We start from the raw sequence: 271,053 nt of genomic DNA, 5'->3' as shown, positions 1-271,053 counted from the left end.
GGAGGGACAGCGCAGGAGGGGAAGGCCCTCTATGAGGTAGATTGATTCAGTGACTGGGGTAATCTGGATGAAAGTGTCAGAGACAGTGCGATTGGCACAAGACAGAGCTGAGTTTAGGGCTGTTGTACATAGGTTCGCTATGAGTCACAAGTGACTCGACGGCACATAACAACAACCACCACCTATGGAATGGGTCTCAGGAATCGATGCGATATCAAATGACTTGTTTCAATTAACAGATGTAGCATTGGATGCACTCACCAGTCTGTGCCAGATAGTTTGGAAGACAAATGTCTGGTGAATAAATTAGAAGAGATCTTTATTCCAATTTCCGAGAAAAGTTACCCAATCAAATGTGGAAACTATGGAAAAATATCATGAATTTCACATGTAAGCAAAATACTGCTGAAGATCATTCAAAAGTGACTAGAACAGAACAAAGATAGGGAATTGCCAGACATTCTAGCAGAATTTAGAAGTGGCTGTAGCACCAGGGATATGACTGATGATGTTAGATGGATCCAGTTTGAAAGTAAAGAATACCAGAAGAATGTCTATTTCTGTTTTATTAACTATGCAAAGGCATTTGACTGTGCGAATCATAACAAGTTATAGCTAACATTGAGAAAACTGGGAATCTCAAAAGCACTTAATTGTGTTTATGAGAAACCTCTCCCTAAACCAGGAGGCTGGCTCTGTGAACAGAACAAGCGAACACTATATGGTTTAAAACTAAGAAGTGAAAGTGACATGGTTGTATTCTCTCTCCATACTTAATCTGTATGCTAAGCAAATTATTTGAGAAGCTGAACCCTATCAGGAGGAATATTGCATCAGGGATATGGTATGAGGGAGACTCATTAGTAACCTGCATTATGCAGATGACACAACAGTTTGCTGAAAGTGAGGAGGACATAGAGCACTTGTTGCAGAAAATCTAGGAACGCAGCCTTCAATATGGACTGCATCCTTCAACAAATGGTGTTGGCAGAACTGTACTGCTATCTGCAGAAAGCTGAAACAGAATCCAAATTTCACACTATACACAAAAATCAATTCAAGATGGATCAGAGAGACCTGGGAGTAAAGCCCAAAACCCTAAAGTTCATAAGAGACAAAATGGGATCAAGCTTAGAAATCCTAGTCTATGGTACAAAGAGATGGCCAAATACTGCCAGTAATGTACACTCTGAAGAGGATAACACTGATGAATGGGACCTTCTTAAGACTAAGAAGATTTTGTGTTCATCAAAAACTTTTTTTCAACAGGGTGAAAAGAAAACCTACTGACTGGGAACAAATATTTGGCAATATTATCTCAGATAAGAGTCTTATTATGAAAGTTTATAGAATACTCCTGGGCCTCCACAAGAAAAAAAACTGACAACCCAATTACAAAACAGGCAAAAGACATGGGAAAAATTTTCACAGAGGAAGATATTCAAATGGCCATCAGACATGCGAAGAAATGCTCCAAGTAACTGGCAATAAGAAAGATGCAAATCAAAACCACAATGAGATACCATCTCATCCAGTAGCAGTGGCAGTGTTTAATGGGACAGCAAGTAATAAATGTTGGAGAGGATGTGGTGAGATAGGAACTCTGTTACATTGTTGGTGGGATTGTACAATGGTACAACCACTCTGGAAGGCAGTGTGCCAGTTCCCCAAAAGCTGCACACAGAAACTCCATATGATCCAGCTATTCCATTGCTTGGAATGTACACCAAGAAAATGAGAACTGGGGTTCAAATGGAAACTTGTACACTAATGTTCATAGCAGCATTATTTACCATTATATAAGAACACGAAAACAGGCCAGATGCTGAACCACAAACGAATGGACTGAGAAGTTGTGGTACATTCATACAGTGGAATACCAGAGTATTGAATGTTCCATGGACTGACAAGAAAACAAACAGATTCATCTTGGAGAGGATTAAACCAAGCTACTCCTTGGAGGCAAGGATTCTGGGGCTTCGTCTGACACACTTTGGACATGTTGTAAGGAGGGACATGTCCTTGGAGAGGGATATCATGCTTGGTAGGGTGGAGGGACAGCGCAGGAGGGGAAGACCCTCTATGAGGTGAATTGATTCAGTGAGTGGGGTAATCAGGATGGGTGTGTCAGAGGCAATGCAATTGGTATAGGATAGAGCAGGGTTTAGGGCTGTTGTACATAGGGTCGCTATGAGTCGCAAACGACTCGACGACACATAACAACAACAACATGTATGTAGGAGCAATGATTTTGTAAATTACTAAACTGGTAGGGACTGGAGAACATTATGCTGAGTGAACTAACCCAGTCCCACAATGACAAATACTATATAAAACCATTATTGTATAATGAGTATGAAGATCCAAGGTGGGGAGGGGGGTAGAAATAAGGGGGTGAGAATAGGTGGGGGATAGGGTGATAATCATGGGGTTGCACAATTTGATGAGTAGGTGGGGTGAAGGAAATGAGAAGGATCTTTTGTGAAAAACAATGTACTCTAAATTTGTAAATAAAACAGAATAAGATGTTAAAAATATACGGACTGCATCTCAATGTCAAGAAAACAAAGATTCTTACCTCTGGACTGATAGGAAACAGCATGATTGGAGAAAAGATTGAAAATGTCAACAACTTCATCTTACTTGGATTCACAATTAACACCCTTGGTACCAGGACTCAGGAAATAAGGAGACATATTTTACTGGGAAAATCTGCAATTAGGGACCTCTCCAAATTATTGAGGAGTAACGGTGTCATTTTGAGGAGTAAAGTGCATCTGACTCAGGTCATGATCTTTCCAATCACTTGATATGCATCTGAGAGCTGGATAATGAATAAGGACAACAGAAGAAGAACTGACACCTTTCGTCTGTGGTGTTGGAGAAGAATGCTAAACATCCCATGAACGGCCAAAAGAACAAACAAGTATGTCTTGGACAGGGTGCAGCCAGAGAGAGTTCTCTTTGGAGGTAAGGATGATGAGGCTTTGAATGCTGCTAGTAAGAGCTATTCCTTGGGAAAAGACATGATGCTCAGAAAAGTAGAGTGTCACCGAAGAAGAGGAAGACACTTCACCAGGTGGATTCACACAGTGATTGCCGGAATAGATTCTAATCTGTCAGGAAGTATGAGGATGGCACAGGATAGGAAAAGGTTCAGATCTGTTTTGGGTAGGGTCACTATGCGTTGTACTCGGCTCAATGGCACCTAACAACAACAAACTATGGACTAGGTCAGGTGCTGATTGTGGACCACACTATCAATTACATGTTCAAACTAAAGCTAAAGAAGGTTAAATCAAATAAAAAGGAACCAAAATTTGACCTTGGGTCTATGCCCCCTGAATTTCAAAACCATCTTACGAACAGGTTTAAAGTTTTGAACATTAATGAACAAAGACCAGATGAGCTGTGAAAGGATATCATAAAGGATGGAAAAGGTCACTAAAGAGACTATTGTATACTCAATGAATACCCCAGAATCAAGTAGGCAGATGATATATGTATGTTGATATGGAGACATTTCAACAGCTATGAAAGAAAGTACAAATGATGGGGTGGGGGAATGTAAGCCACAAATAAAGAGAATAACCTATGGGTAGAGAACCAGAAGAAATATACTGATAAGGAGTTATTTGGACACCTACATAAAAAGGTACAGAAGATGACATAAACAATGGAAACCAGTAAAAAAGCAAATACTCCAGACACATGGAGCCAGAAGAAATATATTGATGAGGAGGAACTTGCACAACTATGAAACAAAATGCAAAAGATGGAAGAAAGAATTGAAACTACAGATAAAGAGGTACAAGAATGTGAAAAATCATCAAGAGAGAGAGAGTACAGCCAACAAACAGTACTGGAAATAACAGAAATATATGAAAATGCAATCCAGAATATTAAGACTGAAATGGCAAAAGTGTCAAACATGCTGAGGGGACAAAAAAAGTAGAACAGAAGATGGAACAGAGTCAGTGAGGTGGGAGACAAGAATCTCAAGGGGAAAATGCTAGAATAAAAATAAGAGACATAATAAAATGAAGAAAAATTTAAATCATGGGGGATGATATCAAAAGGAACAAAATACATAAGGATGGAATTTCAGAATACGAAAGAGACAGGGAAATTGCTGAGAAAATTTTGGAAGAGGCATTAAAAGAAAAATTCCCAGGGGTTATGAAGAATGAGGAAATGCACATTCAAGAAGCTCAGTGGATGCCAGACTAGAGCCAAAAAGAAAAGCTTCAAGATATATCATTGTCAAATTCTTCAAAATAAAAGATAAAGGTATAATACTAAAAGCAGCACAAGAAAAACAAAGTTATCTACAAAGGAAAAGCAATAAGATTCTCATTTTTCAGCAGAATCCATGGGAGCTAGAAGACAATGGGATGGCATATACAGAAAGTTGAAAGTTAACATTTACAACCAAAGATTCTATACCCAGCAAAGCCCTCCACCATATTCTTCTTCATATTTATGAAAGAAAAATCACATCCTTTGCAGAAAATAAAAAAGAAATTACGGAATTTGTGAAAACAAGACCAAATCTACAAGAATTTTAAGGGAAGTCATTCACACAGAGACACCAAAGTAAAGTGAATGGACCATAGTAACAAGAAAAAACAACCAAAAACCTCACAGCAAAATGGCAATGATAAAACCTGGCCTGTCAATAATCACACTTAATGTGAATGGACTAAAATAAATGAACCAATCAAGGGAAGGAGTGGCATCTACTTCCTAAATAATGTGCCTCCAGAAACTCTACAGGCCTTGATAAATGTTGATAGCTGTAGAGGGACTTCAGGCCTTTGGTTCATAGGGATGCTACGAGTTGTGCTCGACCCAAAGGTGATCAACAACAATGTGAATGGACCAAATGCACAAATCAAGAAAAAAAAAATAGCAGAATGGAATAAACAAACAAAGCCCGTCAATATGTTGTCTACAAGAGACACATTTAAGAAATGAAGAGAAAGATAGATTCAAAATTAAAGGCTGGAAAGAATATACCAAACAGATGGCATCCACAAAGAAGAAAGAATGAATACTAATCTCTGATAGACTTCAGAATGAAAACCACCATACAAGATAAGGGAAGACACTATGTAATGATTAAAGGCACAGGATATCAAGAAGATATAACATTGGTCAAAATCTCCACATCAAATTATTGTTGTTTGTTGTTACAAATTATTGTTGTTTGTTGTTATGTGCCATCGAATCTCCTGCACCCCATAGCGACCCTATGTGCAGTAGTTCTGAATCCTGCCCTGTCCTGAACCAGTCTCATTGATCCCAACACACCAATCCACATTGTTCCAGTTATTGTATCAATCCATCTCATCCAGGGTCTTCCACCATTCCAAGCATGATGTCCGTCTCCAAGGACTGGTCTCTCCTGGCCACATGCCCAAAGTATGTCAGACAGAGCTTCAACGTCCTAACCTCCAAGGTGGAACTTGGTTTCACTCTCTCCAAGACAGACCTAATTACTTTCTTGGTGGTTCATGGTATGTTCATGACTCTTCTCCAGAACCACAACTCAAAAGCATCGATTCTTTTTCTGTCATCCTTAGTCATAGTCCAGCTCTTTGATACATAGCAAGTAATTGCAAAGACCATGGCCTGGATTGGGCATAACTTAGTCTCTGGACTGATATTGTTCCTTTTCAGTACTTGGGAGAGGTACGTGACAAAAGATTTTTCCACTTTAATTCATCTTTTGATTACCTGACTGCTGGAGCCAAGATTGGTGATTGTGGAGCCAAGCAAGCTGGATTGTGAACAACCTCAATCTCTTCTCAATTAATCATGGTTATGCCAATTGGCCAAGTAGTGAGAATCTTTGTCTTTTTTATTTTGCGCTTCAATCAACACCAAATTATAAACATGCTAAATGAATAAAACAACTATTAACAGGATTGAAGAAAGAAATAGAACCACAATAGTGGTAGGAGACTTTAACACACCACTCACCCAAGGGAGGGTCAACTCAAAAGAAATTTAACAAAGATGCGGAAGATCTAAACTACATCTACAGCGAACTCAATTTTGTGGATGTATTTTGAGTACTGCACCCAGCTAAAACTCAATTCCCTTTATTTCAAATGCACATATTAGGGCGCAAAGCAAGCCTCAACAAATTCTAAAATGTTGGATGGTGAAAAGATTGAGATTGTACACAGCTTTAGTTTGCTTGGCTCCACAGTCAACAGTCTTGGTACCAGCAGCCAGGAAATTAAAAGGCACATTGCCATGGGAAAGTCTGCTGTTAGGGACCTCTCCAAAGTACTGAAGAGCAATGGTGTCTCTCTGGAGACTAAGGTGTGTTTGATACAGGCTATGGTCTTCGCAGTCACTTGTTATGCATCAGAGAGTTGGACAGTGACCAAGGAGGATAGAAGGAGAATTTATGCCTTTGAGCTGTGGTGCTGGAGAAGAGTATTGAGAATACCATGGACTGCTAGCAAAACAAACAGATTTGTCCTGGAAAGGGTTAAACCGGGTGGCTCCTGGGAGGCAAGAATTCTGAGGCTCCGTCTAACATACTCTGAACATGTTGTGAGGCGAGGCCGGTCCTTGGAGAAGGACATCATGCTGGGGAGGGTGGAGGGACAGCGCAGGAGGGCAAGGCTCTCTATGAGGTGGATTGATTCAGTGACTGGGATAATTGGGATGTGAGTGTCACAGACAGTGCGACTGGCACAGGACAGAGCAGAGTTTAGGACTGTTGTACACAGGGTCGCTATGAGTCACAAGCGACTCGACGGCACATAACAACAACATCTTTTCAAACCACATAAAACAAGAAACTAACAACAAGAGAATAAAGTTTATAAAACCACCAACATGAAAGCTAAATAACACCCTGGTAGGACATGATTGGGTTATAGAAGAAATAGATAATGAAATTAAAAAGTTCCTCAGAAAAATCAAAGTACAACATACCAAAACCTCTGGTATCTAAGGCAGTCCTCACATGTCAGTTCATACCAATAGGCAAACACATAAAACTTAAAGAAAGAAACAAAACTAATGATCTAATTCAACACCTTCATCAAATAGAAAAGCAATCTAACCAATAGCCTTTAGTTGTTATTGTTGATTGTCATTGAGTCGAGCATGACTCATAGCAACCCTATGACAAAAGGCCCAAAGACTTTCCACAACCATCGCCAAGAAAATTATAAAAACAAGAGCAGAAAAACAACTGAAACCATAAACAAAACCAGGAGATGGAAAAAAAGACACAAACAACTCGATTAAGGAATGACAGAGGTGACATCACAATTGAACCAAAGGAAATTAAATCTACAATACTGTAATATTATGAAAAGCTATGTTGTTTTTGTTATTGTTTGTTGTTGTTGTTGTTAAGTAACATTGAGTCGAGTACTACTCATAGCGACCCTATGAACAAAATACCTGAACACTGTTCTATCCTGCGCCATTCTCACATTTGCTGACACACAGAGAACACTGTAGCAGTCACCATGTCAGTCCAACTGGTTGAAGGTTTGCTCTCATTCACCGATTCTTCACCCTTTCCAGCATTGTGTCCTTCTCCAAGGAAGAGTTCCTCCTAGCAACAGGTCCAAAATATGTGAGGTGAAGCCTCATCATTCTTGCCTCTAAAGTACACTCCAGCTGCACCCTTTCCAAGAAATATGTTTGTTCTTTTTGCTATTTATGGGATGTTTAATGCTCTTACCCAACACCACAACTCAAAGGCACCAACTCTTCTGTCATCCTTATTTATTGTTCAGTTCTCAGATGCTTAGCAAGTAATCATATGCACCTTACTCCTCAAACTGACATCTTTACTCCTCAATAATTTGGAAAGGTCCCTAACTGTAGATTTTTCCAGTGCAATGTGTGTCCTTATTTCCTGACTGCTGGTACCAAGGGCATTAATTGTGGATTCAAGCAAGATGAAGCTGTTGACAGTTTCAATCTCCTTTCCATCCATGATGATATTGTCTATTGATCCAGTAGTAAGAATGTTTTCTTGACATTTAGATGCAATTCATACTGAAGGCTACATTCCTTGATCTTCAGCAACAAGTGCTTGAACTCCTCCTGACTTTTCATAAGCAAAGTTGTGTCATCTGCACAGTACAGGTTCTTGATGAGTCTCCCTCCAATCCTGATGCCACCTTCCTCTTCAGAGTCAGTAAGTACCATATGAACAGGAACCAATGGTAATTAAAGAGGAAGCAGAAGCTACATTGAAGCTATTGGCAAAACAATAAGTCCCAAGGAATAGATGGGATACCAGTTGACTTGTTTCAATTAACAGATGCAGCCTTGGATGTGGTCACCAACATATGCAAGTAAATTTGGAGGACAACTGTGTGGCCAACAGATTGGAAGAGATCCATATTTGTTCCCATTCCCAAGAAAGGTGAGCCAACTGAATGTGGAAACTAATAATATCATTAATATCACAATATCATGAAAAGGTGTATGTTGTTGTTGTTATGTGCCATCGAGTCACTTGCGACTCATAGCAACCCTATGCACAAGAGCCTTAAATGAAGTTCTATCCTGTGCCAACCTTGCTGTCTAGTTGTAATAATTTTAGTTTGTTTAGCTCAACAAGCAACACATTTGGCACCAGCAGTCAGGAAATCAAAAGATTATTTGCATTTGGGAGGTCTGCCATCAGGGAACTCTCCAAAGTCCTAAAGAGAAAAGATGTTAGTCTAGGGACTAAGATGTGCCTGATCCAGGTAAGAGTTTTCACAATTACTTGCCATGCATCAGAGAGCTGGACAAGCACTAAGAATGACAGACAAAGAATTGACGCCTTTGAGCTGTGGTGCTGGAGAAAAGTGTTGAATTTATGGGTCCACCAAGAGACTAAACCCTCTTGGAGAAGGTGAAATGAAGCTTGTCCTTGGAAGCAAGGATTTTGAAGCTCTGTCTCACATACTCTGGGCATGTGACCCAGAGGGACCAATTCTTGGAGAAAGCACATCATGCTTGGAAGGGTAGAGGGACAGTGCAGGAGAAGACGACTCTGGATGAGAAGAAGTGATGCGGTAACTGGGAGTAGGTGTGTTAGAGTCAATGAGACTGGCTCAGGATAGGGTAGGGTTCAGAGCTATTATACATAGGTTTGTTATTAGTTGCAGGTGACTTGATGGCACATAACAACAACAATAACCTATGGACTGCTGATCTTTAACAATGAAATGAAATCCATTAAGTGGTGAAATTATTTTTAACAAATTATATTAACAAATGATCTTTAACAGACTATACTGGCAATCTTGGATATATATACTTACTGAAATGTGAAACAAGAGCCACAACTCATAACAAATACAAAAAGTAACTTCAGATGGATCAAGAACTTGGGTATGAAGAGAGCTCTGGTGGCCTATTGGCAAGAAGCTGCACTGCAATCCCAGAGGCAAGCAGTTCAAATCCACCAAATGCTCTGCTGGAGAAGGAGGGACAATCTCCTCCTGTAGCAATCAGATCTGATTTGACGGTACCCACACAAAATATAATAAAATAAAGTGTAAAAAAATTAAAAGAGCTTGGGTGTAAACCCTAAAACTACAAAATACCAAAGCAAAAGTAAGAACAAATTTAGGAACCCTAATGTTTACCATAAATAAGGCATAAATTATAACTGAAAATATACAATCTCATTTAAGAGGCTAATTTAAATGACTGAGATGGTCTAAAAATTAGATTATTGACTCTTCCAAAATAATAAGAAGAGACCTTACAGATCTGAAAAAAATTTCAGCAATGACATGTCTAACATGGAACTAATTTCTAAAATTGATAGAAAACCCCAACAGCTCAACAAGAAAAACACAAGCAACCCAATTACAAAATTGAATGAGGACATGAAATGACAGTTTACCAAAGGGGATATTCAAAACACATGAAGAAATACTCAAGATCATTAGTTATTCTCTCTCCTTCCCTTCTTTCACCCTTCTCCACTCCCCCCCTTCCTTCTCCCCTCTTTCTTCTCTCTCCTGCTCTTTCTCTTTCATTACTCTAACACCAGAATTAGCATATGTAACTCTTAAGTAATCCTCCATTGGGTTTCCAAGGCTGTAAACTGCATGGCAAGAGACTGCCTTTCCTTCTACCTCAGAGCCACTGATTATTTGAACCACCAGAAATTTGCTGCTTTTGGGTTAGCCATATAATGCCCTATGGACTACAGCCCTAGAGCTACCTTCTTGTTATGTGCCTTTGAGTCATAATCGACCCATAGCTGACCCTCCAGAGAGTTGTCAGAGGCAGGAAATTGCATTAGATTTGTTTGCCTATCTTTCTTCCACAGAGCAGATGGTGGATTCAAACTGCATACCTTTGTGCTGGCAGTGTAATTTCTTACCACTAAGCCATCAGAGCTCCCTAACTACTAAGAAAAACCCCACCAAAACAAAAACCAAATAAATAACCTAAAACTGAGAAACTCAAGCTCACTACCATGGTTTCAGTACCAACTCATGGCAGACCTCCCAGCAGATTTTCAGAAGCTGTGTGGGAGATTACCCACCTTTCTCCTGAAGAGCCATTGGCAAATCAGTAGTACAACTCATTACAAACTACACCACTATCATCTTGCCCTGACAATAACAAAAATATTCGAGAAGACAGTCAACAACAAATGCTGCTACAGGGTGGAAATATTGAAACTCTTATACACTGCTGGTAGGGATATAAAATGGTGCAACCACTATGAAAAACAGTTTGGCACTTTCTTGGAAAGTTAGGAATAGAAATACAATTTGTTTCAGAAATCCCATTGTTAGGTATGCATCCCAAAGAAATAAGAACTGCAACACAAACAGATAACATCCTCGCTCATGTATCACTGGTTTACTTCCTAGGATGTTGTTATTGTTATGTGCCTTTGAGTCACTTGAGACTTATAGTGACCCTATGTACAACAGCTCTGAACCCTGCTCTATCCTGTGTTAGCCTTATTGTCTCTGACACAACTACTCCCATTACCCCAGTGACAGAAGCAACTCATCTAATCCAAGGCTTCCTTTCTTGCAGTGTCCCTCCACCTCCCAAGCATGCTGTCCCTCTCCAAGGACTAGACCCTCCTTGCAACATGCCCAAAAGATGTCACATAAAGCTTCAGAATCCTTCCCTCCAAGGAGCAGCCTGATTTCACCCTCTGTAGGAGAAACCTGTTTGTTCTCCTAGCCGTCCATGGTATAATTTACTTCCAAGGATAAGTCTCTGTAAAAAAGAGATCTGAGAATTTCCAAAATTATGACTTCCTAGTGGAAGACACCAAATGACAGAACTCAACTCATTCTCATTACCCTCAAGTAAATCCCTACTCATAACTACCCTGCACTGGTTTCCAGTTCTGTAAATCATAATGGAAGGAGACTGTCTATTTTCCCCTGAGTAGCTGCTCAGAGAGTCAAATTATAAGAGATGAAGCTTTTTGGTTAGCAATACAATATACCCTCACGACTATATAGCCAGAGCTCCCTAAATGGCATAAGTGTCACTGTTAGTTCACCAGAAACTTAACAGCAACACCCTGGTGGGGATAAGCGCGACAGAGATACACCACTGCAGGAGCGGATCAGAGAGTCAATCCAGTTCAATTTTATTGGGACTGTAGGGCACTTATATACGAATATGTAAACAGGAAGACCAGATAGGGTGGGGATGCAGACATAGGACATGCTGATTGGTTAGGAGAACCTCAGCCTCATTCAGACCACTCCCAGCTCAACAGATGCAACAGCTGTCTTCCCAGGTGGTGAGCTTTCTCAAGCCAGTACGGCCAAACACAGGGGAGCTTTCTCTACCCCATATTAAAGGCCTTCGGGAGGCTTGCAGTTATCTGGAGCATAGGCAATCTGTCCTGGCCAGAGGCCTTCTCTTCTTCCCCATCATTCTGCAACACATAAGAAGACACCAAAATACTGTGTCTATCAATGTTTATTTGTGTCTATTTTTAGAATGAACATTAAGGCCAAATCTATGAAAATTCTAATAATAGAGCATCTAACTTCTATCCTTCAAACAGCATCCTTGAAAATAGAACCCGTACAACTCCATTTTTCCATCTCCATTTTTTTCCTGTTGTTAGAATTCCTGCCTTCATGACAGAAATTCTGATTCAGTTCTTGACCAGTGCACCTTATTATCTACCACCTGTCAGTGGAGGTTTATTAAGCCCAGATTACAGCAGAGTTTCAGATAACAAGGACTGGTATACAAGGTGAGGACATGTACATCAGAAACTTAGCCAATGAAAAGTCTATGGATCACAACAATCCAATTAGCAATCAGTCTTGCAGACAATGTAGGAGTGGTGGTGTTTAGTTCTGTTGTGCATGGGATCCCTACGATTCTGGAAGCAACTTTGTAACAGCTACAACAATATTGCTATTAACTCCAATTTTAATTCACATGTTTTAAATTTTTTGCTTTTGAAGTGAGGCAGAAAGATTTTTCAAAAGTCTAAAAAATGTTTTACAATTGTAATAATTAATGTAAAATAACCATATTGTACTAAATATCTATAGTAATTTTACAGCAAGAGAATACTTTCAGTAACTTGTCCAACATTATGTCAAAAGTTGTTGTTGTTGTTGTTAAGTGCCGTTGAGTAGCAGGCGACTCATAGCGACCCTATGAAAGAGAGTCCTCGACGCTTGGGTGTCTTTCATGCTCTCTCCAGGGTTCATAGGGTTTCCGGAGGCAAACTATTATGGAAGTGGATGCCGCTCCTCCTTCCACGCTTGTTTAATCGGGGAGCTCCACCCCACTCTCAGTCTGCATTGGGTAGCCAACCATTAACGCATTTGACACATCTGTGTCACAGTGTCCAGCCTCACAGCAACCACAAGTGACCGCGGGACGGCAACTTGTACACCAGGGCTATACGACCTAGAGGAAAGTCAAAAGTTGTCTCTTTTTAAATTAGAATTCAACTATTCAAAAAGGATAGCTCCATATCTAACAAATTCGGGAATTACTGGAAGGATAAATGCTATGGTTCCATTTTCTTTCAAGAGCAGCGTTCAAGAAATCAGTTATTTAATTAATTTTTAAATCAATGTCGATTATAAATTTGCATGTAACTTGGAAGGTAATTTGGTCCATAATATTGCCATAGCTGATCCTGCCCAGAGTATCACTATGCACTAGCAATCTTATAAAAACGTTGTCATACATCCTAAGGTTTATTTTCATCATGTGTCTGAAAAGGTCATGTGAGCTGGCTTAAAATCTGATATGGGGTTTGGGAACAAAATTAGTCATGAGGAAACAAGGCTTGTGCACATTTTTGTAAACTGGTTGTATTTTTGGATTATTTGCAAGAATGTATGACAGAAGTTGTGACTTAACTTTTTGAGATATTTGTCACCATAGTTAGAACTTTCATTAGAGTATTCTTCTCTGATGCAGTCTTGTTTATAATGGTCATTTAAAAAGTTGCTACCCAAGGCTTATAAAGCAATGTTACAGCATAATGGCTTCCCATCAATGATATTAAAAACATTCATCTCCAGGAAAAAGTGATAAAATTCTACTGCAATGATAATCCAAATATTAAATAAAGATAACATTGTATGAGAGAATATCAAAGGATCAGAAATTCTTTACACTGGCATATTTTTATTTCTGATGAGAGCAAAATACTAATGTGAAATTTAGCCTATTAGAAAATAACATTTCTTTAAATTATGCTACATATGTGTTATAGCCTATTTCTTCTTTGTTGTTCTTGTTCGTAGGTGCCATTAGGTTAATCACAACTTAGAGCAACCCTATTAACAACAGATTTAAACCTTGCCCTATCCCCCACCATCATCACCATCTCTTCCATAGTCAAGTTCATTGTTGCAGTCACTCTGCCAATCCATCTCACTGAGGGTTTTTCTTTCCTTCACTTATCATATATTTTCCCGAGCATGGTGCCTTTTTCCAAGGACTTGTATCTCCTGACAACATGCCCCAGTGTTTCACCGACCTTGACTCAAAGGAGCACTCTAGTTACACTTCCTCCAGAACAGGTCTATTTGATCTTTTGGTAGTCCATGTGCATTCAATAGTTTTCACTAACTCCACAATTGGAAGAAGCTTTATTGGCACAGTGTATATATTTTATGTTGGGCTGTAAACTAAAAAGTGGGAATTTCAAATCTAACCAGCTACATTCCCCATTAAGATCTGCAGCCTCAGAAACCAGCTATAGGTCATTATGCATTGCAATTGATTCAACAGCAATAACTTTAGGGATTTATTTTTCCTTCTTTGGAAATTATTCATTTTTGTTTCAGACAGTAGAAACTGATAATCATAGAAGATATAACTGATAAGAAATAATATCTATTTTTCTTTTAATCTCTCTAGATTTAGATTAAGACAGACTATTGAGCAGAATTGGCCATCAATGCCTGAAATAGCAGGCCTCTGAAAATCTTGTGCACAATAGAGGAACACAGGTATTGGAGGTAAACCTCAAAATGGATGTCAATGAAAATGCGACAAAACAGCTGCAAACATCCTTTAATAACAGGACCATAGAATGTACACAGTATGAATGTAGAAAAACTCAAAGTTGTCAAAAGTTAAATAGGACAAATGAACTTTCTAGGCATTAGTAAAATGAGATAGACTGGCACTGGCCATTTTGAATCAGACAAATGTATGATACACTATGCCATGAATGAAAAACAGAGGAAGAATAATGTTACATTCATTGTTAAAAAGATAATGTCAAGTTCTATCCTAAAGTTCACTGTTCTAATAGGATACTATCCATACGTATACAAGGACTAACCATAAATATGGCTACTATTCAAATATATGTACCAACAGCTAACACCAAAGAAGAAGAAACTGAAAATTTGTAACAAATTTTGCAGTCTAAAATTGACCAAACATGCAATCAGGATTCATTGACGATCACTGGTGACTGAATCTCTAGAGAATGAAAATGTTGGAAACGATGAAGAAGGAATAGTAGTTGAAGAGTGACCAAAAGGAGGCCAGAAGTTGAATATGATTGAATTTTGTATGGTCAAGGATGTATTCATCACAAATACCTTTTAAAAAATACAAATGTTTACTTTACACATGGACTTCACCTAACAGATGGCACAGGAATCAGATTGACTACATCTGTGAAAAGAATCATTGGAGAAGCTCAAAATCAGCAATTAAAAACTATGGAATTATAACAATTCTGACTATGGAACAGATCATTGATTACTCATGTGCAAGTTCCAACTGAAATTGAAGAAAATGAGAACAAGACCACAAGATCCAAAATATGACTTAGAGCCTACCCCACTTGAGTTTAAAAATCATCTTCAGAAAGGTTTGAGACATTGCAAAACAATAATCAATGACCAGATGAGCTGTGGGATGACCATCAAGGATATCATCCATGAACAGAGCAAAAGGACCTTGCAAAGACAGAGGACAAAGAAAAAATCCAAAATGGATGTCAGAAGAGACTGAAAAAAGCACTTGAGCATCAAGAAGCCAAAAGGAAAGGAAAAGAGCTGAACAGAAGGTTACAAAGGGCAGCTTGAGAAGACAAAGTATTATAAGAGATTGTACAGAGAGCTGGAACTAGAGAATAAAAAGGAAAGAACTCGCCCGGCATATTTAAACGAGACAGATCGACACAGTGTCTGCAGCAATGGGAGTAAGTGCATCGTAGGTGATGAGGATGCCACCAGATAAAACAAGATTCAGATCTGTTGTTCATAGGGTTGCTAGGAGACATACTCAATGGCACCTAACAGCAACAATAGGCCATTAATCATAGCTCTCTTCCATTAAATTGGAGGGCTGAATTAAATCTACCAAATTTAGGTGACTTTTGAGGAAAATCTTTATCCTAGTTTAATGTGAAAAATCTCCTACAAACACGGTAATGTAGAGTTTCTTCTTTCTTTTAGCTAAAAGCAGAATGAATTTTAAAAGCTGTCTCCATTTCCTCACGATAATGCATTATAAATCAGCCATGTCTTTTCCTTCAGTTTATGTTTTCTTTCTTTGTAAAGATCTATTCCAGTCCTCTCTGTGTCCAAATTTATCCAGTAATAACCCAACCTTTGTTTTGTGGCAAGAAACTCCTATTATAGAAAACAGCAATTTACGCCTCAAACCCCAAACTTCTGAAGTGTGCAACTAGTAAAACAAAAACAAACAAGAGAAGGAAATAATAACTTCCTAGCTAGGTCTATCTATTTGGTTCCAACAGTTCAATTTTTGATCCAATACAATGTCTTGTCTCTCAATTCAGAAAGAAGCATTTTGTAACACATAAAATGACAGAATTATGAAACTACCTAAGTAAATGCAATGGGGCAGATTGTGTGATAAAGGGAACTGTCCTTCAGTTAGTGACAATGAACAGAGTGAATCTATCTAACTCCACAGAGACACTGTGAGTGATATCGTCTATACTTGCCATTTGCACTTACTGAGCAAGGATACAAGCTGTGGAGGAATGGCGGAAAAACAAGAGTAATAAAAGGAAACAAACACACTATGAAAACCTCCCAAACTTATAGGCTAAGCACATTGCATGAAAATACGCAGTGCCAAAAACTTTGGTGAAAAGTAGTATGTCTGCAGTTAAAAAACTAGCTAAAGGATTTGACTGAGCCTGATCGAGAATTAAGCCAATACAGAGATCTTTAAGAATTTTCATTGCAAAAACATGCAGATATAAAGAAAATTACGGCTAATCACTTCATCATCATTTGAATAACCACTTTGTATGTAAACTAATGTCACTTAAAAGTAGATAATATAGATATGGAAAACATTAAATTCAGAAAAGGAAATAATATACTTCGGATATTTTATAAATAGATCTTTTTCCAAAAGATTATATTGTTTAGAAATGATTTGCCGAGTATTTCATGATTATATGTAGTCAATTTGAATAGTGAAATTAGCTACAGAGTGCATAGTATTTATGGAAAGAAAGAGGAATGAAGGAAATAAAGAAGGGAAGAAATAGTGTGTCAACTTTCTAGCTCTTTCCCCAATAGCATTTTGCATCTTAGTACCCACACTGTGAAAGAGGCAACCTAGTCTCCCTGTTTACTTGACCTCTCCTAAAGTAAATTTGAGGGCAAATAAATAATTACAAATGTCCACTAATTAAAAAACTCTTTTCCAGGATAATTTTTTTAAATATTTAAATTTTACAAAATTTTACTACAGTTAGGAAACTACTCCTGGCACAAGGCCTCTGAAATATTGTTTGCCAGACACTAATGGGTCTTGGAAAAGTTTAGAATTCTCAATTCATTAGGTCTTTGAGTAGTTGTTTTGTGCCTAAGAATGAGAATTGATGGAGAGGTTGGGACTAAACACATAATTTTATAAAATATGATGAAAACATATAGGTTTTTGTTATGACGCACATAACAATCAAGAACCTATTTCTTTTTAGCAAGCTCCTAAAAAGTACTCCCGTATAATTATTAAATAAAAACACTCACTTATTCAGTACTCAGCTAGCTTTTAAACTCTGAATAAGAGAAGTACACAGTGAGAGTGGCACTTACATGGTTTCCTTGGATACTGGATGATGCCATTCAGGTCTACGTTTTTATCTGAAAGTGGTGCCCTGCCGAGAAATGAGGCTTAGTGAGTGGCTGTTTATACATAGTAAGTAAATAGGAACTTTGTTTATTTTACAAAGTGTTTTTTATTTTGACCCAGATTTCTTTTTCATCCCACCCAACCCTTGTAAACCACAATAATATGATAAAACAGATACTTTGCACAACTTTTTAAACATCACTTAAGAAATCACAGTTAATAAAAGCAGAAACCGCTCAGGATTCTTTGGCAAAGCACGTTACTTGTTGAGTTGCTTTTATGTCTTTTAACTGCTATATTTGTGTCAGATATATCAATGCCTCTCTACTTTCCTCTAAAAGGAATTTTTCTTAAATCACCGTTAAAAAGTAATTTTTGTTAATATTCACAGAAATGGTAAGTGTCCATACCATAACCAACCAATAAGAGAACTCTAGCTATTAATATGACTTGCATCTCAACATCAAGAAAGTAAAGATGCTCACCACTGGGCCAAATGGTGGCATCATGATAGAGAAGAGATTGAGATTGTTAACAATTTCATCTTGCTCAGATCCACAATCAACAGTCTTGGCACCAGCAGTCAAGAAATCAAAAGACCAATTGCTTTCAGAAAGTCTGCTGTCAGGAAGCTCTCCAGAGTGCTCTGGAGCAATGATGTCAGTCTATAGACTAAGGTGCACCTGATCCAAGCCATGGTCTTTTCAATTACATACTATGCATTTGAAAGCTGGACAAATACTAAGGTTGACAGAAAAAGAACAGATGTCTTAGAGTTGTAGTGCTAAAGAAAAGTATTGAACATATCATGAGCTGCAAAGAGAACAAACAGGTCTGTCCTGGAAAGGGTGAAAACAGGTTGCTTCTTTGATGCAAGGATTGAGAAGCTCCAATCTCATATCTTAGAGTATGTTGCCAGGAGGGACCACTTCTTGGGCAAGGACATCATTCATGGGAGAATGAAGAGTTAGTACAGGACAGGAAAACTCTGGATGAGATGGATTGTTCCAGTGACTGTGACAGTAGGGGCAAGTGGGTTAGAGACAGTGAGATTGCCTCAGGATAGGTCAGAGTTCAGAGCTGTTGTTCATAGGTTCACTATGAATTGATATCTACCTGGCAGGACTTAACAACAACAACAGATATTTTCTAACAATCAGGAGTGCTCACATATATTGTTGGTAGGTGGCCACTAAGTCATTTGCGATTCATCACAGCTTTATGGACAACAGGAAGAAACACTGCCTAGTCTTGCACCATCCAGACGTGTGTTGCTATGTTTTGAGTCCATGTGGTCACTGTTGTCAGTCCATCTGCAGAGAGCTGTGCATGTTAGAGGATTGTAGATTCCCGGTAGTTCAAGTGCTATGAGCATACAATACTGACATTCAATCTCCCTCATTCTGGTGCATTGTTAATCCCACCTATGTGATGAATTTTAACCTTCTAATAATTCTTCAGGTCGAAAAGCATAAATGAGCTGCGGCAAACACTGGCAATTGACTTGAGGGCCTAACCCAATTTCATAACTTGAAACGAAGCGCTTGCTGTTTCCACTGTAAAGTTTCCAGCCACAATTAATTGAACAAAAACTCGACCTGTCCCGAAATTATACCAGCAAATGTAATTTCAAAGTCTGTGTGAAAGGGAGAAACTTATTTTTTACCATATGAAATCAATTTCCCTTTTTTAGGGGTGATTTTTTGGATAGACGACCGATTTGATATTTTCCATTTGAAGTAGCCGTGGAGAGGCTTTGCGGGAGAGGAGGGGGAGGGAATAAGTTCTGTGTTCTTTTGCCAGCACTGACAAAGGTCTGGTTGTCAGTGATACCTTTACAGCTAAATTTACTCCAGAGTGACAGGAACAGGTGCACCTCGGCCTGCCAGACACTTGTGCACAGGGATCACGCATCTTACGGCCTGACGATCAAGGGGGGAAAGCCTCGGTCTTCATAGAAAAGGAGAGGAGGCAAACGCAGCCCAAACTGGGGGGTTTCTCTTCAAAGCCAGCTGGTCTGGCTTTATTCTACAGGAATTTTTTTACCTGTCAGAGTTTGAACAACAAAGCCCTCAGCAGGTGCTGACGGGTACAACTTCCTGGAGAAGCAGAAAGGCACTGGTGAGTTTCAATTGCCAAAATATATATATGTATATATTTTTTAATCTCTAAAACTTGATTTTGTTATCTTGGAAGAGATACTGCTGAGGTTCCTCCGTTCACAGAGCTGATGAGACCATGGGAATCAGAGCCAGCTAACTCAACAGTGAGTTCTGCCTGGTGTGCAAAGTTGTCACTGACAATTTTTTAGATTACAAAAGTCCATTTTTAAAGTAAATAATTTATACTTTAACATTGGCCTTTTTCATTTCTATTTCCAATGGCTGAGGGATGAAGAATTAATTACATAGCCACATCTTCAACTAATTAAGTAATTATGTAAATAGCATTTTGGTCTTTTTCTACCTAATCTATCATAATCCATTCTGGATAAAATGTTATATTTTTAATAAATCTTCAAATGAAATTGACATTATGGTCTTTTCAAACATTCCATGTGCTGGTATTTTTTGCCTGTGCATGTTGCAGGAATATGATTAAACAGAATATGGAACTAACTTTATTTTTAATACATTCTAAAACATGTATTGCACAAGAATGTCAAATAATTAAAAGTGACAACATTTTCTCATTAGTTTACAGAGAGTTTCTTTCAAGAAATAGCTTCAGAATAAACAACCAAGAAGACAGTACTAAAGCATGTTTTTACGTCATTGATTGCCAAAATTAGTACATTTATATATTTGGTATTTTTATTCTGTGAACTCAAAAGTTTTAGCAAAAAAATTTTTTTTCAGAAGAATAGGACTTTAATTAATACAAAACATTTGAAAATAAGACCACATGTTAGGATATATTTTTAAAAAGTGATTCTATTTCAAGGACTCATTCTTTTAACTATGCTTCACAGCATTTCTCTACAAATTGTTGTATTGTAGAAAATTGAAAACATTTATTTAACCAAGTAAGAAGCTCAAAGCTAGTGACTATACATAGTAAACATATGAAACCATTTTTATAACCAAATTCCATATTCACAAGCAACATGGGCTAATGAATGTAAAAGGCGCAACAGCATACATTGATCAAGAATGCTATAAATTATTATGCATAAAATCAATTTTCTGGGCTGTGGGGGGTAGAGTCGGTACTTAAGAAGAGAAAGACTCATAGCAATACAGATTGCTATTACTACTGAGGCAATCATTTTAATCTGATGATCCCATAAATAATTTTCAATCTACTTGCTTAATATGTTACAGTATAGTGGGGGGAAATAATATGTGACTTTTAAATGATTACCTTATCTAAAACAACTTTCAAGAAAATGATGATGCGCATTTACAACAAAATTTTTAAGTATCATCGACTTTTTCACTGCCTTGATTCCTGTTTAAAAGTAAGCAAATATTGTGGTTTGAAAATGATCAGCAATCATCCACTAAATTGAAGAATCTGATATTTTAAAAACAGTCTTTTCTACATTTTCACAAATTTATATTCTAAAAAACTAAAACTTAATTTTCTTCCAAGTATAAATTAATATAGAATATGTTTCAGATTATTAATGAATATTTTGTCTGAAAAAATTATATTGTGCTTTCAAATTAGAACTTTCACATGATAACATGCTTCCTTGCATTGATTCTGGTAACTAGGCATTGTGAATCTTTAGATAATATATTATTCTCTTAAAGAATAAATATGTATTCCATGCACTTGACTTGTTATTAATCTATTCTAGCAAATACTATACTACTGAAGAATCAAAACCCTTTTTAGAAGATAACGAATAACCACTGCAGTCCTTAATATTATTTGCTTAAATCAACTTCAGAATTATATTTAAGTTTTATGTACATCACTATTGCCTTTCATTGCTGTTTTTCATTAGTACTAAGTTTGTACTATAGTATTGCTATAGTAAAATTTCTCTAAGTAATTGCTTTTATACTCTACATTGCTGTCATTTAACTACAACTGAACCTATTTTAATATGCCCAACTATTGTAAAATAACTAAAATCTGTATTCATTTTAATTGTGAGCCTATCTAAAATTTTCTTAATTTTTCTCTTAATTATGAAAAGAAGTCTCACTTGCTAAACATAAAGCCTGACATACTTTATGCCGTCCTTTGTAATAAGCCTTCAACTTTTGTGTAACAAAAATACTTACGCTCATTCCTTCAGTATGTAAATGGTTTCTTTTAATGATCCTTTACTGGAAATCATAGCTTAGAGTTGCAATGTCTTATCCTTGTCCTGAAATTTTATCTTTAAAATGTGTATGTCTGAAGCATTATTTGCAATATAACATTATCTCTTAGGAAAAACTTATTTGTCTCCTCTATTTACCTTAAATATTAATAAAGTGTAGGGTTTTGCCAGTAGACCAGGTCAATGAATTGTATTGTGAATATCAATCTGTTTAAGTTTGGGACAACATAAGTTTCCAGCTAAATGGGTGTACTTGTAAGTATTTAAAGAAATGAAAATATTTTGGCAGCTTCGTGTGTATCTCCTCATTGACCAGCCACCTGACTGACAGCTGTCAACTGTCAGTAGGCCAAATGTAACCCAGTAAAGATAAAAATTACACATTACTCATCCTGTTGATAATACCTGGTGCCAGTAGGCTTTCAAAAAGGAATAGCTAGACTGTACATATAAAGAAGTAAAAGGGGAATCATTTTGACTGCCTACTAGTCCTCATTTCCCCTTTCCTTCTCTCATTTACTCCTCTTCTCTTGATTTCCATACTACAGTCAATTTCCTTAAAGTAACATCCAGAGGTGTGTAGCAGTGTGTATGTCTAGGAAAACTCGGCAACCAAGAAATAGTGTTCCATACATTTCTTTCCATCACATTGCTTTGAGTTTATTAACTGTTTCAAATTTTAAGTAATGTTTATTTATCAGAGTTTATGAAATTTTAAAAGGAAATGTTGACATTTTAAACCTCCCATTAAAAAAACCCAAACCAAAAGAAAGCACCAAGAAAGAAATTGAAGCATAACCACGACATTCACTGAGGGTCCCTGAAGGAGGTAGGTAGATGTAGAACTTCTATCTCCCAACTTCATAACCAGTGATTTTTCTACTAGACTTTGAACATGTGGAATATAAAAACTCTAAAGTAAAGAAATATAATGTGGGAAATTAATGTGAGTTACATTTCCTTGGAGAACTCATTTTCAATCACCCAACTGAGTACTTTATCAGTGAAATTCATTTCTCTCAGTGCATATAACGTATATAGTTTATAAAAATGAAAGACACAATCACTTTTAAAACACTCTAGTGCAAACTTTTCAAAAATATATCTCTAAAGAGCAAACTCTTTTCTTCTAAAGTTACTCTAAAGATTTAAGCTTACTAACTGAAAATATTTATGAACTTACCCAACGTATGAGCTTATATCAAGTAACAGAATTTTTTAAAAAATCAATAACTATGTGTATGTGTGTAAAGAGAGAGAAAGAAAGGGAATGAATGTGGAAAAGGTTGGAATTTGCTTTTAATAGCAAGATGATAAAAAAATGACCAATATACCAAAGTCTATGCATTTGTATATATTTACCTGCAAAAGATACTAAATAGTGTATATAACTGACTCAGCAACTAAGTAGCTCATTCGGGGGGTGTTTTGTGGTGTGGTGTATGTGTGTATGAATAACCAAACTTCTTTTGATTGGATGTCTCATAGCAACTGTCTCCAAACTGCTATAAATGTGAAAGAGTCAATAAGCTTGTATTATTTTGTCATTAAATAATTATCAAGTAAATTAATAACCACTTTTTATATATAAAATGATTTCTTGATAATGTGCCATAATATATTGATTTAATCAAGGTTATGAAAATGTCACTCATTAATTCTTCCAGAAAAGAAAATGCTTAGATGAAATCTTCCATATTTGAATTTTAAAGAATCTTCTAGAACCCTGGATTTTGGAGTAGGACTTGCCTATGAGAAACAAAATGCAGGCATGCAAATACATATGAATAAGGAGGTCCTGGCAAATCTTTCCCATTTCCTTTACCCCATCCCTTCACCCACCAAATTGAGCGACCCCATTATATCCCCCTACTCACCCTCACCCCTCTGCTTCCACCCCTTCCTCTCTTGAACCCTCATTCATGATTTAGTAGTTACCCTTTTATTTTTACAATAATGGTCTTATGCAATATTTGTCCTTATGAGATTGAGTTAGTTCACTCAACATAATGTTCTCCAGTCTCTCCCAAAAAGCATTGCTCCTTAGTGACAGGGTAATGGTGGGCATAGTTCAACGGGGATTAATTTTATAAAACACAAAGTGTGGGAATGATTGTGTGAAGCACAATCTGAATGAAGAAAAGTGTGAAACACAATGTATACAAATTTTGTACATAAAAAAATGAAAATAAGAAGGAATGAAACATTCTTAAAAACATTGGTACAGCGTAAGCAAGGAAATTGTAGTTTAGGATTTCTTTGTCTGAAAAGACGTGAACTAAAATGCTCTGCAAAAATGTTATGACTAATATCACTTAATAACTAAATTGAAACTTACAAGTGTATTTTCTTATTCCTTTGCAGTTAGTATAAATCAACATTAGTCCCTAATCGCCAAATCATTTAACAATATAACAGGAGGAAAATCAACTGCAAACAAAATAATCAGTAAATTATATTCACTTCAACAATTGTGAGACAGAGATGTCAAAGAAAAATATTCAACATCTCCAGACCTTCAACTAAGTTCAAACATTTCTCTGAATCATCAAAGTAGTCCCATTAAAAAGGGAGCTGCTTGTTCTTTGTTTGCTTTTGAAAGAGCAGAGAAAAGTGTTGTTCTCTTTAGAGTTGTCCGATGAAAACCAGAGAAACAGCAAACACTGAACTCTAGTCTCTGTTCCATTGCTAAATAATATTATGATAAAAACAAGCCACCTAACTCCTGTGAGGCAATTTCACAGCCAATATTTTCTGCTTGTTAATGTAGCAATCTTAAGAAGAAAAGTTTTTAGTCACCCTATGGAATGTCTTTCTTCTACTTCATGTGTACAACACCCAAAAGGTTCCTAGGTCATACATAGTGGTGGGTTCTGCCATGCAGTGTCCTGCCTCCCCCCTATTGCTATCGGTAGCCCACTCTATAATCTGACTTCTAAAATAATTAAAACTTACACTAAATAGATAAAAACAATAGAGATTATATAGCTATAAATGGAGATACAAAGATAGGAACTCTGGTGGCCTAGTGGGTAAGAAATTATAATGCCAGTACAAAGGGCTTTATTTAGCTGGAATCCACCAAAACTTCTCTGAGGGAGAAAAATGGGCAAAACTCTTCTGTGTGACTTGCAGCTCTTTAAAACTCACTGGACGGTAAGCTATGAGTTGGTTCCGACTTAATAGCACATAATAATAACAACATGCAGACTATTGTAGCTAGCAAGAAACAGGTACATAATTTTGTAAAATTATAACAATTTTTTATTAATATTTTAATGAAAGTTTACAGAAAACTTGTATTTCCATTAATTGATTTCCTCCCTACCCCACCCTCATAATGATTCTTAAGGAGGGAGAGACAGGGAGATGTCTATTACTCTCAGGGAATCAGCTCATACACTTGCAGAGGCTGGCAAGCCCCAGTTCTATAGTTTAGACCTCAGGCGCTCATGTAGCTGCAGAGGTGAGAAATTCATGGTTGGTAGGTAAGGCAGGCCGCCTTAAATCCACAGAACAGGAAGTCATCAACTAGCTGCAGGATCTTGATCTGGCAGAAAATAAGCCAGCTTTGCCAAATGTACAAATATTCTTTATCTGGCCACACCCGCAATTAAATGTTTCCAATTGGCCCTTCATAGCATATCTCATTAAAGGAAAAATTACATTACATCAAGTTTCATCAAGGGAATAACAACCTCACACGGCCAAACCAGGGAACCATAGGCAGCCAAATTGCCAGAGAGCCTTAACCATCACAAACATCAAACCCTTTGCCATCAAGGTTATTCTGACTCACAGAGACTCTAAAGAGTGGAGCTGCCTCGTGGAGTTTCCAAGTCTGTAACCTGGGCAGAAGCAGACTGCCACAGCTTAACCCCAACCACAGCAGGGCTTCTTTGAATTAAGGCAGAGATGTAAAAGCACTAAAACCAAAAAACCAAATCCTTGCAGATGACTTGATTCTGACTCATAGTGACCCCATACTAAAGCTGAGTAGAACTGCTCCAGAGAATTTGCAAAACTTTAATGTTTACCAGAGCAGACTACCGTAAATGTGTACCAGATTCCCAAAACATGACTCAGGGGCCTGAGGGGGGTCCACGGATCTGCCTTTGGATAGATCCTGAGAATCTCTGCAAAACTGCCCTCTTCTCCAATTATGTGCATGCTCTCAAGGGTCTTCTTTTCTTTAAGAAGGTTCCTTCTACAGGAATCATCCCAGCACATGATCCCAGGTTCTAAGAGATTGAAAGAAGCATATGGATAGCATTACAGACTGATAGTTATTCTTTTTTTTCTTTCCTAGCATTACAGACTGATAGTTATTCTTTTTTTTCTTTCCTAGCATTACAGACTGATAGTTATTCTTTTTGTTCTTTCCTATGAGAACATTTATTATAAATTTTATTTTCTAATGTAATTGTCCTTAAATGCAAAGATGATTTGCTCTTAACAAATAAGCTCTACCTGTTGTCTATGTAGTGTTTATGAATTATTTCTGTTGCTACATCCTCACATTTTTACCTCATCCTTACTAGCTGTGAGGTTGTAATCTGAACCGTATGGCCCACTTATTAATCATTTCTACATAGATTGGAAAATGATAAGGATGACTCAACACAAGCGAAAAGTCAAAATGGGACTCAAGGTCTATATGCTTCTAAGGAACTAAGTAGTACATTTTGAAACATGAAAAACTAGTATTCAGTGGCTCTCACAGAAAGTTATTTAAAAAAAATCACAAGCAGTACCTATTGCATTGTTATTAGCTGCCATCAGGGCAGATAGGACTTTATAGCCACCATCTTAACAACAGAGTGAAACCTTGCCCTACCCTGTGCTACTGTCACAATCTCCACCAAGTTCAAGCCCACTGTTGTAGTTACTGAGTCATCTAACTTGTTGAAAGTCTTTCTGTCTTTCACTAACCCTCCTCCTTTCTCAGCATGGTATCTTTTTCCAAGGGCTGTCCCCTCCTGACAACATGACCAACGTATGTGAGATGAAATGTCAACATTTCTGCTGTAGGGAGCACCCTAGCTGCACTTCTTCCAAGAAAGACTTGTTTGGTGGTTCATGGCTTATTCACTAATCTTTATCAACATCACAGTTCAATGTTGTCAATTCTTCTTTGGTCTTCCTTATTCATTGTTCAACGCTGAGATGCATATGAAGTATTTTAAAACACCAAGGCTCAAAGTATGTACTCATACACATTCATGACGTATAATGAATTCTCATCACTGACCTAGAGAAGGTAAGAGGTTCTACCACAGTTTACCAACCATGGAAATTGCAAGTGTTATTCTCCTGTATGTGGCCATAGGGTTCAGATTAAAACCTCACAGCTAATAAGAGTGAGGTGAAAATATGAGGATGTAGCAACAGAAATAATTCATAAATGCTACATAGACAACACAAAGGTAAAGCTTATTTGTTAAGAGCAAATCATCTTTGTAACCAGAGTAATTGTAGATCTTGAACAATAAAAATGTCATAGAAATTCTTTTAAGACTATATTGTCTACATTATATAAGATCAATTGTTTAGAAATGCATTTTGATGTTTGTTGTTGTTGTTATTGATTTTCGTCGAGTCATAGCGACTGTAAGAACAAAAGACCTGATGATAGCCTTTCTAGATCTATCATTATTTTTTCAAGGTCATAGAGTTTCCAGAGGCATGTGATTTAGGAAGTCAATGTCACTCCTGCTTCCAAGCTCGTCTTAAACTGGGAGTTCCACCAAACACTGTCCACCATGGACAGCCGTCATGCATTTGACAACCCAATGGCACAAGGTTCAGCAACAAAGCAAACCCAGATTACCTCAGTACAGCAAATTGACAGAAGAGTTCTGTACAACTTAGAAGAATGTTCCTCCAAAATATAATAACATGTTACTGATATTATATTTTCAAGTGGTTCTGATAAACAGAAAAAAATATTTTTCATATCCTATGTTTCTTAAACAAAATGTGCAATTTTCTAAAGTAGTAGCAAAAATTTAGCTTAGCTCTAGTTGCCTAATGGTAAGAGGCTGCACTGCAATCTCACCAGCTGCTCTGAAGGAGAAAGGTGGACAAACTCCTCCTGTGCAAATTACTGGCTCTGAAAACTCACTGGAGGGTCAGCTATGGGTCAAGTGCAACTCGACACTACAGAGCAACAACACAGATGTTTGCATAGTGAGTGTGTGTGTGTGCGTGTGTGTGTGTGTACATGTGCAGTCATTCAGGAAAAGAAAGAAAACTCTATAGTACACAATTCTACTTTGACTCAAGTTATTATTGTGAGTCAAAATCAACTAGCCTTAATTAAGTAATTGATAAAAGAGTCAAAAGGAACAAAACTGAGGTAGAATGCTAGCAACTGGTGGGACCGCAGGCTCGTGATAACTCCGTGCATAACAATGTGGAGTGTTACCCAGTCCTGCCCCATCCCCTGAGCAGTTGAGTATAATAAGGCTGTAATGATGCATAGAGGGTCTAATGACTGATTTCAGAAGCTGATCACCCGGCTTTGCTTCGATTAATCATTCAGCATTCTTCCTATATCTTCCTTTTTGAATCTCTTCAAAGTGGTGATTTTTAATGTAAAACATATTCCATTTGATATGGCTGCTCCATATTTACAGACTCACAATTATGCAAAGCTAAGAAGTACCAATTTGTTTAGATGAACCATCTTTGCACATAGGCAGGTGCTTTCCAAGTCCTCAGCCGTTCCAAATTTCCCCCTTCCTCCATGAAGCATCACATCGTCTCTTCACAAGATATTTGTACTTCTTTTAAAGTATTTCTGGAGAAATAATCACTAATTACAACTCTGCTGGGAGTTCTGACAGTGTAGTTAATAGGCAACTACGCTGTTAACCCAAACGTGGTGCTTCTCTGCTGGTTCAAATCTACCAATGGCTCTGCAGGAGAAAGATGGGCAAAAAAGATTGTCAACCTTCTCCTAGAAGGCCAGTGGAGATTTAGCTATGAGCCACTGACTTGATGGTGATAAGCTGCTAACTTTCTGGTCAGAATCAAAAGGAAGTGCACACAGTGTGAGTCTAGACGACAACATAGTACCTATGGTGGAAATGTTAAACACCTGTGCTCCCCAGATGCAAAGAAGGAATAGAGAACAAAACCAGAGCAGCAAGAATTAAAATGAAAAAAACCTCAGAGTATCATTATATTTTGTTGATATTTCATATTCCAAATCCTTTCTCAAAACAAGGATTCTTCCAATGAGAGCCAAGCTTCCCATTTATTTGCACCAAAGGCTTTTGTTGCTATTGTTGTTATGTGCCATCTAGGTGACTACAACTCATAATGACCCAATGAACAATAGCTCTGACCCTTGCCTTACCCTGAGCCAAAGTCATCATCTTTGACACATCTTCCTCCACTGTCATGGTCACTGTGTCAATCCATCTCACCCAAGATTTTCTTCTTCTATACTAACCCACTACCCTTCCAAGCATGGTGTATTTCTCCAATATCTGGTCCCTCTTGGAAACAAGCACAAAGTATGTGAGGCAAAGTTACAAAATCCTTGCCTCCAAAGAACCAAAGGCTTACTTATCGTTATTCCCTTAAGAGTCAGTTCTAACTTATGAAGTCTTCGTGTGTTCAGTGGAGAACTGTTACATAATGTTTTCGAGGCTGACTTTTCAAAAGTATATTGCTACACCTGTTTTCTGAGGTGCCCCTGAGTGGTTATGAACCATCAATTTATTTACTAGTAGTTTTCTTTATTATTTGTGCCAACCAGAAAATAAAGCGGCTGCCAATAACTGTGATTTGAGACAAGTTTCCTCCCTAAAATGCCTCCTAAGCAACACAGCAGAGCCTGGAATGTATGTGGTCTTGGATGCTCCTTTGTATTATGAGTTCTTTCTACATAATAATAATTTAAAAGGATCAACACTCTTATACTGTGTCATATATTAGGTTGTTTTGAGTGGGTGACTTCTCATAACATAAAAAGTCAAAGTCATTTCGACTGAGTTTGAACCAATTCACAGCCGGTCCTCTAGCAGGTTTTTGGAGGCTCTAACTTGCAAAGGAAGAAACAGCTCATCATTCTTCCACAAAGCCACTGGTGGGCCTAAACTGCCAGAAAGGCATCACCTGTGGGGTAGCAGTGCAACTCCCTCCCAACTCTGCCACTATGGCTCCCTCTCTCAGAATACAGTCAAGAGAATCCTGGGCTGTAAAACACCTGCCAAGGAATGAAAGGACCATGTGGACGGCATCATTGAAAGGCCCAGCGAACATAGAGGCACCCAATAAAGAGCTGGAATTGATTTTTTAAATTGCTGCTAGGCTAGTGGAGTATGCCAGAGAGGAGGAAAGTTATTATGTTCAAGGTGAGTATAGGGGAGGAGGTGGTGGGAAAAGTAATCTTCAACTTTACAATTTTGCCTGTCCTTACAGTGATAATATCTTTGACTAAAACTTGAATTAAAAACTCAAACTTAATAGGAAACCACTAATTCTATATATTTATGTTAAAGTTCCCTAAAAGTAAGTGTAATGATATATAATCAATAAGCAATTTAAAGATAACAGGAATGACTAAAAAATAAAATCATGGAACTTTATGCTGAGCAATGAGGATACCTTCTTAAAATTTGGTCAAATCCAATTTAAGCACAGAAGGCATCTCTGAAAACAGTGTTATGTGGAACACTGATTAAATAATGCAAAGTATCAACAAAAAATGGTACACTTCTTAGAATAACATAAATTGGTTTAATCATCATACTATCATAACTGTTTAATACTTATTTTGAATATCAAATGTTTCATCATCAGAAAAACTGCTTTGAAGTATGAAACCTGATAGAAAAGACAACACCTTCTTAAGATTTTCTTTTTTTATTTTTTTTAGGAATATGGGATCTCTTTGAAAGTAAAATAATATACTGATAGCTGACATTAATTAAGAGTTTTCTAAATGAAAGGCAGGATATGGCTACAGAAATACAATTTAGTGCCCTCTTCTTAGCAACATTATCCTTATGGCTAAATTCTACATTCCTCCCTATTTTAGGAATAAATGTGAAGTCATTTGAGGGAATAAAGGTCACCTAATTATTAAGTATCTGAACCTGAATTCAAATCCAAGCCTTCTCATTTATCCAAACCTATGTGTTGTAAACTCTCTGTAAAGAATACTTCTCATATTACTCAAATGTGCCGTGTGGTTATTAATGAATGGTGGCCTAGCGGCAAGAAGCTGTGTTGCAATCACAAAGGCATGCAGTTCAAAACCACTAGCTTCTCTGTGGGAGAAGGATGGGCAAACTCCTCCTGTGACGTCAACTGCCTCAGCAAACCCAGAGGAGGGTCAGCTATGAGTCAGTTCTGACTCTATGGTACATAACAACAACAAACTATTAAAAACAGGGAGCTTTACTGTCATGGTTCGTAGGGACTTGCTACTAATCCAAAGGTGGCATCTCTCTGTATGTTTGAATCCATCAGTGACTCCTCTGAAGAAAGATGGGTAATCCTGCCTATGCTATTTATCGCCTCTGGAAATCCACTGGAAAGTCAGACAGGATTGGTTCTAACGCAATGTGAACCAGTTTGAGTTTTTGAACTGACTCTCAAGAAAATTACCCCTGTTTTGTGTCACATGTTAATGGCCTAAAATATGCATTCATATCAGATTCCATGGCTCTTTTGTATCTGTTATTATACAAATTTATGAACCAGTAATCAAATACTGTTTATAACATGCCTTAGTTTTCATCAAACAACTAGTTTTACTACATTTTATTTGTATGTACTTACAGCAAGAAGTTAACCTATAATGATATTTTATCAATACTGCAACTGCGTATTCCTAAGTAAATTTCTACATAAATAGGCAGGGATGACATAACTGAAATAAAGGATTGTTGTTGTTGTTGTTGATTGCCTTCGAGTCAAGCACGACTCATTGTGACCCTATGAACAAAAGGCCTGAAGCTCCTATACAAGAGTCAACATATATCAAAATTCATAGAGTTTCCGGAGGCATGTTATTTAGAAAGTGGATGCCACTTCTGCTTCCAAACCTGTCATAGTATGTTATTGTTTTTATATGCCATTGAGTCACTTGCGATGTATAGTGACCCTAGGTACAGCAGCTCTGAACCCTTCCCTGTCCTGAGACAGTCACACTAACTCTGCTACACCAACCCCCATCCCTCCAGTTACTGTATCAATCCATCTCATCTGGGGTCTCCCTACCCTGTGCTGTCCATCCACCCTTCTGAGCATGATTTCCTTCTCCAAGGACTGATCTCTCCTGGCCACATGCCCAAAGTCAGTGAGGCGGAGCTTCAAAATCCTAGCCTCCAAGGAAAGACTTGTTTTCACCCTCTCCAAGACAGATCTATTTGTTTTCTTGGTCCATGGTATGTCAAGACTCCTCTCCAGCACCACAACTTGAAGACATATATTCTTCTGCCATCCTTAGTCATTACCCAACTCTCAGAAGCATAACAAGTAATTGAGAAGACCAGGGCCTGAGTTAGGTGCACCTTTGTATCTAGACTGACATAGTTGCTCTTCATCACTCTGGAGAGGTCCATGACAGCAGATTTTTGCAATGCAATTTGTCTTTTCATTTCCTGACTGCTGGTGTGTAGAGTGTTGATTGTGGAGTTGAGCAAACTGTAATTGTTAACAACCTCAATCTCTTCTCCGTCTATTATGGTGCTGCCAATTGGCCCAGTGGTGGGAATCTTTGTCTTGATGTTAAGCTTCAGTCTATATCAAAGACTAAAATCCTTGACCTTTTGCACCAAGTGCTTCAGGTCCTCTTCAGTGTAAGCAAACAATGTTGTGTCATCAGGATAACACAGGTTGTGGATGAGTCTTCCTCCAATCCTGATGCCACACTCCTCCTCAAAAAAACCTGCTTCCAGAATGATCAGTTCTGCATTCAAATTGAAAAGGTACGACGACAGGATGCATCCCTGCTGCACTCCTTTCCTGATTTTGAACCATGCAGTGTTTCCTTGCTCTGTTCTGGGGACTGCTTCTTGGTCCAGGTATAGGTTTCTTATAAGTACAATCAAGTGATTGAATCTGAGATTCCCATTTTCCTCAAGGTTAGCCACAACTGACTGTGATCCACACAGTATGCCTTTGCATAGTCAATGAAACACAGGTGGACATTCTTCTGGTTCTCTCTGTTTTCTGCCAAGATCCATCTGACATTGGCAATAATGTCCCTATTGCCACAACTGCTTCTAAAACCAGCCTATATTTCTGGTAGTTCTCTCAATATACCGTTCAAGTCTTTTCGGGATAATCTTCATCAGGATTTTGCTAGAGTGTGATATTAGTGATATTGTTAGATAATTTACACACTCTGGCCAGTCGCTTTTTTTCAATTGAAATAAATACGGATTTAGACTTCTAAATTGTCTACACTGAAGAAGACAGCATACATATAACTACATATTTCTGAACTATTTTATGGTAGGAGAAGTGTATTGATGATACCATTTCATGTTCTCAAAATCCCTTGAAGAGAGTAAAGGTTATGAGAATAAGGAAACAAACAGGACAGTGTCTTGACTAAGGTCAGGGGATATTGGAAACAAACAATCTTGGCTTCATGTCCTGAGGAGCACTTTTAAGATTTAGTGACCCTAGGCAGAAAATGGCACTTGACTAAGTTTCGTTTTCAAAATCTGTAAATGAAGATAAGAATGATAGTTGGCTTGAAGGTGGTGGTTGTGTGGATAGAACAAAATGAAGCACACAAAGTAGTTAATATAGATTATGATCAACAGTAAGTTGCTATTATATATTAGGCACTTAGAACATTTATTTAGATCCACTCACATTCAGGTATCACTTTTGCACATATACTAGAATATAATGAATAATAAGGATATTCTTGATATAAAAATATTTATACTATATTTTTTTTAAAAAAACTTAGCAGAATGTCCTCCAAGCAGATCTACATTGTGTAATGTTTTACAAGTTCATTTTTTTCAGGGCTACATAATATTCCATTTTGCTACGTACCACAGTTTTTCTATCCATTCGTTTGTTGATGGGCATGTGGAATGCTTCCATCTCTGTGCTATTGTGAATAAAGCAGTAATAAACCTGAGTGCACACATCTGTTTGGGTGGAAGCTCTTGTTTCTTTAGGGTGTATTTCCAGTAGTGGAATTGCTGGGTCAAATGGCATTTCTATTAATTTTTTTGAGAATGTGCCATACAGACTGCTTCCATAGTGGTTGCACCATTTTACATTCTCAACAGCAGTGTATAAGATTTCCAGTCTCTCCATAACCTTGACAACATTTGTTGTTTGCTTCCCTGTTGAACTTTGCTATTAACCACTCACTCATTCATTTCTGTCAAGTTAGAACCAATTCATAGCTGACCCTCCACTTTGTTTCCAAGAATAAATATAAATCACACGGAAGGAGATGGCCCATCTTTCTTGATCAAAGTAGCTAGTGGATTTAAACTCTAGAGAAACATTGCCTTGATGAGCAGTGCGATTTCCAATGCATTATGCCACAGAGTTCCTGCCTTAATATACTAGTATAGTGGGGTAAAACAAACTGGTTTTGATCAATTACTTAACTTTAAAAGTTTCATTGTAGTTTACTTGTCATTTTCAATACACTCAAAAATAATTTTTAGACTTCATTTCAGACAAGGAAAATCAGTTCTCTACTAAATTGGAATTTGGGTATTAATACAATCATGTGTTAAAAGCATGTGAATTTATATACGACATTTCTTTCAAAAAACAATAAAATTGTTAATTAATTTGCAAGCTCTCAGTTAAATAAAATTATATCATTTGGAAAATTACCTACAAAGTTAGATTTAACAAGGGGCATTGTGCAATGGGGTAGAATCACATCATTTCCAGGTCTCTTAGCTAGGGAGCTCTGAGCACATAGTGCGTAGAGTTGCCCTGTTAATGCAAAAGTAGGCCTCTCTTGTAGTTCAAATCCACTAGAAATTCTCCAGGAGAAAGACAGGCAATCACCTCTTATGGAATTTCAAACCTCTGAAACTTGCTGGAGTGTGAGTCCATTCCAACTCAACAATAGTGAGATGAATATGTCTTAACTTACCTCGATAGTACAGTTTCTATTCAGTTACTAGGCAAAGATTTGCAGTTTAAACCCATCCATCAATGACATAAGAGAGTCTGGAAATCTGTCTTTGTAAAGGTTATTGTTGTTATGAACCAATTTACAGTTCCACTCTGCAACACTTGGTGACCCCCTACCCCGGGTCAGAACCAACTTAAGGACAATGACTTTGGTTGGTTTTAGACTCCGTGCTCTTAATAAGGAGCATGGATACTAAACACAAATTTGCTTTCTTTGAGTTTCTTTTTCTTGTCACTTACTTATTGCCATTAAGTCTACACCAACTCATAGCTGACCCTCAACTGCATTTCCAGGGCTATGAATCACATGGGAGGAGATACCCATATATCTACCCTGGAGTAACTGGAGGATTTGAATCACCAGCAAGGCCTGGTCTTTGACACAGCAATGTGATTACTTGCAGACCAACTAATACATCAAATGGAACTTTCTTCTAATCACAAAAGTAAAATATCCATGGATTCTGTTTTTCAAGAAGTGGTACACAGGGAATGTGTTGCCTTCTAAATTTTTTTTTCATCAGTGCTTTGCTTATTTGGGGTCTCTTTCCATTCTAGACAAAATTGGAAATTGCCTTTTCTATCTCATTGAATAATGGAATTGGTATCTATATTAGGATATATTAAGTTTAGCATTGAGCTTATAGATAGCTCTTGAGAGAGAATTGTCATTTTCAAGATAACAGCCTTCCTATCCATGAACATGGCATATTCTTCCACTTATCTAGGTCTTTTTTTTTTTACTTGCAGTAATGTTTTGTAGTTTTCTTTGTATAAGTCCATTATGTCTCTATTTAGATTTTATCCCCTAAATATTACATCTTGTGTTTGTTGTTGTTGTTGTTGTTATGTGCTGTCGACTCATAGCGACCCTATGTACAACAGCCCTAAACCCTGTTCTGTCCTGTGCCAATCACACTGTCTCTGACCCACCTATCCCCATTAATCCAGTCACTGAATCAATCCATCTCACAGAGGGTCTTCCTCTCCTGCACTGTCTGTCGACCCTCCCAAGCATGATGTCCCTCTCGTTGCAACATGTACAAAATACGTCAGATGAAGCTTCAGAATCCTCATCTCCAAGGAGGAGCCTGGTTTAAGTCTCTTCAGAAGGAATCTGTTGGTTTTCTTAACAGTCCATGGTACATTCAATACTCTTCTCCAGCATCACAGTTCAAAGGCATCAATTGTTCTTCTATCCTCCCTAGTGATTGTCCAGCTCTCTGATGCATAGCAAGTGTTTTCAAAGACCATAGTCTGTATCAGACGTACCTTAGTCCCCAGAGTGACACCATTGCTTTTCAGTACTTTGGAGAGGTCCCAAACAACAGACATTCCCATTGCAATATGTCTTTTAATTTCCTGGATGCTGGTACCAAGAGTGTTGACTGTGGAGCCAAGCAAACTAAAGCTGTTAACAATCTCAATCACTTCACCATCCATCCTGATGCTGCCAATTGGTCCAGTGGCAAGAATCTTTGTCTTCTTGATATTGCGCTTTAATTCATATTGCAGGCTACAATCCTTGACCCTCTGTAGCAAGTGCATCAGGTTCTCCTCAGTTTCAGCAAGCAGGGTTGTGTCATCTGCACAATGCAAATTGTTGATGAATCTTCCACCAATCCTGATGCAACACTTCTCCTCACAGAGCCCAGTCTCCCAGATAATCTGTTCTCATACAGGTTTAGAAGATATTGGAGATAGGTCACATCCCTGTTGTACATCCTTTCCAATTTTTAACCATGCACTGTTTCCTTGCACTGTTCTGATGACGGCCCCCTGGTCCAAGTATAAGTTTCACATTAGCATGATCAAGTGTTCTGGGATTCCCATTCTTCTCAGAGTCAGCCACAGTTTGTTATGATCCACACAGTTAAATGCCTTTGCATAATCAATGAAACACAGATAGACATTCTTCTGGTACTCCTTACTTTCAGCTAAGATCCATCTAACATTAGCTACAATATCCCTAGTACCACAACCCCTTCAAAACCCAGCCTGGACTTCTGGCAATTCTCTGTTGATACACTGTTCCAGTCAGTTTAGTTTTTTTAAAAAAACCATCTGAGGTCTTCAACAGAATCTTGCTTGCATGTAAAATTTATACTATTTTTCTTATTTCCTTTTCTACGTTGTCTTTGTTATTAAAGAGAAATCCAACTGATTTTTGTATGTTGATTTTGTATGCTGCTACTTTGCTGAACTGGTGAACTATGTTTAATAGTTTTCTTGCTGAATTTTATAATTTTTGAAGTATACTATCATAGCATCTGTATTTACAGATAGTTTTTACCTCCAGTTTGACAATTTGGATTCTTTTCATTTCCTACTTTTGCCTTGTTGCTCTCATTAAGACTTCTAACAAAATACTGAATGGAAATGATGAGAATGGATATCCTTGCCTGGTTCCTTTTCTCAAGTAGAATGCCTTTAATCTCATTCCCTTGAGAATGATGTTGGCTCTTAGTTTTGTATACATGATGTTATTATTTTGTGCCATCAAGTCGCTTGCAACTCATAGTGACCCTATGTACAAAAGCTCTGAACTCTGCCTTATCCTTACTCCATTTATTGTATCAATTCATCTCATCTGAGGTCTTCCTCTTCTGTGATGTCCTTCAACCGTTCAAATAAGGATATCCCTCTCCAAAGACAGGCCTCTCCTGGTTGCATGCCCAAAGTATGTAAGACAGAGTCTCAAAATTCTTATCTCTAAGGAGCAGTTCAATTTCACCCTATCCAGGATAAACCTGTCAATCCTCTTGGTAGTCCATAGTATGTTCAAAACCCTTCTCCAGCAACATAACGCAAAGGCTTCAATTCCTTTTTCTGTCATCCTTGGTTATTGTCCAGCTCTCTGATGCAGAGCAAGTAACTGCAAATATAGTTTTTATAAAAAGAAAAATAAGATAGGAGGCATCACACTCCCTGATTTCATATCTTACTACACAACCATAATAATCAAGACAGCTTGTACTGGTGCAGCAACAGACACATAGATCAATGGAATAGAATCAAGAGCCCAGAAATCAACTCATATATCTATATGATTTAGCTCATATATCAACTGATCTTTAAAAGGAGATAAAGCCAGATAAATGGAAAAACAACAGTCTCTAACAAATGGTGCTGGCAAAACTGGAATACCATTGGCAAAATACTGAAGCAAGAACCACCTCTCACATCATGCACAAAAACCAACTCAAGGTAGATCAGGAGCATACAAGTAAAACCAGAAAAACTAGAACATTTAAGAAGCCCTAGTCTACAGCATAACTAGCTTTCAAAGGATAATGAAAAACCTATAACAAGGACAGAATAAAATAAATGCATGAGTCCTTCAAAAAATGAAATCCCAATGCACACCAGAAAACTTCTCAAAAGAGTAATAAGGAAGACCACAGACTGGGAGAAATTAGTTGGCAATGACACATCTGAAAAGGGATTTCTATCTAAAACTTATAGACTATGCAAGTACCTCAACAAATAAAGGCAAACAACCCAATTACAAAATGTAACAAGTTAGGAATAGATACTTCGCCAAAGAAGAAATTCAGATGGCCAACAAACACATGAAAAATATTCAAAATCCCTAGCTACCAGAGAGTGGCAAATCAAAACAATTGTGATATATCATCTCACCCAAGCAACAACAGTAAAGTTCAAATGGCTGAAAACAACAAATGCTGGTGAGGACGTGGAGAGATTGGCACTCTCACTCACTGCTGGTGGCAATATAAAATGGTCCAATCACTATGGAAGGCAATCTCTTTCTTAAAAAGTTGGAAATAGAAATAGCATTTGACATACCCTAAACAAAAACAAAACAAAAAAACCCAGAGCTTTAACACCAACAGATGTTTGCATACCCAAGTTTATTTCCATATTATTCATAATAGCAAAGAGAGAGAAGCAATCCAAGTGCCCATCAACAAATGAATTAATTGAAAAACTGTAAAACACATAATGGAATATTACACAGCACTGAAAACAATGAACTGGTTAAGTACTACAGAACATAGTTGAATCTGGATTATGGAGGAGTGAAATATCTCAGTCACAAAAGGACAAATATGCATAAACCCACTGTTACAAAAATAGGATGGACACAGGGGAAGAGTGCGCAGTTAGAACTCTGGAAAAGGGAGCTTTGATGACCTAGGGGTAAGAAACTGTGCTGCAATCTTAAACACTAGTGGTCTGAATCCACCAGGTGCTTCCTGGGAAAAGGATAGGCAATTTCTTCCCATATGATTGACTATCTCTGAAAATCCACAAGAGCATCAATGATGGTTCTACTAGAGGGTCAGCTATAAGTTGATCCCAACTTAATGGCACAAACAGCACTGGATTAGAGAAGGGAAGGATTATCTAAAAAGAATGAATAATTAGACATTATATGCATGACAGTTAACAAACTGGAACAAGACAAATACTCCAAAGTTAATTATGGGCAGAGAATGGAGAAAAATGCTTATCAATGAATGAATGAAACCGTCTTTTCTATAAACTTTCACAAAAAAAGACACCAAAAATATTAAATGAACAAATGTATGACTCTACAGCCCACTGTTTTCTTAGCTATATAACACACCCAGAAATGGGAAAGTAAAATAAACACAAAACAAAGAAAAATAATGAAAAATGGTACATTGTAAATGGCCACAAAAATATGTAAAATAAATTTATTATTCTATGTCCTATGATTTCCTTAATGATATAACCCATACAAAGTTTTAAAACAAAATAAAAAACAAAACAGAAAAAGAACGAAATAAAAACTATAAATTGCCAGAAAAGTAAAAATAAATAAATAATGGCAGCCATACGAGAAAGCATTGCAGTAGACCATTTCCAGATCCATTTTGAAATACCATGTTGTGAGCAACAGGATACTATCCATACACATACATACAAGAAACATCTGTTAATACCGTTACCATTCAAATATATGCATCAACAATCAAAGCCAAAGATGAGGAAAGAGATTACTTCTACCAATTTTTGCAGTCAGAAATCAATCAAAGATGCAATCAGGATGCCGTATTAATAACGGTTCACTGGAATGCAAATGCTGGGGACAGAGAAGAAGGATCAGTAGTTGGAAACCATGGGCTTGGTGACAGAAATGAGGCTGAAGACAAAATGATAGAATTTTCTATACTCAATGATTTATTCATTGCATTGTATAAAAATATAAAAGGCAACTATATACATGGACCAGATAGACTACATCTGTTGAAAGAATCACTGAAGAAGCTCAATATCAGCTGTGAAAATTAGGCCAGGTGCTGATGGTGAAACAGACCATCAATTACTCAAAAATAGCATGGTTATAAGTACTACATCATACATATAGAAAAATGGAATAGAATTCAGAACTTCATAAATCAATCCATCTACCTGTAGTCAGTTGATATCTTATTAGGAAACAAAACCTATTAAATGGGTAAATGACATCCTCTTCAATAAATAGTGCTGGCAAAACTGGACATCTACCTACAGAAAAATGAGCAGGATTCACGTCTCATCAGCCACAAAAGCCAGCTCAAGATATATCAGAGACCTAGGGGTAAAACCCAAACCCATAAGCTCATAAAATGGGAACAAACTTAGAAGCCCTAGCCTACAATAGAACCAGACTTTCAAATATAATAAAACCAGTAGAATGGGAAGAAGATAAAATCAATGAATGAGGCATTCTAAAAATCAAATTGCTGTATGCATCAAAAACTTTTCCCAACAGTATCAAAGGGTGCATCAAAAACTCTAATAGAGTGAAAAGAAAACTTCAAGGAAAATCTTTATCAATGATATTTCAGATAAGGTTCTCTCATAACTAAACACAGTGTACTACAGGTTCTCCTCAAGAAAAAACCCTGATAATCCAATCACAAAATGGGAAAAAGACATGAAAAGATTTTTCACAAAAGAGGACATTCAGATGGTCAGCAAACACATGAAGAAATGTTAAAATCCACTGGCAATCAGAGAGATGCAAAACAAAACAACAATGATATACCATCTTACCCAGCAGTAGTAGCAAAGTTTAACTGGATAGCAAACAATAAATGTTGGAGTAGATGTGGAGAGATTGAAATTTCACGCCCTGCTGGTGAGATTGTAAAAATGATACAATCATTTTAGAAGCCAGCTTGGCATTTCCTCAAAAAGTTGTACATAGAAATCTCCTGTGACCCAACCATTCTACTGCCCAGAATATATCCCAAGAAAATCAGAGCTGAGCCACAAACAGGGATATGTACACTTATGTTGATAGCAGTATTATTCACAATAGCAATAAAATGGAAACAATCCAAATACTTATGAACAAATGAAAGAATAGGAAAACTGTAGAATATTCACAAAATGGAATATTATGCAGTACGAAAGAACAGTGAAGTATTCATAAAATACAACACAATATGGAAGAGACTAGAGAGTATTATGGTGAGTGAAATAACTCAGTCACAAAAAAGATAAATATTGAATAAAACCAGTACTGGGGAAATAAGAGAGTAACTGAGAGGGACCAGGTCAAGGGAGGATCAACCTGGGAAGAAGTGAGATAAAAACAATAAGGCTATTGCAATGAACAAATAGGAGTGTGTGTGTGTGTGTGTGTGTGTGTGTGTGTGTGTTGTTGTTGTTGTTGTTATTGATTGTCTTTGAGTTGAGCATGACTCATAGCGACCGCGACCCTATGAACAAAAGGTCTGAAGTCCCTCTACAACTAACATTTATCAACGTTCATAGAGTTTCCAGAGGCATGTTGTTGAGAAAGTAGATGCCACTCCTGCTGACCCATTTAAAAGGGACAGAGGAGAAAAGATGTGGAAGAAGTAGGAGGAAATCATTAAGACAGAAGAGATTAACAGGGGAATGTGGGGTGAAGGATAGGTTAGGTGTAATGGGAACTTGAGACAGAGTGATAGAAGTACTAGGTCAATTGTAATTAATTCTATAAAATGCAATGTAAAAAATGTTTAAAACACATGTATATGAACAAAACAACATATATGAGTGATTGTATAAAAGTGAATGATGCTATAAATAAATCATAAATTTTTAAAAAGGAGACTAGAAGAAGTGATACCCAATACCCTAGACATAATTATAATGTTGCTCATGAGTCCATCACAGAACTACTTCTGGACCTTTCTTAAACAGAATGCTCCTTTAAGCTTTCTCTGCAAGCCTCTGCCTGGCTAGCGGCCAGAGATGACCACCAGACATTTTGGAATGACATCAGGAGATAATCTGAGCAGGCTCTGCCCTAAAGAATTCAGGCTAGCAGGAGACTGAAGATATCAATGTCTTCTTGGCTGACAACAGCATTTTAAAGGTCAACCAGGGTGAAAATAGGATGGATGGTCTTGGGAGTTTCCAGCGCCTTTTCAACAACCAAATAGATAACAAGCACGAGTAAAACCAAAAATAAAAAGCAAAAGCAGTCCGAGTATCATAGAGTAATACTGCCTGTCAAGGGCAAATAAAGCAATCGAATCTAGACTAAAGAGCTCTGGTGGCACATTCTCTTGGGAGCCACACTACTAGTCCAAAGGTAAACTTCTCTGCTGATTCAAATCCATTAGGGAGAAAGATGGCCTGTCTCTTCCCTTGCAATTTAAAGCCTCAAAGACCCAACAGAGGATCTGCTTTGAGTTAGTTCCAACTCAGTGGAAATGAGTTGAGTAATCTTTACCTAGAAAAAGGAGCCCTAGTGGCTTAGTGCATAATGTGCCAGGCTAATCACTAAAAGGTCAACAGTTCAAATCCACCAGTTTCTCCATGTGAGGAGTATAAGCAGTCTCCTCCTTGAAATATTTATAGCCTTGGAGCCTCAATCCAGAGTCATTTGAGGCTTATGTGTTAAAATAATGCCAAAAAAAATTTCAACTGGGAGTCCAAATTGAGAAGAGTCATAAAAAAGGCTTGGTGCTCTACTTGTTAAAATCAGTTATGAAACCATAAATCACAACAGTCCAATCCCATAGTACATCCATGAGTTGACAGCAATTCACAATATACTTTTATAGTCATGGAGCTTCAGGGCTGAGGAACTCTTTACTTTTTTCAGTTTTCCAAACACCGTTCTCATTCTGAACCAATATGCACCTGAGGACCTACTTCTTTCTGCAGCCCCATTTTGAGGGGTAATGAAACTTAATGGTATAAAAGTGGAGGTCCTTTGCATATGAATAAGAAAAGCTAACATTTACTATAAGACAGTGTTGGTTCCATGGTTTAATTCTTGCCCTCCATGTGGCAGACCAAGATCCCATTCTGGCCGTCATATATCCATTATGTACCTGTTCAGGAAATACCATATGATCAAGAACAAGTGATAAGTAAGAAAGGAGTTCAAATTGTTATGAAGGCATTAGCAAAAAATAAGGCCTCAGAAATCTATGAGACACTAATGGACATGTTTCAAATGGCAGATGCAGCCCTAGCTGTGCTCCCCAGACTATGCCAGGAAAATTGAGGGGCAGCTGCCTGGTTGACTGACTGGAAGAGATCTACTTTTGTTCCCATTCCCAAGAAAAGTGATCCAACAGAATGTGGAAATTGCAAGACAATAATATCACATGCAAGGAAAATACTGCTGAGAAAAGTAAAAAACAGACCCATATGTAGAAAACTGCCAGAAGTTCAAGCAGGATTTAGAAAAGGCCATGGCACCAGGAATATATCCTTGCTGAAAGCAACGAACAGCAGAAGAATGCCTATTTGTGCATTATTAACTATACAAAGACATTTGACTGTGCATCATAATAAATTATGGTTAGCATTGAGAAGAATGGAAATCCCAGGACACTTAATTGTGCTGATATGATACCCAGACCTAGACCAAAAAGCTGGTGTGTGAACATAGCAAGGGAAAACTACCTGGCTTAAAATTGAGAATGGTATGATTCATGGTTTTATCCTCATTTTATCCACATTGGTATTCAATCTGTATGCTAAGCAAATTATTCAAGAAGCTGGTGGTTCTAAGGAGAAGAAAGTGGAATTAGCATTGGAGGAAGATTCATCAATAACCTTTGGCACATAGAGGACACAACTTTGCTTGCTGAAGGTGAGGGAGGACTCGAAACATTGGCTGCAGATGATCAAACACTGCAGCTTTCAATATGAATTGTATCTCAACATCAACAAAACAGATATTCTTACCACTGGACCATAGGTGACATCTTAATATATGGGAAAAAGATTGAAATTGTCAACAACTTCATCTTACTTGGATTCACCATCAATATACTTGATACAAGGAGTCAGGAGATCATGAGACATATTGCACTGAGAAAGTCTGCTGTCAGAGACCTCTCTAAAATGCTGAGGGATAAGGATGTTAATTTGAGGACTAAGATGCTCTTGATTCAGACCATGATGTTTTCAATCACTTGCTATGCATCTGAAAGCTGGACAATGAACAAAGATGACAAAAGAGACATTGATCCCTTTTGAACTGTGATTTTGGAGAAGAGTATTGAATATTCTACCGACTTCCAAAAGAACAAACAGATATGACTTGGAGAAGGTGGAGCCAGAGTGTTCCTCGGAAGCAAGAATGAAGCTTCACAATATTGACACAATAGCCACAGCAATGAGCTTGAGTGTCTCAAGGAGTGTGAGAATGGCACAGGATAGGACAAACTTCAGAGCTGTTATTCACAAAGTCACAATGAGTTGTACTCAACAGCACTTAACAACAACTTGCCTGTCAGTGGGGGCTGGCAAACTGCTGTGATGTTTCCAAGGTTTCGCAGAGCTTTCGACTAAGACAGAGTGGAAGGTCTAGACAGTGACTTACAAAAACCAGCTGATGAAAACCTATGGAGTACAAGGCTCCAATCGGCAACTCATCATGCATGACACAAAACTGGCCACAGTATTTTGTTCTAGTATGCATGAGATTAAAATGAATCAGGGGACCACTTAAGGCAGTTACAGTAAACCTGCTATCAAGACCCTTTTCAAAGTGTTAAAGAGCAAGGTTGTTAGTTTAAACACTAATGTGTACCTGGTCCAAGCAATAGTATTTTCAATTGCTTACTATGCGTCTGAAAATTGATCAAAGAAAAAGAGAGACCAAAGAAGAATGGATGCCTTTGTATTGATTGTGCTGTTGTTGAAGAGTATTTTATACCATAAACTTGCAAAGAACAAACAAACCTGTCTTGGAAGAAATACAAACTGAGTGTTCCACAGAGACAAGGATGGGGAAAATTCAAAGATCCCTCAACAACACAGATTGTCATCATGACTGCAACAATGACTGAGCATTGCTAAGACCACGTTGATGGCCACAGCTGTTTATAAGGTCTCCCTATAAACAACATGCTTCCGGAAACTGGGGCTTCAGGCCTTTTGTTCATAGGGTTGCTATGAGTTGTGTTCGACTCGAAGGCAATCAACAACCACAACCACTTTGTACTTTGTATTCAATTAGCTTAATTTCATGTCATTTCATTTTCATAACAAAGCTTGGGGGTTAGTGTTTTATGGATCTATAACTTACAGATGAGGAAATGGGAACAAAGAGAAGTCCAGTAACTGGTACGTAACCACGCAGTTTCCAAGCAATAGAGCCGACGAGTTGCTGATCACACACTGCCTCCTTCACATCACCAGCCTTTGCTTTTCAGTAACCAGCTGTGGAAAGGTCGAGACCTTCAAGCTTGTCTGCAAGCATTTGAAAAATAGGGGAAAAAAATTATTTTAGATTTCTGGATCTTAGGGAGAATGAGAAGTATTTCTACCATAAACTACATTGTACATCAACGTTCATAGGAGCGTTATTCACGATCACTAGAACATGGAAACAGCCTAGATGTCCAGCCACAATTGTATGGATTAAGAAATTATGTACAGTCACACAATGGAATACTGCGCAGCACGCAGGAGCAACGATTTTGTAAATTACTGCCTAACTTGGGAAGGACTGGAAAGCATTATGCTGAGATAATTAAATCCTACAAGGACAAATACTGTATAAAACCATTATTCTAAAATGAGCATGAGGATCCAAGAGAGGGGAGAGTGGAAGCAGAGGGGTGAATATGGGGTGGGTAATCATAAGGTCATACAATCTGATGTGAAGGAAATGGGAAAGATGCAGTGAGAAAAACAACGTATTCTAACTTTGTAAATAAACCAATATTAAATAAAAGTTTTAAAAAAGATAAGGGAAATAAAGACAATACTCAAATACAGAACAGCTCAGGAGTAGTCTAAGCTCTAAAAACACTTCATTGTTACTATTGTTTTAAAATTATTTATCATTCATGAGTATTCTTATCCTCATACTCAAGGAGTCTCTCACTAATGATTAAGTTAAAAACTAATTACCACAAATGGGTAGAATTAATAAACATTCCACCTGCAATTAAGAGCAAGAAAAACAGGAGATAACTCCTTCCATGGCAAAAACAAATACTGAACTAGAAAGCTTATTTCTTTTCTAAGATTTTATGATGTATTATTGCTCCTTATATTTGTCTCATACACTATAACTAAATTTTATTTTCACATTATTAGCACATCTAGTCAAATTTCACCCTAACAATATTAATCAAAGGGAGATCTGGTCGTCTAGTAGGTAAGGATTTGCGCTGCCAACTCAAAGACAGGTGGTTTGAATCCACCAGCTATTGAGCAAGAAAAAGATAGGCAACCTCTTTCTATGTGATTTGTTGTTGTAATATACTGTCGAGTAAGAATTGACACATAGCTGACCCTCCAGTCGTTTTTCAGAGGCAGGAAGACAGAAAAAAATAGACACCTTTGAACTGTGGTGGTGTAGAAGAGCACTGACCACCCCATGGAAGGCCAGAAGAACAAACAGATAAGACTTGAAGAGCGTGCAGCCGGTGTGCTCTTTGGAGGCAAGAATGAGGCTTCGCATCATACACTTTGGGCATGTTACCAGGAGGAGCTATTCCTTGGAGAGGGACATGATGCTAGGAAAGGTGGAGGGACAGTGAAGGAGAGGAAGACCCTCAATAGGTGGACTGACACAGTGACTGTCACAATGGGCTCTTGTGTGTCAGGAAGTGTGAGGATGGCGCAGGATAGAAAAGGGTTCAGATCTTTTATTCACAAGGTCGCACTTTACTTGACGGCCCCTAACATCAAGTAAACTGCACAGGAAAAGCTTTCCCTTCCTTCTTCTCTGGAGTAGCTGGTAGATTCAAACTGTGCAATTTTGGGTTGGCAAAGCAATTTCTTACTGCTAAACCACCAGGGCTCCCTCAGTTTACAGCCTTTGAAAACCAATTGGTGGTCAATTATAAGTCAATTCTGACTCCATGGCATGGGAGTTGAGAATACCAATCAAATACATAATATATATCCAACATCATTCTCAAATGTGAGGAAAATCATGTTTTCTTCAGCTTACGTAGTACCTTAACTGTCAGTGCCTAGAAGTGTTAATTTACTTTAAAATCCAATCTCTCAGGTGTAAGGGTGAGGGAAATTAGAAAAATCTGTTCTGGAAAACAACATATTTGAATTTTGTAAATAAACTAGTATAATAAGAATAATAATAATTAAAAAATCTAGTCTTTGTAGCATTTTTTTAGTAGTAAGCACAATAGTATCTGAATTAGTCTCAGAGAAGACCTCATATGAACCTATTGCTGTTGTTTTTGCTATGTGCCATCAAGATGACTACTATTCAAAGGGACCCTATATACAATAGCTCTGAATCATGCTCTATCCTGAGCCAAACTCACTGCCTCTGATAAACCTACCCTCATTACCCCACTTATCGTGGTGTTAATACGTCTCATCCAGAGTGTTCCTCTCCTGTGCTGTCTCTCAACCTTTTCAAGCATGGTATCCTTCTCCAGAAACTGGTCCCTCCTGACAACATGGTCAAAGTAGGTGAGATGGAACCTCAAAAGTCCTTGCTTCCTTGGAACAGCTTGGTTTCACCTTCTCTATGACAGACCTGTTAGCTCTCTTTGTAGTCCAGGGAATGTTCAGTGCTCTTCTCCAGTACCCCAAATCAAAGGCATCAATTCTTCTATCATGCTAATTCATTGTCCAGCTCTCTGACACATAGCAAGTCATTGTGAAGATCATGGTCTGAATCAGGCATACTTTAGTGTTTAGATTGATATCACTGCTCCTTAGCACTCTGGAGAGGTCCATGACAGCAGATTTTCCTAACACAATTTGCCTTTTGATTTCCTGGCTGCAAGTGCCAAGTGTTGATTGTAGAACAAAGCAAGCTGATGTTGTCAATAGTCTCCATTTCTTCTCCATCTATCATGATGTTGGCAAATGGCATAGTGGTGAGAATCTTCGTTTTCTTGACGTTGAGCTTCAATCCATAATGCAGACTACAGTCCTTAACCCTCTGCCACAAATGCTTCAGGTCTTCCTCAGTTTCAGCAAGTAAGGTTGTGTCATCTGCATGTTGCAGCTTGTTGATGAGTCTTCCTCCAATCCTGTTGTCACATTCCTCCTCATAAATTACAGCCTCTCAAATTATCTGTTTTGCATACACATTGAAAAGCTATGGAGACAACATGCATCTCTGATGCCCAACCATGCAGTATTTCCTTGCTCCGTTCTGATGACTGCTTCCTGGTTCAAGTATAGGTTTCACATAAGCACAATCAGGTTTCCTGGGATTCCCATTCTTCTCAAGGTTAGCCACAATTCGTTGTGATCCACACAGTCAAATGCCTTTGCATAGTCAATGAAACACAGGTATACATTCCTCTGGTACTCTCTGCTTTTGGCCAAGGTCCATCTGACATTGGCAATGATGTCTCTACTGCCACGGCCTCTTCTAAACCCAGTTTGTACTTCTAGCAGTTATCTGTCAACACACCGTTCCCATAGATTTTGGATAATCCTCAGAAGGATTTTTGCTTGTATGTGATAGTAGTGATATCATTTGATAATTTCCCCACTCTATTGGATTATCTTTTTTTAATCTATTACACTTTAAAAAATATAATTTCATTTTGGAGACAGTATTATTCCACATACACCTTACTCTTCTGTAAAAGGAATTTTTACCTGAAGGAATACTTAGAAATGTTTTCTCTCATTAAAGAGTATTTCTTTCTGCCTAACATCTTCTGTCCCGTCACCTCTGTGTAAAATTAATCTGCCTAGTCTACTCTGGGTGCCCAGGTCTAGCATAAAGTACCCCAACTTTATACAGTGACCTTACTGTTTTCCCAAATTCATACCATGACTTGGAGATGCATCACTTAAGTTGTCTGGATCTGACTCACATCCTTTCCCTTAAAAAAAACCAGGTGTTTACCTTAAGTGCTCTATAAAACATCCGTTAGCATGAAGATGCTGTGATCTTGGATTTAAACGGCTTATTCCAAGTATCTAAAATGGTAAGAAGTTTAGAAGGTTCTACAGCTTGGCTGGGTTGTCAGTATCAATCTTAAGGCAGTTTACTCTTTCGCTTTATTAAGTCAGCATTTCTTTTTACATTCTATAGCTATATTCTCCTATGCAGCTTTCTGGAAATAATGGAACATACTATATCCAATAAAGTAGTGACTACTCACACGCAGCTGCTACTGATGGCTAATGTGATGGAGGTACTGATTTTTTTTTTCACTTAAAAAAAAAATAGCCACATATAGGTAAGGGAGCCCTGGTGGCCTAGTGGTAAGAATCTGCACTGCAATCCAAAAGGCACCGGTTACTCCATGGGAGAATGATGGGCGATCTCCTCCCTTGGGATCTACTGCTTCTGTTTGCTGGAGGATCGGTAGAGGTCAGTTCCGACTTGACAGTACTTAAAAACAACAGGTAGTTAATGTTAGTAGCTACCATCCTGGTAGCAGTTTATAGCTTCAAACACAAAACATAAAGCCTATTATTACAACTTCAGTATTTTTCTTACAAGACATATATGCCTTTGCAAAGTTAATCTTTCCCATCAGGCTGGGAACATTAGCGATGCCATTTCAGCTCATGATCACAGCCCTATTCCTGCTCTAACAAATAGAAGCGTAGAGGAAGAAAAGAAGTTTTTGTTTCTTTGGTGTATGTTTTCTCCTTAGTACCCACTTCTAACTCCAGAGTGTAGCTTTTTTTCCTCTCCAAGGTTTGCACATACCCACCATCTCAGCTCTCCTGGGAGTCTCAGCTGCTGGTTATTTTGTTTCTGAAAATGCTGGGAGCTCTCAAAGTTTGAGCTCTAAAACCCAATTCTGAGGCCCCGTCCGTTCTCCTACTGGTCTATTATGACAAAGCAAGGCCAGACAGCTTGGAACGGGCGGAGGCTAGAGCCATTCTGGAGCTCCCAGGTTTAGGAAATGAACCGAGCACTTCGCATATCCCACTGCGCAGAAGCTGAGTGCGCGCTGGCGCTTTGTGTTCTGGGGGTGCTTTTCTGGTGCTTTTCTCCGCCTGTCCACATGGAACGCGGGGAGCTTACTCCCAGATCTTTGGGGTCATCATTTTCTCGCTAAGCTAGGAGAAACAGTCCCAGGATACCAAAACTAGGCAATCAAGGCAACTCTCCCAGCACCGCCAATGCCCGTTCCCAAAGCTTACCCACCACCGCTGCACCCTCCTCCCTTCCCAGATCCCACCACGCGGCCTCTTTTCAAATCAGCCACGAGCAGCTTTCCGCAGGCCGTGACATTCCCCAGTAGACAACACTCGGAACACCTCCTCCAACCCCACTCCGAGACTGCTCGACCGCCCCCTCCAAGCACCCAGGCCCAGCGGGCCCCCAGGAGCGTCCGAGCCCGCCTCCTCCTGGCCCGTGGCGCACGCACGTGGCGCACTCACCCCCTAGGAGATGCCACAAAGCTCTAGAAAAAAGCTCCCTGGAGGGATCCCCCGCCCCTTGGCTGGTCGGCTGGGTGAAAAAGGAGCAGGGGGAGGTGGCGGTAGAGGAGACAACACAGAGAGGACTACCTAGTGAGTGAGAACAGCGGTACAAGGGAGGTCCTGGCAATAATTGGATGGCTGGCATGCGGCTGTTGCGCCTCTGCAAACGCCCAGCCAGCGAAGATTCACTTTCCACAAAAATCATATGGAGGGATTCTTGCTGTTTGAAATCATTACATTGGTGGACTGAACTGCTGGACCCAGAGGCATTCCTGGTCCTGACTTTTTAAGGGGTCTTCCATGCCTAAGCCCAATCCTCTGCTTCCCAGACAAAGAAATTGGCACCAGAAGGCAGGAGGGGCTTTGTAACCTCCACCTTCATGCCTATCCAAGGTAAAGACCTTAAAAAATATAAGGACACACTCATAGTGAGGTATTTAGAAGAAGCTATTAAAAGGGGAAATGTGAAAATCCTTTCTTTGAACTTTCTTTGAAGATTTCATTCGTATTTCTAGAAATGGGATAGAAGCCATGTGCCGATGAACATTTGATAGTTTTATAAGTAATTAAGGTAGAATCACATTAAATTTGGCCATGTATACGGATGCTTTAATAATCAGCCACTTGCTCCCAAGGAAATTACTCATCAACCCTTACATGGACATACTGATGATACAGGACAAAGAATAGATGGATGACAATTTGTAGTGGCATTTTTAAAAGCCTTAACATCTTCCAGGCATGTTTCATGAAGATTGCACTTTTTTAAGATGAAAAGGCCTTAGTTGGGAGATAATGTATTGGGATGTCCACTTAATAGACTGGAAAACCAAGCAGGGTAGGGAGAAAGAAAACCTGCCGGGTCACACAGCAGTTACTACTGGTCACCAAGTTTAGACTTAGTTACCACAGACCTGAGGCCAGATAGCATCCCTAGAATGAAACTGGCCACAATTCTTCCCTTCTTGACTCTGAAACGTGAAAATAAATCATGAGGATGTTAACCAAAATACATTATTGTTATGTGCCATTGAGTTACCTGCGACTCATAGTGACTTTATGAGTCAATCCATCTCAATCATGGTCTTCCTCTCCTGTGCTGTCCCTCCACCCTTCCAAGCTTGATGTCTTTTTCCAAAGACTGGACCCCCCCTGGTCACATGCCCAAAGTATGTGAGAGAGAGAGCTTCAAAATCCTTGTCTCCACGGAGTAGTTTGGTTTTACCCTTTTTAGGACAGACCTATTTCTTCTTTTGGCAGTCCATGGTATGTTCAACACTCTTCTCCAGTACTGCAACTCAAAGGCATTTATGATTTTTAAAAATTTTTTTTTCATTCTTAATCATTGTCCAGTTCTCTGACGCATGGCAAATAATTGTGAAGGCCATGGCCTGGGTCATGCACACCTTAGTCTCCAGGACTGACATTGTTGCTCTGGAGAGGTTCCTAAAAGCAGATTTCCTCAAAGCAAGTAATCTTTTCATTTTCTGACTGCTGGTGATCAAAACAAGCTATAATTATTAACAATCTCAATTTCTTCTCCATCTGTCATGACGCTGCCATCTAGTCCAGTGATTAGAATCTTCATTTTCTTGATGTTGAGATTCAATCCATAATGCCGACTACGGCCCTTGACTCTGCTTCAAATGTTTCAGGTATTCCTCAATTTCAGCAAGCAAGGTTGTTTCATCAAGGGTGTTCATGAGTCTTCCTCCAATCGTGATGCCACATACCTCCTCATAAAGTCCAGCCTCCCATATGATCTGTTTTGCATATAGATTGAAAAGGTATGGTGTCGGGATGTATCCCTGACACAATCTTCTTCTGATTTTGAACCATGCAGTGTTTCCTTACTCTGTTCTGAGTACTGCTTCCTGGTCCAAGTGTATGTTTCACATAAGCACATTCAAGTGTTCTGGGATTCCCATTCTTCTGAAGGTTAACCATGATTTGTTTTGATCTACACAGTCAAATGCCTATACATAGTCAATGAAACACAGATAGACATAGAGAGTCTTCCAAAAAATGTAAGTACTCCCTTCTGCAAGTCCTCTTCATAATACCAATGGGGAAATGGTATTTGCCTTCATGGTCTGAAATACCTCAAGGTTGGTCCCCTTTCTGAGAGTAGATGTTGGCCAAAGTCAAGGAAAGATTCAATCGTGGGCTCAAAGTCATAAGAAACAAGTCTCAAGCCCTGGGATTGGAAGACAGAAGGATTTGTGCACAGTTCATATAAACACTCCTTGGAAGGAAACAGCAATTATTTATTGATAATAGAATACAAAAACACATCAATTAAAGCACCAATCCCAAAGTGTTCAGCAATGACCTTTAGGTAACAAACAAAATAAATCCTTTCAACAACAGAAATTGTCTGCAAGAATTCTCCAATTTGACAAATTTTGTTAGTTTGAGATATAAAACATTCTACTTTCCTCAGAATTCCTCATTGCATGTAAAATTAAAGGTCCAGAACAAAGAGAAATAGATAACCTTTATATATGACAAAACCTTTTCTTGAAATGGCAAAAATCTTTTGTGTATTTATTTCAGAGTTCTCAGTCCCAAGACAATCCATATGGTATACAATCTCCATGGCATAAAAGACAACCTTGAGCATTTTTTAAATTTAGATATTTGACATTATACTAAAGGTTAGAAATTATGAGATTAATGGTCTTTTTAAACCTTTTTTTTATTCAAGTGTTACTTTTGTTTAAATTCAAAAGAATTATTAATACTCATGGGGGTTTATGTGCACATACACGTGTATGTGTCTGTGTGTGTGTACACACACACCCATGTTTGGATGTGTAAACCATCTAGTGGAAACAGAAGCATAGTGATTCTAGAACGAGTTTTCTGAGGCTTTAAACTGCACATGTGTAGAATGTATATCCTTCTCGCACACAGCAGGATTTGAACCGCCTTTGCGTTGGCAGTGAAACTCCTAGGCCACCAGAGCTCTTTTCATTCAGTTGAAATGTTTTAAAAAGAAAGTACTTTGTACTTTAATAACAGCGTTCTTTTAAAATATATGTATTTTTATGCTTACACATTTTAAGGTGCCAAAGAAGAGTTGCAAACTGTGAAGTAACTTTTAAGAAGAGATGAAGCAAAGAATGGAAGGCAAATGACAGTGGCAGTAAAGAACCGTATGTGGTAAGATCCTAACATGTGTTATTTCATCTACCACAAAGTTAGTTCATAAAAGTAAAACTGCCAAACTTGTTGTCATTAGATATTTTATACCAAAGACATGTTTAACCGTGATAACGAGTTTGTAACTATGCCATGCCTTGTCTTAGGGAATTTTAGCAATGCCATATCATTTTGTTTGAAGCTTCCAAGTCACCTTTCGAGATCTACCTTTATAAGGACCTTTTACAATTAATCCATTTTACAAGTAATGTCATCTATACTGTAACTACAAAAAGACATAAAATGTTTAATACCATTGGAATTTATATCTTACTACTTTTGAATTTTTTCTGAACTTCTATGTTCAATTATCATATATGTGTTGAAAGTATTCTGGCTGAAGAGCAAATACTATACAGTTGAATAATCTCAAGGGGCAGATTAATCTATAGTCTTTCTTTATCTCAGGGTGGGTTGCTGTGGCAACCGCCCCAGCTCACTTTAAAATAATTTTTTAAAGCTCACTTCAAGAGCTACACCCAGCGTGGGCCAGGCTTAAAAGCAGGCAGACCAAGTGCACAGGGCTTTAGTAGACTGCTGCTTTAATGTAGGGAGGTGATGGTAGAGAGAGAGGAGGGTGGCAGAAGATGATTTGCTGAACAGAAATTGGAAATGTAGCTTTCCTATAAGTTAAAATCCTGAGGATCACACTCTCTGCAACTTCTGTGGCACTTTAATAAAACAAGTTGCTGAATAAAATCCTCCTGAAAGCAAAGCAAACTCATATATATGTACAAGTATAATAAAAGCATTGATGATAATAAAATATTTGGTCATTTTGTTAAAGTCTTTATAGTGAAGCAATAGTAGGCATACTTCTTTTTTCCTTAAAGAACCTTTCATTATACTGGAAAGACCACAAGCTTTCAATTGTTTTAAAGACTGTAAGAATTTGTTGTTTTCCAGTCTCTAAGATTTGAGTTGTTGGACAATTCATTTTACACATACGCAAACTGAAAGACAGAAAGGAAAAAAAAATACTGTTGTTTGGTACCACTGAGTCAGTTCTGACATTAAGTATAACAGAATGAAACACCACTGCCCACTTGTGCACCGTACAATTACTGCTTATGTTTGAGCTTATTGTAGCCACGGGGTCAATCCATCCTGGTGAGGGGCTTTCTCTTTTTTGGTGACCCTCTTACTTTACAAAGTGTGACACCCTTCCTCAGGAGCTGGTTCCTCCTGATGGCATACCCAAGGTGTGTATGAGACCTCCTTCCTCCAAGGGTGCCCTCTGGCCATACTTCTTCCAATACAGATTTGTTCCTGTCAGTCCACAGTATAGTCAATATCCCTTGTTAACACTGTGATTCAAATACATCAATTACCCTTTGATTTCCCTTCTTCATTATCTTCACATGCATATGAGATGACTGACAACATCACAACTTAGGCCACCTTAGTCTGGAAAGTAACACTTTTACTTTTTATTAGAAGTCTTTTGCAGCAGATTTGCTTAATGCAATGCATCTGCTTTTTGACTACTGCTTCAATAAGAAGCACACACATTCCTTACTTAGGTTCAAATCTCGAACTAGACAGCCCCATGTCTCCTAATGCTTAGCCCAAGCTTCTCCTATAAGAGGAGATGCTCTCATGCTAGTCCAGTACCATTAGGTGGCAAGGATAAGGATGGTTTTGATTTTAAAAATATCCAAAAGTATTTAGAGAATAAAATCACACTCTGGATTAACTATTGCAGATTATTCATGAAAAATTTGAAATCTCAGATGACTTGGTATTGTATATTTCTGTGCAACCTCTTCTTCAACTATAAAGGCTCTTGGGAAGGGAGCTAATGTTTATATTAACATAGGTCACACATAATTAAGATGCTAAATCAGCTTAGTGGAAAAAAAATCTTAAATATCTTAAACAATGTATAGCCAGATCTAAATTCTATTTGCCTTATCTAAAGATTGAGGTTATACACACTTCTGAATGCTTGCATTATCTAGTAATTATGGGTTTGTTATACTGCTTATTATTTAAAAACCATGCAAATATGTTAAGGTAAAAGAAAAAAGTTTTCTGCAAAAAAAACAAATTTGAAACAGAAATGCACTGTGATACACAGAAATATCTGTTGTTCCTCGGGTTGCTCTGAGTCGTACTTGACTTGATGGCACCTCACAACAGAACAATGCATAAAAAGTAGCACAGTTTAAGTTATGTATTTGTTATGATTATTGGATCATGCAAACTAGAGAGTTACCATTTATTATATCCCTGTAAGGCATTCAAACAATAAACTCAGATGGCCCGGCATTTAGTTTTATTTGTCAGCACCTTTGTGAACCCTGAAAATGGAATTATCTCCATTTCTACATTACATAGAGATGGTGTTTTAGACTTAAAATGGTTTTGTGCCTTTACATTTAGCGATTGGGTTTGTTTTTGTTTTTTCCTACAAGTTGTACCTTGAATAATATAGGTTATCTCTGCCATGTTAAAATGAGTTAATTGTAGGAGTAAACTCACCAGATGAAAAATAGACAAAAATATAAGGAAGAGATAATACTAACCCAGATGGGCTTCACCATGCTTTCTTACAATAAAACCAAAGGGAGTCAGCTGTGTTGATGGTCGGCATGGTGATGAGCCATAAGCCTGAAGAGTGTTCATATCTAGTTATATGTGTCTGTATAATCTACTTTGCCCTCCTATTGAAACCTCAGATAATGCTTAAGCATTGGCCCCTTTCCTCTGAGAAAGATTGTTGTGTGCTCCATGAAGTCAGAACCCACCACAGCTGACCATCCAGCGGTTTTCAGAAGCAGTAAATCGCACTGGAGGAGATGGCCCATTCTGCTCCTGCACTCACACCAAAACAATTCCAACAATGGAGCAGAAGGTATTTTAAGCCACACTGGGCCCTTGTATTAAAATAGTAGTCTGGAGACACACTGCAGAATTTAACAGGAAATGCAACCAGTCATTGGGTTAAATACATAGTGCCGAAAGGATTTTTTTTTTTAAATGGAGACTTAGCTAGGTATTTCAGTTTACTTCTATTGTCTCCTGTTTACGTTTTGAATTTTCTCGTCTTCTACAGTATTTTAAAAACAAAAATTTGAGCTAAACATGTTATATAATCCCCAGTTCTACTGCCATATAGCCTTACCTTTTTATGATTTATATTCTAGTTGATATATTTTTCTCTTTGGCTTTATTGGTCGTGGTGAAATTAGCTAGGGAGAGGAGATGCCCAATCGCGGTTGCTAAAGATTGAGCATTATGTTTTGTAAGGAAAAGTGTTCGCTAGGCTTAAACCTTAATATAAGTATTCCTCCTTATCAGTCTTCATTTCTGCTTCCTGTGCAAGCTGAAACTCATCAGGATAAGTGAAGTCATCAGCTATCAGACAAGAAAGCCTAATACATTTGGGAAGTTGGTTTGATTTACATGTTAATGAGCTGGATGAAGTCCAGTAAGGTGTGGAGGAGATAAGAGTTGGGGAGGGGGGACAATCTTTGAGGAAGTTACTTCCTCGGTACGTTTTCCCAACTAATGAGAAAGTTCATGGCCCAGACATGAATTCTAGTTCCTTTCTTATATTAATCTGTTGTACACCACTAACGCTCGAGAGCATTTCGGGTGGCATTTCTAGTCCTCCAAACTCTGCCGGCCGAAAACTGCGGATTCTGGGCGGGAAGGAACAGCGCGCTGGAATCGAGTGCAGCAGACATCCTGCACCGGGGTTTTTACGCCTGAGTAACAAGAGGAGCGCACAGCCCGCTGGAGTAACGAAGTGGTTAACACGTCTCTAAAGGGGGGGAAGTCACTAAGAGTAACTATTAGGGTCGCGTTCCTATTGGTCAAAGAAAGATCCCGACTTTGGAAGGACTTTCCGGCTGGCGGGCTGGCGGCGTCCCCTGGGAGCGAGCGCGTTGCAGCAGCCAACTCGGTTCTCTCCGCGCGTCCTCGGAGGCGGCGGCGGCGCTGGGGGAGAAGCGGGGAGCCGCTGCTAGCGGTGTTGTCTTCATTTCGTGCAATAAAGAATTGTCATTAGGTTTGCGTATGGCATGTGCCATTACCCCACCGTAAAACTAAAATTAGCAAAATGTCAGGAATGGAAAGATTGATTCACCAAGATGCAATTATCATTTAAAAGTGCTTGATTGAGGTACTGATGTTCAGTGATTTATTCTGCATACCATATACATAATTAAAGTAGTGTAGTGGAGTAATTTATCAATCTAGTTGAGACTGGAGGGGTGAGGAGGGAGCTGCTGTATGTTTGTTTTATTAAAATGCTCCGAGATCTAGTCCCGCCCCCCTTTTGCAAGAGTGAAACTGATGTTTTCTCCAGCTCGCGATGAGAGAGTTAACGGTTCGGGATTTTGGGAAAGAGGGAGACACGGGGAAAAAGGCAGCACGACGGAAGGGGAAAATAAAATAAACAGGGAGAAGCGGGAGGAGGGAAAGATATAAAAAGGCACTTCATTGGACCTGGTCTGTAGAACCCCAACCCTGTAGAACCCCAACCTTGCAGAGGCCCTGCCTTCTCGGTGTCCTTCCACCACTCCCTCTCACTCCTAACACCTCCGCCTTTTTTTTTTTTTTAAGCGATGTTTCAAAGGCTATGCGCTGCTCTCCTTTTCTCATTCGTCTTCTGTCACTTCCTTCCTGGACGCAGTTTTCAGGACGAGTCTGGTTACTTTTAATCCAGCCGGCCGCTGAGAGCCACTTTCTCCTCCTCCTTCTCATCCTAGACCTCCTCCCGCTCTTCCTCCTCCTCCGAGCGGTCTGCGCGCGCGCGAGCGCGCGGCCCCGCGCGCGCCCCCTCCCCTCCTCCGGCGCGCGCACACGCACACATCATCTCCAGCTCTCGGCTCGCTCTGCTCGCAGTCACAGACACTTGAGCACACGCGTACACCCAGACATCTTCGGGCTGCTATTGGATTGACTTTGAAGGTTCTGTGTGGGTCGCCGTGCCGCATGTTTGAATCAGGTGGAGAAGCGCTTCAAGTCTGGACGAAGTAAAGACTGTTATTATTTTTTGTTTTTTTCTTTCTCTTTCTTAAGAAAGGAAAATATCCCAAGGACTAATCTGATCGGGTCTTCCTTCATGTAAGTACCTCTGACATTTCTCGAGGAAATAGAAATAGCCTAGGTATTGTCTCTGAAATCTGCATTCTAATGTTCTACAGCATTGGGTTTTTCCCTGTGCCTTTTCTGAAGACTGAAGTTGAAGCATGTTGTGCATTCTTTTCATTAGATTCCATAATTTTCTTGTCTGTTGCTAAAAGTAACTTTTTAGACAGTCGTATCCGTTTGCCATCAGCTATTGAAATCTCTCCTGACTCGATCCTGTCACACCAGTGTGTTTAAAGTTTCATGAAGTTAGTCCACGTCATTAGCATGTTTGATATGGTGGAGACGGGTGGATTTTGATATTTCACGGAATGTTCTGTGACCTTGAAGTGCATGCCACGAGATTAAGCATTTAGTTCACTGTGGAAGGATGCTACCATGAGTCCCCTCAAAGACTGATTTGCCCTGAATTATGCTCCTGAGCCACTAATACTTGGGATTAGTTTGAGATAAAGCATGGCTGGCTGTCAGAGCATACCTTTGTGCATCGCCTTCTCTCACGAGGGTGCTGCCTTGATAGAGGGTTTCTTAATTGATGTGGACAAAAAGTAGTACCCTAGCGACTGTAATCTATACATTTAACAATTGCTGTTGGAATTTCTGCATTTGCATCGTCATGTAGGTCAGGTCAAATGGAGAGCTGTTTCAAAATAAACTTAAATCACTTAAATTGCCTTCTGCTTGGACTTTGGATCAAAGTTACCAAACTCAGTGATAAAGTTTGGCACAAAAGAAGTATATATGAGTTTACACTGGCAAGCTGTGTATTTCATTATTAAATAATTTGCAAGTATTTCAGTTTAACGCCAGTCTTACCTTCTTTATAGAATATGTCCAGTGATTCTTTTAAGGAAATCTTGTAGCTGAACTATTTCTAATTATTCTAGGTTTAGTAATTATCATTCTTGAGGGGAAAACCTTCCCCCCCCTTTTCACATTTTAGGAATGTGTATCTTTTGTATAAAATACCTTCAAATGTAAAAGGTGACAGTATAATAAGTAGTATCAGGCTCTCTGCCAGTTCTTCACTGGGTCTTGGTCCTCAGTGGAGAAGCACTGTGACACAAAGTGCATCTTACTATTGTGAATCTGATACGAGCTGCAATAGTAACTGTCTTATGAAATGCTTAGTGACTGCATATATTCTTTTAAGTGCTGTAAAGGAAACTCCAGCCACTTTATTACACTAGTCAAAGGGGGGCTGGGTGGTGGGGGGAAGTGGCCAGCCTCCTTTTCCCTGGCACCTTGCAATGGAATTGTGGTCACAGAGTAAAGATGTTTGTGTGGAGCATAATAACTCCAGCCCCTAGAGACTTGGTAGGACATGGAAATATGACCACCTGTGAACCCCCTGTAACCTCTATGCTACATACTCATTTTAGCTTTAAATAGATCATCAATCAACAATTTGAAATTAAAACATTTTCTTTAGCTTTGAAAATAACGTTAAACCTCAATAGTCTTTTGCAAATACTCGGTATGTAAGCAATATTTTGTTTCTCCATTAGTCTCTTGCAGATAAGCAGTTAATACATCTTTATTATTGTCTTCCAGTATATGCACAAATTATTTATTAAATGAAAAGAAGTAGTTCTTAAAGAAGTGAATTCAGAATTCGGCAGATAAAAATGAGCTATCACTGTGTAGCACTCTGTTTCCAGTTGAGTGGAGAAAATTTTTTAAATCAAACATCTTATTCTATTTGTAAAAAAACATGTAGCCAATTTATTCCAGAAGTAGCTTGATGCTAAATTTTTCATCAAGGCACATTTTAATGTAGCAATTTAGAAAAATTATGATAACGGATCAAATAAAAGAAATTATGGTCCTCAGGTTTACTTCAAGTGTTACCAAACTATGAAAATTCAGCATTTTTACCAAATTCATTTGTTCTGTAGTATTTATTATTAATGGTGTATCTTAAAGACAATATTTTTACTTAATTCATTTGTTAAACAATTTATATCCTTGACTGCTGTACATGTAGAAGAATTAAAAAGATAAAATTATTAAAGAAGATCTTTTACTAAATATTGTTCCTTTTGGTTTAAATAGCAATCGAGTAAAATTAAGGAAAGGTCAACTTTTATAAGCTGTCCATCTTTTGAAAGTATGTAATCATAGATGTAAACTTTGTAGAACAGATACATACACATTATTGTATAGCTACTTGAAACTTGTTAAGGACTTACTGCACTTTGCCTCATCTTTTAAACATACTCATTTTGCAATATTTGAGGAGAAATGCTCATTATAATAGGTAGAAAGAGCTGAAATGATTCACAGGTGAATTCTGGAAAAGTGTCATGTTTTATATTTTTAAGACTTATTTGTGTTTCTTTCCTGGTCTTCACCTTATCAAGTTAGTAAAATGCATTCGTGTATTTAAATTCCTTTATAAAGAACTTGATTAAATAACGTCTTGACATGTGTTAGCATTATCTTTCAAAACTTTTGTCTGTTTATTGTAGTATATTCTTGTGGTTTTATTTCCCAACTCACTGTGTGGTGTATTTTGAGTCTGTGAAATCACAGAAAGTGACAAAAAAATGGGGAAATATCTGTGCAGCAAAATAACAAAGAATTAGTTATTAAATAGAGAACGCTATCTTTTGGAACATGATTCAGAGCAACATGGAAGAATTTGATATGCAATTGAAGGCTCAAAGACTGGACTTTATGGCGTTATTACGAAAGTTCTACTGTTTTTCCCCCCCAAAAGCACATCTACTTTTGAAAATATACCATACATATTACTATCTAAAACTTACAAGAATGAATATATTAATTTTACAAAGATAGTGATTGCCTGGACACAGGGAAGGGATTTAATTGCTGATATCAGTCAGTAGACTGCAAGAGGGAAGAATAGGTGATTAAGGTCTTTGCCCTGAGCCCTGCACCTTAATCTTGCAGACATGGACTACCCTGCTCTCAGTAAATCTTGACTGTTTGCTGAGGTCTGCCATCATTAAGAAATCAAACCAGATTACAGAGGTGATTCACAAAACCAGGAGTGACAACAGAGTCCATGCACTTTACAAAAGGCAGATTAGGCAGTTCATGTTATTTTGATAAGCCAGAGATAAAAGCTTCTTGCTGGGGAATGGCCAGACACTGAGTTTGAAATGCTTGCTAGGTAAAATGTACCATGACCCTGTTGCTTCATCATTGCGAAGAGTCATTGAAACAGTGGAAAACTCAGTTTTCAAATGGCAGGCTTTCTGTAACGAAGTGACAGAAAACATGTCCTTTTTATATATGTCTTTGTTGCCTAAATTTTAAGTTCCATCACTTTCTTTGTGAACAGACATTAAGGACTGGCAACGGCTCACGTGAAGGAGTCCTTGTAAGACTTAAATACCATAAACATTTTCTGAAACATTGTAGAGAACACTAAGAACAGAATTTGCTAGTGAAAGGAAATCTACACCCATGCTATTTATTAATTGAGCAGAAAATACCTAATAGTCAATATCTATTATCCTATTAGATATAGTTTCTATAAAAACATATAATTGCATATATGTTAATCCATACATCTTAAATAAGTGTGTGATAGATCATCCTTTATAACAAAATATGATGTTTTGAGAGTTTATTTCAGACACTGGTTTCGTTTACATAATAACACTGAAAAATCTCAATTACTTTACACAGTCAACTCTACAGTAATTTCTTGCTTCTTCTAAAATTGAAGTCCTTTTTTACCCAACTGATGCCTCCTAGTGTTTCACACAATAAAACACTAATGAGTCACCCATAAATGTAAACATTGCATTTTCATTGCCTGCATCTTCTGTGATACATAAAATTAATATTTATGTGTTTAATTTTCTGTGTATTGTTATAATAAGATAGGAAGTCTTAGTGAATGAAATGTTTCATTTAGGTGGATTTGTGGCCCACACTAGCAGGTTTTCTTTGACCATAACAATATCTTACTAAGTTTTTAATAAGTTGATTGCCTTTGGTTCCAGTTCATATATTCACTATTTAAATTCACTTTCATTCTAAGTTAAAAAAAATATTAGAGTAGCAGAGCTTCCATTTCATAGTCCTGAAAATTATATAGCTAAGTTCATGTTGGAATGGCTTATGTGTAACAAATGAAAGAACTAACAATCTCATTTAAACATTAAAATATCTTAAAAGATATAGTTCTCTTTTTAAAGCTACTTTATGTCTTTACAACAGCAGTTTTCTAGGTAAAAGTGAAATAAAGAAAAAGACCATTGGGTGGGGGTGGGAGGAAGGAACTAAGATAAATGCCCACATTCCTGCAGATAGAGAGCCTTTCACTTTAATAGAAATTAACACCCACAAAACTTGTCTTGGGAATATAATACTCTACATAGTAGAAGAAAGACTTGTTAGAGCATAACTTCTCCTGACTAGCAGGTTACCTTAATGAGTTAAAAGTTAGTGGACATCAAGTGTTATGTCAGCTTTCTATTATAGGACGAATATGAACATGAAATATTTTTACCTTTCTGTAATTTCAGGAAGATTTCGGTGAAGCTAGATACTTTAGTTTCTGAATAATTTTTCTTTAAAATATTTATCCTTGTAATGAGTCTTATATTCATAGAATTCATTCACAAAAACCTGTGACATTTTTGATATATTCGTGAGTTGTCAGACAAGTGCCCAAAATAGTCACAATTTCTTCTAAACTTATAAGAGTTCTGAGAGTCCAAATGCAAATTCTAGATTGAACTAATTCATTTCTGTTATCTCTGTACATGCCATTTATCCCTCCTAATTCCAAATACACAACATATTGATAACATTTGGCTATAAATCTTTATATTTGTTGATAATATAGCACTACTACAATCCTGTAATGTTGGACACATTTCAAAGGATGTTTGGGTGTGTTCTTTTTGTCTAAGGAAACAAGTAGAAAAGCGTAGACCATAAGAGCCCCATCTCTTTTCTTTGGAGAGTTGAAGCAAATGTGCTCTCTATAGGTGAATAGCAGCATGAGAATGGAAAGCATGTGAAATTATCTACTATAATTTTTGAGCAAAGTAAACTGTCAGATGTGTGTTTGTTTGATATTTTTTTTAAGGTGGCCTTTATTGATAACCTTTCAAGATGGAGTGTTGACAAAAGTCTTTGAAACTTTTGGGATTTTATTACTATTCACATGCAGGTGCAAAATAATTGCAAAATGCATTAAAATACTTTTCACCTTACTCAAAACAAGAATTCAGTAGTAATTCTATTTTTCAGATAATATTAAGACCTAAAGAAATAAAAGGAGCTAGACACCCCTCTTTCCTCCATTACTCTTTTTTGAGAATAAGTAGATAATATTGGTGTTGCTATATTATTTTTTTCCCCTTGGGGAGAAAAATACTGGTAAGCATGTTTCTAACAACATTGCTGTAGTAAAAATTAACACTGTGAAAAATTATCTGATACGCTATTGTTATCTCACATTTAATTGGCATTGTTTTGACTGTAAAAAGAAAAGCCATGTTATTATTTAGATGGAAAATTATGTCATATCCCGGTGGAAAATTATGTCATACCTGGGATATTAAGCCATCTTTTTGTTCCAGGTGATGTCAGGTGATGATATGGAAAACATTTTTTTGTCATTATCCTAACCTTTGTCACTGTCATCTGTTGCCCACGGTATGTCTCTGTGTTTATTTTTGCAAGTAGAATCATCATATACAAAGTTCATAGTGAATACAATGAGGATTTTGGGTAGTATATTATTAAGGAAATTGGTGACATAAGCAATAAAAACAATAAACCTATTACGGGCAGATTTTTGCAGGAATCATTGCTCTTTAATAATGCAAACATACTTTATTAATTCTTAATGCTATAAATTTGAAATTAATGGAGCAGTGTTTTTCATGCTGCAAGTGGTTTCGATTCATGTAGAATGACAGTGCAAGTCTTCAAGCAATGATTTAAATAAAGTACCTTAAACTTATCTTCAGAAGCTGACAGAACTGATCTCTGAAGCAGTCCCTGGTGAGAACCGGCTTTTTCCGAATAGCATCCTGAGCATGATCTGGTTTTCCTCTTACATCTTCTTCTCATAGATAAGAGGCACATGAAGAATTCATAGGAATTGTTTGCAGTCATTATGGGTTTCTAGCATATTGATTTTGAAAAGGAGTAAATAAAGTCCCTTGAAAGAATTCAAAGTGTTTTTAAAAGTAAAAATTTCCCATTTTGGGGTGGTTGTTTTTGTGTTGTTGTTGTTTTTTGGTGGGTTTTTTTACACATCTATGATCCTTTCAGCAAGTTAGAATGATCCAAGAGTATGCATCCCTTTTCAACACTTAAGACAGGCAGCTTCAGCCAAGACACACATATTTATGTCCAAAATTAAAAAACAGAAAATCTAATATAAATAAGTGAAGATAGGCCGGGATATTACTACTTAATAAACAAGATTTTTTTTTTCAGTCTTCTAATGAATTGTTGACCCTGTTTAAGGTGTGCAACCAATGCTTATTATGGAAAACCAGAATTGTTGCTGAATGTAACATGAGGGATTAGGATTTCTTTAAAGTAAATTTAAAGATATGATTCTTTAGCAGAAAAATTCACTGGAGCATTTTATTTTTAGAAATCATGGTCACACAAGGAAGCCTTTATAGGACCGACTACCTAATTGCAAGCAAAGATCTCTTTAATGAATGAACACACACACACACACACACACACGCACGCACTCACACACACACACAGAGGAACACACATATTAAGAATATAATGGCTCTATATTTAAAAAAAATTTTACCACTTTTTTTCTACCTGAACAGAACGTATGTGTCTAAGCAGATGTTTTAAGTTATATTCTTCATGTGGGTTAGTCTGTAAATGTACCATTTAACTTAAATGGCTTTGTGGGAAGGTAGTTTAAGGTGTTTAAAAAGGGGGGGGGGAAGAGAAAGAAAGAAAATATCTCCAGTTACTATAGTTTCAGCTCTTTCTTTTTAAAAACAGTAATTACACTCAGGATAAAGAAAGAAAAATAAACTCTTTTAATTCTTTGCAGCATCCACAGTTTCTGAAGTAGAGCTCCGAGTATTTTTATTTCTGAATACGCAGAGCAGGTACTGGCAGCAGAGCTACAAAATGAAAACTTCCTGGCTGCAGACCAGATACAGTGCACAGTGCCACATCATAAACTTCCCCTCTTCTGTCTCGGAGTGATTTCAGCCTTAAGTAATGTCCTTTTTCCCCCTACGTAGGCTAAGGAGCAGAGGGCCTTCTTCCTGGGCAATAGCTCTGGGGGAAAAGAAACAGGAAAATGTTTCCCTTCTTAACTTGAAAATTCAGCCTTTTTAATCACTAAGACGTTAAATGCAAAGTGAAATCAGTATGTTTCTTTTTTTATTCCCATATAACAGTTGAGAATGCATAAGACAATAGGTGTGAGATAGACTATTAGACTTCTTTCCCACCCTCCACCCCCAGCGCTGCACACACCCAATCAGATGTGTGTTTTTGCCTATTTTGCAGAGAAATAGATAATAGTTTTTTTTCAGTGATGCCTGTGCATTATATTCTAGATATGTTAGCTTATTTTGTAATGCAAATGAACACTGATCTTTTTTTTTTTTTACCCTCTTCTGGAAATAGCAGTGTTCCACCATAATATGTGATACTATGGTAATTTTTATTGATAAACACTCACATGCTTTTAATGATTAATAGGTCAAAATTCAGAGTGCAAATAGAGACAGTATGTGCTTTAGATTTCAGGTTTGGTTTATGTTCTTCAACGTGTTTATTGTCCTGTAAAATAAGCTGGCTTCTGAATACTTAAATTAATAGTCCTAGCATTGGAAAGTATCAATGGAAAACTTGTACTTCTTGAAAAATAAGTAAGAAATCGGTAAAATCAGTCTTTCATTACCAGTTAACATTTTCAGCTGTTACTAACGTGAATTTTTAAAATCCTGTTAAAAAAGAATTTCTAGCTGCCATGGCTTCTTTTGATCTGTGGCAGAATTCTCATTTGTGTGAGGTATGGCCAAACTATTTCCAGCACACATTTTTAAAACTAGCCCTCTTTTAAAGAAATTAAATATGGAGCCTCAAGTAAAACAAAAAATGACACTAGCTAATCAATGTGTCACCATTTCATTTTTTACACTTTTCTTTATCTAATAGTATACAAAGAGTATATAATGTTATTTTATGTATTAAGCTAGCTAAATACCAAATATTAACTGATGACTTAAGATTTATCAAATTAGGCTAAATCTAATAAGGTAGAATGAACCTTCATTTTCTATTTCAGCATATAGAAAATACAAAATAAAGATTGTTTTCATTATGTTTAAATATCAAAGCAGCTATTTATCATGGATGGAAAGAGTTCCTAATATGACTGTGAAGAAGTTAACACAACGTAGATCTTAAATTGTAAAAGGTAGCTCACGAAAGCATGATCATATGGCGTATTCTTGGTGAAAAGGTATGGAGAGGTCGCTCGCTGCACACGGCACATTGTCAAGATCCACTTGAGAGGTAGAAAAAAAGTAAACTTTTTCTGTTCTTCCATATATTAATGTAGGTAGGAGTCAACAATTTTTATGTTTATCACTTATAAATTTAATATTCTATTTTAAAACCCCAATAAAACTATGTGTTTATTCATGTAAGATATGGTACCAGCTTTCTTTATTTCCTTTAAATTTCTCCTGAGCAATGGGATAGCTGAATCATCACACACTCAATAAATATTTTTAGACACATGGTGAAGTTTTAATTGTTTAAAGTGTTCAGTATAGAAATTTTGAAATAGAAAATAAATTCTCTTGCTATTTAAGTATTACACAATTAAAACTATCCTTGACTTGGACACAGATCTTCTAGAGCTTCCTGTAGAGGTAACTGTCTGGACAAATACTTAGAATTTTGTGAACTGTCTTAACTAAATGTTCCTTATTAGTTCCTATAAAGTGCATGAGTTTCATCCACCTTTGAGGAGGCTTATTAAGTTGTTGGGTGGTCTCTTGGTAAAGGTTTTGTGGTCTACAAAGTTAATTGTTTCACACTTCCTCTGAAACAGTTAACATTATTAGGTTGAGAAGGTATAAATCCAAACCTAATTCTGATTTGAATTCTTTTTCGTAAATAAATGAAGGCTAACAAACCTAGATAGTAAAAGACAAAATGTATTTTGTTCCCTTCCAGTATTTCTTGAAAGCCCATTTAGAGTTTGTAGGTTAAGGAAATAATTTTTACTCCATTTGTCTTTCCTTTCATGTGTGCATTTTTCTCCTTTTACATAAGCCAAAAAGAAATTCCCACGATGACATTAATAGATTCACAAAGGGAGCCGAGTAAGATACTCGGCCTTCTTTGCCTATTTCCCTATGGCCCTTTAGTGGAAGAGAATTGGCAGTGTCCCTTCTGGGACTGTGCTAATCTTGAGTGAGCGTTACGTGGTATTTTTCCTTTTCTCATTTAATAGCTTCAAAAGTTATTCTTGACTCCTTGACTTCACCTCTTTTTTCTTCAGTTTTTATTGTTTTTGGATTCACTCCTGTCGGGGTTTCCTTCTCGAATCAAAGTATTGTGGAGAAAGGGTGCTTTCAACTGTTTTGACTACACGTTATAGAATTGTTTCAGGTGTTAGCTTCTTATCTTCTCCCTTGATGTGGTTCTTCATAGCCCAATGTCAAGTATGTCAATTATATGAAAACAGCCAGAACTATGGGATAGTGTCTTCTTAGGAAACCCCCAACTTGAGAATCAGTCAGTGGTGCATTTCACTGCAAAAATGGACAACATCAGGAAGCCTCAGGAGATAGTATAATTAGTGGACAATTGAACCAGGTTAGACATTCTTGTTCCTCTGTGAAGGGTTCAGGCAGAGTTTCACAGGTGCCTGCCTGTATATGTGTGTAGGGAGAGAGAGTAGAAGAGAGTAAAGAGCAGAGAGAGGAAGAGGCATAAAACATGAGAGGATAAGCCTGAATGCAACAGATAGGAAATCCCTTAATGATAGTGTATCTGAAGGTCCCAGCGCAGTACTTCATATTTCTTTGATTGGGTGTACATGTTCTTTTAAATAAATGGGTCCATAACCTGTGGAGAGTAATAATTAAGAGCAAGGACTAAGTGGATTAAAAACCAAGCCTTCCATCTGCTGGTCACCAGTTTTAAGTAGGTTATTTAATTTCTCAAAAGCTTCAGTTTCAGCTCTACCATCTGTAAAATGGGAATAATAACATTCATTTCTTAGTTATTTTAAGGATTAAACAACATTCATAGAAAAGTTAACACATTGAAGACTCATAGTATGCCATCCATAATAATTAGTATTATTAAATCATTGAACCTCTGGTGGCCTACTGACAAGAAACTGCGCTGCAATCCCAAAGTTGTGTGGTTTGAATCCACCAGATGTTCCATGAGAGAAGGATGGGCAGTCTCCTCCTGTGGGATTAACTGCCTCTGAAACTTGCTGATGGGTCAGCTGTGGGTCGGATCCAACTCCATGGTACACAACAAATATATGTCTTAATAATTTTATCTTTCTATGATCACTTAAAAATATTTGATAGGGTAATTATTTTGGTTTGGGTTTTTTTTTAAAGTAATCCCTTCAGGACCTTGAAATTGAGTCACCTTAAGGCCAAATCTCTAACTCTGATTCTGTTAAGTCATTTCTAGTGATTGTTGAATACAATATGCTTTTTTTTCTCTCTAGGAAAATAAAAATATTTAAGAGATTAGATAATGTCAAATATCTTGCTTTCACAACCAGAAATGGAACCAAAGAAACAAATATATTTTATTTGTGAGTTTTAATGTTATGTACCTTTGGGTTGGAACCAGTCCATCATAACTAACCTTCCTGCCGGTTTTCAAAGGTAGTAAATTGCACAGGAGGAGATTGCCCATCATTCTACCACGGAACAGCTGGTGGGTTCGAACTGAAGGCCTTTAAATTGGCAGTACAACTCCTTACCATTAAGCCACCAGAACTTCCTAGTTTTAATAGTCCTTTAGTAAAAGATTTGAGTTCTGATATAACAAAGTTTAGTTTTAACCTAAGCTTAGAGGAAACTTTTTATTGACTTAGAGTAATTAGCAGTTTTTGGTAGTGAAATACTCACCTAGAATGTTAAAGGATTTTACTCCTTTTTCCTTAGTGTTAGTTTTAGCCACTTTTGAAGGAATAACTAGATGGTTTTTCTTGTTAAGTGTATTTCTTGTATGTGGAGATAGATTTAAATTATAAAGAATAGGTATCAACTTACCTTTATATGATTTGTATTAGAAAATGTATAAAATAATATAAAAATCACAGCATGTTGACTGAGGATGAAACTATTTAATAACACAAATAAACAAGCTTGTCTAAGATAGGGGTGAAAATGAGAGTATATCCGGCCTTCGAATCTTCTTACCCCTTTTTTGTTCAGCATTTAATCATTTTAATTTCTTGAGAAATTTACATCTTAGAAGACAGGTAATGTCATTAGGACCTTCCTGGTTTATGCAGCCTGGGGAGTTGCAACCACTTGAAATTATCCTCACACTCCTGAATAATGCCCCTCCAGTGTGCGCCTTCCATTTCAGCTTTGCTCCCTAATCCCGCTTTAATGCCTGGCTAAAGAGTACTCAGCTCAAGGAATACTTAGAGAATGGACTTCCCTGTGGTAAAACAGCACGGACAGCTCCCAACACTGCAATCAAGGATGCCTCTAAAAGCTTTAATTTAAAAATAATAATAATAATAATAAATCTGCATGAAGATGATGGAGCCCTCCAAGGCACATGGGCTTGGAGAATTATTCCCATCTGCAACCCCCTCCCCCTGCTTAGTAGCCCTTTCCAGGGTTATGATTACTGGAAAATGGCTGTTAATCACTAGAATTTTTTTTTGTTGTTGACTGCAGCTGCTTCAGTCAGACTACTAATCTATTAAACAACTTTGTCTCTAGTTTAAAATTTGCATTGTATACTGTATAGAATAATTTTCATTGTAATCAGAGCATCCAAGAGAACTTCCTGATATAATTTATAGAAGCACATTTGTTTTTATGTATGGACCTCTCTAATGCTATTGAGCCAACTGTTAAAACAATACTATGGCTGATCAGCATAAAATAAAATATTGTAGCACTTTTGAGTGCAAGTACGTTTACAATAGTCACATTTGCAGAATAGTTGAATTGTGGCATCTTTAGTACTTGGCAGTATAATAGCCACATAATTCAAAACTCAACCCAGATATTTAAATTTTGACTTGAACCTGAAGAGGTTTGTAGAAGTGCGACATTTTCGTACCAGACTGTGGTGGAGTGGTTTGGCCTCATTTTCTACCCTAATGCCTATTACATTTGCTGTAATCTGAAGAAATAGTCCAGAACCCGAGTCAATTTTTAGTTATAATGCTAAGAGAACACAAAACAGCTCTAATTTTCAAAGGACTCTTTAAAAACACATTCTTACATGTAAAATTGACAGGCTACAAGAGGTGGTTGGATGAAGTTCATCATGTTGGAAAGAATGTTTCAATTAAAGTTAAGCACTTTCTCTTCCAGGTCTTTTTTTTCTCTATTTTTAATTTGCTGTGCCAAGGTATCCATGTGCGTTTTTCCACTGTCATCTGGCTCGTTCCCAGCAGATGCACACAATCTGTTCTGCTGTCACTAACAGGGTTCGGTTTATGAAAAGAATGTGTCAGAACATGCCACTATAGTCACTTTTACAGGTTTTTTTAAAAGAGTAACTGAGAATATATGCATTGCCCTAGTTTTATTGTACTCGGCCCTTACGAGATTTCTAAGAAACTTTTATGATACACATAGATCAAAAGTCATTTTCTAAATGTCTGAGGATTAAATACTGGTTTTCCATTAAAATAAAAATTAAAAGTCCATGAACACTTTTTTTTCCATGGACACTTTTGATAATGAGCAAACTATATTGTCTTCAAATGTGAGAATAGAGTTTTTATATAAATGTCTAAAATCTTAAATTTCTTTAATAAATTGTAGCCAATATCTAGTCATGAAATTTATTGTATAATCATTAAATGCCTATTGTCTACAAATGTGAGAGTAGGGTTTTCTATGAATGCCTAAAATAAATCTTCAATTTCTTAGAATAAATTTTAGCTAATATCCAGTCATGAAATTTACTATATGCTCATTATGTCTATTACTATTGCTTAAATACCATCAAGCTGATTTTTAACTTTTTTCCTGACAGAGTAGAAGTATCCCAAAGAGGGGTTTTGGGGGATTCCCCCCCCCCCTAATCTGTAAGGAATCAACTCCAAGTTTTTCTCCAAGGAACTTTTGGGTGGGTTCAAACAGCCTACAATTAAATAATAGCCAAGTATTCAACCACTGTGCCGTCAGGGCTCCGTAGGTGCACTACCAACCCAGAGTCAGGCTGTTTGAATCCACCAGCTGCTCCACGGGAGAAAGATGCTCATTCTCCCACTGTGTAACTTACTCTTTCTGAAAACCTGTTGGAAGGTCAACCGTGTGGGGGTTTCAGCTTGATGGGAAGCAACAGCTCCTCCCTCTGAATACACATAGTATTCTCTTTAAATCAGTACATTATGCTTTTTTCGTACTTTTTTAGGGGATGCAACTTATTTGACCTAATGATTGTATTGTCTTTAGCACCCTTTTGTTGGTGTTGTGTACCGTCGAGTTGGAACTGACCCATAGCTGACTCTGCTTGGTTTTCAGAAACAGTTGATCACATGGGAGGATATTGTCCATCCTCCTGCAGAGCAGCTGATGGGATTTGAACCCCATGTCTAATGGGATTATAGTGCAGCTTCTTGCTGCTAGACCAACAGAGCTCCATTTAATGCCTTTTATGTATTTAAGTTAAACCACAAATAGTTAAACTGTTAAATATATCATTATTCTGGGTAGAAAAACTTGGTAAACTGTGTTTTCATAAATTGATGGACATTTTTCTTTTATTGGGATTGTTGTTGTTAAGTGCCTTGGAATCGTAGACTACTCATAGCGATCCTGTGAATGAAATTCCTGAACAGATGTATAACTTTCATTGCTTCTCTAAGTTCATAAGAGTTTCCAGAGGCAAGCTGTTTTGGAAGTGGATGCCACTCCTGCTTCCAGGCCTGTTTTAATCAGGGAAATTCCACCAAACACTGTCCACCATGGGTAACCGTTACCGCATTTGACACTCAGTGTCACAGTGTTTAGCATCAAAGCAACCATGAGTTAACTCTGTACAATAAGTTGCTGTACCATTTAGAAGAATGTTTGACCAAGAATAAATAAAATCAAGTTTGAGGGCCGTAGATTAAAATCAACCACCTTTAGCATAGCTTCTATCCGCTAGGCCAACAGAGCTCTCTCTATGACTCACAGCAATTCTAAGAACAACAGATCTAACCCTTGCCCCATCTTACGCCATCCCCACAATCGAAGACATGCTTGAGCCCATTGTTCTAGGCACCGTATCAATCCTTTGTGTTGAGGATCTTCTTTTCTTCTCTGACCTTCCACTTGTCTCAGCATGGTGTCATTTCCCAAGGACTGGAACCTTAACTGTTGTTAAGTGATGTCAAGCCGTAGATAACTTATAGCAACACTATGAATGAAAGACTTGAACATATGTATAACTTTCATCATTTCTCTAAATTCATAGTTTCCAGAGGCAAGCTATTTTGGAACTAAATGCCACTCTTGCAAGTATGTTTAAATCTGAGAGCTCCACCAAACACTGTCCACCAAGGGTAAACATTATCGAATTTGACACATCAGTGTCTCAGTGTTTAGCATCACAGCAACCATGAGTTACCTCTCTATTGATATTAATGTTTTTTAAATGCAATAGATAAATAGCTTTACACTTAATTTTTATGCCTTAATGTTTCTTTAGTCCTATCAAATACTCTTAATAATAGAAATGTCAGGGGGAATTGACGCCTTTGAGCTGTGGTACTGGAGAAGAGTATTGAATGTACCATGGACTGCCAAGAAAACAAATAGATTCATCCTAGAGAGGGTTAAACCAGGCTGCTCCTTGGAGGCAAGGATTCTGGGCCTTCGTCTGACATACTTTGGACATGTTGTAAGAAGAGACAGGTCTTTAGAGAAGGACATCATGCTGGGTAGAGTAGAGGGACAGTGCAGGAGGGGAAGACCCTCTATGAGGTGGATTGATTCAGTGACTGGGGTAATCGGGATGGGTGTGTCAGAGGCAATGCGATTGGCACAGGATAGAGCAGGGTTTAGGGCTGTTGTACATAGGGTCGCTATGAGTTGCAAACGACTCGATGGCACATAACAACAACAACATTAAAAATTTTTTTCTGGTTTTAAAGAAATAAAAAATTCAAGCCCTAGAAATCATTCACATAAATAAACATAAATAAATTAGTGGAATTTAAAATTTGTATGTACATGCAGTTAAAAGAGTCACAGTTTTATGTATACAGATCATAATGTGTAAGTTGTCATGTGCCTTCTGGTTGGAACTGACTCATAGCTAACCCTCTGGTAGGTTTTCAGAGACTGCAGTGCTTAAGTATCTCCCAGAATTGTAGGTTTTAAGATATACTTATGTGCTGATTTTTAAATTTTTTTTAAATAATTGTTGATAGAGTAGACAACTCAGGAGACAGGAAAATTAATCATTTTTCATCAGAGTTATAATTCACATGAACTAAAAATTCACGTTCAGGAACTACATGAAAAAATTATCACTTTACAAATCAAGTATTAATTATACATACATATATGTATATATATTTATCCAGTGGAACTACTTATTAGATTTAGGCACAAAGAATATATGAAATATGTTTTAGGGCATAATTTGTTTCCAGAGTTTCTCTGATTATGAAACTGATATATGGTCACATAGACAACTCAAGTAATATAAATCAAAATCATGTTAGCAAGAAAATGATTTACAGTTGAAACTCATTGGCTTAATTGTCACATCATATAGATTAATTGCCATATCATCTTTGTAGAGTTGTATCAAATAGTTATCATACTAAGTTTTCATAAAAACTAAGAAAAAACTTATTCAGTATATTTTGTATTTCATAACATACATACCAGTGTTTTTACATATTATATAGGATATTCATAAGATGTTTTAATAACTTTTTTGAAGATGTGAACATAACATTTGTTGACATGATTGAATCATAAAAGACCATTTTAGCGTTCACGTTTTCTGGAAAACATTTCCGATTATCCACAGCTTTGCATGTCAGATTACATGATTTTTAATTGTTCTGTAGATGCATGAAGGATCCTGGTGATAAGCGTTGGGGTGTTAAAGGCAAAGATCAGAGATTGGATCCTCCAGCAACGCTGAGGGAGAAAGCTGAGGCTACCTGCCCTCATAAATATTCACAGCCTCAGAAACCTTATGAGGCTGTTTTAGGCCTGTAGGGTCACTTTGGATAAATGCTGGGTCAGTATCAGTGTTCTTGGGTAGATCTTTGAATATTTTGTTTGTTTTCTGGCTTTGTAATCTTCGGTATTTGGCCTTTACTAATCTACTAATCAGGGGAGCGCTCGTGGCCTAGTGTTAGGAGTTGCATTGCCAACCCAAAAGCATGCAATTCGAAACCAGCAGCTGCTCTGCAGGAGAAAGCTAGGCAATCTTCTTTCATACAGTCTGTTATTGCTGTTAAGGGTCATCGAATCACTCTTGATTCATAGTCACCTTGTGTACAGTAGCTCTGAATTCTGTCTTGTCTTCAGCCGATCTCACTGACTTCGACACACCTACCCCTGTTGCCCCAGTAACTGTGTCAATCCATCTCATCCGGAGTCTTCCTTTCTTGCGCTATCCCTCCACCCGTCTACGCATGTTTTCCTTCTCCAAGAACTGGTCCTTCTGGCTATGTGCCCAAAGTACGTGAGACAGACCTTCAAAATCCTTGCCTCCGGGGAGTAACCCTTTGAAAACCCACTGGAGGGTCAGCTATGAGTTGATTTCAACTCGATGGCACAAGACTCCGCCAAGAATTGCAGGTGCTTTAGCTGCTAAGATTTTTCAAGTACAATCTCATTGAGTGTCGTAGGTTCTCATTCTCCCCTTCTAAGTCATCGATACTGAAGCTGGGAGATAATTGTGCGTGTTTAGAAATGCTAGACTTAAGCTTTCTTGCTGACTTCTGTAAGTACGAGGGAAAGCTCAGAGAACAACCGGGATCTTTGGTTTTGCTGCAGTTCAGTTAAGATCATTTGGAAGAGTCACTGGGTGGCACACATGATGATCTGTTCCGCTACTTGCCACACAGTGGGAATTTGAACTCATGTGAATTCTATCTGAAGGCATACTTGGAGGTCTGCTTCCAAAAGGCTTTGAAAATGTGATAGTATGTAATTCTTCGCACACGCCAGGTCACCAGGAATTGGAATTTGCACAACAGCAGTCAGCAACAACAGGAATCTCAAGAACATTTGGAGACAAAATTTCTTCAGGAAACCTAATTGAATTAATTCTGAATTGCTAACCCTTAAAATCACCCTGTGTTTATTGTTCAAGATATAAGTACAATTCTAAACTGCACAGGAGGAAGAAAGCTTACTTTTCTTAGCAAGATTCATTGGGTTTCCCTTGTAAAATATATTTTTTTTAATTACCAGATCTTCTAAGAAGATAACCTCATATTTCCCCATTTACTTTTTAAAAATTAAGAGATTATTTATGAGACTTAAAATAATCCAGGTCCTGCAGGATATGAGCTACAGGACCATTTTATTCCTAAGATACTTTTTCGAACCTCAGTTTCCGACATGGGTGGACCACCCTCCTTTGTGGCTGGGCGGTAATTCTTTGTATTTGCTTAGTCATAGGCCTTTCCAGAGCAAAGACAAATTATTTTTGTGAAGCTGTCCCCAAAATATATATTATTCATAGACTCAGAGGCCCATCAAAGAGGCTCACTACACATGTAATGATAGGTTGGACTGCAGTGACCAGAAGGCTCTGCACTCAGTTTTCTTCAGGGTATTTAAAGACCGTTATATCCCTTTCCCATCTGCATCAACATATGTTGACCAGTTGCTTTTCAATCTTTACTAGGATGGTGGTTGGAAATATGGCTAATCTTCTATAACTATAATTGATACTTTCAACTATGACTTAGGAGTTACACTTTTACTTTTAGCAAATGTCACTTCTCAAGATATTTTGCTAAAATTCTAGTATCTGTAAAGAAAGCTCTGGTGGCATAGTCCATAGAGTTGTGCTGCTATCCCAAGAGCAAGGCCTTTCTGATGGTATGAATCCACCAGCAGCTGTGCAGGGAATAGATGGACGGTCTCCTGCAGTACCACATTTACAGCCTCAGAAACCAGCTGAGGGTCCGCTCTGAGTTGGTTCTGAATCGAAGACAATGAGATTTTAATTTGAGTAACTTTAACGATAGGTGTAAAATCTTTTATTATTAATTTGAAAGAATTATCAACTCTAATTCTTTCTGGGTAGTACAATCATAACTTTTATTAAACTTATGGACACTTTCCTCCTGTGCGATTAACTGCCTCTGAAAACCCGCTGAAGGATCAGCTATGGATTGGTTCCGATTCGATGGTACACAACAGCAACAACAACTGCATACGTTAAGAGTGTACTGGACATTTTATTAAAGACTTGAGGTTTTATATGCATTAATTAATTAATTAACTTATTCCCAGTAAACCTAGTCATGTAGTTACTATTATACCATAATCATTTTACAGTTAAAGAAACTGAGGCAAAAAAAAATGTAAGCAACTTACCACTCAGTGGCAGAGCTAGAAATTAGAATTAGTCTCCAGGGCCTGCTGTCTTGCACTCTAAGCCAAAAGCTCATTCTCTCTTCTGTTAAATAAGAAAAAGCAAATCACTCAAATATTGACTCTTCATTTCTGAAGCAAATATGGAGTGGCATAATAGGGGAAATATTCAGTAATATCAGAATTATAACTGTGGAATATGATTTTTAAAAAGAATAAAATTAGTCTTCGATGTATGAGACATTTTCCTGGCATTGTTTAAAAGGCCTAAGTGGTTCAATGGGTAAAGCATTGGTCTAGGAACTGAAAGATCAGTGGTTCAAACTCACCAGTTGCTTCTAGAGAGAAAGATAAGCCCATTTAATTCTATAAAGATTAAATCTTTGGAAAAACTATTGCTGTTATAGTTGATTGCCTTTGAGTTGAGCACGACTCAGCAATCCAATGAACAAAAAAACCTGAAGGCCCTCTACAGCTATCCACATTTATCAGAGTTCATAGAGTTTCTGGAGGCATGTTTTTTAGGAAGTGGATGCTGATGAGAGAAAATTTATTTCATCAACTATTTATTACATCTTCTTTCCAAAAGAAAATTTTATTACTACTTGTAATATTCCATTTTTCCACGTTTAGTATTATTTTCAATTCATGGGTAAACATGTGATTTTAGATTATGGCTGCCTAATGTTTTCTAGTTGGTGTCCAATTTCTTGAAATATTTTTGTGTACAATTTTGGTTTAAGAATATAAACTATTATAATATAAAAAATATTTTGTTAATTTCAGCAGTTATTTAATTCATGCAAGTGTATATGTTCTGAAAACTTGTGATTCAAGCATACTTCTCATTTTTCTTTTGTAGTTAAAAAATAAAATCCGAGGTGAGAATATGTAATTGTTGTACTGTGGTTGCTTTAATTTTGCTATGATGCTAGAAGCTGTGCTACCAGTACTTCAACTACTAGTAGTGGACAGACTAGAAATAAAAGCCTAGCAGTCGATCTCCAAAAATTATCCAATGAAAACCTGCAGATAACAACAGAATATTGTCCAGCTGTTTCTTTTGCCATCAGGAGGCATCTGTCCCTACTGGGATACATTTGGTGAAATAAATGGCCAGCGGGGGCTGTGGACTAGCACTGTACGCACAGCAATGAACTCAACCATGTTGGTGTCCTTGAGTGAGGCTGGTGCAGGAACTGACAGTGTCTCGTGCCATTATTTGTAAGATTTCTTTAAGTCAGCATATATTCAGTGACAGCTAACAACAACAGCAACAGTATGAGAACACTATTGTTGTTATATGCTATCGAGTATACAACGACTCATCAATGCTACGCAGAACTGCTCTGAACCCTGCCCAATCCTGAACCAGTCTCACTATCTCGGAGACATCTGACGCCATTGCCACGCCACAATCATTGTGTCAGTCTATCTCATCCGTGTCTTCCATTCCTGTGCTGACCCTTCCAAGCATGATGTCCTTCTCTAAGGACTGATCTCTCTTGACAACCTGTACAAAGTATATGAGAAAGAGCTTCAGAATTCTTGGCTGCAATGAGCAGCCTAGTTTCACCCTCTCTAGGGCAGACCTGTGTGTTCTCTTGGTAGTACATGGTATATTCAGTAATCTTTTCCAGCACCACAACACAAAGGCACTGATTTTTCTTCTGTTATCCTTATTCAACATGCAGCTCTCAGCTGTACAGCAAGTAATCTAGACTATGGCTTAGATCAGGCACATTGTGGCTGATAGACTAACAGTTGTCTTCTAGCACTCTGGAGTTTCTTTAACCTCAGATTTTCCCAATGAAGCCCGTTTTCTTTCTTTTTTTTAATTTCAGTTTTATATTGGTTTGCTTGCAGTTTGTTTACAATGTGTTTGTTTCATGCTATCCTTCATTCACATGTGTTTCATACAATCATTTCAATTCATTATATTTTGTAAAATTAATCTATGCACACCATTACCCTGTCTTTCCAGATCCTCACCGGATCTTTCTCATTAACTTTACTCACCCCTCCCTCCAGTCATCAAATTGTACAACTCAATGATTTCCTCGCTGCCCATCCTCATTTCTCTGCTTGACCCTCCCCCTCCCCTTTGTATCCTCATACACATTTTAATAATTCTCCTTCTGTGTCTACAATAATGGTCTCATACTTGATTGGTCCTCATGAAACCACATTCGTTCACTCATCATAATGCTCTTTGGTTCCTCCAAAGTTATGTAGTAATTTTCTAAATTATTGCTCCTGAGTGCAACTTATCTTTTGATTTCTTAACTGCTGCCAACAGTATTGATTGTGAATCCAAGTAAAATTAAATCACCTCAGTCTTTTCTCCATCTGTCATGACGGTGCCTGTTGGCACAGGGGTGAGGATCTTTGCTTTCCTAATGTGGAGATGCAGTCCATATTCAAGGCTGCAATCCTTGATCTTCTGCAGCAAATGCTGTAAGTCCTCCTTATTCTGTTCAAGCAAGATTGTGTCATCTGCATAACTCAGGCTGTCGATGAATCATCTTCAATCCTAATACCACATTCTTTTTCATAAAGTCCAGCCTCTTGAATGATCTGTTCAGCATACAAACTGTTTAGGAGGAATATATGCTTATTAGGTATTATCATCATCACAAGAGTTCAGGATGAAAGCTATATAGTGGAGTGGGCTGGGAAGATGGGGGATTGTATAATGAAAGTTTTTGGTTTTGTTTTTTTTTTCCTAGCTTTTCAAAGGGAAAAGCGCACTGATGGGGCGGGGTGAGCAGGCAGGAAAGTGTGCAACAAGGAATGAATGGAAATCCGAAGTCTGTAAACTTCCATTAAAAGAAAACTTTAAAAAATTAAAACAACAAACAAATTGTAAAGTAATAGAGAAAGAATACATCCCTGATGCATGTCTTTCTTGATTTTGAACCATATTATGTCCTTTTGCTCTGTTCGGACAATGATGTCTTGGAGCACAATCAAATGTTCTTGGACTCCCATTCCTCTCAATGTTAGTCACAATTTGTTGTGATCCACACAGTCAACTGTCTTTGCATAGCCAATAAAACACAAATAGACGTCTGGCATGTTAAACTAAAAGTTGCAATTTTTTAGCCATTACAGTTAGCCACCTCTGGTCTCTAGCTACTGTAATTGTAGACACGTGTTCTTGCAAATCATCATGGTCTTTCAAATAATCAACAGCTGTGGGACTAGGATAAGAGCGTGCTGCTCACAATGGATAGCAAGACTTGAGGTGAGCAAGACTTGGAGGTTGGAGTAAGACCCTGGTGATGGAGAGACTGTGGTATTACTGTGGAGAATATGTGGCAAGGTGTGACCTAAGCCTTCTTGCATTGGTGCTAGCCACAGTTAAAGATTTTTATTGTGCTTGAAGGAGAAGCTGACTTATAATTGCTCTGAGCAAACCTTGCCAGATGATTTTAATTTGACTGCTGAGCTGAAACCAGGTCCTGGAATAATTGAAGAATTGTGTCTGGGAACTTGAACTAAAACCTGGATGTGTATTTGGTTATATTTCTTGCCTCCCCCCACTCTCCAACTTCCTTCCCTAATAAACTTCATTGTTGATACCATAACTGTGAATCTGTCAGCAATGAATAAACCCCCTTGCTGCTGCCATGGCTCTAGATACAACATAGGGTTGTACTATGGCCTCTTTATCTGCTTTCTGCTCTGGGACAGTGAGGGGCTGAGCTATTCTTACTCCCTCTAGCCCTTTCAGAGAGATGTTCATGGCCTAGTGCCCTTAGATCCTGTTTTCTCCTCTTTAGATAACATCCTTCTGATGCTGTCTGCTTTAACCAAGACCCATCTGACATAAGCAGTGTTGATCCTAGTACCACAACCTCTTTTAAATCAGCTTATGTTTCTGGCAGTTCTCTATGTATTGCTGAACAGTGAATTTTAAACATTAGCACTGTTGTTGTTGTTAAGGACCTTAGAGTCAGAATTGATCCACAGCTGACCTTCCAGCGGGTTTTCAGAGGCAGTCAGTTGCCCAGGTAGAGATTGCCCATTTTTCTCCCAGAGAGCAACTGGTGGCCTCAAACCATGTGACTTCGGGATTGCATTTGAACACTAGTTTATGTTATACTCAATTTATTTGTCCACTACATGAGTTTTCACTTTTTTAAAACAATTTTTATTTCTTGTTGGTTTGCATACAGAATTTGTATGCTTTGTGTTTCACGCTTTTCTTCATTCACACTGTTTCATGCAATCATTTATGCACATTCTGTTTTATAAAATTAATCCCCATTGAATTATACCTACTATTATCCTGTCTTTTCAGATCCTCACTGGATCTTTCCCATTTCCTTTTTCTTTTACTCTTTCTATATTCAGTTAAAGAAACCTTTTTTAGAAAGAACAAGATTTTTACACTAGGAGAAATATATGAACTTTATTTCCTGTAATAAATAAGCTTTTTTTTCCATGAGGGTATTGCCACAACTTTTTTAAAGTGAGAATGGAAGTTGCTCATAGGTCAAACTGTTGTTGTTAGGTGTTACCCAGTCGACTCCTAGCGACCCTATACACAACAGATTCAAGCTCTGCCTAGTCCTGGGCCATCCTCACAGCCTCCACTGTACTTAAGTAATTGTTACAGTACTTGTGAGTCTATCTTGTTGCGAATCTTTCTGCCCTTATATGGTTTTTTCCAAGGATAATGCCTTGTTCCAAGGACTGACCACTCCTGATAACAGTTCCAGAGTCCTTGCCTCTAAAGAATACCTGTACTCCCAGGAAAGATTTGCTAGGGGTTTTTTGGCAGTTCATGATATGTATATTTCTTGTTCTTCACCAGTACCACAGTTCAAAGGCCTCAATTCTTCTTCACTCTTCCTTATTCATTGTTAAGCTTTCACATGTGTATGTAGCAGGCGCATTGAATTGCTATATCTATCTATCTATCTATCTATCTATCTATCTATCTATCTATCTACTGTATCTTTAAATTCATGGATTCTTTCTCGGATTTCCACATTACATTTTAGAAAATACATTTGATTCTGCTTTATTTCACTGTGGGAAAGAACCAGGTATGTTTTTGTATTATCATGTAAATACCAAAATAACCTATGTTATCTCAGCTTTAAAAAGTATTTTTGTTGTAAATGTGATGTAGGTACTGGGAAAGTAGTTGTGTTATTTGCTATTAGTTGGTTGCAGTAATTGGTTGTGTCACTTTGTGGTGTGGTGATGTATCTACTAGGAGGGGCAGTTCTGTTTGCCTTATGCAGAAGTATAATAGGTAATCGTTCTTAGCAGCCCTTTTTTAAAAATTGGTTTTCATTCAATAATTGATACACATTTTGTTTTATAACATTAATTAATTGTTCAATGCCATTAACCACAGCATCTCATCATATCTTCACACACAGACTTGCCTTTCCCTCACTCTACCCATTTCATCAGCTAATCCCAGCTTTTCCTATTTACTTCCCTGTGAGCCCTCAATGACAGTTTCTGTGTGTAAACTTTTCCTTAGCTTTTTTTTTCCAAATCAACCGTATAGATAGTTCATTGTAATACACAGTGTCTGATCATGCATTAATTCCAATTGCCCTTATTTTCATTTATTTCCACAAAATATTCATTATCTGTCTATCCATTCGTTTTCCACTTCCACCTCTGTGACCATACTGTATTTATTCTCTGTTTGTAAAAGTTTCTCTAGTTTTTGTTGTGTTGGATTTTTTTAATAGCCCTTTTGTGACTGATAAATATCACTCAACATAATGTTCTCTAAACTCATTCATGTATGTAGTGTTTCATGAGTTCTTAATTGCTTTTCAGTGCTTTGTAATACCAACAGCTCTTCTGTAACAGAACCACTGAGGCCAGTAAGGTCCCCTTCCTGATGTGATTTAACTAAAGCAGTTTGAATTTTCTGTCTTTGGGATTTTCTAGCAAGCAATTTTAAGATTCTGTAAAACATTGGATTTCGGTTTCATATTTGTTTGCTTTCTAAATATGCAGAAAACATATACCCATATAGGCTTGTATTTACTAAAGCATCAAACTGGTTCTGCCCAGTTCAGTCATGACCAATGAAAAGAAACCAGAATGAACCGGAATTTGTAAAATGTGAATGAGCTAGAACTGTAGCAGGAATGGGAAATATTACAGATCAATGCTCTCATAGAAACTTAATCTCCATCCTAGAAAATGAGCTCTGTATATGCTTGGCATCCAAATCTCTTGACAGGCAGAGTTTGAAACAGAGGTGCCCAACTCAAAGATGGTGACAGATTGCACTGCTTTGTGTGCTCTTGTCCAGAGTCCTGGAGTTAATCCAGTCTCTCCCATCAGCTCCTGATCGGAATTACTATCCCTCATCCTGTTCCTCATTCCGTGACTTTAGCTTGTAATTTTTCCCTTTCCAGTTATTGTTCCATCCTACCCAAATTTTAAAAATTAGAATGTGCTTCGATTTTACTTCCTCAGTAATGACTGGATGGTTCATAATTATTTAAAGCCTGTGGGTTACTCAAAAACTGTAGAGGAATTAATTGCTGTTGGCTATTTTGTGAAAGATAATTACATAAAGTTATTAGTAATATTTCTGCAAGATTATTATGAAAGAGATAATGTTGCACATTGAAAGCCTTTTCAAAATTTTAATCATCCAAAGACTAAAGTCAAAGGAGCTCTGGTGGCCACGCAGAAAGAAGCTGTGCTGCAATCTTGAAGACAGGCGGTTCAAATCCACCAGAAGCTTTGCTGGAGAAGGAGGGAAAATCTCCTTCTGTGCCAGTCGAATCTGATTCTACAGTACACAACAAGAAAAGGGGGGGGGGGCGGAAGAAACAAATAAATATTTAAAAAGCAACAAAGACTAATGCCAACTAATAATTTCTCATTCACAGAATCTCTCCAGAAATTGTAGGCTAAAATCAATCATGAATATATAGTAAACAGCAAGGTTGTCAGACAATTGCATTTCCTTTGTCTAGTTTCTGAGAGCAATGGTTCTCAACCCGGGCTTATGTCAAATGTATCTGGAGTGTACTTAACAATAACACTACCCAGGTTCCAAGATTTAACTTGCATTGGCCTGAAGTCCTTCCACTGTTGGTCCTCAAAGCTGCCCAGCTGAGTTTCCTGTAAACCGAGTCTGAGACCCACCAGTTAGAGGAAAAAACAAGAAAATCTTAAACTTGGCCAAAGGATTCCAGGCATTCTGAAAGTTAAAGGAATGAGTATGTTTTTGTTGTTGTTGTTGTTATGTACCATAGAGTCAGACTAACTCATAACTGGCCCTTCAGCGGGTTTTCAGAGGCAGTTAATCACATGGGAGTAAATTGCCCATCCTTCTCACGCGAAGCAGCTGGTGGCCTCGAACCACGTGCCACCAGGATGGCAGCACAGCTTCTTGCCACTAGGCCACCACATGAAAATTATCTTGGACTCTTAAAATAGTAACTTCTATTTCTCAACATTCCGCTTCAGCATCAACTACAAATTTATTAAATGACTATGCACTAAGGATTTAATGAGTGTGGCTGCCTAGCCATTGGGATAGAGACTGAGGTGAAAGATGGATTCTCTGAGTGTAAAGAATTCAGTTGACAAGGAAGATGAGTATGCCAAATGCAACTATAAATGTCATGTGATAAACACCATAGTTAGGTATATTGAATGAGAAGGAGATGGAATGTCAAGTGATTTCAGAGTATAACTGGTTGGTTCAATCTTTAGTCGAAGAACTAACACCTAACATGAGTCTTAAATCGTGTCAAATCAAGGGAGTATTTTGGAAAGTTTTGTTTAATTTTTTTCTTTTTTCCTAATCATTTCTCTGAAACCGGAGCAGAACATACATGATTGGTTTATATATATGACTACTCTATTTTCAAAGTGGCCGTGGTGTGTAGGGGCCTTATATGTTGCTCTGACAACTAGAATGTTATAGTTCAGAGGGTTCAAATCCATTATCTTCTCCACAGGAGAAAGATGAGGCAGTCAGCTACCATTAAGATTTAAAGCTGTTGAGGTGATATCAGCTGTAGAACTGGCCCCATAGGATTTCTGAAGCTGTTATCTCTATCTAAACAGATTGCCATATCTTTCACTCAAGTAGAGGCATGTAGTTTCAAACCATTAACCTTTCAGTTAACAAACAAGCAATTGGTCACTTTGCCACTAGGGGTTTTTCTCCAGGAAACTCTATGGGGCAATTCTCCTTTGTTCTTTAGTGTTGTCAAGAATCGGCATTGACTTGAGGGCAACATGTCTGAGAGTGGTTCCAGAAGTAGGAAATTTCCTTTCTGTCCCTTGATATAAAAGAAAAAACTTGCCTATTATGAGGGGTAATTTTGATGATTTGCTCCTCCTCTCCTTTCATACATGGTGTGTTTCCTAGATGCAGCTGAAAGAAAGTATGGCCTGATCCAGTTACTCCTCTGCAATTCAGTATTTTAACAAGGAATATGACACAAGTTAGGAGTGAAGGAGAAGAGCACGAACAGAGAGACCACCACAGTGTGCTTTCTATACTAACTCAATTGTGTGGGGCTTTTTAAAATATCTATTTACTTACAAAGTTTGTTTTTAAAGTGAGTAACGAGAGGTATCATACTTTCAGGGAAAAGATCTTGTGTAGTTCAAAGGCACTCTAATAGAAGAAACAATTACATAGCAAGCAATACAGAGCACAAGAAACGGAACTTGTCCTTTCTATGTTTCACGATGAAAACCATGAGCACTGCAACTGAACAGGATTACTTCATTTTTCTAGAGCACCCAGGTTTCTCACCTTCGATGGGAAGCAGTCTTACCACTTTTCCATTCTTTTTTTAGTATCTGATAGTTTCCTGTCTTGTGCGAGTTCTGACTTTTACAGATTTAACTGTATACATCAGAAGGCAGAAGACACAAAGCATTACAAGAAAAGATATACTAGTTCTCATGCCACATAGAGGAATGTTTTATTATCTTACTGGAAGTCTTTTATTCCTGTGAATTTGATGATAGTTTTAATTGTTTTTTTTTAATATCAGTCAATTGATTTTGACTGATAGAATTCTATGTATCCTGGTCATCCTGTACTCTATAGGATTTTAAAAATTTCAGTTTCCAAAGTAGATCACCAGGCCTTTATTCCAAGGATCCTTTAGCTACATTTGAACTGCCCACCTTTTGACTATTTGGTTTGGTTCCAATTAGACAACTTAGATCCCCAAACAAGACTCTTCTTTCATACTGATAAGGAGAGTTGGGAGGGGGCTGCTTGATTATATCATTCATTTCCCAGAGGCCAGAAAAGAAAATTTAATCAGTCATTTAAAAAAAAAACAAAACCAAAAACCCCACACAAATAAAACTGTGATCTAATCAGCTGACTTTTTCTGTGAAAGTCAGAAAATACAGTAAATTTGATCTCAGATGTATAATACGTTAACACCATGCATGTAATTAGAAATTATCACCTTGCATAAATTAAATATACAGCAATGAATTCAATTAGTGCATTATTAGAAGTTTACAAGTTAGTAAATATCCTAAGGTGAGATTTTTTTTTCAGTATAAGAGGAAACCCTAAATGATTTCATATTCTTCAGAATATTGGTTCTGTAGATGAATATTTGTCAAGACTATCTTGTGTCAGAAAGATAGGAATTACAATTATAATTCAAAAGTCTCTTACCAGTCAGTGAGGTTATCCAGATTACTTTTTTTGGTCCTTGTGTCTTGCTGTAACTAAGAATCTGTTTCAAGTCAGTAGGTCCTAAACTGATAAACAGTAAAAAATCCACTGCTGTCAAGTCCATTCCAGTGCACAATGAACTTGCCTTGGGTTTCTGAGGCTATAAATCTTTAGTGGAGGATAAGCTTAAAATTTCTGGCCTCTTGATTAGCCTTCCAACGTGCACAATACTACAGAGCTCTTTCCTAAGTGGCCAAACTGGTCAATTTCAAAAGCATACTGTAACTGCATGAGATGATGCTATACCCATATAGTTGGTGAGTATATTTTTAAGATATATTTCTGTGGTTTTCAGTTCTGATTTCAACTGTCACTGTTTTTTGAGAACACGTTAAAAATCAGTAATTAGATAATAAGGAGCTCTGATAACCTAGTCGGGAGGGAGTTGTGCTGCCAGCCCCGATGCAGATGTTTCAAACCCACCACTTACTCATTCTCAGTGGGAAGAAAATGAACAGTCTACTCCTAGGTGATTTACAGCCTCTGAAAACCTGGTGGAGGGTCAGCTTTGAGCTCTGACTCATCAGCGTATGAGGTTTGGGAGGGTTTTTTTGTCATGACTTGGATAACAGTTTGGCTGAAGGGGGGAAATGAAGAAACAGGAACGTTGGGGCGTAATATCCAGAGATTCTGATCACGACAGTCTGATACGAGTTTAAATGTCAGTACTTGTATTTTAAATACCAGGTCTATACATGAAGGTTTTTTTGACATTTTTATTATGTATTGGTTTGCTTATCAAGTTCGTATACATTGTGTTTCACTCTATCCTTCATTCACGTTATGTTGTATAAAATTAATCACCATTCCACTATGCTCACCATTACCCTGTCTTTACTGATCCCCACTGAATCTTTCCCATTTCTTTTATGCCCCACCCACAAAATTGTGGAACCCTGTCATTTCACCTCTGCTTATCCTCTTCCCTCTGCTCCCACCCTTAGATCCTCATACACATTTAACTGGTTACCGTTCTAGTTCTACAGTAATGATCTTATGCAGTACTTGTCCTTACGATACTTCGTTCCCTCAGCATAATGTTCTCCAGTCCCTCCCAAGTTAAGTAGTAATTTTCAAAGTTGTTTTTCCTGAGTGCTGTATAGTATTCCATCTTGTGAATGTACCACAATTTCTCAATCCATTGAGATGTGGTTGATTTAAGCGTGCAATTAGAATTAAAAACTGCTTAAGAGAATATCCAAAATTTTTTTCATCTTCAAATTGTCTTTCAACAAAAAATAAAATACATGAAGAGCATTGTTGTTACTTTCCTTTTCAACACAGGTAATTCCTGGTTTCTAGTGAGATAAGTCCTTGTGTCCTTAAAGAAATTCAGCTTATTCTTAGTAAGTATGTAGGGTTCTTATTTAGCTTTTCTTCACTGCAATAAAGCAGTACTGGTGGCATTTGCCTCCTAACCAAAACATTCTTGGCTCAAACCCACCAGCTTCTCTGTATAAGAAACAACAGTTGGCTTGCATGAGGATTTACAGCTTTGGAAACTCCATGGACTGTTTTACTCTGTACTGTAGGGATACCATAGGTCTGCATCAACTCGACAGCAGTGGAATTACTCAAGAAAAGGCCCAAAGTTTTTACAGAGATTTAAAACCTACATATGCAGCAAGGGAAAGTGATGATAACGAAACATTTGTTGTGAGTAGAGTTTGGTTCCAAGAACCCTGGTGGCACGGTGATTAGTTACGTGCTGCCCTATAACTAAAAGCTTGGAAATTCAAACCTATGCAGTGCTTGATGAGAGAAAAATGTTCCATAAAGTTTTACAGTCTTGGATGCCCCATAGACAGTTGGGATTAACTGAAGTCAGACAGGGGCTCAGTGACAAAGATTTTTAATTTTTTAAATTTTATTTGGTTTAAGGAGAACTCAAACCCACTGTTGTGCAGTTGAGTCCAAGTTGTTGTGATCCACCTTTGAAATTTTGAGGCTGTAAATATTTACGGGAAAAGTAAATTTTTCTCTCAAGGATCGGCTCGTGTGTATGAACTACTGCATCACCAGAGGTCTAGGGACTGATTTAATAGTTTGAAAGTGAGAACATATTTACATAACATTAAAGGACAAGTAGGAATTGTCTACACCTCAGACATTCTAACCTGGGACAGCCTGTGCCAAATTTCAATGAAATAAATTCTTTAGTTGTCACAGGAAAAGTGTCTTTGCTGTAGGAGCATACCCTTCCAGTGTATGAGACCAGCTGCATCATTCTAAATTATTGACATTTCTAAAGATGAAGTAACAGAGGAAGTGATGAGCTTTATAAATAGACTTTGCCTAAAATATGTGGCATGAGGGGTCAAGATGTAGGCGAAGCTGGAAAAAGACTTTAGCTTGAACATCAGCCAACAGTTGTTAAATTCTCTGAAATTCACTAAGAGAAGGATAAAGAAGGATCCCTTGGATGAACATAATTTCTTTCCCCCTCACTGTGTAGTGTGTGAAACCCAGAAGGGGCGGGGGAATGTACCTTTCAAGCCAAAATTAGGTCATGCCAACCACAGCAAATTGGAAGCTCAACTTAAAATGTCATTTTGCAGGATTGTGTGGATCATCTTAATGTCACGCACGTGGTGGGGCCTGGCACTTCCAGAGCGTAGCTGTGGGCTCTGCTGAGCAGGGCAGCTGGCGTCCAGGGCCCATGGCCCCCATCAGGCTGCAGTTGGCACACAGATAAGATCTAGGACTGTAGCGGAAAGGTATCCTTGGCAATTTGACATTTCTAAGTGGGGAAAAAGGAAATAAATTTACAAGTCTGTAATAAAACATCAAAACAAGCATATTTTCATTTTTTGTTTCATGATTCTCTTGTTAATGTGCCAGCAAGTAGGAACGACTCACAGCTGACCCTCCAGCAGGTTTTCAAATGTAGTAAATCACAAGAGAAGAGATTGCCTATCTTTCTACCTGAGCAGCTAGTAGATTCTAATCACTTGCTTTTGGGCTGGCCACACAATTCCTCACCCACTAGGCACCAGAATTCCCTTTCATGGTTCTAATGGAACGCAACATAACAGTTAAGTTACATGAGGGAAGGAGAAATCCATTGTCGTGACCAGCAGATAAGTCTTCCAGGCAATAGGAGGTTTCCAAAAGACCTCCATACTACTAAAAAAATGAAGACTGTGAAGAAAAGGGGGGAAAAACCCACAACCATACAAAGTAATGACTTCACTATTATATTTCCATAATCATGTTAGAAATGGAAGAATTGTTCTTTATCCATCCTTGAAGAATGTAGCAGAAAATTTTAAAATGCTTCATTCATCTTACTGGCATGTTGATCTACTTGTAAAAGACAATATATTCATGTGAAAGACTTCTGTCCTCTCTACTGGAGTATAATGTTTCACATTGGGGCTTTTCCCCTTTTATTAAGATGCTGAACTGGCCATAAAAATACAACCTATTTCAGTGCTATAAATGAAACTTACACATTTTCCTACTTACAGAACCCATTTTTAAAAAGTTATGGTCTTACGATGAGTACTCTCCTCCTGTGTGATTTACAGCCTCAGAAAACCCACTGAAGGGTCAGATAAGAGTTGTTTCAGGACTCATATGAGAGTCATTTCAAATGATCATGACAGTATGTAAATCCAAATTACTGGTGTAGGATGAGGTAACAGTGGATAAATAGTTTGTCTAGTGTAAGCTGAACATGGACATTATGCAGGAGATTGAGACGAATAACCACTTCCTTCTTATATTATGGAACACTGCGTTCTTCCGTTCTTCATTGCATGAATTTTATTGTGTCCAAAGGCATCTCCATGAGTTCTCTGGCATGCTGGTTTCGTATTCTCCCAATAATATGTGAAATAAGATACTACTTGAAAATACTGGAAAAGAAAAAATAAACTTCACGAGGAAAAAAACCTTCACAATGTCATCTCAAAGAAAGCTTGAATCTTGTTGATACAAGTCTTGCTTTTGAGTCTATAAACATTTCACATACCTAAGTATGGCTAATAACAAAGTCACACACCAATTTACAAATAGTTTGCATCCCCAAAGTCTCTTTTAAGATCAGTATTGAGAAATTAAGAATTATTTTATGGAAGCATTTTCTTAAGCAATTATGACCTTTTAGTGAGAGTTCTCCAAAATCAATAGATTTAAAATACACATCTACTGCTTTGTTTGGAAGCAGGAGTGGCATCCACTTTATAAACAGGTTGCCTCTGGAAACTCTATGAACTTTGATAAATTTTGATAGTTATAGAAAGGCTTCAGGACTTTTGTTCAGAGGGTCGCTATGAGTTGTGCTTACGCGAGGGCAATCACCAACTATGACTGCTGTCTAGCTGTTTTTGCCTGAGAGTGGTTGATCCACTTTCAGTTTACGAGGCTACAATTTTTTTAAATTTTGTTCTAATTTATTTAAAAAGTTTGAGAACATTGTTTCACACAAAAGATCCTTCCCATTTCCTTCACCCCACTTACCTATCAAATTTCGCAACACTAGGGTTAACACCCTCTCTTCCTACCCCTGTATTTCCGCCCCTCCCCCCCAAGCCTTGTATCCTCATACTCATTCTACAATAATGGTTTTATGCAGTATTCATCCTTGTGGGACTGAATTAGTTCACTCAGAATAATGCTCTCCAGTCCCTACCAAATTAGGTAGTAATTTACAAAATCATTGTTCCTGTGTGCTGCATAGAATTCCATTGTGTGAATGTACCACAACTTCTCAATCTATTCATTTGTGGTTGGACATCTGGGCTGTTTCCATGTTCTTAAAACAGTGAATAATGCTGCTATGAACATTGGTGTACAGGTTTCCATCTGAGTCTCAGTTCTTATTTTCTTGGGGTATATTCCAAGCATTGGAATGGCTAGGTCATATAGAATTTCTATGTTCATCTTTTTGAGGAAGTGCCACACTGCCTTCCAGAGTGGTTGTACAATTGTACAACTCCATCAACAGTGTAACAGAGTTTCTGTTTCACCACATCCTCTCCAACATTTATTACTTACTGCCCTGTTAAACCTTGCCACTGCTACTGGAGTGAGCTGGTACATCATTGTGGTTTTGATTTGCATCTCTTTTATTGCCAGTGATTTAGAGCATTTCTTTATATGTCTGTTGGCCATTTGAAATTTCTCTAGCTATAATGAAAATAGTTTTTGGATGTTAGAGAATATCACTCCACACATAGGTCTTACCTATTCTTAATGTTTCTTGAAAATGCATTATTTCTTAACACCACTTTACTGAGGAGTCTTTTTAAAATTATTTTTAAGGGTATTCTGGTGGTGTACTGTATGTCGTTGTTCTGTGCCATTGAGTCACCAGTGACCCTATGTACCGGAGCTCTGAAGCCTGCCCTGTCATGAGCCAGTATCACTGAGTCCAGTACACCAACCTCCATTGCCCTGGTTACTGTATCCATCAATCTCATCCCTGGTCTTTCTCTCCTGTGCTGTCCCTTCATTCTTCTCCAGAGACCAGTCCCTTCTGGCCACAATGTCCAAAATACATGAGTTGGAGTTTCAAAATCCTAACTTCCAAGGAGAAACTAGGTTTCACCCTCTCCAAAACAGACTTTTTTTTTTTCTTGGCAGGTCATGGTATGACAAGAGTCTTGAACATATCATGCTGTAGTCTACAGGGAATTGCAGTGTTAATCCAAAGACCACTCCAAGGGAGAAAGACTTGAATTTTATAGTCTCAGAAACCAAATGGAGGATCAGCTATAAGTCTAATCTGATTCAATGACAGTGTGAAAGAGAAAGGGGGGTGCAAAATGCTTGCTGGAGTTCAAGAATTATTATCTAAATATTTCAAATCTTGAGTTCAAAATTTCTTTTAAGACAGTATGAATATCGCAGTTAGCAAATTGGAACAAGATACTTATAGCTGTTGAAAAGAGGAGGTGGGCAGGTGGCGGGAGGCAGAAGGAGGAGGAGCAAGAGAAACCACTATGGCCACAGAGGTTAGTGGGTGGATGGTGGGTAAAGGAATAGACAAGGTATGATGGGGACTTGATGAAACAGGGTGACAAAACGTATTAATCAGAAGTAAATAATTTTATTAAACAGTATGAATGATTCAAATGTAGTGTGCATGAATAAAAATTTATTTTACAATGGCTTTTATATTCTTTAATATAGTAATTAATAGACATCAATCTAGATGTTTATTGTTTATCTTTTAACTAGCTGGTGGAACTAGCTTGTGAACATAATACTTTCCCAAGGGATGACTGAGCAAGAACTATAGAAGGGGGATTTGATGTGTGCTTGCATGAAACGCCGAGAAAGAGTGAACTAAACCAGTGCTGAGATCCATTCTCTTACCAACTATGCAGTGCTGCCTGCCTGTTGTCCTGCAGTGAAATCTGCAGGATTGCCTCCTCCATGAACGTCCAGACTGACTGAGTTTTAGCAAAGTTTTATGTACTCAAAGCCAGAGTACATAGTCCATAGATTAAATGAATGGACAAATTGATTCTCTCACTCTTCTCCCTCTCAAATGTCAACTCTGCAGAGTTGTTTGTTTGGGGGGCCCTGTTATGAATGGATGCAGTGGTTAAAGAGCTAAACTGCTAACCTGAAAGTCAACCGTTCAGACCTGTCAGCCACTGCAGAAGAAAGCTATGCCAGTTTGTTTATTAAAAATGTAAAGCCTTGGGAACTATTAGGCAGTTATACTCTGTCTTGTAGAAAACTCAGTGTAAATGAATGTATAAAATGCAAAGTACACAAATAAAAAAAATCTTTTACAATGGTTTTTATGTTCTTTGATATAGTTAACAATTCTATCCTATAATATCACTTTGAATCATAATTAGCTTGAAAGTAATGGGTTTGATTTTACTAGAAAAGTGCTTTGAGCACATTATAGATAAGCCAGCAAAAATCTATAGTCAAAAAACCTGTAGGCAGTCAATCCTACTCATAGAGACGTACTGTCGGGTTTCTGAGGCTGTTCATCTTTATGAGAGCAAACGTCTTGTCTTTTTCTTGAGAAGTGAGTGACTGGTGCATTTGAACCACTGACTTACTGGTCAGCAGCCCAAACACTTTGCACTACACTTCATTATTGTTGTTGTTATGTGTCACTCAGTTAAGTACAATTCAGAGTGACCCTATGAACAACCTGTCTCTACCTTGTCCTATACTGTACCATCCTCGCAATCTCTGATACACGCAAGCCCATTGCTCCAGTCACTGTGTTAGCCCACTGGGTTGAGGGTCTTCCTCTCCCTCACGATCCCTGTACCTTTCCAAGCATGTTGTCTATCTCTAAGGAATAGCTTCTCTTAGCAGGATGCCCAAAGTATGTGAGTCGAAGCCTTACCATCTTTGCCTCCAGGAAGCACTCTGGCCGTACTCTTTCTAAGACTTATCTGTACACTGTATTCAGTGGATAAAACTAAAAAACTCATTGTGGTCAACTTGGAGCTGACCATAGCTGCCCCTCCAGAGGGCTTTTAGAGACTGTGAATTGCATAGGAGGGGTTTTCTTGTCTTTCTCCTGTAGATTAGCTGGTGGGTTTGAACTGGCCACCTTTAGGTTAGCAGCACCATTCTCTATAGACTCCGCCACCAGAGCTACCTATCAGGTAGATACTATACATGAATTCAATTAAATTTAATTCAGTTGGGTTGGATCAGGGAGGGGGAAAAAAGAGAGAGTAAGGCTTGAATTTAAAATCAACTTTGAACCCTAATCTTGAGGTGATTTGCATATGTGAAGTGACGCAGAGGTTGGGGAGAATCTTGGATTTTAGGTGATGTAGACACTAAGTTTATTTGAACTAGAAATTCACAAATTGGATTCTGTTACTGGGGAAATGTCTTGATTTGTTTAATAAGATGGATGGAAGCACTTTATTGAATATTTTCATGAGTCTTAAAACAATACTCAGTATATTTAACCCAGAGTTTCCATCACAAGGATTTTTCTATTATTGTGACTAGTTTAAAAATACTCCACAGAGATTTTCTTTACTACCTAGACTTGGACCTTAATTCATTCATGCCTTCAACTCCTTTATAGGAAATCTAAACAAAGGGGTGACATAAAGTGTATTGTTTTATCTACAGTATTTTAAATTACTTGTCATCCTACCATATATTATTCTTTTAGATAAGTAAACAAGAAAACGAAAAAGTCAAAGAGGAAGAAAAGTCTGAAATTATTAAGCAGAAATGTGTCATTACATTAGGTGGTAGTATCCCAAGAACTTGCTGAATGCTTTTCTAAAATGTTACTTTATTTATTTGGGGGATAAAATAAATGGAAGATTATTTAACAATATTAGTAGTGTGGGGGATGCATATATATACTTGTCAAAATAGTCTATGGAGCATTTAACAGGGCTCCTTCAGATTGGCATGTTTATTAAGTACAGCAATTAAAAGAATAACGGAAAGTCTAAGAAAGCATTCCAGAGCTTCCTCATAAATGGGTGTCTGTTCTCCACATTTCCTTAGCCAAGGCAGCTTGAGGGCCAACACCCTTCCAGTGCACCTCCCACTTTACTTTCTGCACATAGTACCACCCTTGGGAGTAAGCCACACATAATCTATTCTAGATGGGTCCTACACTACATAGTTTAAAATTAAGATGCAAGTGCATCAAGGTTGTATTCTCTCTCCATACCTATTCAGTCTGTATGCTGAGCAAATTATATGAGAAGCTGGAAGAACTTCTTCTATGAAGAAGAATGTGACATCAGTATCAAAAAGGAAGACTCATCTGTCACTGCATTATGAAGATGACACAACTTTGCTTGCCACATGTGAGGAGGGCTTGAAGCACTTGTTGCAAAAGGTCAAAGAATACAGCCTTCAATATGGATCTCAACATTAAGAAAACAAAACTTCTTATCACTTGACCGATAGGCAACATCATACTAGATGGAGACCTGATAGAAACCAAACCATCTACAGCTTCATCTTACTTGTATCTACAATTAACATCCTTGGTACCAGCAGTCAGGGAATAAGGAGACCTATTGCACTTAGAAAGCCTGCATTAGGGACCTCTCCAAATTATTGAGGAGTAATGATGTCAGTTTGAGGAATAAGTGCTTCTGATTCAGGCCATGGTCTTTCCAATCACTTGCTATACATCTGTGAGCTGGCCAGTAAATAAGGATGACAGAAGAATTTATACTTTTGAGTTGTGGTGTTGTAGAAGAGAACATTCCATGATCTGCTGAAAGAACAAACAAATGTCTTGGAGAAAGTGTAACTAGAGTGCTCTTTGAAGGCAGATAGGGTAAAGGTTTGTCTCATATACTTAGGGAATGTTGCTAGGCGAGGCTGTTCCTTGGAGAGGGACATGATGCTTGAAAAGATTGGAGATTGGCAAAGGAGAGGAAGACCCTCCACCAGATAGATTGACGCAATAACGTCCACAGTGAGCTCTAATGTCTCAAGAATTGTGAGGATAGCACAGCATAGGCAGGGTTCAGATATGTTGTTCACTGGGTCTCTGTGAGTCGTATTCATCTCAATAGCACCTAATAACAACTATAACAAATGGATCGTAGGGAGCGCTGGTGACATAATCTGTAGCAAATCATGCCACTAACTCTGAGTGGTCTAGTGGTAAGAAGCTGTCCTAAAGTCTCAAAGGCATGAAGTTTGAATCCACCAGCTTCTCCACCAGAGAAGGATGGGTAGTCTCTTCCTGTGGTTTTAACTACCTCTGAAACCCGCTGGCGAGGGGGGTCAGCTGTGGGTCAGTTCTTACTTGACCGTACACTATTATAACAAAAACGGCAACCCAAAGATGGTGCCACTCGAGTGGTTCAAATCCACTTGCCCCTCTGAATGTTATCAATACTGAAAGTAGAGCTCATCTTCATTCTCAGAAATATGAAAGTTTGAAACATTGAAGATTATTAAATTACTTATCATCTGGTGAAATCTCTCTTTCTTTTTTTTTGGGGGGGGGTGGAGGGTGTACCATCAAATCAGGTCTGCCTGGTCCAGGAGGAGATTGCCTCTCCTTCTCCAGCAAAGTATCTGGTGGATTTGAACTAAACACCTCTGGGATTGCAGTGCAGCTTCTTGCCACTAGGCCACCAGAGCCCCCGAAATCTCCTTTCAAATCACAGTAGAAAGAATGTAACCTTTTGTAACTTCAGTAATACACATTCCAAGATTGAATGACTTGGTAGTGTGCAGTAACTTTATGAGATTAAAATACTGTATATACATTATTCTTAATTTGTATTGGACTGGAAACTCTTTAATGTGCATGGGAAGATCAAGCTAGTAATTTTTTTCTCACTCATCTAAATAGTCAGCACATTAAAAATATTTCATTAATATTTGTTGAATTGAACTAGAACAAATGAGTGAAGGATAATAATCGTTCCCAAGTTACATGAGGAAGATTTAGGAAAGGTTCTTTTCAGTTCTAAAATGATGCCTTTTACCACAGAGTAATCTTTTCCACATCTAACTTTAAGACTTTATGTGTACTTATTTTACAGTATTTACTGCTTTCTATCTTTTACATAATATATGAGGTATCTATTTCAATTCGGTAAAATTTGAGCTGTTTAGAGTGCTGGGTTAAATTTTCATTCACTTTTATATCTAGGAAGTACTCTGATGTCTTTATTTTATTAAGTTAGTTTTTGCTTCTTATTTGCTTAGTAGGTAGCATAACAGGTTAAATAATGAGGTACATAATTAACATTCTTCTAGGTGGTATAGCACTGGTCTGTGCATTACTGTACAGAGGTAACTCGTGGTTGCTATGATGCTAAACACTGTGACCCTGATGTGCCAAATGCGATAATGGTTTACCCATGGCGGACAGTGTTTGGTGGAGCTTCCTGATTAAAACAAGCTTGGAAGCAGGAGTTGCATCCACTTCCAAAATGGCTTGCCTCTGGAAACTCTATGAACAGTGCTCAGGCCTTTCATTCATAGGGTGGCTATGAGTCGTCTATGACTACATAGCACCTAACAACAATAACAATTAAGATCTTTTGAAATGCAACTTCTTCCTACTCTGTGAGCTCTTGCTAACCTATTTCTTGCACTATAATATACATGTTTGGAGTCCCTCGGTAGTTAAAAAAGGAGTTCTGATGATGCGCTCCACTGCTAACTGGAAGATTAATAGTTTTGACTTACTCATATATCTCTGATGAGGAAAAAAATGCCGTAGTTTGCTTCTATAAAGATTACATCCTAGGAAACTCTGTGAAACAGTTCTACTCTGGAACTGTTGGGTTGTTGTGAGTCAAAAATAATCACTTCAACAACAGATTTTAAGTAAGGTGCCCAGTTGCTATCCAAAAGGTTTAAGGTTCTGGTCTACCTAGGAACTCCTGCGAAGATAGGCCTAGCAATCTACATTCAAAAATCTCAGTCGTTAAAAACCCTAGGGGCACAATTTTACTGTCATACATATGACACCTCGGTGAGTTTGGGTCAAACAAAACAGCAGCTCGTTATTTGAATACTGATTTTATAGATAAGGAAGGTAAGGTTTAAGAATTTAAGAATCTGATCTCTGATTAGAACCCATTGTCCTTAAATCACAGCAAAAAAACTGCCCTGAATGATGTTCAGTCCATTTGATAAGCAGATAATAGTCAAATAATTTCTGTATCTTTCTACAATACAAACTCTGCATTTCTTTCTAAATTGCACTCCCAAGCTATAATCCTATTTTGTAGCGTTCATTTATGTCATGAAAGAAAATCATGTGATATAATGCTGAAGCAATGTTGAAAGACACATGCGTGTTCATCAAAAGATGCAGTGCATTTTACTGGTTCTACTCTTAATTTAAACTTTATCCAATTGATTAATGTTCATTGTTTTTATCTTGTTTTGTGATAAGTAATTGAGTAGGCTGAGTTCTTATTCCTATAAGATGTATGAAAAATTCAGGAGCATTGGAAAAGGTTTATATTTTTCTAAGTCTATTTGATAGGTATCTAACAAACACGAATTTATGCTTTTTGTCTTTTGATAGCCTCAGTAGATGATGTAAATAAGAAAAAGTTATATTCTAATCAAGTTTTAGTCTTCACTAGCAGTAATCCAGATAGTTTTTTGTTTTAATAATGTTATTGAAAATTATTATTATTTTTATTTTGCTTGGATTTTATTTGTGCAGTTTTCAATCACTCATATCCACTTAATTGCAGTAGCTTATTACTGTTTTCAATTTATTCAGTGTCTAGGTATTACATAGCTAACGGAACAATTCTCAGTAATCTTAATAGAGGAAAGTTTGACAACCAACTGCGTGGCTATTTGAAAATTGATTCTTCTTCAAAAGTATACAAAATCCAGCCCAGAAAGGCTCTATATTAACTCTACACTTTCATTACCATACATAGTGCTTTAATTATCACTTAGAAAAGAAAATAATTGTGAAAAAAAATCTTTGTTAAAGTCTTCTCTGTGGAGAATACACTTATTTCAAATCATGACTAGTACCACCAGACTGAAATATTAAAATAAACTGAACATTATCTTGAATGTTCTTTTGTAGAAATTGATAAAGAATGTGCTTATAGTCTAATCTAAGCCTTTCTTCATGATTCATGAGAATTTTTTTAAATTTCAAATGAGTTTTAATCTTTATTTCTATTTATTGTTACAAATAATCTCAATACTATTTAATACAGACAGTAATTAAAATATGTAGTAGAAGAATATTATTTTATAAAGACACTAAATTATTAGGCTTCTGTTCTTTCTGAACATACACCTTAGTGTACAGTTCTGATATGTTTTACTTGGTTGTTATAATCAAAAATATCAGTGTTATTTTTGCAACTGTGTTAATAATGAATGTAAAGTATTCTATAAATTACTTCTATACACAATCACATTTAGTTGTTCAAATTTTCATTTTTCATTATGGAAATGTGACCTAAAATACAAATCAAGTTTGATAATTTGCTTATATTTTAGATCTCTAAAGTACTTATGGATTGAGTCTGATTATATTGATTGCATTATAAAACTTCAAATAATAATCACCTCATTACTTTTTTGTACAATTAGAATGCTTTAATATTTTTGAGATGATGAAAATAGATTTCATAATTTTGAGTACTTAGAGTACACGGAGTCTAGTTACATAATGATAAGTGCATAAAATAATTCTTTTCATTTAAAACTATAAGACAAAGACATATACATCACCAAATATTAGATTCTTACACTGTAATTTAGCCAGATGGTTATCTGGAATGTGAAATTTTCAATCTTGAATGGCTTATAGAATGTTTAAATAAAGAGGTTAAAAACTAGTGGGGGAAAAAATAGCCAAATCCTGGCAAATAGGTTATCTGAGTGAATTGACGTGGGAATCTGTGAGTGACATCAATACATCATGCTTGACTGCTGTTAACCAAAATTTGACCCAGAATCCACCTCAGAGGCTCTTCAGAAGACAGGCCTGGTGTGTTCTTGTGGAAAAGTCACATCCTTGAAACCCTACAGTACAGTTCTACTCTACACATGTAGTGGTCCTGAGTCCACCCAAAACAGCATATCCAATACTTGTTACAAAAGAAGTCGATATCAATATATAAGACTGTGTACTGGAACTTAAAGTAAACTCTTCACATTCCCTTTTATCAATAAAATAGTGTTCTTTATTTAAATATACATATTTGCAGATACTTGGGTGTATGTATGCATACACATATATATTTTAAGGCTCAGTAATGCCAGAATGTGAGCATGAACCCTGATGTTTCACTTGCTTCTCTAGATTCAAGTGCCCTTTTTTGGTTGTTGAGTGGCATTTAGTCACAACTGCCTCATAGCTGACCCTCCAGTGAATTTTCAGAGGCAGTATATCACACAAGAGGATTTTCTTTCCTTTCAAATAGCAACTGGTGGATTTAAATCATGTACCTTTTGGTTGCAGCACTATTTTACTAAGCCACCAGAGCTTCCTACACACACTATGTTGTTGTGTACCCTGCAGTTAGAACTAACCCATAGCTGACCCTCCAGTGGGTTTTCAGAGACAGTAAATCACATCGGAAGAAATTGCCTATCCTTCTTCCACACAACAGCTAGTAAAACCACACACCTTTGGAATTACAGGGTAACATCTTAGCACTGGGCCACAAGAGCTCTATAGTGGCCTTAAAGAGCATTGACCCTCTAAAGTCTGCTCCAACCCCAGGTCCTTCCATTGTCTCTTCAACTTTGACAGTTTTACCATCCAAATTTTGTAATCTTTAAACAATGAGAGTAGCCATAATTTTTCCTTAAAATGTTGTACTATTTTAGCACTACAGAGTAGACCCTGGAGTAAAAAGCTACATGGGTTTCAACCCCATCCCACCAGTCTGACAGGACAAGTTCACTTTGCCTATTCCCTCATGTGCAAAATGAAATTATACTACTACTCTTAAGAATATTGGTGACCTAGTGACAAAAGCCCTGCAGCAATTTCGAAGGCATATGTTTCGAATTCACCAGATGCTCCGTGGAAGAAGGATGAGTAATCCCCTCCTGTGCAATTAAATTACCTTTGAAAACCCACTGGAGGGTCAGCTGTGATTGGTTCCGACTTGACGGTACACAACAACAACAGCAATGCTACTACTAGTACAAGGTTAATATGAGGATTCCTTGAGTTAAGATGTAGATATAAATGAATAGATAACACAAAACAGTAAATTATCTTTTTTTAAACTTTTTCAGCAAAAAGTTTGCATTAAAAGATTTTGGGTTTTGCATTTTGTAGCTATGATAATATGGAATTTATTTTATAATACTCTAACAATACCTTGCATTACCCTGCAAGCTCATCGCTAAAATTAGCTTTATATTTTATTTATTCTTCAAAGATATACAATGAAATTGTAGTAGTTGTTTCTATTTGAATTGCCAAATAAAAAATGGAAGCAGGTAATACCAAGTTTTCCAACTTCTGGAATTTTGAGAGTTTTGTGATATCAATTAAACGAGGTAACTTCTTCAAAAACTTGTGAATTCATATCCTTGGGCATTAAGGAAAACTAAGGGGGCTTTAATAATGGTCAGATTAATATGTGATTTGTTAAAATAGTTCTTAAATGGTGAATTGAGTTATTTTTTATTCATAGCAACCCTGTGGAACAGAATAGAACTGACTCATAGGGTTTTCTAAGCAATAATGACTAGGGAGGACAGAAGGAGAATTGACGCCTTTGAGCTGTGGTGCTGGAGAAGAGTATTGAATGTACCATGGACTGCCAAGAAAACAAACAGATTCATCCCAGAGAGGGTTAAACCAGGCTACTCCTTGGAGGCAAAGATTCTGGGGCTTCGTCTGACATACTTTGGACATGTTGCAAGGAGAGAAAGCTCTTTGGAGAGGGACATCATGCTGGGTAGAGTAGAGGGACAGTGCAGGAGGGGAAGACCCTCTGTGAGGTGGATTGATTCAGTGACTGGGGTAATCGGGATGGGTGTGTCAGAGGCAATGCGATTGGCACAGGATAGAGCAGGGTTTAGGGCTGTTGTACACAGGGTCGCTATGAGTCGCAAACGAGACTCGACAGCACATAACAACAACAACAATCTTTATGGATATGCATCACAGGGACCTTCCCCTGCAAAACTATTGAATCAATTCAAATTGCCAATCATATTGTCAGCAACCAAGCATTTAACCATTACCTCATCATGACTCCTTTAAGCAAACATTAAATAGAACAAATATAGTCAGGTTTTTATTGTAGATTTTTTTAATTGAGCTTTTGTAACTAGATAGCGCATTCATTTTCAGTATTTCTTATTTTATTTATGTAATCTTATTTACATGTTTATTTTTAATAAATGTTTTTGACAATCTTTACAAAATAAATGAGGTATTCCCCATAGAATTCAATAGATTAGTCAAGCTGTGTGAGCCTGACACTTAGATATGTGACTCTTTATGTTTAAACAGTTGGAACATGTGAATTTATAAATGTTTTCAAATTAGCTAATTTTGATACAAGTAAACTGAAAGCATTTTAAAGTATTTGTCTTAAGAATGTTTTTAAGATATATTTTCTAACACTGAAGAAATTTTATGTCATCAGAGAAGAAAAAATTCCCCTACATGGCCCACCTCAAAATGCTGAATAACCAGTACAATGATATAACTCTTCCATAGAGGACAATAATTTTGAACCTCTAGAATGCTATATTTTCACCAAAATTTAAATCTTTTTTTCTTTCTAGTGTACCTTATTCATCAGTGTGAGTGGGGCTATATTCATTACATATTTTTATTTTTTAATACACTTACTCAAGTTACAAATCAGAGTTTAATAGTATGGAATAAGAAGTTACACTACGTAAATTTTCAAGCTATGTCTCAATATATCTCCCATATTGTGACTGTTGTTATGTACCAAGGAGCCCAAACAGACGCATAGTTAACCCTCCAGCGAGTTTTGGAAGAAGTTAATCGCCCAGGAGGAGACTGCCCATCCTTTTCCCGCAGAGTAGCTGGCGGATTCGAACTGCATGCATCTAGGAGTGAAGCACAGATTCTTAGCAGTAGTCGGCCACCACGGCTCCCCCTGGATTGTGACTAAAATACTTATAACTAGAATAAAATAACATGTTAAAGCATATGCTTATTATGTATACTTAGTATATTGCCTAATTTGTAATTAAGGCTTTAAAATATTGCTCATTGTTATCATCATCTCTTGAAAGACATAATGTATGGAAAAATGAGTTTTTGGTTTTTTTCGGTTAAGGGGTGGTTTTCAAGCAAACACAGCTGAACAATATTGTTGTATTATGCATAAGAGGTTTTGCATAAATGGGAAATGGTGTCCTTACCAAACTCCCAGATACAGGATTTCTGTCTTCCACTAAAATGTTTTCCATCACTATGGCATTGAATTTTCAAGTATTGATGATTACTTTTTTAAATCATATAGCTTCTCTTCATCTTCTGCTGTCTACCTTGAAGGAAATATGCTTATTTGTAGGAAAAAATTTAAAGAAGAATTATGTATGTTCCTTATAATTTAAAAATATTCAAATTTAAAAAAATTCTGAGTTTCAGGTAAAATTTATATATTAACTTCAGTTACTCGCATGACCCGGTGTGCAATTAGTAGTTATAATTGAAAGTCTGCAGAGTGGGACTGATTTGCACTCTATGCGCCGCTAATTTTTAGTCACCTACTTTAGAAATTGAATTTATTTGAATCTAATTTTTGTAATTTAGATAATAATTGTTTGTATTCAACTTCAGATCTGAGAAATCCTTTAGAATAAATTTGCTATCTGAATCATTAGCAAAATTTATGTAAATACAAATAGTGGTCTGATGTGAAAGCTATAGACCATAGGATCTTTTCTAGTCCTAACTAGTTATGTATCCAGTAAGTCTTCCAGAATTATATTTAGGAATACTGAGTTATTAGCTTGTTTTTAATATGGCTGTTTTAAAACCGAGAGTAAATTTAAAAAAAAAAGAAAATAAGGGAAGTAGCACAAAGAATTCTCATTGTGTTCAGCACTTTTTATCTTTTTCTAAATATAGTTATAAAACACTGTCCAGATCAGCTGATGTAAGTAAGCAAGGGAATAGTCTTTTTTCCCCTAATCCTCTCAATAATGCTTTGATGAATTAAAATATGTAAGTGAAATAAATCAGGAATGAGTTCGAATAAAAAATTGAGAATTGAAATTGCTAATTCCCCAGTTATCTTTAGTATATTGCTGATCTCAGGACCAAGACTAAATTGTATTCTAGGACTAAAGTGGTAAATTTTAAGAGAGATGTCTCTTTATAGCGAGCCTTATTGTAACATACTATAATATCATTTATTCTTTGAGGGTGTGATTCAATCTATTTAAATATAAACCTAGTAAAGGCGATGTGTTAATCTATTTTTATTCAAAGTACATAAATATGTCTGCTACACTTTCGTCATTAGATATATTCAGAAGCCAATATGCCTACATGCTCACATTTCTTCTGCAAATGATGAATAATATTGATAAATGAAAATTACAAATCTGCAGTAGGGCCTAACTATTGAATCCTAAATCATTCTGTTACTAACATTATGTTCCAATGACATTTTCTAGATTAGAAAAAAAAGTCATTCCAATATTTAAAAAATATTTTGTGTGTTTTGCAACAGTATAAGCAAATGTACAATTGTAAGAAAATTCACAATGCAGCCATACGTAAATAATTCCCTTCAATACTCAAAATGCCATTTTCAAAAACAGTTCAATTTTCAGAATAGAATATTTAAAATGTCTTTGCGCCAGACTTTACATTCCACTGGTGTGGTACAATTAAAATTGAAGAATGAGGGAATGGAACTCTTCCATCTCTATTTTGGAAAAACATATTCACTCACCTCAATTTGTCAGTGTGCATTAAGAGGTTGGTCATTATGCAGTAGAAAAAGAAGAAGAAAACAGCTCTAACTCATGTGACTGACATATCCTAAGCATGGCCATTAATACAACTTGACAGTGACCTTGGCAGCATTACGGGCAATATCCTTGTAGAGATGAACTGTATTTGAATTATATTTCTACCATGTTGAGCACAAAGAGAGTTCTCTTTGACATTTTACTGTTTAATTCTCTTTTGTCCTAACAAAATATTTTAAAAGTGGTCCTTTTAATAATTTCCATTTTCTTTTTGTTCCCTCAACAGTTTACTCTAAGACATTGCTACTGTCATTTTTCTATCTTGTGGGGAACTGCCATGTATTTAGTAGCACTTTCATAGAGGGTTGAAGTCAATTTTATTTTTATTATAAGTATAAATATGCAGCCAATTTTTATTACATCACTCATGAACAAAGTTTTGAAAAAGCAAAGAGCGTATGTAGGGAAGATAGCAGTTGAAAACTTGATGTTGAAGAAAATTCTTTATTATATATATTTTAAAAATTAACAACAGCATGACTGTCATAATGGCCATTTAGGATTTCTTTATATTACTAAGAAAAACATATGTTACCAGAATTTCTTAGATGTTTACAGTAGAAGAATGCATCATTTGCTCATTGCCTCCTTTAAATGAGTTTATTGCATCCAGGAAAGTAAACTACGCCATGTAGAAGATTCTGGAAAATGTATGGCAAATAGCATGACAAATTTTAAAGTGGTAATCCTGTTTTAAAAATTATCATCTGTCATAGTTTAATTGTTAATGATAATCTGCCCTGAAATTCCTGTAATAAAAGTAGTTTGACATAATGAAATTGCATTTAGTTTTTTTAAAAAAAACTGAAGTGAAAAAAAAAAACAATACAACAAAACAAACCAGATCATAATTTCTTACTTACAGTTGCATCTAGATAATATTTCAACACAGGAAATGAGTAATGACTATAAAGGAAAAGTACTTTTTTATATAATGTGAAACCATTTGCAAGTTACATCTTCCTGAATTGTTTCTAAAATCTTTTGACAATTTGAACCAACTGTTGACAGCAGCATGTTTAAGAGCCCTTAACATAAGATGATGTGACAAGTTATGTTCAGTGTGTAGAATGTTTATTCTAATTTAAAAGTTCAAACAGTTCAAAAGAATCCATTTTTCCAATTAAAATAAGACTACGCGCCATTGACATTTTTGAGTAACAAAGCTATAGAGAGAGTATATTCTGATCAAGTAAATTACTGCTATCCCTGTTTAAAATTTTAACTGTGGAAGAGTTGTCTTTGAAGTGACTTAATGAAAAAAAATATTAAAAATTATTTGTCAGAAAAAATATGTTAAATTTTGTACTTTGGTGTATTACCTTTAAGCCACTAATAGTGATATGTGTTAACCCAATTTTCAAAGGATTACTATGGAAAAGCCAAACAGAATCAAAACAAAAACACCCTTCTCTTACCTAGTAAGAGGCAAACTTTGAGGACTATTTTTAAATACTAGATCTGATACATTTGAATGGGATGTGTTTCATCAGCAATTTATTGAATTAGGACATTAAATCTTGCCAAGACAATTGAGATATTTTCTTGGAATTTTGCAAGTTTCCTTAACAGATGGGGCAGTATAGCAGAGTGATTAAGCACTTAACTATAGAGTCAGATTCTCTTAACCCTGTTATTTCCTTACAATGTCAGGTTGCCTCACTATCCTCATATGATGGTAATCAGGATGATGATGATAATGGTCGTGATAGTATCTACTTACTACACACAGTGTTAAGAAATAAAAATAAACTCCCCATGCTATGATATATATAGACATATTCTGTTACAAATATTATCCCTTACTAGTGCCAAATCTGTTCCAACATAGAACTGATCCTCTAGTAGGTTTGTGAGACTGTGAATCACACAGGAAATTATCCTTCTCCAGCAAACTGACTAGTGGATTCAGACCATCAGAAAGTACCCCCTTTGGGTTAGCAGCACAAAGTCCTACTGACTGGGCCGCCAGCGTTCTCTCCAGTATTACTTGGGTAATTAAATATTGTTTCGTAAGAATAAAATTTCAGGTAAGACTTAAGATTTTTATTGACAAAATTCCACAAATTTGTTGAATTAGAGAAAATCATCAGTATTATTTTCAATAAATGATAAATCATAAGATCCTTTATTTAAAATGTAAGAAATGCGTTATTTACTTAATAGAGGCTCACTTTGTAGTGGATAAAATGAAGCTTAGGGGGAAATTATTACATTTCAGCAGTTAGAAACGCAGTAGTAGTAGTTGTTGTTGTTGTTGTTAAGTGCCATCAAGTCTGTGGCAACTCATAACCCTATGAACGAAAGTCCTCAACGCTTGGGTGTCTCATCCTCTCTCCAAGTTCATAGGGTTTCCGGAGGCAAGCTATTATGGAAGTGGATGCCACTCCTGCTTCCAAGCTTGTTTTAATCCTGTAGGTTAATTTTCATTATATAGGATACATTGCATAATAATTAGCCTGTCTCTTTTTGGCCCAATGTCCTAATAGAATTCCAAGATAGATTTTCACTTGCATAGCTAATTTCAAGGAAGAATCGTTGGTTCATTCTTGAGTTTTTAATAATATAATTAAACAATGCACACCTAGACGTGCATGTATAGCATTTTAAATGATGATATGTCTGCCTGGGTGTTTAAGTATAGAATACAAGTAGCTTTAAAGAAAGACAAAATGACTTGTGGAATAAACAGACCCTCAATAGAAATGTTTATCTTACTGTCATTTCTTTTTACTCACTAACATCCCTTTAAAACTGTTAAACAAAATCATTAGATAGGAAAAATATTAAAGGAAAGAAAGAATTAACCACCTCAGTCATTGAGATCTTCCAGAATAACTCAGACTTATATTTCCTGGCCATTTGCTCTGATGTTCCTCTCACTCAGCTATACCCACTTCCCCTCCGAGAGTAAGACTGGAGGTATTTTTTATGGGTAGTTGATTGTGATGACCATCACCACCCACTTCTGCAGTTCAGACATGTCAGTGCCAGGATGGTGATCATCTTGATTTCAAGCCTTCTGTAAAATTAAGTTAATATTTTTTAATCAATGAGATCATAAGTTAGACTATCACTTTGAAAATGGTTATTTAGAGTCTCATGAACACATGAAGGATTTTCCCCCCCTCAAAGCCCGAGGTGCTAGTAGCATTGAGAAAGCTAGAAAACGGGGTGTTTTCTCCTTCGTCTCTACCTCGTCGCTCCTCCTAACAATGCTCTTAGAATAGTTAATGAAAACTAAAGTTATGACAAAGAAATCACCATCATAATCATCACTTATTTTCTTATTGTAATTTTGATGATTGGTGTGATGTTCACAGACTCCTGGGAAAATATTTCATTCACTGCATATTTTTCATTTTTTTCATATCATTGGTGACTGTAATTGCATTCTCTTTCCAATCCACTCTCTTTTATTATACAGTGGAGAGTCATTGATCACTTGTTCTCATTCTATTACAATATAAATATCTAAATATTACAGTCACAGATTAACACAGACATAAAATATCAGGAAAAATGAAAGGAAGTTAGCTTTATTAGAATTACCAAGACTTCAGAATATCTTTTTCTCTTTATATGATAAGACAACATTAGTCATTAATTACTTTCATTTTTTTTTACCGAAGTTCATAATTATCCAAAGACTCAGTATTTTCAGGCCCAAAAGTCTGTAATGAAAGATCTGAGACACCCAGCAAGGGGGAAAATGGTATTTCAATGGAGAAGCTTCAAAGGACTTGTAAATATTCACATTATATCCTTAGAAAATATCTTTGGGTGGTGTAAACAGTTAACTCATTTGACTGTTAACCAAAAGGTTAGAGGTCAAGTTCTCCCAGAGGTTCCTTGAAAGAAAAGCCTAGCAATTACAAACAAACAGACAAAACAAAATCAGCCAATCAAAATCCTGTGGAGCACAGTTCTACTCTGACACACATGTGGTTGCCTTGAGCTGGAATTATAACACAGAGCCGTCTCAGGCCCACAAGCTACCCTTAGAAATTTTAACTTAAAACTAGAAGACAGTAGAAAGAAACCAAAGATAGCCCTAATAATCACAGTTAGTAATTCTTATTTGCAAACTTGAACATTTACAATGAAATTCATATGTATATTACCCTCCACTTACTAATGTGTGTGTATAACCCAACAGAATATCATGAAAGAACAAGTCTTATAAAAACATTGTCAAATATAATGAAGGTGCCAATAATGGTTGATGAAGGATCAATATAATCTGAACTTTCCTGCATTTTTAATATTGCTCCATGCAAGGTCCTTATACATAGATGGGAAGATATCCTCTAAGTGGCTCAGAATTTAATAGTAGTTGAAAGAGTAACAAAATAAATAACTTGCCCATTTCATTTTAACATACTAACAAGTTCTGTATAAAGAGAAAATTCACACAATGGCCCTGAAAAGATAGGATCAGCACACATAATGGCCTTGGTAAACCAGAGAAGCAGGCAGAAATCATGAAGCCAGGGTGGAAGTCAGTTAACTCTGTAAATTAAAAATGTAGAAGGATTGGGAAGAAACAAATTTCATAAAGGAGTAAAGGGGAACGGAAATGGAATGAAGGAAAATGTAAAAATCCACTTTAAAAAAATCATGTAGTAGCATGCGAGTACTTAAAAATGTTTTGTTGATGAAAGCATGCAAGTGTCTCATTGTTTTCAAGTTGATTCCAACGCAGCAATCCTATAGAACAGATTAGAACTCACCCATAGAGTTTCCAGGCCTGTTCTCCTTAGAGAAGCTGACTGCTACATCTTACTCCTGTAAAGCAGCTGAGCTAGTAAGTTCAAACTGCTGACCTTTTTTGAGTACCAAGCACTTAACCATTGTACCACCACCAGGTGCTCTGCTGCTTTCTCTTTCTCTCTCACTCTCTCTCTCTCTCTCTCTCTCCCTCTCTCTCTCTCTCCCTTTTTCTCTCTCTATCTCTCCAATGTGTATTTTTAATTCCATACATAGTTAAAGGCAGGTACAACTTGAAGAACTATAAGATGGAATATAAAAACTAAATCAGGAAAAATAAGTATTGTGTACTACACAATCTTAAAGTGTGTGAAGTGATGTTGTGATCACCTAATGTTGCTTTCTGTACCCAGGCAGAACAAGAGGAGTGGACATAAAGCATTTGGTGAGGGATTAGCTATAAGAAAGAATTTCCTGCGAGTGGAGTTGTGAAATATCAAAATAGGTTACTGAGGAAGGTTGTGTTGCTCCTTTTCCGGAAGGCCTTAAAAATAGGAGAGGTGGAATCTTTGTGAATAATTTGGGTATGTTATTAACCGAAGGAGGGAAAATAATATGACCTTGCATAGCCTCTGCCAGAAATAATATCCACATTTTTGTCCTTATTGGCTGAGCAGGCATACAGATAAGTATTTCTTAAAAAAAAAAAGGAGAAGATATGCTGCTCCTCTCACTCATGGCAAAAATTACCATTCTCACAAATACCCATTTTAAGACAAGTGACCCTTCCAAGCCTATCCTGAAATTCAACATAAATTAGTTTAGTAAAGTGTTTAGTTAATCTTGATCTTTATTGTTTTTCTTCAAAGTAACTTGATGAGCTACTGTCCATTTTTCTTTCCTTTTTTTAAGGTGAAAAGAGATGAATAATTTTATCTCAAAAACTCATTGCCACCGATTCCGAACAGACTTATGTCTTACCCTTCAGGAGACTTTTGGAGAGTTGTCGTATAGGAGGAGATTGTTCAGCTTTCTCCAGTGGAGATTCGAATTGCTAAAGAGACATTGTGGGGTTTATCAGAACTTGAAGTCTACGCCACTAGAGCTCTAAACTGTTAAAGCATTTTGAATTTTAGAATCTTCAACAGAATTCTGTATAGTGTAATAATCGGTGTGTTAACTACTTGCTAGAAGTAATGTATCCTTTCCTTCACCCCTGAACAATTTCACTACTAAGTCCTTATTAGTGGATATGAATGATGTTGATATAAAAATCATTCCAAGGGTATCTTCATTTTAAAAGGTCATAACTACCAGTATGTCTGTACTTGCTTAATAAGAAATCTCAGAGGTTTCTGTGTACCAGAAGGATATGGGACACGGGAGGAGCCATCTGGAGCCTTCTCTTTACGAAACAGCCTGGTACCTAAAATTGAATTCAGTTCTGGGTATGGTATATCACTGATGCCTGTGAACTTTTAAATATCTCTAACCATTTATGCAATAACATAGGTAAATGGATAAATAAGTATATAGATACTGCTATGTTCTCTTCCCCTTAAGGTATGAAAACTTCTGACACATTTTGAAAATACATGAATTATTACTTAACTTCACACTTCTATAGACTGTGTTGAAACAGTGCTGTATGATGTGAATGCCTGTACTTCAGTAAAGTATGCAGTTTCTCATAAACAATTATGAATAAATGATCAATGATGTCTACTGGTTTTGTACAATCCATTTGTTTTGTTAGCTTTTTGTCTTATAAACTCAATAGTCATAAAATTGCATCTAAAACAATTTATTCGAGTTATTTGAACTGCACAGTTCTACCTAAAGAATTGTAAAGAAGTTGGTAATAATCTAAAGTTCTGAATTAGAAATTTGACTTCAGATGAAAAATACTGGTATAGACCTTAGTCAGAGGAGATGAAGGGAAGGAAGAGAATGAGCATAAAGAAAAAGAAATCTAAGAAAAGAGGTTGGAAAGAGAGGAGAGATAATGACCAGGGCAGTATAAGAGTATCTGGTGTAGAAATGTGCTGGGCATACATTCACGGAGGGCCAGGTACATGCTAAAAATGGAGACAGGATGTTGGTCCTATTGTTTGTAATTCTCATTTTATCGTAAATGACGTCGACTCTCCTAACTGTTCAGCATCAGGAAGACACCGCTTTTGATTCATTTTTGCCAAGAGTCTTGATGAATATGAGCAGCCACATTAATTTGTGGAAAAGGAGAGAAAAAAAGACTGAAAATAATTCCTGATGATCAGTCAGTAAATTCTAATATTTCAATGAAAAATATGTGTCTCAGGTTTCATTCTGATCCCCTGCTGGTGAAGACCTAGTGTAATTAACACATTTTTTTTCAACAAGAATTAGAGAATGTTAGACCAGCCACTGGAGAAGAACATCATGTTCAATCAAGTAGAAAGCCAGCAAATAAAGGAAGAGAAAAAAAAGAGGAAGACTGTCAACGAGATGGATTGGCAGTGATTGCAACAGTAAACTCACGTATGACAGAGATTGTGAGGAAGAGTCAGAGCAGGTAACATTTCCGTTGTACATAGGACCACTCTCAGTTGGAATTGACTCAGTCTCATCTAAATAACAAGGTAGGGACACTGACTTTGAAACTGTTTTATAGAGGCCACTGATTCTCTTCAAATATGACATTTTCTACATGACATTAAATAGAATTTTAATTTCTGAATACTCTTGTAAGGGATACCTTGCCACCAGGCAGAAGTAGCATGGCAGTGTGCGTATTTCAGAGGATTGGATTTGGGGTTGTTTGTAATTGCAGATCTAAAATTAGCTGTTTAAAGCAAGTTACTTAACTTCTCTGTATTCTGCCCCTCTTTTCTATAAAATAGGATTTATAATTCCCTCTTCATAAGCGCTGCCAATAATTACCATAAATGTGCATTTCCACATTAGTACCTTTTTTCTCCCCCAATTCTTAATCTCCGTTTCTCTGTCAAAGAATAGATTCCAACTCCTTAAAACCCAGTAGGACAGATTAAAATTGTTCTTTAGGGTTTCAAAGGCTGTATATGTTTTGAGCGAACAGACATACCAAACGTTCTCCCACAGTTGGGTTCAAACTTCTCTTCTTTTGGTTAACAACCCAACATTTAACCTCCTTTCCCTGACAAGGCTCCTTTAGTTCCTGATATTATTTGTGGTCCAAAGAACATAATCCAACTTTAGGCTTAATGCTTGTTTTTATGCTTAAGACTGAGACATTTAAAAAAAAAATGGAAAAAATAAAGTTATCTGGCAATTAAATATCATTATTAATTTACTGTGTTCTAGAAATAAATTCATCCAGAAGCATTAAAAATGGTTTTATATCATTACTGAATTTAAACGTTTTTGAAACGTGAAAGTGGCCTTGGACAATGAATCCAGCTCATTGTGTGTATGTGTGTGTATATGTGTGTGCATGCGCCTGTGTGTAAAATGAAACCAAAAGAACTGACTAGTTAAAGACACACAGCTACAGGGTAGCCAGGCCCAACTAAGAGTTAGATTCAAAATAGAGATATCTTTCTCCTATATTTTACTGTTTTTTAATGCTTAGGACTCTGGAAACAAATTGATCTCTTTATTTTACTAATTTTTACTTATAATAATGCACATGACTTTTCTATATTTTATACCATGTTTTTACCTTTTTTCCTAAGTCTAAAATACAACTAATTTACATTATTTTATCATTTCTTGATTTAGTCAGCACTGTTTTCTTCATGCCAGGCACTGAATGAAACATTGTTTGATGACATTTCAACAGTTCAGCATAATCAATAATCAGAGGGAAGAAGGCGGTTCGAAGTTGGTTCTTTTTCTTTAAAGGCAGTATTTCTCAAGCGATATTCCAGATACGTTGGGAGATACTCCAGATTCTGGCATGCAGCAGATTGAAAACTATGAAAATTCGACAGCAAAGAAATGTTTTCCAAATTTATTGGATTTCCTGTCATTTTCTTTTCTTTCTTTCTTTCTTTTTTTGTTTTTTTTTTTTTTTTTTTCCAAAAAAAGAACAGCTTGTTAGCAGCCTGTGGAACCAATAATGTTGGGAAAAGCAAGTTTAAGCACTTGGGGCCCTAAAAGGAGACTCATGAGAGCTTCGTCCACCCAGGGGTGTTTTCTTTTGATCTAGATTTTAGAGAATCTGGCTAAAATACTGATCACCTTCATCCAAACTTCATAGATGAAGGACTGTAATACTTTCCATTTAGCATTATCTGCCAAGGATGGCTTGGACTATCCTTGAACATGGACTGGGACAGAAAGTGTAGACATGCTGAGATAAGATACCTCTTGCCAGACCTTCAGCCTAGGGACCACCTCCGCTCAGCTCCACTGCAGTGAGGTAGGCCTGTATCATGTGGAGGAAACGTTCGTCTCGTCTGAGAACACCTCTATTCCTAGCTCTTTGACAGTTTCACTTTCCATATCCCCTCTGTTCTAAACATGTGGAAAAGAAGATAAAGAAAGGTGATAAAATAAAGAAAAGTGGAGTGGGGAATGTTACAAGTAGAGAAGAAATTTGTTTTTACACACCTGCTTTATATAAAGTTATTGCCAGGATTTGGAGGATGAAGTAAATGTGTTTTACTAGATGAGGGAGAGAGGTGAGAATGCCGGGTAAAATATTGATTAACAGTGAAAAGAAAATCTGTAAATAGAAATTTTTTTGTCGTGATAAATAGCAACACTGTGATTCTTAGGAAAAGGTAAAAAGTTTTGATTTAAAAAATGCTTTTCAAATGAATGATTATTGTTCAGGGCATTTCATCAATTACAAGTGAAACTAGGTTAGTGTTAACATGGGCTTTATTGCAAGTTACGTAGCAAATATCTATTTTAAAACTAGCAAATTATATGCACCAAATAGGAAATGAATAGAAAATTGTTTGGGATAAGGAATCACGTTTCTATTACCTTCAAAGACGGTCGATGAGAGAGTTGCAAATGTACATCCATTGCTCTTTAAAGTTTTGAAGCATAAAATCTTTTTTATTCTTCTCCTTAAAAAGTGGTAGCTTTTTATTAGAGATTTCTATTTCATCATTTTTACAATAATCCTTTAATTTCCTGATTATTAAAATTTATAATTTTAAAAATTGTGCTTTTCCTCATAAGAAGACACTGATCTTTTTTTTTTAAAAAAATACCCCAAACTGGATGACTTAATTCGTCTTTTCATTCTCAGAAATTAATCTGTTTGTCTTGAGGCTACAGCTAACTCTCGTTAGATGGGGGTGTCCAAAGATGTGTGAATATATCCAGTACAGTGAGACTCTGGGACTTTGAAATATTGCTGAGATCTTAATCAAAACTGATGATTGCTTGGGAGTTGGACCTTAGAGAGAGCAAAGGAATAAACCTACTCCAGTGACTAAATCACATTAGTAATTTTATAAATTGCTTATATCTGAACATGTTTTAAAAGTATGTTTTTATCAGTCTGTTTCTTTGTGCTCGTAATTTTGCTTTATATATATTTTATTGTGCATGGTACCCATTTTTAACAGTATTAAATGAACTTTTATTTGCCCAAAACTTCTTGAACCATGAACATTGTTTACATGAAATACCCACCTTTCAAGGAAACATACACCTTTGAATTCAATTGATAGACTTTAGAAATCTTTTCTATTATACTCTATGTTCAGTGTATCAAGGCAGTTATAAGCCACTGCTGTAGAATGAAGCTGACATCGGGATGGGGGTAAGACTGAGAAAAACTGGATGAAATATGTTTATGGCATTGAAGTCTTTGGGGGAGAGAATATTTTCTATTTTAGGGCATTATGTTTATCATAAGAGTACAGAGTGAGGGTTGCAGAGTGGATTATATTTGGGGTTTGGGGGATGTGTGTGGGGGATTGCGTACCAACGAGGGAGTTTTTCTTTTGCGTTTGAAGGAGAGGAGCAAAGGGGGGGGAGGTGGGAAGGGCAGGGAGAGGGGTGCAACAATGAATGAATGGAATTCCAAAATCTCTGTAGATGTTCATTGAAATGAAAAATAAAGAAATTTCTTTAAAAATCCTTTAATACTAGAATACTGAAGTGAAGGAAACAGGTTTACACACAGTGAATTTGTGAATCATTTTTTGCTTCCACGAAAATTTTTACAAATAAAGTCCTATTTTTTTTTATTTCACTTAAGGCTTCCGAAATCAGAATATATATATGTATTGCTATTACAATGACCAAGGATGACAGAATTGATGCCTTTGAGTTGTAGTGCTGGAGAAGAGAACTAACAAGTCTGTCCTGAAGAGGGTGCAGCCAAGTTGCTCCTTGGAGGCAAGGATTTTGAGACTGTCTCACATACTTTGGTCATGGATCCAGGAGGAACCATTCCTTGGAGAAGAACAACATCCTTGGAAGGGGCAAGGGACAGCGTGGGAGGGGAAGACCCCAGATGAGATGAATTGACACAATAACTAGGATAATGAGGGTAGGTGTGTCAGAGATGGTGAGATTGGCTCAGGGTAAAGCAGAATTCAGAGCCACTGTGTATAGAGGATCTCTATGAGTTGCAAGCGACTCAGTGGCACATAACAACAGCAACATTCCCAATTTAAGGAGCACTGGAAACATAATGCATTACTTATTGGGATGTTTTGAAGAAAAACAGATAGCCAGTGTCCTATAAATATTTTCAGCCCTAGAAATCCAATGGAGAGTAGCTGTGAATTGATTATCAACTCAAAGGTTGTGGTTTGAGTTTGATTTTTATTTTAGTATTCCTATTTTGTAGATGAGGAAACTGAGGTACATGAAACTGATTTGGCAAAGGTCATATCACCAGCGAGAGGCATAGTACATTCCAAACATGCCTACCTATATCCTTGCACCTTAGTTGTTTTTCTCAGATGCCATCTTCGCAAGGGAACATTTCCTAGTGGCACTACCCAGCAGCTGTCCACCTCTGCCCTTCCCTGTTCAACCTCCCCTATGCCTCATCTCATGTGATATTTTCTTTGTAGCACTGTTTTATCTAAACTCATCATATTAGTGCAGCTCATTCTAACTTTTAGAACTTAAACATCATGAGGACCAAGACGTAGTTAGTGGCCCTAAACTTTTATATGGTGTCCCTTCACAGTGGTGTACCTACCGTCGAGTGTGGCCTATTTTATGTTCTCTGTGACTGTCTAGTGAGTGACCAAGCTTTCTCGTTAATATCTCCTTTATTACATAAGCTTCATGATTTTGGTTGTTGGTATCCAATGGCAGCAATATAGCCAGGATTTTTTAATGCCCGTATACCCTAAATGGAATTTACATTTCTGTAATTAGAATACACCAGCTACATTGCACATAGTTCATCTGCTCTGAAACTTGCAGCAGGTGGCCCGGCTGCACACCGTAAGAGGAGCTGCACTGCGTGCACGCACGGAGTTTCGTTTCTGACACTTCACTGTCACCCTCACTGACCCCCTACTCCTGCCAACAGTTCTGAAGTATTAAAACCGCGTGTTACACAGTCCTGGCATGTTTTGCAGTGAGAGGGACAGTCCCTTGGAGTCCTTGTGCTGAAGTTTTGCACAGATAAAGGGAGGATATAGTTTTGAGAGGAATGCAAGAACTACAAAGTGCATCCTGAAGGCCATTTAGCTCACAATGAAGGTCTGTGTTTTAAAATAGCACTACAACAAAGTAACTACAGAGTTTTGGCAAGGGCTTCAACTATTTATAGAATGAAGTAAGGCATAGTAAATAGTGCCACAGTACCCAGCTCTCCCTTGCCATAACCCCAAACTTAGAAGAAACACTGTAATTATATTTTTTTTCTACTTAAAAAAAATCATAGTAGCCATTATCAGTTTAACCATACAGAAGCTCAGGCTGAGATTTCTTTTTTAAATGCATAGTTTTGATTTTCAACAGCTGCACTGGGTCTTTAATCATATATTATCTTTATGAAGCCTTTTTCTAACATATGTTAATTGGCTGTTTTCTGTGACAAATTATGAGCTCTTACTTTGATGAGGTTCAATTGCAATCATGTTGGAGTCGAGTACGTGGAGTTTCCACCCCTGCTGGCTCCTTAAACCACTACAAACATCTGCACGTCACTGCAGTGCTGAGTAATGGCAGGATTTGGGCTGGCTGATTTCTCTACAGATTTTTTTTTCCACAGGATATTTTCAGCTTCTTTGTACTAAATCTGTTGCAGGGTTTGCCCTTTTTAGCAGAAGCATGCTCTAAAATTAACATCAAATCTTATTGGAGATTACCATAATACGGTGAGAAATGGTGTATAATACAACAGATCATATTTGTTTTGCTTGACAAAATTTTAGAATGCTTAGTACCTTTTTTTTTTAATGAGATAAGTGTCTTCAAAGCCATCAGCATGTTGCAACATTTTTCTTTTCTCAGAGGAAGTGCATTTCTTTATTGGCTAAGTGGATGCTCAAAGTATAGATTTAATTACCACAAAGAAAAAGAATCATATTATTGTTTAGGTGTCCATACTTAAACTTGTGTGTTGAAGATCCCATTTTTTTTTCTTCATCTTCTTCTTCAGATTTAGTACACAAACATCTGTTGATCAAATAATAAAAACCAAGTAACCAAACAAGGCAAATGTTCTAGAAGATGCATTGTGTCTCTTTTGGGTCTCCATCCTCATGTCAGTTTTTAATGTATGATTAGGATGAACAGATATGTTCTAATCCATCTGCTGTGGGAACTATGACAGATAGGCTGTATCAGATAGTGGCAGATGATCCGTGATAGCTATAATTAGAATAAATAGAAAACTTCAGTGCATTTGTTTATATGGAGGGGGAGTAGGGTAATTGATTAAGGCCTTCAGAAACTGGGTCAAACACTTGTCATATAGGGATTAATGTAACTGGATTTTGCCTTGATATCGAAGGCAAAGGATGCTCTGTAAACTGGGGTTTTCAAACTCAGGGTCAAATTGCCAAACAGGTATTAGAGTTTAGAATAAGATGAGCCAGATGTGAATAGGAACTATTCGCACTGAGGCTGTTTTTAATCAGCCATTTCCCTGGAGTCGCACACAATCAATGAGCTCTAAATCCTGAGGCTACCTGCGCTCTTAGGAAGGCCTGGGAACGTTACAGAATGTACAATAGCGCATACATGGAAAAATTAGAACAGAAATTAAGGGTAAGAAAGGTTAACTTCAGAAGTATTTCTTACTTTAATACTGCTTTTTTAGAAGGAGAAAAAGAGATTATTTCACTTGTTACAGAAAGGAATATTAGATCTGACTTAGGACTCTGTTAAAGTATTACTGTAAACAAGACAAAAAGTTATTTTCTATTTATTCTAGAACTGTTTAAATATGTATATTATTTTGAGATGGTGCTTTTGGGTCAAGTTTGCCATGAGTAAATAAATGTAAGGACTATTTTTCCCCCTACTGATACCACAACCTCGAGAGAGAATGGTGTCAGAAGCGCAATGTGATACCTCCATGCTGCTGAAAAGTCAATTGATGTACACTGTCTCCAGCTAGTTGTACACAAGGAAATTCAGTTCCACATGATAAGACGTCTACTTAATTAGCTTTAACAAAATAAACTAAGGTAAAGAATAATTTGTAAATGAAACCAAGAATTTGGCACTCGGCTGTATGGAAGCCCGTGAGCCATGTGGCTTAATTGGGGCCAGTTGGGATCATTTAATGATTGCTGTCAGAAGATCAGATTTAATTCTCCTTATAAGAAGACCACAGTGGGATAGAGTTAAACAAATTGTCATCAGAGGTTTCAGATGAACAAAGCCTTAATTAGGTTGATTAGTATGCTATAAAAGGGATGAAGAGAAATAGAAAAATTGATGAATCACTGAGTTCCATGTTAAGCCACATAAAATAGTAATATCAAATATCCTTATTTTGGAAGCTATTATTATGGAATTTTTAAATACACACATAGACACATACATATAGATAGGTACACATGTAAGATTGTATATACATTCTCAGAAATTCTAAAGCTTAACTAGAGGCAAAAATAAGTGACATGACATAAACAACAAGTGATTTATCAAGTATTTCTCCCTTGGTACACAACAAAAATCCTGGCAAGAGGACAATGATATTTCTTTCCACTTCAAGGTCATTTTCAAATGTTAAATAAATTAGAACATGAATGACAAGAGAAGTACTTATTTTTGAAAGCTATAATTGTCATCTTAAGCATTAATTGAATACAAAATTTTAAAAAACATTTTTCTCAGGATATTCTTTTAGTGATTGACTACACACTCTTATCTGATCACTTATTTGGTGATTATACTTAAGACTACTTGAGTATCTTAAAATTTACTCTTACTCATTTAACTATATATTATGGAAGAATAAAACAGTTTTCCCCCATTTGCTGTAATTTTATAGGAAAAATATTACACACAACACGCAAAAGTATCATTCAGATGAAAAATGTTTCGATGATATACAGACTTTTAAAAAATGGCAGAAATTTACATTTTAATAATAGAATGTGATCCATTAAAAATTAAGAAAATAATAAACATAAAGACTTTTTTTCCCCTGAGGCCATGATAAATGGCCTGGGAATTCAGATTTTGTCATAATTAGATGAAAATGTATACTATCCAAGCCTCCCACTACAAGCTTAGCTTGCTTTAAATACTGACATTTTTATGTTTTACTGCTGTTGGTGTTGTGTAGTGCTTAACTTGCTTTGTTCAATAACAGCAACAAAAATTCCAGCTGCATGTGCTTATGCAGAGGTTACAGCTGGGCACAGAACACAAGCTGTGATGTTAAACTGTAGCTCTTGCTTTGTGATGAAGACTGGGTAGGGTTTACCTTTGGGGTAAACTCTTCTACATCACTAAGTGGGCTCTGAAAGAAAACGTGGTGACTGCCCTGTTGTGGAAAATTAGGAACATCAAAACATGATAGAGCCTGAATTAATTACTTGGTGTGATGTGGAAAGATTAAAAACCCTGGTGTGGTTTGAATAGCATGAGGCCTTTGACATATTTCGACCATTTGGAGTTTATTTTGGCATGGGAATTGGAGAATGCTGTTTTAGCTGTAGTGTGAAAAAAAATGTGCAAGACCAAATATACCATGAGTAACTATGACATGAGGGGAACCGTACTTTCCTTGTGTTCATTATACAACACAGTCATTTAAAGGTATGTGTCTCCTAAATTCTAGAAGTGTGTAAATAAAATGAGTTATGTCAGTGATAATGGCAGGTTAGGCTCACCTATTAAATTAATTGCAGAGGTTTTCAAAACGAGTTCCTTTTAAGCCTTATTATATTTCTGACATACATTTCATCTCCTTTTGTCCTTGGGGAAAGATATTAAAGTAGGACTAGACGCATTAATGTAGAGTTTTCAGCAGCCGTGGTCATTGGGAAAATTGATATATTTCCCTAGTTATTTCTTCTTTTGCAGCCTGAAGCTCTTCCATAGCTGATGCTTAAGAGAAACTTCTTAATTTGTGTGACTATGAATTTCTTCTTCAGATGGTGATTATTTTTAAGAGATAAATGAAGTGTCCTCTGGTAAACGTTGCTAGTCATTAGCTTTGCAAAGTGAGGTCTTTGCAGTGTGTGTAATGTGTACACTGTATTTCGTAGCCTTACAATATGGCTTTAAACTGATGCCTTAAAACTGAAGCAGTCTTAGAGGTAGTAGTCTGTGTTCTTAGTAGTTTTGTGTTGGTAGCATCTGCTTGTATCTAAGTCTCGTCACAGTCGCACAAGTGAAGAAATATTTTCCTGTCTTTTGTAGAGTAGGAAGATAAAAGTTCTGGAGGATTAAATAGTTTTAAGTCACCTAGATTCATTCCCAAGTATGCCCCTAGAATATAAACCATGAACTTCTTGACTCTAAAGTTGATACTGATTCCACTCAGCAGCATAAATTATACTTGTTCCACATAATAATGATAACAAATAATGATAAAGATTGAAGTTATCAGTCTTCTTCTGCATAAACAATAAAAATGTGAAAGTATTCATAGGAGTAGCAATTAAAATGTGGTTGCTCAACTAAATGATGAAATAATTCAGTTAATCAGCTGATAGTTGTTGATTCCTGCTGTGTGCCTAGTCATGGTGCAGTTGAAAATATGAAAGTGAACAAAGAAACAGGCTTGGGTCTCTTATCATTATATGGTATGCAGATTCTGACGAAGACAATCATACAGATTCAACTTGGGCAAGTATTTGAGAGAATAACATATTACTATGAGGTCCTTGTAATAGGGGCTTTAATATCATCTGGAGAGAATGGAGTGCTCCCTGGAAAGGTGGACCTGTAGCTGAATCAAAAAGTCAGAGAAGTTAAGGAGACATGGGGAAGAAACTGAAGCATTCCAGGTAGACGGATTTGCATATGCAAAGGTCCTGTGGTAGCAAGGGACCTGGAAGATGAGTAGTACTGAAATATGACCAACAATATTTGTCATTTGTCAGTGTGATAGTCCTTTATGATAATTTAAGATGACTCCACAGTTTATCATACTGATGCTGAAATTAAATAAATTGGGAAAAATAACTTCATGTTTGATGTGAGAGTATTTATTCATTAGAAAAAAATAAGCTTTTCTATTTCCGTTAACATGAGTTGAGTCTTGGCTGTATTACCTTTAAACAAACTTTCACTCAAAGATAGAGTAATATAACATTGTATGTGATATTACTATGTGATACATAGTAAGCTCAGAGAGGAAATGTAATGACTTCTAGGACTAAGGAAATATTCCTGAACTCATAAGGCATCTCATAGTCAAGCACCATTGAGAATATGAATTCTGTTAATTTTTTTTTAAATCAGCATAGATCTTAAGAGGAAAAAGTAAGTTTTTGTTCTTTTTTAATAAATACAAGTGCGTATGTCAGGTGTCTTTCAAACAAATCACAGAAAATTAAGTACAGATAGATGCACCACAATGTGCAAAGTTTTCCACTTAAAATTATAATGAATCATTTAAGTGTTTGAATTAGTAATATAGGCTTGATGCTGCTGAGCATGTACTGACCGTGTCTGCCCCTTTCTAAGTTTTATCTGGCTAGTATTCATATATGTACAGTATTCATTTTTGTGTTCTTTTTTTGGCCTTGAATTTTCACAAACATTTTACAAAAATGATAACGGTAAAATTTTGAATGAAAGATTAATTTGTTAATATAAGGAGAAGAAACTAGCATTCTTTCTTTGTGTATTGATATCACATACTTAAATGTTTTATCATTGTTCATAGGCTGGGGTATGGTTGGTGTTGGGTTTTTTTTTGTTTTTTGGGTTTTTTTTTTCATTTAAGTGATTGCATTGTGCTTACTATAGCAAAATAAATGCTTTCCAAGATAAGTTTAGTGAAGAGAATTAATTCCTTCCCACATCTTTTAATGTGGCATGGCAGTCTCACTCTAAGATCAAAACATATAACTGAAGGTTATGTTTAATTTCTAAATCAAAGTGTTGTGGGAAGATGATTGAAATCTGAAGATGACTCAGATTCACTTGATATGTGGGGTTTTTTTCCCTGCACAAACCTTATTGACTCCCATTTCCATGTTAGAAAGAACCTAAGAGCAAAGAAATTAAGATAAATAGTTGTGTTGGGTACTGAAAGTTTATGTTCTTTTTAATCTTAGTCTGAGTGCTTTAAGGAACATTGAGAGCTACATCTCCTCCCCTTCACTTCCAAACTCTGTGTGTGTGTGTGTGTGTAACACTATGGAGGGGTAAAAATGTAATGAAAATGTGTTAACATTTATTTTCTTGAATAGTTTTTATGATTCTCTTTCTCTTAACCAAAATAATAATTTATCTCTTTGGTTGTATTGAAATCTTCATTTGCCTCAAAGGGTAGGTAAATTGAGAGTTTAGGACTACTTAATCTACTACATAGGGTGATTAAAAAAATAATAATAATAAAATAAGTAGTGCATGGTATGTTTTAAATGTCAGTTGTGTTGTATCTACTGCTTCACAAAGGTGACGCTCTTGTTTTCTTGTTTGCTTAAATAAAATAACAAAAAAACCAACCTTTAATCATACGAAATACTAAACCTACAACTGAAAAGGATTTTTTTTCTCATGTTTTAAAAATAGAAATTACAAATTGTGCCCCTATGTCTGGATTTTTCTCACTGGCCCTTATCTGAACCTCTCAAAGGCCTCTCTGTGGGGCTTTGCAGCACTGCACACTCAGACGGTTCTGCTCAGAGAAGGAAGTGGAGAGTTTTGGTTCCCATTTTACACTTCTGGAACAGTTTAGGGAAGGAAGCACCTTTACACCTTTTATTGTTCGTGGTTGCTGACATCATATCCTTCCCTGACCAGTCTGTGCGTGTTTCCTGCCATTCTGTCAAGATTCTTCTGTGTTACTGGGAGGGATTTGCAGGAGGGAGGGAGAGAGGAAGAAGGGAAGGAGGAGGGAGGGAGAGAAAGGAGATAGGAGGGGCAGTGGGTGTCACTTCAGGGAATGTGTTTGTTAATGAAAGAGCACTGGTGGGAGAATAGTCTTTAGCATCCGCCCTGAAGAAATTCTTCTCTACTTGAGTCTCAAACTAGTGTGCCTTCATCTGCCTGCTATGCCCAACTCAAAGTGAACAGAAGCCTGCCATAATGAAGTTCCCCTTTTTAGTAAGCAGCCTGATTTTATTTTTCTTATATTTATGTTGACGGAAAGAAGAAAATGCAGAAGACTAGAACTCTATAGAGAATAACTATGGTAGAGCATTTCTTCTCTCTTTTTTTTAATTACTGAGTATTTATACGTAACTCTGTCATTTTCTAAGAATGCTGCTTTCATGTGGAAAGAAGGAGCACGTAGGCTGCTGGGATTATTTTAAGTTTATGGTTGATTGTTCAAAACGAAAGCTCGCATCATTACTTGAAATTTTACTACATGTAGTTTAGCTGATATATTCTTTTTTCTATATTCACACAAAACCGTGTTACAGATTAAACCATCTCTTGCCATCTACAAAAGAACTCCAGTGGTAGTGGCGTCTCAGGAGAAAGACAATCTCTCCTTCGATTTACATCTTCTGAAAAGCCATGAGTTGGTTCCAGCTCAACAGCAATGGGTTTTTTCTAGCTTCTACAAATCAGCACTTGATACCTTCCTAACAGTATTGTTATCTTTTTTTTTTAATAAAAATAAAGTTAGGGAAGTAATTATTTTAGGAAAAGAACTAATTGGCTATTTTTGACCTTTCTAATTTGGGGGACATTAATACCCTGAGTATGTGACTCACATCTCATGTTTAAGCCTTGATTTTACTATACGTTTCATGAAAAGTTACTCAGTTACTGCTGATTTTGCATTTTTGAAAATGCATATTCAATATAAAGACTCATTTTTTTCAGGAAACAAAACACCCTTAGTTATATGGACAGGTTAAACTTGCTTCTCTATTTCCCAGTACATTTGAAAGGAAAATTGACTCAATGGCATGTTTATCAATCGTATATATGTATGTTATTCAGCCTAACAGGAAAACCTTTCCCATGATGATTTAGGAATAAAATAAAAGAAATCCCTCTTGTTTCCAAATTGTGAAATACAGTGATGAAGAAGAATTCTAGGCTTGGTTCATTAGGCACTTACTCAGTCTTGCTGAGGAGACTTTACATGTATAGCTTTTTCACTACTTGTTTTGTAATTTATATTTTGAAAGGGGCATCTAAAGGCATTCTCCTCTTCCCTGCCTTGTCACCTTGCTCTAATCTGTTCCCCCTGACCTTCCACCTTAAAGTGAATAAGCGCTTAGGCAGGCAGAGCCCTGTAAGCCGATAGTGCCATGGGCCTCAGCTGAGTGAAAGCAAAGGAAATCGTCCCAGTCCCATATGCGTTTACTGTGGGTCCATGCACTGGCTTTTCTGGGATAGAAAAAGCCAGTGTGTTGCTTTGGGGCCTTGCCCATGCATAGGAAATACCATTCTAACATGCTGCTTGCTTCTAAGGTAAGACTGTAGGAAACAGGAAAGTCACCCAGATGAGTGATATTTAAGACTGTTTCTAAAAATAGATGGGCAGTATTTGGCAACAGTGAATATATGATGCAATTGTCATTTGTGGATTTTTTTTCTACTTTAATGTATTTCTAATATATCTTATAATAATAATTATGCGTTATTTAAAACAAATTTTTTTCTTGTATTTGCCAAATATGTCTGATTTATACAGCTCTTCTCAACTTTTTAACTACATCCAATATACAGCAAGCAGTACAGCTGCAGTAATAGTTTCTGATGAGCACATGGTCATGATGTTACTTGACTTGTGTATCTTCAGAGGCAGAACTGAGCACCAGTTTAATAGAAAGGTATTTGACAATAGAGAACTGATAGTCCGTAGTGTTTAAGCAAAGCTAATCCACCAGAACGAATTATATAATAATAGCGTCTACAATTAGATAATCAGAGAAAACAAATTTTTTTTAAAAAATTTACACAAGGTGATAAAGTACTTAGAAATTAAATTAAAGAGATCAAAAGACAGCTGATGATCATACCAAGAGTATAACAGCTTTCCTGTTTCAGTAACTTTGAATGGGAGCCAAATCATCTATTAAATAGCCAGGACATTGGCTTAGTGTTACTAAGCCAATGTTACATGTGGGAATTTATCAAGTTGGTTGTCAGACACCAACTAAAATAAACAGGGAAATTCTGAACGATGTGTAAAGTTGTTGCATTCATTGACATAAGAGGGAGATCATAATTGGTGCTGCTGCTTGCAGATGAAGACGTCCTTGAAGAACACTTCCTAGTTAACTTCCACACTTCCCTGCAGTTCACATCCATTATGTTCAGACGCTTCCAGACAGAATTTACAACGAAATATTCTTTTAAGATTTTGTGTTCCTTAGGCTTATCTTGTAGTATTGGTAGTCATTTTCTTAATTTCAACTCATGCCCTAAAGATCACCTTTATATAGATAGGTGCTTATTATAAAAGAGATTATATAGCAAGCTCCCATGATTTTTTACTTCTTTTTTTTCTTTTTTTTTTATTTTTTACTTCTTAAGGGATATTTGTGACTTTTAAAAATACTTAAGAAGACTGCTGTTTTAATGAAAATATGGCTACAAATGGAATAGTATTCTTCATTTTTGTGCCACTTCTTTTTTGTGGCTGATTATCTCTTTCACTTTTTGTGTTTAAGATATACCTTCAGGGTTTTCAAATGAAAAGGAGACTTCACTACGGAGAGGTGCTTATTATATAAGATTAAATATAGTGAATTATTTCTACAGTGTTCTCATACCAGCGATTTAAAAAAAATAAGATTAAAGAGTTTAGATTTAAATTAGTTGACATTTCCACATATCTACTAGCACTTTCATAATAGTCCATCTTATTTGCATAACGAGGGACGTTATCACCTCTGCTGTCAAAACACAAGATTGTTTTCCCTTCAGAAATGAATTAGCTGCCCTACTTAGCATACACAGGTACATAAAGGTTCATTAACTCTCTGATTTAGGTAATTTTTCATATCAGAAGGGTGAAAATAGTCACCTAATTTCATTTAAAAATATTAAGAAACTCTGTAAAAGATACATTTCAAAGGTTGGGCTTTGATTTAAAGCATGGTCTTTACCATTTAAATGTCTTGTTAAATTACTTATAAGATCACTTTAATTATAAAAACGAACCATTCCTATCTGGTAAGCCCTGCAGGTGATCCTACTACAATGGACTGTTAAGAAACACTTATGTTCTTTCATTTTATTGGTTTACTTCCATATGGTTTATTTCCCTTATAAAACTACAATGTGGTGCCTTATACGAAACTGATTTGCTGTTACACTGATTTTTAATTTGTTGTTGTTTAGCAGGAACGAATGCAGGAATTTGGGAACTGAGCTGTGCAAGTGCTGAAGAAGGAGGTTTGTTTGGAGGAAACAGGAAAGAGAAAGAAAAGGAAGGAAAAAATACATAATTTCAGGGACGAGAGAGAGAAGAAAAACGGGGACTATGGGGAGAAAAAAGATTCAGATTACAAGGATTATGGATGAACGTAACAGACAGGTGAGTAAACTTTTCTTCGTTTCATTATAAACAGTCTATTAAAACCCATTACATAATTGTTTATTCTGAATAAATCGGACCGGTTTGCCTGACAGTAATAGATACATGTGCACACAATTTACATAAAGTTTTACTCTTCAACATGAATTTTAAGTGAGAGTTTTACTTAAAACAGCATGTTGGTGGTGGTGTTGTTAGGTGCCGTCGAGTTGAGTACAACTCAAAGCAAACCCTATGAACTAAAGATCGGAACCCTGTTCTGTCCCTTGCTGTCCTCCCACTTCTTGACACAGAAGAGCCCATTTCAGCAGTCTCCTTGTAAATTGACCATCTACCTGGTGGAGGTGCTTCCTTTGTTTTGCCAACCTTCTACCCTTCCCAGCATCATGTCCCGCTCCAAGGAATAGCCCCTTCTAGAAATATGCCCAAAGTATGTGAGTTGAAGCCTCATCATTCATGCCTCCAGAAAATACTCTGGCTGCACCCTTTCCAAGACATACCTGTTTGTTCTTTTGGCCATCCATGGGATGTTCAGTGCTCTCTTGGAGATCGGCATTAGGAAAAGCTCTCTTATGGCCAAGGAAGGTCTACTCTGCAGATTCCAAAAGCCATACGTAGTGGTGGAAATTAACAGGATCCATCACATTGTCACTTTTCCCAAGTATCATTATTTGATATTTAAAATTAGGTTGCTTACAAACAATCTAGATATTCTTACATCACCTAATTTGATCAGTAACCTTGAGTATGTTGGAACATGGAGCCAAATTGTAATCTTTATAGCCAAATATTGTTAGGTACTGTACAATCAGAACTGACACATAACTGATGTTCCAGAGGGTTTTTAGGGGCCATATATTAAGCCTGGTAATATACAGCCTCTGAAAACCCTCTGGAAGACCAGCTGTATCACAAAGGGGGAGACTGCCCATCCTGGGCCTGTAGAGCAACTGGTGGGTGCAAACTGAATGCCTTTGAGTTGACAGTACAGCTCCTTACCACTCAGTCACCTGAGCTCCCTTTTTTAAAAAAAAAATATTTTATTTTATTAATTTTTGTGTGTGTACTGTCAAAGCAGATCTGACTGGTGGTACAGGAGGAGATTGTCCCTCCTTCTCCAGCAAAGCATATGGTGGATTTAAACCGCACATCTCTGGGATTGCAGTGCAGCTTCTTGTCAGTAGGCCACCAGAGCTCCCTCCAAGCTCCCTTTATAACCAAACAGTACTGGGATATGTAAGATCTTCAGATAAAGAATGTGTCATACAGATAATTGTAGTTCTTGGGGGGGGGGAATTACTTCTATGTTTATAAAAGTAAGAATTTAAAAGGATAGAAAGTATTAACTATTTTTGCCTGTATGTTTTAAGTGACTAAGATATTGTGTAAGTTTTACTATTATTGTTGTCATGAGGACAATGTTAAAATATTTTTAATGTCTTTCAAAGGCTCTTCTCTTATGAATGAAAGTCATTTTTATACAGGATATTTGGTCTATATTATAAGCCTTTAAATTTAAGATCACAAAAATGTCTAGTTCTCACAGATATGTGAGTGTCTTTGATGATACATGCAAGGTAGAAATGATATGCTTATTAGGTATTAGGCTACCTATGTTGCTCATGTGCCTTCCTTTTGCCTACAAAGAGAGAAGAAAAAAACTTGTGGGTTGAATACTTCAGCTTTCTTTCAACATTATAAAAATAATAATAAAAGTTATGTATGAGTATAGAATTTGAAAATCATACTTTTGGTCTAATAATTGAGTATCTTCATTTATATATATATTTGATTCTATATTTGCTATAGCTCTCACCCAAGTGAGGAGTCATAATAATTTATGAGAAGGAGAAAAAAGAATTCTGTTAAATTTTACTTTTTTTTTTATTCAAGAGATAGATTTTTAAAGTTTGCTTTATATAATTTAGGAAGTATTTATTCTTTATTCCACTCTATATAGGTGTAGCAGACCCTTTAATACTCTTAAATAAAATTAGTAAAAATTAAAACCTTCTTCTTTGTTGCATATTTCATTGATTATTTTAGATAGCTATTGAATATTTTAAAGATCCATCTTGAATGTAAATATTTATAATAAGTAATTTTCACCTTCTATGAGAGTGGTCATAAGAGACATTTTGGAGAGAACTTAGAAAGTATAGATGACTTTTCATAATTAAAACCAGCAGATCTGTGACAGCAGGTCATGTGAACTATGGAGACAGCCTTATTCTGAGCTTCCAGTGAACAGTGTGTTCACCTATTAAAAAGAAAGTGCTACTTCTTTGTAAAGCTGCACCATTGTAGCCTCTGAAGTATGCCCTCAGCCAATTTCTTAGTGTCATCCTTTCTTAGAAGTAGTAAAAGACCACTTTGCCATTTTAGGTGTTTATTTGACTAGGTACAAAGCAGTGCATGTTTTCACTGGAATAAGAATATGAACTTAAAATGTGAAATAAAATACTACGTAGTTCATGTAAAAAGTTATTTATCGTTAAACAATAACATTATTGAAAAAGAGTGACCATTTAAGTTGAATATCGCCGTCTAAGTATTTTATAACGGAAATTGGAAGCAGCTAAAATTCAGAAACTTCTTGTAGATAGAATTTAGGAAAAGATTATAGGCTAGTAACACTTTTATTTTAAAAAATATTTGGAGCTGCCAAGTTTGGAAACTCTGTGTACTTTGTTAAATGTGCATAGTTGTAGAGGGGCTTCAGACCTTTTTTTTTAATAGGGTCGCTATGAGTCATGCTCGACTCAAAAGCAGTCAACAACAACACCCAAGTTTATAAACACTATTTCTCAATGTGTAATGTAAAAAGATTAATTTCTTAAGATCGTATCTAAAATAATAAAAATTATGAATAATCAATTTGTGTTACAGAAATATTCAGATAGCTAAATAAAAGGAGTAACTATTGAACATGTACTAGTTATGTGCCAAGAACATTATATTATTTCTTTAATCCTCCTTAATCTTGTTTTAAAGTTGAATAACTAATTAAGTCAGTAAACACTACCACAGCTAAGGATAAGTGTTGGGCAGTGATAGTCTTTAAAAGATCAGTAAAATGCTTCTACAAATGCTCAAGTAGGGAATCTTTTAACTCTTTCAAGATACACACTATTTGTCACAATTATTCAACATTACCATTCTGTGGATAAATGCGACTGTGTCAAATAAAACTTTATTGACAAAAATAGGGTCGGCTGGACTTTACCAGTCAGCCATAATTGTGAATATTTAGTTGTGATCTAATGAGATAAAGAGGCATAGAATATGGAAATGTTTATCAAAGTTTGTTCATACTTGCTATGCATTTAAATATCAAAGAGATATGAAAGAATTAAAAAAAATCTTAAACTTCTTCTTGTCTAGTCCATATTTCTCCTCATAGTGACCTTGAGTGTTACAGAATAGAGCTATTCCCCAGGGTTTCATGGCTGTAATCTTGATGGAAGCAGAGAAGCAAACCTTTACTCCATAGAGCTGCTGGATGTATTGAAACTGCCAATGTTTATGCCCGAGTCAAGAGCAAATGTCAAGGGCAAAACTATTTGCACCACTAGAGAAATACTGGGAATCAGAGGAAGGCCTCTAGGAGGAAGTGCTACTCAAACTAATATCTAAAACATGACTCAGAGTTAGTCAGATAACATTCAAGAAAGGATAATATTTGCAAAGATTGTTCAAGTAGGAGGGAGTTTGGTTGAGTGTTAAAAAGAAGGTTGATGAGACTTATGACTAGTGTCTGACCTTAGGAAAAAGTGAAAGAAGACATTAAAGACTACACAGGTCCCAAGTTTTGGCAAAGCTTTGAAAATCTTTGAATTCTAAGTAACTAGCTCAAGATGAGAGGGGCTCTAGTGACTGGTGGACAATCTCCTCCTGTGTGATTAAACTGCCTGTGAAAAGCTGCTGGAGTTAGCTATGAGTAGATTTCTACTTGATGGTACACAGCAACAATGGCCCAAGATCAGGGGGCTCTGGTGGCATAATTCATAGGAGTTGTGCCGCTAATCCAGTGTGGTGCCTTTCTGACAGTTTAAATCCACCAGTGGCCCCACAGGAGAAAGGTGAGCAGTCTCCTCCCTAGTCATTTACAGCTTCTGAAAACTTACTGGAGGGTCAGCTAAGAGTCAGTTCTGACTCAACAGCTGTGACCTTGGCTTTGATTATATAGAAACCTAATCTATCTGAGCTCTGATGGCTTAGTGGTGAGAAATTGTGTGACTGATCCAAGGGTATGCAGTTCAGATCCACCAGTTGCTCCATGGGAGAAGGATGGGCAGTCTCCTGTGCAATTTACTGCCTCTGAAACCTGCTGGAGAGTCTACTGTGAGTCAGTTCTGACTCAGCAGTACACAGCAACAACATACAAATGCATTTATAAATATATACAAATATATGTATTTGTTGTGAGTCTGTTCTGACTCAGTAGCCATTAGTTGTTATTTGCTTTGTTTATACACTTAAATGTGTACGGATACATATATGCCCTCCAGTGTGTGTGTGTGTGTGTGTCTGTGTGTGTGTGTGTGTGTGTGTGTGTGTGTGTGTGTGTATTCCCCATAGGGAATTTCACTACTAACCCAAAAGTGGTGCGTCTTTGCTGATTCAAATCCACCTGCAGCTCTGAAGGAGGAAGAAGGACAGCATCTTCCTGTATATTTTACAAACTCCAGAAACTTGCTGGAGAATCAGCTATGAGTTGGTTCCAACTCATCGGCAGAGCCTTGAGCCTAAAATAAATCTACATGATGGCCAACATCTGAAGCCAAATCTTTCAGTTAAATAAACCAGTCGGTTTTTGTTGTGTGGGTCCCCCCACCCAACTATGTCCTGTTGCATCCAATATAAAAACTAAAAGCATGGTTTTGAAGGACATAAACCTTTTTCTGGTCCCAGTTTTGCCACTGACTGTATGAACTCGCGCAAGTTCCTTAACTGAGCCTCATTCCTTCATTTGTAAAATTGCAAATTTAAAAATCATGACCACTTAATTAGGTCATTCGGATAATTAAATGAGGTGGTAAATGCCAAACACTTCACTGGTAGTTAAGTGTTCAGTTTTTTAACTTAGTAGCTATTCCTATTGCGAATTATGTCCTCTGGACTATTAGCTGTTATAGTTAATATAATCTCCATTAAAGCAACTGAAGTATTTGCTAGAAAATGGCACTGTCCCTTCATTTCGCTAGGATTTTACCCTTTTTCTCCTGTAGAGAGAAAGCAGGGGTGAAGGAGTGGATCAGACCAGAGCAAGAACACAAAGGAGCTTTCAGAAGCCACCAGTGGGGCTAGAGAAACATCCTGCAGGGAGAGCCATATGAGAGCTGAGAATGGCTTGTGGGCAGGAAGAAAATACCAAAAAAAGACATTCGCGGGACAGAGCTCATGAGAAAAAAGGAATTTTCTAAATACTTGTGTTTTGAGGATTTAGTTTCAAATTTGTGCCACTAAATTGTTTTGAACTAATCACGGTTTTATTAAATATGGCCTTCAGCTTATTCTCCTGCTTCTGCAATCTGCCCAACTGCATTTCTGTTTTACACTTTAAAATGCCTTCGCTGTGGTGGTGTAGTGTGAAAGGAGTTGCACTAATACAAAGTCAGTGCCTCTCTGGTGGTTCAAATCAACTAGTGACTCATCAGAAGAAAGATGAGCAGTCTCCTCCCATGTTGATGTACCACCTTGGAAAACCTGCAGGACATCAACCTTATTCTGGCCTCATTTTTGCCACTTACTTAGTTGGTTTTGCCACTTACTTATGAGTTGGTTTTGATACTGATGACAATAAATCAGTGTCACTTTAAAACACCATCACCAATTAAATAACTGTAATTGCACCCTTTTTGATACAGTTGTTGTTGTTGTTATGTGCCGTCGAGTCGCTTGCAACTCATAGCGACCCTATGTACAACAGCCCTATACTCCGCTCTGTCCTGTGCCAATCACACCGTCTCTGACACTCCCATCCCAATTATCCCAGTCACTGAATCAATCCACCTCATAGAGGGCCTTCCTCTCCTGCGCTGTCCCTCCACCCTCCCAAGCATGATGTCCTTCTCCAAGGACCGGTCTCTCCTCACAACATGTGCAAAGTATGTTAGAGGGAGCCTCAGAATCCTTGCCTCCAAGGAGCCACCCGGTTTAACCCTTTCCAGGACACATCTGTTTGTTTTCCTAGCAGTCCATGGTATTCTCAATACTCTTCTCCAGCACCACAGCTCAAAGGCATCAATTCTCCTTCTATCCTCCTTGGTCATTGTCCAACTCTCTGACACATAACAAGTGATTGAGAAGACCATAGCCTGTATCAGATGCACCTTAGTCTCCAGAGAGATACTATTGCTCTTCAGTACTTTGGAGAGGTCCCTAACATCAGACTTTCCCATGGCAATGCGCCTTTTAATTTCCTGGCTGCTGGTGCCAAGACTGTTGACTACAGAGCCAAGCAGACTAAAGCTGTGTACAATCTCAATCTCGTCACCATCCATCCTGATGCTGCCAATTGGTCCAGTGGATTTTAACCAAATCCAAGGCAACCAAAATATGACTTTGAGTCTATCCCACCTGAATTTCAGAACCATCCCAGGAACAGGTTTGAGGCTTTGAACACTAATGAGCGAAGGCCAGATGAGTTCTGGGAGGATATCAAGGGTATCATCCAGGAAGAGTGCAAACGGTCATTGCAAAGACAGAAGAGGAAGAAAAGACCAAAATGGATGTCAGAAGATACTCTGAAAATTGCACTGGAGCGCAGAGAAGCCAAAGCACAGGGAAGAATTCAAGATACTAAAGAGTTGAATAGAAGATTTCAAAAGGCAGCACGGGAAAATTTGATACAGTACCGTTTTAAATTTATACTCATGAAACAACCATATTTGTAATTGAGTTGTTTTCTTGTACAACTGTTTTATGTAATACACTTGTTATTAAGTAACTGTAGAGTTGACTACAACTCATAGTGACCCCATGGACAATGGATCTGAACATTAATCTATCCTGTGCCATCCTCAGCATCTCTGACATACTTGATCCCTCCATTATAGTCACTATGTCAATCCATCTCATTGAGGGTTTTCTCTCTTGCACTGACCCATGATTGAAATATACGTAGAAATCTATTCTATTGGTTGATTAAATTAGGGGTAAAAAATAGGAAAAATTAAGTATGTGTAGTTTTAGAAGCAGGAGTGGCATCCACTTCTTAAATAACATGCCTCTGGAAACTCTATGAACTTTGGTAAATGTCAGTATTTATAGAGGGGCTTCAGACCTTTTGTTCATAGGGTCACTATGAATCATGCTCGACTCATAGGCCATCAACAACACAGCAACAGCAGCTTACACAAATTTATTTGAAAACTTGTATTTAAATTTTACAGCTTTACTATTTTAAAGGGAACAAGAAAAACTAAAAGTTAATGCTGAGGTTTTTTATATAAAAGACATTGAAAGATAAAATTAAATCCAAGGGAAAACTGAATTTGTGACACAGTGGTTAAAGCATTTGGCTAATAACATACAAGTCATTGGCTCAAACCCACTAGCTGCTCCACAGAACAAAGATTGGCAGTCTGCTTTGTAAAGATTTACAGCCTCAGAAAGTCCATGGGGTTGTTCTGCTGAATTCTATAGGTTTACTGTGATAGGGAATTGACATGCTGTTACACGTTATAAGGGGGGAAAATACTTGCTAAATAACATAAGACATAAAGTTCTTTTTTTGAAGATTTTTAAACGCATTAAGTTATTTTCTTCCATCAGATCTGAAACGCTAATAGTTTTTGCTAGAAAACAAAATTTTATGTCGCTATTTCATGTAGTAACTGGAGCACAATTTAAAGACAATTAGCAACGTCTTCCTGTTAATAGAAGAATTCCCTTAGGATGAAAAGAAATTCAGAATTCGTAATTGTTAATTTTTTTCCTTTTTACTCTTGTCTTACATCTCTATCTCATTTTTTTAACATGGTTTATACATTATCTTAAGTGAACTAGGAAGAGCAAACCTGGAGAAGTTCTACTCAGTGTAGATAAAGACTCTAATAGATTCTACGTATGATACCTTAAACAAAATCTGCTATTTTCTGACTTAACTGGGGGGGGGGGATATAAAAAAATATAAAATAGGAATACATATATTGATGCCCCTCTGTCTCTCTCTGAAAAGAAAACATTTAAACCTCTTCCTGTTTCTGAGGGAGACAAGGGGGCAGTCTCCTCTTGTGAAGTTTACTGTCTCTGAGAACCTACTGACAGGTCAGCTATGAATTGTTTCTAACTCCACACTATGAGTGAGACCCATCAACCACCATTTTAGATACTTCCTAGAATTTTAGTTAAAGTTGTAATGAACTTTTTTCAGTAATTTTCTGGATATCAGTGAATTAAAGATTTTATCACATACTGTCCAAAATTTGGAGTGTATAATAAGCTAATACAATATGTCATAACTTGATATAAAATGCTTTGGAATGGAAATCGATTTTTTTGTTTAAATACTAAGAAATGTAGGCATACATGTTGTTGTTGTTGTTGTTGTTATTGTTAGGTATCATCAACTCCATTTTGATTCGTAGTGATCCCGTACACCAGGACCAACACTGCCAAGTCAAGTGGGATACCACAGTCTTGACTGTGTTTGTGGCAGCCACTGTGGCTGTTCATCTCATTGAGAGTTTCCTCTTCTTTGGCTGACCCTCGGGTTTACCAAACATGATGTCCTTTTTTCAGGGACTGGCCCCTCCAGACTACATGTCCAAAGTACACAAAATGCAGTCTAACTCTCCTCGCTTCTAAAGAGCCTTCTGCCTGGACCTCATCCAAGATAGATTTGTTAATTCGTTATTGAATATTCTTCACAAGCACCAAAATTCAGAGGCATCCATTCTTTGATTTTTCTAATTCATTTTCCAGATTTGTATATATGTCCAACGAGATTGAAGATACGATGGCTTGAGTCAGGTACACCTTAATCCTCAAAATGACATTTTTGCTTTGTAACATTTTAAAGGACTCTTTTGCTGCAAATTTTCCAGGTTCAATCTACATCATAATTTTAAAGCACAAATTGAAGATGTCAAAAAAAGTCACTGTAATAATATTGGAACCATGGGTTAGGAAACACTAATGCAGCCTGACTACCAAAGTACAGTTCTTTCTCCTCTCCTTCAGCAGTCTCTGGCTTGTGGTAGCTTGTCCATATGTCAAGCCAGCATACAATATTTGATAGCAAATTTTACTTTAAATACTATAGAGAGTAATCCTTATTAATCAAGAATTATCTGGAACCTTCTTGTCAGATCAAGTGAAGAAAAAGCTCAATCCATGTGCAGCTGTTGATTTTCTTTTCTCTAAACCTAAAGTAAGGGTCTCTGGTGACCTAGTGGGTAAGGAGTTGGACTGCCAACCCCAGGGCATGTGGTCCAAATCCACTAGCTGCTCTGGAGAGAAAGATAGGCATTCTCCTCCTGTGCAGATTATAGCCTCTAAAAACCTGCTCAAGAGTCAGCTGTGAGTCAGTTCTGACTCTATGACAGTGAGTTGAGAAATATGAAATAAGCTTGCAAATGCTTTATAATGGTAATTACTTTGCCTTTTTTTAGACTCATAGCTTAACATCTGACTGCCTTCCTTAAAGTTAGGTTCCAATTTTATTGAAATAATTTCACAGAAGCAAAATTAGAACCTAATATTGTAATATAGTAGGACATAGTATATCCTAGAATTGAATTCTAGGGTATATTGTTGCATTGTGTGGGTACTGATTCAGGGTTTCTTGTACATAGACGTTAAGTCATTTCTTTCATTAATTTTAAAATCACTAAAGGTAAAAGTTTTTATTAAAAGAATTGGAATTACTGGTAATTTAAAGGATTGGAAAAGAAAAGAATGACATAAGGTGTACTTTGAGGAGTTTCCAGATAGAAGAAAGCAGTATCCAGAGGACTCGGATGTATGGTTAGCAGTTAAAACACCAGGCCACTCATTCCTATTCCATTCCTAGTAATTTAAATAATTTAAAAAATGGTCTCCCTGCTGTGTAGTTGAATCATACCAATATACTACACTCTCTGTATATTTCGTATACTACATAATGTCTCGTATTTATATCAGCTAGATCTGTTTCTTTCCTGCCAGAAAGGGTCTGTTCTAAAACCCATCACACTCATTCATTAGTTTTTATTTGGTAGGAAATCTAAGAGACCAAAATTTTTGCAAAGAAAAGGATAACTCTTCTTCTCTATAATCCTGTTGCTGTTTTAGCTATTGAAAAATAAGCCTTTTCTTGAATCTGAGGACTTCAAGGTTTTTCTCGTGTTGAGATGCACAAAAAACTTGGATAGTTTTCTTTATTGTGCTTCAGTCATTTTGTGTAAAAAGTGGACATTGAATGGCCCCTTTCATCTCTCTGAGTGCATGCATACACCATTTGGTTTGCTGCAAGTCACCTTTTGCAAATTTCACAAACAATTCTGTGTGACATTGTATTAGTGAGAAACCAACACTAAAAATATTAGCATTATAAATAGACCACATAAACCAAAAAGCTTCTTCCAAACTGTAGATTAAAGAACATCTCGTTAGTTGTCTCAAAAGCCGTATCTTTTCACTCTTTACTTCTTTCTACAGTATAATTTATTCATTTAAAATGAACTCCTTTGCTTCAAAAATTTTTGTGATATGAAAGTATTCTTAACGTTTACATCCTAGCATACTCTTACTGAAGACAATTTGAAAATATTTTTCATTCCAAGAATAATGGCATTGGCACAGAAGTAAATTGCATAATAAGGTAGAAATAAATTCAAGTTACATACTGTATGATAGGTATTTGTGTTTCTTTTAAAATATGTTGGGCCATTAATAGGAATAAGAGAAGTGATCTAAATGTTTGGAAGTTTGACATTTAATTTTAAATTGGAACAGTTTAGCTTCAGAAATCACTAACATTTAAATAACATTTCAACAAATGTAACTGTTTGGAAACTACAACAGAGACAGCCTCCTGCCTTCTGTCTTGCAAGGATTGATTTGGAAGGCCCTGAGGGAGAAAATATTGGATTTTGGAGGTAAAACTGAAGCCATTGTAGAAAGGAAGAAGTTACACTCTTCCTGTTATGATAGGAAACGTAGACAAATGTGCTTCCTGAGCTTTTGCTCAGCAGGGAATGAAGTATTCTTTGACCTTTACCTTCAGTGCATTTTGTCTTTGTTGAACTAGTAAACATGTTTTTGCCCCCAAAAATCTTAATCTAGTGTATTTGCTTCATCTCAGATTCAAATATTATGTCCATGAGACAGAGACCAACAGAGATAATTATTTCATGGTGGTATTATTGTTGACTGGATTTAGGCTGTCAGCCCATTCACAAACCATGCACATTTGTGCAGTACATTACCAAAATATTAAAAACATATTGAAGTATACACTTCTCTTATGAAACTCTCAAACATTTCTTGCTTAAAAATGGGTCACCATAGAGTTTTTTTTTTTTTTTTCTGCTTGAACCATAGAGTTTTAAAAATCCTGATAAAATCCAGTAGTTGACGTCTCTGGTAGACGATACACAAACATTGGAGAGGTCAGCTACTGAAAATCAAAACCCCACATTTCTGTGAACTTGTTCAGAAACACTCCAGTTTATGAATACTGATTCATTCACTAAGTTGTGGTCTACCCCAGAATTTATTCCTTTTTCCCCCTCCTCAAAATAGTTTGCAATATGTGAGATTTAACACTTTATTTGGGAGATCAGAGTGTTCATTTAGGATAAGGGGATTTGAATCCCAAACTCTAAGTCCTTTTCTTTTAGTCCTTTTGTCACGTTTGGAATTTTAGAAACTACTCCTTGAAAAGCCCGCACTTTGGAAATGCTGGTCCATTTCCGTGAGCTCTGCTCAGTTTGCTTGAGGCTAACGAGGACAATAGTCCCCTTTGCAGCCGAACACACTGCTGTCTCATCCTCTCAAGTTCTGCTGGAGGGTTACAAGCACATGGTAGCAGTCTGCTTGAAAGAGTCCCTCACTGCTCTTTAAAGAGCCTTTCATTTCTGGTGGCAGGCCCTGTCATTGGATAAAGGAGCGCTTGTGTCTAGAACACAAGTCTGCAGTGGCCTTACGTCCTCCCACCAAGAGTAATCATCAACCCTAAAGCTCACAGCCTTTTAATGACAGACTGAATTAAACAAAATAAAATTGAAGAGGAATACTTTAGAGCAGTCGTACCATTACTTAGTGTCAGGAACAAGACAGCGGAAGAAAAAAGCCTTTAACAGGGCACCCCCCCCCCCTTTTTTCCCCTTCAATTAGAGATTGTCGTTACAGACTCTTGACTCCATCCCTAACCCTTTAAACACATAAGAAGACCCTGTAGTGCGTGGATTACAGAGTGCATTTGTGCCTACTGATTGCCCATCCGGTCACTCATTAGTCAGTTTCCTAAACTAGGTTGGGGATATAGAAGGAGGGGAGCTAAAATATTTTCATAGGATGAGAGTCACATTGATAATGACACCATCTGAGGGGGAAAAATATATAGAGAAAACCTCAAAACTTTGACATTAACATTAGTTTTCTGTATTAGTTCCAAACACACTTTCTTGCAAAAAAAGGATTATTACTTTGTGAGTTTGAAGACGATGACTAAAATGATTGAACCAGAATAAGATTCAATAAGACCACAGTCATTGTGGTTTACTGGAAAGAAATATTGAGGATCCATGCAAGAATTGCTGTTACTTCCTTAGTGAAAGGGAGAGAGTTCTGTTTTGTTTTGAGATTGTTCTTTTTTGTGTCTGAAGTCATTTGGAATACATTCACGCTTGGACCTGCTGCCATCATGTTGACTGATTCATAGCCACATTCCATCAGGTTTCAAGGATGTAAAACTTAATAGGAGGAGAAAAGGTGGTCCATCTTTCTCCTACGGAGACACTGGTGGATTCGAACCATTGGAGACCTTTTGGGTTGCCGCGTCACACACTACAGATTACACTCCTGAAGCTCCTACTCTTACACATGTGCGTAGCAGATATTGGCAATTTCTTTTTTTTTTTCTTTTCCATTTATCTGGAGCTCTTCTCAGTAAGATACAGGGACTCCCACAGTTACTAAAGTAGTGAAGTTCTTCTGAGGTGACTTTATGAATGAGGCTGGGACTGGGAGGGGTAAATGGAAGAGGGATGTGTGCGGAGAGGAGACTCATTATGAAATGCCCTTTTCCTTACACAGTAGTCAAACTAATTTCTCTGCCCTTTAGGAAATGATACAGGACTGGGTCTCTGTTTTTAGAATTGGCTATTTACATTGCCTGTGTGTAAATCATGGGCCCACCTTTTCCTTCTGAATGTAAGCAGACCTGTATTTGCTACCAAACCAAAATCCTTCTCATTTTGTCAAATTTAAACAAACAGCTATAAATATAGAACTAGCCAGTGCCCGCTAGTGCACACATGTGGTTCTCTCAGACTTTCGTGGCAATGGCTGGCATGTCTGAGGGCAGAGCATGCTCCAGAGGCTCACAGAAGCAAGCTGGAATATTTTGTTGTTGCTGTTGTTGGAACCTAGAAAACATTTTGTTCTTAAGTTTAATATTATTTTGTTACTTTATCCAAATAGAAAACTAACCTTCGATTAATTAATATATTATACTACTCTTTTATTCCCCCCATTAGACTTTAGACTATTTTTCCCCTGGGGTTAAATACTATATGCCGCAGGACATTTGACATTTTAAACAGTTTTCACATGTACGGTTCAGGGACACTAGTCCTGTTCAACCTACTGGATGAACTAGTCCTGTTGTTCATCCTATTCCCAAATTCTGTTAACTCTTCATAGAAGTCCATTGTCTCCTAAGCATTCTGATGATTCTTGATGTCACCTTACTGACTCCCAAACCCATTGATTTCTCAGTGCATAGCTGACTAAACGTATGCTGTGCTTAATTTCAGCCTATGAAGTGCATAGTTATCTGTGTGTTCTGTTGTGATTCAGTCAATGACCTTGCATAAAGCAATTCATGTCTGTTTATAGTATTCATCTGAGAAATGGGGATGATAAACTGTACCAAATATTAACTTCAAAGAGACATTGTCAAATGTAGCAAGATAACTTTAAAGTCTTTGAACTTTTTTGAAAGCAAAGTCTCCAAATGAAATCAACACTTAAATATTTGAAAGAAAAATAATACGCTAATAACCTCTCTCTCTCACACACACTCATTTATACACACATACACACACACAGACACGCACACACACATACTGAGTAAAGTTTTGCTGTTTCTCAGATTTAACAAATAGAAGATTTCACTATCAATTTAAAATGACAAAAAGAAAAAGCAACTGTGTGAAATTTGTCCAATCTCAGTAGCAAAATTTCTATTAGTATCATCTGAGCATAGAAAGAAGTTGTCTTCAGGGTGTATTTTTAATTTAAGAAGTTTGCATAATTCTCCTATCCATCTCTCTATTACTTCAATCAATAAACATTCCGCCAAGTATTGTTGTTGGACTTCAGATTATAGGGATGTACAGAAGAGAGCCCCTGCTTTCAAGGAAAACTCAAGGTCTCATGGTGAGAGACTTTTTAATCTGACATAAGTAAATAATGGTAACGCAAGTTGACAGATTCTAGAAGAGCAGTGCTTGCAGAAGATAACAAGAAGTGACTGAGCCTGATAGATCAGAGAGAAAAAAAAACCTTCTTATCTTTCAGAGTTTCACAGACAAATCCTTACTCTTATATCATGTCCCATCAGTGTCCTCCCACTCAGCTATATAGCGTAAATATCACTACATTCATATCCAGGTGAGTGAACTTGATTTCAGGTAAGTTAAGCAATTTCCCAAGGGCCGGTACACCTGGCAATGCTTTTGAATTTCAATTAAAAAGCTTTTACTTCTACACCATCCACAATACCAAACCACTGCCGTCAAGTCACTTCAAACTCATAATGACCCTCTAGCAGACAGACTGCAGCATCTTTCTCCTACGGAGTGACCAGTGCATCTAAACCACTGACCTTTAAGCTAGCAGCCAAGCTCTTCCCCACTCTACCACTAAGTCTCCTTTTCTGCCCCATACAGCTCAATCGGAATGCATCTACTTTGTTTCAAATGTTTGAAAACATGAATTTTCCACTTGTCTTATCAGGACTATTATTCTTCTGTGCGGTTTTATTGCTGCACATTGTTTAAAGTTCTTCCTTTCAAATTCTTTACAATATTTTGCACCACTTCTAGTTACAGAAACAAGTGTAAGTTCTAGATTTCATTTCTTGGAATATGGAAAAGGTGGTGATGCTAATCTATTTTTTGGATTGAGTGAACAAAACATAGGACAGATTGAACATAAAACTGTAGAAACTGCTGTTTTCAACCAGATTGCCATTGATTTTTCCTATCTCTTCTGTTGTACAGAGAAAGCAAAGCAAGCTTCTGCCTCTCTGGTAGTTCAAATCCACCAGCACTCCAAAGCAGAATGATTGGCAGTCTCTGTCAGGAAATTTAAGCCTCTGGAAACCCCCTGGAGGGTCAACTCTGAGTCTCTTTTGACTCAGTGGTGATGAGCTGAGTTAAGGCTACCTTTTGGCTTGATTCAGCAGCTCCTTCTGCAGCTGCCTTGACTTACAGCTCTTCTTGAACAGGTCCGGGAATGAGCTGCTTTCTACTTCAAGAGATCCAGGCCACCTGGCACAGGTCTCATCACTTGGTTTTTCTCTATTTTGATTTGACAGTGATTTCTAATTCTGTTGTATAGGACAATATGGAATAACGTATCTTTTCAAATGGTCACAACTTTCAAATATTTAAAAGTGTCTGACATCTTAACTTTTAAGTCTCACTCCTCTTCCCCCAGTCCTCTTTAGGATGTCTGCAATTCCTTGAGTGGTACCTCATGTGAAATTACTCTCTAAACCCTTTATCAGCTAGTTTGCCATTCTAAGGGTGTTGTGACTTTGTCAGGGCCTTCTTAAAACTCAGCTCTCAGGACAGACTATCAGACCAAAGATGGTTCTAACTAACAAAAACATGGACAGGGTAGTAACTTCTCATTTAGTGAATGGTGTTAATGATCCAGTCACTCTATAGAAGAAAGGTGAGGCAGTCTCCTTCTGTTACAGTTTACTCTCTTGGAAATCTGATGGGGGATTACTAGAAGTCATAATCAACTCCACAGCAGTCTAAGTTTGGTTTTAGTTTATAAAACACTTTAACTTTAGATTCCCCCCCAAAAAAAAATCACCTACATTAATTTTCCTACAACCTGGTTTAAAGTAAATAAATACACACACACACACATAAAAGCAGACTCAGGGAAGTCTGATGCTGTCCCTCCTAAACCAAAGACTGAGCCTTTCTAGACATTTGAATTCACCAGCCCCACTCCAATGGAGAAAAAGAAGCAGTTTCCTCCCATGTGATTTACAGCCTTAGAAAACTAGCTAGAGGGTGAACAATAGGCTCTGACTTCACAGCAAAGAGTTGGTTTCATTTTATTAGTTGTGACTAGTTTTCTAGTCTGAGGTAAGTGATGTGAATGTTGTTGTTGTCATTGTTGTTGTTATGTGTGGTCAAGTTGCTTGCGACTCATAGGGACCCTACGTACAACAGCCCTAAACTCTTTGTCCTGTGCCAATAGCACTGTCTCCAACACACTCATCCCGATAACCCCAGTCACTGAATCAATCCACCTCATAGAGGGCCTTCCCCTCCTGCGCTGTGAATATAAGCACTACTTTAAGGAGCCCTGAGCTCTGTTGTCCTAGTGGTAAGAAACTGCGCTGCCATTCCAAAGGCATGTGGTTTGAATGCACAAGCCACTCTGCTGGAGAAGGATGGGCAGTCACCTCCTGTGCGATTTACTGTCTCTGAAAAGCCACTGGAGGGTCAGCTATGGGTTGGTTCCAACTCGATGGTTCACAGCAACATTAAGGAGCCCTGGTGGTTTCAAGTGTAACATGTCAGACTGCTAACCATGAGGTCAGTGATTCAAATCCACCAGGCATTCCCTGGGATGAAAGATAAGCAGTTTCCTGTAAAGACTTAGAGCTTCAGAGACCCGATACAGAGTCTCTGTGAGTTGGAATCAACTCATAAAAGTGAGTTTGAGATTGATTAGCTTAGTTCTATCATCCAAATTTCTTCTATATGCAAATATAACAAGCATACCTTGTACATTTGTATCTCTATCATAAACAGAAGTGTTTCCTAGGATGAGGAAAGTTACTGAATGCTTGGCATTTTAGTAGAAATTTTCCTTAAACCTAATGCTATCAATTCATTCAGACTCATTAAGCATAGTTCTTTGGCTATATTTAAGTCATCAAAATTGTACCAGTCAGTCTCGAAGATAAATTATTGCTTGTGAGGATTTCATGAGTCTCTTGAAAATATGAACTCCTATGAAAGTTCAGTAGTTTTTCTGTTCAACAAATGTGGCCAAATTGAGCCTTTTAAATCATTCCCTGTTCTCTCTGCATCCTGTGATTGTAAAATTAATTTTCTCTCTTCAGACTTTTCCACCCTTCGTGATGAGTCATCCACTGAAGGAATAAAGACCACTTTTTTCTCTGAACTTTTGGAAATATTTTTTTCCTGAAGTCTAGAGCTTATAAACATGCACATTTCTCTCCACACATTCTCAGCTTCTCTTTTACAGATTCCAACATGGTATTATTACTTTCTTTCAAGATTTCCTATCACTAACATGGTAACTTAAACTTACTATTTTAAATGAGAGAAAGACAGAGAAAGTTCAGAATCTCGTGTTTTTGAGAAAGTAAATGATCAAAAGGAAAGGGTGTTTGGTTTTTTGGGGTTTTTTTTAAAGGGGGGATCTACTTTTAGCAGAAAATTGTATCAAGACATTCAGATATTAAAATAGAGAATTTCCATTCTCTAATCCATTCATCGAGTGAGGCTTCATTGTGTGTCCCCTGTCAGAGTCTAATGAGGCTGGAGCTGGCATCTTCAGTGAATAGCAAGTTAGCAGGAAAGGCCAACATATATAAACCACCAACTCTGTAATATTACAATAGTCCCATGATTAAGACTTGTAAAAAAATGCTATAGGACTACAATAAGAGATGGATAAATTATATCTGGTTATCAATAAAAGTTTGATACAAGTTAATGTTTAAGTCCCAGCCAGGGGCCAGATAGCAAGAGGCAGGGCTCATTGGTATTACCACAGTCCTCTTTCACTGAGTCATCCAGAAAACTAATTTCCTTTGATCTGAAACCAACTCATAGCAGACCCTTCATTGGATTTCTGAGGCTGTTAGTTGTGCCAGAGAAGATTGCTCACTCTTCTATAAAGAGGTTGGTGGATTAGAATCACCAGAGAAGTGTGACCTTTGGGTCAGTCAGGCAACTCTCTAGTCACTGCGCCACCAGAGCACCCATTATTAGATAGAAACAGCCAGAATAGTAGATTACATTTCATGTTCACCATGGCTGGATTAGCAGCTAATGTTATTTTTCTCTTTTAATCTAGAGAAAAAGTTGTTAAAAAATAGTTACCGAAATTCATTCTAGTTTTGATAAAAATACAATTTAAGGTCGTTAGGAATACAGAAAAAATTATTAGCCAATATTATGCTTTTTTTTTTCACTAAAATGTGCTTTAAGTTTTAGAAAATTAACTGAATTCTTCAGCCAGGAACAAAAGACACGATCAAGGGAGATAGACATGTAACAAAAGGCACACACCTAGCACAGAGAGTGAACCTCATAGGATCACAGGAAGTTATACCTGACTCAATGGCACGTAACAGCAACAAGCACCATGTTTACTATGTAGAATGTTCTTTGGTTAATATTGATTCAATTATTTTATGTTTTCGGGAAGATATTATCCAGATTTCTTTAAAATGGAAGTTTATAGCTAATTAAATGAATGCATCTTCTCTCAATTTTAATTTCAGACTTACATCTTGTAGATTCTAGAGCAAATGTCAAAATAAGAGGAATTCTGTCTGCCCTTATGCTAGGATACTAAACTTAAAGCACTGTGAGAATTAATATAGAAATATATGTGCTGTTTAAGGATTTAAAAAGTAAAGGGGGAACCCATAAAATTATCAATGTTTATACAGTACTTTACATATATATTTTAAAATGAATGTTGAATTACAGTGCCCACTTAAGTAAACCTGACTTTATTCTCTTCTTGATGCACTTTGATTGATGTAAACACTGAAAAAAGAGAATCTCTCAACCTAACTACTATAAAAACATTTTTTTTCTTCTCTCTTAAGGTTCAAAATATGTTATTGAAATAGAAATATGGACTTGTCCCCATTACAAATTATTGTCAAGTTATGAAAAATGTAATCATTACAGTACATTATTATATTTAAGTAAAAAAGCTCAAAATTGCAATCTTTGTCATTGAGTGGCATATTTTAAATGAAGAGTAATATCCCAGGTCTCTTTCAAAAGCTTAATGCTTAAAAACAATTTTATCTAATGATGAACAATGAGAAAAAGAATTATAAAATACATTTTGAGTATGCTGTGAAGAATATGAACACAATACAGAATTAAATTTAGAGCAATTAAGAGGAGATTTTGAAGATTTTTCTCAAATGCTTCAATATCGTGAGCATCATTTCAGTTTGAAGTTTTAATGAAAAGAAGCTATCTGCACTGACTTTTTTGACGAGTATTATTAAATAAGTATGCATTATCCAGCAGCCTATTTGGTTACACAAAAATTGAGGAACATGTAAAAGTAAACACAAATAGTAGCTTTAATGATATTTCTGTTCTGAAATGTACTTTGATGGTGAGTGTTGTAACGTGCTAAACTCTGAGGTTTGAGTACAACAGAAACCATACTGTATTGAGACATTCCACCTACAGTTTGTGGTCAAGAAGTCTGATTAAAAGTGGTTTTAGATATATGAAAGTATTTTAGGTCGGTGCCTTCAAGCATTGAATATATTCTGTGACCCATTTTACTAAATAAAATGCCACTATGCACGTATATTTACATAATTAAATTGCATCTATAGTTAAAGGTATTTTATAGGGATAAATTTAATTAATTATACTTATTTATACATTCTGAAATTTATCATCTTAATGTCTATCATGACTCATCTGAATGAACTAGGATTTTTAAGTTTCTAAAGTAGTTGTTGTTATGTGCCATTGAATCGTTTGTGACTCATAGCGACCCTATGTACAATAGCCCTAAACTCTGCTCTGTCCTGTGCCAATTGCACTGTCTCTGACACACCCATCCCGATTACCCCGGTCACTGAATCAATCCACCTCATAGAGGGTCTTCCCCTCCTGCGCTGTCCCTCCACCCTACCAAGCATGATGGCTCTGTCCAAGGACCTGTCCCTCCTTACAACATGTCCCAAGTATGTTAGACAGAGCCTCAGAATCCTTGCTTCCAGGGAACCGCCTGGTTTAACACTTTCAAGGACGCATCTGTTTGTTTTCCTAGCAGTCCATGGTACCCTCAATACTCTTCTCCAGCACCACAGCTCAAAGGCATCAATTCTTTTATCCTCCTTCATCACCATCCAACTCTCTGATGCATAACAAATGATAGCAAAGGCCATGGCCTGTATCAGACACACATTAGTCTCCAGAGAGACACCATTGCTCTTCAGTACTTTGTAGAGGTCCCTAACAGCAGACTTTCCTATTGCAATGTTTTTTTATTTCCTGGCTGCTGGTCCCAAGAGTGTTGACTGTGGAGCCAAGCAAACTAAAGCTGTGAACAATCTCAGTCTCTTCACCATCCATCCTGATGCTGCCAATTGGTCCAGTGGTGAGAATCTTTGTCTTCTTGACATTAAACCTCAATCCATATTGGAGGCTGCAGTCCTTGACCCTCTGCAGCAAGCTCTTCAGGTACTCCTCAGTTTCAGCAAACAGGGTTGTGTCATCTGCTTAACGCAGATTTTTTATGAATCCTCCACCAATCCTGATACCACACTTCTCCTCATAGAGCCCAGCCTCCTGGATAATCTGTTCTGCATACAGGTTAAAAAGGTATGGAGACAGGCCACATCCCTGTCATACGCCCTTCCCAATTTTGAACCATGCAGTGTTTTCTTGCTCTGTTCTGACGACTGCCTCTTGGTCCAAGTATAGGTTTCTCATTAGCACGATCAAGTGTTCTGGGATTCCCATTCTTCTCAGAGTGAGCCACAGTTTGTTATGATTCACACAGTCAAACGCCTTTGCATAATCAATGAAACACAGATAGACATTCTTCTAGTATTCCCTGTTTTCAGCTAAGATCCATCTAACATTAGCTACAATATCCCTAGTACCACGACCCCTTCTAAACCCAGCCTGGACTTCTGGCAGTTCTCTGCTGGTGTGCTGTTCCAGTCCTTTTTGGATAATCTTCAAGTAGAATCTTCCTTGCATGTGAAATCAATGAGATTATTCTATAGTTTCCATACTCTGTTGGGTCACCCTTCTTTGGGATGGGAACAAATACAGATCTCTTCCAGTCATTGGCCAAGTGGTTGTTATCCAGATTTCTTGGCACAACTTCGTGAGCACATCCAGAACAGCATCTCTTAGTTGAAATATGTCAATTCGTATACCATCTATTCCTGGGGCCTTATTTTTTGCTATTTCCTTCAAAGTAGCCTGAACTTCTTCCTTCATCACCATAGGCTCTTGCTCATATATTATTTCATGGAATTCTTCTGGGTTTGCCAGTTCCTTTTGATGCAGTGATTCAGTATATTCTTTCCATCTTCTTTTAATACTTCCTGGTTCATTTAATATTCTGCCTAAAGCATTCTTGATTATAATTATAGCAACTCGAGGTTTGAATTTGTTCTTCAGTTCCTTGAGCTTAAGAAATGCTGAGCGAGTTCGGCCCTTTTGATTTTCTGACTCCAACTCCTTACACTTTTCATTGTAATATTTTACTTTGCACCCCATGCTGCCTTTTGACGTCTTCTATTCAACTCTTTAGTGTCTAGATGACATGAAAATAAAAATGCACTCAAATATTAAAATATAAGCTCTGTTTTATCAGAAACAGTTTGAGAAGAGTGTTGAATATATCATGGACTGCTTGGAGAACAAACAGGTTTGTCCTTGGAGGCAAGGAATCTGAAGCTTCTTCTGACATACTTTGGCATGTTGCAAGGAGGGACCAGTCCTTGTAGAGGGACATCATCTTTGGGAGAGTGGAGGAACAGTGCAGGAAAGGAAGACTTTTATTGAGAGGGATTGATTCAGTGATTGGGATAATGGGAGTAGGTGTGTCAGAGACAATGAGCTTGGCACAGCATAGAGCAGGGTTTAAGGCTCTAGTACATAGGGTTGCTATGAGTCGCAAGCGACTCGATAGCACATAACAACACTAAGCATAAATCAGGGATGAGACATTCGCATTTATTACAAGTAAAAATTACCTATGTAGATATGTAAATTCTGCATAGACTCAAGGAAGACCCTGGATGAGACGGATTGACATAGTGATTGTGGCAATGGGAGCAGGTGTGTCCGAAATGGTGAGGTTAATTCAGGATAGGGCTTGTTTCAGAGCCATTTTTCATAGGGTCGCTATGGGTCATAATCTGTGCAACAACATGTGACATCAAGAACATGTAGAAATGTAAATAACATATTTTATTATATACTGACTAGCTGATTTAAGCTGGTAACTATTTAAATGCTTCGGTTTTTCCATTTTCCCCATAGTCACTGGAGATCCTCCAGCTCTGCATTTTTTTTTCTGTGAACAGCAGTTCAACCCAGGTACCATTTATCAATAGACTTTTCAGGACAGCAAGGCAGATACATTTTGTTAGGGGTTTTTTTTTTCTCTAAATCAACTCAGAAAAGGAACTATGATTTATTGAGCATTTTTTTAACATTAAGCACGGTGCTTGACATTTTTTAAAAACCAACAAAACAAACTCAAACTCATTGCTGTCTAGTCTCCATCAACCCAGAGATGACCTTCCCGTGGTTTTCCAGAGGGTGCAAATCATACAGCAGATTGAGCATCTTTCTCCCTCAGCTGGTGGGTCGGATCATCTTTAGGGCAGTGCCAAAAGAAGACTCCATTTAAAAGATGAAAACGCGAACTCAGAGAGGTAAAATGAGCTTCTCCCAAGTGATTGTGGTGGTACAGTGGTTGAGCACTCAGCTGTGAACTGACTCTTTAGTAGATGCACCGGGTTTTTCATGAAAGAAAGCTGACGCCATCTGCTTCCATAAGGATTCCTGCTTTGGAAATGCTTTGGTACTGTTGTGCTCCATCCTGTAGGCTCACTGTTAGCGGAAATCCACTCCGTAGCAGTGAATTTGGGGGTTTTGTTTGTTTACTCTGGTACACTGCTAACCCAGAGATTCTGCCTTGCCGGCAATCCTATCCACCAGCAGCTCTGTAGGAAGAAAATCAACAGTTTCCTCCGGTCCAATTTACAGTGTCAGAGACCCACTACAAGGTCAGCCAGGAATTGGTTCTGACTCGATGACAGTCAAGTTCAGAGAGTTTGTAGCTGATTTAGCATCCTAGCCCCATGTTCTCTGAATCTCTCTGCCATGCTACCTTCAACTCAAATGAATTCTAAAACAATATAATCGTTATTAAACAAAATACTCCTCTTTTAAAAATATGTTAGTGTATGTGTGTGTGGAGAGAAGAGGTTTTGTGTTTCTAAACACTTCCCTTAATTCTTTTTCAGTCGTTTATACCACAGATTTTTCCTTTGTGTCACATGTGTGCTCTGTTGTAGGCACTAGGGCAAAATAAAATGCCACAGTGAGCAAAAATAAAATCTCGCGTTGCCCTCATGGAGCATGCACTGTCATGGAACATGTATGAAACAAATGATTACAGAAAGAAATATAATTCATAAATGCTATAAATGCTATTAAGGGAAAGTGAAAAATAATAGGTAAAAGAATATCTAGCAGAAGCATAGAAGAAAGATTGTTCTCTCTGCTAGGCACTTCATCTCACTTACTTGGGGCATATTTTCAGGAGGAACCAATCCTTGAGGAGAAACATGGTGTTGGGATAGTCAGCGAAAGAGGAGAAGGCCCTCACAGAGATGTACTGATGCTGTAGTTACCACAGTGAGCCTGGGCATGACAGAAATTGTGAGGATGGGACAGGATAGGGCAGGGTTCAGATCTGCTGTTCGGAGAGTCGCTGAGTCACCTAACAACAGCTCATCATTTCTTTCAGCACTTTTATCTCGCCTTGTAGGATGCTGTGGATTGAAAGTTCATTCTGAAGTTTGTAGTTTAGGGAACTGAGTTTACGGTGAGATGGGAAATCTGAGAGGGAGAGCTAATTAAAAGGGTAAAGATCATAAGTCTAGGGTGGTCGTGGCACTAGAGACGTACTTGCCAGTGTCAGATGGATCTTGGCTGAAAGCAGAGAGTACCAGAGGAATATCTATCTGTGTTTCATTGACTATACAAAAGCATTTGACTGTGTGGATCATAACAACTTTTGGTTAAGCTTAAGGAGGTTGGGACACTTGATTGTGCTTATGCAAAACTTATACTCAGACCAGGAAGCAATTCTCAGAACAAAGCAGGGAAACACTGCATGGTTCAAAACCAGGAAAAGAGTGCATCAGTGATGCACCTTGTCTCCATAGTTTTTCAGTCTATGTGCAGAACAGATCATTTGGGAAGCAGGGCTTTATGAGGAGGAATGTGGATCAAGATTGGATGAAGGCTCATCAGCAACTTATCTTAAGCAGATGACAACAACCCTGCTTGCTGAAAGTGTAGAGCACCTGAAGCACTTGCTGCAGAAGTTCAAGGACGGTAATCTCCAAACATAGATTGAAGCTCTACATCAGGAAGTCAGAGAATTTCACCACTGGGCCAATTGGCAGCACCATGATTGATAGAGAAATTGTTATCAGTTAAAACTTGCTCAGCTCCATAGTCAAAACTCTTGGCACCAGCAATCAGGAAGTAAAACGGATTGCATTGGGAAAATCTGCTCTCAGGCACCACTCTAGAGTATTGAGAAGCAATTATGTCAATCAAGAGACTAAGGTGTGCCTGATCCAGACCATGGTCTTTGAAATTATTTGCTATGCATCAGAGAGCTGGACAGTGACTAAAGATAATAGAAGAAGAATTGATGCCTTTGAGTTGTGGTGCTGGAGAAGAGTCTTGAATATACCATGGAGTGCCAAGAAAACAAATAGGTCTGTATTAGAGAGAGTGAAACCAAGTTTCTCCTTGGAGGCTAGGATTTTGAAACTCCATTTCACATACTTTGGGCATGTGGCCAGGAGAGACTAGTCCTTGGAGAAGGACATCATGCTCAAAAGGGTGGAGGGACAGCCCAGGAGAGGAAGACCCCAGATGAGATGGATTGATGCAGTAACTGGGGCAATGGGGGGAGGTGTGGTGGAATCAGTGAGGTGCTCAGGACAGGGCTGGCTTCAGAGCTATTCTACATAGGATTACTGTAAGTCGCAGGTAACAAGAAGACATTAGGCTAGTCACAGGATTTAAGGAAACTTGTTGAGTGCCTAGAGAATAATAGAAAAGGAGTGGGAATCTCCATTCAGGAATTAAGCACAGAGAGGTGGCAGATAACACTGAGCCAGCCTCTCTACACGGTGCATCAGATTTGAAGGTAAAAGGGGGGGGGGAAATTGGTTATTATTGAGAATAATAGCTAAATTAGTCAGTATTTACCAAAAATGTGCACCTCCAAAACATATTTCTGGAGAACTACTGTAACTGCTTTTGAAAACAAATAAACAGTGCGTTTTTGGAAGCACGTTTAACGTTAGAAGATTTCTCAGCCTTCGGTATATTATTGTGACTCATTTTCCAAATGTATTGGAACTTTTTTCTTATTTTATAAGGGTAATATTCTACCAAAAAAAAAAAAGAAGAAGAAGAAGAAATCAACGAAGCCAACCCTATGGGGGAATAAGGGATTTTTGTTAAGACTTTATAATTAAAAATTTGCTTTTCAAGGAGAGGAGCAAACGGGGGGGGGAGAGGTTTGTGCAGGGGGAAGGGTGCAACAATGAATGAATGGAATTCCAAAATCTCTGTAGATGTTCATTTAAATGAAAAATAAACAACCTAAATTTAAAAAAAAATGGTCATGACTTTGGTGGTTGAGCAGCAGCCAGGAGTTTTACCAAGAGGTTTGAAATGAGAAGTAAAGAAATACGTTGTTGCATTGGTAGGACTCAGTGGGTAGGAAATGTTCAAAACTAGAGAGATGGAATTGCTCTACACTGCTCATTAGAAGAAAGGAGATAGGAAGAGTGACGCTTTGAAGTTTGGGGTGTACTAAAGAGGGAACTCAGCTAGGACAGTAAGAATCTAAACTGCCCAAGAATGAAGTGATAGGGTCTTGAAGGATAGAGCTGCCTGAGAAATAAAGTGTGAACCAGAGAAACATTTTGTTTGAGGAAGGAATTATGGGACCTGGTAACAGATTAGATTAGATGAGGGAAAGGTCAACATTAACAATACGGTTTGGGACCTGAGCAAGAACAAAAGATACACCGAAGAATGAAGCCAAAACCCTCCTGTATTATGACTAAAGGACTTCCCAACACCCTGCTGGATCTCTAGAAAACAGAACACAACATTGTCTGAGAGCACAGTAATATCCCTTCAAGTGTTTTCAATTAAATGGCCTAAGACTAAACAATTTTCAGATTCTTTTTGAACACAAACTTGAAATGTTAAGTTCATAACACTATGTCCAGTTCTCAAGTGGTAAAAAAAAAAAAAAAACAAACCAAAAAACAACCCCAAGAAGTTCCAAACTCATAACTGACAAAGCTGTTAACCATGCTGAAATGATTATATTTTTAATCTAAAATTGCTAAAAGAAACATGAACAGGTTCCTGATAATCTTAATTAAAATGCCCTACATTAAATCTTCCATTTACAGTTTCACATTCAGCAACAAGCTAGAAATCACACATTTTCAAATTCTGCGGATAAATTAGTTTTAGATTTATTTGCTCTCCTTCCAAATGTGTTAGTGCCCAAGGGCCCTTGACAACGACAAGGCATTGTTTTATGGGGGTGGGGGGTTTGGGGGGGAGGACTGTAAAAGTTGCATGTGTGAATTTTTTTTTATCATTTAAGGGGGGAAAAATGTGCCTGCTTTGTTTTTTCTAGGTGACATTTACAAAGAGGAAATTTGGATTGATGAAGAAGGCGTATGAGCTGAGCGTGCTGTGTGACTGCGAGATTGCATTGATCATCTTCAACAGCACCAACAAGCTGTTCCAGTACGCCAGCACCGACATGGACAAGGTGCTGCTCAAGTACACGGAGTACAACGAGCCGCACGAGAGCCGGACAAATTCAGACATCGTGGAGGTGAGAGGGCGCGCCTGCTGCTCCCCGCGCGAGCAGAGCCACCTCGTGAATAGTGCTCTGCCCAACTGTGCCCACACGCACACATATTCCTACGTGCATGACATTTATATCCCTAGACGTAGATCAGGGTTTCAGCCCACTCCAGCCCTTACACTCTCCCTCACAATGCAAGTTTGAGTGATCCTACAGTAGAATATGGTCCTTGAGGAAAATCCACTGCCAGCGTCAGATAACTTGCCAGTGTCACCTGCCAGTGTTAGATGAAGCCATCCAACGTGAATGCCCACTGTTGAGCAGTGTGGCACCTATGTGACAACTCTGCCCAGGGGATGGGTGTAAATTGCCTTGGATGATTTTCTTAAAAAAAAATAGATAATAGTTTTCCAAAATAGGCAAAGGCAAAAAATCATTTCAATATCTGCCCACTCAAAGCTTACCTTTCATATATTCACTTTCTCCTAATTCAGTATTCCTACTATAGTACTGTGGGAAGAGTCAAGACAATTGTTCTACTAGAAGTGTTTTTCCAAAAATTCTATCACAGTGAAAACTGCTAATGATGCATGGGATCAGAAACCTAATGACAAATATATTTTCAGTATTAGATCAAATGTTTAATCAACATAAATGAGATTTAAAACTTTAAGTGTGCTTAGAAGAAAGAAATAAATTTTTGTTTAAACCATTTTTTTAAATTCATTAGTGCAAATGATACAGTCATACAATTTTGGTTGATAATTTTAAACCTTTCTAGGTTGTTTCAGATTTAAGTGTTTTGTTTTTTTTGGTTTGGTGTTGGGGTTTTTTGGTTTTGGTTGTTTTTTTGGGTTGGGTTTTTTTTTGGTTGTTTGTTTGTTTTTTTGTCCTTTGGTAACCTTCATGAGCAATTAATATTAAACCCAAAAAAAAAAAAAAGACATAAAGAGAACTGTTTTTATCTGCCTGTTTTCCTCCCCTATCAAGCTACTTAGAATTTCCTAGATTGTGCCGGCTTTCCCAGAATTAAAAAATAAAATAATAAATGTTTCAAGGTCAGTTTGACAAAGTCCTTGTCATTCCTGCCCTTATTTAGACTAGTTCTGTTCTGTGGGTTGAGGGGGAACCCCACTCATACTCACACTGTCCGAGGTGGGTACCCAACACTGTATATCTTTATTCTTCCTCTTGCAGAGTACCCAGTGGGTTCAAACCACCGACCTTTTAGTTAGCAGCCCAGCACAACAAAGGCTCCTATCACTAGGTCTTATTTTTTCTGCTTTTGTTTGGAAGCTATTCAAAAGTGTGAAGTTGACCAATTTATTTTTGCCTAACAAGACCAAGCAAATAATTTCAGCGAAACAAAATTGGTAGGGAGACCTCTGATGTGGTATATGCTTAAAATACTTTCAGATTCACATTACTGTCTATCACCTTTTGTATGCACTTAACTCTTCTTTGACTTTTACATGTATCTGGTCCTTAAAATTCAAAATCATTTCTGACCTTTACCAGCTCTGTATTTCAGGTCATATTTTGCTCACTTTCAAATGTAAAAGGGAGCTCTGGTGGCTTCTTGTTGTTATGTTAGAGGTAAGGAATTATGCTGTGTACCCAAAGACATGTGGTTCGAATATACCAGCTGCTCTGTGGGAGAAAGATCCATAGTCTCCTCCCGTGCATTTACTGCCTCTGAAAACCCACTGGAGGGTTGGCTGTGAGACAGTTTCAACAACATGTTGGTACACAGCACATGTAAAAACATACTCGAACATACATAAATGTGAAGGTCAGCTGTCAGATCTCATAAATGCTTTATTATGTGTATATTCACATTTATTTAACAAATGCTAAAACAACTCAATATTCAAAACTCCATCTCATTATGGAAGCCATCAAAACAAAAGTTTTAGAGTAACAAAAGAATTTATTTGAGTTACAAGTTGTCTTTAGACTTGAACTGTTCCAGTCCTTAAATAAGAAGAGAGAAATTTTCTTAAAGGATCTGAAACTCTGAAAGAGTAAAAATGCATCTTCTGAGGACTTTTCTCAGGAGAATACAAACTCATAGATGACCCAGAGGCTGATTTGCAACCTCTTCTACTGTGGGAAACTAATTTTCTTGGACAGATGGCTATCTGAGATTCAGACTTCTTGAGAGGCATCACAGGAACCCTGGGTTAAGGGTCAGCAGTTTTGCATTTGAGTCCTGGTTTGCACTGTTACACCACATGAGAAATTCACTAACTGGGCTTAACCGTTTCTCATCTCAAAAACAAAGATGTTTCACTTGAAAGTCTTTCCCAGCATTGCAATTCTTTAAAAAGCAATACTTTAAAACAGGAACTTCATTTTCTTGCACAGAAAATGCAAAAGATTATTACGCTCTGAAAAACATATTCTGGGCCATCTAAGCTAACCCAGGTGCTCCACGGTTCTTCTTTGGGTGACCAAAAGGCTTTGTAAACTCAGACATTGTAAATCTGCCTGTTAACACACCTCAATCACACTTTCTTCACATATTTGACTTTGCCACATTTTAGTAGTAACAGAGATGATGGAAACAGAAGTGAACTTGACCACATTTTACATCACTCATATAGAGAGCCTTTTTCAAAGTGCAAATCATCAAAATCAGGATATTTGGGATGCTTGGTGGAGAAGAAAGGATCTGGGTGGGGAGTTGCATTTAAAACAAATATGTTTGTAAGTCTCTATAGCACTAAGAAATAGAAGTCTGTTGGAGGCTTGAGAATCTCTGATGCATTGGGGACTGGAGGAATCCATTCCTCAAATGGATCTAATGCAAAGTTGAGAGTTAAGGTAGTTTACTACTCCTGGGTAAAATTTTAAATCCTATTTATTTTAATTTAATGGAATGCGTTTAACTGAGTAAGTTTAATGAGGAGCATAATATGTTTCATGAAGGGTCATTAGTTTTATATTTCCCATTTGGACCATTACCCCTCTCCCTTAACCCTCTAAAAACAGTTTACTCACAAGAAAGAAAAAGGAGGAGGGCAAGAAGGTGAGGAGTGGAAATGAGAAATAATAAGACTCAACATTTAGACTAAAATACAAATTTCTGGGCCATACCAGAGTAATGTTACAGGGTCATAGGAAATTGTGAAGAGCGTGGGTGTTGAAAAAGATTCCTTCTTTTAGCAAAAAAGCTCTGCGTAATTATCATGTCTTTCCTTGATAATTAGCACTACTGTTACAATGGTACAAAGACTCACAATGACTTAACAGACAGAGTGAGATCGTTTTGTTTTTTCCATTACATTATAATGCAGCATGAATATCTGTTTAGATACAATATATAAATATGCCAGATTTAGTAAATGTGTTACATTTCTGATCCATTGGTTTTTATAAAAAGAACACTAAATTATTGTATTAAAAGTCCATCTTTTGAAGAGAGTATTTTCTTTAAATCTGTGATACATATGCAGGATATTTACTCAAAATGCTGGAGTATGAGGCTGTTGAAATGAAGGATTCTGGGAGCACTAATCAACTGCTCCTCATTGCTTCTAGCTCTGTAGCTCAGCTCCCTCCTTAACTAACGGTGTGTGTTGGGCAATCAGGGGAATCTGATGAAAACAAGCCCATAGAATGTTATTGGCTTCCTTCAGTAGTCATTTAGCTACCTGGTGTCCCAGCCAGCTCTCAGCTCTGTGCGGAGGATGCCACAACCTGAGAAGACAGGCCTCCTTATTAGAGCTGTAAAATACAAGTATATAAAAATCCACCTGGGAACAATCAGAAGACAGAAGAGCAATAACCTCATTAATGTACTACAAACCACCGAAATGAAGGCACAGGCCAAACGACGCAAACCTTCACTCCAGTAGGTCATGCTTTCTGTCAGGTCATTCCAGATGATTTCGGAGTGAGGGAACTCCCAGAAGGATTATAGCCAAATCCAGCACAAGATCTTTAGCCGCAAACCGAGGATGGGACTGCCATTTAGCACCAGTCCGGAAGCAACCTCTCACCCCTCAGTGACCCTGAGGTTCTGTTAAGCCAGTCATGCAGTCAAGGCTGAAGTGGCGTGAAACAAAAGACCCTCTGCTGTTCCTCAGGAAACGAAAATAAGGATTCTGACTATTGGAGGAAATCTTTAGCTCACTAGAAGATTCTTGGCCTTTTTTTTTTTTAAAGACACGTCCAAGAATGATTGGCCCAGTAAAATGTTCTTTACTCAGTAATAAGTAAAGCCTGGGTTAGGACTGGAAAAGCCTTAAAATAAAGACTAACCTTTATTAGTTTAGAGTGTTAACAAACTAAGCCATTGCCATTGCACTTACAATGGCTCTATAAGACAGAGCCGGACTCCCTGCTAGAATCTCCTAAACTATAAATGTTTATAGGGACACAGTCACTGATGGCCGTAAAGCATCATTCAGTGAACCATCTTTAGCAGTCCAACTCAACCAAATGGGCTCCTCCTTAGCGGCAGAGTAAGCACCCTTAGACAATTTGGTAAAAATGAAAAAAAAAAAAAAAAACCAACAAAACCTCAAAACTCATTACAGTCTGGTTGGAACAAAAAATGAGTGAAAAAAGATGAGCGTGATTTTTGTTGAAAAGCAAAGGCAGCAAGTGGCAGAAATGAATTTCTTTGTAAGTTCCTTGTTACAAATTGCAGGGGTAGATGTGAACTTGAACCATTTTACCTCAGCTTTCAAATAGTTGAGCTTGAATTAATTAAAATGACTCCAGTTTTATACTTCTAATTTGTTTTTTTTTTTAAACCCTCAAACTCATTGCCGTTAAGTTGGCACTGACTCATGGTTGGCCTTCCAGCAAGTAATGTTGAATTGTAAATCACTCACGAGGAAATCACCCACCTTTCTTCAGCAGAGCAGATAATGAACTTGAACCCCAGAGAGGCGTGATCTTTTAGCTAGTAGCGTGAGTCTCTCCAGACCACACCACCAAAACTCCCTTATAAAAATGGTGGTGTGATGGTGGTGTGATGGTGGTGGTGGTGGTGGTGGTGGTTTCCTGTGCCATCAAGGGAGAACCTACTCAAAGCTGACCCTCCAGCAGGTTTTCAAAGGTAGTTAATTACACGGGAGGAGATTGCCCATTCATCTCAAAGTTCGCGTTTTGGGTGCAGTAAAGGAGCCATGGTAATAAGTACAGTAAGCTATGAGTCAGTTCCAACTTGAGAGTACTTAACAATACAACCAATTATTCCTTTGGAGGAAGCTGGGTAATTGGCTTCTGCAAAGATTTACAACTTTGGAAACTCTATAGAACAAGTTGTCCTGCCCTGTTGGGTTGCTGTGGTGGGCGTGTGCATTGTAAAAGTGGAGTGCATTTCAGAAGTGATGAAACTGTAGCTTTGTGATTTTAGAATCTAATTTCATGAAACAACATATGAGCAAGAGCCTATGGTGATGAAAGAAGAAGTTCAGGTTGCTGTGAAGGACATGGCCAAAAATAAGGCTCCAGGAATAGATGGTATACCAATTGACATATTTCAGTTAACAGATGCTGCCCTGGACGTGCTCATCAAGTTGTGCCAAGAAATCTGGAGAACAACCACTTGGCCAACTGACTGGAAGAGATCGATATTTGTTCCTATCCCAAAGAAAGGTGACCCAACCGAATGTGGAAACTACAGAACAATTTCACTGATTTCACATGCAAGCAAGATTTTACTGAAAATTATCCAAAAACGACTGGAACAGCACATCAACAGAGAACTACCAGAAGTCCAGGCTGGTTTCAGAAGTGGTCGTGGTACTAGAGATATTGTAGCTGATGTTAGATGGATCTTTACTGAAAGCAGGGAAAACCAGAGGAATGTCTATCTGTGTTTCATTGACTATGCAAAGGCATTTGACTGTGTAGATCATAACAAACTGTGGCTGACTCTGAGAAGAATGGGAATCTCAGAACACTTGATTGTTCTAATGCGAAACTTATACTTGGACCAGGAGGCAGTCGTCAGAACAGAGCAAGGGAACACTGCATGATTCAAAATTGGGAAGGGCGTACGCCAGGGATGCATCCTTTCTCCATATCTTTTCAACCTATATGCAGAACAGAATATCCGGGAGGCTGGGCTCTATAAGGAGAAATGTGGGGTCAGGATTGGTGGACGATTTATCAACAATCTGCGTTATACAGATGACACAACCCTGTTTGCTGAAACCGAAGAGGACCTAAAGCGCCTGCTGCAGAGTGTCAAGGACTGCAGCCTACAATATGGATTGAGGCTCAATGTCAAGAAGACAAAGATTCTCACCACTGGACCAATTGGCAGCATCAGGATGGATGGTGAAGAGATTGAGATTGTACACAGCTTTAGTTTGCTTGGCTCCATAGTCAACAGTCTTGGCACCAGCAGCCAGGAAATTAAAAGGCGCATTGCCATGGGAAAGTCTGATGTTAGGGACCTCTCCAAATTGCTGAAGAGCAGTGGTGTCTCTCTGGAGACAAAGGTGCTCTGATACAGGCCATGGTCTTCGCAATCACTTGTTATGCATCAGAGAGTTGGACAATGACCAAGGAGGATAGAAGGAGAACTGATGCCTTTGAGCTGTGGTGCTGGAGAAGAGTATTGAGAATACCATGGACTGCTAGGAAAACAAATAGATTTGTCCTGGAGAGGGTTAAACCAGGTGGCTCCTTGGAGGCAAGGATTCTGAGGCTCCGTCTAACTTACTTTGGACATGTAGTGAGGAGAGACCGGTCCTTAGAGAGGGACATCATGCTTGGGAGGGTGGAGGGACAGCGCAGGAGAGGAAGGCCCTCTATGAGGTGGATTGATTCAGTGACTGGGATAATTGGGATGGGAGTGTCAGAGACAGTGCGATTGGCACAGGACAGAGCGGAGTTTAGGGCTGTTGTACATAGGGTCGCTATGAGTCGCAGGCGACTCGACGGCACATAACAACAACAACAGTTCATAAATGTTCTCTTGAAGAGACACAGATCTGAATTTAAACACTCACTAGGTGTGTGTTTTACCCCTAAGCACACTCAGTCAATAAAATTGGTCAGAAAGTGCTTGCAGATCAGAGCTGACTGGGGCACCAATCGTGTGAACTATAATGCTGCTCTGTTTTTAAGTTTGTGAGTGAAAGGATGATAGGTCTGTCTTGTTACTATTTTAAAATTAGTTGAAGCAACTTTAGGCCACTATTTTACTTTATAATTCATAAATATAATTTCTTCAGAAAAGTAGGAATATTCTCAAGATGAAATAAAAATCCTTCTTAGATTTGTTATAAAATATGACTAGAATAGTTCTTACTGAAAGTTTCTTAGTAAATCTGCCTTGTCCACTCTGAAACCAAGTGTGTGATTATTTTTCAATAGGCAGTCCTTAAAAATGAACAAAGAATTCATACATTCCATTAAGATTTACACCTTCAATGTTGTGGCTCCCAAGAAAAAGGGTAAATAAGAGATTTTGTTTTAAAAAAATAAATGAATGTTTTTCCTGCATTTTAATGTTCCTTTTTTGTTTACATATCCTTAAAAGACTTTTCCTAGTACCTGTAAATCATATTTGTATTTATTACCCAAGGTCTAAAAGAATAAATGAGTCTACAACTTTAAAAATATACCATATGCCTCATAACTTTACCACAATGTATTTTTTCCATATCAAAGACATACTCCTTTTTAAAAATAATGCTCTTTTTAAAAAAAATACTACTTTTGTTTAATTTGCATGTTTTGTAAATATAAAAAGCTACTTCCCTTCTCATTTATTGTGAAAATAATCATTGCTTAACAAGTAATAGTGTGTTCTGCTATGTGTGCAAGGCAGAAAACTGGAATTTCCTCTCCTCTGGAAGTGTACTGCTCTAATGATTTCTGTAGACCTTACTACTGAAAGTCAACAATTATTTAATAACAGTAGAAGCAGAAAAGACAATAGATTCTATCAGACAGCATTTTTGTCAGCAGTGTTTCATCAGTAATAATTATCATGATTTTATCATTATTATTTACATGAAATTTCTTGAACTAGAGCAAACCACAGTTCTCCTGTAGGGGTTTTTTTGTTTCATTTTTGTTTATTTGTTTGTTTGTTTTGTTGTTGTTGCTTTTTGTTGGCTGTAGAAATCCTAGTACCTGGAAGTTGGGGAAATATCTAGCTAGATTACAATTTTAAATATATCTACGGATTTCAGGGCATGTGGAACTTGGTATTGAGCAATATGTTTGCAGTAAAGTTTGCATTCCAGCCATTGCTAGCCCCAAAGAGAATAGTGGACTTCAGCACAGCAGAGATAGTGAAGATGTTGACAGGGTCACTGTGAGTCGGAGCAGACTTATGGGCACCTACAAACAGCAACAAATGAAGGTGACATTGTTTGGCTTTAAAGCACATTAAGTAAAATATCATTAGTATTAAATGAAATATCATGAGTAGGACAGTCTTACTTTCTCAGGATTAAATATTGTGTATATTTCTGTGAAATATTTTTAAAAAAAAATAAGTTTCAGGAATAATTTTGGAGTTCTGAATATGGCATATCTTTAATCAGGGGGTTGTTTGTTATTTCCATCACCCCATTCCATTGTATTTCTTTTTTCCTTTCCAGTCTCTTTTCTTTCCCTGAGGGACATGACAATGTTTTATTCATCTCTGCAACTCTAGCTGCCAAATTAATGTCTGGCACATTGTAGATATTCAATATATGTATATATGTGTGGAGAGACTGAGACAGAATATATGTTTACATGTATAAAATTATGTGTGTATTAATCTGTGTTGTGATGCTAACTTGAAAGGCAGTTGTTCAAAACCAACAACAGTATTGCAAGAAAAGGATGGACGGTCTCTTGCCACCAAGATTTGCAGCCTAGGATACATGAGGGAGGACTGTTGTGAGTTGCAGTCAGCTCAAGAGAAGTGGATTGGGTTTTCAGTATATCTAGTGGCTGATTCCTTAGGAAGTTGCGCTGCTGACCCAAAGGCCGCAGCTCTCTAGTGGTTCGAATCCACCCGCCGCTCCACAGGAGAAAGATGAGCATTCTCCTTCCTTGCAGTTTACACTCCCAGAAGCCCACTAAACAATCAACTAGTGTCAAGTGGACAAAAATGGTAAAAGAAAATATTTAATGAAATGGCACATGCATTTTTTTTACTTTAATAACTCACTGATAATAGTTATGAAGAAAATTTAAAAATTACGAAGATTTTATTGTTGAACTCACATGCTCTAAATTAGCATCCTTCAAGTAAACCACAGTGATATGATACTGAAAGCTGTGACACTGATTGCCACAGGGTTACCCATGGTGGAGTAAGTAGAGCTCCCAGATTAAGGCAAACTAGGAAGCAGGATTGGCCATCCACTTCTTAAATAACAGCCTCTGAAAACCGTTTCAGTGGTACCGGAATGCATATAGTTGCAGAAGTGTACTGGTAGCGCCCAGATTGGAAGTCAGTCAAAATAAGCAAAAATAATAGCAAGCATTATTTGATAATTGGAACAGGGAATTTACGTAGCTTGAATGATGGAAAACTAGAAATTGTGAAAAAGCAAACAGAACGCATGAATATCTGCATAGTAGGCATTAGTGAGCTGAGATGGACTAACTTTGGTCACTTTGAAACAGAAAATTATATGATATACTATCCTGGGAATAAAAACAGACAACAAATGTTGTTCTGTTCATAGTAAAAAGAGTCTATTTCAAGTTCTATCATGAAATACAATGTTTTGAGTACTAGAACAGTGTCCATATGCATACAAGCAAAGCCCATTAATAAGACTATTTAGTATTCAAATATACACTCTTACATCTAGAGCCAATGAGGAAGAAAATGAACATTTTTACCAAATCTTGCAGTTCAGAATTGGCAGAACATGCAATCCAGATATATTAATGATAATTGGTGACTGGATTATACAAGTTGGAAACAGTGAAGAATGAATAGCATTTGGAAAATATGGGCTTGGTGATAGAAATGAGGCTGGAAATAGAATTATCAGATTTGGTATTTTCAATGATTTATCATTGCAAATATCTTTTTTTTAAAGACACAAATAGTGACTTTACACATGGACCTCACCTGGGAGTCTGCATAAGAATCAAATTAACTACATCTGTGGAAGGAATCTTTGGAAAAGCTCAGTGGGCAGACTGTGGGTCAGAGCATCAATTAATTACTCATATGCAAGTTCAAATTGAGGCTGAAGAAAATGAAAATAAGTCCACAAGAACCAAAATATGATCTTTAATCTATTCCATCTGAATTTCAAAATCATCTTAAGAATAGGTTTGAAGCATTGTGTACAAGTGACCAAAGACAGATGAGTTGTGTGGGTTGATCATCAAGGATCTCATCCATGAAGAAAGCAAAAGGTCATTACAAAGACAGGGGAAAGAAAAAACCAAAATGGATGTCAGAAGTTGTTGTTGTTGTTGTTGTTGTTATGTGCTGTCGAGTCGTTTCCGACTCTTAGCGACCCTATGCACAACAGCCCTAAACCCTGCTCTATCCTGCCCCAACCGCACCGCCTCTGACACACCCATCCCTATTACCCCAGTCACCGAATCAATCCATCTCATAGAGGGTCTTCCCCTCCTGCGTTGTCCCTCAACCCTCCCAAGCATGATGTCCCTCTCCAAGGACCCGTCCCTCTTGGCAACATGTCCAAAGTATGTCAGACAAAGCCCCAGAATCCTTGCCTCCAAGGAGTAGCTTGATTTAATCCTCTCCAAGACAAATCCATTTGTTTTCCTGGCAGTCCATGGTACATTCAGTACCCTTCTCCAGCACCACAGCTCAAAAGCATCCACTCTCCTTCTGTCCTCCCTAGTCATTGTCCAACTCTCTGGTGCATAACAAGCGATTGCAAATACCATGGCCTGTATCAGGTGCACCTTAGTCTCCAGAGAGACACTCTAAAAATTGCAATAGAGTGTCGAGGAGGGAAAACATGCTGAAGAAAAGTAGTTGAACATAAGATTTCAAAGGCAGCTGGAAAAGACAAAGGATAGTATTATAATGGAATCTGCAAAGAGCTGAAATTGGAGAACAAACAGAACTCACTCTGTATTTCTCAAGTTGAGAGAACTTAAACAAATTTAACCCTCGAGTTACAGTATTGGAAGATGCTATGGCCAATATATTGCAATGACCCAGAAAGCATCAAAAGAAGATGGAGGAAAGACAAAATCATTGTACCAGAAAGAACTGATTGACACTGAAAAATTTTAGGAAGTAGCATATGAACAGAAGCTAGTGGTAATGAAGGAGGAAGAGGAAGCTGATTGGAAGCATTGGCAAAAAATAAGGCACCAAGAATAGATGGGATATCAGTTTACTTGTTTAAATTACCAGATGCAGGCCTACATGTTCTCAGCAGTCTATACCAGGAAATTTGGAGGACAGCTTTCTGGCCAATGGATTGGAAGAGGTTCATATTTGTTCCTGTCTCAAGAAAGGTGATTTGACAGAATGTAGAAACTATTGAACAGTATCATTAATACAATGTACAAGCAAAATACTGCTGAAGATCTTTCAGGAACGGCTAGAACAGGGCATAGATAGGGGACTGCTAGAAGTTCAAGCAAGATTTAGAAGAGGCCATGGCAACAGGGATATCATTGCCCAGGTCGATGGATCCTGGCTGAAAGTAAAAAATACCAGAAGAATGCCTATTTATGCTTCATTGACTATACAAAGGCATTTTTTATGTAGATCATAACAAGTTTATAGCTAACTGAGAAAAAATGGGAATTGAGCACTTAATTGCACTCAGGTGAATCCTTAACCTGGACCAGGAGCCTGTTGTGTGAACAGAACAAGGGAACAACACTACATAGTTTAAAATTAAGAAGGGAGTGTGTCAGGGTTGTTCTTTCTCCCTATCTATTCAGTCTGTATGCTGAGCAAATTATTCAAGAAGCTGGACTTTATGAGGAGAAGTGTGATATCAGGATTGGAAGGAGAATTATCAGTATCCTTTGTTATGTAGATGATACAGACTTTCTTGCTGAAAGTAAGGAAAACTTGAAGCACTTGCAGCAGAAGATCAACAAATACAGCCTTACATACCAATATCAAGAAAACAAAGATTCTTACCACTGGACCCATAGGTAACATTATTATGGAAGGAAAAAAGATTAAAATTGTTGACAACTTCTTGGATCCATAATTAACACCCTTGGTATTAGTAGTTAGGAAATCAGGATACATATTGCACTGGGGATGTCTGCAATTAGGGACCTCTCCAAATTATTGAGGGTTTTGATGTCAGTTTTAGAAGGTGCATCTGATTCAGGACCTGGTTTTTTCTGATCACTTGCTATGCATCTGAGAGCTTGACAGTGAATAAGAATGGCAGAAGAAGAATTGATGTTTTTGAGCTGTAGTGTTGGGAAAAAGTGCTGAATATTCTGTAGACAAATATATCTTGGAGAGGGTGCAGCCAGAGTGCTATTTGCAGGCAAAGATATTGAGACTTCGCCTCACATACTTGAGGCATGTTGCTATAAGGGACTATTCTTTGGAGAAGGACTTGAAGCTCAGAAAGGTAGGAGGAGAAGAAGAGCCTCAACCAGGTGGATTGACACAGTGACTGCTACAGTGGTCTTTAGAGTGTCAGAAGTGTGAGGATGGTGCAGGATAAGACAGGGTTCTGATCTGTTGTTCACAGGGTCACTATAGGTCATACTTGACTCAGTGGTGGCTAACTACAAGTAAATCAGACCAACCCTATCACTGTAGAATTGTAGAAACTTCATCTGATTTCCAAGGCTGAACTCTTTACAGGGGAGAGACTACCTATCTGTCTCCTGTGGAGCAGTTGGTGGACTTGAACTGACAGTCTTTTGGTTAACTGCCCGGTGAGTGCTATACGGTGCCACCTTAGCACATTTCATGGAAGCCAGAGATGAAAAACAAGCTGTTGCTGTGTCAGAAAATAAAATTAAAAGGTGGAGCACCATCCACTTCCATAATAGCTTGCCTCTGGAAACCCTATGAACCTAGAGAGAGGATGAGAGACACACAAGTGTTGAAGACTTTCCTTCATAGGGTCGGTATGAGTCGCCTGAGACTCGATGGCACTTAACAACACAACAACAACTAACCAAATAGAGATACAAATTGTAGTGGTGGCAGAAAGGAAGGAGTTTCCCAACAAAGCACACTGATTCCTGGGGAAGAGAAAGCGATCTGTTAGTGTTAATGTTTTGGCTGATAATTTGGTCAGAGTCTCAAACCAAAGGTCTCTGGTCTCGTCTCCCTGATCTTCAAGTTCTGATAACAGTGGGTGTGGGGTGATGCCCAAGACTGCATTTGCAACAGGCTCCTAGGTGATGCTGATGCTGCCGGGTCTGTCAAGCAAACTTTGAGGAGCTAGCATCCTGGCTTTCTTTTCTGAACTTCATTTTGTTCAGCATGGGGTTTGAAAGTGCTTTTGTAGAGCATTTTACCTTGGTAGGTTTATGGAGGGTTAGAATCATACCATAAAATAGATTCCTTAAACTGATACTCTGTGAAACTAACTCTTAGAAGCAGGTGCATTAGGTTTCCTTGGAAATGTGATATAAAGAGGTCTGTCGTTGCCTACTTAGGTAAGTGACTGCTGTGAACACTGCATTTCCCAGCGGCTCTCTGGAGCACACCCGAGGGGGATTCAGAGTGCATGGCCAGGAAGTGTGGTTAGAGATGCCTTCCTTTAGGAGGGGTATGCACACCTGTGATTCCCCAAATCCTCATCCTCATTGTCAAAAGGATTTATTGAACATTCAGAATAAGATTTAACACTTGATCGTTAAAAAGATCTGAGTTAGGCATGGGTATTAAGATAACACAACAGATTAAGTGCATAGATTATATTATTGGAAATAATTTATATCCCATTTTACTGATAACTGTTTTTCCTGTTATCCAATCATATCTCAGAGACACTTGGTAGAATCCGTGCTAGCCTTAAATTTAGTCACCTGATGGAAGTTTTGGATAAGGAGGAAAAAATTCTCTTGTCAATTATCTTTAAAGGTCGTAGAGTTAATAACTAAGTAGGAGGTTAATTAGATTCTGCAAACCTCTTCATATCAATTAAATTCCTTATCTTTATGTTTTAGTAAATAAACTCAGTAACTATTTAGAGCTACTCTTTTAGGTAAAAGAAATGCTCTAAATAGTAAACTGTAAATTAGTGCCCACACACACATTTAAGACAAGCCCAGGATACAAAAAACTCCAGATATATGAATTTAATGATAATTTACTGTCTTTGAAAACCCACTGGAGGGTCAACTAAGTGTCAGTTCCAACTTGAGGGTATATAACAATTCATGTTACAGAATTTCTGAATTTAGGTGTTGGGGTTTTTTTCTGAATATAGCCTACAAATTAGGTGATAGTTGTAAACAGATGCCTTTACTCTGATCTTAAAGAAACCATTTCATAGGGAAGAAAAATAAGATCAGAGTTCCTGTGAAAATGAGCTACTACTCTGAAATCCGCTCCACTCTCTGTGCCTTTTTAGATCTACAAGCCAGATTCCTTTCACAGTTACTGTACACGTTTGTAAATCAGTTAGTAGCAGCTATAATGGGACAGTTCCAGACCTGCTTCTTTCAGTTATGTAAGTTCTATTTGGATAATATACCCCGCTTGCAGATACAGTTATATAGAACTGCACTAATTAATACAGTAACCATGTGTGGCTATTTAGGAGTAGGAGTAGGTTAATTAAAACAAATTGAATTTAAAAACTCGGTTCTTCTACAACAGTAGCCACGTTTACATGCTCAGTAGCCATATGTTGCTACCATATTGGTCAAGGCAGTCTTTGAAGATGTCCATCATCACCCTCACACATCTTGTTCAAAGCAGAGGTGTTGTAGATGGTGAGCCTAGTGCCCTTGCTTATTGAGGCAGCTAGCAAGATGGCTGATGGAAGTCACCCTGATAAAGGACATGTAAAGTGGAGAGCACACTCATGGCTGTTTTCTTTTATTCCTGCAGCTGACTTTTACTGCATGCTAACAGTGAGGCAGACTCGTGCCAAAACAGAGAAAACCAATCAGGAAAGCTCAATGACTCCACCAGTATTTACTGCAAAGAGCAGGGTATTCGTTAAAGTAAATGGGATTTTGCAGATGGAGGATGCCGGGAACACTGCAGCTGGAATTCCCAAGAGAAAGAGGAGAAAATGGCAGCAGGGTAGGAGGGAAAGTAATAAAAAACCAGAAACAAGCTATGCTAATTTCAAGTTTTAACAACAGAAAACAAAAGAGCATGCACACATGCACATACAGTTTCTCATAATTATTCGACTCTTAGTTGATCCCAAAGTGAGTTTTCAGAGGCTGTAAACAGCACAAGAGGAAATTGCCTATCTTTCTGCCATGGAGCAAATGGTGGATTTGAATCGCCAGCCTTCTGATTGTCAGCACCACTCCTTAGTCACCAAGCCAGCAGAGCTCCTTCCTTATTTGATATGTAAGGTATTTTCTTTTCAGACCGGCTTCATGATTGGGTCCATTTGAAATGTGCTTGTTATGAATTAGTATCCTGTGAGAGAAAGAAAGCTGTAAAGTGATTTTTCTTAAGACTTCTGAGAGTTCATCACGTAAATTTTATCAGTCGTACCTTTAAACATACCTCAAATTTGGAGGAAAGCTAGAAATCAGAAATTGAGCTACAGCAATACCAACACTCTAATTATTATCTTAACCTGGGGCAAATGAGTCAAACCTTCATTGTCTGGCTCTTCCTCCGGGTTGTATTGTCCACACTGTGTTCCTCATGGGGTTGTGGTGAGGATTACTGGAGATTACAGGTTATAAAAGGTGTCAAAGCCTGTTATAAACTGTACAGCTATATAAGGTGTTTTTTTACATCAAGGGGGAAAGTTCAGGTTCTAAAACATGCTTAAACAAAGACAAAAGCAATGGTTTATTAATTTTTGAATGATTTAAAGTAAATCGAGATTTCATGTAATAAGTGTAGAAAGGTGACCCAACTGAGTGTGGAAACTACAGAACAGTGTCATTGATTTCACATGCAAGCAAGATTCTACTGAAGATCATCCAAAAACGATTAGAACAGCACATCAGCAGAGAACTGCCGGAAGTCCAGGCTGGGTTTAGAAGGGGTTGTGGTACTAGGGATATCTTTGCTGATGTTAGATGGATCTTGGCTGAAAGCAGAGAATACCAGAAGAATGTCTATGTGTGTTTCATTGATTATGCAAAGGCATTTGACTGTGTGGATCATAACAAACTGTGGCTGACTCTGAGAAGAATGGGAATCCCAGAACATTTAATTGTGCTAATACGAAACCTATACTTGGACCAAGAGGCAGTAGTCAGAACAGAGCAGGGTAACACTGCATGGTTCAAAATTGGGAAGGGTGTACGCCAGGGATGCATCCTGTCTCCATACCTTTTCAACATGTATGCAGAGGAGATTATCCGAGAGGCTGAGCTCTATGAGGAGAATTGTGGCATCAGGATTGGTGGAAGGTCTATTACCAATCTCCGCTATGCAGATGACACAACCCTGCTTGCTGAAACTGAGGAGGACCTCATGCACTTGCTGCGAAGGGTCAAGGACTGCAGCCTTCAGTATGGACTGAGGCTCAATGTCAAGAAGACAAAGATTCTTGCCACTGGACCAATTGGCAGCGTCAGGATGGATGACGAAGAGATTGAGAGTGTTCGCAGCTTCAGTTTGCTCGGCTCCACAGTCAACACTCTTGGCACCAGCAGTCAGGAAATCAAAAAGCGTATCGCGATGGGAAAGTCTGCTGTTAGGGATCTCTCTAAGGTACTCAGGAGCAACGGTGTCTCTCTGGAGACTAAGGTGCGCCTGATACAGGCCATGGTATTTGCAATTGCTTGTTATGCATCAGAGAGTTGGACAATGACTAGGGAGGATAGAAGGAGAGTTGATGCTTTTGAGCTGTGGTGCTGGAGAAGGGTACTGAATGTACCATGGCCTGCAAGGAAAACAAACAGATTCATCTTGCAGAGGATTTAACCAAGCTACTCCTTGGAGGTAAGGATTCTGGGGCTTCGTCTGACATACTTTGGACATGTTGCCAGGAGGGACAGGTCCTTGGAGAGGGACATCATGCTTGGGAGGGTTGAGGGACAGCGCAGGAGGGGAAGACCCTCTATGAGATGGATTGATTCGGTGACTGGGGTAATCGGGATGGGTGTGTCAGAAGAGGTGCGGTTGGCGCAAGATAGAGCAGGGTTTAGGGCTGTTGTGTATAGGGTCGCTATGAGTCGGAAACGACTCGACGGCACATAACAACAACAACAACAGTTGTTGTTGTTGTTGTTGTTAGGTGCTGTCAAGTGGAGTATGACTCATAATTCCCTATGAACAAAAGTTCTGTTCTATCCTGTGCCATCCTCACACTTCCTGACTCACAAGAACCCATTGTAGCAGTCACCATGTCAGTCCACCTGGTTGGGGTCTACCCTTCCTTTGCTGACCCTCCAGCAAGTACATAGAGCATTTTATACAAAGTAAGACAGTTTATCAAAGGTCATTGAGTTGATTTTTTTTTCCACTCCTGTTTCCACAAGCATTTCTAAAATGCTTTCTACATACAAAACTCTGTGCCAGGGAAGAGAAAATATTTCTTACCTATTGTCCTTCAGGGCCAGTGGTATGCAGAATGTCCAGGTATTCTTTCACTCAGAAGATGCCTCTGATCTTGAAGATCACGTACTAAATACTATGTCAGAGGCTGGTGATGCCCAGTAGTCTGAATCATCAAAGATAAAGTGACTTGGCATAACAGGAGAAAAAATTTCCACTTATGTCTAAGAACATCTCTGGGAGGATTTTGGAGGAATGTGTAACGTCAGATAAATAGTGATTGGTCATGGTAAATCAGTCCATAAACCATATAATCCTCTTTAAAGTAAAAGTAAGATTAATAAAGATCAAGTATATAGAAATGCACAAATACCTCACTCTGTGTGTGCATAGCCGTGTAGACATAGACTGTGTGTGTGCAGAGATGCGTGATGAGATGATAGAGGTCTGATGTGAGAGAGCTCATGTAATGGATGTGGCAGCCTGTATTTTTTTCTTCCCATTGGCACTGGATTTTTAAATATATTGTTTCTTTGTAAACATATGGTTATAATTTTTAGAGAAATTCCATGGAATGTAATTGTTAGAAAAATGGAAGGAATATAAGTGCCTTTACGTCTGATAAGATTTTCTTGTATTGTGGGTGAAAACCGTAATGCTGCATCCCACATCCTTGGTTTAACTTTACAGATAAGTTTTCTTCTTGTTATTGTTTTGATTTGGTTTTCCTCCCTCTGAATTCTAAAACATAATACATCTGGCTAAGGGGCTGGAAAATTGTTACATGACTGTGTAACATTCTTATAACCTAATAGTTGTACAACTTTTCTTGCAATTTAATCATTGGAGAATGTTCTTTGTTTTCCTAGTCACTGTTTCACATAGTAACAGCTTGTTGTATTTTGGTCTGTTTGCCAGAGGGTAGGTTTATTTTTAAAACCCTGAACTCTGAATTTTTCTTTATTTTTCCAAGATTGAAAGCAGCTGAAATGCCTGGAGTTACAGGTTGAAGACTGCTTTACAACAATATGTGGAGGGAAGCTTCATTCCCTCCTCCCTTTGTGTCCCCCCCCCCTTAATTTTTCCCTAACAAATGTCTTCTAACTGGTAGTTGTCTAAAAATAGAAAACTGCCTAACTAAAAATAGCTTGGCTCTCAGTCGTGCCAAGGAAAATGGAGAGGAATAGGCGTGGAATAGAAGGCTGAGTAATCCAGTTCTATTCATTCAGAGAAACCTTTGAGAATGCGGGCGATGATAAAGTGCCCTCAAAAAACCACAAGCTTGACTCTCTCTCTTTTCAGACTTCTAGGTGCCAATAAACATTTTTGCCCCAGGGTAATTTTTTTTCCCCCTCATAGGTTGTAAACATTTTCTGAAAGACAAGGCTTTGTTTCACAGAACTTGACAAACTGCCGTGAAAAACTTTCTGAAAGTCTTTCAAAAACATTTCTTAATTGTAAGAAGTATTTTAAAAGAACATCTTAAATGAAACTATTATAAAATAATGTACATTATGTAATAAAGAGGAAACTGTTCTAATAAAAACCTCTTACTGTTTATGATTAAACTCTCAAAACTTTACAAGTTTCACAGAAAGATTATTCCTGTGACTCACTGTATCTTAGGAGAGCGGATGCCTTCTTTTAGTTTAGCTCCCGGAAACATAAAATCTTTTGTTGCATATATATCTCACCATGTAGTGCTAATATTTAGTCCTTCATGTCATGATAATTTTCACCCAAGTTGATTTTCACTCTTATATGGAGTAGAAAATGCTGTGAGGAAGGCAATAACAGTTTGAGAAGAGAATGAATTTCTGTTGAGAGACATAGAATTCTGAGTAAGATATATATATATATACACCAGTTTTGCAATGGTAACCCTCACCTCCTCTTACTTTGTTTTGCGTAAGTAATCTGAATAACCAGGTCAAACATAGCAACAGGGTGTGGAAATGTCAGCACAGTTCATGGGGTTACATGGCTCTGAGCATTGTTATGTTCAGTTCCTGTAAAGCTGCTCCTGATAAGACTCTGGAGACAAAGGAGGATAATTGATGGAAAGGGACTTAAATCATTGCTAGAAGAATCAGAGGCCTTGTATCTGTGTGCATCAACTCTTCTGGTCTCCTTCCGTCTTGTAAAGCATTTTGTCGTCTTGCATGTTGGCCCCCTACTGCTCTTTGTAATGGATGCAGACCACAAGCGATTCCTTTATGCAGTATACAGGGTATAATTGTGTCTGTGTGGTGTATTAGTAATTACCAAGCTGAATTCCCATATTGTATCTTTACTGCAGGCGTGGAAAAATAGGACATACAGCCCTGCAGAACCATTTTCAACCTAGATAGTAAACCACTTAGAGCCATATTCTGGGGACAAAGCCTTTTATATGCACACTTTTTAAACAAAATTTCCATTGTTAAATCACTTGTACGATGCAGGATATATTCCATTTTGGAAATAATAACCTCTCATATTTTTCATTTCTGGCTCTTCAGCAAAACCTTTGTAATAGGGAAAATCTTGGCTATTTTTAATTGCTAAAATAAAAAAATCCTTTTAAATTCCAGGCTATAATTGTAATATAAGCTATATTAACTATGCTATACTATTATGTAGAGAAAATAGTGTATTAATTATACTAACAAACATTAAATTTCACTCTTTTCCTACCATTTTTACCTTAAATAGTTATATTGTCTTATATAATGTATTGATCTGGTATCAAGCATTGTTAAACTTCAGAAAAAGCTGACAACAATATCTTGTTACAGTAAACAGATATAAATAAATAATTAATTTCTTTGCTATAAAATTTGCATCCATCCTTCATACATTATGTAGCTGATATTGATTTGACTACCTCCTAATCATTAGAGATTTAAAATGTCTATGGTATTATTTATCTGTGATAGAACTGAAAATAATGCAATAAGGTTGGTTTAAGTAAGAGGGCATTTATCCTTTGCAAAATGCTTCTAATGGGAAAAAGAAAGGTTGCATAAAGTAGCAAATAAATTAACATGGTCTTTGCATTCATGATAGTACAATTAGATATATATTGTGAACTATTATTTAAATCTTACAAGATTATTATTTCATTTTAGTCTTTAAATCTAAAACTGACCCTCTAGTGGATACATTATAGAAGCTTCCTTTCACTTTTATAGACAGTTATTTTCATTCAGACAACAATTATTAGATTCATAGGATTAGAACTGTGGTGTTGGCAAAGAGTATTGAACTATCATGGACTTCCATAAGAAGAAACAAATTATTCTTGAAGAAAGTCAATCGTGATACTCCTTAAAGACAAGCATACGGAAACTATCTTACATACTTAGAGCATGTTGTCAGAAGGGAAACTATCTTACATACTTAGAGCATGTTGTCAGAAGGGACTAGTCCTTGGGAAAGGATGTCATGCTGGGAATGGTTAGAAAAAAGAGGGGAAGAGCCTCAGTGAGATGAAGTGAGACAGTGACTGCAGCAATGACATTGAATAAAGTGGTGATTGGAATGATAGGGCAGGATGAGCGGAAGATTCCTTCTTGTTCATAAGGATATTGAATTGTAGCAGACTCAACGGCATCTAAAAACAACAAGAAGTTCATAAATTGTTCAGTTGTAAAGTCAAGTTGAAGCCAAAGAAAATATTAGTAAGTCTGTGGGAATTAGTGTACAAACTTTTGTATGTGCCACCTGAATTTAGAGATCCTCTCAAGAAGAGATTTGACACATTGCACATTTATGACCGAAGGCCAGACAGGTTGCAGGATGCCAGCCAAGACACTATACCTGAAGAAAACAAAAAGTCATTAAAAAGACAATAGATCAAAAAATACCAAAACAAATATCACAGGAGACTGAAACTAGTACTTGAATATAAGGTAACAAAAACTAATGGAAGAAATGATCAAGCAAAGAAGAGCTGAACAGAAAATGTCAAAGGGTAGCTTGAAAATTACTAAAATGTTAAAATGGACAAAGATCTGATTTAGAAAGCCAAAAAAGAAAAAAAGGACTCAGCATTTCTCAAACTAAAAGAACTAAAGAAAATAAATGTATGGCACAAGCTGAAACTTTTGAAGAACTGACATATTCTGTGGGTTCAGTATGTCAGAGATATTGAGGATGGCACAGGATAGAGCAAGGTTTGAGTCACAATCAACTCAGCCAAACCGGGCAATAGCAGGACAATGCTGAACAATATCGTAAGCAGGAAAAGATGAAAGAATACTCAGAATCACTGTACCGAAATGAATTGGTTCTACGGGTGTTGCATATGATCAAAACCAATGGTACCAGAGAAAGCATCCCAAGTTTACTGAAGGCATTGGCAAAAACAAAACAAGACTCCATGAATGACTCAGTGGAGGTGTTTAAGCAAATAGATGCAGGATTGGAAGTGCCCCTTCATCTTTGTCAAGAAATTTGGTTTTCAGAGGCAGTTAGTACACAGAAGATTGCCCATCCGTCTTCCACAGAGCATCTGGTGGCCTTGAACCATGTGCCTTTGGGATTGCAGTGCAGTTTCTTGCCACTAGGCCACCAGAGCAAGAACAATACAACAGAGACACAAACAGAGATTTGTGCACCAGTCTTCATGACAGAGTTATTTACAATAGCAAGAAAATGGAAATATCAAACAACAAAAGAATAGATTTAGAAATTCTGATGCATTCACATAATTAAATACTTCGCAGCACTCAGGAGCAATTATATTGAAAAATATTATATAAGATGAGAGAGGCGAGAGAGCATTTTTGCTGAGTGGACTAACTCAGTCTCATAAGAACAAACAATAGCATAAGACCATTCTAATAATATAGATGGGTAACTAAAAAGAGGTGGATAAAAGTCCAAAGGGGAAAAGGGAGGGAAGTAAGAAGTCAGAGGATGGGGTGGGGGTGAATCACAGGGACACAGAGTTTGGCGGGCAGAGGAAGGGGGTGAAACAATGGAGGCAGAGATTTTGAAGCTCTGTCTCACATACTTTGGGCATGTGGCCAGAAGGAGTGAGTCCTTGGACAAGGACATCATGCTTTGTAGAAAAGCACAGGAGAAGTCGACCTAAATGAGATGAATTGACACAGTAACTCGAGTAATGGGAATAATTATATTAGAGGCAGATAGATTGGCTCAGGATAGGAGAGGGTTCAGAGCTATTGTGCCTAGAGTCACTATGAGTCACAGGTGACTCAACAGCACATAACAACAACAATAGTGGTGACCTGAAAAGACACAAGGTGATAGAAAGCACCAATTTATTGTGATTAATTTTATAAAACATAGTGTATAGGAAAGAGCATATGAAATACAATGTGAAGGAAGAAATGTGTGAAACACAATGTACATGAATGAAACACAATATATATAAATATTGTATGTGAACCAATATAAAATTTAAGATTTTTTCTAAAAAAATAGGCATATCTTATATCAAGAGGAATTTCTCTTAATTCAAGATGGATACAGAAGAGGATGTGGAACAAGGGATATCACTGCTGATAGTAGGTGGATACTGGCTGGAAACAGAGGATACAAAAAAAACTGTTTACCGTGTTCAATTGACTGAACAATGGGCTTTGGCTATGTGGATGACATTGCAATGAATGGGAATTCCAAAAACTTAGTTGTGCTTATATGAAACCTGTACAGAGGCCAGAAGGCAGCGTAGTTCACAAAAATAGAAGAATGCTGTGTGATTTAAAATCAGAAATATGTAGGTAAAAGTTGTATCTTTCTACCATACTTCTTCAAAATGTATGTTCCACAAATAATCCAAGAAGCTAGACAGAATTAGAGGAAGACTCTTTAACAAACAAGTATGCAGATAACATAACATTGCTTGCTGAAAGAACAGAGGACTTGAGGTACTTACCATTGCCTTTAATACAGACTATGCCTCAAAAGTTTTAAAGAAAAATAAAATCCTCACAAACTTGACCAGTAAGCACCACCATAATAAATGGAGAAGAGATTTAAGTTGTCAAGAATTCATTTCACGTGGTTTTCCAATCAATGTCCATGTATCAGTCAGTAAAGAAAATGGCATATTGTATTGGGGAATATGTGGCAAAAGGCTCTTTAAAGTATTACAAAAGGGGGAGGGGAAGCAATTTCTAAAGACCTTGAAGATTAAGGCGTACCTACCCAAGCAGTGATATTTCCATTGTGTGAGTGAGTGACTATATATATGCTCATAAAGGTATGAGAAAAAATACTTTATGACTACAAGCAGAAGAATGGTATAATGACAGCTGATCCTTGGGGAAGTTTCTACCAAAAAGCCCGATAACTGTCTCTAGGTGCTTGACTGTCTTCCACTTGAGTTGCATGAAGAAGTGAGATACCGTTTAAATTTTAGTAAATTAAAAACATGTGTGTGTGTGTGTGTGTGTGCGTGCTTAAAAGCCCAACACCTTTCATTCATGTACTTACATATTTTAAGTAATTTATGGCATTCCGCAAAACCTGTGATTATAATATAAAGCAAGTTATTTTTTAATATGAATATAACTCCCATTTACACTGATAATGTATACATTTGAGGGCAGCTTTTCACACAAAATATTCAAAAGAACATGTTATTGAGCCATCAGAAGGTGTATTTTTTTATTATATAAGCTTTTATATATTAAATGGAAGAAGTCAGAATATATAAATTTAGGACTTTCTAAAGACTCATCAGCAACCTGTGTTATACAGATAATACAGTCTTGCTTGCTGTACTGAGGAGGACCTGAGGCATTTGCTGCAGAAGGTCAAGGACTACTGTCTTCAGTGTGGATTAAAGCTCAACATCAAGATAACAAAGATTCTTACAACTGGGCCGATTGGCAACATCATGACAGACAGTGAAGAGATTGAGATTGTTTATAGCTTCAGCTTGCTCTTTCCACAATCAGCACTCTTGGCACCAGCAATCATGAAATCAAAAGGCGAATTACATTGGGAACATCTGCTGTCAGAGACCTCTCTAAAGTGCCAAAGAGCAATGATGTCGGTCTAGAGACTAAAGTGTGCCTAATCTGAGCCATGATCATCACAATTACTTGCTATATGTCAGAGAGCTGGACTAAATGACTAAAGATGATAGAAGAAGAATCAATGCCTTTGAGTTGTGGTGCTAGAGAACAGTATTGAACATACACCATGGACTTCCAAGAGAACAAACAGATCTCTCCTGGAGAGGGTGAAAACCAAGCTGCTTTTGAAGGCAAGAATTTTGAAGCTCCATCTCATGTACTTTGGGCATGTTGTCAGCAGGGATCAGTCCTTGGAGAAGAGCATCATACTTGAGAGGATGGAGGGACAATGCAGGAGAGGAAGACCTTGGGGTAATGGGGTACGGTGTGTCAGAGACAGTGAAACTGGCTCAAGATAGGACAGAGTGCTGTTATTGCACATAGGGTCACTATGAGTAGCAGGTGATGGCACATAACAACAGCAATAATGAAATTCATGCATTTTTTAATGACTGCGAAAACAGATCAGAATTTGGAATACAATGCTGTGAAGTATTGAAAACTCTTTCTCTTTTCTTTCTGTAACCTAAAAGTCTGGCTCTTTTCATTGCCAAAGGTGGTGTTGTATTATGGGCAAAAGTGTCAGAATCAGACATACCTGGATTTGAATACAACTTTCTTAAACTCTGTGATCTTGGGCAGAGTTTGTAAACCTCCATTGAACCTCACCTTCCTACACAATAAAACAAAGATAATAAAGCTCACTTTTGATATAATTGTAAGAATTCACTTTTACAATGTGCATATAATATAGTAACATATTGCTAGGCACATGGTGATGGTAAACATGTCATTTATTTCTCTGCCACTCCTTTCTACAATTGCACATTTAGAGAACATTTTTAACTCTTTAACTTTACTAATACATGTCATGGAGCTCAAATTATGTAATCTGTAGAAAATCGCACTGTTAATCCAAAGGTGGCACCTCTCTGCCTGTTCAAATCCAACTCCATGGAAAAAAGATGGGCAGGATTCTTTGATACAATTTACAGCCTCCAAAAACATGCTAAAGGTCCAGCTATGAATCTCTTTGACTTCATAGACTTCATAGCAATGGGTGAGCGAGTGAGTGAATACATATTGCACATTGAAATCATTGCCAGTTTTCAAAACAAGAAAGATGGAAAGATTCTTCACATAGCCATATTTTTCTGTTCATACTGAAACAAAAATTACATTTTGTAAATTGCTGTATTTTTATATGTGTGTGTAACAAAGTTATGATCTTCAAAACTTTGAAATAAAACTAAGAAAGAAAGAAAAACAAAGCCTAAATAAGGGGTTCTGGTGGCCTAGCAAGAGACACTGCTATTGCTAACACAAAGGCGGGTATTTTTTTTATTATTGTAGTTATTTATTTGGAGCATATTTTTAAATGAGATTGTACCTTTAAATATTATCTTTCTTGCCCACCATCCACTACCATTCATTCATCCATCCGTTTGTTCACTCTGCTATCTATACAGTCACATAACCATGAAGATGGGATGGGTGGAGGTGGATGCCAGGAGGTAGGGAGAGGTAAGACTGCAGCTCTAGTGGAGGCGGGCGACAGGATGGGAAGACAATATCTCCAAGTCTGGTAAATGTACTTGACTGAGGGAAGCAGGGCACCCAAAGTTGAAACTACCACTATAACAGACGTGCACCTACAGGAAGAAGGCTGTAAACTCTCCATTATTATCAGAAAAGCAATTTATCCTCTTCTATATACAAAGTATTTAGTGCCCATTATCCTATATAAGCCTCACAGCAACAATGTGAATTAGTAGTGTTTCCATTTTACAGATGAAAATACTGAGGCTTGGGGGAGGGAGGAGAATATCATACAACCAGTAAGAATACAATAGAAGCCATACTCAAACCCAGAACAGCCTCCAAATCAGGTGCTTTTTTGCACAATTCTACCATGGTCAAGTTAGACTTATCACAAAGCCAAAGTTGAGAGGAAGTTTAGAGATGGAGTCTAGGAAAGGCGGGTATTTTGAATCCACTAATGTCCTGACAATATTGATTTTAAAATTTGTTTTTTCTTAACTAAAAGTAGAAAAAATTAGATGCTAGGAGTCGTAACATAATCTTATTTAGTCCAATCAAAATGGCTTGAAAATAGGTGGCAGTGTACCCGATAGAGGGGTTTGTCTAAGTTCTGGTTATCATAGCTAGCTAGCTAAATGATAGGAAGGAAGGAAGGAAGGAAGGAAGGAAGGAAGGAAGGAAGGAAGGAAGGAAGGAAGGAAGGAAGGATAGAACTTATTCTCTGGTATTTTTGGAAACAATGGGGCAGTTTGGTTTGGGGCTACATGGTTATGTATTGGAATCAATTTAATAGCAGTAAGTGTTTGAGGTCTCGTTAGGGAGCGAACCACCACATTTCTAGGGACGAGCACAGTTAGATTGAGAGGGAGGAAAAGAGATACTGATATTAAGAGTAATTAGAAAAATTCAAATGAGTTTCCCTATACTGCTAATTCCTTTCTTAACACAAAAGCAAATAATTTATTTCATTTATACAGTGGCCAGTCAAGAGCGTTTAAGTGTGATCCTGTTGTTAACAATGAGAAATCTTACTTCTATCATGAGACTTAAAGTATTTTTTTGCCTTGTTCCCTTCAGTACTTTGATGGCAGTAACAACGCATTCTTTTGAAAGTGAGCCAAGCACACTTGAACGTATTGCACATTTGGCTCGGTTCCAGGTGAACAGGTGTTTTACATATTCCAGTCACATACCCGCAATGTATATTGCTACTGGGGAAAAGCTATCATTCCTGAACTGCTGATGTTTGCTTGACACTACTCTGAGCCACACTCTCTCTGTACTGTGCAGACTTAGCAAAGATGAACTGTGATTCGGGGAGAGATGGTCATCTTCCTATGTGTATTTATCAAAAGTACAACAAATTTGTAGCTCTGGTCTCCATTCTTGGGTAATAAAAAAATTCATAATATGTAGTCTCTTGCTTGTAGCATTTATGTCTGGCCTCTGGGGTGAGAATGTTGCTGACCAACATTGGTAGACGTAGGAAAACAGTCCAGTTTTCCACAGCTGAGTGCCTGTATGTCTGAAAGATTTGATTTATGCTAGAGAAATATGCAGCAATTTATAAAACCAAATTATTTGGCATATTTTTATTGTTATCCCTTTAACATGCCATTGAATCAGAACCAACTCATAGCTGACTCTCAAGTGACTTTTTAGAGGCAAGGCTCCATCTAACATACTTTGGACATGTTGTGAGGAGAGACCGGTCCTTGGAGAAGGACATCATGCTTGGGAGGTTGGAGGGACAGCGCAGGAGGGGAAGGCCCTCTATGAGGTGGATTGATTCAGTGGGATAATCGGGATGGGAGTGTCAGAGACAGTGCGATTGGTACATATATGGTCTCCATGAGTCGCAAGCGACTCAACGGCACATAACAACAACAAAACCACAACTCTTACTCAGGAGGAGAATGCCCGTCTTTTTCCTGTAGAGCAGCTGGTGGATTTGAACTGCCTGCCTTTGAGTTAGCAGTGCAACTCCTTACCACTGAGACACCACAGCTTCCTATATTATGAGTAGGTTATTGTGTTGTTATGTGCTGTTGAGTCAACTTTGACCCACAGTGACCCTATAAGCAATAGTTCTGAACCCTGTGCTATCCTGAGCCAATCTCAGTGCCTCCATCACACCTAGCTCTGTTACCCAGTTACTCTGTCAGTCCGTCTCATCCAGGGTCTTCCTTTCCTTCACTGACCCTCCACCCTTCCATGCTTATTTTCCATTAAAAATCAGCATTCTGCTTGCAAACATTCTGAAATAAAACAGCGTAACATTTCAGGGGTCCATATTAACAAATTAAAATGTAATTCTCCTTCTAGAGGAAAAAGAAAAACAGTTATGCACGAATATAAAAATTCGGAAATAATTCTGAAGATTCTTTAAAAAGTTCTTAGCTAGCTAGTACAGTCTCTCTCTCCTCTCTCTTTCTCTCTCACTTTTTCTCTGTCTTGCACACACATGCTTACATATAGTTAATGTGAAATTTACAGTTTCTACCAAATGAACCTCCAATATATTCGGGTCTCTGTGTCAGCTCAACAAACCTGTCACTGATTTCTTATATCTGTTGGAAGCTTCAGCAATAAGGTAATGTAGGAAAAGGAGAAAGAAAGGTTTCTAACTTCTTTCTGTCACCCATCTTAGCTTCATCATCATCATATAAATTGATTTGACAGTCAACAGTGTGCATTGCGTCATGGAAGCAGACCTTGAACCATATTTTACTTCTTTTAATGATACTGTTTCCCCATCTATCGCTCCATCTGATAACCGTGATCTTTAGAAAGAAGTGAGATTCTGTTCAGAATGATGATGATAGCTGTCTGAGGAATTCTCAAACTACTAAGCGGGTGATACATAGTTCATATTATTTATTCAACAGAAAGTTGACTTTAAGACCAAGTTGCAAGTAGCATTGTAAGCTACTTTTCACTGTTGTGCAACTTGGTTGCATTTTAATTTTGAAAATGTGTTTCCCGTGTGAGAAAATGGTGTACTGGCCTGGTTGTGGGAAGCATCCAGAGAAAACAGGAGCTCACTTGGCTACTGTGGAAGCCAAGTGACTCCATGGGTGGCATTTTCTCTGCTGAGTCAGGGCCACAGCAGCCCTTCCCCAGGCTCTCCTAGCAGTGCAGATTTTCTGACAAGACGGAAAACCCAAGTCTGTGGTTCCTGATGCTCGCCTGCAAGTTTTCCTCTTCACCTTAAGACTCTGGGAACTTTTTACTTAAGATCACATCTTGCTAGGTCCATTGTATAACTATAGAAGAAAAAATTGGACTTTTACAGTTCTTTTCCCCTCCCCTCCACCCTACACAGAGAAAGTGTTGTTTTTAGCATTTTAAAAGAAAGGAAAAAGAAGAGTTTATGTATCCATGATTAAAATAAAATCTTTTATATTTCATGCAAGAATTCCCTATAGTACCATAATCTTGCACAGAGAGAAACAATAGTTTCTCCATTAATTTTTTTTCTCTTTTCATCAACCTACTGCCTCAACCTCCGTTAAAATATAATTTTACATCCCTTGTTTGCTCAAGTAAATTGAGAGGCTGAGCAATTAGCTTATGAATCTAAAGAATATAGATACCAGGGAAAAAAATTAAATCATGAATAACAGGAATTTAAACTTCTCACTAGTATTACGTTGAAAACTGCAGTGAACTTCCACTTCCATTTCCCTGGGTAGACACGACCTAAATGTTCCTACAGAGAATCTCCTTCCTAACCTTAAGTATATGGTGTCTTGTGCCTTTCTCTTCCTTTAATTTTCAACAGCATATACCTCGCATTACCTAGGTAGGAATCAGTGGATATTAGAATGAAAGGAGAAATACGTTTGTAATAAAAGTGATGTTAGAAAATTAACTCAATTGCAAAACACCCCTTTGTGGAAAAAAAAATCAAATTTGTCGAGCATTTCACTAATTTCAGCTAAGAAGAGAGAGTGTTCACAAGGGAGACAGGGTGAAATTGAAATAGGCTTTGTAATAGGACACACTAGCAGAGATTGAGGCAGTGCATTAACTAAGAGGAAAAAAATGCAGGAGCTGCGGTCATGGGTGCAATGACTTGGTTCCACCCTTAACTTTATGGACTTCAGAAAGTTCCTCAACAATTTTGTGTCTGTTTTTGGTTCTGTCAAAGGATAATTACACTGGAAAAGAGATTATGATAATTTAAAAAAGAATAAAACAGAAAGCACTCAGGTTTAGACCCTGGCACAGAGTAAATACTCAGTAAATCACAGTGGTCATTGTTGAGAGATTCAACAAAAAGGGAAAAAACAGCACTAATCTTGATAGTTCAAGAAATTAAGTCCATTTCCCACAATAGGAGGGGAGGTGTTTTCTTTTATAATTACGTACTAAAACTGTGCTGCAATCCCAAAGGCCCACAGCTGCTCTGCGGGAGAAGAATGGGCAGTCTCCTCCTGTGCAATGTATGGCCTCCAAAAACCTGCTGGAGGATCAGCTGTAGGTCAGTTCTGACTTGAAGTTGTTGTTGTTGTTGTTATGTGCCGTCGAGTCGCTTGCGACTCATAGTGACCCTATGTACAACAGCCCTAAACTCTGCTCTGTCCTGTGCCAATCGCACTGTCTCTGACACTCCCATCCTGATTATCCCAGTCACTGAATCAATCCATCCCATAGAGGGTCTTCCCCTCCTGCGCTGTCCCTCCACCCTCCCAAGCATGATGTCCCTCTCCAAGCACTCGTCCCTCCTGGCAACATGTCCAAAGTATGTCAGATGAAGCCCCAGAATCTTTGCCTCCAAGGAGTAGCTTGGTTTAATCCTCTCCAAGATGAATCTGTTTGTTTTCCTGACAGTCCATGGTACATTCAGTACCCTTCTCCAGCACCACAGCTCAAAAGCATCCACTCTCCTTCTGTCCTCCCTAGTCATTGTCCAACTGGAATTGTCAGATACAGAGGAATTTAAAGAAATAACATATGAGCAAGAGCCTATGGTGATGAAGGGAGAAGTTCAAGCTGCTTTGAAGGAAATAGCAAAAAATAAAGCCCCAGGAATAGATGGTATACCAATTGAAGTATTTCAGATAACAGATGTTGCCCTGGATGTGCTCACCAAGTTGTGCCAAGAAATCTGGAGAACAACCACTTGGCCACCTGACTGGAAGAGATCTGTATTTGTTCCCATTCCAAAGAAAGGTGACCCAACTGAGTGTGGAAACTACAGAACAGTGTCATTGATTTCACATGCAAGCAAGATTCTACTGAAGATCATCCAAAAACGATTAGAACACCACATCAGCAGAGAACTGCCGGAAGTCCAGGCTGGGTTTAGAAGGGGTCGTGGTACTAGGGATATTGTTGCTGATGTTAGATGGATCTTGGCTGAAAGCAGGGAATACCAGAAGAATGTCTATCTGTGTTTCATTGATTATGCAAAGGCATTTGACTGTGTGGATCATAACAAACTGTGGCTGACTCTGAGAAGAATGGGAATCCCAGAACATTTAATTGTGCTAATACGAAACCTATACTTGGACCAAGAGGCAGTAGTCAGAACAGAGCAGGGTAACACTGCATGGTTCAAAATTGGGAAGGGTGTACGCCAGGGATGCATCCTGTCTCCATACCTTTTCAACATGTATGCAGAGCAGATTATCCGAGAGGCTGGGCTCTATGAGGAGAATTGTGGCATCAGGATTGGTGGAAGGTCTATTAACAATCTCCGCTATGCAGATGACACAACCCTGCTTGCTGAAACTGAGGAGGACCTCATGCACTTGCTGCAAAGGGTCAAGGACTGCAGCCTTCAGTATGGACTAAGGCTCAATGTCAAGAAGACAAAGATTCTCGCCACTGGACCAATTGGCAGCGTCAGGATGGATGACGAAGAGATTGAGAGTGTTCGCAGCTTCACTTTGCTCGACTCCACAGTCAACACTCTTGGTACCAGCAGTCAGGAAATCAAAAAGCGTATCGCAATGGGAAAGTCTGCTGTTAGGGACCTCTCTAAGGTACTCAGGAGCAACAGTGTCTCTCTGGAGACTAAGGTGCGCCTGATACAGGTCATGGTATTTGCAATCGCTTGTGATGCATCAGAGAGTTGGGCTTGAAGTTACATAACAAAAACAACAACTGAATAATACAGGAGAAATTCTTGGACAAACGAAAAATAATCTAAGTTCACAATGGAATGTCACAAAAATCCCTTGTTTTCATAGGCAATAGCAGTTGATGATCATCAAACTCTGACATGAAGAAGCCATACAACTGTACTGAAAACTTGAGAAGTCATTGACAAGAGCATGACTACAGAAGCAGTTAGCTGAGCAAAGGGGAGCCAGGCATCCAGGTCCTCAGACTGCGCCCGGACAAGACCTTTTACAGCCGGAAGACTGTCACTCTTTGGCCTCATTGAAATAGACAACAGGTGCTGAGCTGTTGGGGTTTGAGGTTGGGGAAGACTATCAAGATGAGAAACATGCTGATAGCTAGGGATAAAGTTTCCCATTAAAACAAAGTGCTGACCTCAGACCCTTAATGTGATCTCAAGTCCCTCTCTAACTTTCACAACTCCCTCCACTTCTCTTACTGGCTTATTCTCATTATTTCTCTCTCTTTTTTTTCAAACTTTTAGTCTCTGTGTATAAAACACCCCTCACTACTGCTGCATTTTTCATTCCTTAAAATTTTGGTTTCTGTGGCAAAGTAACCTATGAATATTACCAGCTTTATAATGTGGGAAATATGAATTTGTGCCCTGCAAATGGATCTAAAATTTTAGATCACTGATTCATATGTGAATAATGTTCACAATGTAAGGAAAATAATTTGATATGAGTTGGATTTTAAGTTGCGTGTTATATTAGTTTAGAAAAGTTAGAAAACAAACTTGCACATGAAATAGTAACTTGGTTTATTTAGGCCTCAGTCAGCACTCAATAGCAACAATATTAGGTTTTGAAAACCTTTATTTATAAATACTGAATTCAGGAAAAAAGATCCACCTTTGCCATAATGGAATGCACATTTGGTATTTTCAGAATCTTATTTTGTACATGACTCGCCTCCTTTTATTTCTAATCACTACATTCAACTCGCAGTTGCCTGCACTAATGAGAAAGGACCGTTCACATCAGTGTTAGAAAATAGCAGGAAACATAACAGAAATCCCGGAGACAGCGACCCCAATAACAAATGAGCCAGGAAACTCGAGGGCAAATCCCTGTGGAAAGTCGAGCTGAGGGTCCTAACTCTGAAATGCTACTGGCACTTTTGATGTCTGTCCTATAAATACCTTCTTTGGTTATTTTTCTGACACCAGCTGGAAATAATTACATTGTTAGGAAAGCAACCAGAAGCCTTTTGATTGATGAACTTGAAGTTCACATTAATCTATGGAATCCTAAGGCCCAAGTTCTTTGCTAGAGCTGAAAGATACCCCAATAAAAGGCCACAGCCCTGTCCTCAAGCAGCATAACCTTGTGTAGAGACCCTGGGAGATGCCTGGTCACAGTGCATTGTGAAGGAAGAACTGACGAAGGCTCTGAGAGGGTTTCTTTAAGAGTATGATGTATACCACCAGATGGTATTGGCTGAGACACTTCACCATGAGAGGGTATTCCAATGCACTTTTATTTTAAAGCACTTTTTTGTATTAAATATGATAATCTTTAATTAATAAATAATAATAACTATACAAACCAGACTGTTTCTTAGAGGTGAAGATAGTGAAACTCCACCTCACACAGTTTGGGTGAGTGGTCAGGAAGGGCTACTCCTTGGAGACAGACATCATGTTGGGGAAGATGGAAGATCAGAAAAAGAAAGATCTTCAGCAAGATGAATTGACAGTGTAGCAGTGGTTTAGAGCACATCTGAGATCAAGGGGATGGCGCATAGCAGGACAAATTTCAGTCTGTTGTTCATCGGGTCTCTATGAGTCATAGTTGATTCAGAGGCACAGAGTGACAGCACCACAGTCCTGTCAGCCTTTATTCTGCTGGATACCTTTCCAGTGCAATTCAATGTAATATCCACCATTTCTCAACAATTTGCATATTAGGTTTGTGGTGATGAGATAACAGCTGTAGAGGATGGATAAATTTATAGACTTAGCCTTTTCCCTCAAGTGGTTTATAATATGATAGAAGAAAAAGAGGTAAGTATAAACAAACTGATACAGACTCATTTACAAGAAAGAAAGGAAGGAGCCTTTTAAGTGTGCTGCTGTGTGCTCTTGTGGTACTAACAGCATTCTGAAAACAAACATCCAACACAGCATCCCATGCTCTAGGTCAACGAGGAGCCTTTCTTCCCCAAATCTCTGGTTTCCTCTCAGCTTTTAGGCCTCTTGTTCACAACAGAATGATTCCCTGGTTTCCTGTCCACGGATCAGCCCTTGAGAACCTTCCCTAGTCTATTCGGTCTGCTGGCTTACCTGGCTTGGCCCCTGACCTTCTCACTTACTATGTACGTTGTTAAGCAGGAAATTTACTGTGGTATCCGCCAGCACAATGACATCATCAGGATCACCATGCCATCAGACCTTCTGTGGAAGTGGCCTCCTCTAGTATGTTTGTCCACAATAGTTAACCAGTTTGTTGGAATTTATTTGTCAGGTATTGAGATAATTTGCGAAAGTAAGAAAGCCCACAAGAGAGTCCCTGAGTCTGTGAGAATCTTCTCATTTAGAAAATGAATTAAAAACAAGAACATAAATGGTAACAATTGGAAACAATGTTAATAACAAAGTTCTGGGCAGACAAGACAGAGACATATTAACTCTCTAGGCTACATTATTCTTTCCTTTTAAATTTGTGTTGTAGTTTGAGTGAGGGTTTCTGGAGTTAAAGATTTTGTGTATACACACACACACACACACACACATATATACATACACAAACATTATATATATATATATACACACACACATACATATATATATACACACATATATATATATATATACACACACACACACACACATACATGTGATGGTGTTGTCAAGAGTCAGGGGCAGACAGCTAACAACAGGAGTAGCAACAGCAGACCTAGCAACTGCACCTATCTGTTTTCTGATGCCTTTATGATTCTATTTTAAATAAGAAACTTGGTCGCTGCAGCCTTGGAGTTCATTATTCTTTCGTGAACAACAACATTTACTGGGTGTCATTCATACACATGGTGCATTCGTTGCTGTGGAAGCAGAGGTGAAACGAGTCTCTGCTCTTTAAAAAGGGCATACTAATTGAGGAGGTGACATATGAGAAATTCTCCCACCTGTGCAGTCAAGCCTCTTCGTCCTTGTTATTTTTACATGTCATCAAGTTGGGATCAACTCCTAACTGACCCTTCAGCTGGTTTTCAGAGGCAGTAAATCACACAGGAGGAGATTGCCTGTCTTCTGTGCAGCAAGTGGTAGATTCAAACCACACGCCTTTGGGTTGTTAGTGCAGCTCCCTACCACTAAGCCCCTGGTTGTTATTGTTGCATACCGGGAAGTTGGAACCAACCTATACCTGACTCTGTAGCAGGTTTTCAGAGGCTGTTAATCACATAGGAAGAGATCACCCTTCCCTCTCCGGCAGAGCAGCTGGTATATTTAAATCGTGTGCCTTGGGGATTGCAGCACAGGCGCTCACCACCAAGACGACCTGCCAAAGGCAGAGGTGCTAGAACATGGAGTTCAAAGAATGAACACTCTAATGGAAAGCCAAGTAGAAAGTCAGAACGATTAAGAGAGGATGGACTCAAGAGTGAGTTTTTCATCTCAGACTTGAACAATTAGATTGTGATATTTTCTAAGAAAGAAAAGATGAAAAGGAAATAAATGAGGGAAGGGTTGGACTAAAAAAATAAAAGATAAAATAAATAATGTAGAAGAGATTAATAGAACCCAGAGGTACCATGGTTAACTGAAAGGTCGTTGGTTCAAACCCATTATCTACTTGATTGGGAACGGATTTGGTCCACTTAAAGTTATAGCCTAGGATGCTCAGTGGAGCCATTTTTCTTTGTTCTATATCATATCTGACTGAGGATCCACTCTATGACAACTCGTTTTAGTAGTATAGACTATTCTCATTTTAAATTAGTACATCATGCACTGACTCAAATACAAAAGACTGTGCAACTAGATAACTACATGAAAACAAAAATAATGATTTGAAAATTATTGCTGGTTACCCAAGATTATATAGTCTCTTTTTGTTAAAATAAGCCATTAAGAGTTTCTAAAAGATGCTTCAGAGTTATATTTATCCCTGCCTCAAGACTCTGCCTTTCTGTGCCTGTAACCCATTTGTAAGTAAAATGCCATAGTCCATAAAGGTTAGTATGTAAAGTTATGTTCACATTTCATATTTTAAAAATCCTGCTTCCTGATCTTTGTTAATTTACTCTTATCTGCTTTCAGCCTTCATTTATTTTTAATTCTATCTTGTCTTGTCCTTCCTTATTTAAGAAATCTCCAATATCATTTATTGTTCAGAATCACTTGTGTAGTTTTATCCTTTGTGTTCCATCTATATGTTTTGTACATCACCCTTTATTGTTTTAATTTGCTTTACCAAGACTGTTAGCATTAACTGCATGTATTACCATGCATTTCAAGCATTATACATTGAATTGTTTCATTTCGCGTCGCATCTGTCCTGGATCTCTGATGTCAGAAGTATTTCATGGCTGAAATATACCAAACTTCTTAGTCTTGTTCTGAGACAGGAATGCATATGTGTGGTAGAAGACTCCTTTCACAAAGTGTAAGGATACCTAAATCGTCCAGTTGGCCCAAGAATCACCCTGGTTTTCTGTGAACCCACCTAGGGATTCGCGATTAAGTTTGTTCCTATTAAGACCAATGTCAAAAACCAAGAGACTAGTGAAGTTCCCATCTCTACATCCAACCAAACAGGCAACTTCAGTAAAAGGTCAAAAACCTCTACACATAATAACATAAGGTGGAAATATATGCTTGTTCATTCAACAAACTAATTGAGCACATACAGTATGTCAATGGTATTTCAATTGCTTTAGATACATTTGAAATCTGGGTGATGAATAAGGAAGCCCAAGAAGAACCAATAGTTTTCAGCTATATGGTACTGTTGAAGAATACTGAATAACACTGAATAAGAAGAGTGAGCTCTGGTGATGTTGTCCTTATTGAATTAAACTGTTAACCAGAGGCTATTTGAGAGAAAGATGATAAGTCCCCTCCTGTAATGATTAACACCCTTAGAGACCCAATGTTAGATTACTCATGGTCAGAATCAAATCTATGGCAATGAGTTTTGCTTTACTAATCAGAAGAATGAAAACAACCAGCCTTTGAAGAAGTAAAACCAGAAGAAGAGATGATGTTGACACTCTCACAGATACTTTGAATGTGTTATCAGGAGGGACAAGTCCCTGGAGAGGGGCATCATACTTGAAAAAACAGCGTGTAAAAAAAAATTCTGTCCATCATATGCATTGACAATAGTGGCTACAAGCAGTGGACTCAAAGCAGTGCTAGTGAGAATGTTGCAGATTTGGGCACTGCTTTGTTCCGGTGAGTCAGAGCCAATTCCATAGCACCTAACAACAGCATGTCTGATTGTACTCTGAAATTTTGCGGTTCCATAAAGGAAATTTCTGACAGAGGAAACCGAGCATTCTGCCATCTAGTCACTTCTGTGATGGCAATCCTTCACTGCATTTCGGAGACTATAAATATTAAAGGAAGCAGATTACCTTTGTTTTTTTCATTAAGCAAAAAATGTATTTGAACCATTGACCTTACAGTTATAATTGCAGTACACACCGCATTGAAAATGGCTGTCCTCTCTTCCAGGGGGTGGGCAAATACTAGTGGGTTCATTCTGGAAGGAATGCCCAGTAGGAGCAAAGATTCAAAATAGGTGTAAAAGAGGGTCTTACACCATTGTTGTTGCTGAGTACTGTCAAGTCCGAACAGACTCCTAGCTGACCCTCCAGCAAGTTTTCAGAGGCAGGTAAATTACCCCTTTGTGGATTCGAACTACATGCCTTCAGATTGCAGCACAGCTTCTTACCACCAGGCTGCCGGCGAACCCTGTTTTACGCCATTATTATACACTAACGCTCCCCTCCTTCTAGAAAGGGTGATAAAAGTAAGGTTATCCTTTGTGATATTTTCAAGATTAGCCCAGTTGCTATCCAGTCAATGATCTCTGCTTATGTTTCAGAGCAAGAGCCCCAGTACATTGCATGTTTGATGCTAACTGGAAGGACGGTTCCAGTACACCAGTAACTCTGTGGGAGAAAGATGGGAAGTCTCATCCCATAAAGATTTATAGCTTCAGAAACCAGGTGGAGAGTCCCCATGAGTAAGAGTTGATGGGAAGCCATGCATTTGGGTTATGGTACATTCCAGAGTCGAACTCGACTCCACAGGTTTGTCAGCAGTTGTGGTTTTTTGAAAGTAGATCATCAGAGTAGACTTTAGTCTGTGACACCTCTGGGTGGCTTCAGACCTTCAACTTTTTAGAAAGTAACTGAACATTTAAGCATTTGCACTGGCTGTTGTGGTTGTTGTTTTGTGCCATCGAGTCAGAACCAATCTGTAGCTGACCCACCAGCTGCAGTTAATTTCAGTTTCAGATGCAGTTAATTGCTCAGCAGGAGACTGCCCATCTTCATCTCGCAGAGCAACTGGCGAATTTAAACGGCATAGAAACTCCTGTTCTAGTAATTGTATACCAGCATCTTCTGAATGTTCTTATGGAATAATTTGTGTTCATTATGAAGCAGTTGGTAGATTTTCTTTTCTACGTCTGTGCATTTGTCAAGAAGACGAAGATTCTCACCACTGGACCAGTTGGCAGCATAAGGATGGATGGTGAAGAGACTGGGATTGTTCATAGCTTTAGTTTCCTTGGCTCCACTGTCAACACTCTTGGCACCAGCAGCCAGGAAATTAAAAGATTTATTGTGATGGGAAAGTCTGCTGTTAGGGACCTCTCCAAAGTGCTGAAGAGCAATGGTGTCTCTCTGGAGACTAAGGTGCATCCGATTCAGGCCAAGGTCTTTGCTATCACTTTTATGCTTCACAGAGTTGGACAGTGACTAGGGACGACAGCAGGAGAATTGATGCCTTTGACCTTTGGTGTTGGAAAAGAGTATTGAGTTTACCATGGACAGCTAAGAAAACAGATTCATTCCAGAGAGGGTTAAACTGGGCACCTCCTTGGAGGCAAGGATTCTGAGGCTTCGTATAACATACTTTGGACATGTTGTAAGGAGGGACAGGTCCTTGAGAAGGACATCATGCTTGGGTGGGTGGAGGGACAGTGCTGGAGGGGAAGACCCTCTAGGAGGTGGATTGATTCAGTGAATGGGGTAATCGGGATGGGTGTGTCAGAGGCAGTGCGATTGGCAGAGGAAAGAGCGGAGTTTACGGCTGTTGTACATAGGGTCGCTATGAGTCAGTTGCAAGTGACTTGACGGCACATAATAACAACAACGTCTGTGCATTAAAATGTTTCATAACTTTAGTTACTATATTTTATTTTAATTAATTGCAAATGTGGAAACTATAGCACAAGCTCATTGATTTCACATGCAAGCAAGATTCTACTGAAGATTATCCAAAAACGACTGGACCAGCACATCAGCAGAGAACTGCCAGAAGTCCAGGCTGGGTTTAGAAGGGGTTGGGTACTAGGGATATTGTAGCTGATGTTAGATGGATCTTAGCTGAAAGCAGGGAATACCAGAGGAATGTCTATCTGTGTTTCATTGACTATGCAAAGGCATTTGACTGTGTGGATCATAACAAACTGTGGCTGACTCTGAGAAGAATGGGAATCCCAGAACACTTGATAGTTCTAATGCGAAACCTATACTTGGGCTAGGAGGCAGTCGTCAGAACAGAGCATGGGAACACTTCATAGTTCAAAATTGGGAAGGGCATACACCAGGGATGCATCCTATCTCCATACCTTTTCAACCTGTATGCAGAACAGATTATCCAGGAGGCTGGGCTCTATGAAGAGAAATGTGAGGTCAGGATTGGTGGAAGATCTATCAACAATCTGCATTATGCAGATGACACAACCCTGCTTGCTGAAACTGAGGAGGACCTGAAGCACCTGCTGCAGAGGGTCAAGGACTGTAGCCTACAAAATGGATTGAGGCTCAATGTCAAGAAGACAAAGATTCTCACCACTGGGCCAATTGGAAGCATCAGGATGGATGGTGAAGGGATTGAGATTGTTCACAGCTTTAGTTTGCTTGGCTCCATAGTCAACACTCTTGGCACCAGTAGCCAGGAAATTAAAAGGCACATTACCATGGGAAAGTCTGCTGTTAGGGACCTCTCCAACATACTGAAGAACAATGGTGTCTCTCTGGAGACTAAGGTGCATCTGATACAGGCAGGCCAGAGTCTTCACAATCACTTGTTATGCATCAGAGACAATGACCAAGGAGAATAGAAGGCGAATTGATGCCTTTGAGCTGTGGTGCTGGAGAAGAGTATTGAGAGCACCATGGACTGCTAGGAAAACAAACAGATTCATCCTGGAAAGGGTTAAACCGGGTGACTCTTTGGAGGCAAGGATTCTGCGTCTTCCTCTGGCATACCTTGGACATATTGTAAGAGGGACAGGTCCTTGGAGAGGGACATCATGCTTGGGAGGGTGGAGGGACGGCGCAGGAGGGGAAGGCCCTCTGTGAGGTGGATTGATTCAGTGACTGGGGTTATTGGGATGGGAGTGTCAGAGACAGTGCGATTGGCACAGGACAGAGCAGAGTTTAGGGCTGTTGTGCATAGGGCTGCTATGAGTCGCAAGTGACTTGATGGCACATAACAACAACAACAATTGCAAATGAAAAACACATTCATGAAGACAATTTCAAATCTTTTAAGAAATTGGGGGAAAATGACAATCTCTAGATCTTCCCAATCAATAGGAACTAAAGGAAACATCAGCACCTTATAGTAATGTCTTGATGAAAAATTTTACCAGAAGTGAATAATTTCTGGAAAAAATTACTTTTTATATATATATATATTTATATATACTTTTTATAAGGTGCTTTGGTGGGATAATGTGGTAAATATTGCTGTTTACCAAAAGGTCAGTGGTTTGAATTGACCAGCTTCCCTTCAGAACAGAACAAAGGCTGCATTGTGGAATGGAGTTGGGGGGAGGGACTGTATAACAATGAAAGAATTTTTCTTTTACTTTTCAAAGAGAAGAGCGAACTGGGGGGAGGGGTGGACAGAGAGAAAAGTGCAACAATGAATTAATGGAAATCCAAAGTCTCTGTAAACTTTCATTAAAATTGATAATTAAAAAAAGATGTATAACCTTGGAAATCCATTCAGGCGTCCTTATGTGTCAGAATCCACTTGAGGGTAATGGGTTTGTATACTTCTCCTAATTTGCTTGTCCAATTAAAATTTACCTATTGATGGGAGCATTTGCATAGGATTTTAATGTTTTTTTCATTTATATATTAACGTAGGAGCCCCGGGGCTGAGTGGTTATAACACACTACGACTAACAAAGTTTTAACTCAACAGCCACTCCTTAGGAGAAAGATCACTGCTTTCATAAAGATGTGCAGCCTTGGAAACCTCAGGGAGTAGTTCTGCCCTGTCCTAAAAGGTTGCTATTAGTAGAAATTTGGTAAGTTCTAGTTTTAGATGGAATGGATTTCTTATTTCCTAATCAACATGCCTCGGAAACTCTATGAACTTTGATAAATGTCGATAGTTATAGAAAAGCTTCAGGCCTTTTGTCATATGGTTCCTGTGAATTGTGTTCGACATGACAGCAATCAGTAACAACAATATAATGCCCAGTGCATTAAGACGGTTTGTTTTGGTTGAATGTACTAGGAAAAAGAAGAACTAAGGTACAGGGAGGACCACAGTGTTCAGTATTTAAACCTACGGAGAAATTTCTTGGCATCTAATAATTTCCCAGCCCGAGTAGCCTGAGCTAGAAATCACAAAAGACAATGCAATACTATTATTATAGGTCAATTTGGCACTCCAAAGGTTGAATTTGTGTTGCCTGCTTTTCCAGAGGAAAAAAAAAATTAAAAAAAAAAAAAAAGCATGTGCGCAGAACAGTATCTGGTGTATAGTGAGTTTCCGACCATTGTTAGCTGAGTTTGTTTTAAATGAAAGAAGTCGTTGGTCACAATCTTCAGAGTGGCCACTCCCCAGTGACCAAAGGGATGGGGACCAGTGGCATCATGGGTATCAGCACCTCAGTGTGGGAGAATGGTTATAAGATAATCTTGAAGCTTCATTTATTAGCAGTATGTGTTTTACTGCACATCATATTACTGTGGATTTACTGCTTTCTAAATATGATTCTGTCTCAAAGAGTAGGTGCTTATCTTTAAAAAGTCATAAACTATTAGGGAAGATAGGTTTTGGGATCAATGAAAAAGAAGTTACCTTGGCTAAGTTGATGTGCCTTTGCTCTGTGCATTTTGGTAGCGCAATAACCATGCAATAATACAAAGAATTTCAGTATGCGTTTTCTTGGTGCATCAGCTGTCCAAAGTAAGAATAATGCCAGCAATGCGAAAAACATTTTTGTTTTAGCTTACATTTTTATTTCAACAAAGGTTGATGAAGAGTGTTTCAGGGGTTTTCATAAAACGCTTTGGTATTTGTGTGAAACAGTGGGTAAGCACAGAAAAGAAAAATGATGAAAAGATACATTCTTAAGGATGAAGGCTGTCCAAATGAGACGATGATATTTTATTCAATGATGATAGTTTTGTGAAAAAACAAATAGAATTTTACTTAGCACGGATGTGAAAACCGTAAGCTTCATATATATTGAAAAACATCAGTAATTTATGTATTTCTTTTTTATTAAAGAGGGGGAAACAATTTAAACTACTGTATGTGGTAGCAGGAGAAAGAACTCTGGTGATACAGTAGTAAAGTAATCAACAAGTCACTGAAAGATCCCAGGGTCCAACCCAGTCAGCTTCCAGAAAAGACACATTTAGGGCTTTGTCCTAAAGGGTCAGGATTGGACACAGTGGCAGTAGGCGTGGTTTGGCTTTATATGAAAGGGATTTTCTGATAGCTAACATAATGCCGAAGACAAGAAATGAGAGCCCCATGTGGCATTTCTTCCCATTTACATTCCTTCCAGTAATGAAGAGAATCTGTTCCCCCACATCTATTTCATTAGAATTTGTGAAGCACCTGTCACCTATCATCGTCAGTTTATACATATTTCAGGTTTTCCTGATGAACAAATGTAATAGCACAGGGTCCATATGTCCACATGTCTGGGAGAGGAGACTCCACTTGGTTTTTTACCTACCTGTCTGGACTCCTTTTTCCATTTACTGTATGGAGTGTATCACCTTCTGTCAATCTAATTACATCTCTAAGAGGCGGCTGTGCTCAGCTTACTATATGACAATCACTGCCTTGTGAAAACATCCCAGAAGCCTCTGCAGTCAATTGATCTACCCCAAAAGTGTCACTCTCACCTAGAAAGCTGACTTCAGTGTACAGGCTTACTCATGATTTACAGAGTTCTCTAAGCAAGGAGTTTTCTATAGCGGAGCAAGGGGAGCTAGTGGTTTCTGTAGATCTCTTGCCTTATATTGACATACAGAATAAATTCAAAACAGACAGCTAGCTGATAGGTAGATGTATCTCCAGGACTCTAGCCCTTCTAAAAGAGTAATGATTTAAATGCAACCAGTTTCAGATAACCCAGTAAAGCTAGGTAAGCACACGTTTACTTATGCTTGCTAATCTGTAATGAACAATTTCACATATTTTTCATCACTTCAAAGTTTCTGCTTCTGGTATTTCTGGTGGATATCTCTCTCCCAAGCTCATAGCACCTTTCTATAAATGCAAGGTCTCTTCTCGAAGTGATAATCCCTGACCGGGATGGAGTACAAAGTAAGCAAGGTAAGAAGGGGTTACGTGTCCTTACCTTGTTTATTGGATAATCTGTCCCTGAGACCTAGATTACCTGACCATGAGCATTTCTAAAAGGTCATAAATGCTTTGCTAGCAGCAGATATTGTGATTCTGTTAGAAAAAGATCTGAAGGAGTTTTTAGTCATCCATTTAATAATCCCTTTAGTTTATATCAAATATTCATTACTGTGATAAAGACAGGCTTGGCTGAATCCAGCAGTGATCCCTTTGTCATCATTAAACAGCTGTAGCCTTTTAATAAAATAAAGATAGAAGTGTTCTTATAGCTCCACATTCACTCTGTAGCATTCAAGTCTGTGCCATCACTTCCATTTCCAGAGCTTTATAATTCTACCATAATCATTTGTTCTTGGCAGAAACATGTTCTACAAGCATTCAACTGAGGATAATATTTTTGAACATTTTTTAAAGTGTTCTGATTATGTGATTATGGGGAGTTGGAACCCAATATTAATTTGCTCTAGGATTTTGTGTTTGTGTATCTCGAAATGCTCCTTCTATAAATAACCCAATTTGACTTGAAGTAAGACAAGAGTGTACTATTTCATTACTTAAATACTGATTATACTCTTTATAGGATAATGTAGTCAAATGCAAGACGAGTTTATTAGAAGAAACTGAGCCATTGTGGTTTGGTTTTGTCTTTGCTATTTATCTTATAATCTCATCCTTTATCTACTTAAGAGTTAATATATTATTAAGAGTTAATATCATTCTTTAGATACAGAGTGAGCTACTGACCTAATCAATTTCTTAATCCATAAACTGCTAAGAGTTCTATTGACTAATAGACTCTTCCACGCGAACTAAATTTTGACATCTAGGAAGTGTCAATATTTTCATATTTAACATTTTCCCAAAGCTTAATCTCAGAAAATAGAATCACCTAATTTCATTTAGGTTACCATCAAGTCTGTTCTGACTTGTGAGGATACTGTCTGTGTCCGAGTAGGACTGTACACCACTGGGTTTTCAATGGATAATCGGGGTCTCCTTCAAGGTTCCACTTGGAAAAATAAATAAATAAAACACCTCATTGTTATCTAATCAGAACCAATTTGCAGCTGACTCTCTAGCTAGAATTCAGAAATTGTAAGTTGCAGAGGAAGAGACTGACTATCTTTCTCCCTAGAAGTTGATGGATTTGAACCATCTACCTTTGATTTGTCAGGACAACTCCTTGTCCACTAGGTCACTTGAGCACCCTGGCATCTCTAGGGGGTTTCAAATCACAAACCTTTCCGTTAGCAACAAATCACATTAACTGTTTACACCACCAAGGACCAACTCAATCTACTTCTGTAGTTGATTGTAAGTGAGAGAGCCCTACGTCACATCATCTATGTCAAAGATATGAAAAGGTTTGGACAATGGGTAAGTTCCACAGAAAGAGGATACGTATCGCCTGATGCTTGGGAACCGGTACTTGTCCACACTTGTTTAAACCTAGACATAAGGTTTCCCCAAAACCCTCATGAGAGACCTATGAGAGATAATGAGTTAATATTTGTGGAAATATTTCAATAACATGCAATTGATGTTTGAATTTATTATAAGCCAAACACAGTATCTACCCCTGAAAGCTTTGAAAGAATATTTAGCACACATGCGTGTGCCAGATGGATTATAATGACAGTTGATAGGCCTCTCCTAACCCTTGCGTTCTGTTGTCAAAAATCTGCGCATCAAAACAACGATAATTTTTACAATGAGATTTATTGAATAAAATATTTAGGTGCACAAATTTTTATAAAGTCTAGGTAAAACTATAAATTGGTGTTATATAAGGCTTAAAAGCTTTACGTAAGTATTTTTTAACATGCTTTATAGATATAGACAAATTAATTTTTTAAATTATCAGATACTTTCTTAATCTTACATGGCATTATCTAAATAATTTTTATGAAAAAAGTATAGTATATGATGCAAAACACTCAGTAATCATTCTTCAAAGCTCATGAACATACCAAAGATGGGAGGGGCGAGAAAGGAGAAGAAAAATAGATAAATAGACATAGGTGGGCCAAAACCCAAAATGCCCAAGACCATACAGAGACCAAAGTAAGAAAAAGAGAACAGAATGTTCTTTTTATTGAGTTAATGCTAACAAAAGACTTTAGAGCATATAAAATTAAGTTACCCAGTAAAATTATTATTGTTATTCTAAAACGTTTATGGCCTTCTTTACAGTATTATTGTGGGAAGTCTCTAGAAATACTTACTTTGGATAAAAATGATGGCTGTAGATCCATGATGAGGGGGACAGTTGGCCCCACCAATTATAAATTCTCCAAGATTGTAAATGTATATTTTATCATCTGTGTCAAAATATTCATTTTAATATTCAAACATTTTACCACATAATAAGCTGTAACCATATGTTTATTTATTATATTGTACCACTATAATATTAATAAATATTTACAGAGCTGCAATGCATCATAGAGAACTTAGAAATGGTAGCTCTTGTAGTTTGGTTTTCAGTGAAAATATCATTGCCTCATAAACTAATTTTAAATGTTGCATTTGTTACACATTGATAAGAGCCAAGGAGCTTAACTTTTTAAGAATGACACCCCCTTTTAAACTCGTGTTGTTTTATTTATTTTCCCCAATTGCATGAATTAAAGATGGAGTGTTATCTCAGTTTTGAATTCCTTAGCTTGATGTCACAGCTTTTGCTTTATTTGTATGTGAATCTTGTCTTTAATAAAGATGAGCATAGCTGAACTTTCCATTAGAGAGAGGCACTTTGGTATGCTTCCCTTTGTGGAACAGTATAGAACCAGGAAAATTCAGAAGTGTTGCTAGTCTGTTAATAGTTAACTATGGCAAGCTGTATGATTAAAAAGATGGTTTATAATCTATGAAATTTATCATTAACTCTGTAGGTTGGATTATGCACATTTACATTGACAACTGTAAGTTGAAAAATAAAAAGTTCTCCTGACTCATACTTTTCCTAGTTGCTACATGCTACATTAGTATTTATTCTTCTGTGACAGCTGTGACTAGACCATACCTACACTTGGGAGACAGGAGGTTCAAGATAAGGCACTGACTCTTCACTTTCATGTGTCAAGAGACAGTCTCCAGGTGATTGCTATTCAGCTGAAACCAAGAGGAACTTTTGCTAGTTGGATAGTTATTGACTTGGTTACCTATTTTCAGCATTCTTTGGCACCGTTACTCAGCTCATAATAATGAAGCCCTGAGCTCAGCTGTTTTGACTTTCCTTTCAGCCTGTATTTAGGCAGGTAGCTTCTCAGTGTTACAAATTTCAGTACAGATTTTCATGTAACATAGAACTCACAACTAAACAGAAGTAATTCTCCAAATGAGGGCAGTATCTGCACCTTAATCACATACTCAACGAAGTATTTTGAGTATATGACTGGGTCCCTTTACCTTGTGTTTGCTGTCCAGTGGACAAGATGGAGTCTCAGGACACATTTGTGTCAAACAGCGTATTCCATTCGTATCAGGGATCTGTTTTCAACATTTCTGCTTTTTGCCAGAATCACAGATTCTGAACTCATTGTGTAATGTCCCGACTTGTGATTTTTTTCTGTGGGAAGATAACAGTGTTGCAGTTTGCCTCCTTCTTTGTGCTCTGCTGCACTTGACTCTCACTAGTTCTCCAGAGCACACACAAGCTCCCTATCATGAAACTACCACCCTCGTACCCTCTTTGTTCATTGACTAAATTTAGTTGCCAGAAGAATATTCCCCTTAATATCTAATCATTCAATCTATTTAATGAGTGTGCTGTTGAAATGACTCACAGTTTCTCTCTGTGCTTTCTTTAATGTACTGTAGCCTATGTAACAACTACCTGAAGTGCTGGACCTCTTGAACTTCTATAACACCCTTGAATGTCTCTTACAGCCTTTCTCTAGGTTTGAACTTTCCGAATTATGTATTTCAGACGTTGAGAAAGAAGGGCCTTAATGGCTGTGACAGTCCAGACCCTGATGCGGACGATTCAGTAGGTCACAGCCCTGAGTCTGAGGACAAGTACAGGAAAATTAACGAAGATATTGATCTAATGATCAGCAGGCAAAGATTGTGTGTAAGTACCCCACACACCCTTCATTTGTTTTACTCTTGGTATTTCTCTGAACCTGGCAGGCATTGAACAAGAAAGAAAACAAAGGCTGTGAAAGCCCCGATCCTGACTCCTCTTATGCACTCACCCCACGCACTGAAGAAAAATACAAAAAAATTAATGAAGAATTTGATAATATGATCAAGAGTCATAAAATTCCTGTAAGTACCAAAGGTAGATAGCTGGTCTGCTGATAACTGCTGCAGTAACATACCTTAACCCTTTCAGTGACAGCTTTATCTAAGAAGCATTTGAGAGGCACTTCACCCTTTAAGGCAGTCCATTAGAAAAAGCAATCCCTGGGGGATGCTTGAGTTATGGAACCGAAAAGAGTTTCAATCCAGAAGTTCTTTCAGAGGGAAAAAATTCACAGGGGCAAGAGGAAGAGAATATGTGACACACCCTGAATTGGCACAATATTTAAAAGCACAGTCCATACCAATGACAACACTAGAATCTCCTTCTGAGTAGGCATAAAAGTTCACTGTAAAATGTATACACACACACTCACATGTGGGCCCCTTAATATTAGTTCAGGCAACTTTGGGTCACATGAACGTCATGATCCCATAAAATATTTGCCTTCTTTCTTTATTTTAAAGTGAAAGCAACTCCCTTTGTGTTTATATTTCCTACTAATGGTTTTTAAATACCCTCAAGCCCCCACAGGACACTTCCAAGGCACATCTCAGTCCCCACATCTTCTCCTTCCCTTCCTCCTTCATTTACCCACCCGCAGCTGTGTAGTGTGGCTCTCTTGGTACCAGGAAATGCCAGCTACAGCCCACTGCTCCTGTGGCAGGGGCGGGTGGGTAGCACTGGCCGCGTGAGGTGCCTGCTGGTATCAGTAGCAACAGCTATATAGGATCTGGAAGGGTCACCACCACCAATCTGGATTCTCCACCCACATACCGAATCCCCTCAGCCATCTCTCTGCATCCCCATTTACCCTCCTCCCAAGTGCCCCTCCTAAGCACACACGAAGCTAGTTCACCCTCCTGTATCCAATGGCTACAGCTCATGCTTTGTCTGGCAGGCTTCCATAAGGTTTTAATGTAATAGTTTTACAGGAATTTAATGATAGATTACACAGGGAGTCCTTGTATCTCATAAGACATCCACCCAACCTCTAAATCACACAGCTTCCTCTTTCCTAGAACATATAATGGACATTAAGTGACATTTACCTGTATATGTGAGTATGCATTTATACAGAAATACATACATATACATTTAAATGTGTATATATATGTTTAGAGAGGGCGAGTCCTAAGACCAGACACACGTGAGTCACCACCTAGCTAGAAGCTCATTACTGAATAAAACTTCAGCCCTCTCTATCCACAGAATTCCACAGCAGCACTGAAGGGTTAAAGCTAATGCTGGCTGCAGGGAAACAGACTGCATGAAAACCTAATGGTAAAATTTCAACATGTTTGTGTGCTGGGGTGATTTTCAAGCTTTATCAGAATATTCGCTTTGGCTACACCAATATATTTCATGCTTTAACATTTGGCTAAGTTTTGTCTTAACCAAATTAAAAAAAAAAAAGAAAGAAAAATTCTAACTATCAGATATATGCCTTGCCAGATATTTAAGAGAAATAACTGTGCATGTATTATTTTGTTGGTGACCTATATAGTGAAGAACTACATACTGTCTGTTATATTCTATTGACCATCAAAAGATCTCGATTTGTGTCAAAAAGTGATGAATTACAAGACATAGATGCTTTCTGAATAACCAGCCAATGCTAGTGTCTAAGCCCTAATTGTATGTAAGCTCCTTAGGAGATAATTAATTCCTTTCCCCAAAAAAAGGTTGGGGTTTTTTGTGGGTTGTGGTGGGTTTTTGTTGTTGTTGCTGTTTGCTTTTATTTTTTTTTTTTTTGTAAGTTTGCAAAACAGCCTAAACCTGAGAATCGAAAGAAAGACTACAGTGAAAAAAAAAAGTGCTTTGGCAATAACATGTGGAGCTGCTTGGAAACAAGGCCTTTAAACCAAATCCACAACTGAATTCACAGGATGAATTAATGCTTTACACTTAGTAGGTACCTGCATTTGATTAAATTGAACACATCAAAATTTCTTTGAAAAACATAGCAGAATTTCCACTTTCTGTCTCCATAAATATAGGTCTGCTTCCTTTGTTAAGTGGAATTATAATACACTGTATCTTGAAGGGAAGTTATTGTTGTCATTAGCTGCCGTCAGGTTAGTCCTGACTCACAGTGGCTCGATGTACAGCAGAAGCAAAGGCTGCTCTTTCCAGCACTGTCCTCAGAATCACTGTTAGGTTCTGTTGCATTGTTTCAGTCACTGTGTCAATCCATCATGTTAACGACCTTCTTTTTCACAGACTCTACCAAGCATGTCCTTCTCTGAGGACTGGTCTTTCCTAATAACATGTCCATATTACAGGACACAAGACCTTGCCACCCTTGCTTCTAAGGGGCATTGTAGCTGCACTTGTTCTAAGACAGATCTGTGTGTTCTTTTCACTACCCATTGTGTAGTTAGCATTCTTCCCCAACACCATAATTCAAAGGCATCAATTCTTCGGTTTTCCTTATTCATTGACCAATTTTTACATGCGTGTTGGCACTTGATAATATAATAGCCCAGTCAGGTGCTTTTTAGAGTCCTCAAAGTTTCATCTTTGCTCTTTAATATGTTAAAGAGGTTTTTACAATAAAGTTGCCCAAAGCAAAATGCCATAACATGACTCTTGTTTCCATAGGTGCTAAAAGTAGTAGATCCCCGTACAATGGACCCCTTCATAATTTCATTATTTTCCTGATTAATCATAATTTTCCTTATTGGTCCCGTTTTGAGGAATTTTGTTTTCTTTATGTTAAAGTGCAACTCATACTCATTACCAAATAGACGTGAAGGTTATGGTCTTGATCAGTAAGTGCTCCAAATCTTCATGTTCAGCAAGCCAGGGCTCTGTCATTTGCATATTACAGAGTGTTGATGAGTCTTCCTCCAAATCTGAGATCACATTCTTCTTCCAATACTCCAACTTCTCATGTTATTTGCTCAGCATACAGGTTTAAAAAGTATGGTAGAAGAATACAACCCTGCTTGAATACCATGAGAAAACGGCTTTAAAGGTTTCATCAAATCGAGTACTATACACAGCACCATTCACTCAAAGCACTTCATTTTTTTTATAACATGTAGTAGGGTATACCCATTATTCCCAGAACTCTTAAATACTAAAATATCACTTGTAATTGTGTCTTGCCCCAAAGAGGAAAAGAAACAGCTCCTTGGGCTGATTTTTAATTTTTATATCTGAAGTATCTTTTGCTATGAACTACAACTAGTTTGGAATTGTTCTACATCTATAAATGTGAGATTTTAAAATGAAAGCCCTTAGATGTGTCTGACAAGAGGAAACACCCCTGAACATTAACAAAAGGTCAAATATGCACCGCACTGCTGACAATTCTTGGGCTGAAGCAGCCAAATGCAGGTGGAGCTTCCCCGCTCAGCTTTCTGGGAGAAGGCCCATTGAGCATTGGATCATTACGCTCATACTTTCCAGAAAAGAGGTGTGATGCTTGTCTAGAATCCTTAACAATCTTTTTACCTTGTTGTGTAAAGAGTTCAAAAATCAAGAAACATGATTTCTTAAGAGGTGCAGCAGTATGTGGTAGAAGGATGAAAACCGCACGAGAGGGCACGAGCCTGGAGGGTGAGAAGGAGCCACACAGTTCCTGGCGGTGCCCTCAGACTCTTCCTCGCCTCAGTAAGTGCTTCAGTCTCCACGATGAAAAGCCTGGTTCTTGCACTCTGCTTTCAGTTGCTGGAAGTAAATTTTGTTGAAAGTTTCCACAGCTGCTAAAACATTTACATCAGGGCAAGGACACTCTGCCCTTTGTGTGGAGTGTCTCCACCTCTTTAAAAACATTACAAGATTATTTTTCTGTTTCAAAGACCTGGTTTAGAGAGTTTCCTTTTTAAAATAGAAAATTTAATATTGCAGTCACCTGTTTGTATAGCATAATTTATGCCCATATTCCTCAATTACATGAAATAATTCATGGATGATTTGCAATCTTGTTGACCAGTGTTTCCTCATGTGAGGTGTGCCATGGTTCATGTTGGGCTTCATGGCATGAAAGGAAAAAAAAAACAGTCCCACTTGAGGGACCAGAAATTAGGAAATGAGCTGAAGGAAGGAGGGGCCCAAGCAAGGCTGATGGAGAGGGAGCGGGAAGGGAGGAAGTGGAAAGAAACAGTGTACACAGTCTTCCAAATAACGGGACTATGAGAGAGAAATAATGCTAGGATAGAAGAGTGAAATGAAAAGCACTTCAGAATCCTTGTACAGAAGAGGAGGACTTGGAAAAAGGAAAACACTGAAAATATAGCATCCATGAAAATAACATGGAGAGCTGGCCTGAGGACCAAGGCATGGCAAGGGAACCAGGAGGAGATGTAGATGGACCAAGCTCAGTTAAGATGCAGGAGCGACAGAATGATGTTGAGTGGAAATGCCAAAAAGAAGAAACATTACTATTAAATCAATTCCAACTCATAGCGATCTTGTGTGTTATAGATTAGAACTGCCCTGGAGGGTTTCTGTCTACAGTCTGTACAAAAGCAGTTTACCAGGGCTTCCTTTCTTCCAAGACCATCAACCTTTAAGTTAGAATTCAATCACACCACCCAGACACAAACCACCAACCAGTGGCCTCTAAATTGACTCTTTAATGTTGCTTCTGTAGAGAGGACAGAGGAGATCAAGTACTTGAGAAGACTTGATAGGATTTGGAAGTTGGGAGGATTTGGGGATAGAGAGGCAAGGAGCTAGTCCAGAGAGTGGTAAGTAGCCTTGAGTAAATATATCAGAAGCTGTCACTCTTCTGTTGCTGTATGACTGCTTTCTCTGCTCGTTCTCAACAGCCTAGTAATGGTTGAGCAAAAGTTAAGGGTGTCATTAGTGGTGAAAGGGGGGATTCAGTTCAGCCATTCACATTAAATAAAAGAAGCCTCATTAACTAAAAATATTTTATTAAAAATATTTTATTGGACTTTTTTATTGGACTTTTCCTTGTGGTAAGTTCGGGAAAAACAGTGGGTTTTGGATAGCAGTTCAGATACCTTTCTAACCACGATGACTCACTCCAGTATATCCATGATTACTTTGTTCAAGGAGAGAAGAAGTGAAAAGCTGCTTAGCTGTCATACCTGTATCTTTTAAAATCAGGGCTGAGACCTCTGAGCTTACATGCGACTGTACTCGGTTCAGTACTCTGCTGTCACCATCTTAAATCTCTTAGTAAAATTTTTAACTCAGGAACCTACATTTTCATTGCGTTCTGGGCTCTACAAATTACATAGCCAGACCTGCCTGCAGCACTTTATTTAATCACACCAAATTCCTCCTTTCTTCCTCTCTTGATTGTTCCAAAGATTTAGAGCATGACTCTCAGAGCCTTGCAGTTGTGGAGTTTTTAACTATTTCTTGGCTTTAATTTGCAAGGGAAGAAAAGTTAATTTAGCTGCTCTTACAATTGCTAATTTTGAATAGGGAGCTCTGGTGTCTTAGTGTTAAGAAATTGGGCTGCCAACCACAGGTGCACAGTTCAAATCTACCAGCTGCTCCTTCGAAGATAGATGAAGCATCTCCTCCTGTGTGATTTACTGCCTCTGAAAACCCACTGGGGGATCAGCTGTGGGTCAGTACCAACTCAGTGGCTCACAACTACAATTCTGTTGAAAGGACAAGAAGAAAAGTTGTACAGATTTCTTGATAATAACTCACATGAATGTGGGTCAACTTGGCAACACCTAATGACCATGTAGTTTTCTTCAAGGAATCCTGGTGGTGCAGTTATTATTCCTTCAGCTGCTAACTGGAAGACCTGCAGTTCAAACCCATCAGTGGCTCTTAGAAGAAGCCTATTGATCTGCTGCCATAAAGTTTACAGCCAAGAAAGTTTATGAGGCAGTTTTCTGCCACATGAAGATCTCTGTGAGTTGGTAAAGACTCAATGGCACAGAACAACAACAGTATCTCTTTGCGTTTCAGATGACATTTAGAGCCACTCTGTCTCTTTATGGATGCATTTCTCAGATAAGGAAATCAAGGTTTGAGGATGTTAGATAACCTATCTTATTAAATGGCAATTTATTGCACATCCTGGATTGCAGCTGAGGTTTCCAATATTAAAAATGATGTTCTTTTTGATTGGCTCTAATATCTTCTCAGTATGCTCATGGTTTTTTGTGTTTTTTTTTTTAATTTAGGTTGTTTATTTTTCATTTCAATGAACATCTACAGAGATTTTGGGATTCCATTCATTCATTGTTGCACCCTTCTCCCCGCACAAACCCCTCCCCCCCCATTTGCTCCTCTCCTTGAAAAGCAAAAGAAAAACTCCCTCATTGGTACACAATCCCCCCCCGCACCTCCCCAAACCCCACCCCCTACCCCCAAATATAATCCACTCTGCAACCCTCATTGCATACTCCTACGATAAAAATAATGCCCTAAAATATAATACTTTTAGACTATTCTCTCCCCCATAGACTTCAATGCCGTAAACATATTTCATCCAGTTTTTCTGTCTTACCCCCACCTCAATGCCAGCCTCATTCTACAACAGTGGCAATTCTCATTTCAAAATTATCATGTCTAGTTTACTATACTGATAGAAAATAAGGCAACAGGTAGAGAAAATGCAAAGGATATTAGCATATTTATTAATTCTAAATGTTTGAAATGTAATTTGACATCTGACTGTTGTTAAGCCAATCACAAATGGATTTTATAATAATAATCAACAAATTGTTTATAGTCCAAAACACTAGAATTTAACAAATTATAGGGGATGATATTCAGAGGAAGGGAAGAAAAGGAGAAAGACTTCCACCAAACTGGTGTTAGAATGGTCAAGAATTCATTAAATGATTATTAATAATCTTTTTCATTTTGGTTGTGCATGTATTCATCTAAGGGAAACATCCATTCTAATTCCTAATGAGATAAAATCAGCATCCTTTAGAATACTTACAGAAGTCATTTCCTAAGGGATTGCATTAAAGCAGGAAACACTGTAGGCAAATCTCACCCTTATACTTCTCCATGTTAGCTGCAAATGGCTGTAAACAAGCAGTCTACCAAGAGCTAAGCCAGTAGGCCATGTGCCACAGATTTGGGGTCCACACAACTCTCTCCTCTTTAGTCGTAGCCACTCGTGGGCAAGTAAGTCGGGTTAACTAGTATTGGCCAAAAGTTTGGAAATTCACTTCATGTTCCCCCAGTTCATACCAGCTAGCCTCTTCTATGAACCTAGCCACCCCAAGCCAGATGGTCCAGGACCGAGCAGTGTCCTGTTCTACATAGCGTCACACTAAGTCGGGATTCATTTGGAATTCTCTAACAAAACAATAGACAATAACAAAGGATGTAGTCCTTTGTTGTGGTTGTTGTTAGGTTTTGTTGAGTGGAGGATGACTCATAGCCATCCTGTGAACAACAGATCTGAACCCTGTCCCATCTAGTGCCATCCTCACAATTTCTCACTCTTGAACCAGTTGCTTCAGTAACTGTGCCTGTCCACCTGGTTGAAGGTCTTCCTCTCTTTCACTGGCCCTCCACTTTTCCAAGGATGATGTCCTTCTCCAAGGAATAGCCCCTCTTAGCAACATGCCTAATATATGTGAGATGATGCTATCTTTGTCTTCAAGGAGCCTTTTGACTATCTTTTTCAAGACATACCTCTTTGTTCTTTTGGTAGTCAATGGAATATTCAGTACTCTTCTTCAAAGCCATCAGTTCTCCTTCTGTCATCCTTATTCATTGTTCATCTCTCAACAGCATAGCAGGTGATTACAAAGACCATAGCCTGAATCAGGTGCATCTTAGTCCTCAAATTCACATCATTGCTCCTCAGTTTGGAGAGGTCCCTGCATTCAGACTTCCTAGTACAGTATGTCTCCTGATCTCCTGACTATTAGTACCAAGTGTTTTGATTGTGGATCCAAATAAGATGAAGTCATTGACAGTTTCAGTCTTTGTTCCATCTGTCATGACGTTGTGTATCAGGCAGTGGCGAGAACTAGATCTGAGGGTTCAAGGGCCTTACAGGAATCAGATGCACACTCACAAGAGTAATTACAGAAAATTTAGTAAATTTGTTTATAAATAGAATTAAATTTAGGAAGCCTAAAATTCATTGGCATCAAGTTGGAACAACTGATAGTTGACCCTCCATTGGGTTTCCGAGGCTAAAAATAGCACAAAAGGAAATTGCCCATCTTTCTCCATAGAGCCGCTGGTGGTATGGAACTGCCAGAGAGGTGTGACCTTTGGGTTAGTTGTGCAACTCTCTATGGATTAGACACCTTGAGTGCCTTTGAAAGGAAATCTGAAGGAGCAGTGAAATGTGAGGACATGAAACCAAGAGACAATGAACACTCAAGGCCTGAAGAAAGGAGCAGGGGGAAGGAGAAATTAACAGAATACATCAAGGTCTTTTTATCTAGAAGAAGGCATCCCTAAAAGACCCCTGGTTTTTCACTAGGGAAATCCAGCTTCTGCCAACCCAGGCCAAGAGGAAGGTTATGTTCTTACTCTGATCTCTTCTCCTTTCCTCTGGACTTTTGCTAATGCCTCCTTTGCCAAGCTACAGACGGAGGGCAAGAGGAACTTCGTAGATGCAGTCTGGAGGGGTCAGGGTCCAGAGCTCAGAGCAGAGTGGACAGGGCTGACTGCTTCTGGAGGCAGAGAGAGAATACTTTGAGAAGTTCTTTCACTTTGTTATCCTAGGTATTAGAGTAATTCATATTTGACCTTCTAATGAGAGAACTACAATATTTTATTCTCCTGATAAAAATTTCTCTATAACATTCATTGATGAATTTTATTGTTCGAAAAGCCTGTAGAAATTTAAGGATATATTCTTTTGTATTTTATATAGAATATATTATTTTGCACCTTATCAAACACTTACATTTCATTATGTTACTTTCTATCAAAAAATTCTTTTGTTGCCCTGTTCATAATAGATAAAGCCTAGTAATGATGACTAGATTAGCATATCATCTGAATATTTTAATTTCACTCTAAAACAATGAAGAGTCAAAGATATATGAAAGAAAAGGAATAGGAAACATTTACTTTTGGTAATACTGACATGTCCAGATCATGAGGGGGAAAAAGACAGAATAAGGGAGCATAATAATTCATAGCATAATCATCACCACGTTACTCAAAATTAATGCAAATTATTGTGACTATGGTGCAGGCCAGCTAATCTTAAAGGAACATTAGATCAGTGTTAGGGCTAGAGAGAAAAAATAATAAAACAATTTCTGAGCCACCTGCATATGTGTTTAAGTTTGTGTAATGGCTTGAGAACCCTTGAGAGAAGGTGAAAATGCTTTGAATATTGTTGTTGTTATGTGCCGTTGAGTCGCTTGCAACTCATAACAACCCTGTGTACAACAGCTCTGAATGCTGCACTATCTTGAGCCAACCTCATTGTCTCTGACACACCTACCCCCATCATTCCAGTCACAGTCAATCCACTGCATCCAAAGTCTTCCTCTCTTGCACTGTCCCTCCACCCTTCCAAACATGATGTCCCTCTCCAAGGGCTTGTCCCTCCTTGCCACATGCCCAAATTATATCAGATGGAGCTTCAAAATCCTTGCTTCCAAAGAGCAGCCTGGTTTTACCCTTTCTAGGGTGAACCTGTTGGTACTTTTAGTAGTCTGTGGTATATTCAATACCCTTTTCCAACCCCCAACTCAAAGGTATCAAATCTGCTGTTAGAGACCTCTCCAGACTATGAGAAGCAACAAAGTCAGTCTAGAGACTAAGGTGTGTCTGATCCAGGCCATGGTCTTTGCAATTACTTGCTGTGCATCAGAGAGCAGAGCAGTGAACGTACCATAGACTACCAATAAAACAAACCCTGTCTTGGAGAGGGTGAAACCAAGTTTCTCCTTGGAGGCTGGGATTTTGAAGCTCTGTTTTACACACTTTGGGCATGTGCCAGGAGGCACTTGTCTTTGAAGGAGGACATCATGCTCAAAAGGGTGGAGGGACAGCGCAAGAGAGGAAGACCCCCAAATGAGATGAATTGATACAGTAAGTGGAGCAATGGGATTAGATGTGTCAGAGTCAGTAAGACTGGCTCAGTATAGCAGGCTTTAGACCTGTTATACATAGGATCACTAAGCATGGCAGGCAACTCAGTGGTGTATAACAACAACAGCATCATCATCCTAAGTCATTGTCCAGCTGTCTGATCCATAGCAAGTAATTGTGAAGACCTTGGCCTGAATCAGGTGCACCTTAGTCTCTAGACTGACGTTGTTACTCTTCAGTACACTGGTGATGTCCCTGACAGCAGATTTTCCCATTGAAATTCATCTTTTGATTTCCCATTTATTACACATTATTTATCTTACATGACAAAGAATTTTAACTATACCGTAGATTCCCAAAACAACAAATGATATTGTCTTGGGGAAACATGCAGTCAAAATGCTTATTGAAGGCAAGGATAGCAAGACTTTTCTCTCACATACTTTGGGGAAGTATCAGGAAGGACCAGTCCTTGAAGAATGACATCCCATACGGTGGAGGATTAGTGAGAAAAAGGGAGATCATCACTGAGATAGATTGGCACCGTGGCTGCAATAATGGGCTCGAAGAATAATGACAAATTACAATGATGGTGCAGGGCCAGGGAGTGTTACCTTCTGCTATACTAAGAGGTGCTACGAGTCAGACCCTCAACCAGGTAGATTGACATGATGACTGCTACGACAGGCTCTTGTGTGTCAGGAATTGTGAGGATGGCGCAGGACAGCGCAGGGTTCAGAGCTTTTGTTCGTAGGGTCTCTATGAGTCGTACTCATCTCGATGGCTCCTAACAACAACAACATACCCTTTTCATATCAAAAATACTGCTCCAGCTTAATGGCAATCCTCAAACAGTATTTCTGCACTATTCAAATAGTATTTTCATTTACAATGTTAAAAATAAAAGGAGTAGGGAGTTACAAATATGATTGGTTTACTGCAGGCAGAAAATAAACATGATTTTACTTAAATTGTCAAAATAATATTTTTGGAAAATCATAATTACTCTGATTAGACATCTTCAGTTAACTAGCTGTTTGCCAACTCTCTCATTTCAAGATAAAGTTCTCATCATTTGTTAGGGCAATATATTCCAAAATGTGAAAAATACCATATATTCTGAACTTCCACTTTAAACTGTGAATTATTGAATGATACATGCTCTGTTGAATCCTGTATCTTTAAAATGTCTATTATCTTTAACGTTACTTTTGAAGACAGACTTTTAAAAAATAATAATTAAGGTATATGTGCTATTCACATGCCTGGAAATGATTTTCTATCATTAAACTTCTGCATAAATATGCTTCAATAAGCAATTAAACGCATCGGCTCCAGTTTGCATTTTAATCCTTCTTTTTTCTACGTGAAGTCATCTTAATCATGTACCTTTGATCTTGCAGTCATTGCTGGCACCAGATTCAGATATCACAAATGAACAATTACTACTTAATGGAATGAAATTCAAAGACAAGGGAGTCTAATGAAATGAGGCTTTGTCTTAAACAAAAGTGAAACATTTTCTAATAGTTGCAAAGAAAGTGTTCTAAGCACATTAAAGAAATCCATTTGCAAGCTGAACATCTCAAGAGCTCTTCTTTATAGTATTGTACACGCCAAGCCGTTTTCCTTTTGGAATTTTTCTTGGACAAATACGAGCTTCCTCTACTTAAGCATTTCTGTTACTGTTCTTACCTTTTACTCCTGTTTCTTTCTGGTCCACAGGCTGTTCCACCTCCCAACTTTGAGATGCCAGTCTCCATCCCAGTGTCCAGCCACAACAGTTTGGTATACAGCAACCCCGTCAGTTCACTGGGAAACCCCAACCTTTTGCCACTGGCCCACCCTTCTCTGCAGAGGAATAGTATGTCTCCTGGTGTAACACATCGACCTCCAAGTGCGGGTAACACAGGTATGTCCTCACAGGCACCTCAGGTTAACAAATCATAGGAAAGAACAAAGACTTTTACCAATAGAATGTGAACTGTATAGTTTCCCCTTTTTGCCTTTGTTGATGAAGTCTACCCACTGCTAGGTCTTCTACATGATAAATCTTATATCTTAAAAACTCAAAATAATTATTGTATTCAATATTATACTGAACCATCCCAACCCCTGTAAATAAACATTGCCAAGTCTAATGTGCTTTCCTGAGTTAGCAATGAATAAACATTTGATTCAGTGGCCAGTAAAAACTTGTTTTACCTTATCAGTCAGTAAGATTGAGGTAGTAAATAGTACTCGAACTCATGGGGCATTCGTGAAATGACCAGGACCCTTGAGCAGTGAGCATTTCACAGAATAGCTTGTGTAAAACCTAGCCACAAAGAACTAAACACCAATTGTATGGTTATCTAAGCATTTGGTAAGACTTTTTCTTATTTTTTTTTTTTTCATGAACTATCTCTTTAAGAAAAATCAAACTTAAAAAGAATAAAAATGCAGAAACAATTCAAGACGGTTACCTTGAAATGTAATTTTTTTTAAAAAAAAAAGATTCTTCTAGATGTCAATGATTGAACGTATTTTTAATGTCTGAGCGCAGCATGCCACACTAAAGCAAATGTCAGCTATTCCATGTGACTTAGGCAATGCTTTACAATTTTGTGACTCTTGGAAAGGAAAAAATACTGAGGTTGCTGGAGGCAAAGTGTTTTGTTGAGTGGGTCTTTAGCCTTTCTCCTTTTGATCTTTCCCTTCCATCATAGGTGGTCTGATGGGTGGAGACCTCACATCCGGTGCAGGCACCAGTGCAGGTAAGCAGAGACAGAGACTTCAATACTGCAGTACGGTAGTCCAGGGTTCTGCTGCTAGTTGATTGGCAGGAAGTAAGCTCTTTGAACAGAGTAGAGTTGAAAGGTCTCTGAAAGGCATGGAAAAATGGTCTCAAGTATTTCTAAAACGCTTTTCTGTAGCAAGAATGGCTTACTAGAACTCAGAAGAAGACTGTTAACTGTTGACTATAAGCCTTCCTTAGTAAAATGTTAACTACTTAGCAAAACTAGAGATTGAAAGGTTCTGATCAAATTAATTTAATCCTAAATACCATCTTTGGACACAAAAATATCTTGAACAAGTCTTATTTATTTGTTTTGTACTATTAATCAGTTCCCATTGTGAACTACTTTCCACCCATACAAGTATTAAACTTGCACGTACTTCTAAAAAAGAATCCATAAAAAGAAAGAGCAAGTAAAATGCCACCATTCAACAATACTGCTAATAAATACAACCATATTTGGTATTGAAATGAGCAGTTATGAGAATGAGAATATAAATGGAACGTACTTGCATAAAAACACCTTACATATATTTCAGTTCTTGAGAATTTCTTACGGTATGGTAAATTGTCTCATAGTCACACTTCTTCAGGGACTCCATATCAATTAATAATATCGTGATTATTGAGATACTGATGTTATTTTCACTACAAAGCACAGTACTTATAAATGGCAACTATAGTTCATGATTGGCATTAAGAGGTAACCATGGTAATATCTGCAACTGGAAAATTCTATACATCTGAAGTAATGGGAGGCGGGCATGAATGACACGAGGTTAAGTTTGAAATGTCGGAAAAAATTTTCAGGTTTATTTAAATATCCATGGACAGCCTAATTAAAATATTTTTCCAGGGTCAACTATAATAGCTTGCTAATCATAGGGGGAAAGTGGAGAAAATTGGCATACAAAAATATATTTGTAAATATATCCATTTAAGGTAATATTTCTTATTTCTGATGTTGGCTCCCCACTAATTCAGTGCATAATGAAAATATTAGAATGAAAGACACAATGAGTTAACAAACAGTAAATGACACTATCTTCTTGTATTGCCTATCTTTGGGAAATTGGATAGGTCAAATAATAAGTAAATTTCAATAATACACTGTTTTGCTGGACTCTAAAATCACATGCTCATATTTGCCTTTAAGAAAGTCCTTTGTGGTTAGTCACTTCGCAGTTACGGATCAAACCAAACTAAAGCCAAACAGCATTTTTTGCATTCAAATCTTTGCCTTAGAAGCAGGAGTGGCAGCCACTTCCTAAACAGCATGCCTCTGGAAACTCTGTGAACTTTGATAAATGATGATAGTTAAAGAAAGGCTTCACACCATTTGTTTATCGGGTCACTATGAGTCGTGCTCCACTGGACGGCAATCAACAACAACAGTCTTTGCCAAACACAGTGGCAAGAACCTAAGAGAATGGTGAGGGTTAAGAAATTCTCTTAGGTTCTTGCCACTGTGTTTGGCAAAGACTGTTGTTGTTGTTTGCTGTCGGAATTTTTATTTTTCAAAGAGAAGAGCGAACTTGGGGGGATCGGAGAAGGGTGGGCAGGGAAAAAAGGGCAACAGTGAATGAATGGAAATCCAAAATCTTTGTAAATGTCCATTAAATTAATAAAAAAAACTGGATTGTCACAAAGAGCGATACATGACATGAGAAAAATTATTTTTATGTATCTTTTATCTCACTATACCGGTTTTATTTGCTATTGTGGAAGCAGCTGATAGTGGTGATTAAAGTTATCAGAAGTAGTAAAAAGCTTGTGTGTGGGTAGACAGAAATGAGTAACTGAACTTTGATGGAAGTGGCCTCTTGTTACTGCTTAAGAGCTATGGTGCTTGAGAGAATCCTATATTGAAAATAAAAAGCATTTGGTTGTTCAATTATACTGTCATTGTCAATTCCCTAACAGTCCACTAAGTTTAATGGCCCTCCAGGGACATAAAAGACAACCTTACAGGTACAAAATTTAGCCACATACAGGATAGAGCATTGTAGAACTAAAAAGATTGTAAGAGCTTAGCTAGTCCTTCCTCCTGCCTCTGGACCACTGCCATAAGCATGGGAAACTACTGCTTCAAAATAAGGGCATAAGAGGCAGGTACAGAGAATTGCTCCAGCCTTGAGATAGCAAATGTAATTTCTTGGTGACTGGATCTTATAGCACTGAACGTATAATTTTCATAGTTTCTGTACAGTTGTGAAAGAGTTACTTACCAACATCTTAAAAATAGAAGGAGCCATCTCTGAGGTGGGTTCCAAGGGACACCTGTTGCTGATGCTACTTAGTCTTGAGCTTAGCTGTCACATCCTGCTCACAAGCTCAGCCATCTTCCCTTCCTTCTCATGCCAGCCAGTATCATATGTCAGAGCTGAATATATCTGTGCTGATGTCACAGAATCACATAACATCAGGGGGAAATGAGGCCAGCCAGAATGTCTGTACATTTTCAGAAAAGAAAAACTGAAGCCATGTGGCCAAACAGACATCTTCCAAAATCTGAACATTGCCAGTGAAATTCAAGGTCTTGGACAAAGTGAGGGGTGATCAGCTCAACAGCCACGTTTAATAGTCTTCAGTCTTGGTAAAGTTTTCAAAACTTTAATTCTACGTTGGGAGTAATCTCATCCTGCACAAAGGGAAAGAATAAAAGGTGAAGGGAGAAGAAAACAGCATTTTTTTCATTGTCTATCTAAAGTGTAGCATTTTTTCCATCCAATCCTTAGCTGTCCCTCTTCGGTGATCCCACCACCCAGCGAATCACCAAATCTGCCTCTGAGCTAGATACTCACTATCCCTTTCTCTCCATTCCTTTCTGATTCATTTGTTTTCAGCTCCTACCAACACCACAGGACTCTTTCCAGAGCCACCTAACTCATCATTTTGATTAACATTTCATCTGTTCTAGTTTCCTCATGATTGCTCTTTCTGAAAGCTATGGACTAATTATAGATCATAATTCATATATCTGCTATTCAGCAGTGGCTTCACAGCTCTTTCTGTTAGCTATGTGCCTCTTCTCTCTGGCCTATCCTTAACTTTCTCCTTCATATTTCTGACCTACCAATGCTTTCCAGAATGTTACACCCTAGTTCTAATCACAGCAAGCCCTTAGATTGTTCATACAAAAAGTAACTCGTTTATTCTCATGGCAGTCTGTTAAAGGAGATTGGCCCCTTCCACAGATGATGAGACTGTGGAGCAGAAAGATTAACTGATTACCCAAGTGGAACTCATGTAATATGGCCCCAGAGTCTGTGTTTTTAAATGCCACACTGTGCTGCCACTTTTCAGAGGCAAAGTTTTTGCACCTCTCCCTTCTTTGTGCTACTGAGAACTTCTTGTCTTCTTTCCAATCCTGTGCAGCCATTCGGGAAGATCTTCAGAAGGAGTAGAGCATCAATGCTAGGCATGCCAGTAGCAGCCTATGCTATATTACTTCACTCGTTGTATTGTACTTGCTCTGTCTGAGTATGTGTCTCTCTCCTGGACACACAGCTCTCTGTATGCAAACAAGCCTTATTCTGTTTATATTCCCAAACCAGAGCACAATAATCAGGTCTCAGCAGATACTCAACACATGTTACTTGAAAAGAAGAAAAGTTGGATCTTCTAGATATAAAATTTTAATAGTGTTGAGATGCTAAAAAGAAAAAAACCAAACGAGAAGTTCAAGAAAATGATATGACTTTAAATAGGAAAATATATCACGTTTAACTTAAAATTCACAAAAATTGTGTTCTTTTTTATGGCTTGCATACAGTGACTATCTAATTAACTATCCAATTAAGTGACTCCACCATGAACCAATAAAGCAAAGCTTCACTGACTTCGCTAACATATTCTAACTTTCATAACATGCAACACCTAAAGCTCTGACATATGAGAGTAAATGAAATAAGGGTTGGTATCTTGGATCAACATAAATAGTCTTAAAATAAGGAAGCTTTTATCATTACTTTAAGTGAAAGAACTTCAAAGACAAGGGTAAATGGTAATTAAAAAATAACATGATGGGACTATATTCTTCATATAAGGAAAATAGACAGCTAATCATTACAGAACGTTAGTATAGTGATATTTCTAGATTTCAGTTGACAGTTTTACACATCAGCTACTCAACAGCCAAAATAAGAAGTTACTACTTTCAAAGTTACATTTTGTCATATATTAAAGCTTTTCATGTGCTAATCTAAGTGGTTATTGATAACTGTGAGATTAATTTCAGTTGAATGGAGGTTTTATCAATCATTAAAGTTAACAGAAATAACTATAAACACATCAATGCCTTGGGCTGGATTAATCACTATCTTGCTAGTGCCCTTTATTTACACTTTCATAACACATTTGACTTTTATTGGATAGACACGACCAGGATGCTCATGGAGTACCAGTTTCATGATTGAGATATTCCCCATCTCCAACCCATTAAAAAAAGAAAAGACTTTAGGAAATCCTTTTAAAATTACAAGAGAACTTCATCCTCATTGACAGTAAGGCAGAAGAGATTTATGTATATTGGTTAATAATTTTAATAAGCATTTATTGTAAATTAGATATAATTTTTATATAAAAAGAAACTAACAGCTGTTTTCTTATTTTGATTGTTAATTGTTTACTATTTTATGCATTTGGTTGTCAAGCATTGTCATTTCTGGAATGCCTAGTTTATATCAGCTAAATATATGGGTACTTGATGGTAGCCCTGTAGTGCTTTTGATAAATCACTGAGTAGTGAACAAGGATCTGCTTTTAGAACCAAGCAGACTCCCTCTAGCCATGGGCACCTTTGAACTTGGTACACATGTTGGGGACAACACAAATACTTTCAAAGTCCATTCACATGTGAATATTTTATGATCATACAGTCATGAAATTTTACTTGTATGATGATTGAATAATTCGCTTAGCACGGAAAACAGAGAAACTCTCATATTACAAAATAGACCTAAGCAAGGAAGAAAAAAAGACCATGGGAAGTTTCATTATTCTCCATCAGTACAATTGTTTTGCAAGTTTAGGCATACCTGGTTCTATTGTTCCTTGCTTTCTTGCACATCACAGATACTGTGCTTTTTACAAATTGAAGGTGGTTTGTGGCGACCAAGTGTTATGCAAGTTTGTCAGATCCCATCTTTCAACAGCATGACTCCTTTCATCTCTTTGTCACGTTTTGGTGATTTTCACCACATTTCAGATCTTCTCATGATGCCATTGCACTTAATAGACTATCCCATACCGTAAACATAGCTCTTATGTGCGCTGAGCAATAACAGCAACAAAATAAAGCACATGACTTGCATTTCTAAAATACTCATTTCATTACAGTTATCTGGAGTCAGACTCAAAATACCTGAGTTGTTTCTATGTTTGTTTTCAGGCATACTTACCACAATGTTTGGCTGACTTTGTTACAGACATGAAGACTTTGCTGCTGTTCTTACTCAATCATTTAAGATATGGGTGAACTGGTTAAAATTGGTCTAAAAATTGGCTTTAATGAATCAGTATTTTTGTTGCCTAACTAAACACAAATTCAGAAGGCATTGTTCAAGAAAGGAGGGAAATACCGTTTAGTTAGTCTGAAATAAGAAAACTATTTTCTTTTTAGTCTAGAGATAGAATTTTTCCCCCCTATGACTCCTTGAAGTATCTTGAAACAGCTATGATAAAAGAATGTCCATGTTAACTTTGAGGTTTTCATTTAAAAGTAATATTCTGTTTACTTGAGTTGTTCAGAGTTAAAATACTGAATTCATTCCCAGGCAACTTACAAGTTAAACAAAGGCATAAATAAAGTTCTAATACCATTGCTTTGTAAATAATATACTATGAAATAAAGTACAATTATATTTTTAACCAAAAGTTTATCTAGATTTTTTAAAATTGTCACATTACAAAATTGCTATGAGTCTAAACTGATTATCTAGCATCCAAGAACAGAAAGTGTTTAGCAAAATTGAGAGCTCTTTGTTTATCATGGTTTCTGGCTTCATAAGTTGCATCTCATGCCTCCCTTATTCTGCTAAATCGGTAAAATCTGTGAAGTAATGTGAAAATCCACTCATTTTCTTGTTTTAGCTGAGAAGTGTAATGGATTTTAAATAAAGTTTACTTTTAATATTAAATTCAGACAGATAAAATTTTCCTTAAAATACTAGTTTTACTCAAAATAATTTTTTTCTCCTGGCATTGTTTTTCTCTTTATGCACTTTTGATTTCTCTGTTCCTTTTTTTAAACAACACTGAAAGATTTTATTCAGAGATAATAGAGAAAGAAAAGTGATTTGTGAAATTATCAGTGATATGAAATTGTGATCCCAGCCGGCAGTTGCAAAAGGAAGAGATGTGGTTAAAAACTCCCTCTTTGGGAAATTGGTTTTTTACCTATGAGGGACTTTCTCGCTTGATACTTCAAGGTTTTCAGCCAAAAGTGTAATTTGTTGTTTTAAAATCAGCAACTGCCTATACTGTCCCAACTCACTTAGATTTTGCAGTTATACATATATAGTAGTAGTCATGAAACTGTATCTGGGGATTTTAAAAACACACTTTCTTACACACACATACACACACACTTCAGTGAACTTCAGTACAAAGAGAATATAGTAGTATCACAGTCTCAAATGTGAAAAGATCACTCACTACTCTAAAGGAAATTGTGTTGTACCAAAACCATAGATAAATAGTTCATTTTGTAATTGTGTTCATAAAGTACTAAGTATCCACCTGTTTTCTTTATTGTTACTCTATTTTAATTGTTTTAACTGCTGTATATTTACTGACTGTTTTTCTAACCAGTGTGCCCTCTTCCCACAATTTTGAGACCCTAGAGCCCTCTCAACCACCATTACTTGTAAAGGACTGATTACATTGTATTTGTAATGTGAGAGAGAGGAAAAAAACAAAACCCTCTGCTATACTAATATAGGTTATAATAAAATCATAATAATAGCAAATCTAAATCTATCATTAATCTACATATTTGAACATGGCATTAATTTGCATAATAATCATGACAAAGAATTCTTTCATTTACTCTAGTGCTCAATAACTCAACGAAAGTTACCAAACCACAGAGCAGAATTTCTTGCTCAAAGTTGTAATCGGGAGAATATTCCAAATATCAACAGGCAGATAGACTTTGGGATAATGAAGTAACTAAGGGAAAAACATGATACACAAGTTCTTTTAGGAGTGATATCCTGCCCTTGGAAGTCCTGTCAATTCCCACTTTGAAGAATTAATCTGAGAACTTTGTTAGAATCTATATTCAAGTCATCTACCATCGACTCAACCATGGTATGGTCAAGAAGAATAAAACAACCATCTCCATAAACCATTCCACATCATAGCTTCCCTGTGTGTCAGGATCTGTGTTCAGTAGGATGTCAGTGACTGTCACCTGTTGGAAGTAGGTTGTAAGGCCTTTCCTACAAAGCACCACTGGGTAAATTTGATCCAGCAACGCAGGCCACAATCTCTGCCTTTAATAAATGTTAGCTAGAAGGTAACTGTGAGTGAGAATTGACTTGATGGCAGTAGGAATTCTTGGGGGGATGGAGAGTGGATATTGATAATAGTCCGTCTTGGAAGTGCAGCCAAAATGTTCCTTAGAAGCAAAGACGGCAAGGCTTTTCTCATTTACGCTGTGCATCTTACCAGGAAGGACCAGTCCCTAGAGAAGGACATCACTGAAAAATAGTCATCAAAAAAGAGAAAGGTCCCAATAAGATGGATGGGAGCAATGACTGCAAAAGGAAGCTCAAACCTGGCAGCAATTAGAAGGATGGTGTATGAGAAGGCACAGTTTCATCATAGAATCACTGTGGGTCAGAACCCACATAGGTGACTCCTAACATAGACTGTTATAATTATGTATACCTTTGATTTTTTTTTTCTAGCCTCCTTCCCCTCCAAATAAATTTTGGTTCAAGGCATTTCCAATAATATTTATTGACTGGGCAATGTCCGTAGTTTTCTCTTAGATGTCACAGAGGTGACCAGTGGGCACTCCACCACTCAAGGGCGGAGTGAAGCCTATCCAGTCGTCATCCAGACTCAGAATGTGAGCGCAGCACAGTGCAGAGCAACACATGTCACTTTGAACATTATGAACTTCTGATGTGTTTGCAGCAGTTGTGTAAATGTTAAAGCCACAAGTAATTATTCTTTCTCTTCTGTCACGTTCTCCCTAATTTATGCTGTCTCAATATTGTTGTTTAGAAAAATGACTGAGAGAGTGAGCAATTGTGTCAATAATGAAGACACCCCCTCATTTTTAGCAAAGAGACAGCCCCAAAATCGCTAGAAGTGAACAATTAAATGAGTCATAAATCTATCACTCATTGTTAAGTGGAATTTTTTTAAAGAAAGGAAGGTTCAATATCATTTTTATGGCACAGTTGAAACTATCCCTTCAGTAAATCAGTACCCAAAGCAGAACAATATATTTTCAGTGCTTTTATATGTTGGAAATGTCAGATTGTCTATTTCTTCCTTATTTGCCTTTACTGAGAGAGAGAGAGAGAGAGAGAGAGAGAGAGAAGTGTGTTTTAAATCTGAAACATCTGGCTTTTGTAATAATGTAGTTGAAGCAGCCGGGGCTTGAGATTCAAATCAGAACTCTCTTACCCACCGACAGGGTGAGAAGTCATTGAAGCCCTCTGGGCCTCACTTTCCTAATCTTTCAAAAGTTGGGACAACGGTGCCTAATTCCCAGAATATTTAGGACAAATGAGAGTGCTGTATTAGCAGAGCTACTCTTCTTTAGGAAACCAGTTTAGTAGTAAGTGACTTCCGCTTCACAGTCCAGAGTTTTCAATATATACTGTATATCTAAAGTGCCATATCTTGTTGACAGTAACACTGTTAATTTCACTAAAGATTGCCAGACAACTCAGTCCCACAAAGAACAAGCGCAAGAAGGCTGGATGTTGACTTCACGAAGCTCTGGCTCAGGATCCAGGGTGACCTGGTCAAGAAGAAGAGACAAACCTCTTTTTAGAATGTCTGCTGCCCTCTAACTGGTGCAGCCAAGAATAGCCTTGGCTTTGGTGTATTCTTAGGGTATTTTCCTAAGAATACACCACAGCAGTCATTGAGGTTTCACAGGATTTTCTTCAGAGTATGACATTATATACTATTATATTATTAGATCCCTAAGAAACCCCCAGAAAGAGTAGAGACTTGATTTTGTCTGTAAGAAACTATAATTAGAAGTCTTTAGCAGGATACAAATCAGAAATCTGATTTGTCCCCATTCTCCATTATAAACATACTGAAATTTTCATCATTCCCAGATTTCTGACCCCCAAGTGTTTTGTGGTTGCCTTTTCCCTTAGAGCCATCCTATGAAAAAGATCTCCTTTTTCTTCAAAAGAAAGAAAGAAAAATACTGATGATGATTCACAACAGCTGAATCATATATAGTCCCTGCAGCTTTTAATAGGCCCGGCATTCAGGGCAAAATGAGAAGACTAGAAAGTCATAACATTTTTCCACTAAAAAAAAAAATTTAAAAGCATCACTTCTAGTAGAGTAATTGGTTTAATGTGCAAGTTTATGACGTCAGATTTGAGATTTCATATAGGAAACATACTCATTTGGTACACAAAGCAATGTCCTGATACTGGAAATTAAGTTCTTATTTTAAAAGTCGAATATAAAATTAATTGGTGGTTGCAAGCATTATTATGTACATGACATGTCTAGTTTAGCAAGATAATATGCTGCAAATATTTTCAGAATTATCCTTTTTAAAAAAATACACCTAAGAGGGTAAAACACTTTGTAAAAGCAAGCAAATCAATACCATCAGAAGTTCCACTATAGGAAGCTTAATGTTTTCCTGTGGTTCTTTGCTCCAAATTCCAAAAAAAAATCCAATACCATTAACAAATTACTAAACAAAGCAGTTTTATTTGCCTGTATATTAGAAATTGTTTTCCAAATAACTACTAATAATAGACACGATAGTAACACTAGACAGCTTTGAGTGGTTCTGATAAAAGCTAGTCTCTTAAATTAGTAGTAGTTTGTTGAACATCTTTGCTGTCTGAATCTATTAAAGGGAAGATTATTGGCTAAAATTTTACATCTACCCTTAAGCATATTTAATCACTTACTTAAAATAGCTCACTGAAAGTTAAATACTCTGATCATTTTTGTTGTTGTTTGGTGCCAACCAGTCAGTTTCAACCCTTAGCAAGTCTGTGTACAACATCAAGAACTATTGCCCAGCCTGGGTCATCTTCATTTTTAGCCTAGTTTTTCCAGCTACTGTGTCAGTTCATCTCCTTGGAGGTAGTTTTCTTTTTCTCTGGCACTCTACCAAGCATAGCATCCTTCACCAGGAACTGATATTTCTGATAACATTCCCAAAATAGGTAAGAGGGAAACTCAACATCTTAGTATCTATGGAGCTTTCTGACAATACTTCTTCCAAGATGGATTTCTTTGTTCTTCTAGAAGTGTATGGAACACCAAAATCCAAAGGCATCAATTCTGCTTCAGTCTTCTTTATTCCTTTGTCTAAAGTTTACAGTGCATATAAGGCAATGGAAAATCCTATGGCTTGGGTTAAACATACCTCAATCTTCAAAGCAATACCTTTTCTTTTTCACAGTTTAAAGAAGTATTCTGTGATAGATTTGCCTAATGCAGTATCTATCCTTTGGCTTCTTGGCTGCTGCTTCCATGGACATTGATTATAGATTCAAGTAAAAGAAAATCTTTAGCAACGGCAGAATTTCTTTTTATCATAATGTTGCCAATTGGGATAACTGTCAGGAGTTTTGTTTCTTTTATGTTGCAGTTTAATCCATATTGAAAGCTGTAGTCTGATCTTCTCCAGTAAATACTTTCAAGACCTTCACTTTCAGCAAGCAAAGTTGTGTCATCTACATAGTAGAGGTTTTTAATGAATTTTCTTGCACTCCTGCTGCTAGGTTCTTCACATTTTCTCCTTGGATTATATTCTCAGCATGCAGATTGAATACATGAATAACATGCAACCCTGATGTACACCTGCCCTGAATTAATACCACTCTGGTGTTTAGTGTAACTAAATCCTATGTCTGTTAGTAAATATTTCTTTATACGGCAGCATATCTGCAACATGGCTTGGAACACAGTACCTTTGCCTCTTTATATAAACGCAACATCTTCTGTATCTGAACATCTTTGTAATCCTGAGTTGCCCCTTAAGATTCCACATCATCTTTGACTTAAAACCTTTGGTTCTCTGTCCCTGTTATACTTCTTTCACCCTAGTGAAAGCATCACTTAGCATTGAGAAAACTAGGTTTAGCAATGTTGAAGGAATGCCACCAAAAACCTGGCTTTGTTTACTTTACCCTCCTTTGTCCTCTACTCCTGACGGTTTTGTAAATCTTTCACTCTGCTACCTCATTCAGAACAACTTCTATATAGTCTGTGGCAAAAACATTCTAACTAGCTTTCTTAAAAGCAGTGTATTCATTTTAATCTCTTTTCTTTTGCCTCTGCTCCCATTTTCCTAATACACAGACTTAATCACTCTGAAGCTATCTTCGTTACTGATATTTTATAGTAAAAGTTTAACATTAACATGATCTGAAAGGTCAGTATGTTAGCCAAGCCAACTTTTCCAGCCTCTGAAGACTGTATACTCTAAAGTTACTGGTCTTTCATCTTAATCTGAGAGGAATTATCTCATTGTATTTGAAAACTGAGTGTTTCTCAGACACATGACATACCCAGAGATCTCTCTATCATGAATTCCTTCTCTCCAGGAAGTCTCTCTCTAAACTTTTGAATAACATCCTCTTCACCTTTCATTGCTTCTCTGTCCTATCATTCTTTCTATGAGGATTTTCATGCAGGCTATCTTTTTGTTGAAAGTCTTGTTGCTGTTTTTGTTGTTGTTGTTATGTGCTGTCAAGTTGCCTGTGACTCATAGCGACCCTATGTACAACAGCTCTGAAGACTACCCTATTCTGAGCCAATCTCACTGACTCAGACACTCCTACTTCCAATGCGCTAGATACTGGATCAATCCATCTCATCTGAAGTCTTCCTCTCTTGCACCATCCCTCCGCCCTTCCAAGCATGATGTCCTTCTCCAAAGATTGGTACCTCCTGGCCAGACGCCCAAAGCATGTGAGGCAGAACTTTCCTGCCTCCAAGGAGAAACTTGGTTTCACTCTTTCCAAGACAGACCTATTTATATAAGTTCAAGACTCTTCTCCAGTACCACAACTCAAAGGCATCAATTATTCTCCTATTATTATTAGTCAATATCTGGCTCTCTGAAGCATAGCAAGTAATTGCGAAGACCATGGGCTGGACCAGGCGCACCTTAGTCTCTAGACTGACATCATTGCATCTCAGTACTCTGGAAAGGTCCCTGACAGCAGATTTAGCTAATGCAATTCATCTTTTTATTTTCTGACTGCTGGTGCCAAAAGTATTGATTGTGGAACCAAGCAAGCTGTCACTGTTTAACAACCTCATTCTCTTCTCCATCTATAATTGGTGCTGCCAGTGGGCCCAGTGGTGAGAATCTTTGTCTTCTTGACATTGAGCTTCAGTCCATATTGAAGACTTGACACATTATCACGGAAATTAATCTTATTATGGAGAAAACCTGTGGTGGCAAACACTCATCTAAATGGGAGAAAAGAGTCAGTATCTCATTAAAGTTTTCATTTTCATTAGGGAAGATTTCTGCTCTATTTGATCCTACCACTTGCCACTAAGATAAACCAATCTGCTGTAAAATAATTAACAGGTGCAACAGGTGCAATTACCTTTCTATAAACAAATTTGGTAGGTGGGCCTTTGCATGATTTCTTGACTTTGATATTATATGGCGGATTAGCAGCTGGTCTCAGTCATACTTGGTCATCAATATGCAATCATTATCTGAAATGGAATATTGTCACAAGTAGCACACCAGGAGGGGAGAAATCCTGGTCTGAAATGAACAAATTACTCGTTGCATTTTCAAGTCGTATTCCTCATTCTCCCAGTAATTTAAATTTCATTCCAAAATATTGCATTTCTTTCCTAACAGTATAGATATTTAGTGAGCACCTGAAGCATTTAAAAAAAAGAACATGTCAAAGGCTATCACCACTTCTGATTGCAACAAGACCCTAGAAGGGAGTGAGTTCAGTATGGACTGAAGTTATCATGAAAGCCTTGGGACTCTTAACTGACCCCTCAAGGATGAACTTAATTAGGAGAGAGAATATTTGCCACTAGGGAACTGCTCGAGAGAAGACTTGGGCATATTAAGAGGATCCTAAACCAGGCTGTGACGCTTGGCAATCAGGTTAAGTTGATCAAATGAGTCAAACTATATATAGTCCAGAAAGCCAGGCAGGATGCTGACCCAACAATGTTAAGCATTGTATGAAAAGGGAAAATGATGGAAGTGGTAGTTGAGAAAGAGTTCTCCAGGTGAATAGGGAGTGTACATGCAAAATTAAATGTAGTGTACACACAAAAGCTCGTGCACATATTTGAGGAGGCAAAAGCCATCCTGAAACACGTCTTGCTCTTTCTTAGTTGTTGTCAGTTTGGAACTGAACTATAGTTAATTTTCCACTGAATTTCCAAGGGGTAGGAGATGGCTCGTGTGTACCCTAAAGAGTGGGCAGTCCAGTCGAACTACTCAAGGCAAGAGTAGGCCACCAGAGCTCACTGTCTTTAGACCTAAAGAAAAATCTTCAACTACAGACTAAAATTTAATCTAAAAGTGATTGAAATCTGAACTAGTGATGGAAATTGAAGAAATAGGTGCAGAAAAAAAATTAAAGAGAATCTAGCAAGATTTGATCTTGTGCAATTGAAAAATGGGAAGAAAGGGGCCAAAGATGACAAGCTTAGTTTGAAGAGTAAAAACAGATGATACCAAGTGCAAGAATGTGCCTTGGTTTATCTGGACTACAACAACAAGAAGAAGTTATTATTTTGGGGCTTTTATGTTTTGTATGCTTATATTTCTAATCAAAAGTCTGGAAATTTAAAAAAAAAAGATAAAAAGACTTATAATATCTAAACAATCAAATAAGACAAAGTTCCAGGACTCTAGGCTCAAAGAGGCAGATAACCCAGTAAGCAGGGTAAGAAAAGGAAGAACTCATGCTAGCTAGCTAATCTGTAGCAAACAAGTTCAAATATTTTTCACCATATTAAAGATGTGATGCAACTTCATCCATCAGAGACTGTCAATTTGAAGAGACTTTGATTCTGTAGGAAGACGCCAAGCAGTTGGGAGAGACAGATCCCAGCCATATCTCAGAAGCAGAGATAGGTAGAAGCCGAGTCTTTGATGTGGTGAAAATATGTGAAATTGTTTACTACAAGTGAGTAAGTAAGCACAAGTAAGCCTGTGCTTACCATGCAGGTTGGACAGTTTTATCACAGGCTTCATTCTAGTCAATGAGACAAGGCAAAATGTCCTCATAACATCTTAAGCCAGGAATATGTTCTTTGAATTTACAGCTTCTTAAAATAGGAGTCAATGAGAGAGAGTGAGAGAGAGAGACAAACCCGCAAGTGTTTGCAAGTCAACTGGGGAAGGAAAGAAAAAATTTTCTTCTAACACTGCATTTCAAGTTCCTCATATTTACGCTCGTTTTAATAGGAGTGTTTAGAAACTTTCAACCAGAAGAGGTAGATTCTGTTCGAAATGAAATCATGAATGCTTAAATTGTTATCCTTTTGGCGAAACAATATTTTTAATCAAATGGAAGTATAACACAAACTGACTCTAAAGTTGGTCTGGTGTTCATTTTCTTATAATCTATAATCAGGAAATCCATTCACTCATGCTATATAATTTTTGTGCTTTTAAGTGGTCAGGGGAATGTGACATCTGCATGCAGTCACATCTAAATTGATAATTGTCCAGGCGGAGGGTAATTTTAAAACATAGCATGAAGAGAGGTTTAATCTGTATATTAGAAGGTTGTTGAGGGGTGGTGTTTCCCACCCCTGTCCCAGCCCCCTGAATTTAAATGAGACTGGTCCCGCTGGTGAATTTATCTTAAGGTGGGACAGCAGCCTCGGCCCAGGCCACAGCATTCTGAGGGAGGAGGCGGCGGCTGCGGTTTCAGAGCCGGTTTAAATGCAGGCTCTTCTTAGCAGTAAACCACACGCATGTATTCATCATTGATTTTCAAATGATAGGTTTCTATATCACTGGCTTGGGATCCACAGTCTTGCATTCCTGAATCTATATTATGCCAAAAGAATAACAATTTGGTGGCTGGAAACAGAAATGGTTATTATACGGCTCCAAAATGCTAGCTGGCACAATATGCTAAAAGCAGCAGAAATTCACCGGTAAAAAAGCAGAATTTATTTGTTCTTAAAAATATAACTTGATGCTCTAAAATATTAATTTAAGAGATGTCATCATGGTTCAAAATATTTTACATTCAATATGTAAACACCTTAAAATATGTGACTAATAATTCTAAAATGGGTTCATTTCTAAAGAGTAAGACATATTCCAAGAGAAAAGCAAAAAGCTTTTTAAATCCTTTCTTTTTTTTTAAGTTTTGGAGTGTATAGTGGATGGAACACATCGATGTGTATTTTTACTTTTTCTGTTTATTCTTTTAATTTTTATGTTGTTTCCTCAAATCCTTGTTTAGAAAGTGGGGAGAAAAATAAGCTTTGTTGAAATTTTTCAGAAAGTTTGTAGAAAAAAAATTTTTTGAACCCTTTTACAGAGTGTCTGTGAAGCATTTCCATATTTGCACACTCGCCGAGGGCTTGCCATATCATAGGACAACACATTTCGCAAAGCGGTTTTACTTCCTTTTAGCAAAATAACTCCTCCATGCAAACCAGTATCGGCATCTACTGAGCCGGGGTTTTAGTTTCTTCTGATCTATTCAAGCTTCATTGCACCGCTTAACTGACTTCTCTCCCTCCCCCTTTTGAAATTACCCAACTAATTTTCCATTTGATTGTTTATTTAAACCAGATCTCACACAGGCTTAATAGATAAGTGACATATGTATTCAGTATGTCAGTCTGAACTTCAGCTGACAAGAAAGTGGAGTGCAAATTTTGCCTCACTCCTTTTTCGTCTAATAAAAATCTATTAATTAAACTAAGGCCTTACCATAGTCAAAATAGGATTCAGTAAAACATGATAAATACAAAACTTACATGAGCACTCCATTTCATCAAGCATTTTTTCAAAGTGAGCATATTCTTCGGTTTTTTTTTCTCCTACTGAGAAAAAGTAAATATATTTGTTTCATGTAATAACTTTTGTTACAGAGAATGGTCCAAATTAGTGTTTTTTTAAAAAAAAAATTACTTTTGACACATCTTGCTAGCTTCAGAGACCTTAACTTTGTTCTTAATTTAATTTTCTCCGAGTTTTATTATAAAGGAGTAATTTATATTCAAGCTCTACAAAAACCCCTTAAGCATCAACTACTGTGGACAGGATGCCTAGGAGGTGTTTTTTTTTTTAGGATTTTTTTTCCCCTAGTAACTTGGAGAATTTTTTGCATAATCCAGCTGACAGATTTAATCTTGTAGTTATTTGTTATATATTCAGCCTGTTTATTCATGCATAAAATGAGACAGGTAAATGAATGGGGTATGAAGAATAAATGTGCCGTAGAAAGTGTGCCTCAAATATATCCGAATTCAAAAGATGTTCCCAAAAATATCTCCTAAAAATATAACCATATTTTACCTTCCCAGTTCTTCATATCCAGTCCCTCCGACCCGTACTTAGGTCCCTGTCTGCATTAACAGCCTGACCAGTACCAGGTCCCTGCCTACCTTAACAGTCACTCACTGCCATTCAGTCACTTCAGGCTCACAGTAGCTAAATCTTTGCAGGAAGAGATCTCTCATAGTTCTCTCACAGGGCAGCTGGTGGATTCGAATTGTCGACCTTTCAATTAGCAGACCAACACATAATGTACACCCTGCACTACCAGGACTCCTAGTCCACATGCCAAACCCAGAAAAATCAAACCTGTGGCTATTGAGTCGGTTCTGACTCATATCAGCCTCTGTCAGGTTTCCAAGGACACACCACACACACACACACACACACACACCCCCAACTTATAGGGGGAAAGTGCCAGTCTTTCTCTGGCGGAGCAGCTGGTGGATTTAAACCACTGAACTTCTGTTTAACAAGCTGCTACATCACGCACCAGTCCGCACTGCTTGGCTTTCTGATTCCTCCGTATAGTAAAAACCATTTCTTGACTTATGCTGTACCTATGTCCTGAAACCTTCATGACTCTATATTTAGCCTAAAATTCAGGGACTCTTCCACAGCCTGGCTTCCTTTCACCACCCCTCTTTTCTAGAATTCTCTTCTAGACAAATGCAAACTCAGGCCACCAACATAGAGTGAATTCCAACTAACTGTGCCCCTGTTTTGTACTGCTGAATTGAAATCAACTTACAGCTGAACTTCCAGTGGGTTGGTTTCCAGAGGCTACTAATCACAAGGGAAGAGCTTGCCCATCTTTCTTCCTCCAATAAGTTGGTGAATTTGAACTACACACCTCTGGGTTGGCAGCACAGCTTCCTACCACCAGACCCCCAGAGCTCCCTATAGCTATCCTATTTACAAACTGTGCTCCCTAAATTTCCATGTCAGCCCTTTCTTCCAAGACCTGCCCTTTCCCTACATCTGTATCAGATCATCTCTGGCCCCCTTTGAAGTCAAGAGCGCTCCTCCTGGGCTCTGGAGCACTCTGCAGGCCCTTCACCCTGGCTGTCTTATAGGAATCCAATCTTTTCACTCAGAGGAACTACAGAGCACTCCCTACGCCCGTGGCTCTGCAGCCTCCATAGTGTCTTTGGTCCAGAGGTAATAGATACTTGTGTTTTGTGATAATGATAATGATGATACTAACAATGAGGTTTAGCTGTCTCCTTCAGAGAGCCTCTGAAAACAAATGTCTGGTTTTCTAGAAAAAGTTGTAGAACCTGGTAGTTGATTTCTCCTGCCCTCCAATCAGGACCAGGGCAGGATGGCGGCCCCAGGAGTTGAGTCCACCCTTCTTCCAGCTCAGGTTGTGTTTCCAGTGGACTTACTCTGTGGTTCTTGTCATGAAGCAGTATATTTTGCAGTATGAGACACATAGGCCTTCGGATATCCATTTATTTCTGATAGTAGGAGGCTAAACATCAGAGGCCTTTCCAGCCTTCTCAATCGATGGCTATTCCTGTACCTGATGAGTCAGCACCTCCTTAAAGGCAGCATCCCTTGGTTTGAGCTGAGAAGGATCCTGCTTCTTGAAGTTCTGTGTGAAGAGGAGAGCAGAGCTTCAGGGTTACACACTGCGCTGAGCACAGAGGATGACCCTGACATCAGGAAAACCAGGGGGAGGGTTGGCCCGGAGAAAAGGGCCACTGAAGAGCCAGTGTGTATGCCGCATCCCCTCCCCTGCGTGCCCTAGAAATTACAGTCTTGCTGGTATGCCCTTTTTCATTTAAGGACACACAGACACACTAAATAAAACCCAAACCAATGAGCTGAAAGAGTGACTCACACCTACTAGACCTGGAATGAACAAGTTGATGAAAGTGCAGGAACAATTCTGTGCTTTTCTTAGACTCAGAGCAACTTTCTTCCGGTTTTATTTTGTTTTGCTCTTTTTTTTTTTTTAACCAGGAGAAAAAAGTACACAGTGACTTCTAATCATTTTGGTGAATATCAGTTGTCTCCTTTTTTAGAAGTTTTTAAATCTCCATTCTGAGGTATCCTAAATAATGAACTGTGTTGGTTACTCTTCACATAGAGGTTAAATTGGTCATTTATGACGTTTCAGTATATGTATGTTGTGTCTAACCTTGCTAAGCTTTTCTTTGTCATCCCATATAATGTATTCTCTGGAACCATAGGGGAGTTTAGATTTCGCCCTGAAAGTTTTCATTGTTTTGTTTGTACAGGGAATGGCTATGGCAATCCCCGAAACTCGCCAGGTCTGCTGGTCTCACCTGGCAACTTGAACAAGAATATGCAAGCAAAATCTCCCCCTCCCATGAATTTAGGGATGAACAACCGTAAACCAGATCTTCGAGTTCTTATTCCACCAGGCAGCAAGAATACGATGCCTTCAGTGGTAATACAAAACTGCATTTTGAATATTGATACTATTTCGTTTATGTTCTGTTGTTTCTTCATTAGACTTTGTGAATCACTGAGTTCTCCCAGAAAAGTAACGTTTCAATAGTATTGCTGGAGTCTTGCTTACATTTATTCCTAATGTCTGATAACTGGCTTGGGACTTCTTTTTCCATGTGGAAAATAGCCAAGAACCAGTAAACAAACTCCTGTATATGGCTGGTAGTCTGGGACCAAAAAAACATGCTTTTTAAAGACTTCCAATTTGTAATTTTAAGAAAAGTAACTGTGACTCTGCTCATGGGACATTTGACTTGACCAATCTTAGAATCAGAATCTTGAGCTTGGTATTACATGCCTGTGAGATTTTAATCATTTTAATGTAAAAAATATGAGTTTAGTTTTTTTTAAAAAATTACCTCAAAGTGCTAAAAATTAAATATGTTTTCCATAATTTCACATTGAACTTAGGTGATAGTGTTAATACATCCCATTTCTATGCATGGCCTAAGTTAATCTTTCTATATGTGTACTTTTTTACAGTACCTAGATTTCAAACACAAATTGCTTTTAAAATTCTAGGCATTTTAAGAACAGTGGTTATATTTTACTTTAAAGAGGAAAAAAAAGAATGAGTTCTTCTAAGATAAAATACAAATAAAAACATATATCAAGTGGCTCTCCGCAGTCGGCATGCCTAAGATTAAGATAATATTGTGAGACCAAATTCAACAACAAAGAGACTTACATCAATGTTCTCCAAATTAGCTTTGCTTAAGTGAGAGAATATTTAAAGCCCAAGATTCAGTAGACAAATTTAGATCATTCTGCAAATATATTTCTTTTTCTTTTTGTGCTCTGTGGCAAGCTTCAGGGTAAAACAGTCCTGCAAGCTGATTAGTTTATTATGGCACAGTGAAGATTAATTTTGAATATCAACCAAAAAAATCACATAATATGCAACGTTCCCTTTGGAAAAGACTAGGTCTAATAAATAAAACCTCCCACAGGGCTACAGCCAAGCAGTGTGGGCCATGGCAGGCTGCCTCTATCAGGAGATTTATTCCAGGTCCCTCAAAATTGATGCCTTCCCAGGGATTCTGTGAGAGGCCAGGTCTCAGCAGCCAGGTGCAGCTCCCCCTCCTCCAGCAAGTGGGGTTTCCAAGTACAATCTTATGTTCAAAATGTAGTGGTGAAATAATGAATGTGGAGCCACTGACCTGTGCTGAGAATCGGCTGGATTGTCTTCACCTTTGAGACAAACAGCTCATTAAGGGAAACAAAGAATGTCTTTGTAGAGAGTTATCTTTATAGTGTGGATTTTAAGAACTGTTTAAACTATTGGAACTATCAGAAGATGCTTTTCCTTTTGTTGAAAAGATACTGCCCTATTATAAATATTTACAGACATTAATTAATAACACTCCTTCCCCATGCTGTCAGTCTGAGGATGTGGACCTGCTTTTGGTAAGTGGTGAGGGCGGCTCCCTTAAATGGCAAGTGCCAAGAAAATCTAATGCTACTTTTTTAGTTGGAGGTGGTAGCTCTGGGAAAATTTTTTAAATTGTGGAGGTTACCAGAATATGTCAGTGTCACTAAATGTTTAAATATCATTACGTTCTCATGTAACTCACAGATGAATGTCAGGCTGTTTCTTTTGCGGGCTCAACCTCTGTGAGAGAAGGCCTCTCAGTATTTTAATTCCCTATTTTAGTACTTTTAAGTAAAATTCAGATCCAAAGTATTTTAATTTTTTAAACAATTCAAATTATTTCTAAAAAGTCTTAAGATATTTTTATTAATAATAGGTAAGTATTCTGTTATTTAATTTTCTGTGGATCTTGACTCTTCTTGCAGTAAGGAGTTAAATAGATGCTTGCCATCTAGTTTGAGGGAAGTTTAGGAGAATCTGAAAAAAGTGGTCAGAGCACCACCTGCTGGCCAGAACAGAGAATGAACCTCTACCCATCTGTGCTGTGCTGTATGTAGAACTGAACATAAAAACCACCGTGGTTGATTTTAATTTTTTTGATTTGCATTTGAATAAAAACTGAAACAATGGAAGTACAGTATACATATTTCATCAGTTTTCAACATAGTCTGTTTTTACCCATAATAAAGCTATGGTACTTGTTACTAGTTCAGTTGCCTAGGAGATACTGATGTAATGGGTTACTATGGCAACAGCTGGTCTCTTGAAAGATTGTAAATGATAGGGTTGGCAGAGTTCATAGAGACACATGTTAAATGATTAATTTTATGAGATTTATACCAAGTTATCTCTTTATGTGCAAAACTAATTCTGAAATAGAATATTTTAACTTTTTTAAAAAATCAATTAATAACACCTTTCTTAATTTACTTTAAAAGAATCAAAGGATAAATAACTCCCAGTCTGCTCAGTCATTGGCTACCCCAGTGGTTTCCGTAGCAACTCCTACTTTACCAGGACAAGGAATGGGAGGATATCCATCAGCCATTTCAACAACATATGGTACCGGTGAGTAGCTTCACCATGTGCAAAGTACGTTCAATATTTTTATTAAAAAGCAAGATAAAACATTACCCCTTAGTGTGTTGAGAACCTTTATTTAGTAACTGTGATGTCCAGAGCATGATACTATCACCCATCTTTTGTGAAGACAAAGTGTCTTTTCTTTCTTAAGTATCTAAAAGTTTTATTGACCCACCTAAGTTCAAAATAGAAGCACCAGTTAAAGGAAATTGAGCTGTTATTTCTTTGGTGTAACAGAAAGCTTACTTTCATGAGATATGTAAATAGTATTTCTTGATCATCAAATACAAATATATCTGTACTGCCAAGGGATAGTTCCAATAAACTAGAAATACAGGCTGTGCTACAAGGAAGCTGTCATGAAGTACTGTTGTTATAGTATATTCTTTCTACATTAACATTGTTCCGATGTTTTGTCCCCTTGCCCCCAAAAAGTGAAAAAAGGGGGAGTATGATAACAATCATAAGTAATAAAAATAGAATGTGTTAGGAGTAAAAAGAAAAGTTTCTTTTCCAAATAAGTGTCTTTTCCTTGTCCTTTAGAGTACTCTCTGAGTAGTGCAGACCTGTCATCTCTCTCTGGGTTTAACACCGCCAGCGCACTTCACCTTGGCTCAGTAACTGGCTGGCAACAGCAACACCTACATAACATGCCACCATCCGCCCTCAGTCAGTTGGGGTAAGCAGTATTACTTCTTTTATAATTTTATATAACAAATGGAATTTTTAAACAACAAATGGCAATCTTTGAATATGTGCTTTCGTGTCCATTTGAAACAAGAACCAAACAAACCCATGGCATCCAAGTCAGATCTGATTCATTGTGACCTATAAGACAGGGAAGAATTGCCCCAAAGAGATGGCAAGGCTGTGAATCCTTCTGGAAGCTGGCTGCCCCGTGTTTTTTTTTCTCCCACGTCACAGCTGGTGCGCTCAATCAAACCTTTCTGCTAGCAAATGAACACTTAATCACCACTATACTACCAGGGCTTCCTTAATAGCCCACAAAGAATGTAATATTGTTTTACTTTATCAAAATGTGGAAGTAACTATCAGATCAATACTTTCCAAAGAGCTTAAGTATCTTGTATGTAAGAGGTCAGAAATCTCTGTGAATATTGTACATTTTTATTGTTTTGGGCTATTTTAATTTCCCCTTCTCTCAGTAAAGGATAGAGTTTTTATTTGGTTTAATTTTCATATAGTTCTTTTGGGGAACAAGAGGTATTTATAACTACAAGTTTTTTTAAGATATTTGACAATCTTCACTTAGCATAAACTAGTAAAGACTGAAGTTAATTGAATACTCATAAGGAAAGCTATTTAGTCAGTATTTAGGTTTCAGATACTTATAATAAATAAGATGCATATTGTATTTGTGATTGATACATACATACACTAATTACCAAATTTGGATATTAATTTTTTGTTTGTTGGTCAGAGGATATGAGTTTCTGCCCCCTTGTGGTAGTTTTGAGACATGGTCTTATCGTAGAAATGACTTCGCATTTGTTAATGGAAATATTAAAACCTTCAAAAGCCCTGAATTGACAAGTTACATCACTTCTTGCAAATCAAAAAAAGTCTAAAAAAGGGGGGGAAAGTTTAAAAAATTAACTTGAACTTTAACTTAAATTTAACTAATGATCAGAAAACTTTAATTATCTACCAGAAGAGAATAGTCTAGACCCCTAGTTCTCCATTCATATATGCAAGGAGAAAATGAGAATAAAATATTAGAATGAAAAACACTGACTGATATTACAAAAGCATTTCTCTTCACTCTCCCCACAAGCACACACCCACCCCCAGATAGCTTTTGTGTGGTGTTGATTTAACGTAGATTAGTGGTCTGATTATGGAATCTTCCGTCCTTCACAGTTTGCTAACGCACAGCCCACTCACTCATCACTGTCATTGAAGATTCAACCTCTCATGTAAATAATAAAATAAATGCAACATGACATCATTGCCCTACTTTTTTTGGAAGATAATTAACTTTGATGATACAAAGAAAATTGATCAACAGCAGTTTCTCCTTTTGGGACATTCTCATTTTCTTAGGAATTTTGGCTATCCAAGCAGATATTCATTATAATCACAGCTATTCTAAGGAACTAGCACTAAGTAGATAGCACAATCTAGGCAATTCTTAAATATACACGTGGAGCTTTAAAGTGCTGTGATGCAGCCCTGCATCTATATACATGCTTCTGGTCAAAAATAAAAGTAACATTTTACTTGTCTTTTCTCATTTTTCTCAAAATCCATCCTTTATAGAACCTCCTTAGAAATTGCCAGTGATTTCTAAAAAGCCATATCATTTTCTTTGAATCTGGCTTTCTATTGTTTTTTATAACTAATCAATTGCAGTTTTACATACATGCTTACACTTATTTACATATTTTAACTATACCAAACTTTTAAAACTCTCACCTATAGGAAAAAGCTAATTCTCTGTTGCTCCTAAAAGGGGCATTTTAAACGAGACGACCCTGCACTAGAACTAAAAATTAAATTGCTACTGAGTCAGAACCAACTCATAGCTCACCCTCTGGTGGGTTTCCAAAGGTTGTAAAACACACAGGCAGAGATTTTCCAGCTTTCTTCTGTGGAGCAACTAGTGGATTTGAACCACCCATCTTTGGGTTGGCAGCCCAACTCCCTACCCACTTGGTCAAGAGGGCTTCTTCCCTGTACTAGGGGAACTGAATTACAACAGCAAAGGATATATGTTGTTTAACACTTGATTTCTTTAAACGTTGATTTTCATAATGTATAATTTGACTCTAATTTTAGTCTGTGAGTTTTGATTGTACTTAGTCACTTTATCAATAAAATGGACAACTTCCAATTTGGCCCTTTCATTGCCTCTCTCTCCCTCTCTCTCTCTCTCATGCATGGGGGTGGGCCGGGGAGAGAGAGTGTTAGTTTTTAGAAAAAGATTTCTTCATTGGACAACTAATGCTCATACAGTAAAATGCTAAGCTGTGGGGAGAAAGTCTCCAAAATATAACATTTATGTAAAATAAATCCTGTGTTGTAGTCTCTAAATTATAACATTCATGTAAAATAAATTCTGCAGATAATGTAAATTAATGAAAAGAACTGAAAAGTTTTCAAAGCCCAAGTATTCATATATATGTGGATTGAGATTTCCCATTCTTTTGGAAAAATATGATGTTCAAGGTCAAAAGCAGGGCATATTTCCCCTCCAGCAGACATGCATTCCCTACTCCTCAAAGAGGTTTACGACACTTCTTTCTCATAATAAAATAGTGTAGTAAAGCTTTTGGTGCTTTGGCAATTCCTTTAAGACTTCAAAGTTACACTAAAATACTCTGATTTCATCTAACCAAGTTTGAGTGTGATTCCCTTGTGTGGAACTATGTTAAGCCCAGTAATGTAAACTGGTTTTTAATAGAGAGAGCAGAGGTGTCTTAACAGAAGGCACTTGCCAAGAATATTTGAGAAGATGGCCCCCAAGGTTTAGGTGGAGTTTTTTCTGTCACCTAAACAAAAAGGCACTCTGTTTTCTGAAAGCATTTTCAGGCCTTGAGTTGGGTGTGGATGTTCATGCATACTGAGAGAAACAACTTGGACTAGATAGAGATGCTTCTTAAAAGGCTGTTAAATGTCATCTGGTGGTCTCATCTCTAGACAAAGGTAGTAAGAAATTTGAGTAAACTGTCACCCTTTGGGTTCCACACAGTATTGAGGAAGAAAACTTAGTCTTCCCAGTTGTAAAGTAGATCTCTGTGTAGAGGAAAACTTGCACAGATGACTGTGCCTAGCCACTTACGGTTCCACTCACCTTTGTATAACACACAAACATGAATTATTTAATAATAATCTGTTATTGTTGTTGTTGTTTACCACCAATTCGGCAACAACCCATAGCTGACCATCCCAACAGGTTTTCAGAAACTATAAGTTACACAGGAGGAGATTACCAATGCTTCTCCTTCAGAGCAGCTAGTGGTTTCAAACCTTATACCTTTGAGTTGGCAGTGCAACTCCTCGCCACTAAGTCACCAGACTTCTGTCATAATAATCTAGGTTTTTTAAACATTTTGGTTTTAGAAAAAATAGACCCACATATTAATAATTGTTTCTAGCATATATAGAACAAAGTGATTTTTAATGCCATTTTCTTTTCAAGATAATATTTCTTTGATAACAGAGACTAGTCCTGTAAATACCCATTCTGTGTCTTATACCTTACCATATCCAGTATAATGAAGCTAAGCTGTGATATCACTTACATTTCCTTATTAGGGACTACTCAAAATATCTTATATATACTTTCTGTGTCAAATTAAAAAGATCAGTGAAAAATAATCTTAGAGAAGAACCTGTTTATTTCTAGAAAAAGTTAGCCAATAATTATTGAACCATTTTAGAGAATAGATGCAGCTAAACCTATGTAAGCCAACTGAAAGTGAGTCAAACCTAGAAAATTCAGCTTCTCAATGCTTTAGTAGAGAAATACGATTTTTACTATATTAATTTTTTTTTTTGCCTAATTTATCCAGATCAACTGTCTATGCTGGTCTGGCTCACCAAATTTTTTTTTCTAATTTTCCATGTCACCACAACTGTGATGACACAATCTAAATGTCAAAGGACAGACAAAAGCATTTATTTATATGCTACTTTATTTTCAGAATCCTAATTGACATTCATTATTAAACAGTTATGTGATTCATGATAGAGGCATTTAATTAAATCTTAGTGAAATAGTCTTTCTTACCCAGAGCCAGGAAAATTCTTTCTTCCAGAAATCAAAAGATGATTTCTTCTGACATCAAAATGAATCATTAAATAACTCTGAACTAAGATAAAATAGCCTACCATTATGGGTCCTTTAGAAATACAGATCTCTCCCTCCATTTTAATGTCTTCTTGACTTAAAGATAATTTAATTAAAACTCTGAGAAAATAGTATCCTAATGTAGACTATAGAATAATGAACTGCAAATCATTAGCTCCAAGAATAAATAGGTGGTTGAAAGTTATATGCACTCAATGTAACATCTTGATTTAAATGCCAAGATTGGTTTGTTTCTATAAGATCATAAAAAAATAGAAAAGAAAGGCTTATTAGGGCAACAAATAATTTCCCTTTATATTATGCTCTACATTTGCTTATCTATTAATAAGGGAAAGAAAGTAAGTATTTGCCAGTAGGTGGTGCTTTTGTATAAAACATCACTCAAAGATAAACTCATTTCTGACTCATTTTATATCACTATACATCGTTGGAGTTTATTGCATTTGAAAAAAGGAGGAAAAAAAGCTCCATGTTACTCCACCTTTTCCTCTGAAAAAGTTTCATTCCCTGCTCATAGTGACTTTTTTTTTTTAGGTAAAATAGTAAAAATAGATTTTTTTTTAGAAAGGTACATCACCAAAGGGTCAGACCTCCCTCCTTGGAAGACAATCTGAAGGAGAGGGATGCATAGTGACTTAATGCCATCACCTTCTATCCATTGGAAAATAGCCCATTTACAAATTTGAAGCGAGCCTGCTTCTCGTCACTTAAAACAGTTCTGTCAGTCTGGATAGCCTTTTATCACTCTGGATAGACTCCCCCTTAGGAAAAGAGGTTTCTGTACCCTTCTGACAATATAGTCAGATAATACTCACCCTCGTGGGGCTATCAGTGCAATCAGGATGCAAAAAACAGTAACACTGATGTGGCATGGGTTACTCCAGTGTATCCTGCTCAAAGTCATTGTGATTGATTACTGTCCACACTTTAGGGCTTCAGGCTTTCTCCTCCAGAATTTCTGATATCAAAATTCTCCCACACTTTGGCAGAAGGGAAGATTAAACTCTCCAGCAGTAGATGAGGGCCACGTACTGTAAACACAGGGAAATTACTGAAGGATCTCCTTTACAACATCTTTTTCTTAGATAACAACAGATTCATCAATTAAAGCCAATTAAAAAATCAGAAGAGGTGTGTCCTAAGGCCACAGAGGGAGAGAAATTTGGCATAGTTGTAAAACTGACAGAATTCTTATCCCACAAAGGGTGAGGAGAGTCACATATGGGTGTTCAAGTGTCTGTTTTTAAACCACTTTTGGACATTTATGCAGGTAATTGTCAGAGGCCTTACCTCCTCCCCAACGGTCCTCTATCCCAGGTTTCTCATGTGACATTTTATGGTTCTGTTCCTTGGACGTTCAAAGTTTCTTTACTTTCTATGAGGAATATGTAACTTAATTTTTTTTTATCATACGGATTCGCTTGAGAACAAGATTTTTGTCTGTAATAAACTTTTAAAAATAATTTCCAAGTAGGGGTTTTAGTTTAAAAAAAAAAGAACAAACAAAAACAAAAAGCCTAATTTAAAAGGTGAACACTGCATGTAAAGCCATCAAATTTAGAAGTCAGCATCGAGAGAAATTCCGTAGACCCAGAGGATGATTTCACTCTCTTGTCATGCCACATGAAGTTATGTTTGGGAGCCCTTTGGAGGCTGGAATATGAGCTATGAGTCAGGAAGCCTGGATATGTTAAACACTGTAATTACCACCGGCCTAATCAACAAAGGCAGCCTAGATCATTTTTAAGAAGGCAGTGCCCTCAGAGTCCCAGCACCCCCTCCTCCATCTGGGCATGCTCTGGTGTCTATGCGAGTCTTTAAGCTGATGTTTTATGTAATTGTGAGTTCCTGGGGGCTCCAGGCCTCCTCCATCTGTAACTGGGTTTCCTTTCCTCCTACAGAGCTTGCACTAGCACTCATTTATCTCAGAGTTCAAATCTCTCCCTGCCTTCTACTCAAAGCCTCAACATCAAGTCAGAACCTGTTTCTCCTCCTAGAGACCGTACCACCACCCCTTCGAGATACCCACAACACACGCGCCACGAGGCGGGGAGATCTCCTGTTGACAGCTTGAGCAGCTGTAGCAGTTCGTACGACGGGAGCGACCGAGAGGATCATCGGAACGAATTCCACTCCCCTATTGGACTCACCAGACCTTCGCCGGACGAAAGGGAAAGTCCCTCAGTCAAGCGCATGCGACTTTCTGAAGGATGGGCGACATGATCAGATTATTTACTTAATAGTTTTTTTGTTTTTTTTCTTGCAGTGTGTGTGTGTGCTATACCTTAATGGGGAAGGGGGGTCGATATGCATTATATGTGCCGTGTGTGGAAAAAAAAAAAAAGTCAGGTACTCTGTTTTGTAAAAGTACTTTTAAATTGCCTCAGTGATACAGTATAAAGATAAACAGAAATGCTGAGATAAGCTTAGCACTTGAGTTGTACAACAGAACACTTGTACAAATTAGATTTTAAGGCTAACTTCTTTTCACTGTTGTGCTCCTTTGCAAAATGTATGTTACAATAGATAGTGTCATGTTGCAGGTTCAACGTTATTTACATGTAAATAGACAAAAGGAAACATTTGCCAAAAGCGGCAGATCTTTACTGAAAGAGAGAGCAGCTGTTATGCAACATATAGAAAAATGTATAGATGTTTTGGACAGACCCGGCAATGGGTGGCCATTGGTAAATAAATGTTAGGAACAGGCCAGGTCACCTCATGTCCCACGAACCCCGAGAATGCTCACAAACTGCAGGCTTATCATTGGCGTATGGCACTCATTAAAAAGGATTAAAGACCATTAAAAGAGGACCATACCTATTTTTAAAAAAATGTGGAGTTTGAGGGCCAACGTATTTAATTAAATAAATAAATAAATAAATCTGGGTCTGCATCTCTTATTAAATAAAAATATAAAAATATGTACATTACATTTTGCTTATTTTCATATAAAAGGTAAGACAGAGTTTGCAAAGCATTTGTGGCTTTTTGTAGTTTACTTAAGCCAAAATGTGTTTTTTTTTCCCCCCCTCTCCTTGATAGCTTCGCTAATATTTTAAACAGTCCTGGGAAAAAACCAAAAAGGACTTTTTGTATAGAAAGCACTACCCTAAGCCATGAAGAACTCCATGCTTTGCTAACCAAGATAACTGTTTTCTCTTTGTAGAAGTTTTGTTTTTGAAATGTGTATTTCTAATTATATAAAATATTAAGAATCTTTTAAAAAAATCTGTGAAATTAACATGCTTGTGTATAGCTTTCTAATATATATAATATTATGGTAATAGCAGAAGTTTTGTTATCTTAATAGTGGGAAGGGGTATATTTGTGCAGTTGCACATTTGAGTAACTCTTTTCTTTCTGTTTTCTTTTACTCTGCATACATTTTATAAGTTCAAGGTCAGCTGTTAAAAGGATAACCTGTGGGGTTCAAACATATCACATTGCAACACCCTAAATTGCTTTTAGTACATTAGCAATCTATTGGGTCACCTGACATCCATTGTATATACTGATTGATTTCTTTCATGCTTATTTTTTGTTTTCTTTTTGTTTTGTTTTGCATTTTTTACCAAATCCAGGGCCCCTTTCTGATCTCATCATTTCACCATGCCTCTTGGAATTCAGTAAGTGCATATCACAACTTGCCCATTTCCTTAGCCATCGGGTTGATTTTCAGCCTAGAATTTGCTATGATATTTTTAGAGATATGCCCAGAATAAAGCAGCTCTGTTGTGGCACATATCCTGCAAATATTGCCCTAGAGTTAAGTGATGCGGCATTTACTTGGTGAATAAGTTCTAAATTCCCACAGAAGAAAAATGTGAAAGACTGGGTGCTAGACCAGAAGGAAGCAGGTAAAGGAATGATTGCTTCGTCATCCATTACCAGTTCTTTTAACTGGCCCTCAACTATCTTGTCAGCAATATAGGACTGTTGAGCAATCCCGATGTGTCAGGACCCCCAAATGTCACTTCTGCATAAAGCATGTATGTCATCTATTATTTTTCTTCAATAAAGAGATTTAATAGCCATTTCAAAAAAATCCCATTGAAGAACCTTTCAATGTCACTTTTTTAATTTTCTTCCAAGGCAGTACTATAACTCTTGTCTAATATTCATCAGTAAGGACTAATTTTCAGACCCTTTGAAAAGTGAGTGCCATTGAAAACAGATGATGCATAATGTTAAAAAAAAACAAAAAGATGTTTCCGTCTAGGAATAATTTTTCTTCTCTTGGAATGTGAAGATCTGTCGATTCATCTCCAATCATGTGCATTGACACAACAAAGAAGATAGAGGCAGTCAAATCAGCACTGTTTAATCAGTTTAGGATATTCCTTATCCATTTTTTTCTTTCACTTGCATAGTTGCTATGTGTTTTCTCATTGTAAAAGGCTGCCGCTGGGTGGCAGAAGCCAATAGATCTTATTAACGAGGCTATATTTTTCTTAACTTGGTCTGAAATCCACAATTAGACCACAATGCACCTTTGGTTGTATCCATATAGGATGCTAGCCTGCCTTGTACTAATGTTTTGTATACTAAAAAGAAAAAAAAAACCCAACTATCAACCATTTCATATATCCCACTACTCAAGGTATCCATGGAACATGAAAGAAGAATATTTATGCAGAGGAAAAACAGAAGATCATCCCTGAACACGTACACATACATTTATTCACATGCACACAGGGGGTGGGGGGAGCTAAGAAAATCATTTTCCTCACCATAACCTTGATCCCATCTTTATAACCCATCCATATAACTTGATGTATATAAAATATGCAAACATGTCACAAATGTTCTTTGTCATTGCAAAACACTTTCGTTTATCAATATCAGTAGAAATTTACCAGTGGGTGGGGTAGGGTCATTATATAAAAATATGAAGAAATAGCCATATTAATTTTTTTACCTGCAATTTGCCTCAGCAACCAAGAAAAAAGTGAATTTTTAACTCGGGAGATAAAGTAAGCTAGTGTGCCAGCCGAAGCCTTGGCTATTTATAGCAGATCTGACAATAGTTTTGTGGTTGTTTTTTTTTTAAGAACACGAAAAGAACAGAATCACTTAAAAATGGATGCCAGTCATCTCTGGTTCCCACTGCCGAGTTCCTATAAAGTGGTGGCAAGAAAGCGAATGGATAATCTGAGAATATTTTTTTTTTTAAGATTTCATGAAAAGAAGCACAATTTGGATTGTGATGAGTCATTTTATCTAAGCAATCTTTACCACTTACACTTTACCATAATTTACCATTTATTGAACTTGCCAAGCTAGGATGGATTTGGGAGTTTCACTGTCTGTCCATCATAGTCAGGAGTTTAGGGCAGAGCCCTGAGGGAATGTTATTTTACAAACCCAACTAACCTTTTTTTTTTTTAGCAACATTCTCATTGCAAGTTAAAAACTTTAAGTGGCAGTTTACATAACTACCAGTGTCATTTTATCTAATCCTGTTTTAAAAGATTTTTGGTGACAATGTTAAACTTAGAGAAACTGGTACAATATACACAAGCTGTGCACTCGTATATTGTACCCATCAGTGCGTGGAGGCTGTTCATTTCACCCTTTTTTAAAAATTGTGTTTTTTAGTATGAAAATGGTTTATTTTTTCCCAAAGGTGAAATTTAACATTTTGTAATGATGAATATGAAAAAAATACCTGTCATGTTCAGATCGTGTAAGGTTAAGTAAAATGTGAGAATTTTTTAAAAAGTGAAGATTTTTTTTAAGTCCAATACGATTTTTGAAAACATATCTGCCCTCTCATACCTTAATGTATTTGTTTTCCTTAAATGGCCATCTTTTAACGTAGAGATAACCTTTTTTTTTCTGTTTTTATCCTTTTGTTTGGGTTTTTGGTTGGTTTTTTTGTTTTGTTTTTGTTTTTGTTTTGTTTTGTTTTTCAGAAAGTAAATACTTTGTATTTCTTTACCAAAAAAATTTTTATTTTTTTTTTTTTTTTAAGAAGAAGCCACTTGAACCCTCAATAAAGGCTGTTGCCTTCGCACGGCATACTTCATCTGTTCCTGTTTGTGCCATCTGCTGTGATGTCGTCACTTTGTGGCGTTAATTTCCTGCCACTACAGATCTTTTGAAGATTGATGGAATACTGGTGTCTTTTAGAATGCTTCAGAGTACAGATGTAATTAAAGGCTTTTCTTAATATGTTTTAACCAAAGATGTGGAGCAATCCAAGCCACATATCTTCTACATTCAATTTGTCCATTTTGGTTCTTTTGATAATTGAGTATTGCATTTTGCCTTCCCCGTTCATACCTCAAATTAATTCATACCTCAGTTTAATTCAGAGAGGTCAGCTTCGCAATGCATTCTGTTGTGGTGTGGATACAGTACCCGTGTTGTCCTGAAGTAACATAGACCTGGGTCACTGGAGGCATAGGACTTGGATTGCTTCAGATGGTTTGCTGTATCATTTTTCTTTTCTTTTTTTTTTCTGGGGACTTGTTTCCATTAAATGACAGTAATTAAAACAGCTTGTAAATGAGGGCATACAAGCATTTGCAACAAATATTCAAATAGAGGCTCACAGCGGCATAAGCTGGACTTTGTCGCCACTAGATGACAAGATGTTATAACTAAGTTAAATCACATCTGTGTATCTCAAGGGACTTAATTCAGCTGTCTGTAGTGAATAAAAGTGGGGAATTTTCAAAAGTTTCTCCTGCTGGAAATAAGGTATAATTTGTATTTTGCAGACAATTCAGTAAAGTTACTGGCTTTCTTAGTGATGCAGTGTCCGTCGTGCATTTTTTTAAATTAATGTTTTTATTACATTTACTCCACTTTACCTTATTTTTAAAAAACAACTTCTACTCCGAGGGCCAACGAGCTTTCTCAGTTTTGAATATGCAGTCCTGTTTTTTACAAGATAGTCGTGTGTTGGGTGATAACATGGATTCTGACTTTTGAGGTGTGGTATGATAGAGTTCAAGGGTTACAGGGGGTGACTTAACTTCATTATCAAAGCAGTTACTTGGAGATATTTGATAAATTGATTAATCCACAGAACTTCACAAAAGTCAGTGGGAAAAGTACTGTCATGAGATGGTAACAGTTGTTTCTTAAAACTGAAGAAAATTGTTTCCTGATATCTTTTTTTAGCTTGAAAAATGTAGACTTCTGACTCTTCATGCCTAAGTTCATGAGTTAGTATAATTTTAGAAACTAAAATATATAAAGGAAAGCGCTAGTGGTCTGATTGCTAGCAATTTGCTCTGCCAACCCAAAGGTGGGTAGTTCGAATCCACCAGCTGCTCTGCTGGAGAAAGAGAGACATTCTCTCCCTGTGAGATTTACAGCCTCGAACAACCCACTGAAGGATCTGCTCTGAGAAGCGTGTGCTGGCTTATCAGTAGTTCCTGTCCTGAAGGAAAGGAGTGCACTTTGAGGGGGAACTGCATGTGACTTCAAGACAGCAAGACTTCCCCCCCCCCTTTGTTCTTACTTTATTTTTTCTTTTATTTTCAGCAAGCACTTACTAAGCAACTCTTATATGCAGTTCATGTGGTGAAATCCAGGGTGAATGAAAATGTAACCTTGACCTTTACGCAATGTAAACTGATTGTGGCGGTGGTGGCAGTGGTGGCTGTTACTTGTCCCCAGGTTGGTTCCCACTCCTGGTGATTCATGTGCACATTAGCACTGATTCATAAAGCTTCAAACTGTGACCTTTCAGAAGCCGATTGCAAGTACTTTCTTCAAAGGTACATCTTGGTAGGTTCACATTAAATTTTCAGCTAATGAGACCATTAACATTTTCTGCTACTTGGAGAATCTTTATAAACTACTCTTAACCTCTCATTGACATCAAATCAGAATCAACTCAGATCTAGATTTCAACCTTCTGGTGGGTTTTCAGAAATTGTAAATTGTTTGAGAGGAGGTTGCCCATCTTTCTCTGTAGAGCCAGTAGTGGATTCAAACCACCAGAGATGTGCAGCCTTTGGGTTAACGGTGCAACTCTCTGTGGACTATGCCACCAGAACCCTCTTGTAAACAAGTTGTTGTGTGCTGTTGTGTCGATGGCGACTCATAGCGACCCTGTGTAATAGCTCTGAATCCTACCCTATGTTGAGCCACTCTCGCCCTTTCTGACATACCTAACTCCATTATCTCAGTTACTATGCCAATCCATCTCATCCTGGGTCTTCCTCCTTTGTGCTGTCCCTCCACTCTTCAAGTGTGATGTCCTCCTTCGAGTACTGGTGCCTCCTGGAGATAAAACATTTCAAAGATATTCTCAAACAAGTTGCACCGAGTGCTAGAGCGAGCCATGCTTGCCCACTGTGAGCAGAGACGCAAGAGTGTGACATTTCAGGTCTACCCAGCAGGGAAATGTTGACTTGTGTTTACAGAGCATCCAGGCTGCATGAGATGAAAGCTGGCCACAGACCTGCAACCTCTTTGTTACTCATGGTCATGCACTTGCTTCAATGCTCTGCTGTAACCCTCTAAAAATTCCTAATAGCTTGACCTTTCAATGGGAGAGTCATGTAAGTGAAATCCAATGGTACAATGAAATACGCATTTCAGCAGGGAGGATACACAAAAAGGGGTGGAGGGATGCGGTCCAGTACACTTCGTGGTACTTTTCCCCTCACTTTATGAACAAAGTTTCATATTTCTGTTTTCCACTGTTGCATACAGATGATGATGTCTGCCATGCATGAAGATCTTTACAAGACACAAAGAGTGGGACAAGGGCACCAAAATGGGATGGCAAAAGTGTGCAGGACTAGTGGAACATTACACTAAACATAGAACAATTTGTAGAGGAGCAGTGAGAAAAAATTGAAAGAGTTGTCTGGGATCTGAAGATCTCCTTCCAAGTTAAGAAATCTGCGAGTTCAGCCATGTATTAAAAGATGGGTGGCCCAGAGTAGAGATGGAATTATTGGAATTCAGCAGATTATTATGTTATATATAGGTGTAATCATATATAAAAGCAGTTGTGCAAATGGTTAAACATGGGCCACCTTTTCAGGAAAAGAAGTAAGAAACGAAAGATTTCCCCAAAGTCGTAGCAGTAAAAAAGATTTAGTTGGTATTGATAACTCCATCAGGCTTGGGGGCAGACGAGTCCCTGACTACTGCAGTTAGCACATTTAACTGCTAACTGAAAGACTGGGAATTCAAGGTCACCCCAAGGCACTGTGGCTGAAAGATCTGGAGATTGTAAAAAGTTGTTTTTGTGTGCAGTCGAGTCACCTGTGACTTATAGTGACTCTCTGTACAGCATCTCTATAACCTGCCCTGTCCTGAGCCAGTCTCACTGCGACACACCTACTACCATTGCCCCAGCTACTGTACCAAGCCATCTCATCCAGGGTCTTCCTCTCCTACACTGTCCCTCCACCCTTCCAAGCATGACGTCCTTCTCCAAGGACTGGTCCCTCCTGGCCACCTACCCAAAATATGTGAGACAGAGCTTCAAAATCCTAGCCTCCAAGGAAAAACTCCAAAACAGACCTATTTGTTTTCTTAGTAGTCAATGGTATTTTCAAGACTCTTCCTCAATTCAAAGGCATCAATTACTCTTCTGTCATCCTTAGTCATCGTCAAGCTTTCTGATGCATAGCAAGTAATTGTGAGGACCATCCTGGTATTGAAGACTCTACAGAGCACAGTTCTACTCTGAATCACACGGGTTCTGTATCCACGTGACAGAATCCATTTGAAAAGAATTAGGGTGTTTTTTTTTAAATACATTAAACTAGAAATGGAGAGGTTGCTGGCTTTTTGAGGATGGTAATTCATTCTATCTTAAGCATGTTGAGTTTGACTTACATCCAGATAGCTTATGAAGATGATGTAAATGCAGGATTGTGTTCAGGACACCAGCTAATGCTGAAGATGGACATTTTGGATGTTAACAGTTCTTGTTGGACACTATGAGGTCAGAGCCGTCTCATAGCTGACCCCTCTTTGGCTTTTCAGAGTCTATTAATCACATGGAAGAGGACTGTTGCTTTTTCTCTGGAGGCACAACTGCTTAGCACTGAGCCACTAGACTAAAATGCAGATAGCAGAGAATACCATGTCAGTGTATGAGCTTGTCTCAGGTGAAGGGAGAGGGAAGAGGTGGGCATGAAATTGAAGGCAGGCAGTCCCACTGAGGAAAATAAACAGAAGGAAATCCAAAGAGTGCTATTATGAGAGGTAGAGGTGGTGGGGAAATAAAGGCATCCAACAGTATCCAATTCTTTATTCGGAACACAGAGCAGGAAGGTAGAAGAAAGAACTTGGTTCCAATCATGGTGTCATCTGAGGGAATTATTCCTTTGAAATCGAGTGGGAGAAGGGAGAGACCACAGAGGATGTCTGGCAGGTGTTTTAAAAGTTCAAGATAACAAGGCAAATGACAGTGATTTTAATGAAGAGAACTGGCTAATGAAGCGATCTAATGAAGGACATACAGGGTCCTGGGAAGGGATTTTTCGGGACAGGTGGTACCTCAGTGGATTTGCAGTCTGCGTTGGGGGTGGGGGACCAGAGTGAGCAGGGTGCAGGTGTGAAACATCCTGTAGGGGATTACATGCACTGTGTGCCCAGGGGCCAGATTGCAGTGTGGTTCTTTGAGTGGCATTTGGAGTCAATAGTAACTAAATTTGGCAAAAGAAAACTATCCAGAACAAAGCATGTGGTTCTTCATTTTGTGAATTGAGAAAATCCTTTTTTCATTACTTTTGCACTTTACTGAGTTATCTTTCCCATATGTGACCCTTATAAGATTGAATGCTAAGCAAAGTGCAGTGAGAAAAAAAGGGATGTTCACTTCCCTACTGTGCCACTGGCCAGTGCCTTGAATTGCCACTGTCCATATTGTTTGAAAGCAGAGTGTCCCTCACCAAGAGCAAGGCTGCCCTCTCCGGTCTCCTCTTCCCATCTGTCTTGGAATTGTATTATCAAAGAATACTGAATACCAGCTAACCCATGGACTGCCAAAAGAACAAATGAGCAAGTCCTGGAGGAAGTGCAACCAGGGTGCTCCTTAGAGGCGAGGACAGTGACATTTCATATCATGTACCTGGGGCATGATGTCATGAAGAGCCAGTCCTTGAGAAAGAACATGATGTTGGGAAAGGTGCAGAGTCAGAGAAAGATGGAAGACTCTCACCACAGTGGATTGACACACCAATGCTAACAACGGGCTTGAGAACATGGAAGGTGGTGAGAATGTCAGAGGACAGGCCAAGATTGAGAGCTGTTGTTCGTAGGGTTGCCATGGAACGTAGTCAACTCCACAACACATAACAACTTCCAACATGGCCTCTCTCTTAGAGGGCTTTTGCCTAAGAGTTGCAATTTAAGAAACTATGCAGGAAAATTCTCATTATTTCTAGTCCTAAAATACTTTCTGATTTTAACAGCAGCTTTGGCTGTCAGATTATCTCCATTACATCTCCAACCTCAGTGGCCTCGAACTTAAGAACCACTGACCCTGATGACCATCTACAGCTGTCAGCTTCTGCTGAAGGCTTAATGACAGTGACAATCACCCTTTGAACCTGGTGACACAGTACAAGGCCAGATAGAAAAGGAGGAAGCATGCACTGAATAGAAAGGGTAGTTCTGTACTGACTAGAAAGTTCTCTAAAAAGCATTTGACCCAAATACCACAAGACCAGAGATGCAGGGTCCATGTCAGTCCTCTACCCCTGTGAGTCCAGGCTGGTGTGTGAGTGATGGAAAGATCCTCAGCAAAAATGAAGCAGTTCATAGACTACCTTTCACATAAGGAAGAGGAGAATAGCAACAATGTGTTTGTTTCCTCATGTTCACGTGAAGAAACACTGGAGATATGTATGAAGAAATCAAGCAGTTAGCCAAAGTGTTAAAGGGTATTGAGGAAAGGAGTGAACAAGGATGTAGCAAAACTCAACAATATATAGTTTGATGTTTTTTAACCATGTGAATGTGCTGATTATTCAAGTAAAATTTTATTTGTATAAGAATTTTTTAAATGCAAATGCTATGCAAAAATGAATCTACAGACAACTCACAGCTCACTGAAGAGGCCTTTGGAAAATGCCTGTGTGTAGTGCAATGCATACACCTGGTAGGGCACAAAACTATCCTATTAGAAATTTGTTTTATAATATTTTTATTTATCTTGCACAAAACTGGTGATTATCCATAAACTTGAGAATTTGTATCTTTATGAAGTCTGGAAAATCAGACAATATATGTTCAAACATCGTGGTTTGCACACTTTCTCTATTGTTCTCTCTTTTTATTTTATTTTATACTGATTCATAAAGTTCAAACCTATTAGAAATTTTAAGGAGGTTGTGATTCTCATCAACTGACTGTACAATTGCATCAACAAACCTTATTAAAACAAGCAAGGTTTCCCCCCTAAATAAATTACAAATATTTCTAACAATATGGAATGCTCTAATGACATAAAGACTTTGTGTCTGTCCTGGTTGAAATCACCAACAATTCCTTGGGGGGAAATGGGCAATCTCCTCCTATTGTCATTTACAGCCTTGGAAACTGAATGGAGGTCATTAAGAGTCCAAACCAAGTCAACAGCAGTGAATTTGAGTTTTGAAATTTTTTTTTAAAAATAAGGCATTTGGGTGTTTTGTTTTGTTTTTTTTAAAAATCCATTTAAAAAACATTTACATATATTTTTACCCAAACTCAGTATCTATCCAATATAATTTTACTTACTCTGTCTAATCAAGCAATTAGTTTGTCCTGTTGAATCATCCAATTTTAAGACTGCAAAACCTAAAGATCTTGCTGACTTTTCTTTGAACTCACAGCTTGCATTGACTATTGTCACTGTAACCTGCTTCAGCACGTGGCCTACGCTGTTACAGGACTGAAACACAGATGCACATCATCCTTACCAACTTCTCTGTTGATAACAGGCAGGTGAAATGACATGGAGATTGTGTTACTTTACCTTAGAAAAGGACATTATGCTTAGAAAATTAGGGAACCATGAAAACTAGAAGTAAGCTTCAGTGAGGTGGGTTGACACAGTGATGAACGATGGACTTGAACACAGCACATATTGTGAGGATACTGCAGGATCAAACAGTATTTTCTTCTGATGTGTGTGTGGTCGCTATTAGTCAGAGCTGACTCAAAGGCACCTAACAACAATGAAACTTTAATTCACCAGCTAAATTCCCAAGTAAATGTTCGGTGGTTTTAAATAATACAGCTATACACCCTTCTCCATATTTTTTTTCCCTTCCCTGCTTTTGTTACTTTATATATTACATGCACAAAATATCTACCTTTAAAAAGGTTGTAGAAATTTTTGGTCAAATAAAAAAGTGTATGCTCTATTTCAAAGTTTATATTGGTGATAAAAAATAGAAAATAACTTCTACTATCTCTCCCCAAAAATGAGGTCAGCTCCAACAAAGATCAGGGAAATGGTACACAGCAGGACAACTTTTGGGTTTGTTATACTTATGTCACCATGTTGTTGTTCAATGGACTCATAGCTGACCTTCTAGCGGGTTTTCAGAGGCAGTCACATGCAAGGAAATTGCCCATCTTTCTCTCTAGTGTAGCTGAGGGATTCAAATGGCATGCCTTTGCGTTAGCAGTGCAGTTCCTCACCACTAGACCTCCCATTGCTAGTAAGGATGCTTGTCCTTTCAGTTGAATAATTAATTTTTAAAAAAATCAGGAAAAAATACTTATTCTAAACAATGCACCCTCTTCAGAATCTACTTTGAAAGTATTGACAACTACCCAAGGGCAACTCCAATTTTCCTCACCTTTTCATCTCCAGAGTAATATATCATATGGTCATCCGACTCAAAATGCCCCATGCCAGTCCATCTCATCTCACCAATGCCTAGTATGTCAATATTTATGCGTTCCATTTCTTCCTTAACAATATCTAATTTTCCTACATTCATGGTTCTCACATTCCATGTCCCAATCACCAGTGTCTGCTTACAACTGTTCCTCTTCCTTTGTATTTCCATACTTGAAAACTCAACCTCCTTTGCCTTTTTTTGTTATCTAAATGTGTTCTGTTGTACATAGGGTTTTCAGAGGCCTGCTATTTCAGAAGTGGATGGCCAATCCTTGTTCTTAGTCTGTCTTAATGTGAATGTTCAGATTTAGAGAAGTATCAGACAGACCATCCTATCCCCATACCTTTTCAACCTATATGCAGAACAGATTATGCGGGAGGCTGGGCCCTATGAGGAGAAATGTGGGGTCAAGATTGGTGGACGATTTATCAACAATCTGCGTTATGTGGATGACACAACCCTGCTTGCTGAAACTGAAGAAGACCTGAAGCACCTGCTGGAGAGTGTCAAGGACTGCAGCCTACAATATGGATTGAAGCTCAATGTCAAGAAGACAAAGATTCTCACCACTGGACCAATCGGCAGCATCAGAATGAATGGTGAAGAGATTGAAATTGTACACAGCTTTAGCTTGCTTGGCTCCACAGTCAACAGTCTTGGCACCCGCAGCAGGAAATTAAAAGGCGCATTGCCATGGGAAAGTCTGCTGTTAGGGACCTCTCCAAAGTACTGAAGAGCAATGGTGTCTCTCTGGAGACTAAGGTGTGTTTGATACAAGCCATGGTCTTCGCAATCACTTGTTATGCATCAGAGAGTTGGACCATGACCAAGGAAGATAGGAGGAGAATTGATGCCTTTGAGCTGTGGTTCTGGAGAAGAGTATTGAGAATACCATGGACTGCTAGGAAAACAAACAGATTTGTCCTGGAAAGGGTTAAACCGGGTGGCTCCTTGGAGGCAAAGATTCTGAGGCTCCATCTAACATACTTTGGACATGTTGTGAGGAGAGACAGGTCCTTGGAGAAGGACATCATGCTTGGGAGGGTGGAGGGACAGCGCAGGAGAGGAAGGCCCTCTATGAGGTGGATTGATTCAGTCACTGGGATAATTGGGATGGGAGTGTCAGAGACAGTGCGACTGGCACAGGACAGAGCGCAGTTTAGGGCTGTTGTACGTAGGGTCGCTATGAGTCACAAGTGACTCGACGGCACATAACAACAACAACATCCAAGGGCATAGCAGTTCTTCAGAGCTCACCTACCTAGCTTTCTTCTTGCTCGTTATAATGCACTTTTAAAAAGCTGAAAATAGAACTGAAAATTATAGGAAATATAAAATCAGAAAATAGGGAACATGCTACATTGAACATCTGCATTTGAAACATTAAATACAACTAATTATTAAGTAAGCCAGAACATAACCAATTTGAGTGCTAATTGTAATAACAATTATCAGAGAATCACTCCCTAAAAGTGCATGTGAGGATTATGTTGAGTGAAAGAAGCTGAACACAAAAGAGAACATACTGTGTAATTCCATTTATGTGCAGTTTAAACACAGACAGATCTCATCAATGGTGAGAGAAATTAGAACAGTGGCTGCCATTACAGGGTAGAAATTGGGTGGAAAGGACTACAAAGGGTTATCTGAAGTAATGAAAATAATCTATATCTAGACTGAATCATTGTTATGCATATATTATCAAAATCCATCAAAATGTCCAAGATTTATATTTTAATTTTATATAAATTTGCCCTTAATAAAAAGTTTACAAAAAGAGAAACCCAAATTATGCATATTCTACAAGAAATAGTGATTAAGGACTAACACTCTAAAGTTTTCTGTTGTAGTGTTATAGCTCCTTCTTCAATACAGATAGTTTTCTTTCTTCTACTGAGCCTCATTCAAATAAAATAAGCTGTGCAAAAAGTACTAGTTCTCTTAGATACTTTAAGTGTGCCCTGCTGCAATGTGTGTTGTGGTATTCATTTGCTATACTTAAGGGAATATAAACGGTCATTCACTCCCAATCAAATGGTCCCAAATGCTAAAATTAGTAAAGGTGAATTGATGTGATTACATAGAGACTGATTATGTAATGTAGCAACACACATCAAATAAATTGGCTACCTCAAGGATGAAGGAATTCTTTTATCTGTGCTATTAAATGGCTTAAATAGTTTCCCCTTGTGTTTCTTATTCCATATTCTTCCCAAATTTTTATAAGCATAATGTTAAACCTCAAAAGACAAAAGCATAAGAAAGCCAAAATGTGGAAGAAGCTGCACTGCAATCCCAGAGGTGAGCAGTTCCACTCGGTGCTCTGCTGGAGAAGGAGGGACAATCTCCCCCTCTACTGGTCAGATCTGATTTGATGGTACACACAAAAATCAATTTAAAATTTTTTTTAAAAAGAAAGCTAGAATGCTTATCATCTGTCTCCAGACTGTCCCCACCACCACCATTTTATTTACCTCTTCCTCCAGAGAAACTTTCTGAAGCATATGATATGTAGATCTAGAAATTATAGGCAGTGCAGTCAATGATATTAAGCCACTTCCCTATAAAATTGATCACTCACCCCTTGATGAACAATGCAAATAGAACTATAAGGCCCAGGCGCATTGTGAGGTGCACTTAGTGAAGTTAAGTGTGAGATCTATCTGCTTGAGTACTCTGAAGCCACCAACAGAAGTTCTTGATGTCATGAATTTCAAAGAAAAGAACATATAAGAACAAATAATCAGGGATAGAGAAGATCTGGTATAAAATGGAATACTATGTGCCACTGAAAAACAAAGAGCTCATGAAATATTACACAAATGGGTAACCCTGGAAGACATTATGCTGAGTGAAATATCCCAGTCACGAAAAAGACAAATACAGCATAAAGCCCCTGTTATAAAAGAGGGCTGGCATAGGCATTGGGGGAAGACTGAAAAAGATGGGGTAAATAATGTATACTGTATTGAAACAGATAAGGGAGAGAACTGTTTAAAAGGGATATATAATTAGATATTATTGTTATGACAGGAGTCCAGAATGAAAATAGCATAATGGAGTGGATGTTGCGGGTGGTGGAGAGGCAAGGGATTGAATAACAATGAAAGAATTTTTTTCTTTTACTTTTCAAAAAGAAAAGCAAATTGTGAGGAGGGGTGGGCAAAGAGAAAAGTGCAACAATGAATGAATGGAAATCCAAAGTCTCTGTAAACTTTCATTAAAATAAATTTTTTCAAAAAAAAGAACAAGTGATCAACATAAGTAATGCTTAACTTCAGGATGGGAGGCTTTGTATTCTTCTAGTAATAGTTGTCGTTGTTATTAAGTGCCACGAGTCATAGGTAACTCAGAGAGACCCTATGAACAAAAGACCTGAACACTTGTATAACTTTCATTGTTTCTCCAAGTTCATAGGGTGTCTGGAGTCAAGCTGTTTCACAAGTGGATCCACCCCTGCTTCCAAGCTTGTTGAGGGGAAATATTCCAAATAAAATAAAAACTATTTTTCTTAATGTTTTATTGGTTGTTTTTGTCTTGTGTATTTAATAAAATACAGTACACTTAATCCTGATTTATATTAACATATTTATCTACATGTGCATACATCTATAATGTATCTATAATATATTAACATAAAACCAAATTCATACAATAAAACAGTGAGGGGGGAAAATCCTTGAATTTTTTTTCCCCGCATAGATATATACTCTATGAGATCAAAACATTTCCCATCTTGGCTTTTTCTTATCTTCGTCTTTTAGCCTATCAGGAGATCAGGAGACATACAACATTGGGCAAGCCTGCTATTAGGGATCTCTTCAAAGTCCCAAAGAGCAACAACGTCAGGTTAAAGATCAATGATGGAATGACAGCAGAAGCATGCACCTGACTCAAGTTATGGCCTGTTGTTGTTGTTATTTTTACCTGTTATTTATCTTGTTGTTGTTGTTGTTGTTGTTAAGTGCCGTCGAGTCGCAGGCGACTCATAGCGACCCTATGAAGGAGAGTCCTCGACACTTGGGTGCCTTTCATCCTCTCTCCAGGTTCATAGGGTTTCCGGAGGCAAGCTATTATGGAAGTGGACGCCACTCCTCCTTCCACGCTTGTTTAATTGGGGAGCTCCACCCCACTCTCAGTCTGCACTGGGTAGTCAACCTTTAACGCACTTGACACATCCGTGTCACAGTGTTCAGCCTCACAGCAACCACAAGTGACCGCAGGACGGCAACTTGTACACCAGGGCTATACGACCTAGAGGAATGTCTGAACAAAAACAATGACAGACTGGAAAAAGAATTGATGCCTTTGACTTGTAAAAGAGTGCTGAATATTCCAAGGACAGTAAAAAAAAAAATCAAACAAATATGTCTTGGACAAAGTGCAGCCAGATTGCTTCTTAGAGGCAAGAATAGTGTAGCTTCATCTTGCATACTTACACATGTTGTCAGGAAGGCCTATTCCTTGGAGAAGGACATCATGCTTGGAAAGATTGAGGGTCAATGAAAGAGAGGATGACCCTCAACAAGATGGACTGACACAGTGACTGTGGCAGTGGACTCAAGTATATCAGAGATTATAAGGATAGTACAGGATATCACAGGATTCAGATCTGTTGTTCATAGGGTTGATATGAGTCATACTCAACAGGCCCTAATAGCAACAATAGTGCACATAAACCATAACTTTCTTTAACCGGAGACAAAGAAAACTAAATGGTATCTAACTACCACTACTGACCATTCTAATCAGGAGCATAATAGAAAAACCCTGAGAGAATGGAAGAAAAATAAAGAACTTTTAATTCCTAAAGAAGTTGAGACTTACAAGATCAATAAAGACTAGAAGAACCCTCAAGACTATTACCCAAAAATAACTTTTGAACGTGTATTTGAAGCTATTATTGTAAGCCACCTTTCAACCACATAATACGCTGATAAAACGAACATGATGCCCTGTCAGTCAAGTACTTTCTTAAACAGAAGACCTAATAGTCAACATCTACCCAAAAGCAAGCATGAGAAAGAATGGAAAGTTGAAACAATGGAAATAGAAGAAATAGTAATAAAGAGAATGCTAACACATCATAAACATTTTTGCCAATTACTTTGAATAAGTTTTTAAATAAGTTTTAGAAAAGTTATTGAAGGTGAATCTAATTCGCTGTGTAAACTTTCACCTAAAAAGAATAAAATATTGTGTGAAAAAGCATTCTCTTGACCCAGAAGCCAGCCCTAAAAGTAATGAACTAAACATTAAAGCATTTCTAATTTTAAGTTAATTATGCATTGTTTAACAGTCAGTTTAAAGTATTTTCAGGAAAATTGTAAAAAGTAACTTGTGAGCTCCATAGGTCTGTCTCTTACTAACATACATCTCCTTGGAATTGATAGAAATTCAAAACTAGATCATTCTCTATCCAGATCATTTCTCAGGGGTGATAAATGTATTGATTTTTTTTCCCTTCAAAGACAAAGAGTGTCTTAGTTTATTACTTTCTACAAAAGTATTGGAATCCCAAACTTAGGGTTTCTGGGCTAATGTCAAACTTACTGTGTGCATTTAATCTATCTGAGTCATATCAACCAGTCCAAACTACTATCTCCATTGGATGATTGGCAAGGGGAACCAATGCAAATATGCTTATACTCATACTGCTTACTGTGCCATAAGTAATCTTCTGCCAGCGTCTCTGATAAACTAATTTTTAACCTGTGCATTTTAGCAAGGGATATAAAATGATGGGAGAAGCACGGTTTTTAAGAACAAAACCCTCAAAATTTTCATTCTCCAGAATTCAGTAGTTAGTACTTTTATCCAAGTGGTAGATGGTGAAGGCAGGAGGTATGGTGGCTGTGTGGGTTCCCTCATTGTCAAAATGAGGTGTAGCAATAAAGCATGCTGGGAAAAGTCACAAAATGATGTTTTGGTTATTGTTAATGTTCTTCCATATTGAAGACTACAGTTCTTGGCCTTCTGCATCAAATGCTTCAGGTCCTCCTCATTTTCAGCAAGCAAGGTTGTATCATCTGCAATACAAAGGTTGTTGATAAATCTTCCTCCAATCCTGATGCCAGGGTCCTCTACATAAAGTCTAACTTCCTGAATGATCTGTTGCGCACACAAATAGAAAATGTTTGGAGACAGGATGCATCTCTGATGCACTCTCTTCCTAATTTTGCAGTGTTTCCTTGCTCTATTCTGACTACTGCCTCCTGGTCCAAGTATAGATTTTGCATGAGTACAATCAGGTGTTCTGAGATTCCCATTCTTCCCAAGGTTAGCCACAACATGTGATCTACACAGGCCTTTGCATGGTCAATGAAACACAGAGAGATATTCCTCTGGTTCTCTCTGCTTTCAGCCAAGATCCATCTGACATTGAGGATAACGAATCTTGTGGCACAGCCTATTCTAAGGTTTGAAGAAGTTTATTAGCCACCACTGGGCCAATTAACAGCACAATGATGGATGGAGAAGAGAGATTGAGGTTGTTAACAATTTCAGCTTGCTCAGCTCCACAATCAACACTCTTGACACCAGCCGTCAGGAAGTCAAAAGATTAATTACATTAGAGAAATCTGTTGTTAGGGACCTCTCGGAAGTGCTAAAAAGCAATGATGTCACTTTAGAGATTAAGGTGCTCCTGATGCAGGCCATGGTCTTCGAAATTACTTGCTATGCATCAGAGAGTTGAACAATGACTAAAGATGACAGAAGAATAATTGATGCCTTTGAGTTGTGGTACTTAGAGAAGAGTATTGAACATATCATGGGGCCACCAGAAGAACAAATAGATCTGTCTTGGTGAGGGTGAAACCAAGTTTCTTCTTGAAGGCAAGGATTATAGAGCTCTATCTCACATAATTTGGGCACATGGACAAGAGGGACAGACAGCACAAGAGAGAAACACCCTGGATGAGATTGACCGACACAGTAACTGGCACAGTGGGATTAGGTGCGTCAGAGTCAGTGAGAGTAGCTCAGAATAGGGTAGACTTCAGAGCTGTTGTACATATAGGATCACTATGAGTCGTGGGCAACTTGATGGTACATTATAACAGGATGGAGGAAGGATTATCATGGTAACGCGGCAGTAAATACCATGATCCCAGTTAAAACATGTAGTTGTATTGGCTAAATCAAAATGTCCCCAACGCTGAAACAAATGATGTCAGAATTAAGGGCCTGGATAAGCAAAACAAGGAACTCTGATGGCATAGTCTGTTGGGACTTGCACTGCTAACCCAACAGCCACACCTCTCTGCCAGTCCAAATCCACCAGCAACTCTGAGAGAGAAAGATGGGAAATCTTGTCCCTGGGCAGTCTGCAGCCTGGAAAATTCACTGGAAGGTCAACCTACAAGGAGGTTTCAACTCAATGACAATGAGTTTTTCACTTGAGAAACAAAAATGAGGTGGGAGGCATAGCTCTCCCTGATCTCAAAATCTACTACACAGCAGTAGTAACCAAAGCAACATGGTACTGGTACAATGACAGGCACATAGACCAATGCAACAGAATTGAGAACCCAGAAATAACCAATGACCTAGCTAACCATGGTCAACTGATATTCAACAAGGAACTCAAAGTTATCAAATGGGGAAATAACAACCTCTTTAACAAATGATGCTAACAAAGCTCGACTTCCACCTGCAGAAAACTGAGACACATCTCACACTATACACAAAAATCAACTCAAGGTCAATAAGAGAGACCTGGGAGCAAAGCCCAGAACCATAAAGTTCATAAGAGACAAACTGAGATCAAGCTTAGACATGTTAGTCCAAGGTATAAAGAGACTGCCAAATACAGCCATAAATGCACCATCTGAAGAAGATAAAATTGATGAATGAGACCTTCTAAACATTAAATCCATGTGTGCATGAAAAACTTTTTATAACAGGGTGAAAAGAAAACCTACCTACTGGGAAGAAATATTTGGCAATTTTGTCTCAGACAAGAGTCTCACTACAAAAGTCTACAAAATTTTCCTGGGCCTCCACAAGGGAAAGACTGATAACCCAATTACAAATGGGCAAAAGACATGGAAAGAATTTTCACAGAGAAAGACATCCAAATAGGAAACAGACAAATGAAGAAATGCTCCAAATCACTGGCAATAAGAGAGTTGCAAATCAAAACCACAATGAAGTACCATCTCATTCCAGTAACAGTGGCAAAGTTTAACAGGACAGTAAGTAATAAAAGTTGGAGAGGATGTGACAAGAAAGGAACTCTTATACATTATTGGTAGGATTATAAAATGGTACAACCATTCTGGAAGGCAGTTTGGTACTTCCTCAAAAAGCTGAACATAGAAATTCCATATGAACCAGCTATTTCCCTACTTGGAATATAACCTGAGAAAATGAGAATTGAGGCACAAATGGAGACTTGTACACCAATGTTCATAGCAGTGTTACTCACCATCGCAAGAACAAGGAAACAGCCCAGATGTCCAACCACAAACAAATGGATTGAGAAATTATGGTACATTCACACAATGGAATACTGCACAGCACACAGGAGCAATGATATTGTAAATTATTACCTGATTTGGGAGGGACCGAAGAGTATTATGCTGAGTGAACTAACTAAGTCCCACAAGGATAAATATTGTATAAAACCATTATTGCAGAATGAGTATAAGGATCAAAGAGACAGCGAAGAGGATGGAAGCAGAGGGATGTGGATGTGCAGGAGGAGAGGGGGAATTAGTGGGGGGGGGAGAGCAAAATTGGAAGAATTTGTTTGAATTTGAATTTGAATTTTGTAAATAAACTAGTGAGGGGACAAGGGGGAAATAAAATAACAACAACAAAAGCCCCCAAATCAACCTTCTTCCTTGACCAAGAAGCTGTTGTCTGACCAAAGCAAGGGAACTCTACATAGCATAAAATTGGAAAAGGTGTGCATCAGGGCTGTATCCTTTCTCCATACTTGTTTAGTCCATATGCTGTGCAAATCATTAGAGAAGCTGGACTTTATGAAGAAGAATGTGGATTGGAGAAAAACTCATCAACCACCTGTGTTTGATTGCTGAAAGTAAGTAGCCTTCATTATGGATTACAACTCAACTTCAATAAAACCAAAATTCTCACCTCTGGGTTAATAGATCACATCATAATATATAGAGAAAAAAATTAAATTGTCAGTGATTTCATCTTGTTGGGATTCACAATCAACACCCTTGATGTCAGCATTCAGAGATCTGGAGATGAATAACATTGGGAAAATGTGCTGTCAGGGATCTATCCAAAGTCCTAAAGAACAATGATGTCAGTTTAAAGACTATGGTGTGTCTGCTCCAAGCTACAGTATTTCTGATGGCCTAGTGGTAATAAGCTGCACTTCAATCTTAAAGGTACGCTGTTTAAAGCCACCAGCTGCTCTCCAGGAAAAGGTTGAACAATGAGCAATCTCCTTCTATGCAGTTTGTTGCCTCTGCAAAACTTGCTGGAGGTTCAGCTTTAAGTTAGTTCCAACTCAACAGCACACACCAAAATAGCAGCTATGCATCTGAGAGCCAGACAATGAATAAGGATGACAGGAGAAGAATCAATACCTTCAAGCTGTGGTGCTGGAGAAGAGTGCTGAATATTCCATAAACTGCCAAAAGAACAAGCATGTCTCGGAGAAAGTGCAACCATTGCAACCATCCTTGCTCCTTGGAGGCAAAGGATGGCAAAACTTCATGTCCTATACTTTCAGCAGTCTGTTAGGAGATGGACATCATGCTTGGAAAGGCAGAGCATCAGCAAAAGAGAGAAAAACTCAGTGTAGAGTAAGAGGTCCATTGGTTCCAAATTTGCCTTCTCTAGACAGTTTTTTGGCCTTGCTCTCATTCTCTGGGAGAAACTTCTTAATTGATGTAGTTGACCAGTGAGCAGGTGACCTGACTACATCAGCAACAGCTATGTAAGCCATTTCTTTTCACAGAGCATGTCAGCCTAGTCACAAAAGGATTGACTAGTCTCATCACTAAATTAAGTAAATTCAGTGACAGAACCTCAATACCAGGAGAGAGGAAGCAGAAAAAGCATCCTACACTCTTGGAGGCCAAGAGGTCTCTATTCCAGAAGTACCTTGCTGTTGGCTGAGAAGCTGCCAGGATTAATTGAGGGACTGTATCTTGCTCTTGACTGAGAACTGTCTGAACTAATAGAGGAATTGTGTCTGGAACTAATCTGGCTTGAAGCTGGTATTTATTAAACTTAGACTTTCACTGTGTGACCTCCTTTTCCTTCCCCCACCCCTAAACCGTTTCTCTAATAAACTCTATAAGTAAAAAGATATTTTGTAAAGTCCATGTGGTTATTTGTACTTTTTACAGTCGAGGATGATAAAGATGGCACAAGATATTATAGGGTGAATGTCAGCTGTTCATAAGACCACTATGAATCATACTCAATCAGTGGCACTTACTAACAACATAATAACCCATCACATCGGACACATGAACCATCTTGGACTAAGCACAAACTAGATAACAGTTTCCAAAGAAGATGTTACCAATGTAATGCAGATTTTTCTCACTGATTTTTTTTTCCTAAGTTTTCCACTTCATTGATTTCTGGTTTGATCTGTGTTGTTTCTTTCCAACTGCTTTATTTGTCTTTACTTGCTTCTCCTTTTCTAGCTTCCCCAACGGAGAGCTGAGAATGTTGATTTGAGGTCACACTTCTTTTTTTGAGATTAGCTATTTAGTGTTATCAATTCACAACCCCCTAAAGACAGATTTAGCGGCATCTCACAAATTCTGACATGCTCTAATCTTTAGAATATATAGTAAACATCCAAAATTTAGTAACAAAAAACCCAACAATAACACAAATGAAAATGGGCAAAGAACATGAATGTATACTTTATTTAAAAGAATATTCAAGCTGCTGATAAACGCAGTTAAAAAGGTATTCCCAGTAATTGACCATTCCCACTGCTGTACAGTGGATTCAGAATGATAGCAGCCCACTACCGAGTTTCTGAGGCAGTAAATCTTTAGGAGGGCTAACTGTTCATCTTCCTCTTCTGGGGCACCTAGAGGATTCTACCTGCTAGCCTTTGGTTGACATCTCAACATAGAAATCATTACACTACAAGAGCTCCTTAATTAGCCTTTAGAGAGATGTACATAAAAGCTACAATTAGATATCATCGCATTCTTGCTAGAATAATACTGATTAGTTAAAAGAAAAAGGAAACTATAACAAAGGTTTGTAAAGAGGTGGAGAGATTAATGCTGCTGGTGGGACTATAAAATGGTACAATCACTATGAAAAGCAACATACACTTCATTTTTTTATAGGTAAAATATAAATATTTTAAACACAAATACACAAATGTGGATATATATGCATCTACATTAGATATTACATATTAGATCTAATAACTTATAAACATTAAGAATACTGAAGTGTTTAAAAGCACAATTTACATATAAATGCAATAAAATGCATAATGATCGATACACAAAAATCTTTCCTCAAGTTCAGTCTTTTGGTACGGAGTCTTTACAAGTGCCACAGAATGAAAATGTAAATGTCAAATCCTATTAAATACGTGAAAGAACATGCTATTTTGCTGGGTTCTCAAACCAGTGTTGGTTCCCAAACCAATGCATACTATATTCTTGATTAACAAGACTGTATTTTTAATACTAACAGGAACAAGCAACTTCACTGTTTAAAAAAGTAGACATAAGACTATCTTAAGATTCATCAGCTCTATTCAGTTTGTCAATATATACTCTAAAAATATAATAGAAAAAAACCGACAAATAGTATGTATGCATAGCTAGCTATGTTCTTTATAACACTAATTACAATAACAAAAAGTGGAAACAACCTAAATGTCCATCAGTTGATGAATGAATAAACATAATATAGTACATAAGTATAACATGACACAACAAAGCTATGAAAAATTATGAATTCTCAAAATACAACATAGATGACTCTACTGACCGTGTGCCAATTGGGATAAGCTGATTGAAAAAGGACAAATATTACTATATTATCTCAGTTTTCTAAAACAGGAGCTCTGGTGATCTAATGGTAAGAAGCTCTTCTGATAACCCAAAACCTTGTGGTTCAAATCCACCAGTGTAACGCAGGATGGGCACTCTCCTCCTGTGTGATTTCCTGCCTTTGAAAACCCACTGAAGAGTAAGCTATAGGTTGATTCCAAATCAACAGTATGTAACAACAATAAAGAAATAACTTTTAAAAAAGTGGTCAGACTATAAGAAGTGCTGACTTTTACACAAGAATACATTTCTATATACACAAAACTCAGTTGATAGTTACCAGAGATGGGTGTGAGTGGTTTGAGAACATAAAACAACTGTAGATAGAAACTTGTTCTTTCTGGTGAGAAACATCAACAAATACAGGTGCATCTATCTAATCCAAGTTATAGTATCTTCAATTACATTATATGCAAGTGTAAGCTAGACAATTGCTAAAGAAGATCAGAGAAGAAATAACATCTTTGAACTATCATGGAATCCCAGAAGAATCAGGATCTCTGGTGGGGTGTGTAATGGACAGGAAGTTGGGCTGGCAAACCAAAGGCAGAAGGTTTGAATCCATCAGCTTCTATACAGGAGAAAAATGGACAATTTCCCCCAGTGTTTTTTATAGCCTCTGTAAAACCTCTGAAAAGTCAGCTATGAATCAATTTCAACTCAAGTAAATCTACCTTAGAAGAAGTATAGTTAAAATGCTCCTTAAACGCAAGGGTGGCAAGTGTTCCTCGAAATCCTTTAGGCATGTTAGCAGGAAGGGCCAGATCCTGAACAAGGGCATCATGCGTGATAAAGAAAGTGTTATATATTGAATTGGCTCTGACTCATACTGACCTTATGTGTAACAGACAATATACAGTCTGTTCTTTTCTGATCTTTGCTGGTTTTAAACTTATTGTTACCATCACTGTATCAATACGTTTTGTTGAGGATCTTCCTCTTTTGTGATGGTTCTCTATTTTACCAAATATGATGTGCTTCTCTCGAGACTTGATCCTCCTGATAATATATACAACGTATGTGAAACAAAGTCTCACCACCTTTGCTTTTAGGGAACAATCTGGTTGTATTTCTTCCAAGATATATTTGTTAGTTTTCTTGGCAGTTCACAGATTATTCCATATTCTTCTCCAACACCAACATACAAGAGCACCAATTCTTCTTCAGTCTTCATTACTCATTGTCGAAACAGTCACGTGCTTATGAAGCAAATGAAAATATCATGGCTTGGGTCAAGCATACCTTAGTCTTAAAGTGGCATTCTTGCTCTTCAACATTTTAAAAAGGTTTTTTGAAGCCTATTTTCCCAATGTGGTAGAGGAAGAGAAGACCAAAATGGATGTCAGAAGAGACTCTGAAAATTGCACTGGAGCGCAGAGAAGCCAAAGCACAAGGAAGAATTCAAGATACTAAAAGGGTTGAATAGAAGATTCCAAAAGGCAGCACGGGATGACAAAG

General features: G+C 37.8%; 1 protein-coding gene across 8 annotated transcripts; it reads left to right on the top strand.

The window, feature by feature from the left end:
* The first annotated feature begins 58,900 nt into the window (after positions 1 to 58,900).
* MEF2C (myocyte enhancer factor 2C) lies at positions 58,901 to 248,287 on the top strand. 8 transcript variants are annotated; one of them, XM_006885347.1, is made up of 11 exons: positions 58,901 to 59,149; positions 128,642 to 128,837; positions 155,997 to 156,200; positions 204,194 to 204,337; positions 216,212 to 216,398; positions 217,195 to 217,242; positions 236,217 to 236,389; positions 237,835 to 237,858; positions 238,762 to 238,891; positions 239,450 to 239,585; positions 245,642 to 248,287. In XM_006885347.1, exons 2-11 carry the CDS (start codon positions 128,784 to 128,786, stop codon positions 245,961 to 245,963), a joined length of 1,422 nt encoding a protein of 473 aa, XP_006885409.1. In that variant the 5' UTR covers positions 58,901 to 59,149; positions 128,642 to 128,783; the 3' UTR covers positions 245,964 to 248,287. The 8 variants fall into 8 exon arrangements, with proteins under 8 accessions (XP_006885409.1, XP_006885411.1, XP_006885410.1 ...); XM_006885348.1 differs by lacking the exons at positions 58,901 to 59,149; positions 237,835 to 237,858 and adding an exon at positions 204,397 to 204,534 and having other exon boundaries at positions 128,784 to 128,837; positions 204,194 to 204,253; positions 245,642 to 245,963; XM_006885351.1 differs by lacking the exon at positions 58,901 to 59,149 and having other exon boundaries at positions 128,784 to 128,837; positions 245,738 to 245,963.
* The last annotated feature ends 22,766 nt before the right edge of the window (positions 248,288 to 271,053 follow it).

This window comes from Elephantulus edwardii, unplaced genomic scaffold (genome assembly GCF_000299155.1).
Source record: "Elephantulus edwardii isolate Elephantulus edwardi_28Jun2011 unplaced genomic scaffold, EleEdw1.0 scaffold00043, whole genome shotgun sequence".
In the NCBI taxonomy this organism is placed as follows: Eukaryota; Metazoa; Chordata; class Mammalia; order Macroscelidea; family Macroscelididae; genus Elephantulus; species Elephantulus edwardii.
Note: the sequence above shows the minus strand (reverse complement) of the source record. Positions and strands in the feature narration are given on the sequence as shown.

Coding starts and splice junctions, on each gene's coding strand:
- MEF2C (XM_006885348.1), top strand. CDS start 128,784: ATGGGGAGAAAAAAGATTCAGATTACAAGGATTATGGATGAACGTAAC. Junction 216,399..217,194: donor TCCAAGTGCGGGTAACACAG/GTATGTCCTCAC, acceptor CTTCCATCATAG/GTGGTCTGATGGGTGGAGAC. Junction 239,586..245,641: donor TCCGCCCTCAGTCAGTTGGG/GTAAGCAGTATT, acceptor TTCCTCCTACAG/AGCTTGCACTAGCACTCATT.